The 285,025-nt window shown below is 48.5% G+C and overlaps 4 protein-coding genes and 2 long non-coding RNA genes across 20 annotated transcripts; 3 read left to right on the top strand and 3 right to left on the bottom strand.

The window, feature by feature from the left end:
• Positions 1–6,945: 6,945 nt before the first annotated feature.
• EVA1C (eva-1 homolog C) lies at positions 6,946–119,930 on the bottom strand. 11 transcript variants are annotated; one of them, XM_043892691.1, is made up of 8 exons: positions 118,867–119,164; positions 74,516–74,712; positions 71,291–71,414; positions 61,455–61,607; positions 48,776–48,919; positions 38,638–38,718; positions 37,510–37,599; positions 26,341–26,909 (listed from the first exon to the last, which is right to left on the bottom strand). In XM_043892691.1, the coding sequence occupies exons 1-8, from the start codon at positions 119,024–119,026 to the stop codon at positions 26,533–26,535; spliced, it is 1,326 nt and encodes a 441-aa protein (XP_043748626.1). In that variant the 5' UTR covers positions 119,027–119,164; the 3' UTR covers positions 26,341–26,532. The 11 variants fall into 11 exon arrangements, with proteins under 11 accessions (XP_043748625.1, XP_043748626.1, XP_043748627.1 ...); XM_043892692.1 differs by lacking the exon at positions 118,867–119,164 and adding an exon at positions 95,783–96,014; XM_043892690.1 differs by lacking the exons at positions 26,341–26,909; positions 74,516–74,712 and adding an exon at positions 6,946–7,459 and having other exon boundaries at positions 118,867–119,930.
• Positions 119,931–120,060: 130 nt separating this feature from the next.
• On the top strand, positions 120,061–131,061 carry LOC122687326. Its single transcript, XR_006339101.1, has 3 exons — positions 120,061–120,412; positions 127,112–127,218; positions 129,985–131,061. It is a non-coding gene; the product is annotated as an uncharacterized LOC122687326 (long non-coding RNA).
• Positions 129,087–138,866, bottom strand: LOC122687325. Of its 2 annotated transcripts, none has more exons than XR_006339100.1 (3): positions 138,822–138,866; positions 132,614–132,707; positions 129,087–129,410 (listed from the first exon to the last, which is right to left on the bottom strand). It is a non-coding gene; the product is annotated as an uncharacterized LOC122687325 (long non-coding RNA). The 2 variants fall into 2 exon arrangements; XR_006339099.1 differs by having other exon boundaries at positions 138,774–138,841.
• Positions 138,867–138,917: 51 nt separating this feature from the next.
• URB1 (URB1 ribosome biogenesis homolog) lies at positions 138,918–212,876 on the top strand. 3 transcript variants are annotated; one of them, XM_043892679.1, is made up of 39 exons: positions 138,918–139,152; positions 141,444–141,583; positions 142,491–142,642; positions 143,547–143,679; positions 151,600–151,696; positions 153,458–153,543; positions 155,076–155,201; positions 156,270–156,394; positions 160,579–160,774; positions 162,526–162,663; positions 165,256–165,429; positions 166,099–166,228; positions 166,939–167,055; positions 168,383–168,495; positions 170,264–170,383; positions 171,944–172,060; positions 172,740–172,878; positions 173,647–173,817; positions 174,994–175,187; positions 176,983–177,225; positions 178,098–178,277; positions 179,654–180,512; positions 181,304–181,505; positions 182,171–182,354; positions 185,605–185,663; positions 187,179–187,372; positions 189,604–189,714; positions 190,046–190,109; positions 192,082–192,253; positions 192,632–192,734; positions 201,547–201,707; positions 202,157–202,268; positions 204,352–204,458; positions 204,986–205,129; positions 206,228–206,337; positions 208,168–208,365; positions 209,773–210,014; positions 210,380–210,949; positions 212,115–212,876. In XM_043892679.1, the coding sequence occupies exons 1-39, from the start codon at positions 139,011–139,013 to the stop codon at positions 212,294–212,296; spliced, it is 6,807 nt and encodes a 2,268-aa protein (XP_043748614.1). In that variant the 5' UTR covers positions 138,918–139,010; the 3' UTR covers positions 212,297–212,876. The 3 variants fall into 3 exon arrangements, with proteins under 3 accessions (XP_043748614.1, XP_043748615.1, XP_043748616.1); XM_043892680.1 differs by having other exon boundaries at positions 204,989–205,129; XM_043892681.1 differs by lacking the exons at positions 208,168–208,365; positions 209,773–210,014; positions 210,380–210,949; positions 212,115–212,876 and adding an exon at positions 206,710–208,144.
• Positions 212,877–220,432: 7,556 nt separating this feature from the next.
• Positions 220,433–236,671, bottom strand: LOC122687415 (melanocortin 2 receptor accessory protein). The gene is made up of 3 exons (XM_043892907.1): positions 236,469–236,671; positions 223,069–223,168; positions 220,433–220,981 (listed from the first exon to the last, which is right to left on the bottom strand). The coding sequence occupies exons 1-3, from the start codon at positions 236,572–236,574 to the stop codon at positions 220,618–220,620; spliced, it is 570 nt and encodes a 189-aa protein (XP_043748842.1). The 5' UTR covers positions 236,575–236,671; the 3' UTR covers positions 220,433–220,617.
• Positions 236,672–252,774: 16,103 nt separating this feature from the next.
• On the top strand, positions 252,775–264,976 carry MIS18A (MIS18 kinetochore protein A). 2 transcript variants are annotated; one of them, XM_043893029.1, is made up of 5 exons: positions 252,775–253,139; positions 257,239–257,305; positions 260,217–260,339; positions 262,670–262,766; positions 263,284–264,976. In XM_043893029.1, the coding sequence occupies exons 1-5, from the start codon at positions 252,800–252,802 to the stop codon at positions 263,362–263,364; spliced, it is 708 nt and encodes a 235-aa protein (XP_043748964.1). In that variant the 5' UTR covers positions 252,775–252,799; the 3' UTR covers positions 263,365–264,976. The 2 variants fall into 2 exon arrangements, with proteins under 2 accessions (XP_043748964.1, XP_043748965.1); XM_043893030.1 differs by lacking the exon at positions 262,670–262,766.
• The last annotated feature ends 20,049 nt before the right edge of the window (positions 264,977–285,025 follow it).

Raw genomic sequence — 285,025 nt, forward strand, 5'->3', positions numbered from 1 at the left:
ACCAGGGAACCAGTCCATGGAATTCTCCAGGCCAGAATACTGGAGTGGGAAGCCTTTCCTTTCTCCAGGGGATATTCCCAACCCAGGGATCAAACCCGGATCTCCCGCATTGCAGGTGGATTCTTTACCAGCTGAACCACAAGGGAACCAGTCCATGGAATTCTCCAGGCCAGAATACTGGAGTAGGTAGCCTTTCTTGTCTCCAGGGGATCTTCCCAACCCAAGGGTCAAACCCAAGACTCCCACATTGCAGGCAGATTCTTTACCAGCTGAACCCCCAGGGAAGCCCCTGGGCAGCCAAATGGCTGAGCAATTCAGGGTCCAAGGGCTCGATCCATGCCCATCCTGGTCAAAACTGAGATCTGAGGCATCCGTGTGTTTCTGATGCTTTGACTTTGGGCTTTTGCTGGCCCTGGAGGGACATCCCGGGTTAGCTGATTCCTAAAGACAGCAAACAGTTCTGCTGGGAGCAGAGCTGTTGGGCACAAAACAACGAATCCCGAGTCCACCCCAATCACTCCCTTCGCTAAGCTCTCAAAGAGCTCTCACACTCAGGGCCACTTATCCCCCTGCCCTAGTCTGGGTACCAGACAGCCCTGGCCTCCGGAGTTGGCTGGAATTATTTGCAACAGCCAGTCCCAAGCCTGTTTACCCTGCCTCGCCCGTTCCTTCTAGTTAGGCCACAGTGAAGGCTGTTTCTCACCCCTCCCCGCACTCCTCCATCTCCTGATAGACCCTGGTGCTTCCCAGTGTGGCTCTGCGAGGGGCCGTGTGCACCCCTCTCCTCTTGGGAACTGTGAGTAACAAGCTGCGTCTTCTCAGGGGACATTGTCTCCTCATCTGCTGGCTTTGCTGGCCCCAAATAATAGTAAAACCTATGTTTTAACACAAGAGGATTACATTTAGGCAAGAACAGGCAATTTAGAGAACAGCTTACGCCTGCAAAGGACTCATGCATTGGAAGGACTGATGCTGAAGCTGAAACTCCAATACTTTGGCCACCTGATGCGAAGAGATGGCTCATTGGAAAAGACCCTGATGCTGGGAAAGATTGAAGGTGGAAGGAGAAGGGGACGACACAGGATGAGATGGTTGGATGGCATCACTGACTCAGTGGACATGACTTTGAGCAAGCTCTGGGAGATAGTGAAGGACAGCGAAGCCTGGCGTGCTGCAGTCCGTGGGGTCGCAAACAGACAACTTAGCGACCTAACAACAATGTGCCCAGGGGCATGGCTGAGATCCTGGCATGCAGCTTGGCTTCAGGTGGGCTACCTGCCCCTGCCAGGGTCTGAAGGTGCCACTTCTTTTTCCATCGAGACAGGATGCATGGGGGGCCACATGGGTGCCCGCCCCTTCCTCCAGGGGTGGCCCTTCTTGGCAGCTATGCCCCCACATTGCTATCTGACCCCTGCCTCATTGCCCAGCCCTACCCACCCCACTGCACCCCAGTCACGAGGCTGAGTCGGGTACAGTGGCCAGACCTTCGGCTTCCCGGAGCGCAGGTTCTAACTGAACCCATATTTGGGGAACAGAGTGGGGAGAAGAGCTCCTAAGTTTAGAAACTCAAAGAAAAGTTCTGCAGCCTGTGAAGCCAGATGCGTTCAGTAAGAGGAAGTTTATATAAAGCTGTGGGAAACGTGGCACTTCCTTGGATACAAACAGCCCAGTTACGCATGAACCCGAGACCTTGCTGTCTTGAGAGTGAGTTTCAATAGCTGGAGACCAAGCCGCCTCCCAGCAAGAACGTGGGTGGCTGGGTGAGGTCAGCTGTTCTCCGAGGCTCCAGTCCGGGCATGGGGGAACCAGGCGCTCCCTGGATGGATGGAGCCGGGCCAGGTGTGGGGAGGTCATCACACCGCTGGCCCAGGGTGATAAATGGAACCGCGGGTCACACGTGGGAGAGAACCTCCCAAAGTCACAGCCCCACCTTCTCTCTGGAGCTAATTATTCATCACCTCCGAGTGCCCGGCCAGCCACCCTGAGGGTCATGAGGTTTTCCAGTCTGGCTGGGGGAACGGGCACCTCTAGTCCGCGTAGAGCTCTGGATGTGGTTCCTTCTAGGCCTTTCCTGTGGTTTCCTGATCCCGGCTTCGGGTGGTCCCCTCACAAGCACGTGTGATGAGCTCTCAACCACATTCTCAAGGGGGTCTCTGCTCACCTCCGGGTTCTCCCTCCCCGTGCCCGCCTCTCATCCCCGACACCCTGGCCTGCGGCTGTGGTCCCCTTGGTCTCCCTAGACCCTCATCTCTCTGTCTTCAACTCAGGTGGCCCACTGGGGCCCCCACCCCCAGGTTGCCCCTTTCCTATGCTGCCCCCGAGGCAGGGGAGTTAGGGAAGCACCGCCCCTTCTCGCCTGACGTCCAGTGTCCTAAAGATGTCGTTTCACATACTTTTAAAAGAATTTGGTTGTTTCAGGTGGCAGGGTGGAGGGACACAAGTCAGTGGGGCTGGAGTACGGGGTACTCCTCACACTTGGGAAATAACCACTTATGGTTTTCTGGGTGACCAGGAGACATGATGCCAGCCCCTAGTCACCATCCTCTTTACTGGGGCTGCCATTCACAGTGGTTCAGGTTGTGCACTGCACAAATGTTCCTGGCTGTGTGGCAGCTGAGATTCAGCACGGAGCTGCATCTCCTCAGAGAAAGCAATTTTTCTTATTTTCCACAAACATTGTCCTATGACTGAGCCATCTATCAGGGACTCCATCCATTTAGAGGAAGGACACTTTTTCTCATTGTCACAGTGGCAACATCTGGGCCAGTGCGGGCCCTTAACTTGTCCCACCTGAGACTCCTGCATGGGTGGCTTACTGAGTCTGGGGAAGCTGGATGATGCATGGACACTTCTTTTTTCAGTTTTTATTTATTTGCTCATTTTTAGCTGTGCTGGGCCTTCACGGCTGCACGGGCTTGTCTCCAGTTGCAGGGAGCCAGGGATACTCTAGTTGTGCTGTCCATGCTTCTCACTGCAGCGGCTTCTCTTGTTGCTGAACGCAGGCTCTAGGGCACTTGAGCTTTAGTAGTTGAGGCACATGCGCTCAGGAGTTGCGGTTCCCGGGCTCTAGAGTACCAGCTAATACTTGTGGCACACGGGTTTAATCGCTCCATGGCATGTGGGATCTTCCCGGACCAAGGATCAAACCCATGTCTCCTGCATGGGCAGGCAGATTCTTTACCACTGAGCCACCAGGGAAGCAAGCCCTATGCATGACTACGTCTAATAACTGGTCTGAATTCATGAGAGATGGGCCAAGTCCTGAACTTGACTCTCTGACATTGTCAAGGATCCTGCACTGGATGTCAGAATAAATAGACTGACAGGGACCCCGCAGTGCTGGCCCTCATCCCTGGCATGATGAAATAGAGTGGACTCCCACTTGAATTGGCTGGGAGACAAATTTAATGTCTTATTTTTACTATTTAAATAGCACACCCCTGTGTGTCCCACCTCCAGGCTGCTCCAGGGGAAGCAAGAATCACCCTCAGACCAACCACCTCTGAGCGCTTTGCTTGCATATGATTTTCTAGCATAGCTTGTCCACAGAGCGCGCACCAGGCACATGTACGTGTCCAGTTCGTCCTGAACCCATGACCTTCATCTTCTTCCTTATAATGTGTGTTAGTCACTCAGTTCCGTTCAACTCTTTTTGACCCCATGGACTGTAGCCCACCAGGTTCCTCTGTCTGTGGGATTTGGAGGCAAGAATACTAGAGTGGGTTGCCATTTCCGTATCTAGGGAATCTTTCCAACCCAGGGACTGAACCTGGGTCTCCTGCACTGCAGGCAGATTCTTTACCACTTGAGCCACCAGGGAAGGAGTCTTTCTTATAATTCAGGACAGTAACTATAACAAAGTCTGCTATTTGCCTCCAAATAGTAATTCTTTCCTTTTCTTCTAGCAAAAGAGCACTTTTTTTTTTTTTTTTAATCTGGATACACTGCTGCCAAGTAAAACACTACATCCCCTAGTATTTTCTATATCCAGGGGTAGCCAGATAATAAAGCTTTGGACAAAGAAATTAAAGTGAAGGGGTGGAGATATCACTTTCTCTCTAAAAGTGACTTCTTCCTCATCTTCTCTTTTCTGTCACCCAGAATGCAGAGGTAATGGCTGGAGTTCCAGCAGTGATATTGGACTATGAGATGACCTTGGAAAAGAAAGCCATGTGCGTTAAAGCAACGAGATAGAAGGAGCCCGGGTCTGTAACATCATGGGCCACCGTGCCATGCAGTAATGGATATTTGTGTTCTTCTGTATAGATTAAGTCACTATTTTCAGGACGAAGTTACTTGTAGATGAACCCAGTCTAACTGGTATAGCAACACAACCCGTCTCATCTTCCTCTCGCGGCCTGATGGCCTCATTCCTGCAGTGCTTAGCAATGTAAACAAGAGAAATCAGAGTAGGAACTGATGAGGTAGCCTCCAGCTCTGGAAAATTGAGATCCACTGAACCAATGCATTGTGTGGGAGTGTGGAAAAATGGAAGGGCAAGTGCCTGACAGAGGAAAACAAAGGAACACATCAGAGTCTTCCCTGAGTTCCACGCTCAAAAGAAGACCTGAGCCAGATGCTCCATCACTGCATCGTCAGATAGACAAATGTGGGAATTTGCTCCTGAGTCAACATCTACTCTGGCAACTTCCCTTTTTCCTCCACTGAGCGTTTTCTGCCAGAAGTTTTTTTTTTTGGTTGTTGTGCATTTGTTTTGGCCACACTTCACAGCTTGCAGGTTCCTAGTTCCTCAACCAGGGTTTGAACCTGGGCCCCCTGAAGTGGAAACGTGGAGTCCTAACCACTGGATTGCCAGGGAATTCCCTCGGCAGTTTTGAAACGGTAAGTGGTCATGGCAAGCGGCATTTGGCCACTTAACTGAGAGAGAAGAAACAGTAAGACCTGATCACTGAGTGGGTGACTACAGAAGGGGGATGGGGAGTAAGTTTTGAATTGAAAGAAAAATCTTTTAACTCCAGAGTTGGGGTGAGTGAGCAGCACCCCTGATCTACAGACATTTCAGTTTAGGCTTTTTTGGCAATTGCTTGTGATGGTAGCAGGCAGAGGAGCTTGGGTGGAGACCATGGGCTCCATGTTCAAATCCTGACACCATCACTTGCTGGCTCTGAAATCCAATCAAGCTACTTTACTTTTGTCTGCCTCAAGGCCCTCATCTTAAAATGGGAATGATGATACACCTAATTCCATAGGGCTGTCATGAAGATGAAAATAAATACTCTCCTTAAAAGCACTTAACATGGCACAGAGAAAGAGTTTCAAAATCTCAGTTATTTGTTCACAGTTTCAGGAGGTGCAATTTCAGGACAGTCACACCCACCAGAACCAAATGATAATTGAGTTCTCCTGGACAGAGGGATGAACCTGGCATATCACCGCCTCTATCTCAGAACACAGCCTCCCCAGGAAAGATGTTTGTTAGGTTTGGGTCCAGCTGGGGTCTCTCTTGTAGTGCCTGCCACAGGTCAAATTTTAATAGAAAATTGTCAGGAAAGAAAAACCTAGGACTAAAACTACAACATGACCCAGCAATTCCACTACTGGGCATATACCCTGAAGAAAACGTAATTGAAAAAGACACAGGTGCACAATATCCACTGCAGCACTATTTACACTAGCTAGGACGTGGAAGCAACCTAGATGCCCATCAACAGATAAAGAATGGATAAAGAAGTTATGGTACCTGTATATGATGGAATATTACTCACCCATAAAATGGAACACATTTGAAACAGTTCTAATGGGAAAGTGAAGAAGAACTAAAGAGCCCCTTGATGAAAGTGAAAGAGGAGAGTGAAAAAGATGGCTTAAAACTCAACATTCAAAAAAACTAAGATCACGGCATCTGGTCCCATCCCTTCATGGTAAATAGATGGGGAAACAGTGGAAACAGTGACAGAGTTTATTTTTTTTAGACTCCAAAATCACTGCAGATGGTGACTACAGCCATGAAATTGAAAGACGCTTGCTCCTTGGAAGAAAAGCTATGACCAACCTAGATAGCATATTAAAAAGCAGAGACATGACTTTGCCAACAAAGGTCCGTCTAGTCAAGGCTATGGTTTTTCCAGTAGTCATGTATGGACGTGAGAGTTGGACCATAAAGAAAGCTGAGCGCAGAAGAATGGATGCTTTTGAACTGTGGTGTTGGAGAAGGCTCTTGAGAGTCCCTTGGACTGCAAGGAGATGCAACCAGTCCATCCTAAAGGAAATGAGTCCTGGGTGTTCATTGGAAGGACTGATGTTGAAGCTGAAACTCCAATATTTGGCCACCTGATGTGAAGAACTGACTCCTTGGGAAAGACCCTGATGCTAGGAAAGATTGAAGGCAGGAGGAGAAGGGAACGATAGATGATGAGATGGTTGCATGGCATCACTGACTCAAAGGACATGAGTTTGAGTAAACTCCGGGAGTTGGTGATGGACAGTGAAGCCTGGCGTGCTGCAGCCCATGGGGTCACAAAGAGTCGGACACGACTGAGCAACTAAACTGAACTGAATGGGGAAGATGAACCTAGAGCCTATTATACAGAGTAAAGTAAGTCAGAAAAAGAAAAATATTGCATATTGATGCATATACATGGAATCTAGAAAGATGGTACAGATGCACCCATTTGCAGAGCAGCAGTGGAGACGCAGACAGAGAGAACAGACTTGTGGACGCAGCAGGAGCAGGAGAGGGAGGGACGATTTGAAAGAGTATCATGGAAATATAGACGTTACCGTATGTAAAACAGACAGCCAGTGGGAATTTGCTGTGTGATGCGGGGAGCTCAAATCCATGCTCTGTGACCACCTAGAGGGGTGGGATAGGGTGGGAGGTGGGAGGGAGGCTTAAGAGGGAGGGGACATAAGTATACCTGTGGCTGATTCATGATGCTGTGTGGCAGAAACCAACACAATATTGGAAGGCAATTATCCTCCAATTAAAAAAAAAAAGCAGTTGTCAAATGAGGAACTTCACTAACATGTAGAGGGTCCAGGGCCCCGTGATCTGCTTGGGGACCATCCTGGGTGGTCCCATCATGTCCTTTATTCCCATTTTTGATGGTTCCAAGGAGCCACGGAGTATGTAGCCTTCTCTCATGCTGACCCAACATCCTTCCATTAGTCTCTCGAGAGCCTGTGGAACATTGGAAAAATCCCTCATATGCTCAGCCTCCCCTTCAGTGTCTCCTTCCTTGTGAAAGTGAAGTCGCTCAGTTGTGTCCGGCTCTTTGAGACTCCATGGACTGTAGCCCACCAGCCTCCTCTGTCCATGGAATTCTCCAGGCAAGAACACTGGAGTGGGTTGCCATTTCCTTCTCCAGGGGCTCTTCCTGACCCAGGGATCAAACCCAGGTCTCCCACATTGCAGGCAGACGCTTCACCATCTGAGCCACCAGGGAGGCCGTTTCCTTCCTTGCATCTCATCAAAAGCCTGAGTTGGAATACACAAAATCTGTAATGTGCAGAATAAAATATAAATAATAATATGTTCATCAGAGTAGTCAAGATTAAAAGCTGTAACTAGTATTTACAGAGTTCCTTAAAAAAAAGATGTTGGCGATCACGCGTGGCTTAAAGGAGTATTTGTGGATTATTTCACATAAGCTTAAATAAATAAAAAGAGAAAGAAAACAGAATAAAAGAGAAAGAAAGCCTGGCTCTCCCGTGAGGACGCTCTCTGCACAGCTGTGAAGTAGGGGCCGGTTTCTCCCCGCACCCCGATTCCCAGATGGGTACAGGTCGCTGTTCCCCCAGGTTGTTCTAGATCATAACCCTCCCTCCCCCCTCAAAACCCTGTCTCTGACACCTCATCACCCCTCAGGGTCTTCGTTCGGCTCTGCTAGCTCCCCCTCAGCACCCCCACATATGAGCACCCCCCCCCAGACCTCAGGGCACCATGAAAGCACCCTGGCAGGTCCAGTCAGTGCCCACACTCAACTCTCTCCCTGGGGCCCATTCATTTGGCAAAAACCCCAACCATCATTAAAACCACAACTGTCATTAAAACCAACATTCCAGCAACATGGTGGAGTGAGCCCCAGAATCACGGTCATGGGGGGCACCCCAGGTCCTTAGATTCCCCCCCTGCAGCTGCATCACGCCTCCTCTCTCAGCAGCTCCCTGCCCTCCGCCCCGTCCTGTCTTACCCCCCAATTCACAGAGAAGACAGACGGCCCCCGCCCCCCACTGCAGTGGACAGACCGTCCGGGCTCCCGCCAAGGCCACCCTGGGCTTTGCTCCCCACCCAGGACACCATTCTGCTGGGACCCCCTCCCTCCTCCACAGTGTCATACTCCTTACAGCATCACCCATGCCACTGATCTCTCATTTTGTAATAGTCCCTATCTTCGAGGAGACTTTCCCGTAGCTTGGAGAAGGGAATGGCAACCCACTCCAGTATTCTTGCCTGGAGAATTCCATGAACAGAAGACTTACCGGGCTACAGTCCATGGGATCGCAGAGTCAGACACGACTGTGTGACTAAAATTTTCCCTGTATCTCAAACGGTAAAGAATCTGCCTGCGAGGCAGGAGACCAGGGGTTCGATCTCTGGGTTGGGAAGTTCCTCTGGAGAAGGGAATGACAATCCACTCCAGTATTCTTGCCTGGGGAATTACATGGACAGAGAAGCCTGGCGGGCTACAGTCCGTAGGGTCGCAAAGAGTTGGACAAGATTGAGCGATTAACACAGTCCATAGTCCCTATCTTAGAGCATTTCCCAGGTGGTGCTAGTGGAAAAGAACCCGCCTGCCAATGCAAGAGACATAGGAGACCCGGGTTTGATCCCTGGGTCGGGAAGATCCCCTGGAGGAGGAAATGGCAACCCACTCCAGTACTCTTGCCTGGAGAATCCCATGGACAGAGGAGCCTGGCAAGCTACAGTCTATGGGGCCGACCTATCTTCAATCCTCTCTTTCCACGTAATGAATTTGGCATCAGAAGTATCTCTTCTCTTTAGGGCTTCCCAGGTGGCCCTAGTGGTAAAGAACCTGCCTGCCAATTCGACAGACGCAGGAGATCTGATGTTTGTATTTAAAAAATAGTATCACGGCATTTTAGTTAGGGTAACCTGACAAAAGGCAACCTTTCAGAGGCGAGTACAATAGAAACATATTGCCCGCTCGTGTAAGAGTCCTGCAGACGTTTATGGTTGGGGGACAGTATTTCTCCGGTGGTGGTTCAGTGACTCAGCGATGGGTTCCTCCCATCTGGTGGGCTCTAGTGGGTTTCCCAGGACCTTAAAGGGGCTTCCGACTGGTGGAGACGAGAAGAGAAAGTGGAGAACGCACAGTGTCTCTCACTTTCCCTGGAGGTGGGCACCCACTTCCGCTCACATTCCAACAGCCAGAGGTAGACTTACAACTTCACGTGTCAATGAAATGTGCGTGCAGGAGGCCAGGTGGGGGGTGGGCAGCCACCCCCCATTGGGGATAGGCGTTCTTGTTTGTAGTCATCAGTTGAAATCACAGCCACCCTGATGCAGGGCGTTTTGGTAAATATCTGTGTGTGTTAGTCACTCAGTCATGTCTGACTCTTTGTGACCCCACGGACTGTAGCCCTGCAGGCTCCTCTGTCCATGGAACTCCCCAGGAAAGAATACTGAAGGGGGTTGCCATTTCCTTCTCCAGGGGATCTTCCCGACCCAGGGATCAGACCTGAATCTCCTGCATTGCAGGCAGTCTTTACTGTCTGAATCACAAGGAATTCCTGGTAAATATACACCAGATTCTAAAGTATACATATCCTTTGACCTCATAATTCCACTTCTGGCGATTTTTCCCTACAGATATATTCACAAATGTGTGTATATTTGTGTTTTAAGGATGCACTTAGTATGTTTGCTTCTTGTGGCTGCTGTCACAGATGACCACAGTGAAAGTGAAGTGAAAGGTTGCTCACTCGTGTCAAACTCTTTGTGACCCCATGAACCAGGCTCCTCTGTCCATGCGATTCTCCAGGCAAGAATACCAGAGTGAAGTAGCCACAGAATTGGTGGCTTAAACAGCAAAAATTTATTATCTCACGTTTTGGAAACCAGAAGTTCAAAATTTGTGTCCTGGAGCCAAAAATCCAGGTGTCAGCAGGTTTGTGCTTGCTGAGGGCTGTTGGAGAGGGTCCTCCCTTGCAGTCCAGTGGTGAGGAGGCTGTGCTTCCAAGGCAGGGGGTATAGGTTCAATCCCTGGTCAGGGAACTAGGAGACCACATGAGACATGGTGTCACCAGAAAAGGGAAAAAAGCCAGGGTGACCATGTGTGCCCGTTTGCCTGAGACGTGTCCCTATTAGAGAGCCCCTCCGTGCCTCTGCCACTTCTGGTGGCTGCCAGCACCCCGGAGCTTCCTCCATCTTCACATCCCCATCGCTCTGTGTGTGCCTCCTTCTCTTCTCCATAAAAGATCCTATTAAAAAGTCCTCTCTTGGGAATTCCCTGGCAGTGCAATGGCTAGGACTCTGCTCTCTCACTGCCAAGGACCCAGCTTCCATCCCTGATCTGCGAACTGAGATTCCACAAACAACGCTGCTCTGTCAAAAAAAAAAAAAAATCTCCCTTGACTGCCCATCCTTCTCTAGCTGCTGCCTCCCTTCCCCATGTCCCTTTCTAACAAAGCCTGTTAAAAGCCCTACCCACACCTGCCGTTCCCTCCCATTTTCTCTTGGACCTACTGCAGGCGGGCTCTCGGGCACACAGCCTCCCGGAAGTGGCTACTGTCGGACCACCATGCCATTGACCTCCACGCCATTGGAAACAGAGTCTTGGCAGACATAGTGAAACTCAGGACAAGATCACCCTGGTTTATGCAGGAGGGACCCAACCCAGTGACAAATGTCCTGATGAGAGACACACAGAAAAGGAGACGCGGAGAGAAGGGAGGCCACGTGGAGATGCAGGCGGGGACTGGAGGGATGCGGCCACCAGCCAAGGACCACGAGGCGCCCCCGGAGACTGGAGGAGCAGCCAGGAGACTCTCCTGGAGCCTGCAGAGGGCACAGCCCTCCCGAAGCCTGGGGGTCTGACTTCTCGGGTTCAGAACCGTCAGAGACTAAATTCTGCTGTTTTAAGTTTGCAGTACTTGTTACGACAGTTACAGGAAATGGATACACACTCCAAAGGCAAAGTCCTTCCCAGGCGCCTACTGGGCTCTTAGGGACCAGCGCCTGCCCTAGACTCCCCCACCCTGACCTCCTGCTCTTCTTCACTCGGGCCAGCTCCTTTCCCTCCTCAGGGCCTTTGCACCGGCCCTGCCTCTCCCCGGAGCCCTCCTGCTCCCCCGGCTTCGTGGCTTCTTCACCTCCTTCTCGTTTGTTCTCTCATCTGCCTTATTAGAGGGGACTTCTCTGACCATTCTTATAAATAGCACCGTGTTCTCCCCCTCCCCCTTTACTGTTTCATTTGTCCCCGTAGCATTTCTCACAAGGCGGCCTGCGGTGGGTTACTTAGAATGTAAGTTCCAGGAGGGCAGGCTGTTTTCCGTTTTGTTCACTCCCTAGAACAGCACTCAGCGCAGGGTAAACCCTTGTATTTTTTCAAAAGTCCTTATCTGATCAAGGACTAACCTACGAAATATATAAAGAGCTCTTAAAACTCAACAATGAGAAAACAAGTTTATTTTTCCTTCTAAAAGTAGGGAAAAAATCTGAAAACAGACACCTCACTAAAGAAGAGATGGCAAATTCAAGAAATATTTATTGAATGAATAAATGAAAGGAATTTCATAAACTAGGACATCTGCTAATTTCTCAGGAGCTTGTCTGGGTCCTTTTTTTAAAAGTACCCTTTGTGCATTGTGTGTGTGTGGGGGGGTGTTGTTAGTTGCTCAGTTGTATCCAACTCTTTGCGACCCCATGGACTGTAGCCCACCGGGCTCCTCTCTCCATGGGACTCTTGAGGCAAGAACACTGGAGTGGGTTGCCATCCCCTTCTGCAGGAGATCTTCCCAACTCAGGGATCGAACCCAGGCCTCCTGCACTGCTTCTTTACCATCCAAGCCAACTGGGAAGCCCAAAGTAGTCTTTATTTACTCATATTTTTTCCTTTTTAAGTAGATTTTATTTTTTAGAACCGTATTAGATTCACAATAAAATGGAATGGAAAATATAGAGAGGCCTTGGAACTCGCTGTTCCCCCACCTGCCATGCAAGGCCTTTCCCAGTACTGAGACCCCACACCAGAGCAGCACATGTGTTCCAGCAGCTCCACTGACATTTTATTACCACCAAAGTCCATAGTTTACACTGAGGTTCACTCTTTATGTTGCATATTCTACAGGTTTGGGCAAATGTATAATGATGTACATCTGTTAGGGTGGGCGTGGGGGTTACCTGCCAGGGCCAGAATATCTGGAGAATCCCAGGTAAAAAGGGCTCCATTTTGTAGGGTGACATCAGGGCCCTCTGCAATCACTTGGCACTCCCAACCTCACTTACCTCCTGCCACCACGCTCTGTACTACTGCGGTCTCCACTTTCCAGAGGAGGCGCAGAGGGCTCAAGCCAGCCACCCAGGGTCACACAGCAACTGAGTGGCCGAGATGGGATTTGACCCCAGGTCAGCGGCAACCAGCACCCACCCTGCAGACTTCGTCACCAGCTGGCTGCTGTTGGAACTCACACACGCAGACCTACAAAGTGGGAACAGCACCTGCCACCCTGGCTGCTTGGCAGCGCACAGACTCACAGATAGGCACGCACACGCATGCATGTGTACACATAGATGCGTACGCACACCGTTCTCTGTCCTTCAACAGCTGATGATTTTGGCAGGAGGAACAGCTGAGCCAGTGGGGATCTGAGAGGCTGAAAGCCCAGTTTCTGCAGCTCTCGGGCCGGGTAGCCTTGGTGTGAGTGTGTGTGTGTTGGGTGGGGGGTGGCTGTCACGGACACAGTGCTCTGTCCCCGAGTTGATGGGGCTGGAATTTGAAGGCGCTGATGGATCCTCCCGGCCCCACCTCCACGCCTTGGGTGAGATCCAGACACACTTTCAGGCTGGAATCAAGATGAGTGGCTGAAGCCGAAATAAATGACGCTTGTTTGTGAAAGGACTTTTTAAACAGACCTCCTGAGCAGGAAGAGTCACAAGAGGATGAGAAGGCCGCGGCACCCGGGTGAGGTCACTGGATTGAGCCCTCCAGGAAGCCGAGCTGGCCAGCCAGCCAGGGCAGCCTCGCAGGTCCCCAAACCCCGCCGCCCTCCGCTCCGCATTCTCCTTCCTCGCTCTCTGGGGTCACGTTCCGGGAGCATCGAATATGTCAACCTGACATGTCACGGTTCAGTCATCCAAGCTTAGAAAGGGGCATTATTTTTAGACTGAAAAGGTGTATTTTATATTCACACACTTGACTTTCAAGACCCTGAATGAATTTTGCTGAAATAAATATTCTCCTTTGGGTCCAGTCCAAGTATGTGAAGTTTTTAGTCCCAATGGCCTTTTCTTTTTCTTTCTTGCTTTGAAAAGGAATATTAAAAGTGGCTGAAAAGAGGGATTTAGGAATGAAAGGCAATTTTCAACATGTTTTATAAAATGAAAAGGAGCAAACGCTATAATATTTCCTCAGGACACGGACTGAAGTAAAACAAGATTTAGAACCCAGTGGTCATTCCTTGCAATGTGAAATGTCTGTCCTTTCAGGACTCAGGATTCGGCATGGCCAGGTCAGAAGGAAGATGGGGATAAGGGGGACCACCCATGTGTGTCCACCCATGGAGGATTGGCCAGGACAGTAATCCTGGTTTTAGCCTTGAGACTCCTGAATTGCAGAAAATCCCTTGGTCTCCAGCAAAGCAGGATGAGGGGTCATCCTCATTGAAATCACTATGAGAAGACCTCATAAAACCCCACTGACCGGAGTATCTCACCAGCCCTGTAGGCAGGGCTGTAGGCTGCCTACTCTGGGTCAGTGTGGGCTTTCAGACAGGCTTACAGGAGGGTGTGGGATTTTTGGAGGCGTGGAGTGGAGCTGTCTTCACCTGCTCGGCTTCCTGCCCTCAGCCTGTCCCAAGCCAAGGACCCCCTGCACCCGAGGACCACCCCTGGTCATCAGACAAGGCCATCTACAGCCTGCCACCCTCCCCATCCCCAGGGTTCTCCACGTTGTCTAAGAAGATAGATTCCAAATCCCCAACCAAAATCCACTGAGTCTCAGGGAGGGGGTTGCCCAGGGATCTGCATTTTCATCTCAAGCTCCCCTGGGCTGCTTTCTCTTTTTTTCAACTGTGCCACAGGGCAAGTGGGATCTTAGTTCCCTGACCAGGGATCGAACCCTGGCCTCAGCAGTGAGAATGAAGAGTCCTAACCACTGGCCTGCCAGGGAATTACCTCCCTTGGGTTTCTGAAGGTGGCTAGAGGCCTGGCTTCCCTGGGCTTCCCGAGCCCCGTCGTCTACCTGCTCATCTCCTGCAGCATTGGGGATTTTTGTTTGCCTCTACACAGAATCCTTCGTCTTTGGCCCAACCCACCTGCTCTGGGCTCCCTTCCAGCCTCTCCACCCTGTCCTCTGCCCCAGTGTCTTGTCAGCCATCCTGACTTCCTACAGGGCTGGGCCCCCAATAGCAGATCACATCCTTTAAGGCTGTTTGGGGGGCCACAGGTGGGACACAGCATGAGCTCAGGAGCCCGGTGGTCCACACTTCGGTATGTGAGGCCCCTCCCGGGGAGGGACCGAGGGCAGGTGGGACAAGACGGGCGGGTCAGGACCCAGCCAGCCAGCCCCTCCACCCCACACCACCACATCGGCACCAGACCCTGAGAAGTCTGGGAATTCCAAGTTGAAACCTGGTCTTCAGGGTTGTTAAAAAGGTATGTTTGTCAAGGTAGGCAAGAGAATGTCTTTTACATAATTTTTTATTTTAGGCCTGATGTTTATAAGATTTTAACACTTGGCTGTGTGGTATGTGACACTCATTTCTTCTCTCCGAACCTACAAATGTGATAGGCAGACCTATAGTTTTTTGGTCTTTTTTTTTTTTTTGCCTTGCAACAAGCTTGCAGGATCTTAGTTCTCCAAGCAAGAATCCAACCCAGACCCCCAGCAGTGGAAGCATGGAATCCTAACCACTGGATCACCAGGAAATTCCCAGACCTATAGATGTCTATGCATACACAGAAGAAAAATAGAGTTTTATATGGAGTCCTTTTCTTTTACATAATGATATAATGTACACATTGTTCTCCAATTTGCTCTTTTCACTGAATAACATGACTTCAATAATTTTTCATGTTGGTGCATACAGATCTACCTCATTGAAAAACAACCAGTCAATCCTAAAGGAAGTAAGCTGAATATTCATTGGAAGGACCGATGCTGAAGCTGAAGCTCCAATATTTTGGCTACTTGATGCGAAGAGCTAGCTCACTGGAAGAGACCCTGATGCTGAGAAAGACTGGAGGTGAAAGGAGAAGAGGGTGGCAGAGGATCAGATGGTTGGATGGCATCACCGACTCAAAGGACATGAGCTTGAGCAAACTCCAGGAGAAGGTAAAGAACAGGGAAGCCTGGCGTGCTGCAGTCCACGGGGTCCAAAGAGTCGGACACGACTGAGTGACTGAACAACAACTATGTGCTTTTATTCCAATTTTTTCAGGACGGTTGAAATTCTTCCCAAGACATCTTCCTTAAGAAAAGAAGTTTTCCACGTGCCTGAGCTACGTGATGTAGGCGAGTCTGATTGAACAGAAACCTTGGTGGCAGGCAGCACGGCCAGCCCGTGGATACCCGCCTCTGCTGAGCACACGCCTCACCCTCCCAGGGTCCGGAGGCTTTACAATCAGAGGTCACGTTCTAAGGAAGGAAGGTCAGGCTCTCAGAACTGGGAGGCAACTCACTGGGTTTGCAAATTCTTCATCGATTTGTAACACATTCTCTTGCTGGTTCATTGTCAGTGGGTCAGGAACATTCTGCTTTCTTCTCCTTAAGGGAGTTCATGTCGTGATTCCACACTTGCCTCTAATTGCTGCTCCCTCCCTTCCTCGGAAACTAATCGAGCATTTTCCAGGTCAGGTTGCTGTTTAGTCATCTGAACACAAGTCCCCTTCCTCTTGCTGTAATCTTTCCCAGGCTGGATTTTGTCTTTGAAACAATAGGAAATGACAAGGTCTATTTTTCTTTTCTTGAAAGAACTCGATCCATGGAGTCATGATTTGGAACAGAGAAAGTCCGGGGAATTAATATGCACCCCCGATCGGAAGTGACCAGCTTTCCTGCCTTTGTTCTGCCGAGTCCTGGAGTCTGAGCTCATGATACCCGGGGCAGTTTGCTTACAAGCAGGAAGGCTGCATTTTCACCTCCAGATAAATCCCCATCTGGGTTTTCTGTTGGACCCATTGGAAAGAAATGCAATTAGGCCCTGAGCAGTCTTCAAGCAAAGACTGGAAACCTTCCAAGGAAAGGCTCTGCCAAATATCACCCTTCGGTCCTCGACATACATTTGCATCATTGGAGAAGTTCACTGTGTCTTAAAGCACCCTCGAGAGTCAGGCCCTGGAAGAGCTTTCTAATAAAAGCTGTTTAATGTCTCCAACAGAAAATTCAGTTGTAATTTGGTAATTTCTAAGACACTGAGACTAATTGGGGGCTTCCCTGGTGGCTCAGTGGCAAAGAATCTACCTGTCAATGCGGGAGACGCGGATTTGATCCCTGATCGGGGAAGATCCCACGTGCCAGACAGCAGCTAAGCCCAAGCGCCACTTGAGCCTGAGCCCACGAATCCTGGAGCTTATCCTCCAGAAGAAGAGAAGCCACTGCAACGAGAAGCCCATGAACCACAACTGGAGGATCGCTCCCACTCGCCACAACTAGAGAAAAGTCTTTGAAGCAAAGAAGACCCGGCACGGCCAGTAAATAAATAATCAAATAAATGAAGAAAGAAAATTATATTTCAAAAAGGCCACCTGGATAGTGATCAGCAACCTTCAAATGAGGAGAAATTACTATTCCAAGACCTCGAGGCCTACGTGGTTGGAGGCCAGGCCCAGCTGATTACTGGCTGTGAGTGGGTTGAAAGCCTGATCTCAGGGCTTCCCAGGTGGTTCAGTGGTAAAGAATCCTCCTGCCACTGCAGGAGATACGGGTTCGATCTCTGGGTCAGGAAGATCCCCGGGGGAAGGAAATGGCAATGCACTCCAGTATTCTTGCCTGAGAAATCCCATGGACAGAGGAGCCTGGTGAGCTACAGTCCATGGGGTCGGAAAAGAGTCAGACACGACTTAGTGACTAAACAACAAACCTGCTCTCAATGCTGACGTTGGCTTCTAGGGGGAAGGAAGGATGCTGGCCCAAGTGGGTGATGCCCTCTCTACAGCCAATCCTGTTGCCTGGAGTCCAGCTCCTGGGTTTCTGTACCGTTAGACTGAGCCCTCACTGCTCCCCATTCCCAAACATGCACCTCCTGTTCCCACCTCCTGGCCCGTTGCTGCGGCTTCCCCCGCCCCCCCGCTCAGGTTCCTGTAAGACCACCTTTGACAATTCTGCTCATTCCTAAGGGCCCCATTGTGCACCACCTCCCATCAGCCTCTCCAGCCCATCAGGTAGAACCATTCTCTCTGGGTTCCCAGGGCCATCTTATTTGACCATTTAACATCATTCTTACACTCTGGGTTGGGCAGCTGAAATCCCCAAAGGATAAAGAGAAGGTCTTTGCAGACTCTGCTCCCAGATTCAGCCAAGAAATGGAAGCTCCCGAAGGTTAAGAGGAAGAAGGAGGTGGAGGGGTGGGCCTGGTGGATCAGCTGCTGTTGCCTGGCGGGGTAGGGAGACAGGGCCTCGAGGTGAGCAAGGCTTGGCCTGAGGTCTCTCTCTGGACCCTTCCTGGGGGGCGGGGCGTGCTGCTAGCTGGTTGGATCAGGAAGAACGTGGGGGCTGGCTCATCTAGGAAGCTGTGTGCTTCTCAGGAGGCAAAAGAAGGGGAATGTACAGCAGCTGCTGCTGCAGGACAGGTGACCGGGGCAAAAGGCCCCCGTGGGCTGTTCCCCCCACCCCCCGGGACAGGGAAGGCGGACCCGACGGCCGGGGCTGTGGTTCTGCAGGGATCGGGACCCACAAAGACTGGACGGCACCAAGGCCCGCCGTCAGGACAGAGCCTGCAGGGCTTGGGGACTAGGGACGTGTGGGGTGTCCCCAGGCAGGTGAGCCCAGGGGGAGTAGGTGGCAACTTTGCCCCACGTTTCTGTCCCAGGATAATTTTTATTTATTGAGTCAGCAAACATTATATATACATATTATACACATATATATGTATACATATAAACTTTTTATTTTGTATTGGGATATAGCCGATGAACCGATACAAGCCGAGTCGTGATAGTTTCAGGGGAACAGCAAAGAGACTCAGCCACACGTACACTTTCTGCACCTGGCATGTTGACCCGATGACACCCTCGGTTGGTAATGAAATGTCCACTCCGCTTCATCGCAGTGAGCTGGGCCTGGTTCTCCCTGTCTGACTGAACACTCTGGCTCAGCAGAGCTCCCTGCAGCACCTAAGACGGGAGCCACTGGCCACGTGGCCACTGAGTCACTAGCGTGACTGAGGAGCTGACTTTTAAATGCTATTAACTGCTTTCAGTTTAAGATTAGCTAGGCGCATGTGGCTGCTGGCTCCGTGTTGGACGGTCAGCATCGTGTTTAGACATCGGCTCATTCATTCTCGAGGGAGCCCAGCGCTGCCCCCGCAGGGAGGTGCCTGTTGACTTGAAATTCCTACAAAGAATGTGATGGCCTTGGATAATTATTAGCTGGCTTCCTGCATTTTCCCTTATCTGGCTGATATTATCGTGCCTCTTTCTTGCCTTATTTCCAGCTATAGACCAGTATGGCTTCCAGTCGACAGGGCATTTAGCTGGAGTGTTTATTTAGGATTTAATCTCTGAGGCTACGGGCCAGTCATGGAATGGAGTTTGGCCAACTCTGCACTGGTGGTCAGGCTTACAATGGGCTTCTTAAAACCAAACTGACCACAGTTCCGGGTTTATGACTATCCAGCCAACACTGGGCCCGGCCTTTCAGGTCCCAGTGTGGGAGACTTCACAATGGACTTGGCTGAAGAATCCAAAGAAGGTCAGGCCTTGACGCTTTCCTGGGAGCTCTGCGGACAATCGTTCCTCCTCCAAACTCCCCTCTGTGGCGGGGCTGGAGGCTGCCTTGTTCTCCTCTTCAGCAGCTTTTTCTTATTTTGCCCTTGAGTTCTGTCTGGTCCTCTGAGGATACGGTAACTGGTGAAGTTTTGGCCATGCTGGATGCTGAAACTCAGGAGGAAGAAATAATTGATGATGAAAGCTTTCATTTATGGTGGTTCTTCTTTTTTAAATGCAGCTTTAAAAAAAATTATTAATTTTGGCTGTGCTGGGTTCACGGGCTTTTCTCCAGTTGCATCAAGTGGGGGTTGCCCTCCAACTGCAGCTCCCGGGCTTCTCGTTGCGGTGGCTTCTCTTGTTGCAGAGCATGGGCTCTAGGTGTTGGAGCTGCAGCAGTTGCATTTGAGGGCTCAGTGGCCGTGGGGCACCGACTCAATCGCTCCACAGCGTGTGAGACTTTCCCCGACCAGGGATCAGACCTGTGTCCCCTGTGTTGGCAAGTGGACTCCTACTCACTGTGCCGCCAGGGAAGCCCAGTTTCCCAAGATTCCTGAACGAGTGGCCTACTGAAGCAGTGCTCTTAGGAGAAATACTTCTAAGAAAATTGCTGTGGTCTGATTGATTGTCTGTGTCCCCCTCCACCTAAATTCACATTCACGTCCTAAGTCCCAGAGGTAAAGCCTCCAGGAGATTTTTTTTTTTTTTTTTTGCCACATCACATGGCAGGTAGGATTTTAGTTCCCCGATAAAGAATGGAACCCACACCATCTGCACTGGAAGCTTGGAATCTCAACCACTGTACCACTAGGGAAATCCCTCTGGAGGTTTCTAGATCAAAAACATGGAGCCCTCATGAATGAGATTAGTGCCCTTATAATAGAGACCCTACAAAGCCCCCCGTGTCCCTTCCATCATGTGAGAACACAGCGGGAAGTCTGCAACCCGGAAGAGGGCCCTCCCCCCACCATGCTGACACCTCGAGCTCGGACTTCCAGCCTCCAGACTGTGAGAAGGAAATTTCTAACTTGTATAGGCTACCTAGTCTGTGGGATTTTTGTTACAGCAGCCCAAGCAGACTAAGACAGAAATGTGCTCACTCAGTCATGTCCGACTCTTTGTAACCCCATGGACTGCAGCCTGCCAGGCTCCTCTGTCCATGGGATTCTCCAGGCAAGAATACTGCAGTGGGTTGCCATTTCCTCCTCCAGGGGATCTTCCCAACCCAGGGATCAAACCAGGGTCTCCTGCATTGCAGGTAGATTCTTTACTGTCTGAGCCACCGGGGAAGCCCTAAGACAGAATTGGAGAGGGGCAATTCTCTGCAAAAGAGGACAGCTGTGGGCTACTCGCAGCTGCCCTCACAGCAGGTGGGGTGGTGCCAGGCCTGGTGCAGGGTTCTGGGTGGGCACAGCATCACGCATGGCCCACTTGTGGGGTTGGCACTGGGACCACTCACAGGGCCTCCCGGAAATTGCTTGGTCCCTGGCTGTGTGCAGGCTTCCCTGGTGGCTCAGAGGGTAAAGCGTCTGTCTGCAATATGGGAGACCTGGGTTCGATCCCCGGGTTGGGAAGATCCCCTGGAGAAGGAAATGGCAACCCACTCCAGTACTCTTGCCTGGAAAATGCCACGGACGGAGGAGACTGGTAGGCTACAGTCCCTGGAATCGCAAAGAGTCACACATGACTGAGCAACTTTACTTCTTCTGGCTGTGCACTCCTTCTCCGTGAAGCAGCAAGTGCCCCAACATTGACAGAGCAAGAGGGGCCCAGCTAACAAAGAGCTTGAACCCAGAAGGATTGAACTTTACAGCAGGGCTCACATTTTCAAAGTCAGTGTTTTGCAGCAAGTAACTGAGGCAGTGATATGGGCAAACCTCCCACCGAGCTGGCCTCTTTTCATAGGACTTCTGGGACCCCACCGCCTGGAAACCGTGGGGCGTCTGTGGCCCTGACTTGCACAAAGCTTAGAAGCACTAGCCTATGTGTCGCGTGCAATCTCTGGGTAGAATTCCACCCGGGAGCTTCCACCAGCCACCACACTCCATCAGCAACCCCTGATCCAAAGCTGCTTTGGTCCTTTCCTTCCTGGGCTTGGTGCCCAGCCAAACATTCTCAGCAGGACTCCTCAGCCTCCTTCCTTGAGAAGACCATGGCATTCTTCTCTTGGGCTCGGAAAATGCAGACAAACAACTTACTGCATTTGCGCAAGCCAAAGACTGCCCTTCGCCTTGGCTGGCCTGTTTTCCAGCTACCTCTTCTGGGGTCCCGGGAGGCTGTGCATGCGTGTGGGGGGTGGGGGGAGACACAGATAAGAACCATCGTGGCATTCAACAAGAGCTTTGAGACAGGTCATTGTGGGCGCAGCTCTTCCTCTGGCTGGAAATGTGAAAACCTTCAGCTGCCATGTTCTCTTTAGGCTCACAGAGCCAGAGATGAAGGTAGTTATGTTCACGGAGCCAGAGAAGATGCTGCTTGGGAATTAGGACTAGAGACCATGGGGGGAGGCTGTTCTGGGAGCCGAGACAGCACTGAAGTGCCTCTTGCTGAGCTCAGGAAATAAAAGGACAAGGGTTCTCTTTGATTAGAACAAAATTCTCATGAAGAATTTAAACAATGGAGCCATATGTTCATTCTCTGCTATGACCTGGAAGAGATTTATCTCTAATGACAGACTGAAAGCGAGTCATCCCGCCCTGTCAACTTCTCCCAATCCCTTATGTTATAGATGGACGACTCGGGTCCGTGGAGGTGCTGAGGGGTTTCAGCCTCCGCCTACACCACTCCAGCCTGTGCATATGACACCTCTGTGGACAGAGTCCTACCCTCCCACCTTCTCGGGAAAGTGTAAGAGACGCACATTCTGAAATTGATAGAAGCAAGAGTGTCACTCTGACTCACCTTCAGCCCCAGTTCTTTAGTTGAATGGAATCCACCTAATGCCTAATCAACTGTATCTGCAATTGCCTTTTTACATGTAGTCTCTTTTCCTTTTCTGGCTGCACTGTGAGCAGTGTATGAAATCTTAGCTCCCGACGAGGGATCGAACCTGCACCCCTTGCATTGGAAGGCACTGGAGTTTTAATCATTGGACTGCTGGGGACGTCCCCTGTAGTTTCACTGCCGTTAAAATGCTACACATGAGTGTTTACAGCAGCGCTACTCACAGTAGCCCAAAGTGGAAGCAACCCCGATGTCAACAAGTGGATGAGTTAATGAACTTAGCGTGGTCTACCCATATATGAAAGTGTTAGTCCTTCAGTCGTGTCCTACTCTTTGCAACCCCATGGAATGTAGCCTGCCAGGCTCCTCTGTCCATGGAATTCTCCAGAAAAGAATACTGGAGTGGATAGCCATTTCCTTCTTCAGGGGATCTTCCCGACTCAGGGATTGAACCAGTTCTCCTGCATTACAGATTCTTTATCGTCTGAAGCACGAGAAAATCCTGGTTTATCCATGTAGTGGATAAAAAGCCATAAAAAGGAAGAAAGTACTGATTCATGCCACAGCATGAATGAACTTGAAGACATTATGCTAAATGAAAGAAGCCAGTGACAAAAGATTCCACTTATATGTGTGATTGCCTTTATATGAACTACCCAGAATAACTAAATGCATAAGGACAGACTGGTAATTGCCAGGGGCTGGAGGAAGGAGGGAATGGGGAGTGACTGCTTAATGGGGAGTGGGTTTTATTTTCTGGTATTGAAAATGTTTTGGAATTAGGTAGAAGGGGCTTCCCTGGGGGCTCAGATGGTAAAGAGTCAGGCTGCAATGCGGGCAACTTGGGTTTGATCCCTGGGTCAGGAAGATCCTCTGGACAAAGAAATGGCAACTCACTCCAGTATTTTTGCCTGGAAAATCCCACAGGAGAAGCCTGGCAGGCTACAGTCCGTGGGGTGGCAAAGAATTGTACGCGACTGAGCGACTTAACTTTGGAATTAGGTAGAAGTGGTGGTCCTACCACATTGTGAATGTATTAAAAGCCACTGAACTGTGTGCCTTAAAATGGTCAATTTTGCTTCCCATGAATTTCAACTTTGGTGTAGACTAAAAGTTTGTGTACCTTAAAACTCATGTTAAACCCTAACACCCAGTGTGTTGTTATTTGGAGGCGGGACCTTTGAGAAGTGATTAGGTCATGATGGCAGAGCCCTCATGGATAAGACTAGCACCCTTATAAAGGAGACCTCCAGCTCCCTGGGTGGCTCAGTGGTAAAGAATCTGCCTGCCAATGCAGGAGATGCAGGATCAATCCGTGGGACAGGAAGATTCCGTGAAGAAAGAAATGGCAACTCACTCAAGTATTTTTGCCTGGAAAATCCCATGGACAGGAGCCTGGTGGGCTACAGTCCATGGGGTCATGAAGAGTTGGACACGACTGAGCAACTGCGCATGCACCAAAGGAGACCTCAGAGAAGTCCCAGCCCCTTCTGCCATGTGGGCACCCAGCAAGAAGATGGCCAGCTATGAGCTAGGAAGCCAGGCTCCCACCAGACACTGAATTTGCTGGCCCCCTGATCTTGGACTTTCAGCCTGCCAAACAGAAATAAATTTCTGTTGTTTATAAGCCATTCAGTTTATGGTATTTTTGTAATAGCAGCTAGAATGAACTAAGGCAAACTGAATTATAAAAAACAAAGCAAAGCAAAATGCAGCCACTCCCGGACACGGGCAGCCAGGCTGGTTGATGAGAGACAGACCCTTCCCCCCACACCCACCTCCTCTGTGTGACTCAGATGGGCCTTCCACCCTCAGGGTCTGGGGACTGGGAGGGAAATGCCTTCCATCCTATCTGTTGATACCTGGGATGCTGAGGGAACAGCTGGGATTTCCTCCTCAACTTACCGCTGAGTCAGCTCCAGCACTTTGTACCATGTGACTTGGCCCCAAAACTTAACCTGTCAGCCTTCAGCCTCCTCAACGACTTATACCTGCTTGCAGGGTTGATGTGATGATGAAGTAAGATAAAGAGGGAGACCTCGTTGGTAGTCAGCATATGAAGATTTGGCACCATCGTTTTTATGCTCTAAGTACCTCTGGGGCAAGAAAGAAAAAAAATCTTTTCTTGTTCTACTTCACCGCTATAAACCTCCTGTCCACCAGGGGGAGCCGTCTAAAGGAACCCATCACCAGTTCTCCCATCCGGAATCTGTTTGCTTAGCTCTCTTTCTTCTACTCCTTCACCTGCCCCTCCTCCCAAGCTGGCAGGACCCGTTTTTATAATTTGAAAACCAACTCCACTTGACCCCTGCCCACAGTACTGCAGGGGAAATCCAGTTAATTGTTTTCAGCACCTTAAACTCTAAGCCTGGAGTCAGTGAGCTTTTCTGTACTGGGCAAGAGAGTAAAAATTTTGTGTTAGTCACTCAGTTCAATTCAGTTCAGTTCAGTTGCTCAGTCGTGTCCGACTCTTTGCAACACCATGGACTGCAGCTCGCCAGGCCTCCCTGTCCATCACCAGCTCCCGGAGCTTATTCAAACTCATGTCCATTGAGTCGGTGATGCCATCCAACCATCTCATCCTCTGTCGTCCACTTCTCCTTCTGCTGTCAGTCTTTCCCAGCATCAGGGTCTTTCCAATGAGTCAGTTCTTCACATCAGGTGGCCAAAGTATTGAAATTTCAGCTTCAATATCAGTCCTTCCAATGAACACTCAGGACTGATCTCCTTTAGGATGGACTGGTTGGATCTCCTTGCAGTCCAAGGGACTCTCAAGAGTCTTCTCCAACACCACAGTTCAAAAGCATCAATTCTTCAGTGCTCAGCTTTCTTCACCATCCAACTCTCACATCCATACATGACCACTGGAAAAACCATAGCCTTGACTAGACAGACCTTTGTTGGCAAAGTACTGTCTCTGCTTTTTAATATGCTGTCTAGGTTGGTCATAACTTTTCTTCCAAGGAGCAAGCATCTTTTAATTTCACTGCTGCAATCACCATCTGCAGTGATTTTGGAACCCCCAAAAAAGTCTGACAGTTTCCACTGTTTCCCCATCTATTTGCCATGAAGTGATGGGATCAGATGCCATGATCTTAGTTTTCTGAATGTTGAGTTTTAAGCCAACTTTTTCACTTTTCTCTTTCACTTTCATCAAGAGGCTCTTTAGTTCTTCTTCACTTTCTGCCATAAGGGTGGTGTCATCTGCATATCTGAGGTTATTGATATTTCTCCTGGCAATCTTGATTCCAGCTTGTGCTTCATTCATTAGTCACTCAGTCATGTCCAGCTCTTTGTGACTTGATGGATTGTAGCTCACCAGGTTCCTCTGTCCATGGAATTCCCCAGGCAAGAATACTGGAGTGGGTTGCCATTCCCTTCTTCAGGGAATCTTCCCAACCCAGGGATCAAACCTGGGTCTCCTGCATTGCAGGCAGATTCCTGGGGGAGGAGCTAAGATGGCGGAGGAATAGGACGGGGAGACCACTTTCTCCCCTACAAATTCATTGAAAGAACAGTTGAACGCTGAGCAAACTCCACAAAACAACTTCTGATCACTAGCAGAGGACATCAGGCGCCCAGAAATGCAGGCAGATTCCTTACCATTTGAGCCATTGAAAACCATTGTTGTTTTAGTCACTAAACTGTGTGCAACTCTTTTGTGACCTGCCCCTCCCCCCCCACCACCATGGATTGTCTCCTGCACTGGCAGACAGATTCTTTACCACTGAGCCATGTAAACCATAATTTATTTATAAAATCAAGACCAAATCCAGTCTACGGCCTGTTTTTGTACAGTCCATGATCTAAGAATGGCTTTTACATTTTAATGTAATTGATTAAGAACATATGACATGTGAAACTTCATTAATTTCAAATTTCAGTTTCCACAAATAAAGTTTTATTGAAACACAGCTGTGTTCATCCATTATGTATTAGATGTGGTTGCTTTTGAGCTCCAGTGGCGGAGGTGAGTAGTAGTGGTGGACACCATCTGACCAGAAATGCCTAAAATATTTATTATCTTCACCTTAAAATTTTTTTTGCCAACCCTTTCTCCAAACATAATACCACCAGTGAGCCTGAGGTCACTCAACTCATGTTTGCCATCTTGAATATTAGTATAATTTCTTAATGAATAGATAGAGATCTTCTAAAAATCCATCTGTAAAATGAGAATGATAGCATCATCGCATGAAGTTGTCATGAGTATTAAATAACTTAATGCATGAAAAGCAACAGTGCTTGGCATTAAAAGTGCTCGATAAATGTGAACTCTAGTTCTGTTAGCATATACACATGAATTTAAATAAATAACAGGAGACAAAGACTTCTCCCCTCCAATTTATTTTGAGATGTGCTGTAAACAGTTTGAAATGTCCCTTTAAGAACTTTCTGGCTTCCCCAGGATTGGATGGCATGACAGACTCTCCTTCACAGAAGGTACAAGTGGAACAGACTGGAGGGGCTTTTGGAACCTTCCCTCCTCAGAAAGCGTGCTCACGTCAAGATGTATCTGGCTCTCAGTAGAACTGGCCCATGTTTCTTGGGAGTGAAGTGTCCAAGCCACTGTTCATCCATATTTCCTGGATGATCTGTTCCCTGCGCTCAATCCTTTCTGCCAGCTCTGCAGCCTCTATGGAGCTGTAGACAGGATATGTAGTCCTACAGAACCCCGAGAGTTCCCCTGGAAAGTCAGAGTCAGAGGAGTCCTCCTCCCCCTCCTCGTCCTGGCTGTCCTCCTCGGCCTTGTCGCTTCCTGGCACCAGGTGCTCCCTGGCCAGCTGCAGCTCCTGGAGGTCCTTGGTGCAGGACACTCTGATGACCAACGCACACAGCGTGAGCGCCAGACCGATGCAGACGCTGGACACGAACAGCAGGGCGGCTCTCTCGGGGTGGGCTGTAAAGGAGAGAACACGTCAGGGCCCGGAGGAGCTGCCGGTCCTCACCAGGCCCAAGTCCCATAGAGACAGGCGTGCGCCCGGGCAGGTGGGTAATGCAGAGTCCCAATCCTGGACAGCATCTCTGAGACCATCCACACCTAACAGCACAGACGCCTACTAATTAAAACAAACAAAAGAAAGAGTTGGAGTATGTATGTATGTATGGAGTCAATATATGTATGTTTATGAGAGGACACATAGCAATGGACCTTTCTGAGTTCAAATGCAGGCCTGCCACTCACTAGTTGTGTGACTTTTGGCAAATTACATCACCTCTCTCTGCCTCAGTTTTTTCACCTGTAAAATGGAGCCAAAAGCCCCTTTCTATCATAAAGTTGAGTTACTTTCTATGATGCTCTCAGAACACTCAATGACACATAACAAATATTTAAGAAGCTGTTAGTTTTATTAATAGTAGTAAACTTTGAAAAATGAAATACATATAAAGTATGAGTGTAAGTCCTAAGATTAAATGTTACACAGCATAATTTCTTTCAGATTAAAAAATAAATATAAATTTTAAAAAATAAATAGAATAAATAATAAATAAATAAAATAAATAAAAAATAAATAAATAAATAAATAAAAAGGTTCTGGTAATGAAAGTTCAACATCCAAATGATTGTATAATAGGAATAGAAGTAATACTAATTTGTACTATGTACCCTGGTCTAAATCCTAACATATGTTTAATCCTTACATTAACCCTATGTGGAAAGGACTATTCCTCTTCAGCTCTGTATCCCCTGAGGTGCTAGCATTCCCATTTGGGGAAGTAACAATCCAGTTAACTCTCTCATAATATGGATCAGGAGTTGACAGGTTTTTTCCCTGTAAAGGGTCAGACAGGGCCTATTTTAGGCTCCGTGGGCCACAGGATCTGTGTTGCAACGTCTCAGCTGTGCTGTTGTAACATGAAAGATGATACAGATATGGCTGTGTTCTAATAAAACTTTATTTACAAAGGCGGCCCGTGGGCTGTACTTTGTGAATCCCCAATATAGAGACTCAGACTGAGGTCAGCGGGTGGCCTGGGGAGCCACCGTCTGAGCTTGGGTGGAGCCAGGACGGGAAGCCAGCTCCTGAGCTGTGAGCAGCTTCTGAGACGTACACCCAGAACCACTGGCACGTGCTCCTACATCTCGACAGAACCATCCTCCTCCAGGCCCACGCGCCCCTGTTCACTACACTTGAATAATGACTGTCGTCACCGCTGCCTCGGTCCTTCCCAGAGATGCAGACTGGAGGTTCAGATCTCCACGGCTGTTACGTTTCATGTCCAGTCAAGAAATCCAGCTTCTGTGATCTGACGGGAGAGCTCTAAGTGGGACACGTTATCTTCTTGAAACGTGAAACTTCCCCGGTCGGCTTCCTTCACTCGCAGTTCAAGTCCCTGGTGAGGTCACCAGCCTCAAGTGCTCTTTGTTGCCGTCAGCCCTCTGAGCACAATCTCATCACTCTCTCTAAGTCACACAGGTCTGAATGCAGAGCTGATTTTGGCGGGGAGAGGGGGAGTGAGCTGTGTCTGCAAAGCAGACAATATATTATAACATTATAAAAATAAGAACAACATATCTTTCCCAGAGTTAAGGTTATTTTGATCCTGGAAGTGTTGCTAGTCACTCAGTCCTGACTCTTTGTGACCCTATGGACTGCAGCCCACCAGTCTCCTCTGCCCATGGAATTCTCCAGGCAAGAATACTGGAGTGGGATGCCATTCCCTTCTCCGGGGGATCTTCCCAACCCAGGGATGGAACCCACATCTCCTGCACTGCAGGCAGGCTCTTTACCATCTTAGCCACTAGGGAAGCCCCGAGGTAGTTTGAAGATTTGGTCAACTGGAGGCACATCTTTTGTGTTCTATTTCTGCGAGTGGTAGTGGAACGGTGATTGGGAGATGCTGGCATTTGGGACACAGTCGTGAAGCCATTAAGCCAGAATATTACAGAAAATGATGCTAAGACCCAAGGCCCTGATCTGAGGAGGCAAATCCTTTCTCCTTCTCCCCTTGCATGTCAAAGCCTCTTCTGGGAGTGGACTCACTGCTTCTAACTCCACTCCCCCCTTCCTTTCCTTCAAATCCTCTTCCTTTCTTCTCCCTGCTTCCTCCTGCTCCCCCCACCAACCCCCACTGCCCCACCAAACATCCGGATCATTGTCTTCTCCAATCCCTCCTGTCCTCATGGTTCTGATACGGGCTTTCAGTGCAGCCATAATTCAGCTTCCCCTTCTCCTGGGAAAGCGTCAACCTTGAGCCCACCGACAGCCAGGCCTACAACATCACCTCCTGCCATGCCTGCAAGGGCTGCTGCCGATGGCGAAACGGACTCCCACCCATTTGTGACCTTTTCCAGCCAGCCCTGTTCAGGACAGGCCAGTTCCAGGCAGAAACAGCCCGTGCCAGTCAAGCTTCTGGGAAACAATGACCACCCACAGCCCTCTTCTCTCCTTGCCCACAAGACCATCATTCCCAGCAATGGTCTCAGGGGCGAACAAGGGGCTCAGGCCAGGACAGAGGAGGTCTGCCTCTGTTCCAGGTAGCCGGGCTAGTTACTGTTCCCCTTCCTTCCTTTCTCTCTCTCTCCTTCCCAACCCTATTTCTTTTTAAAGAATTAAACTAACCATGTTGTTGTTTAGTAGCTCAGTTGTGTCTGAGTAGTTGCAATCCCATGGACTGTGGCCTGCCAGGCTCCTGTACCCATGGGATTCTCCAGGCAAGAATACTGGAATGGGTTGCCAGTTCCTTCTCCAGGGGATCTTCCCGACCCAGAGATCAAACCCACATCTCCTGCTTGGCAGATAGGTTCTTTACCACAGAGCCACCAGGGAATCCTTAGGCTATGACACATTCTCTTTATGGGTCAATACATGGCCTTCCTTTGTATTTATTCATTTAATTAAGCAATTTAAATTCTGTCATCAGCACCTGTGCTGTGAATCAGCCCCCTGAGTGGGAGTTAGACCTCAACAATACCTGTGTATAACCTGTGGCTTCCCCTCCCCCCAGCTTCCCCCCACATCAAGGTAACTACCACCTGCATTCCATGGTCATTCCTCCCCTGCTTGCCTTTTTAATATAGCTTTCTGCATCTCCATGTATTCCTAAAAGCTTTATGAAAAGGGTGTAACATGACAGCTTAGTGTCTGGGCTTTGGAGTCTGCTTTTAACCGAACAGGATACGGCTGCTCCGTGTCCCGACTGCACTGTGGCTCGTTCACGCAGTCGCCAGGCGGTGGGCATCTGGGGGCTGCCAGGCTTCCTTCTGCGGGCCTTGTAGCCGTGACCATTCCTGCAAATGTCCCTGGGTCGACACGTGCAAGTGTTTCTCTCCGGAGCTGACCTAGGAGGGCAACTGAATGAGTTGTAAGACGTGTGACTTTGGGGAAATATGGCCAGGGTGGCTTCTGGAGTCCTGCCATGCCTGAGAAATCGCGTGACTCCTCGTCTTCTCCAGCATTAGGTATGGACAGGATTCTAGCTTTTTCCCAATCGTATGGGTACAAAACTTTATCTCACTGTGGCTTGACTTGATTTCCCTGATCCCCAATTATATATACATCTCTTCAGATGCTTACCTAGTCTCTCTTGTCAAAATGCAGGCTCATGACACTTGCCCACTTTTAAAATTGGGTCTGTGCTAGGTGTATCTATATATACGTACAGGCCCCATATATTGTTGATATTAGGCATTAGACGGCATATACATGGTGAATGACCTGTATTTTCCTAACATTACGGTGTCTTTGGATCTAGTGAATTTATCTGAAAACCAGGAAGGATAACACTTCTCCACCTTTCCCGCCCCAGGCTGGTCTCCTTTCTCCTTTCCCGCCCTCCTCATCCATCTTCCCTATTGGAATTGTCATCTTTTTAAAAATGCACATCAGATCACATCTTTGTCCTACTAAAAACCTATAACCCTCTCTCTCCCCGCCTATAAGATAAAAAGCAAACCCTGACCATCACCTGTGAAGCTTGCTAGAACCTGGCCGGTGCAACCAGCCTCCACAAGTTCAACTCCAAAGCCTCGAGCCCCTGCTTGCTGCTTTCTGGCCACTGGCCTCTCTCCGGCCCTCGCGGGGGCAAGATGCCTGGGCTCCTTGGAGCTTTTGCACATGCCGTTCCTCTGCCTGGAATGTTCTCACTCCCCTCCTCATCCAGGCCTCTGTGCCCCATGCCCAGCCTGGACTCAGTCCCCGTCACTAGGTCTCACAGCCTCTCGAATGTCGCTAAGTCTCTGAGTGTTTTTTGTCCTTTCTCACCCCAAAGAATGCAAGCTCCCTGAGCGCTGGGGCTGAACCGCCTTGTTCTCCGCCCAATCCCCAGTGCCCAGTCCTAACTGAGGGTGACAAAGCTCTCTGCTGAGGGCTGGAAGGGAGGGGCCGTGGATCTACAGCACTAGGCTTGGTGGCCTGGGGTTGGGGGATCCATGATGTTAGCGGCCTTTCTTCCTCTCTCCCTCTGCTCTGGGTGTGGGGATCTGGATTCTGGTGCCAGCAGAGCTTCTCACTCATCAGACCCTAGGCACCTCTGGCTCCCGTGAACGTCCTGCCAAGTGATCACTCTTCAGGCCATTATACCGAGTCTGCTGAGGTCCAACGATCAAAGATGGAAAATGTGGCAACTCTTGGGCCAGCCAACTGGAATCGAGGTTTCCTAGTCAACTGAACCAACTGGTCTGCAGTCACAGAATCACAGATGTTAGCTGAAGGAGCCGTGGCTGGGAACTGGCCCAGGTCCTCCTGTTCTCACTTGCCCAAAGCCACCACCCAGCGGGAACCTAACCTCGGGTCAGAGCTCTCTCCAGAGGCCCAGGCTTTACACTAAGAGGACGGTTGCCATGCCCTCCTCCAGGGGACCTTCCCGACCCAGGGTCCTGGAAGATCTAAGAACCCACATCTCTTACATCTCCTGCATTGACAGCTGGGTTCTTTACCACTAGCGCTACCAGGGAAGCCCTTTGAGAGGGTAACAGGCAGGACGGCCAGGGGTCTCCAAACAGAGGAAATAGGCTGCAAGTGTCAGACACTTTTATCTCTCTTAAGCGGCAGGAGGAAACAAGCTAGTGATATATATGTGTGTGTGTATATATATATATATGTATGTATATATTTTTTTCCCCCTTCTCTATACAAATTTAAAAAGGAGGTTTCTCTTAAAATACTGTGTTGCCATAATGACACCTGGTTCCACCCTGAAGTTAACTATTCTCCAACTCTGAGTTAACCAATGCATTTTTCTTATGGAAATGTTTGTCCTAAAGCTATGTTAATATACTATGCATTCACCCCAGACTCTAATGGCTCAGAACTGACTTGACAAACCATTATGTTATACTCAGACGTTGTTCCCCTAATCTGTGTAAAGGAAACTATTTGTATGGTAATCTGCCCTTCTACAGGATTCAAGTCAATCGTTTTATGGCCCAGGATGACTCATCTGGTGCCAAGATTATCCCAAAATACATCTTATGGATGAGGGGCCTGGTGCCATTCTGAGTTTTAAGACATTCCTTTCTTTCATTAACAGACGGCTAGTGACTATATAACATCCAGCTAAAAACTAGATGGGGGGCACTCTTTCTGCCCCCTTCTGATGCCCATGTCAGAAGCTTTCTCTATCTCCTTTATATTTTAATACAACTTTATTACACAAAAGCTCTGAGTGATCAAGCCTCATCTCTGGCCGCGGATTGAATTCTTCTCCTCTGGAGGCCAAGAATCCCTGCGTCTTTTTGTGGGTCAGCAACGACCATTCACCTTTCCTATTATATATTCTGTTAAAATAAAGGCGTTAGCCTCCGTGTTAAACAGAATCTTCACACTGTGCTCTTGTCAGTCTTACTCTCGCAGCCCCAGTGAGTGACTTGCATTTCATCAGTGGTAGCAAACCCTGGGGAGTCTCACCATGGTGGCCCGTGGCCTTTAAGGTCCCTCGACCCTTAGAACTCTGGTCTGCAGCCAACACAGCTCCAGCTCAAAGTTACTGTGTCTAAAAAAGACACCAAGAGACTGGGCGAGAGTTCCATCCCGGGGGCCCTGCTACCGTCGGGTGAAAGCAGGAGGCGTGCTGGGCCTGGTCTGACAGCGCTTAGGGATGTGATAGTAACTTTCTGTCTTGGGACCAAAGATCAGAGGCCGTGGGAACACTTCAGAACCCACCCCTCCATGACAAGCCGCTGCTGATTTCCCCTCCTTCTCCCTGACAGGGGATCATGTAACTCCAACTTCGGAATGTGTTATGATACTTCTGTTTCATTGTGGGTCTGTCTGATATCCTGGAGCTCCTTTCACATGAAACAATGACACCCTCCCAATGCAGAACGTGCAGAAATGCTGCGTTCTCACCCATGGCCCCGCTTACCCCCATGCACCCCGAAAGTCCACAGTGAGCTCTGCCAGAGGCCAAGGACACACACAGGCCCAAGTCCAAAGCAGGGTCAGAAATACTAGGCCGTGAAGGGCAGGAACTATTAATAAAAATGCTCACTAGATGGAATGGAAGACATCAAGTTCTGAGCAAGACTAAATAAATATCCTTTGACACAATCTTCAGCTGAGCCAGCTAACAAAGTCACTTCCCCAAATCTCCAACACACACACACACACATTCATACACACACAGAGACACACACACATACACTCACACAGAGAGACACACACACATCCATCCCTTTCCATTTCCTTAACTTCGAAAATTTTCTATGAGTTTCTTCAGACCCATGATCTAAATTCTAGAATGAATTCAATAAATATGTCTATATCATTGAGAAGAGGGTAAATTCAAACGTGGGCTTCCCCAGTGCGCTGTGGTAAAGAATTTGCCTGCCAATGCAGGAGACACGGGAGACGTGGGTTCGATTCTTGGGTCAGGAAGAGCCCCTGGAGAAGGGAATGGCAACCCACTCCAGTATTCTTGTCTGGAAAATTCCATGGACAGAGGAACCTAGTATAGTCCATGGGGTCACAAAGAGTCGGACATGACTGAGCGCCTGAGCACACACAAATTCAAACATTCCTGTGGAGATGTCTCACAAACCATTTAAATTGTTCAAAGAGAAATCGTCCATCAGGAACCCTTGGGTATTTCTGTGTCTGTTCCACCAGCCTCTGTGTCTTCACATCCCGGGATAAGCCCCTTGATTCTGGGTTCTAGCCTGTTGGTCCCCCACGTGCACTTGGTGGCACTAATGTGACAAAGCTACCTGTAGCCTGACCTGAGGACATGTCCTTCTGATTTGCTCAGTCCATTGTCTATTTGGTGATTTTGCCAGAATCTTCCCAGCTCACCCTTGGTAGCTTCTGTTGGGACCTCTCCCCTAGGAGGGCCTCCTCCTCTCAGTGGGTGCCCAGGGAGCCTGGTCCAGCCTTCAGATCACATCCCTACATCAAGGATGAAGATGCCACTGAGAGTTGGCTGGGGCACCACTTTCTAGTGATGATGAAGGTGATACTCTCATCATGCGATGCTTGTGTTGAAATGGCTCAGCCTAAGGTCCTGCACTTCACTGCAGTGTGCTGGCCTAACCAGTGAGGAGGATGCTGTGAGCTGGGGATCATTCAGAAGAGTAACAAACCCAGGGAGTAACACACCCAGGAAATTCACAGGCAAGGGCAGAGGCCCCTTCCCCCTAAGACTTTGTGAGCCTCTGTGATTTGACGAATGAACTTCTAGTAGCAGCTCCGTTTCATTAACACCTGACACAACACATTCAGAGTCTCTTTCTCTTTGACATGAAATTTTGGCTTGGCCTCAGAACATGCCTAAACATCCCTCGGTAAAACCCAATAACCCACGGAGTCTGTACGGTCCTTAGAAATTGGATACTTACAAACAGCAAATACAGGGTGATGATAAGGTACGGGATAGCTCATGAGACCAGAGGAGGACTCATCATCTGCTCACTAATTAACCGTTAACTGTGCGTCTACTCGGCGCCAGCTCTGTCTCAGCCACTAGGATATGGCAATGACTAGGATGACAAACATCTGCAGCTGAAACCTTAATGTCTAGTGGAGAGATGAGTGCCTAATAAGTAAATCTCTCCAAGGACTTCTGATGCTGATGCTGAAGCTGAAGCTCTGATACTCTGGCCATCTGATGCAAAAAGCTGACTCACTGGAAAAGACCCTGATACTTTGAAAGATCAAGGGCAGAAGGAGAAGGGGGCAGCAGAGGATGAGATGGTTAGATAACATCACTGACTCAATGGACATGAGTTTGAGCAAACTCCGGGAGATAGCGAAGGACAGGGAAGCCTGGCGTGCTGCAGTCCATGGGGTCACAAAGAGCTGGACATGACTTAGGAACTGAACAACAACGGCAATGACTTCTTGGAGTTATGAGTGTGCAAGAGGATAGATAAGGATGGAGAGAAGCTAATTCAGATCTCCCGAGGATATTAGGTTTCCATCCTTCAAAATTCTGAAGGGCACACGTCTCTCTTGGAGAAGCTGGAGGGCAGGTTTTGTATCTGTTGAGGCAGATCCTGCCCTGCTGCTGGCCACGCAGTGTCCTCAGGAACACGGCTCAAGTCCTCTGATCTCAGCTTCCTTGTGTGCAGGAGAGGGGATGAGTCCCTCTGTCAGGGTCACTACTATGCATTGTAACCTCTGAAACTCATGCACTGAAGCCTTAACCCCCAATGTGACTATATCTGGAGACAGAACCTATAAGGAGATAATTAAGTTTCAATGGGGTCATACGGGTGGGGCCCTGATCCAACAGGATTAGTGTCCTTATAAGAAGAGACACTAAATGGAATCTAAAATATGACACAAATGAACTTATCTACAGACTCACAGACATAGAGAATGGGCCTGGGGTTACCAGGGGTGAGGGTACGGGTGGGGGAAGGTTGGACTGGGAGTTTGGGATTAGCAAATGCAAACGATCATATATAAGATGAGTAAACAACAAAATCCTAGTGTATAGCACAGGGAACTACATTAAATAGCCTGTGATAAACCATAATGGAAATGAACATGAAAAAGAATGAATGTGTATATTAATATATGTATAACTGAACTGAACTGATAACAAAATCACTTTGATTACAGCAGAAATTAACACAATACATTAAATCAGCTATAGTTCGGTTAAAAAAAAAAAGAAGAGACACCTAGTGTTTTCTTTCTCTCTTTCCCTCCCTGCTGTGTGAGGACACAGGGAAAGGTTGTCTACAAGCCATGAAGACAGCCCTCACTAGGCACCAGGCCTGCTGGAACCTTGATCATGGCCTTCAAGCCAGGAAGAAAATACAGTTCTGTCGTTTAAGCCATCCGGTCCATGGTCTCTTGTTAAGGCCGCCTGAGCTGAACAAGACAGTTGTTGAGGAGAACGCTACAGCCCAGAGTGGCCGCAGCACATAAGCAGCCTAGCCGTCATGCCTCTCTGCAAAGGATTTTCACATTGCCTTTCCACCAAGGGGCTCTCTAGGGACTCTGAAAATATGAGATATTTCCAACAATAAAATCCCTTATATCTCTTAAGTTTGACAATTATCAGGAACAGAAATGGGATGGTGGTTAGAAAGGAGAGGACTCTCAACAACCACACAACCACCACACAAGGAGAATATTGGTAAGAAGGTCCCAAGATTACTCCAGCTCCTGGGTTGAGGTGTCTCCTCAAGCCTTTATTATCCTCTACGGAAGGCTCACTCCAAATAGCCCCAGCTCTGGCAAGGGCTCGAATAAGTCATGCCATGATGTGTTCTGTTACCATGTATTTTACAAAAGTTCTCAGAAATTTTGGCTCCCTGAACAGAGTCAGGCAGGCATTGCCAAAACTTGCAGAGTCAACATTCCAAAATACGGTCCATCCAGAGGTAAGCAGAGAGGCTGACGAGGAAAGACAGCGTGCACCATGCCCTTGCAGACAAGCCATTTGGGCTCCGCTAATTAAGGAGGATGGAGTCTGATTGATCCTCGAGGGGAAGATTATCCAGGGAAGCCTTGGCAACCGCGAGCAGTAATGCTGGTGACTCAGAAAGGGTCTCTGCCTCCACAGACCACGACCTGTTCTGTTCAGTAAGTCATCTTTCGGCTCAATGTTCTTCCAGCCAAGGGTGGAATTCAATAATCCTGTGCCCTTCCCAAGTTTTCAAGCCGGAAAATGCATTCCTCAGCTTCCTATTTTGCAAAGTGGAAAATTCCCCTGGAGACTAGCTGCTGGAGAGTGTGACTTAAGTGTTTGTGGTTCTCTTGTTGATCGCCAGTGGACCAGTACCTAAATTCAGATCTCTGTGCTTCTGGATTGTAGAAGACTGCAGTTGCTGTGTCAAATTTAAAGTCTGTCTTCTTTAATATTTTATTTGGCTGTGCTGGGTCTTAGTTGAGGCACGCGGGACCTTTTTTTGTTGTTGTTGCAGCATGTGGGATCTAGTTTCCTGACCAAGAATCCAACAGGCCCCCTGCACTGGGAATGCAGAGTCTTAGCCACTGGACCAGCACGGAAGTTCCCCGCTTTCTTTAGCCATCCAAGTGTTACAATTAAACAGAACATTTGTGAATAAGGATTCAGTAAATCCATCTAGGAAGTTTTCAATTACCTACCTCTAATGTAAGCAAATGCTGCCAACGAGTGGCTGACAATCACGCCATCTTTCCTCAGAATCCTCGGTTCCCTTGGGTCAAGGTCTACACCTGTTTCATTAAAAACAACAACAACAAAAAAATGAAAGGCTGATTAATCATAGCTGTTCCCAGTTTGCCTTTTGTTCCTAAACCAGGACTGCCATCATAAATAAAAAGCCACAGAAATCCAATAAGTGGGCCTTTGACAAAACTAGGGACGACTAAGCCAGAAAGAGCATTTTAGCAGATAGTAGCTTATGGCCTCTGGGGACCCTGGGAATGTTAGATAGGGTTTTCAGGCCTCCACTGCAGGGGGGCCAGGATATTGATGGGAACCTGGTAGGAGCCCTGTTAGAAAGAGCAGAGAGGATGAGAGAGGCAGGGCCTGGTGGAGAGCTAGAGGGGCAGAGCTAGAATATTAACAACAATTATTCCAGGCTTTGAGACTAGGAAGGAGTTCTATTTACTTGATATTTTCCTGTGTGTTCCATATCAAGCATACTTTACTTTTATACTTAGAGGGAAAAGACTTCATAAATGGAATTAAAGTAACACAAGAAAAACTCTCAACCCACAAAGTACAACATCTTACACAGACTGTCTTGGGGGCCTCTGTAGTTTCTACTAGGAGCCCCAAGAGTCTAAATTCCATTCTAGATTTGATTTTAAAGACAAACCCAAAATATTCAGTCCCTTATTTACCAAAGCCCAGGGAAAACCTGAGGCAGAAGGGCATATATGGATGGAGGTCTGCAGGTCCAGCCTGGGTCTGACCCTTCAGGTTCCCAAATGGGATCGTCTTTCCAACAAGCCCATCAGATAATCCAGGAACCCCAGATTTATTTCTGAGCAGATCTCCATTTTCAAGGTGATTTTTTCCTTTAGGAAATAAAGGGGAACGGAAGGAGGATTTACCCTACTTATAATTCAAAACACCCCAGGTTGGCCACCGTGAGTAACCATCTGCCACAGCTCTGCCGTTCTCAGAGCCGGCAGCGCACACACCTGAGGGCCCTCTGTGTCCTAACCAGTGCATCCACCTGTGGCCACGTGGGGCTGTGCACCTTTACTTAACGAGAAACCTTGGTAGTAAGCCATAAACATTACCGTAGTCGCCGTCTTTCTGCTTCACAGAAGGTTTTATATTAGCAACTGATGGATCAATTGCTGTGAGTATATTCTTGGGAACTGAAAACCAAAAAGAGATATTTTAGATACTTTGGACACTTAACAGATCTTTAAAATGTCCTGTCGATAAGATTTAAAAAGATCAATTTTCAAATCAGTACATATATCATTCACTCTGCTTGTCCAACACACTCACACAGATACACCAGTGGTACCCACGTGATCATCAAATGTCCCAGAAAGGTTACCCCTTAGATCTACCGTGTAGTATTAAAAAAAAACAAAACAACAACACCATGGAGAACAAATAAAGAAGATATGGTATGTCTATCCCAAGAATAGTATTTAGTTGGCTTCCCTGGTGGCTCAGTGGTAAAGAATGTAATGTAAGAGCTGCAGGTTTGATCCCTACCCTCGGGAGGATCCCCTGGAAAAGGAAATGGCAACCCGCTCCAGTATTCTTGCCTGGGAAATCCCATGGACAGAGGAACCTGGTGGGCTATAGTCCATGGGGTTGCAAACGAGCCAGGCAAGACTTAGCGATATGGTGTATCTATCTAATAGAATAATATTTAGCAACAGCAAGGAATGGAGTCCAATCACTGGGATCCTCTTGGTTTGGTTCCAGGATCCACCTTGGATACCAAAATACACAGGCGCTTAATTCCCTCATATAAGATGGCATCTGATTTGCATGTAACCCACCCAATATCCTATCGTATACTTTAAATCATCTCTAGGTTACTGATAATACTTAATACAATGTAAATAGTCATAAATACAATGTAAATGTATTATAGTAAATAGTTTGTCAATGTGGAGTAAATTCAAGTTTTGCTTTTTGGAATTTTCAGGAACTCTTTTTCAAATATGTTCAGTTCTGTGGTTGGTTGAATCCACGCATGTGGAACCCACAGATACAGAAGGCCGACTGCTACAACATGGATAAACCTCAAAAACATTACGCTCAGTGAAGGAAGCCAGACACAAGAACACATACGGCATGATTCCGTTCATATGAAATCTCCAGACAATGACAGGTTTACAGGGACAGAAAGTAAGCTAGTGGTTCCCGTTGACTCAGTGGTAAGAATCTGCCTGCATTGCAGGAGACAAGGGAGACATGGGTTCGATCTCTGGGGCCGGAAGATCTCCTGGAGGAGGAAATGGCAGCCCACTCCAGTATTCTTGCCTGGGAAATCCCATGGACAGAGGAGCCTGGCGAGCTACAGGCCAGGGAGTTGCAAAAGAGTAGGACAGGACTGAGCGACGGAGCACCTCAAGACCGAGGTGGGGATGGGGAGTGACCACGTGTGCCCATGAGGGAGCTTTGGGGGATCACGGAGGTGTTTTAAAATTGGAGTATGGTGAAACCTGCACTTGTGTGCATGCGCAGTCGTGTCCGACTCTTTGTGACCCCAGGCTCCTCCGTCCATAGGTTTCCCAGGCAAGAATGCTGGAGTGGGTCATCATTTCCTTCTTCATGGGATCTTTCTGAGCCAGGGATCGAACCCACGTCTCCTACCTTGGCAGGCGAATTCTTTACCACTGAGCCACCTGGGAAGCCAGGTGAAGGCTGACAGCTCTGTACATTTGTCAGAAATCACTGAATTGTTTCTACATGAACTGGGTGAATTTTAAGGTGTGTAACTCACACCTTAAGAACGTTAATGCTGAACATCAACTTCCCCGAGATACAGTGAAACAAAAGGAATGGAACCAACTCAAAACCCAGCACTGACCTCTCCCGGCTGCAATTCTGCTTTCTGCCCACAGCTCTTAACTCTTCACTTTCTTAATAAGCCTACAGAGAATCTGAAGGCTCCGTGCTAGAATGCAGCTCTCCATATTGTAAGAAAGGATGACAGAACGATAAAGTGAGAGGGCAGTGTAACAGATTCCCATAGAAGATGGTTCAAGAGTCTGCTAAATTGACCCTAAGAATAAACTATCCGGATCTCAAGACCCTCCAGGCAAGGCAGAGGCGATGGTAGCAGGAGTCAAAACCGGAGAGCAAAGCATGAGTTCTGAAGACCCCCGCACTGCAGCCCAGCTGGGAGAAGGGAGAGGAAGCCAAGTGTTTTTGCTGCAGAAAACTGTTTGTTTTTATTTGTTCTTCGGCCCAGCTGGGATCTGGGAGAAGTGGCAACGGGAAATAGAAGTGAAGCCAATACAAACTGGGCAAGTTCAACTGTGCTGACTTTTTTTTTTTTTTTTTTTTGCCAAAGCAGTGGTAAGACACTTCTAGCAGCAAGAAAACTTCATTTACATTCTCAAAGTGCTTAACAGAAGTCTTTTGGGGGATGTCCCAGGACGTTCCTACATTGTGAATATTCCATGGGCAGGAGGCCCCGGTGCCTTTGTGACAGTCAGCAGCGGGGGTCACTTTTCAGGGCGGCAGGGTGGCATTGCTGGAGGTGGTGGACGCTGTCCAGCCCTTCCCTAGAAATGCCCCTTGGCCAGCAAGCTGCTGATCCCGGGACCCCTGGTGGTGCCCCGGGTTGCTGAGCTGTGTGGCCCCGGATGCTTCCTGATGGGACAGGCTCTGCGTCACCCCTACACCCTGACCCGTCGGCAGGAGTGAGCTTTCTCTGCATGAGTGGTGCTTCTTTCCTGTGTCCTATCTCTTGGCTCGTTCCCAAGATACAGTGGGAGGAGAGCTGGGATCCCTGAACATGCCGGAGGCTTTTCAATGCAGGAAAGACGGACTGCTCGGAAACGAAGGGCATTGTGGGATGAGTTCTGCAGAATAAAACATGAAATCGCCTGTGTATGCTATAGGTTGGGCTTCCCTTGTGGCTCAGCTGGTAAAGAATCCGCCTGCAGTGTGGGAGACCTGGTTCGATCCCTGGGTTGGGAAGATCCCCTGGAGAAGGGGAAGGCTACCCACTCCAGTATTCTGGCCTGGAGAATTCCTTGGACTGAATAGTCTATGGGGTCACAAAGAGTCGGACACAGCTGAGAGACTTTCACTTTCTCCACATGCTATAGGTACAGGGAACTTGCCCATTTACTGCTGGAAAATGGCTCTCACGGTGGGAGACTCTTTCAGACCTTTAAAATGACAACAGTTATGAACACACCTGTCAGATTCTTATATCCTGTTTCAAACTGATTTAGAATAAGGACAGACACTGGGTATGAATTATTATCACCCCACAAACCCAGCCCCCTCCATTTGAGGTGAAAAGTGTTGGTCGCTCAGTCCTGTCCAACTCTTTGCGACCCCATGGACTACAGCCCACCATTCTGCCCATGGAATTCTCCAGGCAAGAACACTGGAGTGAGTTGCCATGCCCTCCTCCAGGGGACCTTCCAGACCCAGGGATCAAACCTGGGTTTCCTGCATTGCAGGTGAATTCTTTACTGTCTGAACCACTGGGGGAGCCAGCAAACCACTTTTCACGAGGCTCCCATTAACTGTGGGATCGTGTGAAGTCCTCTTAGTGACTGAGTCCTCTTAGTGAGGATGTGTAACATTCCCATTCCTGCAGATGGGAAAACTGAGGCTCAGAGCGCACCATCACCTAGTAAAGAGTGAAGCTTCAATTCCTAGTCTCACTCACATATGCCCTTGCTCTCTTCTGTGACCCTGGGACATTAAGCCTCTGGCAACTGGATAAAGGAGAGGACGAGACGGTTGGACGGCATCACCGACTCAACAAGTGTGAGCAGGCTCTGGGAGATGGTGAAGGACAGGGAAGCCTGGCGTGCTGCAGCCCGGGGGGTCCCAAAGAGTCGGACACGACTAAGCGACTGCACACAACAACCAAGACGTTAAGCGAGTCCCACTCAGACAGTCCCTCTCAAGTCTGTTACATAAGACCAGAGATGACCATTCCAATGGGCTCCAACAGTTCGCTAAATTTAGGCAGGCCCCTTCCTGAGTTTATTTTCTCCCGGAATAAGTCTGTGTCAAGCCTGGGCCAGAGCGGCTTTAATAAAGCAGCCTCCATGGGTTGAAATTAGAGCCCCAAGTAATTTCTCACATCAGAGACAAGAGACCTCTGCCTAACTGTCGTTGCTTTTCACTAGGTACCCACACTGCACGTGCATCTCTGAATCCTGGCACCCCCTCATCCTGCTGGTCCCAAACCTGCACCACCCCTCCCTCCTGTCCCCCAGTGCAGCGCCTGCTGAAGGGGGCACCCCGCATTCCGGCACCACCGTCCCTCTCGTCCCCACATCCTCTGGGCGCCCAGCCCCTGGGAGGAGCCGCAGACGCCTGGCTGAGGTCCGCATGTTCCCTGTCCCTCTCAGGAACTGTCAGGGCAGGGATGCGGGATGTTCCTCTGTCTCCGTGACCCTCAAGGATCACTGGCTTTGGGCCCAGGGAGAAGCCCTCTCCGAGAAGGAGAGGGGAAAAGCTGACCGAGTTCTCTGGGTCTGCCCTCTCCTATGAGGAAGAAAGTCTAAAACCTAATCCCATCCAAGAAGTGTGGCTAATAACAAAAGCTGGATAAAAATTGAGAGCCAGGACCTCATCTAGCCATGCATTAAAGAAGAGTGCTCAAGCAAAACATCTCCCAGCACAATCAATGACCAAGGGTCTGACATCAGCCAGACCTGCTGCCTACAGTTCAAAGAGCAGAAGGCCTGCAGCCTGGATCATTCCCCTGAGGGTACATGGAGAGCTGAAACTCTAGCCCAGCCAAAGAGCAGTGAGGGAGGGAGAGGCAGGATTAACTGAAGCCAAAAAATAGGAGGCATGTTCTTATTAAAATGTAAATTACTTACGTTCTCAAAGAAAACCCTCCAAAGGCTCCCCTCTGCCCTTAGTGTTAAGTTGGTAAGCCACATCCAGCTCTCTGTGACCCCTGGACTGTAGCCCACCAGGCTCCTCTGTCCTTGGGATTTCCCAGGCAAGAATGCTGGAAAGCGTTGTCACGGCCTTCTCCAGGGGATTTTCCTGACCCAGGGATTGAACCTAGGTCTCCTGCATTGCAGGCAGATTCTTTTGCCATCTGAGCCACCAGGCGCCCTCAGCTACAAGCCAATCCTTAGTCTCCCATCTCCGAGGCCCCGAGGCCCTGTGCTCACCTCCCAATATCTGCCTGCCCTTCACCTTGCTGACTCTCACTCACCTTGTCTCACTTGACCCACCCCCCTGGGAAGCCCTCCTGGTCCGCTACATCACTGGGGCCTGGAATCACCACATTCCACCCAATGAGGGCAGGGCCACAGTGCTCACTCCCCCCAACCCAAGGGGTGGGGTAACCTCCTGGGTGGGCACCTCAAGACTGCTGGGCAGGACAGCAAAGCCCGAGAGGAGACCGCAGTTAGGAGACGGGTATTGGAACAGACATCAGTGGGGTGGACCTTCTCTGGGTCTCGGGCTCCCCTGAAAGCTTGGTCGGTAAAGGATCCACCTGCAATGCAGGAGACCCCTGGTTCGATTCCTGGGTTGGAAAGATCCGCTGGAGAAGGGATAGCTACCCACTCCAGTATTCTTGGGCTTCCCTGGTGGCTCAGCTGGTAAAGAATCTGCCTGCAATGCAGGAGGCCTGGGTTCGATCCCTGGGTTGGGAAGCTCCCCCCCGAGAAGGGAAAGGCTACCCACTCCAGGATTCTGGCCTGGAGAATTCCATGGACTCTATAGTCCATGGGGTCGCAAAGAGTCAGACGCGACTGAGTGACTTTCCTTCACTTCCCTGAGCCTCTTACGTAAGAGCATCTAGATTAGGGTGGGAGGTTGGCTGGGCTGCTCTCTGGCAGCCAAGTTTATAATCATATCATGTCACATGGTCCCTGGCCAAGGCAGATCACAGGAGGGGGCTACCTGACCCCAGACCAGTCAAAGAAACAGCTCTCTGGTAGGAATCTGGAAGGAAGTTGCCAGATTGGGAGTCTTCACATTGTTAGAACATAAAAGTGTAACGTAAGAATCACCTGGGTTGTGGGAATGACTGTAGGCCATCTAGCCCAGGCTCAGAGAAAAGCTGTAGAGGCGAGCGAGAGGAGAGAGAGACAGAGAGACTTCATGCTCAAGAAGTTTCCGGTTTAGTCCCACCCTGAGCCTTTCCTTCCTGGTCTGGCTTCTGAAGATGGCCTTCTAGCCATAGGCTACCTCCCCAACCCAACTCACTTTTGGCTTAAACCAGCTCAAATTGGTTTCTTCACTCATATCCAAAGGAGTAAGACAGATCCGCTTAGAAATTAATTCCTGACATCCTTCATTTCTGTATGAACTTCCACATGAGTGGGAATATTTTTTTTTAAACACAAAATGCCCACATTCCACGCCCCATTTGGTGATCTAAAAAAAAAATACAGACATTGCAAATCACTTTCTAATGATCCAATTTCACAGTGACGACCCATCTGTCAGGGGGAGAAATGATTTAAAAATGTCAACCACTTAGAAGGTGATTAGAAGTGATAAGAAGTTGCCTGAGAAGGCATTTGTTTGGATGTGGGAGCAGGGAGGAGGGGTTGGGGACGCTGAGTTGCTCAGAGTGAGAGTCACCTCCTCTCCTTTAGAATAACTCCTGGGGACCCAGAGGGAAGACAAGGAGGGAACTGTCCAAGGTCCAACATCCGAAACCAAGACACAAAGCCCCCTCTCTGACCTCGGCCTCCTTCCTCCAGTGAACTCACTCAGATGCCTCCCCGGCCATCCTCTGACCTCATCCGAACCAGTAAGCCTGGAGGAGCCCATGTCCCCCAGCCAGCCCTCACACATCTAGCTGGACGCACCCACCAACCAGGCAGACCAGCGTCCCCAAGAACTTCGACCACTAACCTCACAGGCCCTCGGCACACCAAGCTAGCACCACCACTGTCCTTTCTGAAGTCAGCCTGCCCTCCGGCCCCCACGGCCCTCACTTCAGACTTGCACCTCCTCCATCCCCTCTCCCCTTCCCCACGCCCCATCCTCACAGCCGACCACCTCAGCTCACACTTCTTTTGAGAAGACGAGAGCCAGAGCCGTGTGGTTGGAACTCTAAGCCGTCCCTCCATCCATCCCCAGAGCCTCTGCTCCCACCCCATGGTGACAAAGGACACATACTTCTGGCCCTCATCACCTTCTCTGGACCCCAATCTTTCCAAATAGGCCAGGTGCCCCCAGCATCTCAAATTATCTTCCTACTTTCCCAAAACTCTCCAATCCGCCCAATTTTTACCATGTCTTCGGGCCCGTTTCTGGTCTAACTGGTCTGTGCCCAGCCCCCCCTCTACCTTTCAGCCGGAGCTGTCCTTTAAGAGTCTAAACATCATCACTGAATGAGTCTCCTGCTGGCACCTCCTCCCAGGCCCCACAGGACCTGATCCTGGCCCCCTCTTGTACCACCTCACCCACCTGCTTCCTCACCCACTCACTCCTCCTCTCCCACTCAGCATCTGCCAGCTCATGCCTGCCCACCCCTCAGAGCACAGGGGCAAATTCACCCCCAAGGAAGGTACTCTTTAGAAGATTTCTCAACTCTCCCGCCAAATTAAAACAGCCCCTCTACCATTATCCTTCTGCACAGCATCCTGGCCTTTAAAAAAATAAAATTATCTGGCTGCACTGGGTCTTAGTTGCGGCATGTGGGTTCTCCCTGACCAGGGATCTAACCTCGGTAGCCCCCCATTGGGAGCTGAGTCTTAGCCACTGGACCACCAGGGAAGTTCCATCCTGCCCTTTGCTGAAGCATCGTTCATCACAATGGGTAAAGACAGATTTCTCTGGTTATTTGTTTAATGCTCATCTCTCTTCCCCCAGGACTTCCCTCATGGCTCAGACGGTAAAGAATCTGTCTGCTATGTGGGAGACCTGGATTTGATCTTTTTCCCTGGAGGAGGTCATGGCAACCCACTTCTTGCCTGGAGAATCCCATGGTCAGAGGAGCCTGGTGGGCTACAGTCCATGGGGTCGCAAAGAGTCTGACATGACTGAGCCGTTAGGCACATTTCTCTTCCTCCACTGATAATTCATAACAGCGTCTTTTCTTTTTTAACTAAAACACACCCACAACGTGCTGAATGAGTGAATGAAGCAGAGGAAGCTTGGGCTGGGATGTGTGACTCCTCAGGCCCTGAAAGCCCACCCTGTCTTAGCTAAAAGGAGCCTCAGACTGGGCACTGCCCTTGCCTCACCCGGGAAGGCATACCAGGAAATCCACCTTATTTGCAGGTTAACATCCTGCCCTCCCTTCCACGCTCAGCTAGAGAGACCTGCAGTTACTAGAACTTCAGACTGTTCTGTGTGGCTTCCTGGGGTTTCCCAGGTGGTGCTAGTGGTAAAGAACTCGCCTGCTAATGCAGGAGACATAAGAGACACAGGTTCCATCCCTGAGTGGGGAAGATCCCCTGGAGGAGGGCATGGCAACCCACTCCAGTGTTCTTGCCTGGAGAATCCCATGGACAGAGGAGCCTGGCAGGGCTGCAGCCCATGGGGTAGCACAGAGTTGGAAGCGATTTAGAATGCACATGTGACTTCTTGAGTTTCTTGAGGAAACTCAACCAGAATAGGTTCCAGGCTACCCAGAGCTGCTTCACACGGGAACCAGTAAAGACTGGAGGGCAAATAAAACCATGCCTCCTGGAACGTGAATGTGGGCGCTATTATTTTGGGAATATATTTCTACAGCTACTTCACTGTACCTATTCCAGCTCTGATTTGGAGAGGACATATTTAGCTCAGGATATAAAAGGCTGGGGTTGCAACAAAATATTATTGAGCTGTAAAAAGGAATGATGTATTGGCACATACTCCAACATAGATGCACCTTGAAAACACACTAGGTAAAGAAGCAAGTCACAGAGAATCACACATTGTCCAATTCCATTCATATGAAATGTCCAGAAGAGATAAATTCATAAGACGGAAAGTGGTAGTTGCTTGGGGTGGGGCTGGGGGGCGAGGGGTAGATTGGGAGGTGACTGCTAAACGGTCCAGGGTTTCTTTGGGAGTTGAAGAGACTCTTCTTAAATTTTTAAAAAATTTTCATTTATTTTACTGACTGTGCATATGTGATCTTAGTTCCCTGACCAGGGATCGGACTTCTACCCCTTCAGTACAAGCTTGGAATCTTAACCACTGGACCGCTAGGGAATTCCCAAGAATGTTCTTAAGTTAATTGCAATGCGAGTTGCACAATTCTGTGACTCTATTGAGACCACTGATTTGTATGATTAAGGGGTGAACTGTATAGTTTGTGATTTATAGCTCAATAAAGCTGTTAAAAAAGAAGAAGAAGAAGAAGAAAAGGCTAGGGGTATCTGGCAGGGGGAACGAGGTTTCCATGAGCACAAGTATTGGGTTCTTCAGTTATGACGTTCTTTGCTTTTCCTTTGCTTCTATACTTATTTGAAAAAAAAAAAAAAAACCCACACCAATCCATGTGTCAGGATTACAAACCAGAAATCCATGGTACCCTCAGAGGGTAATTAACACTTGATTTTTAAAAGTAGCTTTATAAAATTGGAATCAAATCAACTAAGAATTTCATTTTATGATTTGAAGACACTAGGAAAACAAAGTAAGGCTGTCACGTAACATATTTAAAGGCTGTAGGTAAGCACTTGATCTGTTGGCTTAACCCTAGGGATACATTGATAAAATGCCTGTTGGCAGTCCAGAGAATTAGTCATTTTAGAGCCCAAACACAAGACTGGAAGATTAACTAGGAGTCAAGCAATACTCCGTAAACTTACATGACATATCCATAAATTCTAGAGCCTCCTGAAAACTCAGATTAAACTCGTTCTTCTCAGTGACATCCAGTTTATCCCATTTCCTTATTCTTCTCCTTCCCTTCCCTCTTGTTGCCAATCTGATTACTAAAAGCACTTCTCTTTTTTTTGGCCAGGTGGCATGCAGGATCTTAGTTTCCCTACTAGGGATCGAACCCATGTCCCTTGCAGTGGAAGGGCAGAGTCCTAACCACTGAACCGCAGGGAAGTCCAGCTAAAAGCACTTTTGACCCAAGAAAATTCTATCGCTTATCTGACACGGACGTTATAAACAAGGATGAAGGACAGGAGGAAGGCTCATGAGCATGAGGGAAGACAACCCAGTGTCAGGATGTGTTGGGCAGATGCCGCGACTTGCTCCAAACCTCCTTCTGTTCAGACGACCACTGCCCCCCCAGGAGGCAGGTCTCCAAACAGCTGGCCGAGGGTGTATCCTTACCACATGCGTAGAAGACCGAGAGGTATTTTTTCACTCCTGGCAGACAGGGGCTTCCGAAGTGGTGGTTGTTGACGAGGACTTTGCATCTCTGCTTCCCATAACATCTCCTGGATAACACGTGCAGAGCCGAGTAAGACAGACAGTCTGAGAGGCAGGAGACATCAAAAACCTTTAGGTTAGAATCCATGTACTGCTTCGGTTATTTTCTGAGCTGGACTTCACAGTTCATGGAGATCAGCTGTGATTACTTGATTATTTTCCGTCTCATTAAAGCACCCACAGTGGGCTGAGCACTATACAGGCAGTGCTGGAAGGGCTTGCTTTAATCAGCTTGCTCTAATACCCTGCTGTCATCGTCTGAAAATCTATCTGTATATTATATTGTGTTATATAAGATGAGAGACTTACTAAAATTTTCTTTTCTCTTTTAGTTTTTATTGGAATATAATTGCCTTATATACTGTGTTAGTTTCTGCTGCACAACGTGAACCAGCTACACACACACACCCGTCCCCTCCCCCGAGCTTCCCTCTCGCCACCCCGCACCCCAGCCCCCTGGGTCAGCGCCGAGCTCCAGACTGCGCTCGCTGTGCCGCACGGCAGCCGCCCACTGCTTATTTTACACAGAGCGGTGTGCGTCTGGCAGGAGCGCTCCTCTTCCGATCCATCGCCCCTCTTGCTTCCCCCCGCTGTGTCCACACTTCAGTTCTCTGCATCCCTGTCTCGATTTCTGCCCTGCAAATAGGTTCATCTGTACCATTTTTCTAGACTCTGTGTATATGCATTAACGTGCAATATCTGTTTTTCTCTTTTTGACTTTACTCTGTGTGACAGACTCTAGGTGGACCCACGTCTCTACAAACAAGCCAATCAGAAATCCTTACGCATTTTTGAACAAGGGGCCCTAGATTTGCATTTTACACTGCCCCGGCCCAGTCATGTAACTGGTCTTGCATACACAACAGGCAAAACATGTAGAACGCTGAATAAAGATTCTTTCTTTTATTCTTTTAGTTTAGTTATTGGTTACTGCTCTTTGAAACAGTTTAGTTATTGGTTGATTTTGAGAATCCTTCTCTTCTATGTGAACATAAGCACGATGAGGACAGAGGCTATTTTTATTTTGTTCATCATCTAATTTTGCCGGCCTGACCTGCTGTGCAAATCCAATAGCTGATGAATGAATGAATGAAAAACGGACAGGTGGATGAATAAACATGTGCATCACTTTTTCAGGACCCTGGCACAAGGCCTTCACAGTTACTAAACATTAACTGAACACGTTTGAAGAGTGAGGCACTGTGCTACATGCAGTCAGAAGAAAACAGCCAAGAGAAGCCCACCTTGCGTCCACAGGATGTGTGATGGGGCTGAAAGACAAAGCCCACACAGGCGACCCGACATCTAACATGAGACAGAGTGAGTACCAGCAGTGACTGGCTCAGACAGGATGTGATGGGGTCGGAGGAGGGGGAGATTGCTGGGGACCAGAGTGGTCAAGGCAGGCTTTACAGAGGAGGGGGCTTGGTCCTTGCAGAAGGATCATGAACTGGGTACCGGCAGGCCAAGAGAGAAAGGTATAAGCACCAAAGTCAGTGAGCCAGAAGCACTTAGTGGGCGTCTAGGGGCTGAGCCTGAGGTGCGGGCAGGGAAGCTGCGGTACGTGACCAGGAAAAGTAAAGGAGAGCAAGATCCAACTTCTTCTGAACGCTGAGCTAGAGACTTTGAACTTTATTCTGCAAGTACCAGGGAGCCTAAGAAACGCCCTGATGCGTGGGTCCTTTGGCGACATCGTTATTGGTTGCCCTGGGAGAGTCAAGGAGCCAAAGGCAGGGAGACTGGTTTGGAAGCAATTTTAATCATACACGTTGGGAGGAGTTAAGGGCTTGAAGAGCAGGGAACAGAGAAGGAGAGAATTCTAGAGACCTTGCAAAGTTCAGCTCACTTACAACAAACATTCTGCCGAGGCTGTGTTCTCAGCGCTTGTGTGTCTCATGAGATAGGTTGTTTATTACACATCTTATATTTCATAGAAAATATACAGAGAATATGATACATTATTAGTATCATAAGTTGTTTATATAACAGTATGCAGCTAGATAAAGGTGGGGAAGCTCACATCTCAGGGAAGTTCCATCTCTCTCTCTTGTATTAATACTTTAGAGATCTCTAAGAGTCTAGTTGAAAGCAAGAATCTGTGGGAAACACCAGAAAGGTGGGAAGACAACGATCTTAAGGAAATGACAATTAAATAAATACCCACACACATATAAAACATATAACTTAGATATATTTATTTATATGTGTATATTTTATATTCCCACATATAATAATATATGGGGCATGCTTATATGGACCATATAAACACATATGTATAAATGTGTGTGTATATACATGTGCATATGTATGGCTATATATTACATATTTTTGTTATATATCTTGTTTGGTTTAGTTGCTAAGTCATATCCAACTCTTTTATTAGCCCATGGACTGTAGTCCACCAGGCTCCTCTGTCCGTTGGATTTTCCAGGCAAGAACACTGGAGTGGGTTGCCATTTCCTTCTCCATGTTATATATCTAAAAGTATGTAATATGTATATCCCAACAAATAATGAGGAACATTATCATGAAGGCACTTGATCTGAATATCTTCATAAAGGTTCGGGTTTATTTGCCAAGTCCAATCCCATGATGCCTGATCACTGGAGTGCAGGGCACACGGTAGGCGCCCAACAATGATGTATTAAATGAATGGACTGGTGGACTGCCATGGACACCAGGAAATGCAAACAGCCCATACATGTGGCTTTGGAATGTGTTCTGGGAGGATGACCCCTGAGTTCGAATCTATGCTGAGAAAAGCTGCCTGGAGGGGCCGCCGGAAGCTGTCATCCTTTTGTTGGCCCCTGGATCAGTTCTACTTGGCAACTTGCATCTGTTTTCTGACTGCTTCTGATATTTCTGCCTAAAGGATGTGTCTTGCTGGACCGAATTTGGTGGGTTTTCATGAATGACAGAAAAGTAAACAGAGCACGTCAGGCAGCCAATGAGGATGGAATGAAATGGTTTGAAGTGCCAGAGCATCAAGCAGGTCTCTGTGAAGAGTAAAGACTAACAGCCTGAAGGGTGTTCTGGCGGTCCACCCAGGGCTCAAATCGGGCCACGTAAAGTGGGCTTGATAAAGAGACTTTACAAAGGCGTGAATGGGACATGAACACCTCCAAGGACGGTGCAGGGCCCTGAGGTGAGGAACAGCAGAGAGAGGCTACCAGCCCCAAGCCTGAGGGGCGAAGGCAGTGGTTTCCAGAGCACAGAGTGGGCTGCCCCATCGGGCGGGCTGCTGCATGGAGCTGGGGTCTGCAGTGGGCACTCGTGATGCTCAGAGTGAGTCACGCTGTGTTCTGTCAGTTGCTTTTGTGCCTGGATCTCTCATTGGATGGGGAGCTCCCGGAGGGCACTGGGGTTTCTCTGCTGTTTGCCCAGCACCTACTATCTGTTCAACTCACTGAGACTCTGTGCTCCTCCCCCATAGCTTGAGGAACATCATTTTTACCATCTTTCCGTGAGACCTGTGCTAAGCAACTGCAGGAGTCAAAGCCCGCATACACGTGAACTGTTCTCACCAGCTGTCGCTGAGGGTGAATGAGCTCCCTTGCTGAGCCTGTGTCCTCACTGGACGGCGACGATACGGACAGCCATGCTGGTTTACTGGCTGGCATGACCACTGAACGATGTTACATTTGGAGGGTCCAATGCAGCGCCCAGTGTCTGTCAGTTTCCATTACTGACATCAGGCCATCACCTTAGATGGGAACGTGGTACCTCCACAAAAGGCCTTTGGGACTTAGATAATTTATAGTCTAAACTAAATGCCTTCTTTGGTTCTTTCAAGTGAAAACAGGCATATGGAATGATGAAACCTATATACTACAGCTTAATCTGCAAATAAACACACACACACACAAATACTGGAAGGAGAATTACTAAGATTCTCAGGGTGCTATTTTTGGCTGATGAGAAAGAATTTTTTCCCCCCTATTGATTTTAAGATACTTTCCAAGTTTTTGTGAGTTTACACTGCTTTGAAATGAAAGCATACAAAATGAACTTTCTTAAAAAGAAAAACAAAATTCGTATCTGGATAGAAGACAGCTTTTCAATATGAGTGTCTCTGGGGTAATTTTTTTCAGAAATGTAAATTTTTCTGCAAATGTAATGATAAATGATCCTTTTGTATACCTCAATTTGCCCCAGAAGCTACGGGAAGTTTATCTAGGAGTAAAGATATATCCTTTGAATTTTCTTCCAGTTTATTTAAAATTTTTTATTGAAGTAGGATTAATTTACAATGTTGTGTTAGTTTCAAGTGTATAGCAAAGTGATTCAGTTATAATATATATTCTTTTCCAGATTCTTTGCCATTATACGTTATTACACAATATTGAATATAGTTTCCTGTGCTATACAGTAGGTCCTCGTTGTTTACCTGCTTTATATAAAGTAGTGTGTATCTGTTAATCCCATCCCCTAATTTATCTCTCCTCAGTCCCCTGTAGTTCATTTTTATTACTATTTTTCATTGCTTTGTGGGTGCACAGGGTTGATTGTGAATATTTTTCTGTCTTTAGGAGCCTTATTATTATTTGGACATTTATCAATTGGAAATTCATCTATTATTAGCATATCTATCAATTGGAAAAAACCCTTATATCTCAAGATTGAGAATGAGTTGTATGATTTCTGGACAAGCCACCTATATTGAAAAGAAGTAACAAAAGAATTATGAAGTTATTCTTGGAAGTCCAACACCTATTATCGTTTTTTCTGTAAGCTACTATTTTTTTCTGTTTCAAATACATGTTTATAGCTGAAAACTTGAAAACCACAAATACTCCTAAACCAGGAAAATAAAAATCCTCAGTAAATTCCACTAATCAAGAAAAACAGTGGTTAACCTTTAAAGAGCATCTTTCTAGTCACTTTTCTATATTTAAATGTCCTTCCCCCTCAATGGATCATATACATATGACTCTGTATGCTACTTTTCCTCATTTATTAGCATATTTATGAAAAATTTTAACATAAGCATCATTTTAAAGAGTTGTATAGTTTCTCACTTTATAAATGTACCAGCTCTATTTACAATACCCTATTGGTAGATGTTCCAATGGTTTCCATTGTTTAATGCCATAAAGAATTCTGCGTGAAACATCCTTAGAGCTAAATACTTGCACACAAGCATGACGGTTTCTAACTCTTGGAAGTAGATTGCTTTGTCAGAGGGTATTCAAAATATTAAAGCTTTTGATATACACTGCCAAGCCGTTCAGAAGGGTTGTATCAATTCACACTCTTGCCAGAACTGTATGAGAGCCCCAGAAGCTTTATATTTTCTTAGGACATGTGCCTGATCATATTTCTTAAGGCTAACAGAGGAAGGGGGTAGGGAAGACTCCATTTGTAAGACCACAATCTTCTTGGACCCAGGAGGTCCTGTGACCAGCGTGATTTACAGAGACAGGCTTCTGCACTCATAGTTACCCTGGGAGCAAAAGAATTTATACTGGTGAGAGTGAAAGAACCCATGGTGTATTTTTAGGAAGAGGCCCAAGGCAGTTCAGGTCCTATGTAGCTCTGACCATTTCCTTGTTGACACTGAGCTCTGAACCATTGGCAGGATTCTTTTTTTTTAAGTGGTTATTTCCCTCCCAGGCTGACTTTGTTTGCACCCCTCTGCCTGGCAAACTACCCTCCGCCCCAATACATGTGATAACAAGATACTCAACTGTTTAATTTTTATATTTTTGGCTACCGTTTCACACTGAAACTGCAGTTAATCGCTCTTTACAACCTGTGTTTATTTAGATAATTAGGCTGGTTGCTCTTACGAGACTGTCTTGGCAGTGGGAGCACCTGGCACCTTGATCTTTGGCTGAAAAGTCCAGGCCTGCCCACACTTGGCCTTGGGGTGGCCTTAGTACAGCCTTTGAGACCCATTGTGTGGTTTTTCTCACTCTCTTATTAAGGAAATAGCACCCTTGGAGCCCACCCAGAAAGTGTAACTGCTGCAGGAAATGACGTGCCACGGTGGACACCCGGCCAAAGTAGCTTTCTGGAAGCCTGCTTTCCCAGGTCTGTGGGAAGGCTTATCCTTTCTTGTGTCAGATGCTGCTCCACTGGGGTTTCTCTGCGACCAGCGCTGATCAATCACTTTCCTATTTTCTTTCAGTTTCTTTTCCAATAGAGGAGCCATAACTTCTTCCTTTTAAAAAAAAAATTTTGGCTGCACCACGTGACATGTCGGATCTTAGTTCCCTGACCAGGAATCAAACCTGTGCCCCCTGCATTGGAAGCGCAGAGTCTTAACCACTGAACCTCCAGGGGAGTCCCAAGAGGAGCTGTAAGTTCTGAAGGATCTGACTTGCCTGAAGACCTTTCAGAAATGTCTTTGGGTCATCACCTTCAAGAGAGACACCAGAGACACCAGATTGTGTTTAAACCTGTATGACAGTTCAGTTCAGTTCAGTTCAGTCGCTTAGTCGTGTCTGACTCTCTGCGACCCCATGGACTGCAGCACACCAGGCTTCCCTGTCCTTCAGCATCTCCCGGAGTTTACTCAAACTCATGTTCATTGAGTTGGTGATGCCATCCAACCATCTCATCCTCTTTCGTCCCCTTCTCCTCCCGCCTTCAATCTTTCCCAGCATCAGGGTCTTTTCCAATGAGTCAACTCTTCGTATCAGGTGGCCAAAGGATTGGAGTTGCAGCTTCAGCATCAGTCCTTCCAATGAACACCCAGGACTGATCTCCTTTAGGATGGACTGGTTGGATCTCCTTGCAGTCCAAGGGACTCTCAAGAGTCTTCTCCAACACCACAGTTCAGAAGTATCACTTTTGACAGCTGGCATGGTCATCAGCCTTGATGCTCTTTCTAATTTTTTTGCTTGAAAGCTGTGATGATCAGCCTTTGTGTTAGTTCCTAGGGCTGCGGTAACAAAGGCCACACCCTGGGTGCCTTAAACCATAGAATTTTGTGTCCTCTCAGTTCTGAGGTGGGAAGTTGGTGCTGTCCAGTGGGTGGGCGCCTTCTGAGGCTTCCTCTCTTGCACCTCTCCCTGCGTCCTCATGTCATCTTCCCTCCTGTGCGTCCATGTCCCGAGCTCCCCTTCTTGTGAGGACAGCAGTCACACTGGATGCAGGCCCTCCTATATTACCTCAAATTAGTCACCGCTTTAAAGGCCCGCCTCCTCACACGGTCACATTCTGAGGGGGTTAGGACGTCCGCAAGGGGGTTTTAGGGGGACACAGTTCAGCCCGTAACGGCCTTCTGGACGGCCCACCACGGAACTCACGCCCGTGTGTAGCCTCCTCCCTTGAGGAACCAGCTGCTCTCTGTGACGGCAGACTCTAGAGAGGTGACAGGGTGTGGCTTCCGTTTGCTCCTCTGCCGCTTGGGCTCTGGAAGAAGAAGCTGGCTGCCATGCTGCAAGGACGCTCAAGAGACCCAAGTGGGGAGACCAAGGCCACCCATCAACAGCCAGCACCAACTTGTCCATCGCGTAAGGGAGCCTCCTTGGATGCCCAGCCCTCAGATGACCACACCCCGAGCCAGTAGCCTGACGAGGCCTCACGAGACCCTAAGTAAGAACTTCCCAACCAGGCTGCCCTGGAACCCCTGACCCCCAGAAACTGTGAGGTGCTAATCGCTCATTTTTGCTTTTAAGTCATTAAACTTGGGAGTATTTCATTACAATGCAATAGCAACTGGGGTGCAGTGGCTGGTAACACCGCAGCACGCCAGGCTTCCCGTCCTTCACTGGCTCCCAGAGTTTGCTCAAGTTCATGTCCACTGAGTCGGTGATGCTACCTAGCTGTCTCATCCTCTTGCCGAGTAATTGAGAGGTAAAGCCTTGCTCCGCTCTGCTTCCTGACTGCGTGTGACGAGCTGCCCTGGGTACCCAGACTCAGCCTGCGGGACTGCCCCAGACGTTAGCTTATATCGCAAGAGGAAAAGCGCACACATCCCCTTGCAGAGGCCCACGGTGAGCCCTGACCACTTGGCCTCCAGGCAACTATCCTTCCAAGTTCAAGCCAGGTTCCAGGGCCAAAAATAAACAGCGCTTTCTCCTTCTTCAAAGCACTAAGGCTGAGCCGCCGTAATAACTGGGAACCGAGAGCAGAGATCTCACGCCGGGGCCATGGACCGGATGTGGCCTGTAGGCATATTTTGTTTGGCTCTCACAGTGTTTTAAAAGTTGGAAAACTTCACATTAGAAAAAAAATCAGATTTCCAGCATCTCACGAGAGGTTGGAAGCTACGACAACACCAGGCCCACGTACCAGCCGGCAACCATCCACTTGCTGAGCCCAGTGTGGCTCACCCCACTTAGGAAGGGGGGGGTGTTGGTGGTTCTGATTCATTCACAGGGCTCAAAATTCACTCGGGCACCTACTCTGTGCCAGGCCCTGCTCTGCTGGCTGGGAATCCTCATGGCACAGACACACGTCACCTTTGCAGTGCTGGCCTTCTCCTGGGTAGAGAGACCAGGCACCTAAGTGACTCCAGACTGTGGAGACCATCAGACAAGGACAGCTCGAGGCGGAGACCCGGACGAGGTGCCACGCTGGCAGGGTGCCTGGGAAGATCCCTGAGATGACGTCCGAGTGGATTCCCGAGTGATGAAACAAAGCTGGCCACGTGAAGATGTGGGCTGAGAACATCCCAGCCCAAAGGCAGAGCGTGTGCAAAGGCACGACAGTGTGAATGAGTGAGCAGGGCTCCAGAGGCAGAGAAGGAAGGAGAGAGGGACGCAGGACCACGACTGGGGATGGGATTCATTCTAATTACAGAAGACAGAGTTGGGGGCTTCAAGTGGGATGGGGGCTGTGATCTGAGTTGCCTTAGATAAAAACTCCCTCTGACTGCTAAGCAAAGAAGCGGCTAAGGGAGGGAACAGAATCAAGGAGAAGGGAGGAGGCCCAGATAGTCTAGATGAGAGAAGTCCAGAGCGGGCTGGGAGCAAACAGGCTGGATTTGGGATCCTGAGTGCAGGGAGTGCCCACAAGACTTTCAGACGCAGCGGAAGGGGGCTGGGGGTCAAAAGAGGGAGTCCAGCTTTCTAAAGTGGGGGACATTAAAGTGTGCTTACACCAGATGGGAAACTGACGATTCTGTGGGACAAACATGCCAAGTGCAGTTTAAAGCCTTCACGGACAGCTCACCTGCACCGAGGAGTAGAGAATTTCTTAGCGTTCAGTAAGATTAAGAAAACTCATTGGCACTGGCAGCCAAGGTTTCCTGGCGCCACACACATGTACAGTTCCGCCCTGCAGTGCTGACCTGAAAGGTGAGAACCGGGTTGAGACCTCCATAGAGAGCTGGGGGACAAGATGAGTGGGCACTTCCAGCCTGGACGGGAGAAGGTTTTGGGGGAGAACGGATACATGTGTATGTATGACTGAGTCCCTCTGCTCTTCCCCTGAGACTACCACAACACTGTTGATTGGCTATACCCTAATACAAAAAGTTTCTGCTGCTAAAAAAGAAATCAATGGGCATTTGAGATGGTGAGTGGGTGGGGACCCAAGATGGTGAGATGAATGGGCACTTTCAAGGACCCTTTCATTTTTGCCTGGACCCGTTCACACTGCAGAGCCTGGGGCCTGTAGGTCTCTGACACGGGGTGTTGGGTCATGAATGCACTTGTGGGGCAGGGAGGGAGGTGGGGGAAGAGGGCAGGGGTTTTGCCATGTGACTCAGCCAGGGCTTCAAGCTTTTAAAACTGACCAGCCAAGCAAAGGGCTCAGTGTCCCATTCACAGACTTTGCCCGAGTCAACAAGGCTTATTCATGACTGACTTGAGGATTCCTTGAACTCTCCATGGGAACCTGTCTTTTAGCCACGGTGTCTGCTAATGTTTTCTTTGGCTGATGACTTATCTCTTTAACCCTAACTCCTGAATCCAACTTCCCAGGAACGTAAGGCAGCAACTTTCAGAACATCAGTCATTCAGCCTGCATGTGCATCTACCAACTTCTGCTCAGAAGAACCCCTGATTAATATTAAGTGACCCCACACTGAGGTTAAGCAGTGTAATACCTTTCTGTAGATAGAGGTCAGGTCATCCGGGTGCCTTGTTCAGCTAAGCAAACCAGAGGACATAGGGAGCCCCTGGAGGACATGCCGGGGGGCAGTGATCAGACTGGCCCTTTAGAAGGCTGCCTCTGGCCACCCTGGGGGGAAAGCCATGTCCAGGGACAGGGGGCCTCCTGAGGTGACCAGGCAATGGTCCCTTGATCTAATGCAGCAGCAGGAACAAAGGGAGGACCGGGTAGAGACATGAACGCATGCAGATGTTATATGAGAGGGAAACTGGAGTTTCCAAACTCACAGGTCACCTTCCAGGGCCCCGGGCATGGACAGACAGGGGGAGCCACCCCGTGAGTGTCTCTCTACCCACGTGGCAGCCAAGCCTGTTAAGATGGGGGCTAATTAAGAGAGGTTGGATGCCCACTTCAGGCTGCTTCTGCTGTCTGCTGGGCTGTCCTTCAGACACCCTCCACCCTCCTGACCAAGGGCCTTCCTTCCCTGAATGCTGGGCGAGGGGCCTCAGAGACAAGGGACACGTGTTCCTTGTGAAATGGTGTTTGGTTCTCTCTCTAGTCTTGCCTGAGAGTCTGCCTGTGTGGCTAGGTCACTTTCTTTCCTTTTTTTACCCCCAGATCCAAGGTATTACTTACTCATAAACTTCTTTTTAAAATTAATGTTTCATTTCACATGTGATCCGGGGATCCGCTGCAACAATTTAACACAATAAGGAGCTCATTTGAAATTTGATGAGTGAAGTGCACCTTTTTTGCTGTTTCACTATCGAGTCTGTTCTCCCTGGTAACATGGCAGGTCTAGGCGAGGTTGTTTCACCACCACAGATTGGGGACTGGGATCGTTAACTTCGTGTGTCATTTTGGCCAGACTACGGTGCCCAGGGGTTTGGTCAGACACCAGTCTAGACGTTGTTTTGAAGGCATTTTAAAGATATGGCTAACATTAGACATAGAGAATAAACTTATGATTATCACAGGAGTAAAGAGGCAGGATAGATTAGGAATTTGGAGTTAACAGATACATTACATCTAAAATAGATAAACAACAAGGACCTACTGTATAGCACAGGGAATTATATTCAATATCTTGTAATAACCTACAATGGGAAAGAATCTGTAAAAGGTGGCAAAAGGTAAAGAATCCACCTGTCAATGCAGGAGATGCAAGAGACGCAGATTTGATCCTTGGGTGGGGAGATCCCCTGGAGGAGGAAATGGCAACCCACTCTGGTATTCTTGCCTGGAGAACCCCATGGACAGAGGAGCGCTGTGGGCTGTGGCCCGTGGGGTCGCAGAGTCAGACACGACCGAGTGAGCACACGTGTCTATAAAGCTGAATCACTTTGTCGTACACCTGAAACATTGTAAATCACCTGCATTTAAATTTTAAAAAGATACGACTAACACTAAATCAGCAAACTTTGAGTAAAGCAGGTCACCCTCCATAACCTGAGTGGACCTCAACTGATCCATGGAAGGCTTCAAGCGCAAAGACAGGTCATCTGAAAAAGCTTTTCTCCAGGCTGAAATACAAAACTCTACCAGTATTTCCAGTCTGCTGTCCTGTGGAATTCAGACTCAAGACCGAACATCAACTCTTACCTGCATTTTCAGACCACTAACCTGCCCTACAGATTCAAACTTGCCAGGCCACACAACTGCGTGAGTCAATCTTTCAAAGCAGTCTATCTATCTGTCTTAATTATCACCTAATGATGCTGTTTCTCTGGAGAGCCCTAATAATAACAGGTGACTTTGAAGGGTGGAATGTTTCCCTGGTGGCTCAGATGGTAAAGAATCTTCCTGCAAGGCGGGAGACCTGGGTTCGATCCCTGTGTCGGGAAGATCCACTGGAGGAGGGCATGGCAACCCACTCCAATATTCTTGCCTGGAGAATCCCATGGACAGAGGACACTGGTGGGATTGCAAAGAGTCCATGGGATTGCAAAGAGTTGGACACAATTGAGCGACTAACCCCTTCACCTTCACTTGAAGGATGGGCCTTTCAGACATGTCTTAGCTCCACACTGCAGATTTCTCAGAGTGACTCGTTGAGCTCTTCTTCAGCCTGCAGGCTCAGAGCCTTCCCCTGGCTCTTCTCTCCACTTGGACACCTTCCCCAAGGTCTGCAGGCTCTCCTCCTCGCGTCTCTGCTCAGCACGCCTTCACCCGTTTACCCTGTGCCTCCCTGCAGCCCCCCACCTGCCAGCCTGCCCTCTCCTTTCCACACCGGCTTGTGCCCTTAATGCTGATCAGCACCTGAAATCTGAGGTATGCGCTCGTGCATTATCTGCTTTCACATCGCGTCCTCGTCCACCGCGGGAAGGTCAGCTCCAGGTAGACTGTCGGTCACTAACGACTCTCCCAAGCCTGGGATGGGCCTTGCATACAGCAGGCACTCAATAATGACAACGCCAGACGGATTATGCAATGGGTTGGGGGCAGAAGGAGGCAGACCCTGGTGAGGGGTTCCCCTCGCCCTTGACTTTCCCTCTAGCCAGGGTACCAGCCAGTGGAGACCGGAGCCCCAGGCTCCTCGGACAGCACCCTGACAGCACCCACATAAGACACCTACCAAAGGGGGGGAGCCGCCCGGCTTCCGAGGTGCAGACGTCCCTCTCCTGGGTCCTCCTGCCGTAGGTCGCAGAGTAGATGTTGAGGAACTTGGACTCGTGGCAGTGCAGTTTCAGCTCGTGGTCTTCACACACGGTTTTGTTTTTTAATTCATCTGAAGCAGAAACCAAAATCAGCGGCACCATCAGCTTCCCCAGAAGGACTCCGTGAGCATCGCCCGCGTCCTGGGCAGCTCCCATCCCCCGCGGGGCTGCACCCCCGGAAAGGGACAGACGGCATGGCACTCTGACCCTGCGATCCTTCTGCGGGGGGGAGCAATGAGTGGATCAGGGTAGAGACCCAGGGACGACACTGAGGACCAAACGGAGGAGGAGGGACGTCGGGGTGGAGAGGGCAGGGCGCACTGGGCCAGCCCTAGGACAAGCCTGGCCACGGAGGGACTTCACTCTCCCTCCCCACCTGAACACACAGGTTCCTTGATTCCAGGGAGCCTTTTCTCAAAGGTCATCTCGGGACCCCCACAGCTGCATGCTTAGTCCCCCAGTCGTGTCCAACTCTTTGTGACCCTTGGACTGTAGCCCACCAGGCTCCTCTGTCCGTGGGATCTGCCAGGCAAGAACACTGGAGGGGGTTGCCGTTTCCTCCTCCAGGGATCTTCCTGGCCTGGGAATTGAACCCGCATCTCTTGAGTCTCCTGTATTGGCCGGAGGGTTCTTTACCATTAGTGTCATCTGGGAAGCCCCCACACAGGTAAAGACCAAGAATAATCTCAGAGGGAGTCCAGTGAAACCTTACCACCCAACTTCACAACATTCTCACGTCCCATTGGTGTATCTACCAAGAGACAGAGAAACTACGCACAAGCAAATTATTTCCTTTTCCAGGAAAGGAACAAAAAACAAGGAGCCGTGTCTGTGAACAATTCCTCCTGGAAACACAAGGTCCTATTACACAGCATAGGGAACTACATCCGACAGCGTGTGATAAACCCGAACGGAAAAGAATATGAAAAAAAAGAATCCCTCTTTGGAGGTGTGAAGAGCTGGTTCCAAGTTTGGCAGTTCCGGAACAACGGGCCCTCAGGCTGGTGTAGGTCCCAGGAGAGGAAGATTCCACCTCATGGTTAGTCCTCAAAGAATTTACAAAAAGTTTATTTGTTTAATCTGAGTACCACAGTGAAATTCTCTTTGCAACATTATACAGAGGTGACATTATAAACGCACCCTGGAGAAAATAGAGTTTATTGTTTTTTTTTATTGACTGTACCAAAAAAAAAAATTCAATTAATTTAAATGTTTACTAATGAATGGATTTTTTTTAGTATTTTTAAAGTAATAATAGTATTTAAAATAATATTAAATAATAACACTATTATTATAATAGTAGTATTAAAAATAATAACACCACAGACACAAAAGACTACCTAATATGTGATTCCATTTCTGTGAGATATCCAGTAAAGGCAAACCTCTAGAGACAGAATGAAGGTTGGTGGTTTTCTGAGGCTGAGGGTTGGGGACAGGAAGTGACAATGACAAGTGGACACGGAAGTATTTTGAGATGATGGAAATGTTCTGTAGCTGGTCTGATGTTGTGGTTGCACAACTCAGTACAGTTACTAAAAATAGTTGAGCTGGACACTTAAAACAAGTGAGTGCAATGCTGTGTAAGTTATACCTCAGCAAAGACATTTCTGCCTTATTTTTATTTATTTGGCTGTGCTGGGTCTTAGTTGTGGGATCTTCTGTCTACGTTGGCATGTGGGATCTTTAGTTGCAACATGCAAACTCTTAGCTTTGGCATGTGGGATCTAGTTCCCTGGCCAGGAATTGAACCCCAGGCCACCTGCATTGAGAGTGTGGAGTCTCAGCCACTGGACCACTAGGGAAGTCCCAACAAAGATATTTTTAAAACAACAATCGCTAATATTTACTGAGCCGTTTCTCTGAACTTGGGGCTTGTTCTATGATCTTGGTATGTCTCAGTGAATTTAATCATCAAAACAGCCCTTCTGCGAACCACCTCTTCTTATCCTTTGTATGTTATGTTTTGGATTTTTAGAAAATCATTTGTAGGAAGCATTCATAGATGCTGGATGCTAACTTTTGAACTTTTGTCTCTTACATGCGATAAATATCTTTTCCTAGCCTCCCACTGATTTTGGACTCTGCAAAATAAAAGCAAAGGAAAACCTAAAGGGGACCAAGGTTATTTCTTTGCATGTGTGGTTCTCTCCTGCCCCCTCCAAATGTTTTTATAAGAAAAACCATGAAAAAATGCTAGCCCCACTCTGTCACTCCAATCCTAGTTTTTTTATACTTTGAAATGGCAACCAGGGGCACATCTTACAGCCAGACAAGCACTGGTGTCACCAGCAAACACGAGCTAAATTCCAGGATGGGGAGGAAGAACAAGGAAAACTAGTCCACACCTCCCATCACCCCCACACCCACCATTTTATTTCTCTCTCCCACTCATGTTTTTATTCCACTTTTCTTCCCTGGATTGGAGGTGCAGGCTGATCCCTCAAATCAAAGTTTTCCAGTTGTCGCCTGAGGCCCATCATGAAATCAATTTAATGAGTCATGATTAGAAATCAAAAAAAAAAAAAAAAAAGAACAGTTCAGAAAACTTCAAAGTGCATCATATAAAGTAAAGGTAAACACTATTTAATAAAGGATTCCTTTTAGTTGTGTGTGGTTATGTTGCGCCAAGAGGCAAAATGTTTTTCTTACTCTGGGTTGCGATCAAACCATTCTGAAATTCCCTGAAGGAGAAGGCATGAGCAGTAAACATCAGGGCAAAGGTGGCCAGCGGGACCTTCATATCCTGGAATTACCGATGCTTAAGTCCCAATCTTAAAACATGAAAGAAAATAATTTCCTAATAGAAATTCCACCTTTCGGTAACTTGTAAATCCCCATGCCTAAAAACACAGAAGGAGCAGTGAGGCCAAGCTTTTGAAGTGCTTGAAGGAAAAATTTTAGTATCTCAAGATTACCATCAGCTCCGGTGCTAGAAAACTTGGGCAATGGTTCTTTAGAACATGTTGATGGGAAGATTCATGAATGAGAGATGTAGAGCAGAAAGCAAGTTACAGATGTTCCCAGAATCCTTATCCTGTCTAGGATTTGCACATACCTGCAAGGACCCATCAGAGGAGGAAAAAGTCAAGTGATGACTAAGCAAATGTTTCGGAAGCCCTTTACCCAACGTTAAAATCTTAATAAAGCAGTTTAAACTTAGAGCCAAGAAAAGTTTTGTTTTCTTTTTCTTAATAAAAAGAACACGGAGTCTGACCTTGACATTGGAAGGTTTGATTTCGGTGAGTCATATCCGCACTGCTATGAGTTCTTCAGAGATTTTGATGAGCAAACACTAAATCCCACCAACACCAAAATACTGCCTGACTTCAAAGGTCCAGTGTGAGAGACAGCCTTTGATGCAGAACAGAGGGCTCGGGTAGACACACCAAATGAGTCCAAGCACCCTTCCAACTAGAAGAATACCAAAAATGCTAAGAATGCCCTCCATTGGCAGAGCTCACCAAAAAAGGAGGAGGGAAAAGGCAGGACGAAAACCTAAGCCTTATCTCAGTATTCCGGAAATTTTTGAACAGGAATGGTTTCTTTCTTCTTTATCAGAACTTTTTAAAATTAGAAGAGCTTTTTTAAGGCATGTCATGAAATGCATTTGGTGGTGGTGGTGGTTTAGTTGCTAAGTCATGTCCAACTCCTGCGGTCCCATGGAGTGCAGTATTTAGTAGTCCCCACCTGCCTGGTTTTTAAGATTCATAGATTAAAGGTACCAGCCTCGGTATAAGCCAAAAACTCACCCAGAGTAACGCAACACCCCCATGTAAGGCCTCCAGTGGTTTCTGTCCCCAGATTATGGGCAAATCACTTCCTGGAATGGAGGGACCTGTGCGTGTCATGTTACACGCTTGGGGTTACCACTGTATGCTGCTGAGTCTCTTGGTTCCTTGGGAATGTATTAATTCACTGTCATCGAAGAGTGACATTTCTGGGTTCTAAAAACAATGGTACTAGTAACATAATTGCCGCTTTTCTTGGAGAACTAGAACTTGTGTCAGAGGTGAGTCAGAGTGCTGGATGGCATCAGAAAAGAAAAGGTGTGGGCAGCCTTTGCAGAAACGTATTGCCAACATCCGTGTGGGTTTGGATGCTTTACCCAGGAGCCTGGGTGGAGTTACAACCACCCAGGTTTAAAGGTGGCAAATTCTCCCTCCTAATTAGAGGCCGATGTGTGCGATTCATTCCTCTTTAACACGGATCTGCACATCAGCGGATCTGCACATCACCAGCGGCCTTTCAGAGATGGGTAGTGGGAGTGATGAATCCGAGCAGGGACTCCTGGGCATGGAAGTCTTTCTGGCCCCTGCTTCTTGTTTGGAGGGAATAGACTCCAGCCTCCACGATATTCCCTGAACTGCAAAGGGCAGATCAGAACAGTTGCTAATCAGAGAAGAGAGGACATGCGGAAACTAGAGAAGAGTAGCCAAGAAACAATAGTGCAGCCTTAGGGCAGGTCCTGGTTCCTTCTCCGGGGATACACACAGCAATATCTTTGAGCTCTTTACAGAACTAAAATTCGCAATGAATGGAAGGTGTTCAGCTCAGTTCAGTTGCTCAGTCGTGTCCGACTCTTTGCGACCACATGGACTGCAGCACGCCAGGCCTCCCTGTCCATCACCAACTCTCGGAGTTTACTCAAACTCATGTCCATCGAGTCAGTGATGCCATCCAACCATCTCATCCTCTGTTGTCCCCTTCTTCTACCGCCTTCAATCTTTCCCAGCATCAGGGTCTTTTCCAATGAGTCAGTTCTTCGCATCAGGTGGCCAAAGGATTGGAGTTTCAGCTTCAGCATCAGTCCTCCCAGTGAATATTCAGGGTTGATGTCCTTTAGGATGGACTGGTTGGATCTCCTTGCAGTCCAAGGGACTCTCAAGACTCTTCTCCAACACCACAGTTCAAAAGCATCAGTCCTTTGGAGCTTTTGGAAGGTGTTAGCATTCTTCATTCAAAGAACACCACCTGAGGCCTGATTAAAGGAGTACAGGCCCTGCACTCACCCTAACCTTATCAGCAAGCCCCCTTGAACCACTGCTATGAAATGCCTCACCAGACCCCCACGGGCTGGGACTTGCAGTTTTTTGAGGCAGCTGTGTCCCCCTTTCCCTGGCAAAGCAGTAAAGCCATCCTTTTTCTACTTCACTCAAAACTCTGCCTCTGAGATTCGATTCAGCACCAGTGCTCAGAAGCCAAGCTTTCAGCATCGGTGCTTTGCCCTGATGGGAATATGTTATTATTGACATTATTTACAGCTGCCAATGAACATGACGACGTTAACGTGAAGACAACTATTTAGCCTCTTTTATTGTGTTTTTAGGGGCTTCTCCTGGAGAAGGAAATGGCAACCCACTCCAGTATTCTTGCCTGGAGAATCCCATGGGCAGAGGAGACTGGCAGGCTAGAGTCTATAGTGTCAAAGAGTCAGACACAACTGAAGCAAATGAGTACACACACGCACATTGCGTTTTTAAGTCCTCAACGGACAATGCACCCCGCTATTACCTGGGGCAGAGCACACACAGCCCACCCCAACCACTGGTATGTCACTGCCTTGCAGTCATTCATATCTTTAGCAAGAATTACTTAAGGACTTCCCTGCTGGTCCAGTGGTTAAGAATCTGCCTGCCAATGCAGGAGACATGAGTTTGATCCCTGGTCCAGGAAGATTCCACACCATGGGGCAACTAAATCCACGCACCAAAACTATGGTGCCCATGCTTCACAGCCTGAGAGCTGCAACCACTGAAGCCTGGATGTTCTGGATCCCATGCTCTGCCACAAAAGCAGTCACTGCAGTGCGAAGCCCATTCACCTAGAGAGTAGGCCCTCTCACTGCAACTAGAGAAAGCCCCCACACAGCAATGAAGACCCACTGCAGTCAAAAATAAAATAAACAAATAAGTTAAAAAAATTTAAAAGACTTACTTTAATCTGCCACTTGGGGATAATAGCTACCAGTGCCTGAACTCAACTCCCTGACAGGTCCTAAGCATTTTACACACAGAACTATATTTTTATTCTTTGCAGCAGCCCTGCATAGAAAGTGTAATGTGTGTTATCTTTATTTTATAATTGAGTTACGGAGGCTCAGAACATTTCCCTCCACTGCCCAAGATCACACGGCAGCTCCACAGCAGACAAGAACATGAACCCTAAATTCAAAAACTTGCTGAAACCAAAAATTCTCCAAAGGGATGAGATTTAAGGATGAGGTAAAGCATGGCACACAATCAAGGAAAGAAGATTCTAGTGAGGACTGCTGATAAAATACTCTCCAAAAAAACAAATACGTGAATGTGCCCTGATTTGTAGCCTCAGCCAAGTTCCCTGGTGTAAATACTTCCATCAAGGCAGGCATCACTGCACATAGGTAATGCTGGGCAGACAGGGGTAAATTGGCTCCCGTGGTAAAGATGGCTCCATGTGCCCTGGGTTCAGCGGTGGGGCCTTTGGACAATCAGAGTGTTATGCAGGGACTGGAACTGGGGCCATGGGGAAGAACCTCTGGAGGTGAGAGTGTTGCAGAAAAAGAGGGAGGAGGGTGTGGGAATAACCTCACTTCCACCACTATTTCATAACAGCCCACAGGAACTAGCAGAACACTTCAGTGCCCCAGGTCACCAATGTCCATCCAGGTCACATAAGATGCTCTGGTCTGAATCTTTGTCCCCCTAAAATTCACTTGCTGAAATCCTAATGCCCATAGGATTAGGAGGTGGGATTAGACATCAGAAGGTGGGGCCTTTGGAAGGTGCTTAGATGATGAAGCACCTAAGCTTCACGGGTGCACCCCTCATGAATGGGGTTAGTGCCCTTACATATGGGACCCCAGAGAGATTCCTTGCCTTTCTGCCAAGTGTGGTTAGAGTAAAAAGGACAGCTGTCTATGAGAAGCAGGCTGTCAGAGGATACCAAGTCTGCACCTTGATCCTGGCGTTCCCAGCACCCAGAATTGAGAGGAAAAAATTTCTGTTGATTGTAAGCCACCTCATTGATGGCATTTTGTGATAGCAACTCAGACGGACTAAGACACAGGGCTCGGCCCTCTAGTCTGTTATACATGAGGCAGCCAGAAGGGGCTTTACAACCCCATCGGAGGGCCCTCCCTGCTTAAATGCTGCCCTACGGGAAGACTCCACCTCCTTCCCTGGCCCTCAGGGCCCTGAATCCTGCTCCAGTTCTCTGCCTGGTGCTCCTTTTTGCTCCCTCCAGGCCCCTGCACCTCCGGCCACAGGCTTCTCTAAGGAGTGCGCTTCCTGTGCCCTGACCTGACCCCAGGAATTCCTCATCACTTGCTGGGAAAGTCTTCCCTGAACTGAGGTCAATCAATTCCTCCTTTGAGCTTCTTGCACAGTATCAAGGGCACAGGGGTCTTCTTTAGATATGTTTTTAAGAGAGGGTCTTTCTGGGGAAAGGAGATATTTGGCCTAGAATCTAAGACACAAGCAAGTATGTAAAGATCTCAAGAAATGTTTTCTGGATGAAGGGACAATGGAAATCACCCAAGACAGAACAACCATCCAGGAATCCTCTGCCAGATGTGAGTTCTCTTCATAAGCAAGACCTGGCCCACACCTGTGCACAGCGGTTAGTTAGTAAAAGGATCTGACGAAGTGAAATGAGCAGACAGACCTCACTGCCCACTGTAGAAACATGCTGTGACCAGCACTAGCTTTTCTGGGGTCCTGCTGATTTCACAAGGGCCTTTTCTCTTCTTTTAGATGCTGGTCCTGCCCAGCTTTTTATCATAAGCAATTTTCCAACAGACAGAAAAGGTCAGAGACTATCACAACAAATCGGCAGAAGGGGAAAAGAAGGCAAAGCTTAGGCAGACAAGGTGTGGCCAAGGGTGTCGTCTTTTTTTGGGTGGGGATGGCTCTTTTTTTGTTTTTTTGGCTGTGCTGGGACTTTGTTAGGGCACGAGGGATCTTTAGTTGCCGCATGTGGGATCTAGTTCCCGGACCAGGGATTGAACCCAGGCCCCCTGCATTGGGAACACAGAATTTTAACCACCAGGCCACCAGGGAAGCCCCTGGTGTGGTCATTTCTGAGATCAGGTGCCTCTAAGAGCGTGGGCATCTAGAAGTGAATTTCCTGACTCTACTGATTTGGGGAGGAGTTGGTGAGAATTCCTGGGGGGCGGGGGGTAGACTGTTCTGCAAAGTTTGGGGGAGGAGTTGGTGAGAATTCCTGGGGGGCGGGGGTAGACTGTTCTGCAAAGTTTGGGCCTATTTGTGGGAGTCTGTGATTGTGTGTACTTGCGAGTGAGTGTGTGGCTACATGAGTGACAACGCCTATGTGTGTACTATGGGTGTGATGGTACACACGTGTGAGAGTCCAGGTGTGTGCACTGTGAGTGACAGTGGGTGGGGGCACACGTGAGTGTGAGTCTGAGTGTGTGTCTGGATGAAGTGCTGCATTGTGGTGGCAGTGCAGAATTTTACAAAATTTCTTCCCCGACCGTTGGCCAAATGTTGCTAGCACACTGCTGTCTTTCCAACAAGTTTTTCAAGTATTACCAGGAACCTGTAATTACCTACGCTTCTCTCAGGCCCTCCACGCCTGGAGGTGGGACCTCCTCACGGAACAGCAATTATTTGGGGACTGCAACGGGTTAACCACAAAACTGGTGTGCGTTAGAAAGGGGGAAGTCAGTGGAGAAAATTGCAAGAATCAGCATGGAAGAAGTTGGAGACTTCCTTGGCGGTCCAGTGGTTAACACTCCAAGCTCCCACTGCAGGGGGTGCAGGTTCAATCCTTGGTCGGGGAACTGAGATCTCACATGCTGCACAGAATGGCCAGGAAAAAAAAAAAGAATAGGAAAGGTTGCTCCCACCAAGTCCTCTTCTTTTTCTTAGGAAAGATGCCGCTTCAGGATGACCCGCTGAAGACGAAAGTGGGAAGAAGCCAGCTCGTAAAGGTCTGTCATCGTGGGCTCAGGCGGCAGCTGTGCCATCGGCCACCCCAGAAGAACAAGCTGCCCTGCGGCTGAGGGGGTGGGGGGAACCTTACAACAAGCCCTCCTCTGAAACGGAGAACCAGCTCCCCATACTTGGGAAAATCAATTGCAGTCTCTTGTCACCCGGTACCTTTAGCATCAGTACCACCGAACTTTACATAGTCGGAGGGATTTCTAAAAACACTCAGAGGTGGGCTTCCCTGGTGGTCCAGTGGCTAAGAATCTGGCTGCCAATGCAGGGGACACGGGTTTGATCCCTGGCCTGGGAGGATCCCACATGTCACACAGTAACTAAGCCCAGATGCCATGACTACTGAGCCTGTGCTCTAGAGCCTACAAGCGGTAACTACTGAGCCCCCGAGCCACAACTACTGAAGCCCGAGTGCCCTAGAGCCCGCGTTCTGCAACAAGAGAAGCCACTGCAATGAGAAGCCGGTGCCCTGAATTGAAGAGTAGCCCCCTGTTCCCCTCAACTAGAGAAAGCCTGCATGCAGCAAGAAAAAGCCCGCATGCAGTAACGAAGACCCCAGCATAGCTAAATAAATAAAAGAATTAAAAAGCAAAAAACTCAGGGGGTTGCAAGAACATACACAGATAAGTTTGCCCACACATGAGGCTGGGACCCTGGCATTTCTTTTTTTTTTTTTTGGCATTTCTACTAATAAGAGTTTCAAAGTGGGACGAATGCCAACTGGTCCACTGGCGGAGCATTTTCATCAGGCTATGAATGAAACCGAGAGCCCACACCCCCCACACACTCTGTCCCCCTCAGCAGTTACTTACTAGGTTGGCATTTAAAGGAGACCAAGAGGTATTTACTGCTTCCTGGACAAAGGTCAGGTCCAAAAACACGGCTATTGACCAGGAGGTGGCAGGCCCGCTGGTTCTGACACTCGTCCAGCACCTTCTAAAAGGAGGGGGTAGAAAAGGGACAGGCTTGAGAATCACACGCAGCGTCTGCGGGACCCCACACCTGGGCTGCTCTGGAGGGAGGGGCGCCTGCCTGCCTGGCCTGGGGCTCACACTTAAAGCCTTCACGCTGGTATCAGCTGAGTCTAAGACGGACACACCCACAAGGGACTGATCAGATTGGCTCTCTGTCTCCCCATCACTCCTCACAAAAGAATATCTGCTCCAACAGTGCCAGGCCTCCCACAGAAAACCAGTCTCCAATTAGCCTTGCCTGGCACCACTACTGAAGTTCTAGCAAAAGAGTGACATTGTGGTGTCCTGGGGACATAAGCCATATCAAGGTACCAGAGACTGTGGACTGGAAGAAACGCAGATGTCCACCCCTACCCACCACTGCTGTGTGAAACAATCACAGCTACGCATCCTTAGAAACACCCAACATGGGTCACAGGAACGGTCAGCATTTGGAAGACTTCTGGGCTTCCTTGGTGGCTCAGATGGTAAAAGAATCCACCTGCAAGGCAGGTGACCTGGGTTCAATCCCTGGGTTGGGAAGATCCCCTGGGGAAGGAAATGGCTACCCACTCCAGTATTCTTGCCTGGAGAATCCCATGGACAGAGGAGTCTGGAGGGCCACAGTCCATGGGATCACAAAGAGACAGACACGACTGAGCGACTAACACTTTCACTTGCAGTTTTTGGAAACCCCGACCCAAATGCAGGTCAACACATGAAAATTAAAAAGTTGATCCTCACCCTCACCAACCTCAAGGACACAGGACCCACCCGCTTCTGGGCAGTATCCCACCCAGCGAACACTCAGGCTTGCTGTTGAGCTGGCTTTAAACGCTTTTCTTCAAACCTCTCCTGACCTTTCCCAGGCTGATCACACCTTTGTGAGTGAGTCTGCTCTGGGCAAGCTCGGGGACCACCCACCACTGGGTCGCAGGTGGACCCCCATCCCACTGCCGCCCTTTCAGTTCCCACATGGGTCAGGACTCCCCCCCGCTGCCCATCATGAACACAGAGGTCCTCCACGCCAAGAACAGGAAAAACGCTCCCAAGAATCTACTTATTCCTGTTGGACTGAATTTAGTGCCGATTCACAAGCCTGTCTAGAGTCTCCATGTTCTCACGGTAGCCCATGGAATATCTCCGCGCAGGATGCTGGCCCTACTGGGTATTCTCTGTCACCTTAGGGGCCTCACAGTTGTGCATAAAATCAGGAAAAATGCCCAGGGAAACCCCCAAGGACCCCCAAAGGATGGTGCATATTCCTTGGCTGAGGGAATCATCAGCCCTTGCATGGCTCCTTGTGTTACAACCACGGGACCCAAGGCAGCGCTCTTTCCGAAGTGTGTCAGAGCTGAGAGACGCTGTAGCCATTTAGTCATGGGATGAGGTGGGATGGGCAGACGTCAACCCGTCCCCTTCTACGTCGGGCAACCGCTCTCTGAGGAAGCCCCTTGCATCAGCTCTCAAACACAGGTTAAAAGACAGAGGAAAGAATCTCTTAACCTCTGGAGGAAAAACAGCAGCGCGCAGGGACGCTTCTGGCAAACGAGCTCTCCGAACAACATCCGGGCTGTGTTTACAAATGCTGAGTCGTCCGCCTGGTTACGGGAACATCCTCTTCCCTCGGGGTTGCCTGGCAGAGGCAGGCGCCCTGATCGGAGGATGAGGTTGGCGCCCGCGTGTGCCAGGAGCTCACGCCTCCCCAAGCAGGCACTTCCGCCCTGGAGGCACTGGCCACCGTTCTTCGCAAACCCAGGGGAGAGCCTGACACCAGGCAGGTGGGCTCGGGCTGAGGAACGGGGAGTTCTCAGGGCAAGGGGGAGGGCTGGAGGGAGGGTGGGGCACGCAAGGAAAGGAACCGCTGGTCTCCAGAAGAAGCATGCTGTCTCTCCTCAGGGCGTGGAAACCAGGGGATTCATTCAAACACATTTATGTGGTTTCTCAGTGGGTGTCTTCGCCAATCACGTGACCACCCAGATACTACAGCGCTTGGCATGAGGCAATAAACAGTCCAACAGAAAAACCCTTACGTTATCACATTAGGCTTGCTTCTCCTCTTCCAGCCTCAGGGAGAGCTGCGCCGTGTTGAGGCTGATTCCATTTCTCCTCAGTCCTCTTTGGAAATTTACCGTTACCCTCATTTCTCACAACGGACAAAAATCAAGCTGACATCTAATTCACCAACTACTCTAACCGCCTTGATGTCAACGGATTCATAGGGAACTTCAGAGTCATTAAAAAAAAATCCAAACCCAAGTGACTCCATAACCTTGGCCAACTAGTTATAGATGTTGAGGGGCCAGGAAAGCAGGATGGAGGTTGTTTGGATAACTGAAAGCAAGAATAGTCGAAAGTCATCATGGATACTGGGGTTGGCCAAAAGAGTTCTTTCAGGTTTTCTGTACGCTGTTACAGAATACATTTGTTTTGACCTCCTCGTAGACCAAGTATTTCCCCAATGCCAATCAAAAAAAGAATGAGTCAGCTCCCCGCCTCCACCCCCAATTCCTGGTACTATCAAGAATAAACCAGCAGAGACTGCTCAACACAGATCCAAACCAGAATAACACGATTATCTACAACTGGAGAAGCAACCCATAAAAAATAACAAAGATAATTATTGATATTTCTCTTCCTTGAGTGCATTCTCTAAGAATCTGACCATGACCTCTGATGTCTGCCTTGCGGTTTCTACTGAAACAGGCATGGCCTTCCCTCATCTCCTGGGGGTGGGGTGGGGGGTAGAGGGGCTGACGAGAGATGTTAAGCCTCGAGGTTGAAACCCAGCATAATGGTATGACTTAGCTTTATTGCAGGGAGCAGCGTGCCTTTGAATAAATTCATTCTGCAAATGTATTAAGGGAGGGCTCCAATAAGTAGGCATTCTATACAGACTCAGAAGCAAAGAATAGCTCACTTGCCAAATTCGTGATCTGTCTACATGGAGATTTTCAGGGATCAGGTTTGCTTGGAGTGAACTGTGGAATCACAAGTATATACACAGAGAGAGGGACAGACAGGCAGAGGCAGAGAAAGAGAAAACCATTTTGTCATCTTAGAACATCTTAGGAAAGGCAATACCTGCAGTGTGGTGGGCACCACACAGGTTAGGCTGTCTTCCCTCTGGGAGGCAGGCTGCTGCGGACTACACTTTTGGTAATCTTGCCCATAAAATGCCGACTGGACACTTATCGTGGAATGCCGAGGACACTGCAGATTCAAATGGTCCCCGTCACAGGCATAGGCGGTGTGGTTTTGCAGGAGTTTGGTTAGGTAACCTGGAAAATATTCAGCTGGGTTACAAGGGGTATAGGAGTTCACCACTCCTTCATGGATTTCAGAGCGGGAGGACCTCGGCTCCCCTGGGGCGGGGGCTGGGCAGTGAGGAAGGTGTGGGCGGAGCTTCCTCCGTTGTGGGCGGGGCTTTCTGTGCTATGGGCGGGGCTTCCTCCCTTGCTCCCCAGGACACGATATCAGACAGAGCTGGGGGCCCGAAAGGGAGCCGGCTTTTCTGTCTGGGCTGGAGCCCTGGGTCTGGGCTGGCCTGTGGCAAGGCTCCGAGAGCGTGTTCCCTCCAGGAAGCACTGAAGGGCTGGCCAGGAGGCAAGAAGTCCTGAAGCATCTCTATAACGTAGGAAGAAATGCAAGTGGGTGTCCCTGGGGCATGTAAATGCCTGTCCTAAGGGAGACTTGGCTTCTCTGATCCCCCACTAGCTGGGCCAGGCCTTCCTGGAGCGGGGGGATTCCCGTTTTATTTTAGGAAACCAGTCCTGGGCCAGCCTCCGTCCTGGAGAAGAAAGCAAGGCAGGCATCCTGCCTAGGGTAAGGGACTTCTCTGAAGGGAGGGTAGAGGGGATGGTGTGACTCGGTTATGGGTCCAATAGTGTCTCCCCCCAAACTGACCTTCACCAGGGACCTCAGAATGTGACCTTGTTTGGACATAGGGTCACGGCAGATGTAATTAGTTAAGCTGAGATCAGGTGTGAGAAGGTCCCTGAATCCTATATGACTGGTGTCCTGATGAGAAGAGAAGAGACACAGGACAGCAGTCATGTAAAGACTACAGTGATGTCTTTGCAAGCCAAGAACCTCCAGGGTGGCCAGGAATCAATGGGAGCTGGAAGACAGTAGGAAAGATTCTTTTTTTTTTTAGTTAAAAAAATATATATATTATATATTTTATATATAATATATATGTATATATGTGTGTGTGTATATATATATTTGGGGGGGGGGGGGGAGCTGTGCTGCACAGTCTGTGGGATCTTAGTTCCCTGACCAGGGATCAAACCTGTGTCACCTGCAATGGAAGAGTCTTAACTCCCAGACCACCAGGGAAGTCCCAGAAAAGATTCTTCCTGAGAAACTCTGAAGACAGCACGACCCTGCTGACATCTGATCTAGACTTCTGGCCTCCAGAACTATGAGAGAATGTATTTCTACTGTCTTCAGTCATCCGAGTTCAGTCATTGGTTATAGCAGCCCCAGGAGATTTATACCGGCTCCCTGTCACCACACCTGCAGCGAGGCTGGCTGAGTCGAGAAGGCCCTGGGCTCGGAGGAGCTATGGATGGCCTGGCAGGCACTAGCGGCCTGGATGTTTTCTCAGAAAGGAGGAAGGAAGGCTCATCTGAGATGCAGATTCCTTTCCTCCTTCTCACACCTCATGAGGTCAATCGCGAGGCGGCTGGGAGGGAAGCCAGGGACTTTCTGGGGAGGTGTGTAGGAGACGCTTTGGCAGCGTCGGCCTTCGAGGGGAGGAGGGGTGTGGAGGAAGGCGGCCTCCAGGCGCCCCAGTCCCCACAGGGACGGGCTGTGCTCAAGCTGCTCCTGCTTGGGTTTCAAAATCCTCTCTGAACTGTCATGCTTGACAAACGGTGCCCAGTCCAGGTCCCTGGGCTCCCCTGATGGTCGCAGAGAAGGGACTGAGGTGCTCTGCCTAGATGGGCTCACCTACCGAAGCACACCTGTCCATTGAAAGTGAGGACCGGGCGCCCTCCCCGGCGCTCTGCACCCAGCCCTTAGGTGTCCGGCTGTAATTCCTTTTTTCCTTCCCACCCATAACCACCATCATAAGATCGGCCAAGGAATCAGCCACCCCGAGAAGCGAAGTCTAGCTTTGAGCAGCAAAACTGCCATTTAGCAGCAGGCCTGTGAGTCAGGGCTTCCCAGGTGACATTAACCTGGGAACCCGCTTGCCAATGCAGTAAATGTAAGAGACGTGGGTTTGACCCCTGGGTCAGGAAGATTCCCTGGAGGAGGGCACGGCAACCCACTCCGGTATCTTTGTCTGGAGAATCCCATGGACAGAGGAGCCTGGTGGGCTGTGGTCCATAGGATCACAAAGAGTTGGACACGACTGAAATGATTTAGCATGCACGCATGCATTGTGAGTCAGGACCCTGCTTGTTGGAATGTTGTTGCTTATAAGGTGAACCCCTCGGGGCACTGAGAGGGACCAGGCAGAGATCCCTTGGTGGTTCTGGGGCCCCAGGTCAGTGTCATCCTGTAGGATGCACAGGTGAGCCCTGATGAAGCCATGATTTATGCAAGATTCTTTGTGAGGTCTTAGGATCCAGGGAACTCAGGGTGGTTCTGAGGCTGCCCCCAGGCCAGTACCCACCCTGAAGCTTCCCAGGCTGGTACTATCATCCTTGGGTCTCTTCGACTTTGTCAATAAAATGTTCTTGTCAATCATACCCCATCCTTCATGGGGATGCTCAGCTGGCTGAAATCTTAAATCAGTTCTGGGAGCATGACCTCAGCTTAGTGTTTATGATCTGTCTGAAAGGCCATGTGTTACTCTGGTTAAATGAAGGTGATGTTACGGCCCTGGGGCAGATTGAGCCACAAGACCAAAGGGGCCTGATTCCCAGATTGACAAAGTGAGTTGCTGCCTGCTGCACAGACTGTCATGTGAGTGAGAAAGAAACTTCTGCTGTGTTCGGACTATCACCTTTCATCACCCAATTTGTCATGTGTTAATAGTTTGTCTTCAGGAAACAAACTTGATCTCCGTGGGACTGTTTGCATCAGAATACAGCCGGATGCAGAGCAGTGGCCAGAGCCTCCCTGCTACCATCTTCATATCCTGAGAGTGATGTTCTGGAGACATAAGCTCGATGCACAGAATTGATTAACGGGAGGTCTTTCTGGCCCTCTTGCACTTTGAGGAGAGAGAGGAGCCTCCTTCCCAATACATCAGTTCTGACACTGTACAAGCTCAGCAGTAAAACTTGCTCTAGACTCAGTCCAATTCCTTCTTTGGAAACTAGGCCTAAGTCCAGCAGTGGAATATTATTCAGTCCTTGGACTGCAAGGAGATCAAACCAGTCAATCCTAAAGGAAAGCATCCTTCAATATTCATTGGAAGGACTGACACTGAAGCTGAAGCTGCAATACTTTGGCCACCTGATGTGAAGATTGACTCATTGGAAAAGACCCTGATGATGGAAAAGATTGACGGCAGGAGGAGAAGAGAGCGGCAGACAATGAGATGGCTGGATGGCATCGCTGATTCAACGCACATAAGCTTGAGCAAACTCTGGGAGATAGTGGAGGACAGAGGAGTTTGGCGTGCGGCAGTCTACGGGGTCACAAAGAATCAGACATGACTTAGTGACTGAACAACAACAAAAAGTGAAATGAGCTATGAAGCCACAAAAGACGTGGAGGAAATAAGACGTATGTGATTCGGTGAAAGAAGCCAATTTGAAAAGGCTCCATGCTGCATGATTCCAACTATATGTCATTCAGGAAAAGGTGAAACTATGGAGACAGTGAAAATATAAGTGCTTGCCAGAGGTTTGCGGGGGAGAGAGGGATGAATAGGTGGAGCACAGAGGAACTGTAGGGTGATGAAACCATCAAAGGAGGTCCAGCATCAAGAGAGACCCTTAGTATGGACTACGGACTCTGGGTGGCAATCTGGTATCACAGCAGGTTCCCTGGTTGTGACAAGTGCACCGCTGGTGTGGGGGGTGTGGGATGGTGGGGGAAGCTGTGGGTGAAATTCCTGAACTTTCTGCTCAATTTCGCTGTGAACCTAAACCTTCTCAGAAAGAAAGTCTATTTAAAAGGGGAAAAAATCTGGACTTCCCTGGTGGTCCACTGGTTAAGACTCTGCCCTTCCAATGCAGGGAGAACGGGTTTGAGCCCTGGTCAGGGAGGTGAGACCCCACATGCCATTTGGTGTGGTCAAAAGAATTTTTAAAACTTTAAAATAAGATAATATGAAACATTTGTATGCAGTTTAAAAAAAAAAAAAAAGGAAAAAGTTTAAAAACCACCCATGCATCCCCAAGATAGCATGACCTTAGGGAAGAGAGGGTTAGGTACCAGGGAGGGGACATAAGGGGGAGTGTATGTGAACTGGCAAAGCTCTTTCTTTACGTAAAGGGTGGCTACACATTTCACTGTGTTCTAAGTTCACCTGGCTATGCACTTAGGATCTGTGCAAGTTTTAGTTGGTAGATAAATGTTTGTTTAAAAAACCTTTGCCTGCAGCTTCATGACCAATACTTTATACTAATAAAGAAAGTCTAAGAAAAGCCCTTAAAACTATCCTATGCCTCTATCTCTAACTCTGCTTGTTGTTGTTTAGCCACTAAGTCGTGTCCCACTCTTTGCGACCCCATGGACTGCAGCCTGCCAGGTTCCTCTGTCCATGGAATTTTCCAGGCAAGAATCCTGGAGTGGGTTGCCATTTCCTTCTCCAGGGGATCTTCCTGGCCCAGGGATTGAGCCCACATCTCCTGCATTGGCAGGCAGACTCTTTACCCCTGAGCCACCGGGGAAACCCAACTCTATGCTTACCATAATGCAAACCTGTAGTCTGTAATTTGAGACTCTGCATGACATTATACACCTGAAAGGAGAACCCTGAGCTGATGGTCTAACAGTTCTTGCGTCAGAGATTCCCTTACGAACGTTAATAAATGGAAATATAGGAAAAGCTCGTGAGGACCTACCCACCTGCCTACCCACCTTATGGGCCCCAGAGGTGCTTTCTATGCCCCATTCTGATTGGCTGTGTCAGAAGCTGCTAAGAGATCAAAAGAAGGACAGTTAGAACTACCACTGCTTTCAGCAACATGAGGGTCATCAAGGATCACTTTGAGGGGCATTTGGGATGATGAGTGGGTAACAGGAGCTTGTTTAGAAAAGGTTCAAAGTGGGCAGAAATTAAGAAAATGAGGACTTCCCTGGTGGTCCAGTGGTTAAGAATCTGCCCTGCAATGCAGAGGACATGGGTTTAATCCCTGGTTGGAGAACTAAAATCCTACATGCCACAATGCAGCTAAGCCCAGATGCCACAACTACTGAGCCCACGAGCCGCAACTAGAGAATCCGCAGGCTGCAGTGAAAGATTCTGAGTCCTATAACTAAGACCCCACGCAGCCAAATGAATAAATAAAAAATAAGCAAATGGCTCACCTGGTAGACAGAAGAATCCCCCGCAAATGTCCACAGAATCTAAATATGTTACTTTACATCACAAAGGGGATTTTGCAGTTATGATTAATTTAAAGATCTTGAGATGGCAAGACACCTTGGATGACCTGGGAGACACCAATATAACTCCAAGGTCCTTATAAGATGGAGGCAAGAAGGTCAGCGTCAGAGGAAGGAGGTGTGGCCATAGACCTAGAGGTTGGAATGAAGCAGCCATGAGCCAAAAATGCAGGCGGTATCTAGAAATTGGGAAAGACAAGGAAGCAGATGGTACCCTGAAGGCCCCCGAAAGGACGCAGGTTTGCTAACACCTTGATTTTAGACTTCTGACCTCCAGAACTGTAAGAGACCAAGCCTGTGCTGGGTGAGGAAACTAAGAGTTTGTACAGATGACCCTTATAATGACTTGGTGAGGTGAGGAGAGAAATGAGGCTTAGTCATAAGAACTGATGACCAGGGAGAGATTTTTCAATAATTACGATTGGGTTGAGGTTGGGAGAGAACCTATGTATGTACATGTGTGTGGGTATAAATACACAGACACAGGAGTCCGAGGTCATATTTAAATTACATTTCTCACTGTGGGTTAGAATCAGACAAATTTGAAACGCAGTGTTAGCAAGAAAGAGCTTGAAATGATGAACTGTGGGCTCTAAGCTAAATATAGGTGAGGCGGGACTTCACTGGAGGTCCAGTGGTTAAGAATCCATCTGCCAATGCAGGGGACATGGGTTCGATCCCTGGTCCGGGAAGATCTCACATGCTGAGGGTCAACTAAGCCCATGTGCTAGAACTACTGAAATCTAAGCACCTAGAGCCTGTGTTCTGCAACAAGAGAAGCCACCACAATAGGAAGCTGAGAGTAGCCCCCAGTCACCACAACTAGAGAAAAGCCCGCTTGGAACGGTGAAGATCCAGTGTAGCCAAAAAATAAATCAATAAGTACATTTTAAAAAATAAACCAAGAAATACAGGGAAAGAGATGGTCACAGGAGAGGACCAGGGGAACAGAGGTCTGCTGAGATCCACCAAGGTCAGAGTGGGGGCAGTTATACCAGCAAGCTGGAGGGAGAGGACAGCTTGATCAGACAAGTTGCTTGATCAGATTCCAAGGTGGAACAGTTACAAGTGATGGAAATGGCCATGGCAGAGGGTGTAAGAAGTCAGTGTAGGAAAAGATTCTTGGGAAAGAGGACCCCAGGAGCTGGGAAGATGCCCTCTGGATCAGACATCTCACAGGAAAAGGTAGGAACTGTGGGGGAGCAAGAGTCCACTGCCAAGGCTGACCTTGAACAAAGGGCAGAGAGCAGATGACCTAAAGCCCCCTCCAGCATGCAATCACCTTCCCCACTGAGCACGTCCACTCTTTCCAATGTGTTGGGTTGAGTCAACACATTACTGAGTACCTTACTTCATTCAGGATGGGCCTCCCAGGTGCCTCTAGGGTTAGAGAGGACCCACCTGCCCATGTAGGAGATGCAGGAGACACAGGTTCGATCCCTGGGTTGGGAAGATCCCTTAGAGGAGGAAATGGTAACCCACTGCAGCATTCTAGCCTGGAGAATCCCCACGGACAGAGGAGACTGGCGGGGCCCATGGGGTCACAAAGAGTCAGACAGGACTGAGGCGGCTTGGCCCCCATGCGGTTCAGGATGCACTAATGAAAGCCACAGACAGGGTGGCTTATGAACAGTGGAGTTCATTTCTCACAGTCCTGGGGGCTGAAGGTCCAAGATCCAGGGAGAGCCCAGATGCCATTTCCTGGCTCACAGATGGCCTCTTCTCACTGTGGAAGGGCCAGGGGCACTCCATGGGTCTCTTCCGTAAGAGATTCATGGGATTAGTGAATCCCATTCACAAAGGCTGGGGAAGACTGAAGGCAAAAGGAGAAAAGGGCGGCAGAGGATGAGATGATTGGATAGCGTCACCCACTCGATGGACATAAACTTTGGCAAACTCCAGGAGACGGTGAGGGACAGGGAGGCCTGGCATGCTGTTGTCCATGTGGTCCCAAAGAGTCAGACACAACTTGGCGACTAAACGACGATTCATGACTTAAGCTCCACCCTTGGCCCCACCACTTAATACCATCCCTTTGGGAGTTAGGATTTCAATATGTTGGGGTGGGGGGGGAGGGGTGTGGGGAGTACATACACATTCAGACTGTGGCACTTAGCTTCCCCCATACCTTGGTTTCTTGGCTGGGATCCTTAAAAAAAAATTAATATAACAATCTAATTTTATTTAATTTGTGTTGTTTCTTTTTTTTTTTTGCCTCTCCACATAGCATGTGGGGTCTTAGTTTTCTGACCAGGGATCAAATCCGTGCCCCATGAATTAGAAGCACAGAATTTTAACCACTGGACTGCCAGGGAAGTCCCCAGATGGGATCCTTTTTAAAAATGCAGCTTTTGTTAACGGTTCTATGTGGATCAAATGCCCCATCACGTTGGGTCAGTCAAGAACGCTTTATGTGTTAATACTCTCAGCCAGCGTTTTCACTGTCTGATTGCCTATTTGTGGGCAAATATTTACTACTCTGAAAGAAGGCAAAAGTGCACACTCTGTTAAGAAATCGCTCCTCGGAATCTGGAATGGCCTGGAAATGCTCCCTTGACCCTTGTTTCAACTGGGGGAGGGGAGCAGTGGGAAGGTGTCCGCTCTCTTCCCTGGCAGGCAGCAGAAACTCCTACAGCCCCGGCCACAGCTCGCCCCTTCCACAGAGGCACGTCCAGAGAGGCTTCGGCTGGGCAAATCTTAGAGGAGTTTAGATAAAGGCTTTGATGTTGTCCTGTTTCTAAAGGTGGGTGACAGGTTCATGGGAAAGAACCCCTAAGAAGAACAGAAGCTCTTCTCCATCTTCAGAAAGACCCAGGGAAGACATTCTTGGAATCATCATGCCCATTGCATTTCCAAGGAAAAAACCCATTTATACACAAATAATCCAGGGAGCCCTGAAGGACCAAAATGTAAATGACGGATTTTCAAAGAATCAGGGAGCCGGGGCGGGCGGGGGTGGCGGGGAGCGGGAAGGAGGAGCAGGTGTTATGCTGGGGGGAAAGAAGGGTCTATCCAAATTAAGGCTTCCCAGGTGGTAAAGAACCCATCTGCCCATGCAGGAGATGCAGAAGACGTGGGTTCGATCCCTGAATCAGGAAGATCTCCTGGAGAAGGGAATGGCAACTCACTCCAGTATTCCTGCCTGGGAAATCCCATGGACAGAGGAGCCTGGTGGGCTACATTTCATGGGGTTACAAGAGTCAGACACAACTGAGCAAGTATGCACCCAAAATTAACCTGGGAACATGCGCGATAAACCAAGGCAAACTCTTCTTGCCCTTCAGGACTTCTCCAAATCACAGAGATCCCGCTGTGTACTGGGATGTGAAGAGGGACATATAGGTGGAATCTCACAAACATATTTGACCAGTTCCCCCCCCTCCCACTTTTTATTTACATGAAGCATCTGAGGGTTACTGATAAGCACATCATTCTGAAAGGAACATCCACTGTGTCTGTAAAACATGGTCAGAGCTAAGAGGTGGATCTAACTTAGATAATTTCAGAAGGCATTTCAGAATCCCATACAGCTGGAACGTCCTCATCCTGAAGCTGGGGATGGACAAGGAGGAAGTGGGAGGAGCACAGAGGATTAAAAGCCCCGAGGCCAGGGTCCAGCCTGGGATTACGGTGAGTGACTGTGATCATCCCCTCTCAGAATTGGTGGGGACAGTATCTGCCATCACCCAAAAACCACTGCCTGACACTAAGGTATTGCTATCATAAAGTAAATCTTTTTTTTTTTTTTTTAAGATTTCCTTTTTCTGTGTGTGTGTAGACCATTTTTAAATTCTTTACTCAATTTGTTACAATATTGTCTCTGTTTTATCTTTTGGTTCTTTGGCCACAAGACATATGGGCTCTCAGGAATCCAACCAGGAATTGAAACCACACCCCCTGCAGTAGAAGGTAAAGTCTTAACCACTGGACCACCAGGGGAATGAGTCCCTACCACACGGTAAATCTTGAAGAGCATGGATTTACTCAGCGCTCTCACTGATGCAAGGCAAATCACAAGACTAGCCAGCCCTCTTTGCTTGGAGCCCCAGCGGTTAGATGGTCAACTCAAAAACAGCCCGAGTGGCAGCCGTCATGCAATGTCCAGAAATGTCAGCAAGGTCACCCGCTGAGCTTGGAGGGAAAAGAAAAATTTCCTCCCTTCTTTCCTTCCCCTCCTTCCTTCTTGTTTTTCTCTTTTTACTTCTTTTAAACAAATAAGGTTTAAGAAGCCACTAATATTTAGTAGCTCAGGGCTAAAGAATCCTTCTGCCAATGCAGGAGACTTGGGTCCAATCCTGGGTCGGGCAGATCCCCTGGAGGAGGAAATGGCAACCCACTCCAGGATTCCTGCCTGGGAAATCCCATGGACAGAGGAGCCTGGCGGGCTACAGTCCATGGGGTCGCAAAAATTCAGACATGACTTAGTGACTGAGAACACACACAGTATTTAGAAGAGACCAAACACGCTTCAGATTCTTCCTCTTTTTTTTTCCCCTGAAGCCAGAAGCCCTCCACTAAAGTCCAAATTTCCCAAGGGCTGAGGTTGCCTGAGTCAGTCCAAGCTCAGGATGTAAATACATCCCTCCCTGGCTGCACATCCGTGTGCTCAAGTCCCCTAATCACCAGCGGCCAATTTCACAACCTTACTTCTGGGAAGAGAATGGAATTCAACTGTATTGTCCTTGTTCCTCCCACCCCTCATTTTCTTAAAATAAAGCAGCACCCTGCAGTCCCTTAATGCTTTAGACAAGAGACTACACCCTTTTATTCACAAATATTCAAAGGTGTTTCTACACGTTTGAAGTTCTTTTCCAGAAAAGGGTATTTTTTTTTCTTTTGTGTTGGCGAGGGTGTTTAAGAGTTGGCTGGAGCACGAGGAGGGGGCGGCCCACGCAGCTTTAGAGCAATGAGTCAGTGAGTCTGAGGACGCAGCAAAGGCCCCCAGTGGATAAAGGGCTCAGGGCTGGGCACTGCACCCCCAAGAGCATTAAGATAAAAAGCAAGTTTAGCCTTTAAGTCTCTTCTTCAGTGCCAGGTTTGGCACAAAAAAAGTTGACTCCGGAGCTTAATTAGGAGAACTAGAGAGATCGGGCGGTCTCCTAGATGTCTGAGAGGCAATCACAAAGGGGGATGATAGAGGTAGCTATGCTGCTCTTAAGTGAGGCACTCAGATCCCGGACCCGAAACAAAACATCGGAGCACAGAGGTGAAGTGAGAGTCTAGGCAGGGCAGAGACAATACAGTTCTTCCCGAGCCCTGGGGAGAGGCAGTTTTCCAGGTCTCCTGACGATATAGTAGGCCAGTGGAAAGTCCTGGCTAATAGCAAGAGGGCAGAAATGATGCTGGCGACTTGACGGCGGGGCGCTGGAAGCTCCTCATGTGACCCCCACTCCCTCTGTGCCGTCTGCCGTCACACAGGGCAGGCAAAGCGGACGAGGACAGGGACCTCCCTGGTGGTCCGCTGGTTGAGAATCCACTCTCCAGTGCAGGGGAAACGAGTTCGAGTCCTGGTTAGGGAACTAAGACCCCACATGCTGTGGAGCAATGAAGCCCCTGTGCCACAACACCGAGCCTTCCAGATGCAACGCGTGAGCCCGCGTGATGCAAGGGAGATCCTGAGTGCCACGGCCGAGACCCAGCACAGACAAATAAACAAACGGTTGCTTTCTTAAAAAGAGAGAGACAAGGACAAACCCTGAAGACCCAGAAGATGGGGAAAGCCTAGGATGGAAGGAACCGGGCACCTGAATGACCACATGCAGCACAGCCCCCGACTTGTCCAGCCCCACCAGACCTCGGCATGAGGGCTTTATCCTCATTGTCCCAGCGAGATTTGGCAGTTGTGTTGTGGGTTTCAGCAGCTAACCTACCCTGACTAATGCTCTGGCATTCTGTCACCTGGGACTTGTGTTAAGTAGGAAGCTTCTAGGTCTTTGAGGAGTATACCAAAACTTTTAGCGTTTTATCGTTTACCTCACTGATTTGTGATGGCGCTGTTGACAACATTCCACATGACTTTCAATCCTCATTTAGGGAATCATTGAGCTAAGGGCTTCCCTGGTGGCTCGGACAGGAAAGAATCTGTCTGCAGTGCGGGAGACCTGGGTTCAATCCCTGGGTCGGGAAGATCCCCTGGAGAAGGGAATGGCTACCCATTCCAGTATTCTCGCCTGGAGAATCCCCATGGACAGAGGAGACTTCAGGCTGCAGTCCATGAGGTCACAAAGAGTCAGACACGACTGAGCAGATGACAGTTTCTTCAAGCTAAGACCTTGCTGTCCTCGAAGTGAGTTAAAGGGTGAAACGCACTGTGCGCTGCGCTTGGTCGCTCAGTCGTGTCCGACTCTTTGCAGCCCCAGGCACAGCACCCCGCCAGGCCCCTCTGTCCACGGGGTTCTCCAGGCACGAATGCTGCAGTGGGTTGCCATTTCCTCCTCCAGGGGATCTTCCCAACCCAGGGATCGAACCTGCGCATTGGCAGGCAGACTCTTTACCGCTGTGCCACCTGGGAAGCCCCTGAGTTAGATTACTAAGGAGATAAAAAGGATTAGAGGTCTCATTGATTAGCCTACTAATCACCATTCTTCATGGTGCCACTGACTTTTTAAACTTTTAAAAAGACTTTCAGCGAAAGTGTGAAGCAGAGACTTAGTGGGCTTCTGTGGAATGCTCATTAAGCAGGCCAGTTTCCAGGTGCTGGTGAGTGTGGGAGGCAGACGGGACTGTGGGCAGAGTGGGGCGGTGCCCCACAGTGCCGGCCCTGGATAAAAGCACCAAAGCACAGATGTGGAGGCCACAGGCTGGGAGGTAGGGAATTCGTGCTTTGAGACCCCTCAGGCCCGGTGCTTTTCAGGCATGTTAAGCCTAACTCCTTTAGATCTCAGGTTCTCATCTGTGATACAGTGATGGACAGGGAGGCCTGGCGTGCAGTCGTGGGGTCACAGAGTCGGACGCGACTGAGCGGCTGAACTGACTGATACCTACTTTATGGGCTTCCCAGGCGGCGCTGGTGGTAAAGGACGCGCCTGCCAGTGCAGGTTAGACAGAAAAGGCTTCGATCCCTGGGTCGGGAAGATCCCCTGGGGAGGGCATGGCAACCTGCTCCAGTATGCTTGCCTGGAGAATCCCACGGACAGAGGAGCCTTGTGGGGTACAGTCCATGGGGCTGCACAGAGTCAGACACGACTGAGCGACTTAGCGCCGCACAAGCAGCTCGCACAGTGACTGGGCTTGTCGGTTTCATTCCCTGAGGACAGCATGAGTGTACACGGAAGCAGAGGCTGGAAGTCCCATCTCTGTGTTAAAGGGAGCCCCGAGACAGGCAAGGGCAAGCAGGCAAAATCCGCTGCTCCCAAGCTCAGCCTTGGTTTGGATTTAAGATAAAGCCATCTGGATGCAGAGTAGATGATGCCTGTTTTCACATTCTATAAAACTGCCCAAGGACAGGCTCATATACACGATGAGGGTTATACCATTAATCATTTGTCCCCAGGTTTGAGGGTCCCATGGAAGCTTTTTTTATACACACGAGCCCCAAAAAGAACTGGCTGAGTGCTAATTTGGAAATGTTTGCTGGCTTCTGATATATTCCTTTGAACCTACAAATTTAGAAAATCCAGTTTTCTACCATTTATTTTCAGCAAACTCAAACCATTACGTTCTCTTTGACAATAAAGCTGCTTGATTTTCTTCAGTTCAGTTCAGTTCAGTTCAGTTGCTCAGTCGTGTCTGACTCTTTGAGACTGTGGACCGCGGCACGCCAGGCCTCCCTGTCCATCACCAACTCCTGGAGCTTACTCAAACTCATGTCCATTGAGTTGGTGATACCATCCAGCCATCTCATCCTCTGTCGTCCCCTTCTCCTCCCGCCTTCAATCTTCAATGCCTGATTTTATTCAAAGCAAATAAAAATACTCATTTTTTAAGAAGCTTTATTTATTTATGGCTGTGCTGGGTCTTCACTGCTGCACGTGGGCTTTTCTCTAGTGGCAGGGAGCCAGGGCTGCTCTCTAGTAGCGGCACATGGGCTTCTACTGTTGCAGAGTACAGACTCCAGAGCACAAGCTCAGTAGTTCTGGCACAGGGGCTTAGTTGATCTGAGGCATGTGAGGTCTTACCGGATCAGGGATCGAACCCATGTCTCCAGCAGTGGTAGGCGGATTCTTTACCACTGAGCCACCAGGGAAGCAAAAAAAAAAACAAAAAACAGACTATTTCTAAAGGCACATAACCTACAAAATTTTCCATGTTTGCCACTGTTTCAATAGCATATAAAGAAACCCCAAAGTGTATGTCGTTAAAAATATTCTCAAATTTTGATCAATAATAATGGAGAAAATGGAAATTAGTTGCTAACATTTGACAAGAAAAGTGACAGCCCCCAGCTCTCTGTGACTTTTCCGCCCTGAGGAATGAACACTTTTTCATTTTCCATGAGTGCCACATGGCACCCAAGTTCCATTTATCCACTTCCCCGGGCTTTGAATTCTCATATTTAATTCTGGTTTCCAGCAATCACTCATTCAATGATCTCTTATTTTGTTAGTTTTTCTCTCTACATCTCCTTTTCTCTCTGCACACTGGTGCTCTGATTCACCAAACCGCATACTATCCCCGTGTATATTCATACATATGAAGTAGGTTTTTCTGTGTGAAGCCCAGCTGTGTATTTATACCTATGGGTCAGGTCCTTATGCCTAAGCATTTGTCTACATACGTCAATCCATTATATGGCTTTCAACTCCACTCAAGCAAAAATATCTAAAGTCCATGTAAGATCGAGGCCCCCCTCCACTGCCTACCTGACTTCATCCTTTATTTATTTGGCTGTGCCGGGTCTTAGATGTGGCATAGGAGATCTTTAGCTGTGACATGTAAACTGTTAGTTGTGGCATGTGGAATCCAGTTCCCTGACCAGGGATCGAACCTTGGCTTCCTGCACTGGTAGCATGGAGTCTTAGCATTTGAACCACCAGGGAAGTCCCTGACCTCATCCTTATAGCTCTCTCCCTCAGCTCTGGCCACCGTGGTCTTCTTGTTTCTCAAAACTGCCAAGGACACTCCCACCTCAGGACCTTTGTTTTGGCCATTCTGTTCACCAGAAAGCGTCTTCCTTCTAATATCCACTTTTCCCTCCCCGCTTCATCCTGCCCTTTGTGCAAAGGTGACCTCCTCAGACGGCTTCCCTGGCGGCTCTGAGACACAGGCACTGCCTGCCCCCAGCCGTGACCCTGCCGCCTTCCACTCCATGCAGACATGCTGTCAGTTTCGCCCCTTCTGCATGTAAGCAGGAACACTGCTTTATTAACTGCTGTATCCCCAGAACCTAGAAAGAGTCTGACATACAGTCGGAAGGCAATGGATAGTTTTTAAATGAGTGAGAGAGTAAGCCCAGCAGAGGAAGACCAAAGGAGAATGCCTGAGTAGTAGATTCTGATTAATCCTCACAGCGCTGACATCACCCAGTCCTCACAAATCTTGCTAGGTAACTGTGCTGGCAATTTTAAAGACCTATGTTCCTAGTGGAATGGGCCTCAACACGCCCACAAGCAGGACGTGAGCATCCCGCCCGGGCAACCAGGTGCACTGGTGTGATAAGGCTAGTCCCCACCACGTGCTCTCCTGAGTCTGACCTCACTTCAGTTCAGTTCAGTCGCTCAGTCGTGTCCGACTCCTTGTGACCCCATGGACTGCAGCATGCCAGGTCTCCCTGTCCATTACCAACTCCTGGAGCTTATTCAAACTCATGTCCATCATGTCGGTGATGCCATCAACCATCTCACCCTCGGCCATCCCCTTCTCCTCCCACCTTCAATCTTTCCCAGCATCAGGGTCTTTTCCAATGAGTCAGCTCCTCGCATCAGGTGGCCAAAGTATTGGAGTTTCAGCTTCAGCATCAGTCCTTCCAATGAATATTCAGGACTGATTTCCTTTAAGACTGACTGGTTGGATCTCCTTGCAGTCCAAGGGACTCTCAAGACTCTTCTCCAACACCACAGTTCAAAAGCATCAATTTTTCAGCCCTCAACTTTTCTTTACAGTCCAACTCTCACATGTATTCATGACCACTGGAAAAACCATAGCCTTGACTAGATGGACCTTTGTTGGTAAAGTAATGTCCCTGCTTTTTAATATGCTGTCTAGGTGGTTCATAGCGCTTCTTTCAAGGAGCAAACGTCTTTTAATTTCATGGCTGCAGTCACCATCTGCAGTGATTTTGAAGCCCAAAAAGATAATCTGTCACTGATCCCATTGTTTCCCATCTATTTGCCATGGAGTGTTGACCTAGTGTCATTCAAACACACCAACAAAACCCCTTGTGACTTTGTTACGTACCCTACCTTGACCTCCAATGAAGACACTTGCCCACAGGTCCTGTCTCTCTCCCAATTCCCCACCTGCTTGGCCGAGCTGTTCCCTGGATGCTTCTCCCATGTGGCCCCCTATGTGTGTGCTGTGTGCTCAGTCGTGTCTAACTCTTTCACAACCCCGTGGACCGTACGTAGCCCACCAGGCTCCTCTGTCCATGGGATTTTCTACTCCAGGGGATCTTCCCAACCCAGGGATTGAACGCAAGGCTCCTGCAAATCCTGCATTGCCAGGCAGATTCTTTACCACTAAGCTACCTGGGAAGCCCATGGTGTACTGTGCCTCCCTCCTATAGGACCCATATGTGTAATCAGTCCTTTAGCTTCAAGTAATTTCCATGGCTATGTTGGTGTGATCCTTATAAAGCCTAGAAGAAGGACTTTATCCACTGTTTATGACACAATAAAAATTTGTATATGTGCATATATGCATATATTGGGCTTCCCTGATAGCTCAGCTGGTAAAGAATTTGCCTGCAATGCAGGAGACCCCGGTTCAATTCCTGGGTCGGGAAGTTCCCCTGGAGAAGGGATAGGCTACCCACTCCAGTGTTCCTGGGCTTCCCTTGTGGCTCAGACGGTACAGAATCCACCTGCAATGTGGGAAACCTGGGTTCGATCACTGGGTTGGAAGATCCCCTGGAGGAGGGCATGGCAAGCCACTCCAGTATTCTTGCCTGGAGAATCCAATGGACAGAGGAGCCTGGCGGGCTCCAGTCCATGGGGTCGCAAAGAGTCAGACACGACTGAGCGACTAAGCACAGCCCAGCAGATGCACATATTATGGGTTTCCCAGGTGGCTCCCTGGTAAAGAATCCGACTGCCAAGCAGGAGACACAGGGTCGATCCCTGGGTCGGGAAGATCCCCTGGAGAAGGAAATGGCAGCCCACTCCAGTATTCCTGCCTGGGAAATCCTATGGGCAGAGGAGCCCAGCAGGCTACAGTCCATGGGGTCACAAAGAGTCGGACACAACTTAGCGATGAAACCACAACACCATACATACGTTATATATGTGTGCCTATGGATATACACATATACAGACAGAAAGAGAGAAAAATAGGAATCAATTGATTACAAATTGTTTTAAATGGGCTGTGTCACACTTGAATTACAGTTGTATAACAACACTCACTATTTTACTTTTAAACAATCTGCAGGAGCCTCTCTGTGCCTTTCCAACCAAAGATTTCACATCCTACAAAAACGAACACTTTATTCAGTAACCAGGTACCCAGCCCGGAAAGTTATTCAGCCAATACCATCTGGATTCGAGTTGTTTAAAAGTAACTGGATCAATCCCCATTTGCCCAAAGCATTTACACGGAAAGCTTTTTCTTTTCTTTGGGGTGCAGAGTAACTCCCAAACTACAGAGCCACTTGGCGATTAAGGCAGGATGGAGGTGCATTTGATAACTTAATGCAACTTTTTACCAGCACTTAAAACTCAGATATGAAATCTACACTTGATCTTTCCTGCTTGGAATTGGCCAAATTAGTGTCTGTATCCCTATATACAACAAAAGCCTCTCAGAAACACTCAGGGAAGCCGACCAACCAAAGAGCCCAACGCAGTCCAACACGAGCATGTGGGGGCGGGCAGGTGCCGCCTCCCCCTCGAGCCCCTCAAAACAGCCTTTCAGCTCCAGACGGTTATGTGTAGGATGATCAAGGTAGACGTGATACGCTCAAGGTAGAAATGAGGACTTCAGGGCATGCCTTGTGAGCTTTCTTCAGTTAATTGGAAAATTATATAGTGATTTCACTGCTCATAATAATAAAACTTTTTCTTTTAACTTTAAAGATGATGATGACTGGTGAGCAGTGCTATAAACCTCAGAAAGTTGTCTAGAAGGTTAAAATGACTGGACCGGATTTAGGGGCAGGGCAGATTTGCTGCACTTTTTAAAAAAATCTTTTTTATTGTGGTAGAAGTCATATAAGACATAGTATTCTAACCATATTTAATTATACAGTTCAGCGGCAATAAGTACATTCACATTGTTGTGCAACCATCACCATCATCCAGCTCCTGAATTTTTCACCTTCTTCAACTGAAGCTCTGTCCCCACTAAACACTGAACTAACCCAGGCCCCTCCCCAACCCCTCCACCCCACCTCCCCACTCCCCTGTCCCTGGCATCTATGAATGTACCTTCTGACTACCAGTTTGACTATTCTAGGGCAAGTGTTAGTTGCTCAGTTGTATCCAACTCTTTGCGACCCCATGGACTGCAGCTCGCCAGGCTCCTCTGTCCATGGGATTCTCCAGGCAAGAATACAGGAGTGGGTTGCCATTCCCTCCTCCAGGGGATCTTCCCAACTCAGGGACTGAGCCCAGGTCTCCCGCATTGCAAGTGGAGTCTGTACTGTCTGAGCACCGAGGAAGGAACTGTGTAAGTGGACTGAAACAGTATTTGTCTGCACCTACTGTACACTGGAATGCATTTTTAAGGCTAACGATACATGTTCTACAAACAGAAAATGAAAGTGGTACTTGCTCAGTGGTGTCCGACTCCTTGCAACCCCATGGACTGTAGCCTTCCAGGCTCCTCTATCCATGGGATTCTCCAGACAAGTGGGCAGCCAGTCCCTTCTCCAGGGAATCTTCCAGACCCAGGGATCAAACCTGGATCTCCTGCACTGTGGGCAGATTCTTTACCGTCTGAGCCACCAGACCGTACCTTTTCTCCCCCTGTACTATAGAGGAGGCCCTCACCAGCCATGACTGAACATGTTTTGCTCCCTCGACAGTTAACAAAACAAGAGCAGAGAAGTTTCTGAAATTTGCAACAGATGTCTCCAAGAGTCTGTCCTTAGGGAATCGGCAGGCTGACCGACTGTATCTATTACAGCCTCCTGGTGGGTTTAACAGAGGATTTGGGGGCAGGTCATTTCGCCTCCCCCTTCTTCGGTTTCACCCCGGTATTAAGGGAAGTAGCAGCATTTCTTCCTTTGTATTTTGCAGAAGTGGGTGAGGCTGGCAAATGTAAAGAAATACGGGTGCCCGCACGATAATCAGACTGGTTGGGCCTTAATCATGACATTCATCCTTAATTGAGTCCCTGGCACACTCGCTCCTGGTGTAAACCCCCAATGGGCTCAGCTTCACTCAGCGGCCTCAAGGACTCACAGTTTTTTTTGTTCTCCTACGGGTTCCTTATTTACTCTTCCATACCCTTCTCATACAGTGGTCATGTATGGATGTGAGAGTTGGGCTATAAAGAAAGCCGAGCGCCAAAGAATTGATACTTTTGAACTGTGGTGTTGGAGAAAGTCCCTTGGACTGCAAGGGGATCCAACCAGTTCATCCTAAAGGAAATCAGTCCTGAAAATTAATTGGAAGGACTGATGCTGTAGCTGAAACTCTAATACTTTGGCCACCTGATGCGAAGAACAGACTCATTGGAAAAGACCCTGATGCTGGCAAAGATTGAAGGCAGGAGGAGAAGGGGATGACAGAGGATGAGATGGTTGGATGGCATCACCGACTCAATGGACATGAGTTTGAGTAGGCTCTGGGAGTTGGTGATGGACAGGGAGGCCTAGCAGGCTGCAGTCCATGGGGTCGCAAAGAGTTGGACACAACTGAGCAACTGAACTGAACTGACTTCTTTATAGAAGATGTGGTATAATGTGTGTATATACACACAATGAAATATTACTCAGTCATTGATAAGAATGAAATATTTGTAGCAACATGGATGGACTGAGAGACTGTCATACTGAGTGAAAAAGTCAGAAAGAGACAGACAGACACCAGATGATATCACTTATATGTGGAATCTAAAATATGACACAAACGAATCTATCCGTGAAACAGGAAGAGGATCAGAGACATAGAGAAGAGACTGGTCGTCACCAAGGGGAAGGAGGGTGGGAAAGAGATGGGTTGGGAGTTTGAGATTTCAGATGCAAGCTGGTATATTCAGAACGGATAAACAACAAGGTCCTATAGGACAGCACATGGAACTGTGTTCAGTGTTCTGTGATAGACCATAATGGAAAAAAATATGACAAATACATTGATATACACATATAAGTGAATTACTTCGCTGTACAGCAGAAATTAACACAATATTGTAAATCAACCATACTTCAATAAAAAATTTAAAAACTGAAATAGAACATATTACTTCAAATAATGAGAACCAGTGTATTTCTACATTAGGGACAGAGCGCTAGCCTTTATATATAATTCAAACAGGCACAACTACTTTCAAGGATTGCCTTCAGAGCAAAAGCTTTGTCTTTGCTGAACACCCAAGTGGCTCAGTGATGAAGAATCCACCGGCCAATGCAGGAAACACAGGAGACTCAGGGTGGATCCCTGGGTTGGAAAGACCGCCTGGAGGAGGAAATGGCAACCCGCTCCAGTATTCTTGCCTGGGAAATTCCAGGGACAGAGGAACCTGGAGGGCTGCAGTCCATGGGGTCACAGAGAGTTGGACACAACTTAGCGACTAAGCACACACACACATGCATGTACGTAGGGACCTCCCCAGTGGCCCAGTGGCTGTGAGTCTGCCTTCCAGTGCGGTGGACGTGGGTTCAATCCCTGGTCAGGGAACTAAGATCTTACATGCCTCAGAGCTGTTAAGCCCGTGTGCCACAACGGAAAATCCACTGCACAGCACCCAAGACCAACGCAGCCAAAAATAAATTAATTAATTAAAAAAAATAAAATTAGTCATTCCTCCTTTTTAAAATGAAATGTTCAACCTTTAATGAAAGCTTTGCCATGCAGATGGGAAAGGCTACCCACTCCAGCATTCTGGCCTGGAGAATTCCATGGACTGTATATATAGTCCATGGGGTCACAAAGAGTAGGACACGACTGAGCAACTTTCACTTCACTTGCCATGATTATCCTCATGACAGCTCTCTGACATGTCAGGGGAGTTGTCCACTTTCGCTGACTCAAGAGATCTCTTGGCCCACTGGTGGTGGGATGGGGGTGAGTTCCCACTCTGACTCTCAACCTGAGTCTCTACTCCAGGTTCAAAGGCGCTTCACAACCCCTGCCAGAATCCAAGACATCAAATAAAGGAGGAATCGCTCACTTCTTTATATCTGGTGGTGGTAGTGGTTTAGCCGCTAAATCGTGTCTGACTCTTGTGACCCCCGTGGACTGTAGCCCCCCAGGCTCCTCTGTCCCTGGGATTCTCCAGGCAAGAATACTGGAGTGGGTTGCCATTTCCTTCTGCATCTCTATATATACTTTGTCATAATATTATGTTCAGAGTGATTTTATTTACTTATTTAAAATTTTTTTGGCCTCACCACACAGCATGTGGGATCATAGTTCCCAGGCCAGGGTTTGAACTCATACCCCTTGTAGTGGAAGTGTGGAGTCTTAACCACTGGACCACCAAGGAAATCCCCCAGAGTGATTTTAACTGCTGTGGTGGAGGAGCACAGAGGGTGTCTGGCGGGAGGGGGATAGTAATAAGGAACATGTGACTTACCCAAGAAGGAAGCAGGAAGGCTTCCAGATGGGAGGTGATGCCTGAAGAAAGAGCAGGCGGTAACCAGGTGAAAATGAGCTTCAGGCAGCAGGGGCCACATATGCAGGGGCTCAAAGGAAACTTCTAGACCTTTGGCATGGTAGGTGGACAGGGTATGAGGTCTGGAGTGAACGCTGGGGAAGTTAGCAGGGCTTCCCTAAGGAGTTTGAAGTTACCCTGAAGTTTCAATGGGAGCCACTGAAGGTTGAAGGTAGGCAAGTGATGCTGGTCAGATCTGCAATTCCGAGAAATCCTGAATCCAGCAGCCCATGTTGGAGGGACTGGAGAGACCCATGAAGAAATTCAGGTGACCGCCATCCTATGGGGGGCCAGGATGAAGGCCTGAGCTAAGACAGTGGCAGGGGGACAGGGTCAGAGGATGGAGATCAGAGTCTACAGCACCAGTGTGCGACCGGAGCTGGGGTACAGAGCTAGCTCCACACTCAGAAGGGCCAGGCTCTCGGTTTAACGCTCTGCTGTGACCTCCTTGACAGTCTTAACAATTTAACCCTTGAACTTGTGTTTTGCAAATGAAGCCCAAAAGGACAAGAGGACATGAGTATGGGCAGAGGAGATGCCCAGAGTCACTTGCCATCACACTGTCATAAAGTGTGTGAGATGTCCCGAGCAGAGAATTCCAGCAGAAGTGAAATCCCACCAGCAGAACTGAAAGTGAACTTCAGGAAAGCATGTTGCATCTCCACCCGGGGAAGCAGACGCGCTGATAGAACCACATTCTCCCTTAGAACAGGGATGGCTCTGAATGAGGGAAGCTGGTTGGGACATCATATGAAATCCGGACAACCCAGAAACCCAGCGTATCTTCTTATTCTTGTTAGTGCCAGGCATTAGCCAGATACTCATGCTGCAAATGATGGCATAGAAGGAAAGGGAAAGACAGAGATTCCCACAGCTTCTTTTCCTTTCAACCATTGCTTACATACCAGTAAGACGAAGTAGACAGCAGTATACACACAAATGGGCAGTATATACACGAAACAAGAACGCATCATTTCTGTAATTCCATACACCTATTCGATGTTCCTATATTTGTATTTAAAACTAGCATCGCCTAATAGGAAGATGATCGATAAAATCCATGCTCCTAATTTAAAGGGTCCACTTTTTTCACTTAGAACAACATTGAAGAGCAAATAAACGCAATGATAAGCAAGCTCTGAATGTTAGAGCTTTAACAGTTCTTCCTCCTTGATTTCTGGACAAGGAGGTCCCATTTTCACCTTGCACTGGGGCCTGCTGATGATGTAGCTGGTAGACTGAAATGACAGTGATTTAGCCCTAGAATTGGATGGGGACGAGGTACATAGAAACAACAGAGAAGGGATCCCTCCCAGGTTCTGAAACATCCTCTTGGGAAATTCAGCATCGAAAATAGGGTCTGTGATTCCGTTCTGAGTGCCCAAGGGGTGTCCCAGTAGAGTGTCTGGAGTCAGAAGCTCCAGAGAGGGACCTGGGAGGAGGGAAGCCAGGATGCGATCTGCAAACAGGTAGTGGCTGAATGAAACCCCAGGGGACAGGGGACGGCTAGTGTGAGAACTGTGGGCGAGGGCCCCGGGAGAGGGGCACTTGAGGAGATGGGAGGGCAGGGAAGACCCTTTAGGGGAGACAGAGAGGGAAGGAGGGCAGGAGGGAAGGAGGAAGAGGCCCAGAGTGGCTGCCAAGGAGATGCAAGAAGTAACACAACAGTCAGAGGTGGGTATCATGGGGCTGAGGAAAGCGGCTGCTGCCAGCTCTGGAAACCTTGAGGAAACGGTCCGACCTCTCTGAGCCTCAGATGGGCACCTATAAAATGAAGGTAACAGTAAAATGACACTTATTGCAGGGGACCGTTGTCAAGATTAACTGAGCTATTATGTGTGTGGGACTCAGAACTCTCTTGTATTCACTTCCCGTGGCTTCTGAAACAAGGTGCCACAGACTGGGGCTGAGAAGAACAGAAATGCATTGCTTCGCAGTTCTGGAGGCCGGAAGTCCAAAGCCAAGGGGTGGATGGGGCCCCACTCCTCCTGAGAGCTCCAGGGAAGGCTGTGTCCCAGGCCGCTCCCCCAGCTCTGGTTCTTTCCTGACACGTGGTGGCGTAACTGACCCTCACGTGGCCTTCTCGCCCTGTGTGTATGTGTCCAAACCTCCCGTCTATAAGAACACTTGGCAAATATCGGCTCTTCACATCAGATGGCCAAAGTATTGGAACTTCAGCCTCAGCAACAGTCCTCCCAATGAATGTTCAGGGTTGATTTCCTTTAGGATTGACTGGTTTGATCTCCTTGCAGTCCATGGGACTCTCGAGAGTCTTCCCCAGCACCACAGTTCAAAAACAACAGTTCTTCAGTGCTCAGCCATCTTTATGGGCCAACTCTCACATCCATACAGAGGGGAAAGGAAACTTATAATCCTAACTAATGGGTTAGGCATCAATGTATAACAACCTCATCTTGATTACTTCCGTAAAGACTCTATCTCCAAATAAGGGCACAGGTACCATGTAAAGACTCCAGTATCTTTTCAGGGGGGACATCCAGAGTCAGTTGAGGATAAACATTCATCTCTATTGTCATTACCTTCATTAGTTGCTGTTTGGTTCAAAGGTATGAGGAAGTGACCCAGGGACAACGTGAGTTTGGGGAACACAAAATTGTTGTGGCCACCATCTCCATGACAACATGACGTTTCCCCAACAGCCCAGGTGAAGGTAAACATATGAAGTAAGGAGAGAGAACAAAGAAAAGGGAATGACGCATTCTGATAACGAGCCAAAGACAAGCATGAGCAGAAATCGCAACAGCAGCTCAAGAGGGAAGCTGCTTGCTGCCCAGCGAGACTTGGTATACCAAATGGCCAGAAATAAATACCATCCCTTCCCTAAGTCAGTCAATAATACATGGTTCCATACATGCACACAGAAGGAAAACCAAGTTTTGATCATTTATTAAATAACAGGCTTCGTCTGTGGAGTCACAAGGTCTTCTGAGCCAGAAGCAAAATGGATGCCTTCCACCAACTGAAGTTCTAGCGTTCTTTGAAGTGGTAAGAACCACAACTGATACAGAGATAAGCAGTCAATAATAAACACGTTGAGTTGCCAAAAGTGTCAAACTGGTCAACATCTTAACCGGAATTATGTCTAGGGTTAAACTGGAAGCCATCAACCTCAAAGGAGAAAACAGATGGATCTGTGAGGTGCATCAGAGCTTAGAGACAGAGAGTTGCTCTGTTTTAGATGGAGGATTGACAAGGAATATGTTAGTCCTCACCAAAGCACAGGTGAGTGGAGGCTCTCTTCCTCGCCTCCCCCCCAATCTGAAGTTCCTTCCAGAACAAATGCTCTCCTGTCACTTCATCCCAACAGGAGCAACACTGGCAGTGCCTTTCCTGGACTAGCTCCCTTGGCCAAAGCTCCAGGTTCTAGAATCTTTTTTTCTTTTCCCTCTGTACAGATGTGAGAGTTTGATCATAAAGAAGGCTGAGCGCTGAAGAGCTTTTGAACTGTGACACTAGAGAAGGCCCTCTAGAGTCCCTCAGACTGCAAGGAGATCAAACCAGTCGCTCCTAAGGAAATCAACCCCAAATATCCTTTGGAAGGACTGTGGCTGAAGCTGAAGTTCTAATATTTTGGCCACCTGATGCTCAGAGCCCATTCATTTGAAAAGACCCTGATCCTGGGAAAGATTGAAGGCAGAAGGAGAAGGGGACGACAGAGGATGAGACGGTTGGATGGCATCACCGACTCAATGGCCATGAGCTTGGGCAAACTCCGGGAGAAAGTGTAGGACAGAGGAGCCTGGCATGTTACTGTCCATGGGGTAACAAAGAGTCTGACATGACTGAGCGACGGCACGACTTCTACTTTAAGACTTGCTTCTCCTGAGTTCAAGGCCCAAAGAACTTTGCTAGACATATTGCTACCTACAGTGATTCAATCTGTGTGTGAATGGCTGATGATGGCACCTTTCACCTAAAAGTCATCTTCACCAAACATCAAAGTCACTTCAGAGTAACAGGGTAGCCAATATCCCATTCCTCCCCATGCAATGCACTGAAAAGAACACAGTTTCATTGCTGTGACATCCTGCACAAACATAAGGATAAAACCACACACACACACACAAAAATCAGACAAATCCAGTCTAAGGGATGCTCTATAAAATGCCAGTCTAAGGGATACTCTATAAAATGACCATCTCATAATCTTCAAGAATGCCAGTGTCATGAAATATACAGCCTGGGGAGCAGTTCTAGGTTGCAAAGAGGCTAAAGAGACATGATAACTGAAAATAACACATGATCTGGGATCTTCTTGAGCTCCCAAGTACATTTTGGGAACAAACGGTGAAATCTGAATGAGGTCTGTAGATCAGAAAGCAATAGAGTAGCAAGTTCTTATTTTGATCCTGATTTTGGTCATTGTTCTTGGTTATGTAAGACAGTGTCCTTGTTTTTAAGGAACACATGGGAGTACATGGGAATAAAGGACATCTTATCTGCAACTTAGGAAAGAATAAGGGGAATCTGATAAAATGGAAACATTCAGGGAATCTGGATGAAGGCTGTAAAGGAAGTCTTTGTACTAGTATTACAAACTTTCTGTGTCTGGAAAAATAATAAATGCTGAATTAATATATGGTAGATTTAAGAGTGTGCAATGCTTTCCAGCAAGTCTCAACAGTGACTAAAGGGCAGAACCACCTCGGGAGATTTAAAAATATCAATGCCCAGGTCCCAGCCCAGAAATTCCAATTCAATTAGCCTGGGAAGGAGCTCCAGACATCAGTATATTTGAAAGAACCCCCAAGGTGATTCTAGCGGGAGGCCCAGGGGAATAATAAAGAGCCAGTTCAGCCCATGGTACTGTCAGATGAGGGGAGAGCTTTGAGCTGGGGTCTTTCTGAACCCCTCACACCTGCTCCTTTTGAGAGCTGATCCTGAGATCCAGCACAGTGACCCCAAACAGGAGCAGAGTCCTCCTGGGTCCAGTCTTGGTCCTGCATCTAATAAGCTGGGAGACCTCCTGGAGAATTCCAGCCTGGGTTCTCGGTTCTCTCTGCTGTGGGCTGAGGTTAACAGAGAGCAGCTTCCAGGAGAAATGAGGTTCCAGGAGGAGGATACATCCTTGAACTCTGATGCCCCAAAGCAGTGGGTATGCTGAGGACAGCCTGACATCCTCATGGCAGAAAGAAATGAAGGCGATTAGGGCTGATCAACTTCTGGTACTGCTGGGAGGTTCTGCCAGGGACTCCCGGCAGCCCTCTCCCTTCCCAAGGACCGAAGTCTAGGATGGTTCTCAGGGAAAGGGGTTGGAGGAAGCAGGAAGACACCTATTATCCACGGGGAAAGCGGGCCAGCTGGGGAGGCCAAGTTCCCAGGGGGGACTGGGGTGGCTGCCACTGGCCCCTTTGAGACACAGCCTGACGGGGCTCTGTAAGAGGAAGGTGTCCTCACCAGGAACTACGGTGGCGTGCTGATCCCGGACCTCAAAGCTGCCCTGCGCTGGACTTCTAAAACTTCCATGCCCTGCTCAACCTTCTAATGCTGCGCTGCTCAGAATGGTGCCCCCAGGTCACACGTGGCTACTGAGCCCTTGAGATGAGGCCAGTCAGAGTTGAGATGAGCTGTAAGTGTAAAATACACCCCAGGTTGTCAAGTCCTCATAAGCAAAAGAGAACAAACTATCTCATTAACAATAAATTTTTAAAAGCTTGAAATAAAAATGTTAGCTTTGAAGTCTCATAAAAATATTTTTTAATAAAAAAACAATAAAAACTACTGATTAAGGTGGAAAGGATCATACTTTGGGAACATTTGGTTAAATAAAATTTTCTATGAAAAGTCATTTCACCTCTTTTACTTTTTCTAGTGTGGCTACCTGAATATTCACTGAAAGGACTGATGATGAAGCTGAAACTCCAATACTTTGGCCACCTGATGCGAGGAGTCAGCTCACTGGAAAAGACTGATGCTGGGGAAAGATTGAAGGCAGGAGGAGAAGGGGATGACAGATGATGAGATGGTTGGATGGCATCACCAACTGGATGGACATGAGTTTGAGCGAACTCCAGGAGATAGTAAAGGACAGGGAAGCCTGGCATGCTGCAGTCCATGGGGTCACAAAGAGTCGGACACGACTTCCCACCTGAACAGCAACAACAACAACAAAAGAATATTAATCCATGGATTACATCATATTTCTATTGGATAGCTCTGTTTCTAAGGTCTGCACATTGTCCTTTCATAATTTCAATTCCCTGGTGATAATTAAATTAAAATCCATTCGAGAAAGGGTTTTAAATTAAAATCCAAAGGAGGAAGGAAGGCCCAGTGGAGTCGGCCCTGGGCCCCAAATGCCCTGCAGTGAGAAAAGCTTAGCTGTTTCCCCTGGTTCTCAGGCTTCAGTGATTCCAGCAAATTAACTCTTCACCACAGCCCAAGAAAATGCAAATATGGACAGGTAACCTGTATGTCCAGCATACCTCACAGTGTGCTGGAATAATAATGATAATGATGTAAATTTACAACCGAGTACTTAGGCCTGCAATTTTAACCCAATTTGTGAGGCTGAATCACAAACATTTGCTCTTCTTAAGACTCTCAGTATATCAGACTGCTTATATGCCGCCTAATAATTTACCTGTGCCACAGAAAGAAAATACATGTCAGTAATGAAGATGAATGGTGCAAAGTTTCAAGAAAGACACTAAAGTGAGTAGCAAGTCACATTCCAGAAGGTTCCATGGAAGACTGTAGGTTGGGTTTAGTTCACAGGTCACTGTCTGACTGCATTCTGAGGATGAAAGGCCCCTCACTTGTGTGAGTGTGTGTCTGTAAGTGTGAATGCATGTGCGTTCAGTTACACACAGGAGCAAATAACTAAGACACTCCCTTTGGCCAGACTTCCTTGCAGTAACAACCTGGGGCCATGAAGAATCATCGTAGGTTTATCTTTGTTTGGTTTCCAAAGCTCGTCCAGGGACCAGTCTTCTCTGGTCTGACTCTCATCTTGGACCACATACGCAACACGGATGGTGCAATCCGTCTTGTGTATGAGGTCTACACGTTAAATTTCCCATCATGGAAAAAATACAAACTTTGAATTCAGTGACTGTCCAGGTGTTTAAGGGAGCTTTCCAGAAACCAGGAAGAAGGAAATAGAGGCTGTTTTGTCAAGGACCAGCGGTGCTGTGTGCAGAGCCCAAAAGACTGGTTTGGGTGAAAAGTCACTCCCATAAGGTGGACTGGTGTTTGCAACATCATAAAAAATTTTCCCAGCCCAGAAGCTTACAATGTTCTCACAGTTCAGCTGAATCCAAGGGTTGAATACCATGCTTTGGTTCTTTTTTCAAAAAGCACAGTATATAATGTTTATTAATATTAACACAGAGAGATAGAGGATAAATGTGTACTCTATATTAAAATGTCAATGGGGTGAGAAAAAAATCACTGTCCAATGTTTAATATCCTGGGAAAGAAACAACTAGGAAAGCACATCATTGCAAAAAAGCTTTTTTCTACTTATTTTTAAAATAATTTTATTCATTTATTTATTTTTGGCTGTGCTGGGTCTTCACTGCTGTTGCGGTGGTTGGGCTTCTTATGTCGGTGGCTTCTCTGGCTGCAGAACACAGTCTCCAGGGTACTTGGGCTTCAGTAGTTTCGGCACATCAGTTCAGTAGTTGCGGCGCATAGATTCAGTAGTTGCGGCTCCCAGGTTCTAGAGCACAGGCTCAACAGCCGGGGCACACAGGCCCTGTTGCATGTGGGATCGTCCAAGACCAGGCATCGAAACCCTGTCACCTGCACTGGCAGGCAGATTCTCCACCACCAGCTCACCAGGGAAGCCCCTTCTCTGCTTGTTTTTACAGCATCTATACCCACAACTGGTGATGAGCACGGTACCCAGAAGTACATCCGAAGTGCGAGGAGCATTTGGGAAAATCAGTAATGTCTCTATGTCTACATTTTCAAAAGTATACTGATAAAACAGGGACTCAACAGACATACACAACAAACCTGTGGTCACCACAGGGGGAAGGGGAAGAGACGGGTAAACTGGAAGTCTGGGGTTAACAGGTACACACTACTACCTATAAAAGAGATAAACAGCAAGGACCTACTACAGGAAACTATACTCAGGTAGATATACTAAATTATTTGTTCTAGTTCTGTGAAAAATACCGTTGGTAACTTAATAGGGATTGCATTGAATCTATAGATTGCTTTGGGTAGAATACCCCTTTTGACAATATTGATTCTTCCAATCCATGAACACGGTATGTTTCTCCATCTGTTTGTGTCCTCTTTGATTTCTTTCATCAGTGTTTTATAGTTTTCTATGTATAGGTCTTTTGTTTCTTTAGGTAGATATACTAAATTATTTGTTTTAGGGGAACTATACTCAGGATCTTGTAAGAACCTATAATGATCTGAAAAAGAATATATATATATATATATATGTACCTGAAATGTTGTAAATCAGCTATATTTCAATTAAAAAGAAAAAATAATAATTTTTAAAAAGTGGATTAAAAAAAAGAGAAGATAATGTAAGAAGACGCTCTGTAAATATGTCTATATATACACACATAGGGCCTCCCTGGTGGCTCAGTGGTAAATAATCCACCTGCCAATGCAGGAGCCACAGAAGACTCAGGTTCGATCCCTGGATCAAGAAGATCCCCTGGTGGAGGGCGGGGCAACCCACTCCAGTATTCTTGCCTGGAGAATCCCATGGTCAGAGGAGCCTGGCGGGCTACAGTCCATGGGATCGCAAAGAGTTGGGCACGACTGAAGCGTGCACACACAGAGAGAAAAGTAACAAATACAGTCAAATATATTTTTACTTTTATTCTAAGAAGTCATGTGCATTTTAGAGACATACTGTACTTTGCTTTGGAACATGATGTCTTTTCATTAAAACGATGTCAAGGGAAGAGGCTTTGATTTCTTAATATGAATGGACTCAGAGAACTCAAGTTCTCTGACACCAAAATGTGCCGAAATGAGAAAAAGCAGCGAAGCCCTCCTGTTGGACAGCATTCTTACATCACCCACTTTAAAATTAAATCTGAAACAGAGTTCTGACAGGCCTGCTATTTTCCTCAGTGCCAAGACGCACACAATAGACCTTTTTTTTGGACAAAGCTCTTAAAATGCTTGGAGATTCAGATGTACTGAGTCACAAAACTGTACAAATACTGCACACCCATTCCCGCCGGTGCCCCTGCCCGCTCTTTTGGAAACAATACTATATTTTCTCTGCGTTTGGCAGAAGGAAAGAAATATTTTAATTAGAGCTGAAACCTGTTTGAAAGAAGGGTGACAGGAACGCAAGCTCTGACATGGGTAGCTGTCCTCCGGGCCGGTGGCCCCTGGGCAGAGGTGAGTAGTTATCATTTCAGAGGAATCCGCTTGATTCTCCTACCAGTGTGGGCTCGATAAGTCCCACAACCACTGAAACGGCAACTGTGGCCTGATAAGGTGATGACATTCAGCACAGAAGAGTGGACGGGGTTGCACTGAAGCAGCACTAGATGATTCACCCATGGAATTAACACTCTCAGATCCATCTTTGAATGGAAGTCTTTATATAACATGCAGTACAGAGAAGGTGTTCTCATGGCAAGAATACTGGGGTGGTTTGCCATTCCCTCCTCCACCAATTCAATGGATGTGAACGTGGGCAAACTCCAAGAGATGGTGAAGGACAGACAGGACTGGCGTGCTGCAGTCCATGCAGTCACAAACAGTTGGACACGGCGTGGCGACTGAACAACAGGTAGAAGAGGACATGCCCTTCCATAGAAATATCGGCGGATCTATGTGCTGTCTGTCTGTGGGTGCAAAGGCTGTGGGAGGGGGTGGTCAGAGAAGGTGCAAGAGGAACAGAAGCAGGAACAGAGAAGGAGGAAAGTAGGGGAAGGCAGTGGGAGGAACCAAACCTGCACATGGTTTTCAAGACTTGCTGTCTTCCTTTTATTTTTTATTTTTTTAATTTTTTTGTTGTTGTCATATAATTATTTATTTATTTTTATTAGTTGGAGGCTAATTACTTCACAACATTTCAGTGGGTTTTGTCATACATTGATATGAATCAGCCATAGAGTTACACGTATTCCCCATCCTGATCCCCCCTCCCACCTCCCTCTCCACCCAATTCCTCTGGGTCTTCCCAGTGCACCAGGCCCGAGCACTTGTCTCATGCATCCCACCTGGGCTGGTGATCTGTTTCACCATAGATAATATACATGTTGTTCTTTCGAAATATCCCACCCTCACCTTCTCCCACAGAGTTCAAAAGTCTGTTCTGTACTTCTGTGTCTCTTTTTCTGTTTTGCATATAGGGTTATCATTACCATCTTTCTAAATTCCATATATATGTGTTAGTATGCTGTCATGTTCTTTATCTTTCTGGCTTACTTCACTCTGTATAATGGGCTCCAGTTTCATCCATCTCATTAGAACTGATTCAAATGAATTCTTTTTAACGGCTGAGTAATATTCCATGGTGTATATGTACCACAGCTTCCTTATCCATTCATCTGCTGATGGGCATCTAGGTTGCTGCTTTCTTCCTTTTAAAAATTCAAATCAAATTGCTCCCCCGCCCACCCCATGCCCACAACTGCCTTGCTGATGTTGTGAAATAACTGAGACGTGTGTTGCAAAGACATCCTTGCACTATGAGAGAGCAACTGACTTCCAGTCTCAACACCTCTCCATCTAGAGGGACATTTCAGGTTGACGTTAATGATGGTGAGTATTTGAGCATGAAATGAGGAGGACAGAAGGGCCAGTTGTTGTTCGGTCACTGAGTCGTGTTCAGCTCTTTGCGATCCCGTGGACTGCAACACGCCAGGCTTCCCTGTCCTCCAGTCTCCCTGTTTGTTCAAACTCATTTCCATTGAGTGGATGATGCCACCCAACCACCTCATCCTCTGCCGCCCCCTTCTCTTCCTGCCTCCAATCCTTCCCAGCATCAGGGTCTCTTCCGATGAGGTGACTGTTTGTATCAGGTGGCCAAAGTACTGCAGCTTCAGCATCAGTCCTTCCAGGGAATATTCAGGGTTGATTTCCTTTAGGATGGACTGGTTTGATCTCCTTGCAGTCCAAGGGACTCTCAGGCGTCTTCTCCAGCACCACAATTTGAAAGCATCAATTTTTCAGCACAGGCGAGTTCTGTAAGGAAGATGAGGGTGGAAGGAACATGAATATAAGTCCCCTAGGTGAGAGTGTGAGGACACACAACTGTGCCTGGATTGCCATGTCCTTGGCTTCGAGGAACTGAGAGTTTCAGGTGGTTGTGTGAGGCAAGCTGGCCGTGAGAAGAGCATCCCGGAGCTGTCTCTAGGTTTTCCAGACTCAACTTCAGTGTTTAAAAATATGTCACACCTTCTTGAGATTCCAAACATGAAGAAAATAAAATCATGGCATGTCGGCTGGTCTGGCCCAGTATTCCTCAAGCCCAGCGTGAGAACCGAGGACCAGGTCATTGCCTGCTGAGGGGGCCGCCCTGTGCACTGTGGGAGGTTTATCAGCATCGCTGGCTTCTACTTACTAGGTACCAGTAGGACCCCTAGTTGTAACAAATCCAATTGCCTCCAGACATTGTCAAATATTCCCCAGGGAAGAAATTTGTTCTGGGTTGAGAATCGTTGGTTTATTTTATTGCTTATTGAAACCCAGTTGATGTACAAGGTTGTGTTAGTCTCAGATGTGCAGTACAGTGATTCAGTATTTTGCAGATACAATCCATCACAGGTTATTACAAGATAATGGGTATATTTCCCAGTGAGTGTGAGCATGTGTGCATGTTCAGCTGTGTCTGGCTGCTGGTGGCTCCATGGACTGCAGCCCACCAGGCTCCTCTGTCCATAGGATTTTCCAGGCAAGAATACTGGAGTGGGTTGCCATTTCCTTCTCCAGGGAATCTTCCCAACCTAGGGATCGAAGTTTCATCGTCTGCATTGGCAGGTGGATTCTTTACCACTGAGCCACCTGGGGGAGCCCATGATTCCCACTATTACAGAGTAAATGCTTGCTGCTTATCTATTTCATATATAGTAGTTTGTATCTGTTAATCCATGTCCCTAGTTTACCCCTCTCACCTCCCCTCTGAACTCTGGTAACCACTAACTTGTTTTCTGTGTCTATGAGTCTGTTTCTGTCCTGTATATATATTCAGTTGTATTATTTTTTCAATTCCACATGTAAGTAATACATAGCATTTGTCTTTGTCTTCTTTTGTTAAGCATAATATTAAGAATCACTGGTTTAGACTCAATGTTAGAACAAGCAAAATTTGCATTGAGTGAAGATAGTTATCTACCCTAAGGACCACGTGGCATCTTTAGTGAAGACTGACAAGCCCTAACAACCCGCCTTGATCGTCCAGAGAGAAACACAAGCCCAAGACAAAAGCAGGCCTTTTTCCTCAAAGTGCTAGTTTATGGCTTTAGGGACCCATAACACTATTTACACACAACCCTGGGGGAAAAAAATCCTGGGGCCCTTTGCTTTTTTAAAAAAAAAAAAAGTAAATCAGGAGAAAGAGTCCTTGACACTTAAAGTGAGCTTTAAAGAGGTGAAAACACAGAAGACCACAGGCTCTGTTCTGCAGAATTCACAGCCTGCAGGACTGACCCCACACAGCAGGTCCTGCAGCATCGGGGCCTTGGAGACCCCTTTCCATCCTGAGGCTGTGGATTGGACAGCCTCAGAATGTCTTTACATCCAGTCTGACTTACCCACAAAGCATTTGGTATGGTTAGCCTCACAAAACAGAGGAAGGTTTTTAAAAACAACTGTCCCTATTTTCACCATCATATGAACAAAAAAGGCATGTGAGCCTGAACTTGGGTCAGTGTACATTTTTTTTTTTTAATAGAAAGGAGACTATAATCTCATGCACTCCCTTAAGGATATCCCTCAAAAGCTGTACAAATTGGCCTTCTAGATAAGATCCTGCGTTCTCATGCCCACCTGTCCCCCAGTGAGCAAACAGAGACCAGAAAGTGCTCCCTGACCCGGTCCCTCTCGTTCCAGAGTACAGCACTATGATTGATTTATGATTTCTAAGCCTGAGAACTCTGGAAGCCGCCAAACATGAAAAGAGTGAAAAACCTTCTAAGTCAAGAGAAAAAAGGGAAGGTCTTGGTAGCAGAGCGCCCTTCTCAGACTCTGAAACACTACTCTGAAAGCTGTCACGAGTATGCATCGCTTGGGCCCTTGCAGACAAAAAGGGTTATTTTATCCAGATTATTCCCCCACATTGCAGGGGAAAAGGGACTCATTTGTAATCATCAAAGGAATGCTGACAGACTTGAAACGGGATTATGTTCTATTATCCTCATCCGAATTAAAGATTTGTTTTGGAGATCTTTCTTAGGTTTCTTCCTCCATGCTCTTCCAACTCCAAACGAGGTGATTTGTATTCGTGGGACATCGGAGGCAGACATGAAATCAGACGGTTTGCAAACATACATTTCAGATTCAGTGGCCTGAGTTTTGAATTTTAATGTTGCCTGGTTCTCTGTGTGTGTGGAAGACTAGGCCCTCAGGTTAAGAGTAACCCCAAGCATCACTTCACTTCATTCCTTAACTAGTTAATGCAGGAGACAGCCAACATCAGGAGCCTGAGGGAACAAGGGATACAGATGTCCAGAAATGCACGTGTGGCAGTGGAAAATCAAGCCATGGGCAGTGTTGTCTGGTAGGTCTACGGATATGCTTGTTGTTGTTATTCAGTTGCTAAGTCATGTCCAACTCTCTGACCCCATAGGATGGATACATTACTAATCCTTCAATTCTAAGCTCTGTGGTTTGGGTACCATTTGAAGAATGTAACTTGCCAAATCTATTTTTCATCCCTCAAACTGCTTTGTGATGAGTGCCCATGAAACCACTGAGAAAGGCGCCTCCCCAAGACAGACTGACTCTTTAGAGCAGGCCTATATGATATCATAGCATCTGAGACCCGAAAGACTTGAGAACATTTTCTGTTCTTTCAGACAGAACTTCCACTATATAATCACAATGGAACTGACGCCCACCAGGAAAAAGTCTTGGGTTACTCAGGTTGAAAGCCGTAAGTCAGTGGAAGAGTTCAACCGGGTCAAAAAGTTCAACAAGACAAAAAGCTATGTCTTGATCTTAGCTGATGAAAGAACAAGACATCTTAGAGAAAATCTCAAGGCAAGGAGATGACACTCTCTAAGCAGGAAAGAGCAAAGAATATAGGTAAAGTGCATTAGAAGCTGTATCATTTCTTTGCTCATCATGTCTTTATATCACAAGCCTTCTGTCTAGACTTACTGTTCTTCATCAGGAAGTATATCCTCTAGTAGTTCTTTCAGTAAGAATTTATCAGTGGTAAGCATGCCCTTATTTCACACTCACTCTTGCAGATAGTTTAGCTGGTTATATAGCTCTGCACTGACAGTTTTTTTCCCCCAGAACCTGGAAAATATTTCACTGGTTTCTGACTCTCACTGTCATGGCAAAGCCCTTCCAAATGAAAAACTTTCCCTCTGATTGTTTTAAGACCGTCACTTTGTTTTAGTATTTTGTAGTTTTAGTATGATAGACATAAATTTATTTTGCTTGGGATGCTTGAATCTGAATCATTCATCAACTCTTCAAAATTGACTCTAAGATATTATCACTTTGAATGTTGTCTCTCCCTCATTTTTCCTATTCTCTCTTTCTAGAATACTGATCACCTGTGTGTTGAATCTTCATTCCATTTTCTATGTCTTATAAGGGTTTTTTCATGTCTTTATCTCTTTCACTGCATTCTGGATAATTTTCCTAGCTTTATTTTCCAGCTCACTATTTCTCTCTTCAGCTACACTTAATCTATCCATCAAGCCTTGAACCTCAGTGAATATATTTTTTATGTTTGTTGATATATTTGATTCTATAAAAAAAAAATAGGCCTGCTCTTTCTTGATAGTGTTTCATTCCTTCTTCTTCTGGATTTTTTCTTTTATTTCTTTTTATGTTTTATATTCCCTCTTATTTATTAAACACTGTGGTTTTGCTGCTGACTGTTATTCATACAGTGTATTTTGGATTGTGTGTTCACAATCAGCAGAGTTTAATCTACCTCAATCTCGTGGGGCCTGGGTTGATGTTGCTATACAGGGAATATTTGTGGGGTTTTCTCCAGGTACCCTGGGGCAACTTTTTTAGTTTCTTAGCTTGGGTTTCCTGATAAAGGCAATGTGAATTCAAATCCAAGATTCTTTGAAAGGTAAGTGTGTGGTTACATAGTTTCAACAAAGATTATTTTTTCCTCTAATCCTGAGCCCAAGCTGAGATGTTCCCTAGTCATCTTTCTTTGCAAGAATGCTGATTTGTTTCTCACGCACCTTTTTATGAGTGTTTAGCCCTTCCAGGCCCTGGCCTTATAAGGAGATCTTTATTCCAATTCCTCACTTGATATTGGTCTAATGCCTTGTCTCTTGCCCTCATGTACCTAGTAAATTCTGGATATAAAATGCATCAAAGGCCCCAGTGCAGCCACAGGGTCAGTGCCAGCTACTTCTCTGGCACCTCTGGTCTCTCTTCATTTTTATTCCCTGGCTACTCCTTGTGTTTACTCACTCACTCAAGCATTTAAAGGATGTTTGCTATATTTTATTCAGCAGTTTTAGATGTTTTGTTGGGGAAATACTTCCAGAACACTAGTTCCACCATATTTCCAAGAAATGAATTATAGACCCTATTTTGTAATCAGTTATTTGGGGTTGGATGGTGCTATCTCTAGATGCAACATGGAATGGACAATACCTGTAAGTCCTGGGAAAGATTTGGATCTGATATATTAAGAGATAAACATTAAGAAGTGACATTGTTTTAACCAACTTATAATTGATTTGCTTTAGTATTAGAGAAGCTGCCTGCATTCAAATCTCCAAAAGTTATTTAAGCTCTCTGGCTACTATTTCTTCAACTTATAGAGAAATTTCCTTCATAACGTTGTGAGAATTAAATGAGTTAATAAACATGAAGTTTTTTAAAACACTGTGTGGCATAAAGTACTTTACGTGTTTGATACACTATAATATTTTTAGCTAACTTCTCTTACTTGTGCTAAGAAAACCAAGTAAAGAATTTACCCCTTATGTTGGGTCAGAGTTTAACCTGAGTTGGTGCACACACAGGGGCCAGTGAAGGAATAGCAGAATTAGAGGCCTCAAGGGGAAAGAAGGGCTTCCCGGGTGGCTCAGTGATAAAGAATCCAGCTGCCAATGCAGGAGACACAGGTTCAATCCCTGAGTCGGGAAGATCCCCTGGAAGAGGAAATGGCAGCCCACTCCAGTATTCTTGCCTGGAAAATTCCATGGACAGAGGAGCGTGGCAGGCTACAGTCCATGGGGTCACAAAAAGTCAGACACAACTGAGCATGCACCCAAAGGGAAAGAAAGAAGCTCAAAGGAAACAGTTTAGAATCACCTGGTCAGCCACCCTCCCATCTGAGAGTCTCCTTCCAATGCTAAAATCTAGGAGCCTCTAGGACAGATGTTATTCAGGGAAGCTATTGCATTCTAGAAATATACAAACACATTAGCCTCATTAAAGTATCATAAAAGTTCAGAATGCCTCACGCTATGCATCCACATTCATTACTTAGCTTGAACGACAGGAGTGTGGATTTTTGAAACAAGATAGTTACTGGCTTCACATTCTTCCTCTGCATTTTACTGGCAGTTGGGGGAACTCGTGCAGTGGGCAAGGAGACGATGGGGCTGGGCCACAGGGGAGCAGTTGCTGTTTCAGTGTATATTACCCCCAAAGTGGTGCCTTTTCAAGAATTTTGCAAGTGCCGACAGGATGGCTAAGAATACAAGTGGTCTCAAAAAAATTTTAAATCACAAACCCGAACAGCAAAAACATTTTGAGAACACATCTCCAATATACTGCATTTAGAAATTGTGTCATGAATCAACTATATTTCAATAAAATAAATGTTTAAAAAAGCAATGATAAACTGTTGTACTGTCAGACTGTATGTTTCTTGTTTGTCTGTTTTGTTAGCCATGCTGCATAGCTTACAGGATCTTATTTCCCTGACCGGGGATGAAACCCAGGCCCCGGCAGTCAAAGTGCCAAACCCTAACCACTGGACTTCCAGGGAACTCCCTCAACTTGTATGTTAATCAGAAACAAGACATAGCTTCTTTTTTTCAAGGAAGAAATGAACAGAAGAGAAGCTCTAACATCTTTCTATTATACCCACTGATCACCTCGTGCCTGCACCGACTGTGGATCAACAGTGTTGAGAAGATGTTGAAGGAAGAAACGAGAACAGGTCAGTCTACTCAGAGGACAATTGAAATCGCTACGATGAGTCCAGTTCAGTTCAGCTCAGTCGCTCAGTTGTGTCCGACTCTTTGCGACCCCACGGACTGCAGCTCGCCAGGCCTCCCTGTCCATCACCAACTCCCGGAGTTTACCCAAATGGAAAACTATCTAAAAAGGTCAGGCAAATTGTGGCATTTTTTTCTGACTTTGCCCCCCACTCAGCACCCACGTGGGCCAAGTGCTCCAGCCTGGTCCCACCCCTGGTCTCCTGTTAGAGTCTGCCTCTGCTTCCGAGCTGGGGGTCTCCGGCAAGTTAACTAAGCTCTCTGAGGCTGGGTAAAGTGAGACTTCTACTTAACTCACAGGGTTGCTATGAGGATGAAGTCAGATAACACTATGCTCAACTAATTTTCACTCCCTTCCTTTCTCTTCCTCCCTCGAAACTACTGCTAGGCTGCCTTTTCCAATACAGCGCCTGGGAGACCAAAGCCATCAATTACGGGACCACTCGCCTGCCCAGACTCCTCTTCTCGGCTACAGAAAGAGCCGTCAGAACACTTTTTGAATGTAGTTATTTTCCATGGAAACAGGCTAGACCTCTGAGATGCTTACTCTCCATTCCTCTTCTTCTATAATGACAGCTAGACAACTCCTTTAGACATCCGCTTTGTTTTCCTTTGGTTACGAGCTGGCTTTTGGCTCCATCAAAGTTTTGAAAGTGAAGACAATCTCGAATTAAAGCATGATGTGACCAACGGATGATAAAAGGCAGAGCTGTGTGTGTGCACATGGGCACATGTGCGTGTCTGTGTAAGTCTGAACACCTGTGTGCTGGGACACAGTGGCAGACTGAGAGCAGGGAACATCCATCCCGGTCTCCCCGGCAGTCAGCCCTGGCATGGGCGGAGGGGGAAGTGAGACCCAGTCACACCCGCGTACCCCTGGATGAACTGTGCACGCTTCATCCCTGCCCTCTGACACGGGCAGCAGTGGTCCTCAGCTCTGGCTGCACTCTAGAATTGCCTGGGGGCTTTGAAAAAGAGACCCAGGCCTGGATCTCCCAGATGAATTTCATCAGGAGCCCTGGGCTGCTGCTAGAGCATCCATATATTTGTTGAGACTCGAGCGATACTAAGGTGTCAACCAGGGTTGAGACTCACTGTTTCTCTAAGCAGGAAAGGAAGGTTCAACCTCTTCTCAATGGACCACTTCATCAGGACAAAGTTCCCAGTCCAGGGATCCCAACCAAGGGAACGACCATTTTTCTATTTTCTGAAATTCTTTTTTTTTAGGTTTTTGTTTTTTTTTTTAATTTGGCTGCGCTGGGTCTCCCTTGCTGCTCATGGGCTTTCCCTAGTTGCAATGAGCAGGGGTTACTCTCTATTTGCGGAGCTTGGACTTCTCTTTGCAGTGGCTTCTCTCGTTGCAGAGTACAGGCTCTAAGGGAAGCAGGTTTCAGTACTTGCAGCTGGAGGGTTCTAGAGCACAGGCTGAGTAGTTGGTGATGTATGAGCTTAGTTACCCAGAGGCATGTGGAATCATCCCAGATCAGGGATCAAACCTGCGTCCCCTGCATTGACAGGCGGACTCCTAACCACTGGACCACCAGGGAAGTCCTATATTCTGAAATTCTTGACCAATGAAATAAGGAGTTAGGGTCAGGCTTATTCACTAGGCTGCAAATGATCTGATAACAAGCCCACATCTTGTCTTGCCCACTTGGGCTACTGATGGAGGCAGGTGGGATAGGACACCAGCCCAGAGACCCCTTTTGATCATGCAGTGCCCTTTCTTTGAGGTCTGGGGACATCTGGGAACAAGGAAGGCCTTAAAAGCAGCCCCACTCCCCTTATTTCTCACTTCATTTCTGTTTCCCACATTTACCACTCTGTGCCTGAGGGTAAAACCAAACGTGTCGACATATGATCACGGCTCTTTTTGTCAAAAGTCAGGAGTTTTCTAGGAATCCAAGTGGGAATGTGATGAATTTTCCATCCTTTCCTTCCCTCCCTCATCAGTCCATCAATCACTTTGAACATCTTTGAGAAGACAGAAAACAAAAGAAAAAAGAACAGGGAGAAAAGGAAAGAGCAGAGAGAGAAGACCATGCCTGCTCTCCACAGAGAGGAAAACCATCAAAAATATATAGGTAAATAAACAAGATGGGACGTCCCTGGTGGTCCAGTGGTTAAGAATCTGCCTTGCAATGCAGGGTTCAATCCCTGGTCAGGGAACTACTGATAGGATCCCACATGTCTCAGAGCAATGAAGCCCATATGCCACAACTTGAGGGTCAACTAAGCCCAAATGCCACAACCGAGAGTCCAAGTGCCATAACGAAGGAGCCCATGTGCCAAAACTAAGATCTGATGCAGCCAAATAAATAAATATTATTTTTTAAAAACCGAATAAGACCTGAGGGACACGGCAAACTCAGTTCAGAGACACACTAAAACATCACTCTTGAAAGCCGGACCACGTGTAGAAAGGATCTTTAGGATCTTTTTAATCATCGGAAGCGAAATGGCACCGCTCCCTCCCCTCTGCCCTCATCCTGCCGTGTTCTCTGGACAAAGATGATGCTGACATTGTATTTCTATATACGAAAAAAAATCAATGATCAGTTCGGACCTCTCAGGCTAAATCCTCAAGTTGGGAATGCAGTCAAAAGAACAGAACGCGATCCCAAAGAGGAAAATGGATGAAAGCCAAGCGCATTTGAGTTTGGGATTAAGGATCAGAGGCACTAATTTTGCATGAACTGTTCTTGTCTTCCTGGGATGTGTTTTTAATGCAGTGATGATAGCCTTCCAGTGGCCGCTGGCAGCATCTCAATGTCTTCAGGGAGGAGAGGGAAGGGGGTGTTTAGGGAGCCTGTTTCCTAGCAGGCTTGGAGGTGATTAGCACAAGTCACGAGCATGAAGGGGGAGGAGAGGAGAAGGCCCTGATGCAGCCTCTGGCTTATTAAGAGTGAGATCTGATGCTGGAATCCCCGGGGCAAAAAAATCAATGACCCAGGAAAACTACACCAGCTGACAGCCTCAGGGAAAAAAAAAAAAAGGCTCAAGGAAGAGTTGCAGAGAAGAGAAAGGCTTAAGTAACTTTCCAAAATTCTGTGCTGCTAATCTCCCGGGAGGCCCAATACTGTACAGACAAAGGCTAGGACCCCTTTCATTTCAGCATGTTCTTCCACCTGAATTCACCATCCTGCTTCCATCCCCTTCTTCACGAAGGCTGAAAGGGTCCCAAGTTCCCTCCACCCTCCCTCTGGCTGGATTTTTGATGTTTCCTCGTTTAGAAAAACAAGCAAGCAAAGACAGCATCAAATGCTGCTCTCCAATGCTCAGCTACTGCTGTCAGGCTCTGAAGGCGGGGGGGGGGGTGGGGGGGCGGTGGTCCACTGTCTCTTTTCAGGCACTGGTTTCTACACACCCCTCCAAGTTCAGGAACAGGGCCTCTTGTTCCCAGGAGAGCAGGAATCAGGCTTTGAGGCCACAGAGGTGGGAGCTGGGGAAGGGTGTGTGTGTGTGTGTGTGTTGGAGTCACATGACCAGGATCCACTGTGTCAACTAGCTTTCAACTGAACCCTCAGACTGTCATCTTTGGAGCTTAGGCATTTTCTTGGATGCTGCATGTCACGTGGCTTGGGGGGTCCCTAAAGGTTCATTAAGTTTCAAGTCAAATGAGTCAACTTTGGAAGACATTATCCCTGAGGCTTTTCTAATATTTCCCTAAAGCCATACAAGCTAGAATTTAGATCTAAACGTGAGTGTGTCTGTGGTTTCAGACAAGGTTATTTTTCTTTTCTTCTCCCCAAAAGGCTCCCAGACACTTTCTCCCTGGTCTTCAGATCTCTAAAGAGCAAGGTTGACCAGAGAAATCATGGAGGTTGCCTGTGGGTGGACCTGGCAATGTCACCATCGACCGAATATCAGCTCAGGGAGTCTCAGACCCTGGAATCTAGGTGCCCACTAAAAGCACAAGAAAATTCCTTTTATCATTTAATCATTTAGAGAAATACATGAAAACACCCATTTCCAAGTTTAGAGCACCCCTGTTTGACATCTCAAGTTCACCCTCTGAAACAGCTGTTACCTTCAGACAGTTCCAAACTTGGGTGGTAACCTATAGACTGCTTCAAGGATTGCAACCGCTTCACTAAAGAAACAGCTCTAAGTGCCTATAATCTGTGAGAACAATCTAATGGTTACACCTCAACAGCACCTAAAGCAACATTTGCTCAGTTACAATGATGTCACAAAAGAAAGGCTCCTTGGCTTTCTGTTCTTTCCTCAACAATACTCACAGCCTGCCGGTGGCTGAATTCAGACTGCTTTCCATAGCTTAAATCAGCAAAGACAGAACTTTTCTAGCAGCCAAGAAAGTTCTATTACCAAAAAAAAAAAAAGTCAATAGCACTTGAAATTCAGCATTTTTCCCAGCACATTTACCACAGCGCTCTGACCCTCGGTCTTAAGGACCTCAGTTTCCTTGCCAAATAAGCATGTCTTGGCTTCCTTTGCGAGGTAGAAACACTGCCTTGATATTAAATATTCAAAGCAAAGAACCTCTGACCCGAGGGCTCTGAGCTAACAATGACATTCTCTGTAAGTAAACGAGAAACCCAGCTCAGCTTCGGGTTTGCCAGTGTCCCTCACCATGAACTAGTGTACTGCACAAACAGGACTGAGGAAGGAGGCTTGCTGACTGTGATTATGCCGCAAAAGACCTTCAAGGCAGAGATGCAGGAAGCCTGGACTTGACAGGAGATGCTGGAGAAGGCAAAGAATGGGACTCAGAGCTGCTTTCTGGGCTGGGCAGGGGCGAGGAAAGGGTGAAAGGCCTCCAACCTCGAGAGATGGAGACCCAGGTCTGATCCACCTATGCAGGGACGTCTGGTTACTCTCAGCAACGGGGAAAGTAATTTAAGAACGCGGTCCCTCTAGCCCCCATCAATTCAGAAACCTCTCTCCCTTTGTGGCGCCACACCTACAACCCTAGAATGATCTGAGATCGGCTGTGGGAGCCTTGGTCTCAGTCTTCCCCCAAAGAAAAGCCTCATCGGTTACTGGGAGGGGAAATCGTTATTCTTTTCTTTTTTAAGGTGATAGGGGCTGGAAGGGACCAACTCTGGTGCCTTTTGGCGGTAAAGTCTTACCCCTGAGTCTCCTCTCTCTGTTCTGCAAGCTTCTATTCATCTCTCATTGCATCTCCACCGGACCTTCCACCACCCCACCCCCGGGATTCCCTCAGGTCTGTTGGCAAAGACTTCAGGCCAAATGTCTCCTGGATTGGTCTCCTTACGTGGGCACCCGCGAGGTCGGCTGGGGCACACCCAAACTGCGTGTAAAGTAAACCAAGTACCACGTAGACCACAACACGTGTACCAACAGCGCTGAGCTCTCGGCGCACAAGACTCAGCGTAAGGTGCTGTAACGCATCCTTCGGAGTCTGGTCCCCGACCCTAGGAAACTGACGAAGTCAATTCATCGGGAGACAAACTCCAAACACTCTACCCACCCTTCCTTCTTGGGGGACTCCTCTGCCGGCATCCCACATGCAGCTACTTATATGCGAAGAGTTCGCATCAGGTAAGAAAACGGGCTCCTAGCTCGCCCTAACTTTCTAACAACCCGGCCTTGCCCCCTCGGGCTCCGGCCCCCAACCGAGGGCTCACCTTAGCGCCCCGCGGCGCAGGGGGGCGCTCAGCGAGGGAGGTGGCCTCTTACCGGAGAAGTCGGTGAGCGCCGAGATCTCTCTGGAGCAGACCAGGACGGTGCAGCAAAAGAGACGTAGGAGCTGCCCGGGAGGCTCCACCTGCCTGCGGAGGCCGGGATGCTGCGCGGGTTGCGCGGTGGAGGGTGGGCGCGCGTGGCCGGGCAGCAGCATGATGTGCCGCGCGACAGAGCGCGGGCTCGGGCCCGGGGCGCACTGGGGATCGCCGGGCGGAGGGCGGCGTCACATGGCAGGACGACGTCTCCGCGGCCCCCTGCCACCTCCCGGTCCAGGCTGCCAGCGCCTCCTCTCCGCCGCGGGCGAGCACCGGCTCCCCAGCGAAGAGGAGGGGGCGGAGACCTGGGGCGGGGCGAGGAGCCCCGGGAAGGATCCGCGTAGTTTCCCCGAGAGGAAATCTCCGCTGCGGGCCGCGCGGGAGGAAACGAGGGCGGGGGGCGAAGGGAAAGTGTAGCCCCTCTGCGCCCTCGAGGCTGCCCGAGGCCGGGGCCCTGGCGCACTGCCCGCCGCGGAGGGCGCCCCCAACAGCGCGCGACTGGAGCGCCTTGCACACCCCGGGTCCCAGCCCCTCCGAGACGGCCAGGCACCCGCTGCCAGGCCCGCGCTGGCCCCGTGCCAGCCTCGCCCTGGCCGCCGGAGGAGCGCCCGTGACGCACTTTGGAGCCAGCGCCGCGCGCTGAGCCCGGGAGCCCCGGGGCGGGGCCGAGGCCGGGGTGGTGGGAAGGTGGGGTCCGGGAGGTGCGGGACCGCAGCACTGACGTCTTTGGCGACCGGCCGCGCTCCACGTGCAGAATCACCGAGCACGCAGTTATCCCCATTTCACAGGAGAGGAGACTGAGACCCCGGAGCCCTGGCGATCGCCAAAGCGGACGCAGCCCTGACGGGAACCACAGCGGGGCGAAGGGGGAGCGGAAAGGGGAGGCGTTGTGCTCCGAACGGGTCACAGGGTCCAGAACAGGTTTCTTTCAGCTGCCCACTTTTCCTGTGGGTGCTGGGTGTCGGCCGCGCTCAGGATCTGACGCTGGGCCGGCCCAGCCCGCGGCCGAACGCTAATAAACGGGCTTTGTTTTAAAATGGGGCCACAGCATCTTTCCGAACCTCTCGATGACGCGCGGGGTAACCTACGTTTGGACGCCCAGGCAGTGGGCGAGCAGTGGATTTTCTCACCGCCCGGGCTCGGGGGGCATCGAGGACAAGAGCACCGGGGCTCTGTGGATGCGCGCCGGGTGCCGAACCTGGGGTCCACCGACCCAAAGCCCGCGGACTGCGCGGGGCATCCGGGCCGGCGGGGAGGGAGGCGGGCCGCGCGGGAGCGCGCTCGGCACAGAGTGTTCCCGAACACCGCGGGAGCGCCTGCCAAGTTCGCAGCGGGCCTGACGCGGAAACGTAGATAATGAGGCCCAAGGGCGGGCCCAGGCGCCCTGCGGGCCCCCAGGCTCTGAACTGCCGGAGGAGGGGAGACGCGCCGTACCTCGTGCCGGGAAGGCCTGGAGAGGGAATCCCCGAGCGACCCGCTGGCCTACCTGCGGGAACCTCTTAGAGGTGGGCCGCAAGGACCCCGGGGCTGGATGTCATCGCGTCCCACTCTGGGCTCGGGAAGGGAAAATTCCAGCCATTTCCTCTTCTGTCTGGAGGGGGTGCGGTTGCGGGGGCGGGGAGCGCGGCAGATGTAACCATCAAATGTGTTTGTGGGACCCAGTCAGCCAGGCACCAGGATTTTTAAAACCTACGTGAAAACGTTCAGCCTTCTCAATAACCCTTGAACCTCAGTATTCTTGTGCGCTTTCAAGGTTGGGGAAACTGAAGCGGTGGGGGGGGCGGGGAGGCGGGGGCGGCCGGGGGTGGGGGGAGATGGGGTGGGTAAGGATGCCTAGCACCTAGCAGCCATTCAGTAAGTGACCTTTGCTCAAAACTGTTTCCTCCATGTACATTGCATTCCATTGATCCATCTAGTTTGGATAGGAGTTAGGTACCTATGTGGGCTGGATCCTCTGCTAGGAGCTGAATATCTGCCCCAGGAGGGGAACCATGCTCCCTCAGGGCCGGGGGCTCCCACCACTGTCCTGCAAGGATGCCAGCGTGGGTACTGCCTCTAACGGGGACAGCATCCCCAGGCTTCCTTATCTGTAAAGGCGGCAGGCCTACTGTGAAGATTTAAGGGGTTGATACAGGTAAGGAGAATAGGAACTGGGCCTGGAAGGAGTAAGCGCTCAGTCAACATTAGTCATTGGCACAGTGAGGAAGAGGCTTCCCTAGTGGCTCGGTGATAAAGAACCCACCTGTCAATGCCCCAGGCTCGGGTTGGATCCCTGGGTTGGGAAGATCCCCTGGAGTAGGAAATGACAACCCACTCCAGTATTCTTGCCTGGGAAATCCCATGGACAGAGGAGCCTAGCAGGCAACAGTCCACGGGGTGGCACACGATTAGCAACTAAACAACAACCAACAGGTGAGGAAGACAGACTTTGAACTGGTAATACCAAATGAACAGTGAGGGACCGCAGGAGCAAGACAGAGGGAGGGTGGGAGGAAGGGAGTGAGGAAGGCAGGTGTTAGCAACCTTTTTAATACTGAGCCACCTGGGGAGCCCTTAAGATTACATGGGAAGAGTTGGCCAAGCAAAAGCTAGGTATTTGGGGAGGATGAACATCTTAGGAGTGTTCTTAGGAGAACACCAAGTCTCAGGTGGTGCAGTGGTAAGGAATCTACCTTTTAATGTAGGCGATGCAAGAGATGCAGGTTCCATCCCTGGGTTGGGAAGATCCTCTGGAATAGGAAATGGCAACCCACTCCAGTATTCTTGCCTGAGAAATTCCATGGACAGAGGAGCCTGGCTGGGGTTGCAGTCCATGGGGTTGCAAAGAGTCAGACACAACTGAGCACACACACATGCGCACACGCACACACGACATCTTAGGAAAATGAATGAGCACATGTGAAATCCAAATGGAACACAGCTCCACAGAGAGGCATGGAGGGAATGGAACAGAGAGAAAAAGGTAGGGTGAGGTGATATGGAGAGGTCAGCCGCTGGAGCTCAGGGACCAGAGACCCTGCTGAGCGTGGCCATCTTTGTCCTAAGCTTTGTGAGCATTTCCATCTTAAGCTAGCAAACTGCTGTAAGCAGATGAGTGACACAATCAAGTGTGTGTTGGTAAAAGATGACTCTGCTGCGTGCAGCTGGACTGGAGTGGTCAACAATGGGCCCAGGGGTGATAATACACCCAAAAGAATCAAATTCAAGAGATATTTGTGCATCTGTGTTCATGGCAGCTTTATTCACAGTAGCCAAATGTAGAGCAACCTAGGTGTCCATGGATGGATGAATGGATGAACCAAGTGTGGAATATTACCCAGTCATAAAAAGGAATGAACTTCTGATACATGCTACAGCATGGAAACAGCTTAAAAAGCATGCTAGGTGAAATAAGAAAGTGGTGAGCATTGCATAAATACCACTGACATGAAATATCCATAGCAGACCAAGTTATAGAGACAGAGAGGTTACTGAGAGGTGGGGTAAAGGAGAACAGAAAATTATCTCTTAATGGATATGGGGCTTCTGTTTGGGGCAATGAAAAAGTTCTGGAAATAGATGGTGATGATGGGTATATAACACTCTGGATGTAATTAATATCACTGAATTGTACACTTAAAGTGGCAGTTCTTATGCTGTGTAGTTACCATAACCTCAAAAAGACAAATAATGTAGTATGCCAAAGCCCACTGAACCGTCAGTGGGTAAGTTGTGTGGTATGTGGATTATATCTCCATAAAGCTTTTTTTCTTTTTTGGCAATGCTGCAAGGCATGTGGGATCTCAATTCACAGGGATCAAACCCAAGCCCCCTACAGTGGAGGCAGAGAGACTTAACTGCTGGGCTCCTAAGGAATTCCCCATAAAGCTGCTTGTTCATTTAAAATCTTTTTATTTAAAGTTTTTATTGACATGTAGTTGATTTACAATGTTGTGTTCATTACTGCTGTACAGTGAAGTGACTCTTGCTTGCTAAGTCGATTCAGTCGTGTCTGACTCTGCGACCCTATGGACTGTAACCCAACAGTCTCCTCCGTCCATGGAATTCTCCAGGCAGCAATACTGGAGTGGGTTGCCATGGTCTCCTCCAGGGATCTTCCCAACCCAGGGATCCAACCCAAGTCTTTTAGGTCTTCTGCGCTGGCATATCTGCATAGGCTGCCTGGTGACTCAGTGGTAAAGAACCCACCTGACAATGCAGGAGATATGTGTTTGATCCCTGGGTTGGGAAGATCCCCTGCAGAAGGAGATGGCAACCCACTCCCATATTCTTGCCTGGGGAGTCCTATGGACAGAGGAGCCTGGTGGGCTCTACTCCATGGGGTCACAAAAGCGACTTAACAACTGAACAACAGCATATATATATAAAATAATTATACATATATAAACATTCTTTGCAATTTTTTTCTTTTTCATATTCTTTTCCAATTTAGTTTATTACAAGATATTGAATATAGTTCACTGTGTTACACAGTAGGACTGTTTTTTATAGGGCTTCCCTGGTGGCTTAGATGGAAAAGCATCTGCCCGCAATGCTAGAGACCTGGCTTCGATCCCCGGGTGGGGAAGATCCCCTGGAGATGGAAATGGCTACCCACTCTGGTATTCTTTCCTGGAAAATCCTATGGACAGAGGACCCTTGTAGGCTACAGCCCATGGGGTCACAAAGAGTCAGACACTACTGAGCAACTTTACTTTCTTTCTTTTTTAAAAAGTGCAAAGACCACGAGTGGGTCCAGGGAGATGGTCAGGAGGGGAGAGTGACAGGGAGGCTGTGACTGCACGCTGGCCTGGGGCTTTGCAGGCCCAGAGAGAAGGGGAAGTGGCGAGATTGGAAAGGTGTTCAGGGAGGGTGGAGCCACGCGGCTGCGGGATGTGAGTGATGAGGCTGGAGGACGAGACCCTGCCTGCTCTCTGCTGTGCCCTTCACTTGCTCCCTGTTAAATCACGTCTTAGTCCTAATCTGATCTCTTTAAGAATTTTGACATCTTGCTAGAGAATTAATGCATTCTACTTATTTGCCTCTCTGTTCCTCATACTTTGTGTGCTGCCAGCAAAATGGAAGCCAGTTACCCCCTGCTCCCATTTCCCTCTCTGAAAATAAACCATCAATACCCAAGCTCTGGGGTACTGACTACAGTACCCAAGCTCTGGGGTACTGACTGGGACCAGCTACAGAATTCAGTCTTGTTCAGTCACTCAGTTGTGTCCGACTCGGCAACCCCACGGACTGCAGCACGCCAGTCTTCCCTGGCCTTCATCATCTCCCGGAGTTTGCTCAAACTCATGTCCATTGAGTCAGTGATGTCACCCAACCATCTCAGCCTCTGTCGTCCCCTTCCCCTCCTGCCTTCAATCTTTCCCAGCATCAGTGTCCTTTCCAGAGTCAGCTCTTCACGTCAGGTGGCCAAAGTATTGGAGCTTCACCTTCAGTGCAAAATGAAAACTCATGGCTCCTTGCTCAAAAATTATTACGAATTTCAAGGTAGTGATGGTAGGGCAGTAAACCCAGCATGGTCTCTTCGAACAGAGGGCCCTGAGCAGCCACACAGGCCATGTGCCCATGAAGCTGGCCCAGGCACTACCAGTGTGTCCTTGTCTCAGACACAGAAGCTGACAACCTAACTCATGCAGAGCAGTCTTCTTAAACTGCCAAGGCACAGGAATTAGGGGATGGATGCTAAGATGGAATAAAATAAAAGTGTCGCTTTCTATTGGATGGACCATTGGCCATCTTGCCCCTTCTTGCACATGAGTTTGAGAAGTGCCTCCGTACCTGGAATAATTGGTCTAAGATGCATCTTTGCCAGACATTGTAAATTACGTACCTTAATTCCTGTCTTTTTAATTTTTTCCTTTTGAAGCCACCCTGTTCCTTCTTCTCGGCTCTAAGCTTCCTCCTTATTTTCCTCCTTCCTTGAGATCCTGGCTACTTCCCTCCCCATGTAGCCAAATCTATTTTGGAGGATGTTTGTGTGCTAGGCACATCAACTCCCAGCCCCGAGCCATCAAGGTAAGGCTTTGGGCCGCTCAACAAAGATGGGCTGTAGCTGCTCTGAGAAGACATAAGCCACCATCTGTCAGCTGCAAAGAAACCAACCTTTCAGCTCAGGATACTGAGGCTGAATGTCATCCAGAGCTAAAAAGGCTTATTTTTAGACAGCAACAAACGGTGGTTTGTTTATAGAGCTGGCACCAAAGAGCCACATCAATAGCAAACAGCATGCTCGCTGAGGACTGTGAAAGCTGGGGATGTAGCGGAGAGAGGCTGCGAGGGGAATGTTTGACCCAAAAGTCCTTGAGAGGAGGCCTTGAAGGATATGGGCTCAACACTGGGGGTGGTCCAAGGTCCAAGGCGTCAGGTGCAGTAGTCTGTACCTGGCCCCTGCCACCCACAGAGGCATTGGACCTCCCTGCCTTTCATTTTTCAAGTTTTGCAAAAGGAAAATGCTGGACTCAAAATTCCACTTTGGCTCTAAAAGCCCACACTCTAAATTAGATGTAGGATTTCAGGAAACTGGGCTAAATCTCTACTGGTTCCTTGACATTCCTATTAAGGAGTGTCTGTGTGTGTGTGTGTGTGTGTCCGCTTAGTTGCTCAGTCGTGTCTGGCTCTTTGTGACCCCATGGACTGTAGCCTGCCAGGCTCCTCTGTTTATGGATGTCTCCAGGCAAGAATGCTGCAGTGGGTAGCCCTTCCCTTCTGCACAGGATCTTCCCGATCCAGGGATTGAACCTGAGTCTCCTGTGCCACAGGCAGATTCTTTACCATCTGAGCCACCAGGGAAGCCCAATATTTTCTTAAATACATATTTTCATTTCTTTTTTTTTTGCATGCTGTTTCTATGTTGTTCATATTTTTCTCTTTGTAGATGAAGAATATACTATGAGCATATTTTTTCCTGGGGGGGGGCAGTTTGGTTCTTGGGGCATTGTGAATGATTAAATTCTGATCCGTGGGAGTGTTCAAAGTGGTAAATTCAGCTCCTGGAGGAGCGCATGACTCCGTCTTGGAGGGAGCGGACACCATCTCGCTCTCTAAGGCTGGGAGTTCTGGGTTCCCTTAGAAGCCCTGAGGCTGCAGCCCACTGCCAGTGACACGCTGCCTTCACAAGTGCCTCTAGAGCCCTACCTGAGAGCAGGGCAGTTTGCTCCAGAGAATGGCAGCCCACTGCAGTACTCTCGCCTAGAGAATCCCCATGGACAGAGGAGCCTGGCCAGCTATAGTCCTTGGGGTTGCAAGAGTCAGACACGACTTAGCGACTAAACCACTCTTCATACCTCACTTTCTTCCATCAGAGAGGAAGCGTGCTGATAGGAGAAAGCTCCGTAGGAGGCTGGGAAGACGCTTGCCCCTCCGGCTGTCGTGCAGTGGGTGATTGTAGGGGCTCCACGGGCAGCTCTCACGGGCTCCCATCCCAGCCCTGCCCCTACTGGCGCTTGTGCTGTGGGTGGTGGTAGAGTATAGAGCGGCAGCCCCACACATGGGCATAAGCATGACCATTTTAAGGCCTCTGTGTATTGTTTTTGCTTGAGCATGATACAGTGTCTGGTTTCCATTCAAACCAGGGATGTCTCTGTAATCAAATGCTCCTTGCTTTGTTAGGTAAGGATGGAGATGATTTCCGTTTTGTCAGGAGACATGGCTAGCTATTTTTCACCAGAATTTTGGTTTTTTTCTTTCTTTGAACTGTCCCTGACCCTGGTTTCTGAATCCCCCTCTTTTCTCCCAACCTCTGGCCCACTCTGTCAGACTCCTTACTCTTCTCCTCTGCCAAGAAGCAGCCCTGTTGCCCAGCCCTCTGTGACACACCTGCGTTCTTGGGACCTCGCTTTCCTCCAGAATGGCAGGGAAGCCCGATGTTTTCTTTTATCCCAATGTTTTCTTAAATACATATTTTCATTTCTTTCTTCTTTTTTTTTGCATGCTGTTTCTATGTTGTTCATATTTTTCTCTTTGTAGATGAAGAATATAGTATGAGAAATTTTTTTCTGGAGGGCCGTTTGGTTCTTGGAGCATTGTGAATGATTAAATTCAGCCAAATCTGACATCAGCTCTTCCAATCCTAAAAGGCCTCACACTATGTAATCTTGCTTTTTTAAAATTAGCTTTTACTGTGATAAAATACGTATAACATAAAATGTAGCATCTTCACCATTTTTTAAAATTCACTTATTTCTAACTGAAGGATAATTGCTTTACAGTATTGCGTTGGTTTCTACCAAACATCTTCACCATTTTCAAATGAAGGTACGGTTCCTGCAACCCCACGAGGGAAAGTACCAGGAACTGACAAGGGCGCCCTCTGTAGGTGAGAATCTTAATTTACGTCTTAGGAATGAGAACCCTGGACTGAAATTCATAAATCATTTTTTTTTTTAATTGTGGTAAAACACATCTAAGCTAAAGTTTACCATTTTAAGTGTACAGTTTAATGGCATTTGTTACATTCACATTGTTGTGCAACCATTGCTCCCATCTGTCTCCCTAACATTCTGCATCTTCAAAAGCTATAACTCTTTCCCCATTAAACAAGAGCTCTCCTTTCTCCGCTCTCCCCAGGTCCTGACAGTCAACATTTTACCTTCTGTCTCTATGGATATAACTACTCCCAGTTCAGTTCAGTCACTCAGTCGTGTCCGACTCTTTGTGACCCCATAAATCGCAACAGTTACCCCCGCTCCCATTTCCCTCTCTGAAAATAAACCATCAAATACCTAAGCTCTGGAATACTGACTGGGACCAGCTACAGAATTCACTGTTTTGTTCAATCACTCAGTCGTGTCTGACTCTTTGCAACCCCATGGACTGCAGCACGCCAGGCCTCCCTGTCCATCACCAACTCCCGGAGTCCACCCAAACTCATGTCCGTCGAGTCGGTGATGCCATCCAGCCATCTCATCCTCTGTTGTCCCCTTCTCCTCCTGCCCCCAATTCCTCCCAGCTCTTCACATAAGGTGGCCAAAGTATTAGAGCTTCAGCTTCAGCATCAGTCCTTCCAATGAACACTGAGGACTGATCTCCTTTAGGATGGACTGGTTGGATCTCCTTGCAGTCCAAGGGACTCTCCAGAGTCTTCTCCAACACCACAGTTCAAAAGCATCAATTCTTCAGCGCTCAGCTTTCTTCATGGTCCAACTCTCACATCCATACATGACCACTGGAAAAAGCATAGCCTTGACAAGATGGACCTTTGTTGGCAAAGTAATATCTCTGCTTTTTAATATGCTGTCTAGGTTGGTCATAACTTTCCTTCCAAGGAGTAAGTGTCTTTTAATTTTATGGCTGCAACCTCCATCTGCAGTGATTTTGGAGCCCAAAAAATAAAGTCTGACACTGTTTCCACTGTTTCCCCATCTATTTGCCATGAAGTGAAGGGACCAGATGCCATGATCTTAGTTTTCTGAATGTTGAGCTTTAAGCCGACGTTTTCACTCTCCTCTTTCACTTTCATCAAGAGGCTTTTTAGCTCCTCTTCACTTTCTGCCAGAAGGGTGGTGTCACCTGCATATCTGAGGTTACTGATATTTCTCCCAGCAATCTTGATTCCAGCTTGTGCTTCCTCCAGCCCAGCGTTTCTCATGATGTACTCTGCATATAAGCTAAATAAGCAGGGTGACGATATACAGCCTTGACGTACTCCTTTTCCTATTTGGAACCAGTCTGTTGTTCCACGTCCAGTTCTAACTGTTGCTTCCTGACCTGCATATAGGTTTCTCAAGAGGCAGGTCAGGTGGTCTGGTATTCCCATCTCCTTCAGAATTTTCCACAGTTTGTTGTGATCCACACAGTCAAAGGCTTTGGCATAGTCAATAAAGGAGAAATAGATGTTTTTCTGGAACTCTCTTGCTTTTTCGATGATCCAGCAGATGTTGGCAATTTTATCTCTGGTTCCTCTGCCTTTTCTAAAACCAGCTTGAACATCTGGAAATTCATGGTTCACATATTGCTGAAGCCTGGCTTGGAGAATTTTGAGCATTAGTTTACTAGCGTGTGAGATGAGCGCAATTGTGCGGTAGTTTGAGCATTCTTTGGCATTGCTTTTTTTTGGGATTGGAATGAAAACTGACCTTTTCCAGTCCTGTGGCCACTGCTGAGTTTTCCAGATTTGCTGGCATATTGAGTGCAGCACTTTCACAGCATCATCTTTCAGGATTTGAAATAGCTCAACTGGAATTCCATCACATCCACTAGCTTTGTTCATAGTGATGCTTTCTAAGGCCCACTTGACTTCACATTCCAGGATGTCTGGCTCTAGGTGAGTGATCACACCATTGTGATTATCTCAGTCCCTCATATAATTGTGATCACACAGCATTTATCCTCTTACGTCCGACTTAGCATATCTTCAAGATTCATCCACGTTGTAGTATGTATAGAATTTCCTTCCTTTTTAAGGCTGGATAGTATTCTAGTGTAGGTGTACACCACACTTTAATTATCTTTTTATCTTTTGATGGACACTTGGGTTGCATCTACTTCTTGATATTGTGAACAATATGGCTATGGACATGAGTATACAAAAAGAAAGGGAGAGAAAAAAAAAGAAAGGGAGAAAGAAAAATTGAATTTAAATGATCATTTAAAGTAAGTAGTACTAATCACTCAGTTGTGTTGACTGGGGAAACGTAAAGCTATCAAAAAGAAACAAACACTGAAGTCCATTGACAGGAGTTCTGAATCCACAAAAGTGAGTACCAATTAAGGGTATAGAGCAGAGATTCCCAAACTTTCTCAATTCATGACACCCTTAGGGTCTCAGAGACTTTTTCCCAGGGCCCTAGGCAAAAAAAATAAAATAAAATTACCAAATTGTTACAAACTTGTGAAATAGTTAGACCCAAACAATTTAGCAAGTATTTATGTTCTAACAAGTAGCTATGTGGGGGGAAATGCACAGCATTTAAAAGAAAAAAATATTTTTTCTTTTATTCTTAAATAACTTCAATTATTTACTAAGGATATGTGTGCACCTGTTAGGCATACTGCTCTTTCTAAGCTTGAAATCAGATTAGACACTTTTACCCTTATTTTCTGTTTCATGTAGCTTCTTCTTGGCTCTTACTTCTTATTACAGTAACCACTGGAATCCCAGCTTTGAGAAACTCTGATGTCTTTGACAGAAGAGTAACCAGAGAAAGAAAAAGAAGAAAGAAATGGAGCACAATCGAATGCTCAAACTATGAACTATCTGCGTTCATACTTCGCAACGGGTGTCAGGAGTTCATGCATTTCCCTCCACTTATAAAACTCGTCCAATCTGTGAGTTTTGGGGGGGTGCTCTGGGCAGCTGGGTTCCCAGGTTAAGAACTGAAAATCTAGGCAATTTGAATACTCCAGAGACCTTACTTTGTCAACAAGAACTGCATGAACTGTCCGGATGACTCTCCAACAACCTCGCTTTTACGGCTCTGGCCCGGCCTCCCTTGCAGCCACACTGGCCCTTTGGCTGCTTCCTGACCCCTCTGATTACCATGGTATCTCAGTGCCTTTGCATTTGTTGTGGCTTCTGCCTGGAATGGTCCCGCCGCCCGCGGACTGCCACAGCGCTCCGCTCTAACTCGTTCAGAACTGGCTGCCGGCCCCAGAGTACACCATTCAACTTGAGCTGCCTGACATTCCGTTGGTCTTCCTGCACTTTCAAGGCTGATTTGCCCCACACAAACCTCTTTGGAAATATGATTACATGTGAAATTAGTGATCCAGGACTACTTCAATAGCAACAAAGTAAAATTGCAGTGTTGATGTAGTTAAAATGTTACCGAGCATCAATAGAGAGGAGACCTAAAGAAGGAGAAGACAGCAGTGGTACTCAGCTGCTGAGACCTCTAATTCCAGATTGTTCCTAGATGGGTGAAAAAACCCTTCCCAGTCTGGAGGAAGGAACTGCAAAATCTTACTACCCAGGCTGGGAGGAATTTGTGTGCGCGCTTTGCAATTCACCACACCATCATTTTCCCATTCATCTTTGGGGCCATCTTTTTTTGTTTGTTTGTTTGTTTATTAAATGTTGTTTTCAGGGGTCTCAAAATTCTGTGCCTAAGTTTTGGTCAAGTTGTTTCCATTACAAAGTGTTTATTTTAAATGCTAATAATTTAAAATTTCCCCCCTCCCCGGCTCAGTGGTAAAGAATCTGCCTGCCAGTGCAGGAGACATGAGTTCAATCCCTGGATTGGGAAGATCCCCTGGAGGAGGGCATGGCAACTCACCCCAGTATTCTTGCCTGGAGAATCCCATGGACAGAGGAGCCTGCAGGCTGTAGACCATGGGATGGCAAAAAGAACCGGATACAACTTAGCGACTAAACAACAGTAACAACCTCCCCAGCTCACCAAACATTCTCTTTCCCTTCTGAAGGTTTTTAGTGAAGCACTGTTGTCAGTAACCAGTTTTTTACTATTACACTTATATGGCTAATTGAGACAGTTCCGAGATCATTCTTTTACCATCCATTAAAACGGGGGTGCAGGCACTGGGGATAATATTACGTTAGCCTCCTGAACTTTCTAGGCCAACTCGGTGACCTTGCCCACTCCAGCAGCCCGCTGCTTTGATGACACCCACAGCCCATGTCACGAACCGTAAAAGGACCCTAAGGAGGATCAGAGAATCTCTCAACACACATATTAGCCTCGCAACATTTCCAGAATACGGACCCACCTTCTAGCTGCTTCTAAGAACGGCAGTCAAAACTCCTCTGTTCAACAAATCTGCAAGCAATGTGAGCTGGGTGGCAGCCACGCACAGATGCGTGGCATCACTGGTTTGTCCTGAACGGTTCAGGATGGTCAGGAAGTCAGCTGCTTCCACTGGTGGGTCATATTTACTGTCACCAGTAAGAATGGTGCCATGGCAAACATCTTTGATAGATACCGTCTCAACACTGAAGCCCCTGGAATCCCCAGGAAGAGCTTCACCCGAAGCTTCATGGTGCATTCCAAGGGACTGGACTTCATCTGTATCCCTGGCTGGAGCCAAGTGACCGCCGTGCTGGGGGCTGAGAACAGCAGTCTCCACAGGGACAGTACCAGTTCCATCAACTTTACAGACGTCCTGGAAGGGCAGACAGAAGGGCTTGTCAGTCAGATAAGTTGGTAGCTGGATGCAATCCAGAGCTTCAGGCGGTATGGTTCCGCCGGCACTGCCATCTTTATGGATGACTTTCCACGGCTCCAGAGTGTCACCATTCCAACCAGAGCTGGCACAAATGCTACTGTGTCAGGCTTATGGCCGGTTTTCCTAACGTAGGTGCTGACTTCCTTGACAGTGTCTTCGTATCTCTTTCTGGCTGTAGGGATCCCTTTTGTTAACACCAACAGTTACTTGCTTTACACCCAGTGTGTAAGCCAGAAAGACATGCTCATAGGTCTGGAGAGACTAGCTTCAAATTCACCATCAGCAGCAAACAGGACAGCATGGTCTGGCTGAGGTGTGCTTGCAGTCATCTTTTTGATAAAGTCTGTATCCTGGGACATCAACAATGGTCACGTCCTTGCTGATCTTGCGTTGCCACAGGGAGATGTTGATGGTGGTACCACTGATCAATGGGGATACCACACTCACATCCATCTTTCACTTTATCCAAGACATAGGCATCCTTGAAGGAGCCCTTTTCTATCTCAGCAGACTGTTTCTCAAATTTTTATGGTTCCTGTGTCAGCCTCCCCCCCATTTGTAGATCAGATGGGCATGAATGTCAAACTTACCTGAGCTACGTGTCCAATGATGACAGTTTTGATGTGAGTCTTTTCCTTTGCCACTTGGCTTAGATTCAGTGGTGGGTTTCACAACACCTGTGTTCTGGTGGAAAACCAATTGTTAGCGAGGAGTACCATCTTTACCATTTATCAAGTTCCTATATATGCACAGGTCTTGGTTTTCTTTTGAATACATTTTTTATCTTGGAATAATTCTAGATTTGCAGAATATCTGAAAAGAGGAATTTGGTATACCCTCACCCAGTTTCATCTAATGGCCCTATTTTTCATGCATATTTTGGTACTCTTGTTCAAACTAAGAGACCAACTTTGGTACATTGCTATTAACTAAACTCCAGACTTTATTCGTTATTTCACTAACTTTTCTGCTAGTATCCCCTTTTCTGTCCAAGAATCCAGTCCAGGGCATCAAAGTGTGCTTATTTGTCATGTCTCCACAATCACACCTGATCTTTGACAGTTTCCTAGTTTTTCCTTGTTTCTGATCTTTGACAGTTTTCTAGTTTTTCCTTGTTTTTCATGATCTTGACAGTTTTAAAGAGTACAGGTGATGTATCTTTTTATACTGTCCCTCCACTTAGATTTGTCTGACATCTTTAATATGATTGGGGCCAGGGATTTGGGGAAGGATCCTCTAAATGTGAAATACCCTTCTCATCACATCAAGTGCACATGGAAGCAACATCACTTACTGCTGGTGATGTTAACCTCGATCACTTAGCTAAGGTCGTGGTTGTCATGTTCCTCCACTATAAAGCAACGATTTTTCCTTTGCCATACTCTAATCTTTGGACGTTGGTCACCAAGCCTACACTGGAGGATGGCGGAGGGAGTGTGTGAACGAAGTTCCACCTCTTGGATCAAGGAATATCTACATATATTATTGGGATTACTTTTGTAGGAAGTATTTGTAAGGAAGCTTACCTTGTAAGGAAGATCTTCTCTCCCATTTATTTATTTTTCAATAATTTTTTTATCAGTATAGACTTATTAATTTATACCTGAGATTATAATCCAATTATTTGGATTATTTTTTCACTCAAATTGTTAATTATTTTGTCACAAATTGTTCCAGTGGGCACTCTCTGAGGTTGGTTCCTAGGTCCCTTTGATATATAATTGCCCACCCACCCCCACCTACCCCCCAGCCCTCCACTCCCCGCTTAAAGCATTTCTTACTTTATGGTACTACCAGATGCTCTGGGCTCATTTTATATGCCCTGTCACAGCCATTTCTCCAAGGAGTCCTGGTTTCTTTTATTTGATAATGGTATTAGAAATCAAGATGTGGGTGCTGGGTATGCTCAATGCTATTGGGGTGTCACTACTTATAAGTTCTGTCAGTGAAAAGAGCTGGGAAATATATGCATGTGTACAAACCCGGGTACAACAAATATCTATACTTATTTCTGTATCAATTTATCTGTTTATATTAGATTAAATACGACACCACCAATGTCTCCAGGCTTTATCCAGTCCCACAGGTTCATTCTAGCCTTGCTGTGCTGTGATTAGTCTTTCAGTCATGTCTGACTCTTTGCGAGCCCATGGACTGTAGCCTGCCAGGCTCCTCTGTCCATGGGGATTCTCCAGGCAAGAATCCTGGAGTGGGTTGCCATGCCCTCCTCCAGTCTTCCCAACCCCAGGGGTCGAACCCAGGTCTCCCACGTTGCAGATGGGTTTGAACCCAGGTCCCCTGCACTGCAGGTGGATTCTTTACCATCTGATCCACCAGAGAAGCCCATGAATACTAGAGTGGGTAGCCTATCCCTTCTCCAGGGGATCTTCCTGACCCAGGAATTAAACCTGGGTCTCCTGCACTGCAGGAAGATTCTTTACAAGCTGAGCTACCAGGGAAGCCCTAACCTTTTTGCTTATAACCTTTTTGCTTATAAGTATCCACCCTCTTTAGCAGTGAGAAACCTGACCCCCATTACCTCCCATCCATTTGCTTATTGATTCAACTCCAGTAACACGAAAACTAGTTTCAGAGTTGTTAACCTATACTTCCATGATAGAGGTCTTTTTTGAATCTGTATTCTGTTCCCTAAGGTTATTTGACTTTCTCTTTTCACCATCACCATTCTAATTTGATTATTATAACTTTAAGATATATCTTTATCCAAAAAAAGAAGTCTTTTTGAGTTAGCTACTCACATTTATTTTTCTATACAAATTTATTAGGGGCTTTTTCAGTTTCTTGACTGTGACTGAAATGGCGATAGTTTCTCTTATAGCTTCATTTAGAAAGACTTAACAGACACGCGCTGTGAAGACATTCTTCATGGGTATTTTACTGTCTAGTTAGTCAGGTATTCTTTACAATCTTCTCCTTAAAGATGCTGTTTTAACTTTGAGATTACTTTTAGTTTTGAAAGTTTTTTTGAATAGTTGTTTCTAAATATGCTTGTAATTATATTTAAATATTTACTATTTAAAATTTATGTTTATATAATGTTTTACTCCTGTGTTTTGTTGTTTTGCTTCCTTTATTTTTCCATCCTCACTGATCTGGCCACAAGTATGTTTACTTAATGTAAAAACCAAAGCAATCAGCTTTTGGTTTGTGAATATTCCTTATTGTTTTTCTCATTCTAATTGTAATTGATTATTTGATTGATTATCTCATTATAATTGTAATTTCTCATTCATTGTAATTGATTTGGCTCCTTATCTTTGCCTCCTTTTTCTTCTTACTTCTTTGGGTTATTCTATTGCACTTTTTCCAATTTCTTGATTTGAATATGTATTATCAGTTCATTTGTTTTTAGTCTTTCTTGCTTTCTGATAAATGTGCTTCAAGCTATTAATTTTCCTCCAAGACTTGTGTGCCACAGATTAAGCAATGTAAAGTGCCCATTTTACTGCATTCCAAGTCTTTCATAAATTCCCTAGTGCTTCCCAAGGATTATTTAAAATTTTTTTCCCCCTCTCATAGGCTTATGAGATTTTAAAAAGCCTATCCTTTTATTATCAAGGTCGAATTTTACTGCCTGATGGTCAGAGAACATGGTCTGTATGATATTCATTTTGGAGGAATGAATTTCGGCCTTCTTTGTGGCCTAGGAGATTGTCCATTTTTATGACAATTCCATTATATTTAAGAAGAAAATGTATTCTGTTTATGTGTATAAATTTTGTGATAAACATGCTTTCAGATGAACTTGACAGGGTCTTTGATTGAGCATCTCCCTTTACCCCTTTCTAAAACTTGAATTTAACTCTGTAATATTGAAATAGGAGTAAATAAACACACTCACCAGATGTGAATGAGAAGTATGGCCAGAGGAGATGAGCTGGTGGGCTATTAGAGGCTGGACTATTCCTCTGGCTAATTCAGCACAGTCCAGGTGCCAATTTATAAGCTTGTAGATTGGAAAACCTGCATTCTGAGGCTTTTTGACAGCATACCTGTTGACTCTTTTAGAATAGATTGGCATCAAGACCCAGGTCTCTGTATTCATTTATACACACATTTATCTAATTGACAAATTTTTATTGAGCCCTATGAGCTGCCAAAGCCTGTTCTCGGCTTGGAAAATGAAGCACTGAATTTTCTTTTGTGTCATTATACAGTGCACATTTTAGTAAAGGAGTTTGACAAATATCTAATATTACTAGTAGGTGAGGAGGAGGGGGTGACAGAGGATGGGATGGTTGGATGGCATCACTGACTCAATGGACATGAGTTTGAGCAAGTCTGGGAGATAGTGAAGGACAGGGAAGCCTGGCGTGCTGCCGTCCATGGGGTCGCAAAGAGTCGGACACGACTGAGCGACTGAACAACAACAGCAGGTGAAAAAGGCGCGGTAGGAAAACAGAGGAGGGCAGGAAGACAGGGAGTGAGAAGTGGAGAGGAAGCGCCTACATGCAGTCAGAGGAGCCCCGTGAGGCCTGGGCAGTTTCAGAGGAGGGACAGCGAGCACAGAGGCCCTGAAGCGGACACCAGCTGAGAATATCCTAGGGACCATGGTGCTTATTTTCAGTAGACTGGAGTGTTCTTGGGGCAAATAAAGTCCTTTCTCTCCATGCAGGCTTGTTACATAGAAAGGATGTCACCATCCAGAGGCTGACTGGTGAGCCTCACATCTGAACAAGTTGGGTTAGTGACCGATGAGCCACTGCACCAGGCTGACTTAGTCTGACGCATCCACCTGTTCTTCTGAGCCATATCCCATCTGGTATGTCTCTGGCTAAGGTTGGGAAGGGCAACAACAACTTCTCTTCCTTTGTTTTTAAGCTGAGGTTAGGAAACACTGGGTGAACGGTCCAGCACCCATCAGCTGGGTAGTACTGGCAAGTTCTCCCACTCTCTCCCTTTTTGTAGAGAACTGATAATATGCCCAAGGCCACACAGGCAGAAACTGAATAGTTTTTGACTGTTTCCTACATCTCCCTCCTGTTTCTTTGGTCAGGTCCACTCTGGTTGAAAACAAACTTGGTGGTTAGCAATAAACCACAGAAAAGAACCCGTGTTGACAATTAGTCAAAATTAAGTCTGTCTTAGCTTTCTTTCACTAGACTTAGAGAACAAACTCATGGTTCTCAGGAAGGAATGTTGGGGGAAAGGGATAGTTAGGGAGCTTCAGATGGACATCTACACACTGTTATATTTAAAACGGATAACCAACAAGGACCCACTGTATAGCACAGGGAACTCTGCTCAGTGTTATGTGGCAGCCTGGATGGGAGCGGAGTTTGGGGGAAATGGATACATGTACATGTATGGCTGAGTCCCTTTGCTGTCCACCTGAAACTGTAACAACATTGTTATCTGTTATACTCCAATATTAAATAAAAAGTTTTTAAAAAAAGAATTAAGTCTATCTTTACTAACAAGAGTATTACCCTTTACAGCTGAATTTTGGGCATATCCCTGTCTCTTAATATTGCTGCAAGAACTCATATCTGGTCAGGCCACTCGCTCTGACCTGCCTACAAGGTAAGCATTTCACAAGCACAATAGTCTTGCCAGGTCAGGGGCTCAGGGTCAATCCCATAGACTTTTCCTATTAGAGACTCTGGAACTTCTACAGGTCACAAAAAACCCACGTCCTTAGATGTTCAATACAGATCTGCATAAAGAACACAGGAGAGTATTTCCTCAAAGCAGAGGGTGAGTTAACCGATGATTCCAGGAATCACCAAACTACTCATCTGGCTCATGATTTATTTGAACACATAACCAAATATTGATGAAGGTGTGTTCCTTAACACACCTGCCTGTTTTTACTTATTTATTGATGCCTCCATTTTATTTCAGAACATTTCATGTGGCTCTCAAGTCAACGAGTAACATCTCACAAAGATACAGTCCTTTTCCCCCCGTCAAAGCAGTTTTTCATGGGCATCATTTTCTCCGCTCAGCAACAGCTGGCTTCGCTGTCTCCATTTTAATGGCCGGGGCTTAGATGTGGAGGCCGCTGCGCTGTCTACCAGGGATTTTCACAGATGTGACTTCATTCGATCCTCTCCTCCCACCCTGCACGGCCGAAAGGGTGCCTGTCCTCACATTAGTTTGTCAGTCTGCGGTGACATCCCACCAGACAAGCCGGTCTTTGTCCGAGAGGTGAGATAAGCTAGGGGTCGGGGTTAGGGGCATCCGCACGACTTCGGGCCGGTTGCCTGAGCAGGGACCTACCCGCAGAGGCCCGCCTGGCAATTTTCAGTTCAGTTGCTCAGTCATGTCCCACTCCTTGAGACCCCATGGACCGCAGCATGCCAGGCTTCCCCGTCCATCACCAACTCCCGGAGTTCACTCAAACTCATGTCCATGGAGTCGGTTATGCCATCCAACCATCTCATTCTGTCGTCCCCTTCTTCTCCCACCCTCAATCTATTAGTCAGGGGCATTCACCCTCCCGACCCACCCGCAGGGCTTCGCCTTAAGCAAAGCATAGAATCCCGCCGCGTGTTAATCACGTTCCAGAGGCCACAGCACAGCACCCTCGGGGCAAGAACGGATCTGACTGTGCTGCGACCACGGGTCTGGGCTCGCGCCTTTTGGGAGCGGAGGATTTGGGGGTTCTTCCTGCCAAGAACCTTCGAGAAGGGCCGCCGAAGGCCCTCTCCTCGCCGCGGCCGAGCGGAGCTTGGGGGAGCGTGTTGCAGAGAGTGTCGCCTCGCTCACGGGCCACCAGCGACCCACCTGCATCCGTAGCACCACACGGGAACCCCTGACTCGGAAACCGCTTACCCTCCACTACCGGATTTCCGCCGGACCGCGCTTCTCACAGGCCCCGCCCCTTCCGTCGACTTTTCCCTCGAGGTCCCGCCCCTTCCGCCAACCCCGCCCCCGCTCAGCCCACGTGTAAGCCCTGTCGCGCGTTTGCTTCCGCCAGGTCTCCGGGTGCGTGGATCCCGGCGCGCCCCCGCCCTCTTGGCCATGGGGGTCCCCAAGAGGAAGGTCTCGGGCGGCCAGGACGGCGCGGCTGCCCCGGCGGGCGCAGCCAAGCGGGCCCGCACCGAAGAGCTCACGGGCGTGCGCTTCAAGGCTCAGCTGAGGGACCCGCAGGGCGCGGGGCCGGGTGAGTGCAGCGGGGAAGAGAGCGCGAGATTGAGAGGCGATCTCCAGGCTTCTTCTGTCTGCGTGGGGCCTCCGTGTGCAGACGCAGCACCTCCTTTCTGCAGCGAGGGCCAGAGCCCAGCCTCCCGATTTGCAGTCGGGAAACCGAGACCTGGGTGCAGGGGAGTCCAGGGCCACGATTTGCTTGATTTTGACAGTTTCCCTGCGAGTGTACTCTTTCCCTGCTTCCCCTGCCCGGGCAGCATCTGTCAGCAAGCTCTAAAGTTTTTTTTTTTCTTTTTTTGCAACTGTTAGGAAAGTGGATAAATGTGCTCCTCATTCACCACAGCAAATATTTATGGAGTCCTGACTATGAGTCGGGGGCTTCCCTCATAGCTCAATCGGTAAAGAATCTGCCTGCAATACAGAAGACGCAGGTTCGATTCCTGGGTCGGGAAGATCCCCTGGAGAAGGGCATGGCAACCCACTCCAGTACTCTGCATGGAGAATACCGTGGACAGAGGGCTATAGGCCATGGGATCGCAAGAGTCTGTTAGGGGCTGTTCAGTGAGCCGGTTTGCAGTTACTGCCATGCCTGTCAGCTCTTTTTTGCATAGCTTTGATTCTTCACCACTCACACTGACCCCAGAACATGTAATAAGCTGTCACATAAAGCCACCGAAGGGCCTGTCAGTTGGCCAAGATTAGAGACTGATACGAAGTAGATTCTATTTTTCACTTTTTGAAAAGTAATCACCCTGCACAATTTCTTATAATCCATTAGAAAGTAGTTAGATTATGAGGTCAAAACACAATCGAATTAGGCTAATATGTGGAAACACTGGCATTGTGTCAAAATGAAACAGTGACAGTGTTTCTCTCAAGTGAAAAATTATTAAGTTCATGGCCAGAATATCCTCAGTTTCTAGTTTGTCTTCCACAGATTTTTTTTTTTTTAAGGTTTGATATCTGCAACTGCTAGCTAGTGCTAGGAAGAGGATATCTGCTTTAGCATACATTTTATTCATTCATTTGTTCATTAGTTTTTGGAGAAGGAAATGGCAACCCACTCCGGTATTCTTGCCTGAAAAATGCCATGGAGAGAGGAGCCTGGTGGGCTACAGTCCACAGGGTTGCAGAGTTGGACATGACTGAGTGACTAAGCACATATAGTTCATTCATTCATTTGTTCATTATTTACAAGGGGGTGTTATTTGCTGATATAGAGATCAAATGGTGAGTAAAAATCAGATGGGCCCTCCATTTTTAGATTGAATGTGTAGATGAGAACATACAGTATTTGTCTTTCCCTAACTTGTTTCATTTAATAGCTTCAGGGTTCATGTAGAATGTTGCAAAAGGTAAAGTTTCCTACTTTCTTTTTTTTCTTTTTTTAATTTTGGCTGCACTGAGTGGCACGTGGGGTCTTGGGGTTGAACCTGCACCTTGTGAGTGGAAGCTTGGAGTCTTAACCGCTGGACCAGCAGAGAAGTCCCCGTGTCCTTCTTTTTTAAAGGCTGAGTAATAGCCCACTGTGTGTATTTCTTTCCTTTGTTTTTTGTTTTTTTGATGTGGATCAGTTTTAAACAATTCATTTTGCTTTAGTTATCTATTTGTTCACGCATATATTATGCATGGCTCACTGTACAGAATGTGCTAGCCTAGTTCTCCAGCCAAGGATCCAACCCCTGCCCCCTGCGGTGGAAGCACAGAGTCTTAGCCAGTAGACCACCAGGATAGTCCCTGATGTGGACCCTTTTTAAAGTCTTTATTGAATTTGTTACAATATTGTTTCTGTTTTATGTTTTGTGTTTTTTTGGCCAGGAGGCCTCTGGGATCTTGGCTCCTTGACCAGGGGTTGAGCCCTGCCCCCCTTCATTGGAAGGTGAAGGTTTAACCACTGGAAGTCCCTTTTGTGTGTATTTCTGTGTATAGACATACCACATTCTCTTTATCCATTATGCCTCCTTCATGTTGATGAGGGGCGGGGATGGAGAGGAGGGTTAGATTGATAAAGACCCAGAGGATGCTCAGGAGCATTGGATGGCAACCCGTCAGGAGGATTCCTGCATCAGGAGGGGTTCTGCTGTCAACCAGTGCCCTTGAAAGATGCTCCCCATGACCTCCTGGTGATGGGGAAAAGGATATGTCCTCTCGATCTCCCCGTCTCCACCCTACTCCTCTGTTCCATCTTGTCACGGGCCGCTTCCAATCACCTGGCTGTTTCCTGCCAGCAGTCTGCCCCTATCACCGTAGCACCTGGGATTGTTCTAAAGAGACCGTCTTTATTAACATCTGAAACTCTCATTTCAGCCCTGGAGGCATTTGTTTCTGCTGCTAAGAAGCTCCCCCAAGAAGATGTGTATGATGTTGTGGAGGGGTACATCAAGATTTCTGTGGAGTGTGCTGAGATGTTCCAGCTCCTGAGTGGGGAGAAGCGCCCTGAAAGTGAAGTATGCTCTTCCTTACCTGGCCTGATGGGGAGAAGGAAAAGTTAGTGCTACTGTTGTGTTAGGGCTTCCCTGGTGTCTCAGTGGTAAAGAGTTCACCCGCCAAGCAGGAGACCCAAGTTCGATCCCTGGGTCGGGAAGATCCCCTGGAGAAAGAAATGGCAGCCCACTCCAGTATTCTAGCCTGGAAAATCCCATGGACAGAAGAGCCTCGAGGGCTACGGTCCATGGGGTCGCCAGAGTTGGATATGACTGAGTGACTGAATAACAACAACTTTTATGTTAACCTTGATGAAGAGAAATGTGATACAAATCTCCAAGATATTACCAGCTTTCTACTGAAAATGATGCTCTGTGCCTGGGCTGTAGAGATATATCCATTTTTGCATTGTAACCTTTGAAAGCCTTTAGAGGAAAGTGCTAACTTGTTACTGGTGAATGATAGCAGAAGGAAGGATCATATATTCTTGTCTAAATGCACTTGGTTTCTGCATGGTTTGCTTTAACGGAAGGGAAATAGGTAAAGACTGCGTGTCCCAGGTTCAGATGTATATTGAGTTGTCAGTTGTTTTCTGCTTCCAAAGAGGTTCAGAATTTGAGGTGTTTATGAACCTGTTGAAGTCTCAGGATTACTGCTGTAAGGCTGTAGACATGAATATCCCCAAAGCAGTGAGGCGGAATCATTACTAGAAATTTCTCTTTTAATTTCATTTGGTTTACTTGTAAGCAAGCTGTTCTGTGTTTAGCTAGGCTCCTGGAGCAAGGCTAATTCCAGAGCTCAGGGCCTGGCAGATCCCTGTGTCTGATTCGGGATCTGTTAAACCTGCAGGTGACTGTGGCTAAGACAAGTGTTTGTAGAGGAGGAAAAGAAAGGAGGTGATTTGTAAGTACTTCGATTGTGTCTTTGCAGATGCTTTTAGTATTTCAAGTTTTCGAGGCCATATTATTGCGGACAGCCAGTGACCTTTCCCATTTTCACGTGGTGGGGACCAACATCGTGAAGAAGCTAATGAATAACCACATGAAGCTCATTTGTGAGTCCCTGTATGCCTCGGGTTACAGGTAAGTTGACCGCCTGTACGTGGCAGGACTAGCCTTGGACTTGGTCAGCGTTCAGCTCTCCATGAGGGCACTTGACCTTTCCTCTGCTCACCCGCAGAGCTGAGCTGCTTCCGAGGCTATGGCAGTGCCCCCTGCTCCTCCTGTTGACTGTCCCCTCGCTGTCACCGACTCCTCTGTTGCTGTGTGTCCCTCTGCTCCCGCCCTGCCACTCCCCCCCGCCCACCCCCGCGGTCTGGAGAACACCCCAGACCTCCTGCCTGTCCTTTTAACCCTGACAGCTCGTCTCCTAGGTCCTCGCAGACTCCGTCCCTCTCCACTTCACGGCCTTGCAGAGGTGTCACCTCAGGGAGTCCCTCTCTGACCATCCCATCCACAGCTGAACATGTGCCATAATATCCATAGCCATCTCCTGACCCACTGTCTCCCTCCGCTGGGATGCAGGGTGCACAAGGGTGGGGCCTTGACTGTCTTGTAAATTGCTGTTTTCCCAGCACTTAAATAGGACATGGTAGGTGCTTGGTCACCGTGGATTCTGGGTAACCTACCGCAGGGGGGAACGGCCGCCAGGCACTTGCATCTAGAGATGTCCCCTGTGCAAAAGTCTTCTCCTGACCCGCACTGGGTTGGGGATGGGGGTCCAGCTCCATGATGATTTACTGGAGAGAGACATTGCCACCTTCTGTCTTCATCTTGTGTTCTTGGATTATCCTCAGACTCACTTGTTTAGCTTTCTTTGAAGATTTTGTTAGGATATTTTTTTTTCTTAAAGAAAGGGCATGTGTTTCCTTCCTCCTGTTTTCTGGTGTGGGGCCAGCAGACCGCACAGACAGGTTGCAGCTGGCTCGAGGCGAGGGGCCTTTGTGGTCCTGCCGTCCCGACACCAGGCCCCACTTGTCCTGAACAGGATGGCTCGAGCCTGCCTGAACCTGATGGCTGCCATGGTGACCCAAGGTCCCGAGGCCGCCAGGGACGTCTGCAGCCATTTCGATTTAAATAAGAAGACCTTGTACGCCCTGGTGACCAAGAGGGATCCAAAGGTGAGGAGTGTCTCATGTGTTTCCCCCCTGTCCCGAGTGTTTCCTTTCCTTCCAGGGGACTGCGGTGGTTCCTGGGTCCTCCTCTCTCTGGCCTCGGTCCTCACGTAGATAGAGCGGGAGGCCTCTGTGTGGAAAGGTGTGCGCCTCGGCAGCCACTTTGAGCCTGTGAGGAAGGGCTGCCTCACCCTGGCCGGTGGTAGAGTCCTGGTTGCCTGGTGGGGCCTGAGTGACAGGGACGTCTGAGGCCAGCTCCTCCGGGGCTCAGCATGGCGGGGCCTTTCTGGCCCGTGAGGATGGTGCAGCTGGAGGGCGTCTTCCAGAGCAGTGGTCTCCATGGGCCTCGTGGGGTGGTCCTCGTGGTGGGCGGGCTGGTCCTCCCGTGCTTGTTCCGTCCACTGTATGGAAAAACCCTTGAGAGGCCACGCCAGTGAGGTCATCAGAAACAACATTTATGGCTTTAAAAAAAAATAATTATTATTATATTATTTATTTATTTTGTGACTGTGCTGGGTCTTCGTTGCTCTGCACGCTTTGCTCTAGTTGTGGCATGCAGGGGCTGCTGTCCAGCTGCGGTGTGCGGGCTTCCCCCCGCCGTGGCTTCTCCTCCTGAGGAGCACAGGCCCTGGGCACACGGATTTCAGTAGCTGCGGCTCCCAGCCTCTAGAGCACAGGTTCAGTAGTTTGTGGCACAGGCTCAGTTGCTCTGTGGCATGTGGGAATCTTCCTGGATCGAGGGCTGAACCCATGTCTCCTGCATTTGGCAGGCAGATTCTTTACCACGGATCCACCAGGGAAGCCTGACATGTGTGAATACGTTCCTTGTGCCTCCCAGTTAGAAGTCTTACCAGTGAGTAGGGGCTGATTGTGGCAAAGAGAATCGAAGTGTGAATGGTTGGTTTTTAGGAGAGTTGTCTAAAGAACAGTTTTCTAGGAGCTCCAGAAGTTTCCCTTGGGTTTGAAAGGAACTTGAGGAAAAAGCACGAGTTTCAGAACAATGAGCCGGAGCACGGGCACCCTTCCAACCCCTGTGCCAGCTATGGGCGGTCAAGGCGCCCCTTCCCCTTTGCAGGGTCTGCCCTCCCTGCTGAGCTTCCCAGGTGGCGCTAGTGGTAAAGAACCCTGCCTGCCAATGCAGGAGATGTGAGAGACATGGGTTCGATCCCTGGGTCAGGAAGATCCCCTGGAGAAGGGCATGGCAGCCCACCCCAGTGTTCTTGCCTGGGGAATCCCCATGGACAGAGGAGCCTGGCGGGCTACAGTCCATGGGGTAACTGGAGCGACTTAATACACACACACACACACACACCCTCACTGCTGACTCTGTCCCCCACTGCCCCCTACCTTGGCATCGGCACCAGGTGACGGAGGCCCACGTCTGGCTGCCCGGGTGGAGGAAAACGGGACTTACTGTAGAAATGAAAGTGTTTTGCTTTGCTTAATCATCTGTATCAAGTATCTCACATACTTTGTGCGTGCTGTGCTAAATCACTTCCTTCCTGTCCAACTCTTTTGAGACCCCATGGACTATAGCCTGCTCCAGGCTCCTCTGTCCATGGGATTCTCCAGGTAAGAATACTGGAGTGGGCTGCCTTGCCCTCCTCCAGGGGATCTTCCCGATCCAGTGATCGAACCCACATCTCTCACGTCTCCTACATTGGCAGGAAGGGTTCTTTACCACTAAGTGCCACCTAGGAAGCCTGGTCCCCCCTGGATTGGGAGTGTGGAGTCTTAGCCACTGGACCACCAGGGAAGTCCGAAATACTTTGTATATTTTAGGAAATAGTTTCTAGACAGACAGTAAAAAAAAATTTTTTTTTCATGTGGGAAATGTCAGGGACATTCAAAAATAGGCATCGGCACAGTGACTTCCTATGTCCCTCACATCCAACTTCAGACGCTGTCATCCTTCCCTACCTTTGGGTTTTGGGGCAGACAGTCAATTACAGCGTGTGTGTGTGTGTGTGTGTGTGTGTGTGTGTGTGTGTGTGTGTGTGTGTGTGTGTGTGTGTGTGTGTACTAAGTCGCTTCAATCAAAGAGTCATGGTTTTGGGGCAGACAGTCAATTACAGCGTGTGTGTGTGTGTGTGTGTGTGTGTGTGTACTAAGTCGCTTCAATCAAAGAGTCATGGTTTTGGGGCAGACAGTCAATTACAGCGTGTGTGTGTGTGTGTGTGTGTGTGTGTGTGTGTGTGTGTGTGTACTAAGTCGCTTCAATCAAAGAGTCATGTCCGACTCTTTGCAGCCCTGTTGACCATAACCTGCCAGGTTCCACTGTCTGTGAGATTCGGTTGCCATGTCCTCCTCCCGGGGATTTTCTCGACCCAGGGATCGAACCAGCTCTCTTGCTTCTCCTGCATTGGCAAGTGGATTCTTTACCACCAGCGCCACCTGGGAAGCCCCTGTTACAGCACATTGCACATATATTTCAACCATAAATATTTCAGTATCTCTAACAGAAAGCAACGTTTTAGAAAACAAAACCATGGTGCCATCATCGTACTTAACACTGTTAATAATTTCTCACCATCATCTAATGCCCAGTTCAGTCTCGGCTTTTCCCCCACTGTCTCAGAAACATCTGTACCCTCTGTCGTTCAAATCAGGACCCACACAGGGGCCACACGGGATATTTTGTTGGTACTTCTCTTAAATCTCTCCAGATCTTTGTTTTGCTTTTCTCCCACTTTTTTTTTTTAATGCCATTTACTTATTGAAGAAGCTAAGGGAGATTTTTTTTTTCAGTGTTTTTAACATTTTGGAGGGAGTTATTCAAGCCTCGTGAAGAAAAAGGATTATGAATATTTTTTCTCATCCAAAGAAAGCATTGTTAAAAGTCCTGTGCCAAAGAGCATTTTTACCAAATATGTTTTGATCTATTTCAGACAGTGTTTTGCAGAACATGCCGTCGAGTTCAGGATGTTTTCTCCCTGGGATAACAGCCCCGTGAAGTCAGAGTGTAGGAATGAGGGGCAGGCGTGTGTGGCCTTCTTGCCTTTGATGGAGTTTGCTGGAGACGCGGGGCGCCGGCTGGGGGCCGCGAGGGGCTGTGGTCAGGGGGACGAGGCCTGGCGGCAGCTGCTGGAAAACAGCCAAAGCTGTGTCTCGGGGGTCTTGTTCTCCACCGTGTCAGGAATCTGAACTTTGGGGTTCTCTGGGACATAAAAGATGGATGCTAGCGGGTGAGAACTAACTTCCGTTTCAGTTCAAAATCCATTGCTGGCAGCATCCGTGAGAGGGCCTCTGCTGTGTTCACATGGGATAGAAAGACCTAGAATGGCAGGTCAGGACCAGCACTCCAGAGCCCTGATTCCCAGGATTTCAGTGGACAGAGAACCCCAAACTTCTGGAACCTTTCCAACTCAGCGGGGAAGGATGAAACCTAATTTCGTTTTACCAGGCAAGTTCTAGCGTTTTGCCAGGATTCTTTTGAAATTTAAGGCATGTGTAGACCAGGATAAGTGAACTTTGCTTGAATCAGGTGGCACGTTGGTTTGAACAGTGAGGCGTCCAGATGGCTGAGCAGCAGTGGTTACTTGAAGCAGTTACTGAGGACAGGGACAGTATCCGAGTCGCCTCTGCGTCCTCTCAGCCTGAGGTGGTGACACCTGAGTGTCACTGGTGTGGTGCAAACATAGAACTGATGACCAAAGGCCCCGGAGCACTGCTGACACTGACTGAGTCAGAGTGTAGCTGATTTTCAGGACTTGAAGGGGTCATTGTACCCAAACCGCATACTGTGAAGAGGCCCGCAGGTTGGTCCCCAGAACGAGAGGGTAGTTTGGGGCTCTTAGTGGAATAAAGCAGCCTGGGTCTCGTAAGGTCTTGCTGAAGTGTGTGCTGTGCTGTGGATGGAGATAAACTCAGTAAATGCGAGGACCTTGCAAGGCCTCCACTCGGATGTTACAGAGCAGGGTTGAATGCACATTCTTTTCTCCAGAAAAAACAGCCAATAAAACAAGACAGTTAATTCTGTACTCACAGAGGCCTCAACGGTGCCACGTGTGGTCCTTGCAGCTTGAGGAGAAGTGGCATGGAGCTGCCAGGGGAGCCCTGAAGGAGGAGCTTCTCTGTAGGCAGACGTGAGGTCAAGCAGGAGGCAGTGTGTGTATGCAAGTATTTCTTATCACTCAGTAGTTGTGTAACCTCAAGTGAGGGGCTTCCCTGGCAGCTCAGCTGGTGAAGAGTCCGCCTACAGTGCAGGAGACCTGGGTTCGATCCCTGGGTCAGGAAGATCCCTGGAGAAGGGAATGGCAACCCACTCCAGTGTTCTTCCTGGACAATCCCATGGACAGAGGAGCCTGGCGGGCCAGTTCATGGGGTCCCAGAGAGTCAGACGCGGCTAAGTGACAGACACATAAGCTTAAGTGAGGATTTTAAAACCTCAGTTTCCCATCTGTGAGACAGGTGTGGTGGGTGTTGTACCTCAGATTCTTACTGTAACTGAGATAACGAATGTGCTCCTGGTAGGGTGTCTGCAGTCGTGAGTGCCCAGTAAACATTACTGATATCATGCTCATCACCGTCATCATCACCACATCTTCATCCACATCCTCGTCCTTATCAACATCACCCTCACCCGCCTCACCCTCCTCACCCTCCTCACCCTCCTCACCCTCCTCACCCCCCTCACCCTCCTCACCCTCCTCACCCCCCTCACCCTCCTCACCCCCCTCACCCCCCCTCCCCCCTCACCCCCCTCACCCTCCTTTCCCCCTCACCCTCCTCACCCTCCTCACCCTCCTCACCCTCCTCACCCTCCTCACCCCCTCACCCTCCTCATCCCCCTCACCCCCCTCTCCCCCCTCACCCCCCTCACCCTCCTCTCCCCCCTCACCCCCCTCACCCTCCTCACCCTCCTCAGCCCCCTCACCCCCCTCCACCCCCCTCACCCCCCTCACCCTCCTCACCCCCCTCACCCCCCTCACCCTACTCTCCCTCCTCACCCTCCTCACCCTCCTCACCCCCCTCACCCCCCTCACCCTCCTCACCCTCCTCATCCTCCTCACCCCCCTCACCCCCCTCACCCCCCTCACCCCCCTCACCCCCCTCACCCTCCTCACCCCCCTCACCCCCCTCACCCTCCTCACCCTCCTCACCCTCCTCTCCCCCCTCACCCTCCTCACCCCCCTCACCCTACTCTCCCTCCTCACCCCCCTCACCCCCCTCACCCTCCTCACCCTCCTCACCCCCCTCACCCCCCTCACCCCCCTCACCCTCCTCACCCCCCTCACCCTCCTCACCCTCCTCACCCCCCTCACCCCCCTCAACACCCTCACCCTCCCCACCCTCCTCTCCCTCCTCACCCCCCTCACCCTCCTCACCCCCCTCACCCTCCTCACCCTCCTCACCCCCCTCACCCCCCTCAACACCCTCACCCTCCCCACCCTCCTCTCCCTCCTCACCCGCCTCACCCTCCTCACCACCTTCACCCTCCTCACCCTCCTCAGCACCTTCACCCTCCTCACCCTCCTCACCACCTTCACCCTCCTCACCCTCCTCACCCGCCTCACCTCCCTCACCCCCCTCACCCTCCTCACCCGCCTCACCCCCCTCACCCCCCTCACCCTCCTCATCCTCCTCACCCTACTCTCCCTCCTCACCCTCCTCACCCCCCTCATCCTCCTCACCCCCCTCACCCTCCTCAGCCTCCTCACCACCCTCACCGCCCTCACCCCCCTCTTCCCCCTCAGCCTCCTCACCCCCCTCTCCCCCCTCACCCCTACACCCCCCCTCCCCCCTCAGCCTCCTCACCCCCCTCTCCCTCCTCACCCTCCTCACCCCCCTCTCCCCCCTTATTCCCCCCACCCCCCCTCCCTCCTCACCCTCCTTACCCCCCTCTCCCCCCTTATCCCCCCACCCCCCTCACCCCCCTCACCCCCCTCACCCTCCTCACCCTCCTCACCCTCCTCACCCTCCTCACCCTCCTGTCCCCCCTCACCCTCCTCACCCTACACTCTCCCTCCTCACCCTCCTGTCCCCCCTCACCCCCCTCACCCCCCTCACCCTCCTCACCCTCCTCACCCCCCTCACCCTCCTCACCCCCCTCACCCTCCTCACCCCCCTCATCCTCCTCACCCCCCTCACCCCCTCACCACCCTCACCCTCCTCAGCCCCCTCACCACCCTCACCCGCCTCACCCCCCTCACCCCCTTCACCCCCCTCACCCCCTCACCCCCCTCACCCTCCTCACCCCCCTCTCCCCTCTCAGCCTCCTCACCGCCCTCTCCCTCCTCAGCCCCCTCACCACCCTCACCCGCCTCACCCCCCTCACCCCCCTCACCCTCCTCACCACCCTCACCCTCACCCTCCTCACCCCCCTCACCCGCCTCACCCCCCTCATCCTTCTCACCCCCCTCACCCTCCTCATCCCCCTCCCCCCCTCACCCCCCTCCCCCCCTCACCCCCCTCACCCCCCTCACCCCCCTCACCCCCCTCTCCCCCCTCAGCCTCCTCACCGCCCTCTCCCTCCTCAGCCTCCTCACCGCCCTCTCCCTCCTCAGCCCCCTCACCACCCTCACCCGCCTCACACCCCTCACCCCCCTCACCCTCCTCACCCCCTCACCCTCCTCACCCCCCTCACCCCCTCACCACCCTCACCCACCTCACCCCCTCACCCCCCTCACCCTCCTCACCCCCTCACCCCCCTCACCCTCCTCAGCCCCCTCACCCCCCTCACCCGCCTCACCCCCCTCACCCCCCCTCACCCCCCTCACCCTCCTCACCCCCCTCACCCCCCTCACCCTCCTCACCCCCCTCTCCCCCCTCAGCCTCCTCACCGCCCTCTCCCTCCTCACCCCCTCACCCTCCTCACCACCCTCAGCCCCCTCACCCCCCCTCTCCCTCCTCACCCTCCTCACCTTCCTCACCCTCCTCATCCTCCTCACCCTCCTCACCCTCCTCACCCCCCTCTCCCCCCTTATCCCCCCACCCCCCTCAGCCTCCTCACCCTCCTCACCACCCTCACCCTCCTCACCCTCCTCACCATCACCGCTGCCACCGCTAAGTGAATGGGACTCCCTGGACAGTGGAGACTCCTCAGTCTCTTCAGGCCTTGAAGGCGGTGGTTCTCCATGATGTTAACTGGCTTCTTGTCTTCCAGTTAAAGTTACTTTGGAGTAACTGAACTAGGGAGACGCTGTCGGGTAAGCAGTGGAGGCTCTGAGCCCGTGTGCTCATGTGGGTCCAGCTGACACGTGCCCTGGTTCTTTGGGTGTAAACAGGAATGTGAGACACAGCTTTGCCTTAAAGCCACTGGGAGGGGAGACTGGTGAGGTGGCCCTCACGGCCTCTCCTGAGGGGCTGGCCGTCGGTCATGGCCTTTGCGCCCTCGTTAAGGATGCCGTGCTGGGTCCAGCTGCTGCCCCGCGGGACAGTGCAGACTGCAGTCCTGGGAAGGCCATGCTGCGTGTGTAATGTGGCCGCATCTGTGTGTCTGCTGTGAATATCTAATATCTAATAAAAGCCAGACATCACCTCATGGGTGTCTCATCAAAAGCAATACCAGCCTTTCCATCTTCTCTGGATTTTCGAAAACAGACATATTATCTCATGACTTGAGAGCGGATGGTATGTAGACAGGCCGAGCATCTTCTGGTATATCCTCAAAGTGGTCCCTGAACTAAAAACGTGTGTGTCTTACAGGCAGGGGAGGGGAGACCTATGCTTTGGTATTTAGAGAGGGCTTGAAAGAAGAATAGCAGCTTGAGAGGGAAAGAGCAAAAGAAAAACCCTTGGTTTCCATAAAGAGATGACCAGTGGTTCTAGACGTCGACGCTCAGACAGTACCTGAGGACCCTGTGATATAGGGATGAGTGGGACGTGGGGGGCAGCCTCGTGTTCCTGCTTCCTCAGGGGGGTGTGTGCGCGTGTGCGTGTGTATGCGTGTGAACACACGTGTGACGTGCATTTCCTTCCCCCCAGGGAGTACCTGACGTCCGGCTGGCCTACATTCAGTTCGCCCTTTCCTTTCTGATTGCCGGCGATGACAGCACAGTCACGCAGGTGCTGGAGTTGAAAGGTAAGAGGGCCTCGTTGTCTTGGGGCCGGCCTCCCCATGATTGTTCTGAGCGTTTAGCGGGTTAACAGAGGTCAGCCGCCTCTGTGGCTGCCTTGCACACGGGAGTGAGGGGTATGTGCGGTGAGACTTTGGTCACCATGGCTTGAAAGCCACTGGTCAGTGCAGACAGAGGGGTCCCTGTTGCACTAGCTCAATGCTGAGTGAGCCTAACAGAGGAGAAATGCCAACTTCAGTTCAGTCGCTCAGTTGTGGCCGACTCTTTGCGACCCCATGGACTGCAGCACGCAAACAAAGGAGGCTTTGTAGCTCCAGAAAGGATGCAGATTCATAGCCCTGGTTACCTAGCTTCTCTTAGTAGTTGTGGTTTTTTTTTTGAAAAAGAAACGCCTGGTGTGAGCAGGATATCAGTCATCGAGCTTCAGAATTCCAGCTGGTGCCGGTCTTCCTAGAGCGAGGCCTGCCATGGTTTCATCCTTTAGGGCCACCAGCTTTTTTCTCAAGACTGTGGGTGGCAGTGCAGAGGGGGTCATTGTCTAGTGAGACCCCCGGGGTCGAGCCCTGTCTGCGGGTGAGGAGCGGCTGCCGTCTCAGCTGGGGTCCTTAGACTCGTGGGAGGAGATGAGCATGGAGCCTGCAACCATTTCCCCACCTCCCCCAGCATAGGAGACCTGAGTCCCCTCCAGGGCAGGCTGCCAACCCCACTCACGAGCAGGTGCGGGTGCGGGTCCCTGGAGGTGGTCAGCCTGGGGTCAGGTGGCCGCCCCGACCGCAGCCCCGTGGAGGGCGCTGCACCCCGTGGTGTCGTGCCCAGGTCCCGCTTGTTGCCGGCCTGCGTGGGACGCCCTCTGCCTCCAGGACTGGGCATTTCTTCAGAATCTTCCCCTGCCTCTTCTTGGTGCCTTGCTTTTATTAAGCGGAGGACACTGATTTTGGTGTCCTCCGTCTATACTGCTAAAGGGGCAAGGATGCACTTCTGTTAAAGTTTCAGCAGGGCAGCTGGGCTGGGCCAGCCTTTCCACGTCCAGCCGTTTATCCTAAGGGAATAATTAAGTTGAGTAGAGGTTAACAGTCAACTGGGAAGCCAGACATTACCCAGTGTAAACTTCTGGGAAGTGGAGCTTTGGTTGATTTTAAGTTTCTATCTGGCATTTTCTGATTTTTTTTTTTTTTAAGAATAATGAATTTCTCTTTGAAGAAATGATATGTGTTCGTGAAGAATGTACAGAGCAAGAGAAACTAATTCGTTTGTTGGTTTTTACCAGTGTCACCAGTATGTTACTAATGACAGAGGATCAAGCTGTGGAAGGTTGAGTTCTTGGGGAGAGAAAGCAAATAAATCAGTCCAATTCTATGGCCAGTCAATAAAGTGACGACTGTCATTTCAGAGACATCTCTGAACTGGTCTAAGCGAAGAGTGAAACTTTGGAAAACTAATCATACCATACATGCTCTTTCAAACTGTTAGTGTTAACTTTACTGAAGTTAATGTGAAAAAAGAAAGGTCAAATAGAACCAAAGAACTGTTGAACTTTAATGGTCACTTATTGTTTTGCCTTTAGATACTTATTTCCTATGTCACAAAAATAGTTTTTCCTGCTGTGAACTTGTGTAATTTAAAAAGACAACCTGAAAAAAAAAAAGGCAAGTCAGTGATATTGTTTGCCGTACCATTTTAAGAACAATTTTAAGAAGTAATGCTCTCTCATCTGTTCCCATTCAAAGTATTTTTGAATCTAATGCTTTGAAACTTTTTACTTCCAGAATTTATTCCTTGCATTTTTAGCTCAGGCATCAAGGAAGATAGGATCTCCACCATCAACATTTTGTTGTCCACACTGAAAACAAAGGTACGTGTTTGGTGATCAGTATTCCTGTCGTGTGTTTGCTGGTGTTTTTTTGACAGGACTTCAGAGCTGTGACATCATAAGTTAGGCGGGTTGTTGGTTGGGTTGGATGGGAAACTTTCTTAAGCAAGAACTTGGTGGTCGTGAGCAATCCTGAAGGTTACAGCTGCCATTTCTTACAAGAGGAGAAGAACAGCCACCCGCTTCCCCCACCCCCGACCCCATTCCACAGGAAAGCACTGGGGTAACTACAAGCTGTAAATGACAACCCTTCTTCCCATACACGCCTAGCATGCTGTGTTGTGTTACATAATAACACAAAATGTTATTTTGTGTCATCTTCCATATTCTGCCTTGTATAAGCATCTTGCAGAAATCTGAAAACTTGCTGAAAGGATCGCTGTCTTTGACATAGAAGCCCCTTCCGTGATCCATGAGAAAAACTCTGTGACCCTCCCAAAATAAAAAAAAAGTTGTCCAAAGGCTATGAGCTGGCAGCCCACGTGGAAAGGGCTCATGAGCACATAGCGTTTAGTGCTTCTCAACTTGGGCACAGTTCTGTCCCCCCCGGGCCATCTGGCAAGTTTCGATTGTCACAACGGGAGAAATGTGACTGCATCTGGGGACAGAGACCAAGGTCGAGCAGCCGCTGTAGGCCGCTCGCGTGTAGCCTCTCACAGCTGCAGTTTGTCCCCAAATGTCAGTGGTACTGAGGTTGAAAAATGTCCTGGGTTCAAAGCAGAGCAAGTCATGAGATTACAGGTTTTTTCACCTACCAAGTTGGCCTTGACTTTAAAGACCTGATATTCAGCGCTAGCAAAGAATCAGGTGCTTCCCTGGAGGAAGTGTTACAGCCCCTCTGGAAGACAGGAGGTCTGGTAGTGTGTGTGTCAGAGGTCTTGAAAATGTGTTGGGGTTTGGGGAGTCGCCTCAGGATCACCTGGGGAGTGGATTTGAAATAACTCAAAAGCCCTCAGAGATCCGGGCTGGGGGGTAGGTTGAGTGGAGCTGAGAGCTTGCGCACCATTCCAAGTGCATAGGCAGGGATGCAGTGTAGGCGCTGGGCAAGGATGCTGCTCATGGAAACGACCTGATTGTACCCACCTGGGGAATGGGTACATGAGTTACGGTCACTCCTAGGATAGAATGGTGATCAGCCCTCCGAAACGATGTTCTAAAGGAATTTTTAATGATGTGGAGACAGTTCATGCTACATAAATAAAGCAGGTACAAAGCAATATATAATCTCAAAGAAGTTAAAAAAAAAACCAAAACCCCAATACACTTAATATATACACATGTATATATTTTGTGTGTGTTCTGGGGAGGGGCAGAGGCTGAAAGGAAATATACTGAAATGTAAGCTGTTGGTGTCCTAGGAAGGTGACAATATTGATGAATTTTGGTTTCCTCTTTACATTTTTTCTTTTTCTGGCTAAGTGTTCTGCCACAAGTCTATATTATTTTATGATGATGAAATCCAGCATTTTTTAAAAATCAACTTCCTTGAAAGCCATTTGTTCTATTGTTTTCAGGTAGTTCACAATAAAAATATCACAAAAACCCAGAAGGTGCATTTCTTCACTGCACAAGTGCTGAACCACATAGCATCTCTCTACAGCTGGAAGGGGATTGTCGACGTGAGCCTGGACAGCGTCGAGGTACAATCTCTGGGATTCACTTGTCATCACTGTTAGCATGTGATACCCAGAGCTGGGCGACTGAAGCATCTATACATGTTATCTTGATGGCTCAAGTGGTATAGAATCTGCCTGCAATCCAGGAGACGTGGGTTCGATCCCTGGGTTGGGAAGATCGGGAGGAGGAAATGGCCGTCCAGTCCAGTATACTTGCCTGGGAAATCCCATGGACAGAGGAGTCTGACGGGCTACAGTCCCTGGGATCACAAAGAATCCGACACGACTGAGCATGCATGCACACACGAAAACATGATCTATGCATACACCTGCCTTAAAAAATAAGTCCCCCCATTTGATCTGTTTCTTTTGGCCTGTGGTTATATTAATCTACCTAGATACAATATGACTCTTTTAATTAGAGTAAAATTTTCTCTAATCTCCGAGGTATCATGTTAAACTTGTTTTGTCTTTTTCTTTGATGAGCAAACCATTATTATTATTTTATTTATCTTGTTCAGATTCCACATATCAGAGCATTTTTAAGTTTTGATTGGTATTTCTCTTTTTTGTGAACTTTTGTTTTTGAATTATTATTGCTGTCGTTCAGTCGCTAACTCATGTCCACCTCTTTGCGACCCCATGGACTGCAGCTCGCTGGGTTCCTCTGTCCTCCACTATCTCCCAGAGTTTGCTCAGATTCGTGTCCGTTGAGTTGGTGATGCCATCCGACCATCTCATCTTTTGTCGTCCCCTTCTTTATTTGCCTTCAGTCTTTCCCAGCATCAGGGTCTTTTCCAGTGAGTCAGCTCTTCACATCAGGTGGCTAAAGTATTGGAGCTTCCACATCAGTTCTTCCAATGAATATTCAGGGTTGATTTCCTTTAGGATTGACTGGTTTGATCTCCTTGCTGTACAAGGGACTCTCAAGAGTCTTCTCTAGCACCACAGTTCTACCAAGTGTTTAATTTAAAATGTTTTCTGAGTTGCTGTTAATATGAGGCATGTGATATTGTCCAGTTTTTACCCTGTAGTTGCTACTAAGGCTTATGAAGCTTGGCTGGTGATTAAGTGTCTTTGAAACCCTCATAGACTTCTGCTGAAGACGCAGGGAAGACCATGGTGCGGGAGCTTGTTCATAACTTCCTGATGGATCTATGCTGTTCGCTCAAGCATGGGATTAATTTTTACGACGCATCTCTCGGTACCTTCGGCAGGTAAGGCTAGAGCCTGTGTGCATCCTGAGTGTGAGTTCTCAGAGGTCATCACATCCATGGCTTCCCGTGGAAATCTCTTAAGTGATGGAAGTGTAAGGAAGTTCTAAGGGGTTAGAACTAGCATTTTAGATGTTACCTGACTCATTTTGGGGATGAACTTGGAACAGGAACCATTTCGTTGTGTGCACTCAGGGCGGAGTCTCAGGGGAGTCGACTCAGACACACGGTGTGAGATGTCCCACCCAGAAGGGTGCTGTGTCCACTTGGGGACAGTGCACTAGATGGATCTGAGAATAAATCCAGAGACAAGGGGCCCTCCTGGGGCCTCCCCACAGTGCTTGGTGGCTACCGTTGTTACCCTAGTTTTCAGATGAGGGAAAGGGGCCCACAGAGGTCAGGTCACTCACCCTGTAAGTGGCGGAGCTCAGGTTGGAACCTGGGAGGCCTTGGTTCCCAGCCCACACTCTTGATGGTCACACAATCCCCGTCTCCCCAGAGCCGGCTGCTAGTGACTCAGGCTTTCACAGTTTTCTTCTTGCCTTTTATTTCATATTGCACCATCATGAGAGCATTTCACTGGCGAGGAAACATGAAGTCCACAGCTAATCGTTTTGATTATGTTCTTTTGCACATTCTCTTTAGAGACAGAAACCTATAATATGTATCTGTGTTAATTTTTAAACTAAAATACCCTACTGTTAGATATATTGTTCATCAATCTGCTTTTTTCCCATTTGACAGTAAAAATATTGGATATGTTTTCTGGTCATCATGAGTGACCCTTAGTTTTATCTCCTTGACATTTTATTATAAGAATAGAGTTGCCCTCCCCCCCCCCCCCCCACCAAAAAAAAAAAAAAGAGGCTCAAGAATAGAGTTGGTTTGTTTTGGTTTCCACCAGTCAGGCAGTGACTGATTCCCTCATAATGGGATTAACCTAGTGAGAATTTTTCTCCCTGTTTGTGGCTTTGAACTTGTTTCAATTCTGTAGTTATTATGCATTAACTTGCCATGTTATTTCTAAGTCTTTTAACTTTGTTTTGGTGATATTGTAGCTTTTCTGTCATCAGTGAGAGAAAACTTGTTTTCTTGCTGAGATGTAAGAGCAGATTTTTATAGTATAATATCAACATGCTGAAAAATGCCTTTTTCCTGTGAAGGAGACCCATAAAGTAGATGATCATTTCATGAGCATATTGAATCAACTTGTGGTCGTGGGTCTGTTTAAATAAGCTGTGGTTTATGTAAAAATTTTCAGCCATGGGCCAAAGGCAAATATTTGTGCTTAGGAGAGAGGAAAGGGGTTTTGTTGGTGGGGTGTTAATGGAAAGCTTTGAGAAGATTGAAATGCCTGGCTTCCCAGTGGTCGTCAAGCTCCCTTGTGTCCTGCTGGTCTCTGTGCAGACGTCACCACGTCAGAGAGGCCTTCCCTGGCAACCCTCCACGAAGAGAGACCTTCCACTCTCACTGTCCTTTTGCCTGGCCCTTGCTTCTGATGGCGACTTGTCACCACTTTGCGTATTTGTTTGCTTGTTCGTTATCTGATAGGCAGGAATCGGTGAGAAGAGAGGCTAGTCTGTTTTGTTTTGTTTCTATTTCATTTCTGCCTGTGCTGGTCTTTGTTGCTGCGTGCGGGCTTTCTCTAGTTGTGGTGCGTGGGCTCCCCATTGCGGGGTCTTGTGGAGCTTGGGCTCTTCGGTACGAGAGCTTCAGTAGCTGTGGTGCAGGGACTCAGTTGCTCCACGGCATGTGGGACCTTCCGGGACCAGGGATCAAACCCACGTCCCCTGCGTTGACAGGCCAGTTCTTGCCCACTGGGCCATCAAAGAGGGCCTGGCTAGTCCGTCCTGAACCCCCAGAGTCTAGGACAGCGCACATGGAGAGGCGTTTCAGCGAGGCCAGGGCTGGCCGACGTTTCCCCTAAAGGCCCAGGTAGTTATAGTTACGGCAGGCTCCATGTGCCATGCTGTCCCTAACGTGGCCACTCAGCCCTGCCATTGTGGTGCCCCAGCAGCCACGACGTGAATAAACAAGTGGGTGTAACCGTGTTCCAATAAAGCTTTATTGACAAAGGCAGGTGGCGGGCCAGAGCTTGCTGAGCCCTGCCGTGGAGGTTCAGAGAGCAGTTTCTGGAGCGCCTCAGAGACCTCAGCAGGTTATTGCTCTTCTTCGCCAGTATTACCTCATCTGTTTAAAAAATAAAAAAGAGAGAGATACAATTAGCGCCCACCTCAGAGAGCGTGTGGTAACTGCTTAGAGCAGTATCTGGCACATGCTGCAAATTCTGTAAATGTTGTTCATTTTATTACATCATTGATTAAAATTGTGTGTGTGTATGTGTGTGTGTGTGTGTGTGTGTGCGCGCGCCATATTTTTGGCATGCTTTGCAAATTTAACATTCCGTGCATTTGAAAGCACAAAGTGTGTTTTGCTCATGAAATTTTCCTGTTAAGAATGTTAAGCTTTTTGAAGGGTAGCTTTCTAATCAAAATTACTAATTCAAATTTTGAAAAATCTTTATTATTTGTAAAGTACCATATTGCATCTTAGTTTTGGTCAGTTTATAAGGGGCTACAAAGCCGATGGTCCCACAAGCCATCAACATGACATGCCAGTGAGGCCAGTTTTGAGTTTTTTCCTGAATATTATGACTTCCAGGGACAAGCTTGATACGAAAATGTATCTGGGGGTAAAACCTGCTTGACCACGTAGATCCTGGGCTAGGTGCCCAGGTTTGTGCAGGTTTTAAGTCTGTAAGTTTTCCTGTTTTTATCATCGTATATCTTTGAAAACTGTTCACTTTGAGACAAGTTTCAACTGTTTTCATACAGTAGATGCCCGCCACCCCCTGCTATTAGCTTCTTTTGGCTGCGTAGAAATTTGAAATAAGCTAGAAACAGAGGAAACAGAAGACCTGCAGAAGGACCCTGTGCCACTTGGTTAATTCTAGAAATGATTTTGTGGCACTCTGGACTGTGGCATTTCATGAGCACTTCATGGGGAGAAAGTGTAATGTTTTTATTTTTCACGTTTTATTTTTGCCAAGTCTCTGCTGCCGCACACAGGCTTTTTCTGGCTGCAGGCGAGGGCTCCGGCCGCAGCGGCTTCTCCTGCGCGGCGTGGGCTCTGGGGCGCAGGGTCAGTGGCTGCGGTGCACAGGCTTAGCTGCTCTGCAGCAGGTGGGATCTTCCCGGACCAGGGATCGAGCCCATGTGTCCTGCATTGGCAGACGGACTCTTTACCACTGAGCCGCCAGGGAGACCCAATGTAATCTTTTTAAAGGAAAATGCATGCCTCTGCATTTTTTACTTAATGTGCACATGCGTCTTCATATATGTGCTTTTTCATGTGTAGTTGGAGGAAGTGAAAGTGAAAGTTGCTCAGTGGTGTCCAATTCTTTGCAGCCCCATGGACTATACAGTCCATGGAATTTTCCAGGCCAGGATACTGGAGTGGGTAGCCTGTCCCTTCTCCAGGGGATCTTCCCGACCCAGGAGTTGAACCAGGGTCTCCTGCACTGCAGGTGGATTCTTTACCAACTGAGCCACCAGGGAAGCCCAAGAATACTAGAGTGGGAGGCCTATCCCTTCTCCAGGGGATCTTCCCGACCCAGGAGTTGAACCAGGGTCTCCTGCATTGCAGGTGGGTTCTTTACCATCTGAGCTATCAGGGAAACTCGTAGTTGGAGGAAAGAAGTCAGTAAAATCTCAAAAGGAAATTTTAAAATTGCTTTTATGCTGTGTGTTCAGAGAGAAAGGGTTTTTCTGTTTTCTCTGAAAGTCAGTTGAACTTGAGGGATGGAAGGAGAGGTGGAAAACAGAACAAAGGAGAGATCTTTTTTAGCTATTCAAAAGTAGGGGAGTGAGACTTCCCTGGTGGTCCAGTGGTTAAGACTCTGTGCTTCCAACACAGTGGGCACAGATTTGGTCTCTGGTGGGGGAAGTCCTGCAGGCCGAAGAAATAGAGGAGTGAAGTTCAGGCCCTTTGGTGGAGAGCAGGAACCCCACAGACCATGAGAACATCTCACTCTATGCTGTGAGGGAAACTGACCAGAAGTGAAATTTTCCCATCGCTGCATCACAACGTAAAACGCTGTGTTTACTGGTGGGTTCCAAGGACTTGCCCCATCATCCTGAGTGCTCAGTGTCCTGCTCACCCCTCTCTCTTCTGTCTCTCTGTGACAGAGGAGGAAACCTGACTCTCCTGCACTTCCTGCTGGGTTTGAAAACCGCGGCGGATGACGAGCTGGTCGCCGAACTGGTGGTGAACATTCTGAAAGTGTGCCCGGACCTACTGAACAAGTACTTCAAGGAAGTGACGTTTTCCTTTCTCCCAAGGGCGAAGTCCACTTGGTCAAATAACATCAGGCTGCTAAACAAGGTGACGACCACTGCATTTCGAAGTCTGCCTCATGGGGTCGTGGGTGAAGTGTGAGGAGTTGGGGAGGTGAGGATGGGAGGTTGGGTGACATCCTGATAAACTGCAGGATGAGAAACTTCTTTCAGCGGTTCTTCCAGGATATTTTTATTGTTGTTCAGTCACTCAGTTGTGTCTGAGTCTACGACCCCATGGACTGCAGCACCCCAGGCTTCCCTGTCCTTCACCATCTCCCCGAGTTTGCTCAAACTCATGTCAATTGAGTCCGTGATGCCATCCAACCATCTCATCCTCTGTTGTCCCCCTTCTCCTCTTGCCCTCAATCTTTCCCAGCATCAGCGTCTTTTCCAGTGAGTTGGCTCTTCGCATCAGGTGGCCAAAGTATTGGAGCTTTAAGCTTCAGCATCAGTCCTAGATGATGTTAATTCGGTGTCTTTTTCCTCTCAGGACATTTTACTTTTCACTAAGCTGCATTCTGAGGTTTATGCTGCTGAATCTGTTGAGCCAATTTCACCTTCTTCATCCAGATTTCTCTTTGAGTGTGATCTCGATGAGTTTAGCCACAGCTGGGCTTGAATTAGCAAAATGCCTGACCTTGAAATGCAGGCCAAGGAGCACAGCTATTTAAAGATTGCTATTTCAAGTTCTTAGAACAGCTTGAAATAAGCTGTGTCTTAGTGGTCTGTCTTGTGGATATAATGAATTTCCATCTGATCACGGGTGTCAGCCTCCCCTTGTTTACCAGTGGAAGTACCTGCTACAAGTCCTTCCATTCACCATCGTCCCTTCTCTCAGCCTTACGGTCTGCCTAATGGTAACATGGGGCTTCCCAAGTGGCTCAGTGGGTAAGGAACCCTCCTGCCAATGCAGGAGATGCAGGAAACTCAGGTTTGATCCCTGGGTGGGGAAGACGCCCTGGAGAAGGAAATGGTAACCCAGTCCAGTATTCCTGCCTGGAGGATCCCATGGACAGAGGAGCCTGGCGGGCTACAGTCCACGGGGTCGCAGAGTCGGAGATGACTGAATGACTGAGCACGCAGTGATAACACAGCTGGAATTGTTTTCTTGTGCCTTGACTTGGGCGTGGGGTTACCTGCAAAACAAACTCAGTCCATCATTTTCCTTGAGCGCCTGTGTGTGCGGCCCCCCGTGTGCTGGGACAGGAAGGAGGCACTCTGCCCCCCACTTTGGTGATGGTGTGGCCGTGGCCACCCCTGCTGGGCGCCCCCTGGCTGCTCCCTGGAGTGGGATGGGGAGGGGCAGATACACAGCTGCTGCCAGGCTGGATGGTCGTCCTGCAGTCTCTAGGACTCTCCAGTCTCCAGGCTAGAGTCTGCCTTCTAGCCTTGCAGTCCGAGGGAGGTTCCCCTCAGTGAGGTCCAGTGTTGTCATCTGTAAACATGCTTTATCTTGATATAAAATATCCCATCCGCAACGGGTTGTCATGAAGTGCTAAAAAGCCGACATAACTTGCCAGGTGCTGTAACTGGGGAGAAGTCATCCCGTGGTGACTTGTTTGCCATCAGAGGCTCTAACAGGCTCCCCAGACCCACCGGTCAAGCTCTGCTGTGACGGTCACTGCCCCCAGTAGAAGTCTTGCCACCTGCCTGGTCTCTAACCATTCCAGACCCTGTTCCCTGTGGCGAGCCTTGGGCCTTTGTTACTGTCATTGTTTCCCCAGAGCGGTTTCACTTTTGGGCGCCTCCCATTAGACTCAGGTTTGGAAATTAACTTCTCTGTCATCCCTTTCCTAGATCTATGCTGCCCAGCCGGACATCTCCCGGGCGTTTCAGACCCGAGAGTTCATCCCGCTGCCCCGGCTTCTGGCCATGGTGATGGTGACCACCGCACCCCTGGTGTGCAACAAGATCATGTTCACGCAGGCGCTGAATGTGAGTGGGGGCCCTGCTCCAGACCCTCCCACTTGCCCCCCGGCCCTGCCAGCCACTCTGCTGAGATTACCAGCCTACGTGTATTGGGTCATCTTATGTCAGAGCTTCCGAGGTTTTCCATGTGTCCACTTGCCTGGGGCCCAAGTCACTGCCTGCCTGGCTGCAGCGCTGAGCTGGGGCTGCAGGGTCCTGTGTGGCTCTGGGCCTTTGTCAGTGGGGGGCAGGGGGAGCAGGGGGTACAGTCAGAGGAGGGGATGTGTGCTCAGCCCAGTGTCACACATTGAAGTCTCATTACTTGAGGATCTTTGGACAGAGCGGGCCTGACATTTGCCTAGCAAATCCTTTCTTCTGAGCTTTAAACAAATAGTGCTAACTTTTCTGGGGAACATTGACTTTGAGGACCAGCTGTTTCAGGAGTTTGGGGAGGATGTGTTCATGGAAAAACTTGATCCTTAGATTCTGTGTCATTCTTTAACATAAAGCTCTGAGTCCCAGCAGAAGCCACACTGTGAAGGACCCGTGCCTTCTTCACTGTAGCATCATGGCCTTAGCCAAACCTGCCATGAGTCGTTAGCACACGGATCCTGGGTTTCCCAGGTGGTGCTAGTGGTAAAGAACCCGCCTGCCAATGCAGAACCCATAAGTAGACGTGGCTTCAATCCCTGGGTCGAGAAGATTCTCTGGAGGAGGGCATGGTAATGCCCTCTAGTATTCATGCCTGGAGAATCCCATGGACAGAGGAACCTGGCTGGCTATGGTCCATAGGGTCACAAAGAGTCAGACACGAAGCAAATTAGCACGCATGCATACACACACGGGTTCTGGGTCCTGCCAGCCCCTCATAAACCTGGGTTGCCTCAGGATCCACCCAGCAGAGGCCAGGTGTTCAGAGCGGTGCAGGGCTTAGGGCTTCCTCAGGGCAGGTAGAGTCCCCGTGTTTCAGGCAGGCTGGTTGGGGTGTGAGCACGGAGGACCAGGGTCCACTGCAGTGGGTCACAGAGTGTGGGTTGGACCCGGTGTCCATGGGGCAGCTGCTGTAAAGTGGCCCCAACTCCTCGGATTGTACTGTGGGATAAGAGTTTTTTTTGCTCCCGTCCAGGGATGGTGCTGAGAATGAGCAATGGGGCATGCGGAGTGGACAGAAGAGGCCTGGGTGGGACCAGGCAGGTTGCTCTGGTGGCTAAATTCCAGAACCAGAGTTAGGATGCAGCGAGCGTGCCCGTTTGTTTTGTGAGGCACAATATAGTTTATCCCAAGAGACTCGCAAGAAAGTCGAGAGGGGGTGTCTGACGCTGCCTCTTGCAGGTGGGAGGTGATGGCTGACTGCATTTCCTCTCTGCTTTGAGCCGACCCTGGTCTGTCCCCGGCGGCCTGGGATGTCAAAGGCTGTCTCGCTCCCAGGACAGTTTATGCCCCGGGTGGGGTGGCCTCGGGCTGGGGGAGAGGACACGTCCTCCTGTGCAGGCCCAGGGCCAGCGAAAGGGAAGCTGAGGCTCTGCCCCCGTCCGTGGCCCTTTCGCAGCTGCGCCTGTGTTCACGTGAGTGACGCCAGCGAAGGGTGTGTCTCGGGGGTAGAGTTAGGAATGTGTGTGTGCGGGCTGTCAATGATGTTTTCCTTCTATTCATTACAGTTTTATCTATGAAATTTTAATAGCGTAGATTTTAGAACCAGAAAGAAGAGAGTGAGCTCGTTTTACAAACGGGAAATTAGAAGGCTGTTCAGAGACAAGGCCTCAGGCTGTTGGCCAAGCGTTGTGCTCCAAGCCGGCGATATACATGTTGAGCGCTCATTTCGGTCCTGCCTTTGAAATGATGACAGGGGGAGTGGTTATTGGTTCAGGGAATTTAACGGAGCCCTTCTTGAGTGTACAATGTCCATATAAAATGAGACACCAACTGATTGGGATGCTGGGGGCCTGGGGTGTTACTAGATGGAAGGTCCATCAGAAAACCTTGTTAATTCTACTTGACTCTTAAGCTGCAGTATCCCACCCGGTGCTCCCTGGACTTCTCTGTCCCTGGGGGTCCCCGGGGGCTGATGGCAGTAGGCTGGCCTGGGCCTGTGACGGAATGTGTCTCCCGAGTGCCCAGGAGATGTCCCCGCTCCTGCTGGCCCCGGGGCCTTGCCTGCCCCTTGGTGGTGCTGGCACAGGCTCTTGACCCTTGCTCAGTCTCTGCAGCGAGTGAGGGCGTGGAAGGTCCTCCTGCCTGTCATCCGAATCCAAGCAGAGAGTCCGGGTGTGGGCGGCCTGGGGTGGGGCTCCGGGAGCTTAGAGGGGGCTGTGCAGACCCAGTGCCTGGTACCTTTGCTTTTCGTCTCCATCCGATGAGAAGTGCTTCTTCAGGGGCTGGTCAGGTCCTGGTGGGGCCTCGGCTGCGTTGACACGGATTGTCTGTGTGAACCCAGCGGCTGTCAGAGCAGACTTATCAGAGTCCTCCTTTAGTGACCAGCCTCCCGGCATCTGCTGAGGTCAGGTCTGCAGGAGGTCAAGTGGGCAGAGGCCAGCGGGCCCCCAGGGAAGGCCCAGGTGCTCTGGGTCCACCAGGGCCATCCAAAGACGTTTGTGGACTCAACTCTTTGTTTTCTTCCAGTTGGACAGCGTATCCGTGAAACACACAGCTTTATCCCTCGTTGCCGTCATTTTGAAGAGAGCCTTCAAGACCATCGAGCACTGCCTGAATAAAGAGGCCTGGCAGGAGTCAGGCGTCTACACAGCTGCCATGATGGAAGACTTCGTGCAGCTGTTCAGAGAAGCTCTGAGCAAGGTAGACCCGGAGCCAGGCCTGGCCTCTTCTCTCAGGGGGCACAGCAGCTGAGAGACGAGCTCGGGGGCGCAGACGGTGGGGGTGAGGCGACGGGAAGTGGGGGGGCCCGGGGACCTCTGGTCTCCGTAGGAACCATTGCACCGCTTCGCTCCCCTCCCCACTGCTGCACCCCGGCCGGGCTGGGGCCTGCTCCCTCCTCCCCTGGTCTGATGAGCAGGGAGGCTGGGGGTCCGTGGCCTGGCTGACCTCCCAGAAGAGCCGTCCACGGGCTTGCTGGGCAGGGTGCCCCCAGCCGGTCCTAAGGGGGAATTTCTTAGTTCCCAACGTTGGCTCTGGTGAGCGAGTCTTTAGGGGTGTCTTTTAATGATCAGTACTTGTGTTTTCATCCGACGGACGGAGGAGCTCGGTGGGCGACAGTCCATGGGGTCGCAGAGTCGGACACAAACTGAGCGCCTGAGCACACACTTGTGTGCTCACCAGATCCTTACCGGGCTCAGCTCGGGGACTTACACCCCAGAACAGAGCTCCCAGAGGCCAGGGTCTCTCCCTTACACACTCGCGCGTGCTGGCCCCCTCCCCCGTTCTTGGCTTCTCATCATCAGTGGGATCACTTTGTTTCTCTTCTCTCCATGTGACTGATTTTTTGTTTGTTTCTTTGTTTCCTTTCAGATTTTACCAGACCTGAATGCCATCATCTGGGTCTGGCAGTCTCTGAGGAAGCAGGATTCAGAACAGGACGATGAGAAAGGAAAGAAAAAGGCCAGCAGGACTGCTGCTCCCTGTGTGGCTCCTGAGAGCGGTGAGGGCTGGCTCACCACCACGGGCCCGGGCAGGCTGGCACACCACGGGCCCGGGCAGCCCTGGAACCTGCTCTCCCGGGAGCTTGTGAAGGCCTCTCTGACTCTGAAAGGATCCTGTGTCCTTTTTGGCTTAGTGAGAAGAAGGAGCCTGGCATTGTCCTTTGAGTTTTAACATCTGTTAGAAATGTGCCCAAGCTTTATGCAAGCACCATGTGCATCCCTCAACCCTTGCGTGATGGATGCTGTGTGCTCTGGCCCTTTGGCGAGGGGAGGGTGGAGCAGGGTAGGACATCTTTTGTTCTGCCGGTAGGACCTCACCCCCGGCTGGTAAGATGCGTTGCTCAGGCCTTGGCACTGGCGAGGCATGGTGCCTTGTGTCTTGTGTCTCTGTCCTGCTTAATCCTTCTCTGGGCTCTGTGCGGGGTAGGCCCTGCTCTGTGTCCCCGCTTGTTCAGACGAGGACCCTGAAGCACAGAGAGCCCAAGTAACTTTACCCTGCCCGGGGTCACAGCAGTGAAGTGGGGATTTAGACCCAGCCTGTTTGAGCAGTCTTGACTTCTTCACCACGTTGACTCCCTAAGTCTCGCTCCTCGGGCATCTGTCTGCAGCCTCGGTGTTCTGCGCGCAGTTGACCGTGATGGGATTGCTTACTGATTGAGGACAGAGAACGAGGGTGTTTCCTGATTCACACTGTTTAATTCTGATTCAGATGACGCAGAAACCATTCTTCTGAAAGCCGTGCTGCTCCAGGTCATCTGCCTCTACCAGAAGGTGGTCCCGCACGTGGTCACGCAGTACAACTTTGACTTCAGCAAGCTCCTGAAAGGTGCGTCCTGAGCGACGGCAGGTGCCCCTCTGCTGGGCCTGCCCATGGGGGTGAAGGGGCCGCAGATAAACCGAGTCCCCAGGGCAGAGGACCAGGAAGGTGGGTGGGCGGTCTGGCCGGCTTACGTGGTCCGCTGGCCTGGTTGTTTTCATCTAGATCAGTGCTGGTCTTCTTTACAGAAATATCAGATGAACACTTGACAGCATCAGGAGAGAGAAGGGAGAAGCCAGCCAGGCTGAGTTGCCTGCCAGCCAGGCTGAGTTGCCTGCCGGGGGTGATCGTAGATGAGATTGCGTGCTAAGTCGCTTCAGTCGTGTCCGACTCTTTGCAACCCCGTGGGCTGTAGCCCGCCAGGCTCCTCTGTCCATGGGATTCCTCAGGCAAGAATACTGGAGTGGGTTACCATGGCCTCCTCCAGGGGATCTTCTCAACCCAGGGATCGACCCCATGTCTCTTATGTCTCCTGCTTTGGCAAGTGGGTTCTTTACCACTAGTGCCACCTGGGAAGCTATATAGGTTATGTGATGTTGATCCTGTATCTTCTTTTCAAAGGAAGAGGGGTACAGAAATGAGAGCCCCTGAGAAGGAGGTCCTGTTCGTGCACACATACTTCTGACAGAGTTACTCAGATTTGACTCAGTGAGTCAGGTTCCAACCACATCTTATAGAAGTAACATCATGCTTGTCCAGCCACATTTCCTTGATGGAAAAGTTTCTGTACTAAAACTGACTTCATAACTGAGCCAACGGAGGAAAACTTGCAGAAATAATCAGTCTTGGAGTTTATCTAAGCTATTGAAATAGTCCTATTCAAAAAGCTACAATTACGCTTTTGATGGTTTGAAGGCAGAAAGTTCTCTTGCTGTGAGAAGACGAGATTTGCTGGAACGTGGCCATTGAGTGTTTACTCACTGCGTCCTCACCAAGTAAAGGGTTAACCCAGAAATGAAGCCAGGGGCTGAGGACCCCGCCTGATGCTAGCAGTGCTGGGAGCAAGGCCTGTGTCCCCCACCAGGGGTCGCACTGACAGGAGGGCCATGTGCCTGGGGGCTTCCAGCTGTCAGAGGTGGTCAGTGTGGCCGCGTGCCGGGAAGGGCTTCCTGGGCCCAGCAGCGTCCCAGCTCTTGAGTGAAAGGATTGGGGTGACCGCAGGTCAGGGGGGTTTGAGGCGTGTGGGCAGGAGAGTGGGCGCAGGGTGGGCCGAGCCCTACGCCCTTCCTCCTGTTTCCACCAACAGTTTCTCGTCAGATCCTCGTGGCCGGGGCATCGGTAGCCAGGCCGCTTCCTCCCCCTGACTTCTCGTCTGTTTCCTCTTGTCCGCCCACAGGGGTCATCTCAGAGGAGGGCCTGCGGGAGGAGGTGCCCCCGCTTCTGCAGCACCACATTCTCAAGGTGGCCCTGGAGCTGCCCGCCAGCAAGTTTCTGTGGTTAAAGGCCCAGGTAAGAGGCCGAGAGCCTGCCCTCTGGCCTTGGTTCCCCTGCAGGGGGGGCGGCTGTCTGGGAATTTCTAGTTGGAGTGCAATCCGGACGACCAGTTCCAGAGAAAGACATTCGTGGAGCAAAACCTTGGTGCAGAGGCCCAGTCCCAGTTTGTGAGCTAGGAATCGCTTTACAAGCAAATGAACGTGCTTAGCTGTCCTTACTGAAGAGGCATCGTTGCCGCGTACTGCGAGTTTTTGTGTTTTTTTACCAGGACTTTTACAGTTTTCTGGTCCTTTTAAAACCTTTTTGGAAAGCAACAAAATACATTTCTTCTCTTTTGTCCTCATCCTGGAATGACTCAAGACAGAGCTGGAGATAGACCCCAGCAGGAGACGGCTGAGGCCGATGGAGAAGCGATCACTGGTGCAGTTCTCTGTGCCTCTGACGATGTCTCCTGGCTCCTGCTGGAGAACATAATGGTGACCGATAGAGGGAACTCAGGATGCAAGAGATGTTTATCCGTGCACTTAAATACAGGCGGCGGTGTTGCTTCTGTCCAGGGAGGAAAAACGACCAGGTCAGATTAAGCGCTGTCAATGAGGGTGTATCTCAGTAGCTCAGATGACTTGTTGTCGTGACTCAGGTCTTCATAAGCCTTTGTAAGGAACCATTAGTGTGGAATGTACGTTGGCACTATTGGAGGTGAAACTTCCAGAGAGGTGCGGGAACGCCGTGGCACTGGGGGCTCTGTGCTCCTCCGTCTCTAAGGCTCACCTGTGTCCTCGCCGAGAATAATTCTTATCCAGAACTCAGCGCCAGGCTTGGCACGAGTGTTCTACGTTCGTCTCTTTTACCACCACTCACAGACAAGGCAGATAGAGCGCAGAGTGGTTAGGAGACTTTTGGGGGATCCAGGATGGGACCCGGGCAGTGTGGACCAGAACCTGCTCTCGACCCAATGAAGTCACTGCCAGGACCGCAGAGAGATGATGCGTCTGGGGTGTTTAGTTTATCATCCCAGCTGACCCGGACCATTGAGGTCGTGCTCATTTAGTTGGAAAGTGAGCAGAGAGGCCTCTTATCTTGAAAGAGCTGGTATTAACATAGTAGTTTATAGCCTGTGCTTCTATTTTTGCTTTAATATGGGTCTGCTGGACTTAGTGAACGCCAGCTCCTCAGGGGCTCAGATCGGGGCTGCAGGGACTCTCTGGGAAGACACACGGTCTGGGTGGGGTCTGGAGCTCCATGTGCTCAGGGCCCAGAAGCCTCTGAGAGTCTGAATTGTGTATAAAGGGACCAGTTACATCAGCTCTGGCGTCTTGCTGAGATGCAGCAAGTACGGTTAGGTGGGATCGGGTAGCTGTGGTTCCCCACCAGCCTCTGACCGGGGCTGCATCTGCGCCAGGGCTCCCAGGCTTGAGTCCCACCTCAGTTGTTAAAACAGCCCATTACCTCCTTATGACTTGGTGTCACACGTGTGAAAAGGGGGTGACAGTCGTCCCCAGCTCAGGTTTTTCGGGAGGAGAAAGCGAGTCAGCATCTGTGACGCACCTGAAGGGCTCTCTGCTTCCTGCTGTGACTCTGTTGTTATTGCTGCTGCTGTCGGGGGATAGGGGGCTGAACCTGCTGACTCCGGAGGTGCCTCGTGTCTGACGTCCCAGCAGGCTTGCCAAGGGGTGGTTGAAATGAGACGAGAGGCTGGAGAGAAGACTGGGCCTGTCGTATCTGTTTGCTCAGCAGCAGTGACCTCTGTTATGTTTATAACTTTCTGTTATTCAAACTCCAGGAAGGCCCAGATGCAGAAATCATCGGAGGCAAGCGATCAGTGTTTTACTTACTGATGAAAATGTTTGTGACCAGCGGCCATTCACAGCTCAAGTCATCAACCAAACTTCTGATTGTGAAGGTGAGCCTTTTCTATATCAGTTCCTAGTTCTGGAAGCATTTCTCAGTCTTTCTTATAGTAGGGGGCTTAGTCAACAGATGCTGAAATAAGAATGTATTAGGACTGATGTAATTTAAGGAGAGAGGGTTTTATGGCAGCTGTAATTTATTCTGTCTTCATCCGGTTGTGTTCCCAAGAGGCAGCCTGGTGAAGTGGGGAAAGCCAGCACTTTGAACCCTGTCATGAGTGGCATGGGACCCATTGCTTCACCTCTCTGAACTTAGTTTTCCTGTTGCAAATGGGAATAACGAAGCTATAGAATTGCAGAAGAAATGATGCGTGATCAAGCAGTAGGCCATGCCCGGCACAGTCTGGGCTCAGTAAACATTAGATTGCCCGCCCTCTGGGCACCAGTTCAGTAGGCAGGGCCTCGGCCTCCATCTCCAGACTCAGCCCTCTCCAGGGCTTCAGCCTTTTGACCCAGGCCATCATCACAGCCCAGGTGTCACCAAAGTTAGAGGAAGGAGATGAGTTTGTTGGTGTCTCTTCTTTCTTACACTTGACCTTGTTTTCCAGGGCTACTTTAGGTCTTAACTACAGTGCTAGGAAATCCAGTTTCTTGGTTCTGCTTTGTCAGGGGGTTGAGAGGCAGAGGGGAGTTGCTACAAAAGTCAATTTCATTGTGTTTGGTAGTTTAGTCGCTCAGTCGTGTCCGACTCTCTGCGACCCCATGGACTTGGGCCCCCCGGGCTCCCCTGTCCAAGGGATTCTCCAGGCAAGAATACTGGAGTGGGTTGCCATTCCCAACCCAGGGATTGAACCAACCCAGGGATCGAGCCCAGGTCTCCTGCACTGCAGGCAGATTCATTAACTACCTGAACCACTAGAGAGAAGTTTAGGGCACAAAGATTTCACTCTTCATACAAGTGCCAGTTGTGTCGCTGGCGCTTGAACCTCGCATGAGCTGCCCTGAGGACGTGAACGTTTGGGGCTTGACCTCTGACCTCTGCACGCCTGTGCGGGTGTGTGATCTCACAACCGCTCCCTGCATGTGGGTGGAGGGGCCTGCCGGGCTCTCCCTCAGTGTGGGGCTCGCGCTCCTGAGACCCCGAGTTCTGTCATCCATCTGACCATGTGGGGGTGTTGCTTAACCAAGTCCTGCCTCAAAACACACTCTCCCCTCCTTAGGGACGGCGGGGCTCCCAGCCCAGGCCTGGGTCCCCAGGGGCCACGCTGAGGCGGCGCGGCCTGGCTGGTGCCCTGTCTTAAGGACTCTCACAGGCTGAGGCTCGAGTCCAGGCTGAAAGTCAGACTTGCCGGTGGCAGCTGGGTGCTTCCCCTTTCTGTCGTTTAGGAGTCGAAGGGAAGGAATGAGCTGCAAGACGAGGGGCTGCGTTCTCGGTGATGGAGCCCAGGGCCCCCTCTCCTCGTGGCAGAGGGGAGTGCTGTTCCGAGGCATAGCTTATGGAGGAGAGCCAGATGGAACTTTGGCCCCATGTGCTTCCCGGGGGCACAAGGAGCCCGATACCACGGAAAGCGGGGTTCTGCCCTGACTGACCCCCGCTGTCTGCCTCCCAACAGATCCTGCGGGACACGGGCGTGTTTGAGCACACCTGGCCAGAGCTGGAGCTTTGGCTGGAGCACTTGGATGGCACGGCGGAGGAGAGCAAGGAGGCCGTGATTCAGTTTTTGGAACGCGTGAGCGCCTATTTCCCGTGTAGAGGAGCGTTCAGGACGGCGTACTCAGTGGTCCTTAGTGAATTTAAGGCGTTTCTTAGGCGATTGAGAGGCCCGTCTTCCTGGCTCACTTCCTAATTCTTGCTGAGACATCAGAAACTACTTAGTTTTAGCATCTGTAAAATGGGAATATATCACCGAGTGTTATTTAACTTCCCTTGGGGCACTCGTTTTCACAGGAGGGATTAGTGGTATACTAAAGTGAAAGTGAAGTCGCTCAGTCATGTCCGACTCTTTGTGACCCCATGAGCTGTAGCCTGCCAGGCTCCTCCATCCATGGGATTTTCCAGGCAAGGATACTGGAGTCGGTTGCCATTTCCTTCTCCAGGGGATCTTCCTGACCCAGGGCTTGAACCCAGGTCTTCCGCATTCCAGACAGACTCTTTACATTCTGAGCCAGGGAAGCCCACAGTGGTATACTGAAATCAGTGTTAAAAGCAATAGTCTAGTGTGAAAAGGAGATATTTTTTAAAAGCTCTACAATAGAATGTTTTTTTAAAAACTTGGCAGCAAAAGATTGCTCTTATGGAGGCCTGTTAAGACTCTTGCTCTTCCCTTTATTTCACCTGTGACTTTAGGGGCACTTTTCATCCCACCTGTGACTGTCTAAACACTTCCCACTTGACTCTTCAATGCTCAGGTCCTCCTGACGTTGGTGGCGAATCCGTATTCGTACACGGACAAGGCGTCTGACTTCGTCCAGGAAGCCAGCACCCTGCAGGCCGCCGGGACGCGGCAGGATGCCGATGACGCCAGCATTCCCATCTCCCACATCGATGGTAGGTGCCTTTCCCCAACGCTCCTTGGGCTTCTGAAGAGCCAGCCACGGTGGCGTGTTAGACAGCAGAATGGCTCTGAAGCCTTGTGCAGAGGGCAGATGTCCCCTTTCTTTGCGATGGAGATCAGCCCCCTCTGGAATGGGAATCCCCTTGTTTGTTTCTGTAGCAGGAAATACGTCCAGGGCTTATTGGCTGCGTTATTTTCATTTGCGCAGTGTTTACACTGTGCCAGGTGCTGCTCTAGGCTCTTTACAGATCCTAACTTGTGTAACCTCATAAACAACTCCAGAGTAGGCGGGTTGTCCTCATTTTATGTTTGGACAAGGCAGTTCGGGCGCAGAGAGGTTAAGCAGTCTGCTCCACCTCACGCAGCAAGTACGTAGCAAAGTCAGGATCTGCCTCCAGACCCCCGGGCCCTAGTCTGTGCGTTAACCTTTTCACACTCTTGTTGCTCCTCAGATTTTGGCTTGTTTCCCTGACTATCCGGGTTACAGTTTCTGGGCTTTTCTCAGTGTTTCCTGAGGAAAGGTCAGCCCATTATCACCTGAGCGGATAAATCCCGCATTGTGTCAGAGATAAAGATTTTTACAGACAATACTGTATCTGTTTAGAATCGAACATTCATTAAGCATTTTCCCCCAAGAGAAGTTTAGCTTCCTTTGCTCCCCTCTGTGCGAGTGTTCCCTCTCGTGCCCTCCCTGGGGGCGTCCTGCAGTGGGGACCTTCGGTGCCTCTTCACCGGGGCCTGATTCCCCGTTTCCATCTCAGATGTTCTCGACATGGTGGATGTGCTGGTGGAGGGCAGCGAAGGCTTGGATGAGGAGATTGGCTTCGTACTGAATGAAGACATGATCCTTCTCACGTTCCCGTTCAGTGCCGTGGTCCCCGCCGCCCTGGAGGCCAGGAATAAGTTGCTCCTTGGGACAGAAAGCGAAGCAGGTACCCGTGTGTGGTCAGGGTGTTCTGGGTGCGTCAGGCCAGCTGGGCCTCTGGAGGGTAGGAGCTGGGCTTCCAGGGGCTCTGGAAATGGTTGCTGCAAACCCAAGGCAGCAAGGGTTCAGACCCACCGCAGTGAGAGCGGCACCGCGGGGAGAGCTCCGTGCAGGAATGGGGCCTGGAGGCTGGCGCGGCTGTCGGGGAGACGGGCCCTCTGACAGCCGAGCCTGAAGTTACGTGCTTGTGTGGCTGCAGACACCTGCTGTCACACCAGTGTTTTCTCTTTGGTGTTTATTCACGGTTATCTTGATGCTGAGCGCTGCCCTGGTGCCCCAGATGGTAAAGAACCCGCCTGCCAATGCAGGAGACCCAGGTTCGGTCCCTGGGTCGGGAAAATCCCCTGGAGGAGGGTATGGCAACCCACTCCAGTATTCCTGCCTGGAGAATCCCGTGGACAGAGGATCCTGGAGGGCTGCAGTCCATGGGGTCACAAAGAGTCAGACACGACTGATCAGCTAACACACACCTGATGCTGAGGGACCAGTCCTTCCTGGGTGTCCAGGAAACACAGACCAGAGGAAGTGCTCACCGGTCAGTGGCGTCATTTAGTCAGGGTCTTTCGGGATTTGCTGCAGTAGCAGATACGTCCCAACGCGTCAGTGGTTTAGGGACGAAGGGTCTCTTGCTTGACCTTGTCCAGGTCAGGTGCTCTCCTGGATGGTTGTCGTCCAGGAGATCACGGCTGCTCCCATCTGATTATCTGTGCCGTCTCAACATACGGCGTCCAGAGTGCCTGTGGAAGGGGAAGAGAGTGGACAGTCCCGCGGGGTGCTCTGGCCAGGCCCGGCAGTGGCTAAGCCGGTCGTGGGGTCCCCGCCTGACTGCAGGGAGGCCGTGTGCCGAGGAAGAGAGGAAGCGGCTAGGTTGGCATCAAGCAGATCCCGGTGGCCTTGGCTTCACCTCTTCCGGTCCTGGGTCTCCCACTTCTGGGCCTCCGCACCTGCAGGCTGACTGTGTGCTGTATGTTTAAGTAAAAGTCTGGTGTGGTCTGCAGTGGTAGCTTCGCCTTCCAGTGAGGTTGTGTGATTCCTTAGAGTTGCGATGAATCTTTCTGGGCCTCAAATTCGTGCGGGAGTTGGGGTGACTGATGGTCCCAGCAAGCTCCTCTCTCCCATGCAGGAGAGAGCGTCGTGGCGTATCTCATTGGGGTTCTCACGGACCTCCTCCACACCCAGAGAGACCCGCTGGCCCTGTGTCTTCTGCTTCAGTCTTACGACCAGTTGGAGCCTCCGAGCCTGCCTTGCTGCTGCCGGCTGTCCCAGTTCAACAGATACTACAGCCTCTGGATCCCGGAGCCAGCCCGCAAGGCCCTGGTGAGCCGCGGCGATCCTCTGGAAACCTGGCCTTCCTTTCCCTGGGAAACCCCGGAGGCCCCTGCCTGTGGCCCGCAGCAGCCTGTACCCCAGCTGTGTAGCTCACGGGTGAACTTTCTTCACCTTATCATTTTCCTTGGTTAGAAGAGGAAGCACAGTGGTGGTCAGCTGACGTGTCGAGATTCAAAGGGGCTCAGTGATGCGGCAGAATTGAAATCCCCGCTGGCTGCATGACTGGGGATAGGGGGGTCCCTTCTTCTCCCTTTCTGCACGGTCTGTACACGCTGGCCTTGTGGCCCTTGTCCAGACACCCCAGCACCCCCTAGACCAGGTGTGCCCAGCAGTCAGACCTGGGCCCTGAAGGCCGCCAGCTGCCTACATTCTGCTAAAACTGGGAAAGCGAAAAAGGAAAGAAGGAAACCCATTTTCTCTTGGTGAGGACTGCATTCTTAGCACATTATTGACCAGGAGCTTTTTGCAGAAATTAACAAGTATGGCTGGCCATTTGTTATGTAAGTGAATATTGAAATAACTCCACTCAATAACATTCGGGCAGTGAAAGAAGAATTAATATGTCGGTGGTCAATAAGTTGTTAAAAGGGGTGCTGCAGGTCTGGCTCTGATGCAGGGTACTTAGGATTGCTGAGCAGGGCAGGAAGGTCACTTGGCGTGTGCATTTTTGTGTTTTCATTCAGTTGGGGCTGCGGTTAAAAAAGCAGGCAGCTCAGGACTCCCTGCCTCATGGACTTGGTAGCAGTAGCTCAGGTTGATTGCGTGTTCCCTGTTTGTCAGGGCCTCCCCCTAAGGGCAGTATGTGTCTTTTCCGCCACTTAATCCTCAGCACTCAGAGAAGGTCAAGACTTACTGTCCTCGTCGTACACATGGGGAAACCGAGGTGCAGAGCGATTCCAGCACCCGTCAGTGGGGGACTCAGGGTTTTGCCAGGCAGCCGGGCTCTGGAGCCCAGGCCCATCTCAGTCGTCACCACCTTCCCGCCGGCCAGGCCGTGGTCAGGACGTGGTCGGAGCCACAGAGCCGCTTCCGTGTGGTTCAGCAGTTGGGCTATGCCACCGTGCTCCCAGGGTCGGCGTCCACACTGTGGAGCTGGCCACAGGCCGTTCCCACCCATGAGGGCGCGTGCAGATCCCCAGATGCTCAGTCACGGGGCAAGTCTGTTCAGCAGGTCTGGGCAGGCCCAGGAGTCTGCATCTCTAGCAGGTTCCTGGTTGATGCTGCTGCCGGCCCAGGGACCCCACCTCCAGCCCCTCTGAGTTTCCTAGCTCATGTAGCCTAGTTGTGTTGGCCTTAGGAAGCGGAGTGTTTGGAGGGATAACAGTACAGGCCACGTGGGGTGAATAAAGATGGCAGTTGGGAATGAAGTTAGAAGAAATGAACCCCTTTGAGACAGGCTGATTGCAGGAATCCGTCTTCCATGCAGTCCCGGTCATCCCATCCTTCTGGGGGAGGCCTTAAAAGGTCTGCCGCTCACTGAGCTGGCACATTCCCAGGGCAGGATTGCCCAGTCTGCAGGGATCAATCACAGTGACTCCCGTTTGAGTGAAGTCCTGTCTTTGTCCTGGGCGGCTCCAGTTCTCCAGGGCGTGTAAATAACCTCCCCGACCCAGCGCCCTCTCGTAAACACACGCTAGGATAAAACACGTATGACCGAGCGCTTTGGACTTGACGGGGTCGCATGGTTTTCAGCATCAGTGGGTGACTTTCTGTGAAGCGCCCCGCTGTCGTGCATGTCACCCGTGCTGATCCGTCTGTCCTTCTTGCCTCTGCTGCCCCCCAGCCACTGCAGACTTCGGGCAGCCCTGCCCCGCCGGGCCCTGCGGCGCCCTCCTTCTCCCCCCTGCTGCAGACGGCCTACGCCGGTCAGGACCGAGGCTGGGGCCCGGGCGGGCTCCCGCTCCTGGACGAGGGGGTTCAGGCGCAGCTGCGGGCCGCCCTCCTGCGCCTCCCGATGCACCAGGCCCTGCGTGCCGCCAAACACCTGCTGCTGTATGTCAGGAGCGCCGTGGAGAACTTCGCCCAGGTCAGCGCTGCCCCGGTCCCCTGTACCACCGCCCACAGAGAGTGTGGCTTCTGCTGATCGGGTCTGAATTGACAGTTGTGTGGGGAGCGTCCTGGGGCCTGCTGTTGCCCTGCTTGCTCTGCACGTGGGGAGGGTGGCGGCCAGTGCACAGGGCCCCGGGCGGGCCTGTAGGTCGGGCGCCCGGGTGGCTGGTCTGGCTCCCTTTTCCCTGCAGCAGAGGTCTCGATCTCAACATGGGGAGCCCAGCGCAGCTGAACTTGGTCAGCCGGGCAGTGATGGCTCCGGACAGGGCCCTGCCCACGGCTGACCAGGTCAGCATCACGGCCAGGCCTCCCGTCTTCCTTCATGAGTTTAAATTTGGTGGCTCATTGTTGAGCGTTCTTTCCCTGAGGTGGTTTACCAGAATTTTAGCTTAGGTTTTGGAGTGGGCCTTTCCCCTTCATCTTGGTCAAAACAAACCTATGTGTTTCATCAAGATTTAGGAGAACACGTCTTAATTAAGACGGCTTCCCAGGTGGCGCTAGTGGTCAAGAACCGCCTGCCAATGCAGGAGATGCAGATTTGATCCCTGGGTCGGGAAGATCCCTTGGAGGAGGTCATGGCAGCCCACTCCAGTACTCTTGCCTGGAGAATCCCAGGACAGAGGAGCCTGGCGGGCCATAGTCCAGGGGGTCGCAAGGAGTCGGGCATGACTGAGTGACTGAACACACCCGTCCTGTTGAGACACGACTTTGATGTTGTCAGTGTTGCCGTTTGAGCCCCGGCTCCCTCTTTGATCCTGGTTTCTGGCAGCGTCGCCCGCTCTGCCCCAGGGGACCTGGCGGTGACTGTCAGCCCTTCCAGGCCTGAGAGTCATGTGTCTTGCCTCACAGCTGGGCCGGAGTGCGGGGCCGCCCCTGCTGCAGCTGCTCCTGGATCTCCTCCGGCGCCTGGTCATCCACTGCCAGCAGCTGGACGCCCAGAACCAGCAGAAGTGCCAGGCCGCCCAGGCCGAGTCTGACCTCTTTGTGGACATGGAGTCCGTGGCCTCACTGGAATTGGCCAGCGACAAGGTATGGCCGCCCTTCTTCCCCCTTCCTGTTGGCCTTCTCCTGGGAGGTTACAGACACTGGTTTTCCCTCCATTTCTGGTTGGAAGCTAGTACCTGTTCACTGCAGGGAAGCAGGGAAAAGCCGAGGCCACTAGAGGAGATACTAAACACCACCCCCACCCCACCCCGAGAGAAGCACGTTCACTTTGGGTGCTCACACTCCCCTTCTGCGAACACTTTTCCCTCCCACTTTGCGCCCCAAGCATCCTGAGAACTCAGCCTGCATCTTTTCCTTGTAAAGGGTTGCGGCCTGTATTGAGTAAAGGCTGGGCACGGATGCAGCCCTCCATCATGAACACTTCCAGCGACCACTCTGCCCGAGAAGAGTGAGCCTCTTTCTCTTGTTGCTGGCTCGGCAATCAGCTGCTTACCTAAAGCCCAACCAAGTCTTTTGCACCCTTTGCCATTTGAGATGTTGTACTGGGTTCAGGAAGCAGGCGTGCTCCTCGTTTCAGAGTCAGATGTCAGGCGCCCTTGCTTTGGTCTCCGCGGGGGCTCGGGGGTGGGGTGGGGTGGGGGCGCAGGACCACCTGATAGCCAGTCGTCAGGCTCAGCACTCCTAATCTGCGCTTTTCTGTTTTCACTTGGGAAAGCTCAGATGGCAAGTTCATAGGGTCCTCTTCCCTCCCCTGAAGAGTAAATAAAGAGAAACATAGATTTCTGTCCCCAGGGACTGGGTGGCCTCCTTGGCTGTGAACCGCGTTCAGCAGGGCTGAATCAAACCCTCCCTGACGCAGCAGAGCGTGCTCCGTGGTTTCAACCAGTCTTGGGGTCAGAGTTTGTTCCCTGAGGGCCTGGTCTCCTTCTGAGAGTGGACGCAGGCTCACCTTCAGTTCTGGCCCATGTAAGCCCTGTCCGCCCTCCCTCAGCCACAGAATCTCTTCTCAGCGGAGGCCACCCTGCCCCTGTGGTCAGGTGGTACCTGCGTCCCTCGCCCAGATTAATTTAGGAGGGCAGGGCTGCTAGGGAGAAACCAGGAGACGGGTGGTAATCGCATTTCGGCGTTTCTGCGTGGCCCGGGCCGGCCTGGGTGACGGGTGGAGAGCAGTTTCTCTGCACAGTTACCTCATTCAGCCTCCGTTCATCAGATTCCTGCTGGTCTCGGGCGGAGGGGCACCACCTGAGTTACAGTCCAGGCCCCTTGGTCCCCGAGGGGAGGGGGTGCATTCCAGTGGGGTCACAGCTCTGAGTGGGTGTGGGTCGGGGTGCTATGGGCAGGGGAGCTCAAGCTTGAGGCCGGGGGTGGCTGAGGAAGGCTGCCCTCCGCGGTCCGTCCTGCTCGAGGGCAGCCGCTGGCGGGGCGGTGGCTGAGGCCTCTGCCCTGTGACTGTGTTCCAGACGCTGGAGGAGGTGCTGGTGGCCATCCTCAGACACCCGACGCTGGAGGGCTGGTTCCTGGCCCTGGAGCGGCAGGCCCTCCCGCCGCATGCCCTCAGCCCGGTGCTCGTGAAGCTCCTGGCGGCCAGCCTCAGCTCAGGGATCCTTCCGCTGCTGGTGGCCAGTGCCCCGGCCCTGCGGAGCCTCGGTCAGCTGGGGCTGCTGGCCAGGTACTCGGAGGCCGTCACTCAGAGCATCCTCCGCGAGCTGCGCAGACCGAGGGCCGGCTTGGCCACGCCCACACCGAAGACCCTCCTCCCTCCGCTCGAGGCGCTGCGGGGGCTGCACCCCTACATGGAGGACGCCCCGCTCCGGGAGGTCACCCTGGCCCTGCTGAGCCTGCCTGAGGCCCGCCTGGCGACCCAGCGACCCACCCAGCACCCCCGGAAGGAGAGACCACTGACCGCCCTCGGGAGGACCCTGGTCCAGCTGCTGAGCGGCCGCACCCAGGAGCAGCCGCTGAGCGGGGAGCTCCTCTGGGCCTCCGAGTATGCGCGGGGCCTGGCGGCTCTGCTGCCCACGCTGGCCGTGGCCGAGCTGGACGCCGTGCTCCTCGGGGCTCTGCAGAGAGAGCCGGCGCTGGTCCCCGCAGTCGGGCTGACCCTGCTTGACGACTGCCTGGAGCGGCGGACGCCGGCTGCCCTCGGCGTGGCCGCCCTGCTCCTGCGGCACAGCTGGCCCCACCAGCTGCGCTTTGAGCGCTGGTGCCGGCAGGCTGGCTCCGGACTCCGCCTGCGGGAGGCCCCGGACGACTTCCTCCCCATCGTCCACGTGTACCTGCAGGGCAGGACGCAAGGACGCTTCACACGCCCCGCAGAAGGTACGGGAAGGGGCGGCTGGGGGTCGCCGGGAGGGCCATGTCCCTTCCTCCCCATGTGTCCATCCTTAAGCCCTGGAGCACCACGTTCCAGGGTTTGATTTAGCTCTGTTTCCCCCTGGTGTCCGCCCCAGCTCCCGAATCGACTCCAAGTTACCCAGGGAAAGCTGGGGCAGTGGCTGTGGTCACTGGGGGGCCAAGGAAGGAGCAGCTCCGTCTGGGTCTCACTAGGGGGAGAGGGAATTGCTTGGGTCCTTTGCCCCTTTCCCCCCGTCCAGCATATTGGTTGAGCCTGCTGAGCGGAGCCTGAATGGCTCCATGGGGTCTCAGATTCAGGCACTTTCTGGTCACCCCAGTTTAATCCCTTTTTATCAGCATGTATGAACAGCGTTTTGCTCACTGCTCTGCCTCTGAGCTGCGCAGCGTGGTATCATTGATGACAAAAAACGTTCTTACAAAGTAAGAGGCCCCCCACTCGTGCGGCCTGCGGTTCTCCCTGCCCCTCTCCTGTTCCCGGGTGAGTTCAGGACTTGGGTGCTCACCGTCTCGTCGTGACCTTCGAGCTGGGGCCCACAGGGCTGAACGGTCCCTGCGAGGGTTGAGGGGTGACAGGTGGCCGGTGGCGTGCTGCTGAACGTTTTAACATCCAGCTCTCAGGGGAGACTGATGTGCAGCATTTGTCAATTTCCATGGCATCAGAACTTGCCAGGGTCCCATCTCGAGCCACCAGTGTGACCTCGCTCAGGCCACAAGGCCGTGACGTCTGACCCCCCTCCCGTTCATCTCTGCCCCAGCTTCGTCTTCTGTCATTCCTGTCTTGAGGAAGGCCCTGTGGACGCCACTGCAGACCAGGCTTCTCGGCGCCAACGGGCCCCCAGAGTCCGGGCTGCCGCAGCAGATCCTGGCCCAGCTGGTCCCGTTTGCCAGAGCCAAGGACCTGCGTGCCCTCATGGACCGCTTGCCCAGCTTGCTGCAGACTCCAGCCAGTCACACGAGGTATGAAAGCTCAGACCGGTCTGATGGCCCTTCCCGTCCCAGCTTCCCCTTCCCTGTGGTGCTTACGAAACCATGACGATTGCTGCCCTGCCGTTGTGTCAGCCAGTGAGGAGGCACTTTCTCCGAGAACCCGTCTTAAAAGCATCCTGGCTGGAGCGAGTCCATGTCCATAAGTGGGTGGTTCTGAGTCCCTTAGAGCCGTGGTCCTCTATCGGGGTGATTTTGCCCACTCGAGTGGACAGTTGGCAATGTCTGATATTTTTTTATTGTCATGATATGGGACTGGGGAGTCTAGCTTCTGGCTTCCAGAGGATAGAGGTCAAAGGTACAGCTACATATCCTGTAATGCATAGGATAGGCCCTCCCCACCAAAGAGAGAAAGAATTATCTGGCCCCACATGTCAATAGTGCTGAGGGTGAGATAGCCTGATTAGACAGAGTCTGGGCAATATATTCTTTTTCTGGTGTGTTAGTAGTGTTTCTCCTTGTCATAAAGTTCTGATACACCTCTGAAGTTTGAGTAAGGGGCAGGTGAAGCCTCTGATTTCTGAGCTTGGGGAGTTAGTTGTAGGGACCGGGACTCAGGGTGTTGGTCTTCTGTGGCCCTCTGTGATGTTGGGTTATACTGAAAACCTCGAACTCTGGACTTTTGTCTCCTGCTGCAGCTGGATCGTGGCTGACGCCGTCTCAGCCATCCTGGAAGGGTCGGCAGAAGAGCTGCAAGCCTGGAAAAAGACTCTACTAAAGGCCTGTGTGCAGTGGCTGATTGCATCCTTCAGTGGCGGCCAGCAGGAGGATGGTACCCAGGATCAGGAGAAGCAAATGCTGCTGAGGTTAAACGAACTGTTGGTAGGTGTCTCTTATTAGAGACCCTGGTTAGATTCACAAGGGAAGGAGGGAGATAGACAAGCCGAGGTTTACAGATACATTTAAGCTGGGGGCATGAGTTTGACCTAGCAGGGAATAAGAGGGGCCATGTCTCAGAGGCGAAGGACAGGTGGACAGCAAATTCTGAAATGATGAGCCATCTTTTGTCAGAAATGGATGTAGAGATTTGTCAAAATGCTTTTTTGTTGTACCTCCTGAGATGGCTATCTGGTTTTGTGTTAGACTGTTAATAAGATGAATTATATTAATTGCTTTTTTAACATTAAACCAACCTTGCATTCCTAGGTTAAACTTAGTCATGATATATTACCATTTATATGTACTCTTAGGTTTGATTTGCTGATATTTTATTAAGAATTTTTGTGTATCTGTCCATGAAGGGTATAAGCTTAAAATATTATTTTCTTGTAACATTCTTGTCTAGCTTTCAGATCAGCTAATAGCGGCCTGCAGTGCTGGAGACCTGGGTTCAATCCCTGGGTTGGGAAGAGCCCCTGGAGGAGGGCCTAGCAACCCACTCCAGTATTTTTGCCTGGAGAATCCCCATGGACAGAGCAGCCTGGCAGGCTACAGTCCACGGGGTCACAAAGAGTTGGGCACGACTGAGCAACCCAGCACAATAGTGTCCTCAAAGTGAGTTAGGAAGAGTTTCACTGGGTACAAGGTTCCAGGTTAACAGTTTTTAGTTTTTCTAGGCATTTTAAAGGCATTGCTTTACTGTCTTCTGGTGTGTGTTATTTCTGATGAGAAGCCTCTCGTTTAAAAAAGTGAATTATTTATTGGCTGCGCTGGGTCTTTGTTGCTGCGCACAGGTTTTTTCTGTCGTGGCGGTGAGTGGGGGCCGCTCTCTAGTTGCTGGTCACAAGCTCCTTGCCGCAGTGGCTGCTCTTGTTGCAGAGCGTGGGCTCAAGGGCTCAGGAGTCTCGACTTGCAGGCTCGGTCGCTGAGGTGCATAGGCCTTGCAGCGCGTGTATCTCCCCAGACCAGGGATTGAGCCTGTGATCCCTGCAGCGGCAGACGGATTCTTAACCACTGGACCATCAGGGAAGTCCAGAGACCTCACCTTCTTACCTGTGTTTCTCTGTACATGACAGCTTTGCCCCCCAGCTTCTTCGAGGATGGTTTTTCCCTTACACGGCTTAAACAATTTGATGACGATATGCCTTAGTGTAATTTTCTTCAGGTTCTCAGTGCTTTGGGTTCAATGAGCCTCCTGGCTTTGTGAGTTTAGAGTTTTCATAAAATTTGGAACTATTTAGCTGTTTCAGGCCTTCACTCTCTGTCATTGTTAGTGTTACATTTTTGCACAGAAATAATTAACGTCCCGAAGGCTAGTGTGTGAGTTTTTTCTCAATGCATGGTGTAAACAAAGGTCCGTCTAGTCGAGACTATGGTTTTTCCAGTGGTCACGTATGGATGTGAGAGTTGGACTATAAAGAAAGCTGAGTGCCAAAGAATTGATGCTTTTGAATTGTGGTGTTGAATAAGATTCTTGAGAGTCCCTTGGACAGCACGGAGATCCAACCAGTCTATCCAAAGGGAAATTAGTCCTGAATATTCATTGGAAGGACGGATGCTGAAGCTGAAGCTCCAAAACTTTGGCCACCTGATGGCGAAGAACTGAATCATTGGAAAAGACCCTGATTCTGGGAGGGATTGAAGGCAGGAGGAGAGGGGGACGACAGAGGATGAGATGGTTGGATGGCATCACCAACTCGATGGACATGAGTTTGAGTAAACTCTGGGAGTTGGTGATGGACAGGGAGGCCTGGTGTGCTGCAGTCCATGGGGTCACAAAGAGTCGGACACGACTGATCGACTGAACTGAATGGTGTAAAGTTGTGTTAAAAGTTGTAGAGCCTATGACTGGTGTGTCACCGCTGAACCCAAGACTTAAAAAGGGATCCTCAGGAGAAGAGCCCCAGGTGGAAGGTTTTAAGTGTGATAAATACATTCATAGATTGTGGATCATGGTGCAGTGCCTGAGCAGTTCTGTTAAAGGACTTTCAGTTCAGTTCAGTTCAGTTCAGTCGTGTCCAACTCTTTGTGACCCCATGGACGGCAGCACGCCAGGCCTCCTTGTCCATCACCAACTCCCGGAATTTACTCAAACTCATCTCCACTGAGTTGGTGATGCCATCCAACCATCTCATCCTCTGTCGTCCCCTTCTCCTCCTGCCTTCAATGTTTCCCAGCATCAGGGTCTTTTCCAATGAGTCAGCTCTTCACATCAGGTGGCCAAGGTATTGGAGTTTATAACCTGCATTTCAGACTTACTGCGTTGTGTTATAGGACTGTGAACTTACGATACATAGGAAGCCGACACGGCAGAACTAGGGGCGAGGAGGAGCAGTCCCGAGACCTGGAAGGAGCCGAGCTCGGGAGGCGGGGGTGCAGGGCGGTGCTATTGTAGAGATTTGTGTTCTCGGGGCACGCCTCCCTCCCTCCCCCAGGCTTTGCTGTTCCCCCCGACCCCTTTTTAAGAGACTAAAACTTTTTAGAGCAGATCTAGGTTCACAGCACCATTGAACAGGAAGTGCAGGGTTCCTGGGTGCCCCCACCCCCCCACACACACAGCCACCCCACTGTCAGTAGCATCCCCAGTAGACCTTCACTTGTAATCGAAGTGTGACTTCCATCTTGTGCAATATAAGATCGTAAGTGTGTAGCTTACTGTTGGCAAGTACGCACCCCTGTGCCCCAGGGTCCTACCCAGGACGGTCATCATTCCAGAAAGCTCTCTCGTGCTTTTTCCTGGTCCGTCCCCTCCCCCCAGAGCAGCCAGTCTCCTGATGTAACGTAACAGAGCCTGTTCGGAGCCTGTCTCCACGGCAGGGACTGTGGACCTATGACAGGCCTGTTAGGGCGCAGTGGTCTTGCCCTGGGTGGATGTTCACTCTTGTGTTTAAGCAGTCACATGTGGCTACACCCGTGTGTGTGCTGCGAATCAGTCAGTGCTGTTCGGAATGGTGGACAAAGGGGAAGTTACAGGACTGTTCGGGAATTTCCTCTCGGTCATTGGTGACCATAGATATCTAATAAAATGACAGAACTACTAGTGGAAATAACAATTTAAAAAAATCAAAGGAAAAAAGGACTGCTTGCTTTTGCAAATTGCTTCAGTAACTATATTCTATATTTAAATCCCATGTCCTCTATTTTAAATTAATTCAGATATTCTACACACACTTCTCACTTACTTTATTCCTAGAATTCACTTAATGAAGTTGACGCTGGTGACTGGCAGAAATTTGTGAAGACCGGACTCAAGTAAGTCGAATTTGTTTTCTCGGTGCGGCTCGGGAAGGCAGTGGGTGTCCTGGCTGGGGTGCGGCCGGAGCTGTTATTGCAGAGGGGAGGTGGCGGGGCTGGCGCTGCTCCCGTATTGGGCAGACGAGACAGTGCTGGGGAGGGAGACGACCCGCCCCGTGTTACGCGTGTGCTTCTGACAAGGGCGGGAGAAGCGGCCTTCAAACAACCGAGTATTTTTTAAAAGCCAGAGGCGTGCAGAGAGTGGTACAGTAGCACCCAGATCTAATAAAGGTGACAGTTTTCTCTGTCTGTCCTCATGGACTCTTCCCCCCCTCGTCCAAGTGTCGTTCTTCTGAGGCTGAGCTTTGTCATGGCGCTGTGTGTGTTTTTAACACTTTGGTTGCGTGTCAGTGTATCTCTAGAATAAACCGCAGTGTTTTTTGTGTTTGACATTGTATACAGAGTATCAGTTTACTGTTCCTTTTGTGCACTCAGAAGTTTTCGAGTGACCCTTGTTGAGACCCTCGGTAGGTGGAGATGATCCCGGTCATTCCTTTCCACTGCCCGGGGGCATTCTGTCTTCTGACTGTGCCCCATTTATTTAGCTGGTCCCCTGCTGATGGACGGAGCCTCCCCTCTCCTTTCCCTCCTCCCTCCCGTCCTGACAGTGAATGTCTCATGCCTCCTTATGCGCAGGTGCCAGATCTTTCTGGGCAAGGGGGCGCTCACTAGCTCTTAGTGTGGGCACGGCTTCAGCTTTACTGGGTTTTTCCATTTGTTCCCCGAGGTTTTCGTGCTGTCATAACAGAGCGGAAGTCCATTTTGTCCTCACATCCTCACCAGCAGTTGATGCAGTCAGACTTTCTTTTTGGCACTCAGGTGGTCATGAAACAGTGTCTCACTGTGGCTCTAATTTTCATTTCCCTAATTATTCATCGATCTGAAATGGAAAAACACTAATAGGAAAATGAGTGAAAGCAGGTCTGAGGTTAATGGTAACTGAGGATTGCCTTCACGACCTGACGACATTTCTTTGAGTCTTTGGTTAGTTTGTGTCTCTAGAATGCTCACGGAGTGCCCAGTGCTTCTTAACAACATTCACATATGACCAAAACCTTCTTTCCCAGAGCATGATGCTAGCATTTCCTTCATTGGTTCTGAAGGGATTTAAGATGAGAACTTCTGAGCCGTCAGAGGGGCGTTTTGAGGAGCTGGAAGGAAGGAAGGAGGCTGCCGTGGAAGGTGGGCTGAGCATCATCTTTATTCAGTCTGCTCAGCTCAGCAGGAAGTTCACTGGGCGTTTGCACCGTCAAGGGAAGCAAGCTCCGTCTGGCCCTTGCTTTCAGAGCACTCCTGGTGACGCGTGCCGGCTCAGTGTGCGATGGGTAGTCAGGGTGATGGTGAATGACTGCGCGCTCTAGACTTTGAGGCCTCAGCTTTGAGGCACGCGGGATGATCTCCTTAATAAAGTGCTGAGCAAAAAGGTTTCTTACAGGTTGTGATGCCGTTTCCCCCTTGGTTCCTGCCTCCTAGGTTTCGGTATCAGGACCGTGCGTTTCTGGAAGCCCTCGGAGCCGCCATACAGCTCTTGTACCCCCCGGGAAGCCCCACGCGCTCGCAGCTGACACAGCTCCCCGTGGTCCACATGATGCTCACCCAGCACTCCCTGTTCCTACCCACCCTGCTGCGGGCCGCAGAGGAGGAGCCCGCAGACAGCCCCGTGCGAGGTGCCGCCCCGCCCCACGCCCCAGCCCAGACACACAGTTCCTTTTCCGATTCCACCAAGCTAGCTGTGCAGTGGAGCTTAGCGCCCCCGTGTCCCCAGAGCTGAGGAAGCGCTACCCAGGCAGTATCCGAACATTTCCTGTGGGCTCCCAGGGCAAAAGATCCACCCACCAATGCAGGAGATGCGGGACACTTCGTTTCTGTCAGATTCAAGCTCTAGAAGTGTTTCCTCTGACTTCAGGTCACATGGCAAATGCACCCCGCTTTTTAGAGCCTGTTCTGGCTTATAGGAATCAGGTTTAAGGTCTTCTGCCATATCATGGGTGAGTGTTAAAACCTGGGAGTTACAGAAAGTTAGGAGGGGGTGTCTGACCTGGGAGAAATTGTTCAGTTGTGTGAGATGTCTGAATGTGGTGACTGAAATGTTCATCAAGGGTGAAGGGTTCGAAGGTCCCCGTTGCTGGGTCCCCGCCGGGGCCTCTTACAGCCCCGGCTTCGGCTCCTTCCTCTCTAGTTCACTGAACGCCTACTCTGCATGGTGAAGGCTGTGGGAGATGGCAGAGGTCTGAAGGGTCCTGTCCCCCTGAAGTCACATCCTGTTGTTTAGAGACAAGCTGACATCCCCAAACTGTGAGAGATCGCTACAGAGCCAATTGTAATAAACTGTTGAATTGGAGAGAACCATTACCCAAGTTCCTAGTATGGTCAGTTCAGTTCAGTTCAGTCACTCAGTCGTGTCCAACTCTTTGTGACCCCATGAACTGCAGCACGCCAGGCCTCCCTGTCCATCACCAACTCCCGGAGTTTACTCAAACTCATGTCCATTGAGTCAGTGATGCCATCCAACCATCTCATCCTCTGTCGTCCTCTTCTCCTCCCGCCTTCAATTTTTCACAGCATCAGGATCTTCTCCAGTGAGGCAGTTCTTTGCATCAGGTGGCCAAAGTATTGGAGTTTCAGCTTCAGCATCAATCTTTCCAATGAATATTGAGGGCTGAGTTCCTTTAGGATCAGCCTGGTTGGATCTCCTTGCTGTCCAAGGGACTCTCAAGAGTCTTCTCCAACACCACAGTTCAAAAGCATCAAATCTTTGGTGCTTAGCTTTCTTCACAGTCCAATTCTCACATCCATACATGACGACTGGAAAAACCATAGCCTTGATTAGACGGACCTTTGTTGGCAAAGTAACGTCTCTGTTTTTTAATATGCTGTCTACGTTGGTCATAACTTTTCTTCCAGGGAGCAAGTGTCTTTTAATTTCATGGCTGCAATCACCATCTGCAGTGATTTTGGAGCCCAAAAAAGTCTGTCACTGTTTCCATTGTTCCCCATCTATTTGCCATGAAGCAATGGAAGCAGATGCCATGATCTTAGTTTTCTGAATGTTGAGTTTTAAGCCAACTTTTTCACTCTCCTCTTTCAATTTCATCAAGAGGCTCTTTAGTTCTTCTTCACTTTCTGCCATAACGGTGGTGTCACCTGCATATCTGAGGTTACTGATATTTCTCCTGGCAATCTTGATTCCAGCTTGTGCTTCCTCCAGCCCAGCGTTTCTCATGATGTACTGTGCATATAAGTTAAATGAGCAGGGTGATAATATATAGCCTTGACGTACTCCTTTTCCTATTTGGAACCAGTCTGTTGTTCCATGTCCAGTTCTAACTGTTGCTTCCTGACCTGCATACAGATTACTCAGGAGACGAGTCAGGTGGTCTGGTATTCCCATTTCTTTAAGAATTTTCCACAGTTTTTGGTGTTCCACACAGTCGAAGGCTTTGGCATAGTCAATAAAGCAGAAATAGATGTTTTTCTGGAACTGTCTTGCTTTTTTGATAATCCAGTGGATGTTGGCAATTTGATCTCTGGTTCCTCTGCCTTTTCTAAAAGTAAAAAGGCTGTTCCCCTTTTCTGGCAAGAATGGAAATACTAGAGATTTCGGTAACATAATCATGGAGAGAAAGGTTTAGGTTTTTAAATCTGTTGGCTCAAAGTTTGGGAGGAGACTGAGGAGATGATGGTACCAAAGACCAAGGAAGGGAGATGGTTGTCAAGGCACTTTTATTTGGGAAAAAAAAATGGAAACTTAGGGAAGGACTAGGTGCAGTTCTCAGCCCAGTGTTGTCCAGAGAAGGTGTCTCCAGCATTTATGTTCCCAGAAGTGCGTCCTCCTCTGTGGGAACTCTGCGCCTGCTCGGCCCCGCACTGCGGGCAGCTCAGCGGCATTTTCTTCCAGAAGCGCTGGTGGACCTGATGGCAGGCGTGGTGCGGCTGTGCCCCTCTGTCTGTGCAAGCAGCCACTTCGCGGTGCTCCTTGGGGCCTACGGTGCCTCACTCAGCATCCTGGGTGAGTTGTGGGGACCAGGGCGTGGGACCCAGGAGGTTGTGGGGACCAGGGCGTGGGACCCAGGAATGTGAGGAGCGGGCAGTGTGACCTGGGCCCGCGGGGACCAGGGGGTAGGACCCAGGAATGTGAGGACCAGGCGGTGTGACCTGAGCCCACAGGGACCCGGGGGTGGGACCCAGAAATGTGGGGAGCGGGCGGTGTGACCTGGGGCCGCGGGGACCAGGGGGTATGTCTCTGGGGTATGGGCACCAGCCGGTGCAGCCAGGATTGTATGGGAGGCCTCAAGGGGTGTCACCAGCAAGCTTTCTGAGCTGACCCTCTCTGACTTCAGACCAGAAGATCTTATTGCTGCTGCGGGCGTACGAACAGAACAGCCACAGCCTCATCAGCTTCAGGTGGGTGCCGCTGGCCACGCGAGCAGCGGACCCCAAAGGCCGCATGCCCGGGCCGGCCTCGGGGGGCGAACACGGGCAGGGGGACCCCTCCGCTCACACCCCAGCGCCGGCGGGCCTGCTCTGCCCTCTGCCCATGAGGACGGTCCCCGGTGGCTGGGCCTATGTGCGCCTGATGCCCCGCTGGTCAACTGTGCGTGTCTGTCACAGGCCCACCCTCAGATTTTCTCCCAGCTCGGGGGTCGTTTAGCTGATTTTTCTGAAAACTTTTCACTTCGTGCTGGCCTTTGGGTGAGAGGGACTTGGGTACGGGTGTGCAGGAGGAGTGGGGCGTGCGGGCGGGGTGTTTATTCCACTCTCCCCGAGCACATGCGCGCACGTGTGCACTGTCTGTCTCTTTTCTATCGGTCTTTCTCTGTGTCTGTCTGTCTGTGTCTGTCTCTCCTGAGTTCCCAGGGGCTGCTTGCTCCTCCGCCAGCACAGCCTTGGGGCCGGCTCTGCAGGGCCCGGGGCTCAGCTGCTCACAGGAGTGTCTGAGGTCCTCTTTCGCTGCCCTGGTTTCTTGTCTCCTCTTTGAGACCCAGTACAAAGGAAGAGCTCTGTGTGCTGAGACAGGAAGTTAGCTGACTGGGCCAAGAAAAATAGTTCAAGACAACTCTGCAGGGAAGGGAAAAAAATATTTCCCTTCTAGAATACTTTTTTTTTTTAAGATTAAAGATGTATTAACCACCTCCACTGTCCATCCCCCAAGAAAAAGACAACAAACAGTAAAAAAAAAACACCCTTTTCTCCGTCTTCAGAGCACCCAGGTTGTTAATAAACATTTTCTCTCCTTCCCCCCACCCCACGGCCTCACCCTCTTGCTAGCCTTGGAGTTGGTGCTTTATCAGTTGTATTCTTACTGGAATAAACAGCCCCTGGGTACATGTGGGAGAGGAGAGAAACCAGGAGCGGTTTCACTCAGGGTGACGAGCGAGCAGTCCACCCACCCCCACCTCGGCATGAGAAAACCCCTCTCAGGGCTCACGGAGTTCACAAGATGGGTTCGGTTCCTTTCCAGGAGGAAGGCAAGCTGACCTCACTGGGCAGTTCCCATCGAGATCGGTGGTGTGAAAAGTGGAGATGGGGGACCCTAGAGTTGGGGGTGGTTCTCAGGCTGTGTGAGCGGACCTGGTCCACTCACGGCCGTGTGGGAACAGGGATGGGTTTATATAAATAGAGCATCATCGAACCACCACGATTTTGCTGCTATGTCCAGCCCAGGCTCTCCAGATTTGAAATCCCACTGTGCCACTTACCAGCTGGGCAGGGGACCAGCTGGCCAACTTCCCAGATCTTCTCTGTGTCTCTTTCCCCCCAATGTGGATGATAATAATACCTTCCTCATGGGATTCTTGGGCTTCTCTCATAGCTCAGTTGGTAAAGAATCCTTCTGCAAGGCAGGAGACCCTGGTTCGATTCCTGGGTGGGGAAGACCTGCTGGAGAAGGGATAGGCTACCCACTCCAGTATTCTTGGACTTCCCTGGTGGTTCAGCTGGTAAAGAATCTGCCTGCAATGCAGGAGACCTGGTTTGATCCCTGGGTTGGGAAGATCCCCTGGAGCAGGGAACAGCTACCAACTCCAGAATTCTGGCCTGGAGAATTCCATGGACTGTATAGTCCATGGGGTTGCGAAGAGTCGGACACGACTGAGTGATTTTCACTTACGGGATTCTTGTGCAGTTTAAGTGGATTAATCCACAGACTTAGACTCATGCCTGACACATCACAGACCCTCCACAAGTGTTGGCCTCTGTCATCCCCAGCAGTGTCACCCTCACCCTTACGGTCCTCAGCCTCTCCATCACCCCTGCCTTCCCACTATGTTACGATGAGGGTTAAATGATAGAACATCTTACACCTGGCATGTCACTGCCCAACAAAGCTGCCTACAGTGGTCTCCACCATCATCACCTCTGTGACCACCGACTCTAGGGTGCTGCTGTGGGGCCCAGCGGCCGTGGAGCATCAGAAGACGTGCCGGAGCCTGGGCAAGTCGCTCTGGCAACAGCCGAGTGTTGGGGACATCCTCCGCCTGCTGGATCGAGACCGCGTGATGAAGACCATCCTCCACTTCCCCCAGAACCGGAGGCTGCTGCCCCCCGAGGTGCGGTGGGCCCTGGGGCGGAGCCATCCGGCTTTAGCCGCTGTAAAATAGGAGCCCTGTTTTGCTTGTGATTTGTTCACTTTTTATAAGTAAAACTCGAAGCATATACAAAGGTATAGAGACAGAACCCATGTACCCATCAGCTGGCTTCATCAGCTGTCAGCACTGGCCACACTTAACTTCATTTATAACTTCTTTCCACAAAGCAGATATCAAAGGTATCTCATGTACAAGCCGTCTGTTTATAGAAACGTTTTTTTGTGTGTGTACTTCAATATTCAAAATAACTTGAGCTCTAAGTGATAGTGGCAAACATCCACATGGTGTTTCGTTTACAAGGTTGACCTGCACGTTTCTGTCTGTCTCGGGCTGTTTCAGGACGCGCAGGAGCCGATATTTAAAGACAGGAGCACAGTGGATCTCGGTGACCTTTATGACCCCTGTTTCCTCCTCCATCTCTTCAGTGAGCTGACCAGGCCAGGTAACTGCAGTCTTCCAGAGTGGGTGGAGGGGTCACAATTTTTACCGTAATTACCAGTGCATGTGTGCTTATTTGCTCAGTCGTGTCTGATCCGTTGCGGCCCCGTGGACTGCAGCCCACCAGGCTCCTCCGTCCATGGGATTCCCCAGGCAAGAATACTGGAGTGGGTTGCCATTTCCTCCTCCAGGGGATCTTCCTGATGCAGGGATTGAACCTGTGTCTCCCTCATTGGCCGACAAATTCTTTACTGCTGTGCCACCTGGGAAGCCCCCATAATTACCCAATTAGGACCTTAGTCTTGAAAATAATTCTTGAAGGATCTTCAGCTGCCTTCTCACCTTTTCTTTCCAGTGATTTTCAGCAAAGTAACAGTTAATGTTTTGAATACATGGTGGTTGTTGTTTTTTTTTTAATTATAATTTTAAAATCTGGGCACGTCCTTGATGTTTTCCTAATGGTAATGGCAAGAGCCTTTTCTGAGTTCTCACTGAAATGAGAGATTTTGTCCTTGACAAATGAGTGAGAGCCTGCTAAGGTTGGCTTTCTCTTGGTTTAAGTGTATTTTTGAAATGGCGTTTTGTGTCTGCTACGCTGAGGGTGGGACTCTTTGCAGGTGAATTGGTCAGGGAGAGAGAAAGGACAGAGACATGCACAGGTGCACACTGGTGAGGACCAGGGTCTGACTCCCAGGCTGTCGGGTCTGTCGGTTTGGGGCATTTTGTCAACAATTGGTGTGTAATGCTATCTCAGTGCGGTGTGTATTTGCTTTTTCCTAACAGCTAATGATGTTGAGCATCTTGTGACTTACTTGCCATCTATAATCTTTTCTGGCGAAATGTCAATTCATGTCTTTTACCTATTTATTCTGATGGGTTTTATTTGTTTTTACCATTGGGTTTTGAGGTTTCTTTATATATTGTAGTTATGAGTCCTTTGTTTGATACGTGGTCTGCAAATATTTTCGCCCAATGTGTAGCTTATCTTTTCACCTTCCTAACACCCTTCTTCAAAGAGCAGAAGTCTTCAGTTTTGATGAAGTCCAGTTTATCAGTTTTCCCTTTTACGGGTCAAGCTTTTGGTGTCAAGTCTTAAGAACTCTTTGCCCATCCCTCCATCCCAAAGAACTCCCATGTTTATTTCTGAAAGTTTCATCGTTGTAGCCTTTGCATTTAAGTCTGAGGCCTCTTTTGAGTTAATTTTTGTATAGGGTGTGGAGTGTAGGTCCAGCCGCATTGGTTTGCCTGCGGATGTTCTGATCCAGCCCCCGTTTGGCGATCCACCCTCTCTCCTCCTCATCCCTTCTCCCGGTGACCAGCAGCCAGGGGAGTCCCGGCTCCCCCACACTGACACTTCCTGGCTGGGAGGGCAGGAGTGGTCGTCACCGCTCCCCTCGTGGCCCCAAGCGGAAGCCTCATCTGTCTGCTGTGTTAGGCTCCCTCTGATGCATCGTGGGGACCAGGCAGTGTGCTGTCTGAGAGGGTCCCTGGCATCTCCCTCCTGGTTGCCATGGCCGTGTAGACTAGGTGCCCTGGGAGACCATGCCTCACTGATCACTCTTGTGTTCTCCTTTTTAAATTTGGTGTCTTTTTTCTCCCCCTGGCCATGCAGCTTGTGGGATCCTAGTTCCCTGCCTAGGGTTTGAACCCTGGGCCCACTAAAGCTCTAAGTCTATAAGCACTGGACCACTGGGGAGTTCTCTGAACCTGACATTATCTTGCACTCAAACGTTGCTCCTTGTGACCAGATTTGCTGATCCTCCACCACTGCTCTTCAGTTCCTAACAGAAGATGAGAGGGCTGGGTTCTCAGAGCAGACCCCTTCCCTGGACCCCGGGTTCTGTGGCTGAGCTAAGTCTTCTTTGCAAGAGAGCAAGTGCAAGCGTCAGGTGATGATGACGGCCAGTGGTGACTGTTCCCAGCGACCGGGGGAGGCGCATCTGCTATGCTCTTTGATTCCCCCATGCCTTGGCTCTGCCGGCTAAGTCTGTTTCTCATCAAATATGAAAATAGATTTTCCACAGTCTAAAAATATGATGCAACTTAAGTGAATTACTACAGGTCATTTAGTCTGCTGCCCTGTCTTTCAATAGAGCTTTTAGGAAGCAGAAGGCAGAGGCTTGGAAAACACTTTAATAGAGAAATAGTAAAATCAGGACTGTTGTTCTCAGGATCTTGAATATTGCCTTTTTTAGGCAAAGGAGGGTAGGGGAAGGACGGGATCTGAAAGGCCTTTTGTGAAGAGAGGTAACTAGTAAATGCTCTTTCAACCCGTTTTACATTTTATTGTTATAAAATTTGCAGATCATGTCTACCAGAAAGGATTTGCTGTAGCTTAAAATACTGGTTACACTATGATCATTCACATTAAAGTAGAATATTTTAAAAAGTGTAGAAATAGATAGGCAAGTAGAAATGCAAAACAAGCACACCAAGAAAAACTAGGTCATTAAATTTTGCTCTGGGCTACTTATAATCCAGAACAAAAAAAAAAGCAGAATATTTTAAACAAATTTTTATCATCTGGTAAAGAGAAGCATATGAATTCATCAGGAGGGGAAAACTAGCAGTAAAGGGACAAGTTGAATAAAACAGAAGTCTGTGAACCACATTTATAATGGCCCAAGGCTTATTGTGGTTGAATTAAGTCATGAATCTTTTTTTCATATTGTTACTTTTTTAAGTTATTATTGCATTTACTTTTGCCCTGGTGGATAAGTGAGCATGAACAATGTTTTAAATAAACTTTTATTGAAGTGTGATATATAGAAACCCATACAGGTCATATTATGTGAGTTGAGGGGAAAACCACCAGTCAGATCAAGGAACAGAACATAGTCAACAGCCCCCAGGCCCCTTGCTGGCCAGTGCCCCTTCCCCCTCAGTAGGGCCAGTGTCCTGTGTTTGAACTTTATTTAAATGACATTAAACACTCTCTTTTGTAGAAGCTCCATTTACCCACGTTGTATTTGTGAGGTTCGTCCATGCCGTGTGTGGCAGAAGTTTTTCCACAGCATGTTTCTGTTTCCTGAGGTGGCACCAGGGTCCAAGCGTTGCCAGACATTTAGTAATCCTAAATCGGGTGTGTGATTGGTTTTGGTGGGGTGGCCAGGCTTGAGAGAACCAGCCTCAGCGTTGCGTGTCAACCCTTTGCTGAAGATGGGAACCTGTGTCCTTAGCCTTGCAGCTTGTTCTTTGAGTCCTTGGCTGAGAAGCAGGGCCAGCCGAGGCTGTTAGCAATGGCAGTGACAGGTGCTCGTCCTCAGGAGAACCAGGCCGAGCCCTTCCGTCGCCGCTTCACAGGACCGGGAGGCCCCGCGCTGTTCTCCCTAGGGCCCTGGACGCGGGCTCGGCGGAGCCTCCCTGGGGCGCGCCTTCCTGGCCAGGCCGCCTCTGGGAGATGGTGTGAGAGGAGGTGTGAGGAAAGCTCCCGACGCTCCGACAGCACGCTGAGCGGCCACTGAGCCCCTTAAGACGTGGACTGCTTTGTATTTTAGTCCTTGATGATTGTCCCGGTTAAGCCAGGACAAATTTGTTGTCACCAGGGGATTTTTTTTTTGAGGTCTGTTTTTGATCACCTTTTATATTTTCAACTCTCAAGGGGCAGCTCTTTTTCATGCATTTTACAAAGCCGAGACTTCCGGAGAATAGCAGATCCCACAGAACATGAAACTGACTTTTCCTCATGGACATGTGGAAAATCCTTTTGTCTTTAAAGTGTCGGTGATTACTGCTAAATACTAGCTATTTGTAGTGAGTATAATATTAAATGTTTAGAATGTTCTCTTTCCCAAACTTGTTCTATTTATGTGTTTTTATTATGTATCAATAGGTATGTAGGTGTATCTTAAATATATCTCATTTTCCCCAAAATAGTATCATTTTATCCCTCAGTTTGATGCTTTTGGAAAATTTTCCCCCTCCCATCAGAAGTAGTCACTTGTTAGAAATGAGAAAATTTAGTCTGTAAGCTGTTAAGAGCAGAAGAGTCTTCTAATTACTCTTTTTTTCCTTTTACTTTTTTTTCCTTCCAGTTTTACTGAAGCATAATTGACATCAGCACTGTATAAATTTAAGGTATTCAGCATAGCGATTTGACTTAACATACACCATGAAATGATTAGGACAGTCAGTTGAGTGAACATCCAACACCTCATATACAATAAAATTAAAGAAATATAAAAAAATGTTTTCCTTGTGCTGAGAACTCAGCATTTGTGCTGAGAATTCAGCATAGCGATTTGACTTAACATACACCATGAAATGATTAGGACAGTCAGTTGAGTGAACATCCAACACCTCATATACAATAAAATTAAAGAAATATAAAAAAATGTTTTCCTTGTGCTGAGAACTCAGCATTTACGAACTTTCATATATAGCATACAATAATATTAATTAACTTTATTGTATTGTACATTGTATCCCCAGTACTCATTTACCCTATAACTGGGAGCCTGTGTGTTTTGACTGCCTTCATCACTTTTCCCTCCTGTCCCCTGTATCTGGTAGCCACGAATCTGCTCTCTTTTCCTCTGGGTTTGTTTGTTGTTTTTCAAGTATCATTGACCTACAGCATTGTTAGGTCCTGGTGCGTAACTAATGATTTGATGTTTCTGTGTATTTCAAGATGATCGCTGCTCCATCCTTTTACTTAAAATCTGCCTCCTGAGATTAAAAGTGGTTTCCTGTAGACAGCAGACACTGGGTTTTGTTTTTCCATCTAGTCTGACCACGTTACCGTTACTCAGTCTCAATCATGTCTTTTATTTCATGACTGCAGTCACCATCCACAGTGATTTTGGAGCCCCCCAAAAATAAAATCTGTCACTGTTTCCCTTTTTTCTCCTCATCTATTTGCCATGAAGTAATGCTTTTTAATTGGAATGTATGTACCATTTACATTTAATGTCATTATTGATCTGATTCCACTTTATTGTCTTTATTGACGTTTAGCTATAATTAGTTTGTGTGCTTGTGAGTGTATGTATATGTGTGTGTGTGTGTTGGTTGCTTTAGAGTTTATTATATACATATTCAATTTATTGTGGTTTACCTTCAAGTGAGATTATACCACTTCATGGATAGTAGAAGCACCTTAGAATAGTATCTCTCTCTCCCCTCTTGGCTTTCACGCTATATGTATCATAAATTTTCCATCCACGTGTTAAAAAGTTCACAATATGTGGTTATTTTTGCTTCAAACTGTCAATTACCTTTTAAAGGGATTTAAATATTTTATCTTTATCCCAAAGTTATCATTTCTTGTTTTCTTCATTCTTTTATGTAGATCCAGATTGCCATCTTCTATCATTTTCCTTCTCCTCAAAACACTTCTTTTAAGAATTCTTGTAGTTTATGGCTATTCATGATCCATTCTTTCAGCTTTTAAAAAGTCTTAACTTCTGAAAGATTTTTGCGGGGTATAAAGTTCTAGGTTGACAAGTTTTATTCTTATTGTACTTTAAAGATGTTGATGCCTTGATCTAGATTGCATTGTTTCTAACAGGAATTCTGCTGCCATTCTTATCTGTGCTCCTCTGCATATTTTGAGATCACTTTTAAGACTTTTTAATCATTGGTTTCAAGCAATTTGATTATGATAAACTTGGGTGTAATTTTCTTTATTTTTTTGGTTTGGGGTGTTCAGTGACTGTGTTTTGTAGTTTTTCAAATTTGGAAGAGTTTTGGCCATTATTTCTTCATTTTTAGGGACTCCACTTCCACATGTATTAGCCTGTTTGAAATTGTCCCACAGCTTACTGATGCTCAAGTTTTTAGAATTATTTTTTCTCTCTGTTTCAGTTTGGTTAAATTCTGTTGTGTCTTCAAGTTCATGGATCTTTTTTTCTGCAGTGTCTAATCTTCTGATCAGCTTATCTAGTACATTTTTCTTTTTTGTTTGTTTTGTTGAAGTATAGTTAATTTACAATGTTGTATTAGCTTCAGGGATACAGCAAAATGATTCAGTTATACAAAAACATATCTATTCTTTTCCCTTATAGGTTATTACAAAATATTGAGTATAGTTCTCTGGGCTATAAGGTAGGCCTTTTTTCCCTCTTATATAGTAGTATATGTATGTTAATTCTATACTCCTAATTTATTTCTCCTCCCTGGTCCTTTGGTAACCATAAAGAAGTTCATTGTTTTCTTTTTTCTTTTTTTTAGGTTCCACATATAGGCAATATCATGTTATTTCTCTCTCTCTCTCTCTGGGGCTTACTTCAGTTAGTATGATAATCTCTAAGTTCATCTCCATGTTGCTACAAGTGGCATTATTTTGTTCTTTTTTATGGCTGAGTAATATTCCATTGTATAAATGTACCACATCTTCTTTTACGCATTCCTCTGTTAATGGGCATTTAGGTTGCTTCCATGTCTTAGTTTTTGTGAGCAGTGCTGCAGTGAACATTGGGGTACATGTATCTTTTCGAATTATGGTTGTCTCCAGATATATGCCCATATATCTGGAAGGCAATGGAAACCCACTCCAGTACTCTTGCCTGGAAAATTCCATGGACGGAGGAGCCTGGTGGGCTGCCGTCTATGGGGTCACACAGAGTCAGACACGACTGAAGCGACTCAGCAGCAGCAGCAGCCAGGTATATGCCCAGGAGTGGGATTACTGAATCATGTGGTAGCTCTATTTTTAATTCTTTAAAGAACCTCCATACTGTTCTTAGTGACTGTACCAGTTTACATTGTCAACAATTCATCCAGTGCATTTTTCATTTCAGACGTTTTCAAGTTTTATCTCTAGAAGCTTGATTAGGATTTTCTTATCTTCCATGTCTCTCCTTAGCACACCCAGTCTTTCCTCTAGCTTCTTTTTATTTATTTGTATATTTTTAGCCATGCTGGGTCTTCATGGCTGCACGGCCTTTTCTCTGGTTGTGGTGTGCAGGCCCAGGTGTTGTAGTTCCCAGGCTCTAGAGCACAGGCTGAATAGTTGTGCCCCACAGACTTAGTTGCTCCAAGGCAAGTGGGATTTTCCCAGACCAGGGATTGAACCTGCATCTCCTGCACCAACAGGCAGATTCTTTACCACTGAACCACCAGGGAAGTCCATCCTCTAGTTTCCTGAGCTTGTAGAATTCAGCGCTGCTAACTTTATACATGTCTTTGTCTACTAATTCTGTTATCTGTGTCATTTACAAGTCATTTCCAGATAGTAAGTTTTTCTCTTCATAATGGGCCATGTTCCTGCTTGTTTGACTATCGGGCAGTTTTTATTGGAAGCCAGACATTGTGAGTTTTACCCTCTTTGGGGCTGGGTATTTTTGGTATTCTTGTGAAATGTTGTTTGGCTTTGTTCTAGTACACATCCAAGTTCCTTAGAAATGGTTTGATCCTTCCAGTGTTGCTTATAAGCTCTGTTAGGTGGGACCAGAGGAACATGGAAGGACCTTTGCTGCACAGGTGAAGTGACATGCCCTGTCCCTGGGTGCTGTGGGGATGTGGCCCTGGCTGGTGGGAACAGGAGCTGTCTCCAGGCGGATGGGAGCCTGGGGTCATCCCTGCTCACCCCTCCGGGTGGTTCTTTCCCCACCTGGGGGGTTTGCTCATGTGCTCATGCCGACGGGCACTCTCCCAGTGGAGCAGTCTTCTCTTGGGCTCAGCCTCGTGAGCTCCGGCCACTTGGCCTCCCAGGCCCCCCTCCCCCCAGCTCTGTGTCCCCAGCTCACAGCTGCCTGGGCTCTGCCTCGGTTTGCCCCCCTGTGCCATGGCCTGGGAACTCCAGGTGTGAGCTGGAATGATTGGAGGGTCGCCTGGTTTCCCGTCTCAGGATCACCGTCCTCTGTTGCTCCATGTCCAGTGTCTTGGAAATCCTTAGTTCATGCCTTCAGCTGTTTTTTCAGTTGGACAGATGAATCTCTTTCCTGTCTCTTTCCTGGCTGGAAGTGGAAATGCTAGTCCTTGTGCGATACGGTGTGAGAGCTGAGAAAGGGGAAGGGACCCGCATGTAAGCGGCTTCCAGGAGCTCCCGCTGCTTCAGAGGAGGAGGATGCGCGGGTCCCCGCCCTGGCGTGACTCAGCCCTGTCAGCCCAGGCAGGCACTGCAGGCACGCCCACAGGTCCTCCACCGGCTGGTCTCTACACTTCTGAACAGCCCTCCATTTGAGGACCGTTATGTGTCTGTATAGCTGTTTGGACTAAGAAGAAGTAGCTATTATCATTTTTCTCCTTCATTTATTTTTAGCTTTTTTTTGTTTGTTTAAACTGTGGACATTATCTTTTTAAGTGTTAAATTTTGGGGAGAGAAGAGAAAAGAAAAAAGAGTAGAAAATATTATCAGTGGTATACATATATATATATATATTTTTGGTTTATCTTTTATTGATAGTGCATTCCAAGGTCACTCATCCGACTGACTAAGCTGGCTTTCCCTGCCGACTCCCTTCTCCTACCTCCCCCCACCCCCCGTTATGTCCCTCAGGCTTCTTCATGCTGGGACCTCAGTGGTGGGTGCTAATGTCACCTCTGACACCTCCAAACATCTCTGATGTTCTCTGACTCATCGGGTATTTGTGAGAAGTGATGAAAGAGTCCTCGTTGGGATTTATAAGTGTCTCAGAAACTGAAGGCATGTGGTTGTTGCCACGGGAGGGGAGACAGTCTTTTAGACAACCGCAGCAGAACTTAAGGGAGCAGGAGGGGGACTTGCATTTCTGTGTCTGGCACACGCACATTGCAGATGATAGCAAAACGCAAAAGGAAATGGAATTCTGTGTTGCACGTGTATCATGGAATCGTTGTGTGTGTGTGTGTGTGTGTGTGTGTGTGTAGTTAACGCTGTGTTTTATCTCCCTCAGAATTTGTGGTGGACTGTAGAAAATTTGTGGATTCCAACGCTCTGGGCCTGACCGTCGCGGCCCTCAGCAGCTACGACCCGCAGATGCGCGCTGCGGCCTATTCGGTGCTGGCGGCCTACTACTCGCAGCTGGAGGGGGCGCGCTTCCGGGAGCAGCCCCAGGTAACCCCCAGGGGCTGAGGGGGCCGGCTCTCTGCCCGGCCTGGTGGGAGGATTTCCTGAAGAACTCAGAGGCGTTGCCCAGAGACTCTGATACAGAACCGAAGCCTTGTCTCCTCCTGGCGGGGCAGGGGGTGGTACCAGAGGTCATCTTGGGCCCTCAGCCCTGGGTGGTGGAGAGAGGTCTCCCCTAACAAGAACTCTTCTTGCATCACGGAGGGCAGAGCAGTTCTCATTTCTGCCGACTGGTTCCTTGATCTGAACTCAGGTTACAGCAGCTGTCACCCAGGACACACAGAGCCTCAGAAGCCATGCCCTGAAGGCGGGGGTGGGGGCTGGATGTGAGACGCGGGCCACCCTGCAAAGCCGTGGAGTCGGCTGCAAGAGACAAGGCTGGTCGCAGCTGTTCTGCAAATTCTCCCCCCGACCCCGCCCTTTTTCCTGCTTTTAAGGTACTGTACCTGTTGGACGTGGTCCGGAACGGGATCCGAACCAAGAACATGAGACTCACCTTCACCCTGACTCTCTTCATTGCCAAGGCAGCCTTGCAGATTTTGAAACCAGGTACCACTGCTAGAAACAGGTTGGGGCGAGGTGGAAATTCTGAAGCTGAGCAAGGCCATTTGGCGGCGTTAATCCCACTAGCATAACCAGTCCACTAGCACATGTGTGAGGGTCACAAGTGCAAGGTGCAAGAGAATGTGTGTGAGTGTGATGGGGGTGAGTGTGAGTTCCTATCTGCCTGCAGGCGTGAAAAGCTGTAGTAAAAGCAGATCACAGCTCCACCAGAGGGCCTGTTGAGGGACTCACAGATCTACATGCAAGCGCTTGGAAGGGGCCTGACCCAGAGGCCCCATCGGTGCTGGCAGCCACGCTCCAAGCTCGGAGTCAGCGTCAGCGCAGCTCACCAGCGGAAGGACAGGCGGCCTGTGGGTCCCTGTGCCTGCGTCCCCAGGGGGTCACTGTCAGCGCAGCTCACCAGGGGAAGGACAATCAGCCTGTGGGTCCCTGTGCCCGCGTCCCCAGGGGGTCAGCATCAGCGCAGTTCACGCGGCCTGTGGGCCCCTGTGCCCGCATCCCCGGGGGGTCAGCGTCAGCGTCAGCGCAGCTCACCAGTAGGAGGACAGGCGGCCTGTGGGCCCCTGTGCCCGCGTCACCAGGGCGCAGAACATGGCTCCACTTTGTCTTCACAGCTGCCCACTATCGGGGTGATCTGAGCACAAGTCAGTCTATCATGGGACCTTTTCTTTTTGTTACTAGTGAAAAGTTACAGAATGTTGATGCCGTTAGGGACCACAGGGCTCTTTGCAGGTAATGTGGTTGTTTGCAGATGGCGAAACAGCCTTCCAGCCGGAGGTTAACCCCAAGGTTAAGCAGCTTGTCTGTGCATGCCTGCTAAGTTGCTTCAGTCATGTCTGTCCCTTTGCAACCCCATGGACTGTAGCCCACCAGGCTCCTCTGTCCATGGGATTCTCCAGGCAGGAATGCTAGAGGGGGTTGCTATTTCCTTCTCCACTGCATCTTCCTGACCCAGGGATCAAACCCGCATCTCTTAGGTCTCCTGCATCAGCAGGTGCGTCCTTTACCACTAGCGCCACCTGGGAAACCCGAATAGCTTGTCCAAGGCCCCATGATTGGTCTGCAGTCACGTCGCTGTTGGAACTCAGATCTGATTTTCATCTGGTCCTATGTCATTTTTATGGCATGGTTTGGTTTTTTTTTTAACCTTAGAAATTATGGGAGGAAAGAAGGTAATTAGCCATTTAGACTCTAAAGAAACAGGCTCTTCAGAGAAAATATCCTGGCCGAGGTCACGAGGGATAGTCTTGGCCTTCTGTCCAGTCTGTGCCCCCCCAGGTGAGCTGTCCCACATCAGACCTCATGTCAGTGCAGGGGCTCAGGGCAGCGGTGTTGGATGGGCTGTGAGGCTGCAGGTGCTTTGGATAAATGGGAGGCGACGGTCCAAGGGTAAGACCAGGGGAGGAGGTGTTGGCCCTATTGCATCCCAGAGCCAAGTGACCCAGGGCAGGTCTGAGCCCCCTTTGCTGTGGAAGTTCCCTCAGTGGGAGGCTGATGAGCTGGTATTAGCCCTGTGCTGTCTTCGGTGTGGCAGCCCGCACTCTGCTCACCAGCTGATTGGAGCTTAGGCTGATGCCTCGGAGGGAATGGTATCAGCAAAGGACCGAACATCCCCAAGTGGTTCCTGAGCCGTGAGAGAAGCCCTTATGCCGTGTAGACCTAAGGTGTCTTACTGCATTTTAATTCTTGAGAGCTGATCACCTGGATGAGAATTAGAAAGCCCCGTGGGGGCAGAGATTTCTGTCTGACCACCACCCCCCCCCAGGACCCCACTCCCCGACTCCACCTGGCCACGGGGTGTCCTTTTGGCACCATCCTGAGTGACAGCCAGGCTTCCCTGGTGATGCAGATGGTAAAGTGTCTCCCTGCACTGCAGGAGACCTGGGTTCGATCCCAGGGTTGGAAAGATCCCCTGGAGAAGGAAATGGCAACCCACTCCAGTAGTCTTGCCTGGAAAATCCCATGGATGGAGGAGTCTGGTAGGCTACAGTCCACGGGGTCGCAAAGAGTCAGACATGACCGAGCGACTTCACTTTCCCTTTGAGTGACAGTCTGCTTGTGTTCACAGAGGAGCACATGTACATGAAGATCAACAAGTTCCTGCTGTCCCACGAGTACCTGAACATGAGCAAAGTTCCAGGCTTCTACCAGTTCTTCTACAGCTCAGACTTCGAGGTAGCACCCTGCCCTGAGACCCATGAGGTCCCCAGTCTCCTGAGTGGGATGCTCAGCCACTGTGCCAACGCATCCCTACGGAGACTTGTTGGCGGCAGAGCCCAGGCCGGGGTGGAGCGTGGGGGTCGCGTGCGGGGTCAGGCGGGCCTGCCTGTGAAAATGCTTCCCAGTCCACACCGTGATTCTCAGGTGCTTCTCAGACCTCGCAGACCCCAGAGGCCTCAAATCACAGCCTCCTCGCTGTTATTTTCTGGGCGAATCACAGGGTTGACTATTGATGTGCTTTTATGGAACACATGAGCACAGTTGAGTGTATAAATGTGACCTGGTCCTTTATTCCTGACCCGGAGAAATGGAAGCAGAGAGAGAGGGAGGGTTTTTAATAACAGACCCAGAAACGGAGGGTCGGGGGCTGCCATGCTGCAGTCTTCACCACCCCTTGAAAATAGTGGTGCTGGAAGAGTTTTCAGGGAAAAAAAGAGACTTCACATGTTTAACGACGGTCTCTTGTTTGCGGGGCTTCACAGCAGAAGACGGAGCGGGAGTGGGTGTTGGGGCTCCTCCGCCAGGGAATGCGGGACAAGCACTGCTTCGAGCTCTGCGCCAGGCGGGGCGTCCTCCACATCGTCCTGTCCTTCTTCAGCAGCCCGCTGTGCGACGAGGCGGCCCAGGTAGGCGCCCCTGCTCGGGTTTCCACCACCTGCACGTCCCGCCCCGTGGACCCTCACCTGACCGCCTGCCTCAACATTCGCTTCCCGGTGCCCTCACCTGGGCCCAGGGCCAGTGGGGAGGGAGGCGGGTAGTGAGGAACAGGAGGCTCTGGGCAGCCGAGAGCTCTGCAAACATGTCACCCCACACACGACTGAGGCGCTTCCAGACATGCACCAGCCACCAGCGTGTCACGTAACACAGAAACTGCAGGTCTTCAGACCTTGGCGGGGAAAGGAGTCAGCCTTCGAAACCGGCTGCCTCACAGCTGAGGAGGAAGTCCACACATGAGCTCTGTCACTGAAGCAAGAAATCATGTGGAGTGAGATGTTAACTAGGAAAAGCCTGTGGGGTTTTGATGAGTTTGTAGCCTTATCAGTGTCTGTCTCTGGCATCACGTAAAATGTGGCTAAAGAGGAGTGAGTCTGCATAAGCGGAATGTGAGTAAGGTGGATTTCTACTTTTTATGGCATGTTAGCACTCTAACACACCCAATTAGGGACTTCCCTGGTACTCCAGTGGTTAGGGCTCCGTGCTTCCACTGCAGGGGGCATAAGTTCAATCCCTGGTCCAGAAACTAAGATTCCCATATTCCATGTGGTTTGCAAAAAAAAAAAAATGGGGTGGGGGGGGGAGCACCCCTTTCACAGTTCCAGCGAGAGTCCCATCTCTCTGTCCTCTCCATGTGGTAAAACAGAGGCGATGAAATGAGCCGCCAGCAGCAGTTCATGGCTGGACTAGCTGTGAATCTTCACTGTCCCGGCTCAGGCTGCCGGGATGCGGGGCCGCGTGGTTTCCGTGCCGCGTCTCCCCTGGTGATGGGTTAGCGGGTGGGTGTCCCCAGGCTCGCGCTCTCCCTGCGGCCGTCTGCCTCCTCTGGCAATTACGGTGGGGAGGGTGGTCCCCCACGGCCACCATTCTCGCAGACCTGGCAGGTGTCACGTGCAGCGATCGTCTGTGTAGTGGGGACACACCGTTCTGTTTTTTAAAGGCCTTTCCTGGTTCGGGTAAGTCAAGTTTTTCCCACAGAAAACCAATGACTTTTTGCTTGGGGTCTACAGAACTGGATTCTGGAGATTCTGCAGAATGCCGCCCGGGATGCCAGGTCTGCCTATGAGATGCTACGAGACTACAGCCTCCTGACGTGGGTCCTAAACATCCTGGAGAGCAAGTGAGCACCTTGTATCCTGAGAAGAGGGGGTGGGGGGGGGTAGGGGCGGAGGAGCGCAAGCGCAGTGGGCATCGGGTGGAGGGGGAGCACGCGTGCATGCTGGGCATGGGGAGGGGTGGGGAGCGCATGCGCATTGAGCATCGGGTGGGGGAGCGTGCATGCGTGTTGGGCATGGGGGTGGGGAAGCTTATGCGCACTGGGCATCGGGGAAAAAGAGGGAGCGAGTGCACATGCGTGCTGGGCATGGGGTGGGGCGGGAGACCGCATGCGCGCTGGACATGGGGCGGGTATAGGCAGAATGAGTGCATGCGTGCTGGCCATCAGGCAGAGGGGAGTCGGGGGGAGACCCTGAGATCATGGCACCTCCTGCAGCTCCAGTGTCCGCTAGGAGCGTCCAGGAGAATCCGCGTTCCCCAAAACAGCGTCCTCTACACCACCTTTCCATCTTCTGTGCAGCCCAGGCTGCTCTCCAGGAGTGGGGTTCTTTCCGAGGTTGTGAGGCAGAGACGGGTTTCGGGAGCGCTCGCTCACGCGGTGATGTGGGTTCAGCGCGCCCAGGGTCAAGGTGCCCTGTTAAGGGCCCATGCCGCATCGAGGGCTGGCGTGGGCGTCTTGTCTTGTGACCGGGGCTGCTGTCACTGGCTGGCAAAACGGCACGGATTCGTTTTCTCCCCTCCCAGGGGCCAGCTCGGTCGGCTTCGGTGAGAGCCCTCTTCCCAGGGTCCACAGTGTCCCTGTGTCCGGGCAGGGAGAGAGAAGGAGAGCGCTCTGGTGTCTTCCGCTTCTTGACAGACAGTGACAATGAAAGTCATTCAGTCGTATCCGACTCTTTGTGACCCCGTGGACTATACAGTCCATGAATTCTCCAGGCCAGAATACTGGAGTGGGCAGCCTTTCCCTTTTCCTGAGACTCTTCCCAGCCCAGGGATTGAACCCAGGTCTCCTGCATCGCAGGCGAACTCTTTACCAGCTGAACCACAAGCTTCTTACAGGGTGCTAATCCGGTCATGGGGCTCCATCCTCATGACTTCATCTAAACCTAATGACCTCCCAAAGGCCCCACCTCCAAATACAGTCACAGCGGGAGTTGGGGCTTCTACCTGTGAATGGTGGGGCGGGGTGGAAGGGCACACAGTTCAGCCACAACGTGACCCGTTTGATTCCTAACAGTCTTCTACTTCTGAGGCTGTGTGAAAAGATGACTTGTCTCAGCAGGCAGCCCCCTCAGTGACAGGAATCTTTCCTTCAGACAGCTGTCTGTGATAATAACTCTGGGACTATCCAGACTCTTTGACCCCCCCCCTTTTTTTAATTTTTCCTTTCTTTCTTCTTTTGTGCATTTTTAAAAAGAACTTACAATTTTTTCTCCTAAAGAAAGTAGTATCTTCTCTCCGAAGGCCGCACTGGCTGATTGTCTGCTCCTGGCTGTTACCTCTGTGCTTTAGAGTGGGTTGTTCTCGTGCGCAGGGAGGCTCTCCCTTCCATGCCAGAGGCTCCGGAGTATATCTTAGATGGGACTGAGGGGAGAAAGGAGGGTTGGTGAGAAAGTTTCTTCCACCAGAAAGTTTCTGATGAGAAGGGAGGGTTGGGGCCTCGCCCTGGGATGGAGCTGCGTTTTGTAGCAGACACCCTGTCTTTCCTTGGGTGCTGTGCCTGTCCGGGGCTGCAGTGGCTCAGTGAGCGCATGGAAGGGTTGGGGGCTGGGGGAGAAGCCGGCCCCTGGGGTGGCCACCACCATCACCATCTCCTCCCTGGTTCCCACCCACCCCCTCCAGGAGATGGGAGGAGAGGATGTGACAGAGAGCTGACTCTCCCCATGTTTGGCTTCAGGTTTCTGGAAACTGCACTGCTCTCCAACCTCATCTCCCTGCTGCACACGCTGTGGGTGACCACGCTGGGCAACAGAGACGTGCAGGCCGGGGCGCAGCCTCCCTGCAGGCCTGGGTCCCAGGAGCCCCCGAAGCTGCTGGCCCTGCACCTGGTGGACGAGTTCCTCTACGTTCTCCTTGTGCTCACGAAGCACCTGAGGTGAGCCCCTCCCCCGGTCCCGGCTCCACAGGCGGGCTCGGCCGGGGCTGTGGTCCTAACCTCAGGACACCCATTTCCCCTGTTCCTCTTCAACAGTTAGACTTTAGGAGGTTCCTTAACACGCTCAGGAAACCTGCAGCCTGTCATGCCAGATCATTTTTAGCAGGCAAACCATCTACCTGGATATTTGGATTCAAGCAGTCAAAATGACGTAGAAAGAACATGTTTTCTGTGATTTTAAACCTAAGAAAGGTTGTTCCCAAACTCACCTCCACCTATATTAGCCTGCACAGGCTCCCTTTCAGCTATGAATTTCCTGGAAAATTTCAGTATTTTCCCCTTGGAATTACACGCTTGGTTTCCTCAGGAGAACTCAGTGCTTGTCAGATTCTGCTGTGTTAGAGAAAATACACCATGTCCTCAAGCTTCTGATGTGGGAACAGAGGTGTGCTGATGGGAACCAGGCAATGGATAGCGAATGGATTGTCATCTCAGAGTGAAAACCTTCTTGATAAAGAACAGAGTGTTTGGTTTTCTGTTGTTCTGAAATTAGCTGTTGAATCGATGCTGGGTAGCCATGTTTCTTAGTTCAGTTTAGTTCAGTTCAGTCACTCAGTCGTGTCTGACTCTTTGCAGCCCCATGGACTGTAGCACACCCAGCCTCCCTGTCCATCACCATCTCCCGGAACTTGCTCAAACTCAGGTCCGTTGAGTCGGTGATGCCATCCAGCCATCACATCCTCTGTCGTCCCCTTCTCTTCCCGCCTTCAATCTTTCCCAGCATCAGGGTCTTTATTTTGGAGTTGTCCAAAGACACAATACTCCAGTATTCTCTCCTGGGAAATTCTGTGGACAGAGGAGCCTGGCAGGCTACAGTCCATGGGGTCACAAAGAGTTGAACATGACTTAGCAACTAAACCACCACTAAAGACACACTGGTCTCTGAGAACTGGTTGTCATTGAGAATAACAATTGTATCAATAATAAATTGATACAATTATTTAATTTATTAAAAAATAACAATAAATGTGAAAACTGTATAGAGCAGACAGTTTTGAATTTTAAATTCCTTAGAACTTGGAAGAATATATGTCCTTCCAGTGCCCTCCGCAGGCTGGGCCATGGGTGGTGCTATCCATGGGCTTCTCTTGGCCTTTAGTTCCCGAGTTGGAGAGGATCCCACGGTCCTGGAGTTGATAGCGGGGCGGCTGGCATCCTGACCCTCTCCGGGTTTCCAGAGAGCTTTCTGTGCCTCCAGGGTGGAGGTTGGACCCTGGTCCCCTGTCCGCCTCCCCTGGGGAGGTGCTGGGCTCCACGCCCTGGTCTGTTGGAAAGGGTCGCCTGGGTCCTGGGCTGCAGACGACGAGGCAGCTCTTGCCCAGCCCGGGATCATCGGCTCCCCCATAGGCCCACCTTGGCCTCCACCCAGCTGACCGGTTTCTTCGGGGCGCTCGACTCGGTCCTGAGGTACCGGGCCACCGTGCTGCAGGCCTTCAAGGACATGAACCGTCTGACCGTGAACGCCACGGTGCTGTCCACCCGGGACGTCCTCGTACTCCTGCACAAGTGGAACCTCGTGGAGAGAGACGTCCGGCTGCAGGAGGACCTGAGGGCCGCCGCGGAGAAGTGCCAAGTCCGGGAGCTGCTGAGTGAGTGTCCGCCGCGTGGTTCTGTCTCATCTCTCACTCCGCAGCGTGTTGCTGCCCTCCCCGCCCCCCAGAGCAGCCGGCGTCTCCCCCCTGCCCCCGAGGCTTAGAGACAGGGCCTGTGTGTCTTCATAGCGCTCGCTGGAGATGGGGCCCCGGCTCTGCCGCTCCCCGGTGCTCAGCTGTACGTAGCGCTGATGACGGTCACAGGGAAACACCGAGCCCTGCCCGAGCTCCAGGCCGGCGCATCCTATGGGAACCCAGCTCTGAGCTGTGCCCTCCCCTGCGTGGATGCCCCACCCTCTGCATCTCTGTGGGCAAATGGCGGTCTCACGCCTTTTCTCTTTTCCTCTGTGTGCGGGTAACAGAGATGCTCAAGGAGAAGAACAAGCCTGGCGCGCCAGCCCGAGCCAGAGGCCCGCGGGCCCGGAAGCGGAGACCCGGCGAGGCGGAGGAGGCGGCGGACCCCGAGCTGCCGGTGTCCGCCCTGGAGGCCTGCAGGGGCCTCCTGAGGTCCATCCTGACCCACTGGGAGCCCGAGGCCCCCGGCGCCGACCCAGAGCGTGAAGACGCGGGCCCTGTGGGTGCCATCACCTCCCTGGTGGCCAGCTGGGTGCTGCGCTCCGCAGCTGGGAGCCCGCTTGGCCGGGCGGACGCGGCGGGCCTCCTGGGCTGGCTCGAGAGCCACATCCTGCCGCGGCCCGCGGTGGTGGCTGAGCTCCTCCGCGACAGCGCCGTGACGAGCGGCCTGTTCCGCCTGTACAGCAGGTTCTGCGGCGCCGCGGAGCCGGAGGGGCCGGACCGCTTGGCCGGCCTCTCCAACGCCGTCCTGCTGCGGCTGGTGGCGGCCCGAGGCCCCGTGGGGAGCCCCCTCCAGCCGGTGCTCGAGGCCGTCCACCTCTCCTCCCTGGACGCCGAGGAGGATGCGGACACACGAGGTAACGTGGGGGGCTGGGCTCGGAGGCTGCAGACCGCGTGGGGAGGGCTTGGCGGCGGGAGCACTCCCCGTTCTCACAGCCTGCGGGCGCTGTCAGTGAAGCCTTATGGGGAGGACGGCCCTCAGCACGGGTCTGGGGAGCACAGAGAGTCAGCCCCTGGGTCCCAAGTGCGCAGGGGAGAGGAAGGCCCTGCCTCTGCCTTCAGGTAGGACTTTGATCGATGGGGAAACAGCGGAGAGGAATGCCCTCCGGACGGCCTTGTGTCCCCCTGGGGGCGCTGCGAGGCTTTCTAACTTCCTGCTGTTATCATTCACGCAGAATTAGGTTGCGCCTCGTGGTCACAAGCGCACACACATGCGCATACAGGCGCCCAAGTCACAGTTCACCTGCACAGCGTTTAGTGGGTGCTTGATAAAGGTGTGGTGGCTTCCCTGGTGGGTTAGTGGTGAAGAACCTGCATGCCAGTTCAGGGGACATAAGAGACGCAGGTTCGGTCCCTGGGTGGGGAAGATCCCCCGGAGCAGGGCAGGGCAACCCGACCCAGCATTCTTGCTGGGGAATCCCCACGGACAGAGGAGCCTGGGGCGACAGTCCATGGAGTCTCAAAGAGTCAGACTCAACTGAAGCGACCTAGCAGGCGATAAAGGTGTGCCTGCTTGGGTGAGGCAACAACAAAGGCCATAGGAGGGCAACAGGGAGGCGGTGGGCGTCTGCAGGGTTCTCCTTAGTCATCTGGAGGGTTGGCCCTTCAGGGAGGGCTGGAGGGGGGCAGGGAAGGGGCGGGGCCACAGCCCGGCAGGTGAGCTCACCTGGTCGCAGGGGGGCCCTGCTGTCTCCCCTGCCCTGTAAACCTCCTCCCCTCGCTTGTGCCCATGGCCCAAGGGCCACCCCTCCCAAACTTCAGTTGTGGTTCTTGGCCTGGGTGGGTCAACACCAAGGATGAGGCTTACATTCAACACACAGTCATCACGTGAGAAAAGAAAAGTTTTAACACGAACTGGAAGGATGAGCCCAGCAGTTAGGCACAGGAAGGACTGACTATCTGCACGCTTGCCACAGGTTGCCACCTGGGGCCGCGTGAGCCCCGGGTGACCGTGTGGGGGGTGGGAGACTCGTTCCCAGCCGACCGGGCTGCACCCTAACGGCCTCGTTGTTGCTTCCTCAGCTGCCGCCGCGTTCCTGGTATCTCTATACATTAAGGACATCTGGCTGGGGGCCCAGCGACCAGACACTCTCTTGAGCCATGTCCGGATGGTCCTCGACGCCGCGGAGGAGTCGGGAGGGGGCGACGAGGAGGCCATCGTCCGGCTCTGCAGGGACATCGCGGCCACGGTCCCCGACACCTAACCCCTGTGGCCGGCACCTCCGGCTCCAGGTTGCAGGAGTCGGGTTGAGTCTGGTTTCCCCGGAAGGCCTGTGAGATGCAGGCTGTGCATGTAGACCCGCTGTTGTGTCGGGAAACGTTGGCTTCATTTAGGTGACTGATACATAATAAGCTCAAGGGACCGTGTATGCAGAGAGGTCAGGGTTAGAGTGGGCCTGGGCGGCCCCAGGGCCAGGAGCCCTGGTCCGGGAAGACCCTTCCTATGAGGTGCTCATTATTCCTCAGAGAAATACCTCAAATTGAGGTAACGCTAAAGTTGAAATGTCTAAAAGTATACGAGACACAGGAGCATGAAGAGAGATGTTTCAAGTTTCCTTTTCATAAGAACTCACAGCAAAGCTTTGTGTAACTTTTTGAATAAATGAACCCTTCCAGTATTGTGTTAAAGTTATTTTACTAAATGAAAGGTCATTGTACTAAATTCTTAAAGTATAAAATTATTTTGACTTCTGCTTGGAAAAGACAGCCTATATTTTTAAAAATTCCGTTTGAAAGAGAGGACTTTGAATTTTATAACTTGTTAATAAATGTCTATTTTTGTTAGGCTTTGTGTTTCATTTTTATTGACTGAATCAGACTATTTTTATTCTACAGAAACCTGCATTTTAGAGTTGAGGATTTGACTTTTAAGTTTCCTATATAAATTGATACTGTAGCTGGCGAGCATTGAATGTGAAGTTTCATGAATTTCATGCCAGGTAAAGTTCGGTCCTGTTCACCTGAAGCTCTGTACATACCCTCTTGCCATGCCAGCACTCAGCACTCCTGGTCCGTCACCGGGGAGGTGGCTGTTTATTTACCCTAACGGCATTTATCCCCTGGAGGAGGTCATGGCATCCCACCCCAGTATTCTTGCCTGGAGAATTGCCATGGACAGAGGAGCCTGGCAGGCTACAGTCTATGGGGTCACAAAGAGTCGGACACAACTAACCACGTGACATTTATAGCACTGGGAATGGCTTGGTTGCAGCTTAAGCATGTGTTTCCCTTTGTTTCCCTCCAGTGTTGTTTAGACTCTTTGCTGCTGTTATTTTTTTTTTTGTTTTATTTTGTTTTGTTTAATAATGACTTGCCAAGTTCTTGCCAAGACAGGAGTAATTCTCTGTGCGTTTATCCCCTTCCTACCAGTCAGGCTGATCATCTGGAAGTCAAGGAGTGTTGACTTCTCCTATTCCTTCCCCTGCAAAATTCCCACAGTGGTGGTCTTAGAATCTTCAGAATCCAGAATGCAGTATTTAGATTCAAGTTGGAAGGGCCACGTGGTCCTCTTCGCTTTGTGCCTCTCCGGAGCCCGTCAGTGTCCCTTCCCCCATCGTCCCTCTAATCCACTGCCTCTGGGTCTGGCAGGCCAAGCCTGGCCCTCAGCTGGCAGAATTTTTTTTCAGTCACCTGGGATGGGGTGGGGTGGGACTTGTGGGCTTCATGGTGTGATGCTGGCTCCAGACAATTTGCCTGGAGGAAACTGTCAGGCCCTAGAGAACTAGGTCCTTTGGGGGTCTCAGGTCACATGGTCACACCCAGAACGGGACCCTCCTGCCACTCCGGCTGAGGCCCTGCCTACTGGACCCGGCTGCATGGAAGGTGTGGCTTGGGTCCCTTGACCACAGTCAGCGAGCCTGGCCAGGCGGGCGCTGTGAGGGGGTGGAGGGGAAGCTGGCAGGCCCTTCAAGGGTGCCCTAAAAAAGGTACAGGTCAGCCATGCTGAAGAAGGACTTCACAGGGCCTGGACCCCATCTCAGGCCTGTCCATGCTGACCATGCTCAGCCACCTCTCCAGTGGACTTTACACTCTGTGTTTAGTGTCTATGGGAACAACGACAGAAGGATAAGACCCCCTCCGGACAGGGGAATCTTGAAGACTGTATCCAGGTTACTCATTGCCTAAGAGAGCACATACACTAATCACCCCTTCCTCCAGACAGGCCATAAGTTTTTCTGTACCTGTCAGAGTGTAACCTCATGCTTATTGATTATTGGCTAATTGTTTAACTGTCTGAGCACGTGGCACATGAGTGATGGGGTTATTGGGATTGTATTTACCCTTCCTTAGTTTATGTAAGTCTCAAGGAATTTGGGGTGGTGGGTTCGGACACGTACACGTGGCCCATTTTCACAAATGCTGGTCAGGGTCCTTGGCTAAGAGGAGACTCTGCCTTGGGCCTGCCGGTGTAATAAACTGCACTCCACTCTCTGCATTGTCCTGAATGAGTTTGTTTCCCGGAACGCGTGATACATTTGGTGCATTGGCCGGGAAACTCCTCACTTTGAGGAGACAAGTCCCATTTGGGACTACTCCAAGGCCTTGTGGCTTGAATCTTCTAGAGGGGGGAAGGCGCCTCACCCTTCTGGAAGTATTCTGCTTCTCAATGCCCGGACCTTTCACTTTAGCAGGTAGTGGACAGCAGCAAGGGAACGGAGCGCTCAGGTGAGGAGGAACCCACCTGGCAGGGTGGAAGAGGGGGCCTGATCACCGCCCCCCCCCGGGAGGGACTAGAAGGGGCGGGGACCCACAGGAGCCTGGAATAGGCAGGCGGTGATTGCTTGGTACACAGGTCAACGAGCGTGCTAGGGCTTAGGAAGGAAATTTGTGAAGGTCATTTAGGAGGTGTGTCCACGCCATCTCGGGGAAAATTATTACCAGCGATCGCCAGGGGATTTTTAGGATAGGAAACGGGTACTTGTATGCTCGTATTCTGCCCTCCCCCAGGAGGTGTCCTGTCTGCTGTGAAATTCTTGACCCCCTCGGGATTGTCAGGCTAGAAGGAGGGGGATACAGAAGTGAGTATGAATTGGCTTTTCCGGAGATGGCCTGGGACATGGGATATTTAACCCATCTGTGTTTTCATCCGCACCTGATCAAGCCCACCAGGGCAGAACGGACTTTAACGGAGAAACAGTCTTGGATTATGTGGTGTTCTAGTTTGGCTGTGCTGACCAGCAAGTGAAGACACGCCAATCCCCCTTCTCCCTCTGGGATCTGGCAGGTAAGGCTCTTCTCACCCCAATTAGGAAGGAGCAGAATAGGCAATTTAAGTGTCATTGAGTGGAAATATCAGAAGTACATAAGGTACTGAGAACTTCGTAGACAGAACAAAAAGGAAAAGTAGAAGAAGGTCCGAGAAGGTAAGCAAGATAGGGGGAAGTGAATCTAAGGCAACTGTATTGGAGTGCATGATTAAAAATTTAAAGAAGGGATTAGGAGGAGACTATGGGGTGAAGATGAAGCCTAACCGCCTCCACATACTCTATGAGGTCGAATGGCCACCTATGGGAGTAGGATGGCCACCAGAGAACACCATGAACTTAAAAATAGTGGAAGCAATCTATACAGTAGTCACAGGAGAGCCAGGATACCTGGATCAATATCCATCTATTGACTCATGGCTAGGGTTAGCTCAAGACCCTCCTACTTGGACAAGGTTCTGTATCCAGAAGGGAAAGGGAAAAATATTAATGGCACAAAAATTGACTGATGATAAAAAAGGAAATTCTACAGGATTTGGACGGGGGTGACCTGACCCCTCCCCCATGCTGGATAATGACGCACCTGCCTCCCAGTGCTTCACCGGGACCGGAGGCCGCCTTAATGCCTGATCCAGGGCCAGGTAAAGTTCCTGCAGCGGCCGCTGCTCTTCCGCCAGCTCTCCCGGAGGTCCTAGAGCCGCCGTTTTGGCCAGCTCCAATCCCGGTGACAGAAGCCTCTGGCCAACACTTCCAGGATCCGGCTCCAACCGAACCGCCCAAGCTATACCCTCCTCTCCCGGTGAGTACTGACAAGAAGGGGAGGGAGACGTTGGAATTAAGCAGAGACCACGCTCTGCCAGAGAGCCGGAGGGAACGAAAGAGAACAGACTAGAGACTTACAGTGCAAGCTGCTGCTCTGGGAAAGTCTATCTCGGGCCCTCCAGAAAACCTCATCTGTCCCAGGGACAGGACAGTCCTTCAGCCAGTCCCAACGGAGGCCCCGGGCCCCATTACAGCCAAACCAGTGTGCCCGGTACCGAGCTTTTGGCCGCTGGAAGAATGAATGCCCTAAGACAAGGAAGGAAGAGGAAGCTCCTGCAGTTGTGGGGCTTGCTGACTTGGAAATTAAATAGGGCTGCCGGGGCTCAGAGATATCAGGTCCCCGAGAGCCCATGGTAACCTTAGAAGTGGGGGACCAAAACATTGCCTTCATGGTGGATATAGGAGCAGAACTGTCGGTAGTAACAAAACCTGTGGCATCACTGTCCAAAAAGACTACCGCTGTAACTGGGGTATCGGAAGAAGAGATGATTAAACCGTTTTGCCAGCCCAGAAAATGTCAGATGGGGGGTCACCAAGTGATTCATGAATTCCTCTACATTCCTGAGTGTCCAGTACCCCTGTAGGGAAGAGACTTGTTCTCCAAACTAGGAGCACAAGTGACTTTCTTCCCTGAGGAGAGGCCCACCTTCCGGATGGACTCTATGACTTATTTGCTCTCTCTCTCATCTCCAAGATGAGTGGAGGTTGCATGAGCCTCCGAAGGAAGAACCGGGTGGGCCAGAAGAGCATGAGGGAGTTAACTCAATTATTCCCTGAGGTCTGGGTGGAAGACAACCCCCCCTACCCCCAGGCTGGCTAAACATCAAGCCCCAGTGATAATAGAACTCAAACCAGGCACCATCCCGGTTAGAAAGCACCAGTACCCGCTACCGACAGAGGCCTGGGCTGGCATACTGCCCCACATCAATAGATTGAAACAAGCGGGAATTCTAGTAGAGTGCCAGTCGGCTTGGAATACGCCAATCCTGCCAGTCAAAAAGGAAGGAGGACAGGACTATAGGCCTGTATAAGATCTCAGGCTAGTCAACCAGGCTACTGTGACTTTACACCCCACTGTTTCAAACCCCTATACCTTGCTTAGCCTCCTCCCACTGAGGACTAAAGTTTATACTTGCCTAGATCTCAAGGATACCTTCTTCTGCATACGCCTCGCCCCAGCGTCACAGCCCATCTTCGCCTTTGAATGGGAAGATCCAGTCGGGAGCACCAAACAACAGCTCATCTGGCCTCCCCGACAAGGGTTTAAGAACTCCCCAGCCATCTTTGGGGAAGCCTGGGCTTCTGACCTGGACTCATTCCATCCAAAGGAGTATGGATGTCGGCTCCTACAATACGGGGATGACCTGCTGCTGGCTGCCGAGACCAAGGAAAAATGCTGGAAAGGGACAAAATCACTGCTCCAGCTGCTGATGGAAGCAGGTTACTGGGTGTTGAAGAAGAAGGCACAGATCTACAAGGAGGACGTAAGGTATCTGGGGTTTGTTTTAAAGAAGGGCTCAAGGTTCCAGACCCTAATTGGGTCCCATATACTGATGACACTAGCCTGATAAAACAAGGACAATGGCTGTCATGTTAGCCAAAGCGGAAGGGGCCATCAAGATTGAAAAGAGATGGTGGGAATTGCCAAGTGGCAAATTATTGGTACCAGAGGAGCTGGCACACACTCTGGTGAGCCAAACACACCAAGTGACCCACCTAGGCTATGCTGCCTGCTCACAGGTTAATGCTGCCTCTCGGGTATTCAGACAAAAACCTCTGGGTATTCAGCTGAAAGGCACGCTGCCCCTTGAGCACCTGGGAGTGGACTTCACTGAAATGAAACCTCATCAACACTATCGTTACCTTCTGGTCATAGTATGTACCTTCTTGGGATGGGTAGAAGCTTTTCCTACCTGGACTGAAAGAACATCAGAAATAGCCCAGTGCCTGCTTAGGAAAATACTTCCCAGATTTGGACTTCCTACCAGCACTGGTTCAGACAATGGCCTGACTTTTGTAGCTGATTTAGTACAACAAGTAAGCAAAACTTTAAACATCAAATGGAAACTGCACACTGCATATTGGCCCAGAGTTCTGAGATGGTAGAATGAACCAACCAGACACTTAAAGAGGCTCTCCAAGTGGATCATAGAGACTGACTGCTCCTGGGTGGACTTGCTTCCGACGGCTCTGCTCAGACTCAGGATGACCCCACAGTCCCAAGGCTATTCTCCATACGAAATTGTGTATGGGAGGCCCCCTCTCATAATAAAACAGGTGTCAAAAATTTGCCTCAGGTATGGGGGGATAGGATTTCACAGCAGATGGAATTGGGTAAGGTAATAAATCGGGTAACTAAGTTTGTACAAGAAAGTGTGCCGTTCCCCCTTGGGGAACAGATTCATGAGCTTACGCTTGGTGACCAAGTATGGGTCAAAGATTGGAAACTTGATTTACTAGCCCCTCTGTGGAAGGGCCCTTATGTTATTCTAACTACCCCTACTGCAGTTAAAGTTGCAGGTATTATCCCTTGGATCCATCATAAGAGGGTGAAGAGAACATACCACGCAGACCCAGAAAACGCTGAGTGGACTGCGCAGAGGGACCCCGCTGACCCTCGAGAGACTAAGACCATCCTTAAGAAAAAGAAAAAGAAGATCCTGGATGAGCCCCTTCAGGATGAAGCCACACAATCAACTCCTGCAGCTTGGCCTCATCAACGTGATTTTGAATTTAACTTCCATTTCAACTCAGGACAGTGTTTTCATCTCATGGGCACATTCCTACGCAGATTTCCACAACACCTCCAACTGCTGGGTATGTGGGACTATGCCTCTGTCTGTGATGGATGGACTTCCTTGGTGGGTGTCACCGCTCTGCCAAGGAGATTTTAAACCACTCTGCTCTTTTCTGGGATGACAAAAAGAGATTTTCCCCTCTCTTGTCAATGATAACCTCTCCTTGCTCTGTTGGTGTAAGACCTACAGTCAGTAGACTCAGGTCATGGGGTTACATTTGATATAAATGCCAGTGTAACAAAAGCCTAACCTACAACAAGCCCTGGTAAATCTACCTTATTTGCATGCTGGGTGGACAAGATCTGTGTTTCAATGGTATGAATATATGGTATGAGCTGCCTTATTCGTACCCTCTTTAGGGACAACAGATATTATGATTAAAGTAGAGGCCTTGACTAATTTCACAAAACAGGCCCTCCTAGATAGAACAAAAGCCATCCAAGCCTTAAATGAAGAGCAAATCCAAATGAGAAAAGCGGTAATTCATAATAGAATGGCTTTGGACATACAGCTGCTCAAGGAGGGACCTGTGCTGTAATTAAGGTTGAATGTTGTGTATACACTTCTGACTTATCTGGCAATGTATCGACTGCTTTAGATGACATGAAAAACCAGGTAAAAGCAATGTCGAATGAAAACATTCCTTTCTGGACTTTGGTCCTATCTTGGGTGAAGGGCGATTGGTGGAAAACTATATTTACCACTGTTATAGTTGCCTTGATAGTTCTGCCTTGTGGACCCTGAATTTTACAATGCCTTGTGAATTTTGTAACCCAGAGGTTGATAGCATTCTCTCATGTGGGTGGCTGGAGGGCTAGGGTACAATATATTGCAATAATTGATGCTCGTTACGGAAACTAGGAGCATCAAGAGAGGGGAATGAAGAAGGAATTCATAGGGCCTGGACCCCATCTCAGGCCTGTCCATGCTGACCACGCTCGGCCGCCTCTCCAGTGGACTCTGAACTCTGTGTTTGGTGTCTATGGAAACGACAACAGAAGGCTAAGACCCCCTCCAGACAGGGGAACCTTGAAGATTGTATCCAGGTTACTCCTCGCCTAAGAGAACACATACACTGATCACCCCTTCCTCCAGACAGGCCATAAGTTTTTCTGTACCTGTCGGAGTGTAACCTCATGCTTATTGATTATTGGCTAATTGTTTAACTGCCTGAGCACATGGCACATGAGTGATGGGGTTATTGGGATTGTATTTACCCTTCCTTAGTTTATGTAAGTCTCAAGGAATTTGGGGTGGTGGGTTTGGACATGTACACATGGGTATAAAAGATTTTCACAAATGCTGGTCGGGGTCCCTGGCTAAGAGGAGACTCTGCCTTGGGCCTGCCGGTGTAATAAACTGCACTCCACTCTCTGCATTGTCCTTCTGAGTGAGTTTGTTTCCCAGAACGCGTGGCTACAACAATGTGAACTGAGAGTCAGTTATAAAAAAGGCTATTGCAGAAGTAATAGCTGAAACTATAACGTGATATAGTAAAGATTAGTGGATATATTTTCATCTTCATTCATATATATTTTATTTCTCTGTCCTCAATGCAAGCATAAGCGGTAAGTGCGCTAAATAAGAAGGAGCAACATTTGTGCCTGTTTCCCTCGGTTAGTGGGGCCTGGTTGCCGGCCCAGGACAGATGCTTACACGTGCCCCCTGGTGGCCTCATCCTTGACCTACTTGCCCGTCCCGCTATGTAAACAGGCTTCCAGAGGGCACGTGGGTTTGGGGTGTTGGTTCTCCCATCGAGAGGTTCTGTCTGCAGGCGAGGCTCACTGGGCGTGTTGCTGACGTCAGCTGGTGCCCTGTGGGGCCCCATCGAGGGCCAGTTCCCAGAGGAGAGCAGGGTGGGCCTGGGGGCGCCGAGGTGGAGAGGCTCTCCCGTTGCAGCCACTGGACAGGCCGGGATGCTCCCGCATCTGGTTCCTCGACCAAGCTCGGTGAGGCTGCAGGGTCCCCTGGGGGGGCCCTGGCGTGCTGGGGTTGCCTCCAGATGCAGAGCAGCCTGAGGCAGAGACTCCAGGAACATGTTGGGGGCCGCTGGGTGGCGTTGTTCCTGCGGACAGAGCAGATGGGAGAAGACATCCAAGCTGCCCAGGGAAGAGTCCTTCCTGGGGACCTCCTGCCACACCCTCCTGCCCTGCCAAAGCCTAAGGAGGACTTTGAGCTCTCTGCCCAGTATCTATGGAAACGACATACCAACTGGAAAACCAGGCCCCTAGAAGGAAGGAAGAGCCCCAGGGCTGTCCATCGGCTAAAAGAATACCCTAATTATCTATGCAACTGAATAGAATCAGGCATTCTATTATGCTTATTGGGGTATGACCACAGGCCTATTGATAACAGTCCACTGTTAACTACCTAGGCTTAAGGCACACGAATCACAAATCACGGGTTAATTTTGTATCTTTCTTTTCCTTTGTTCAGACTAGTTTCAGGGAATTTGGGGAGGTGGGTTTGGGCACATACGCTTAGGGTATATAAGGTTTTCACAAAATCTGGTTGGGGCCCTTAGCTAAGAGGAGACTCTGCCTTGGGCCCGCCAGTATAATAAACTGCACGCCGTGATCTGCATTGTCTTCTGAGTGAGTTTGTTTCCAGGAATGCGTGGCTACAACATGAGCATTCATCGTCACAAAGTCCCTGGAGAGTGGTTTGTTTAGCGAGCCATGTGGCCGGTTGGGGGAAAGCAGCATCAGCGTTTTGCCCTGTTGTAAAATCGCAGCCCAGGAGATGGGAGAGACCCCCACGTGCCCAGTGGACCTCGGAACCTTCCGCCTGGGTGGGAGCTGATGGTCCTTAGCACAGGGCTGGCTCCAGGTCACCTCAGAAGAGTAGAAGACAAGGGCGATTTCTTTGGTTGGTCTGTCAGGACATCTCTTGAGGGTAAGAATCTGCTTAGCTTCAATGTGAGTTCTGAAAACTGAAGGACTAGGTTTCTTCGTTGCTCCAAAGCTGATCCCCGCCTCCCACATGTGACCGAGGGGGGCCAGGATGACCTGGTGTGTGTAGACCTGATGGGTGAGACACTGTGGACGCCATGGGTGGGGAAAGGGCTAGAAGAAATAGAGCACCCCCCCTGCCCCCAAGGCTAGTCTATGCATCTTCAGATCCTCAGGGAACCGGCCATGGGCCCCCACCCCACCCCCAGGCACAGGGGCTGCCCTCTGGTTCTCTTGGAGGCTTGGAGGCTCCTCTTCCCTTCCTCTCGGGGCAGCTCTGCTCACCTCTCCCTGCCCCCAGCTTCCTGTGCCGACTCCTGGTTCCCACTCCCCAGACTTGGTCCAGAATAGGGGCCCAGCCCTCCGCCCCACCCCCACCCCCCATGTCTTCCTCTGGACACATCAGTGCCTCCTGACCCCAGCTATCCTGCCAGGCCACACACTTCTCCAGGAGGCAATGGCTTGCCCTCAGTCACCCTCTCTGGGTTAGCTGCCCGTCCCTGGTCCCATCAGCCATGGCAAGGAGACAGGTGGTATAGAGCCCTTGGAAGCATCGTTCTTAGGACAGCGGTGGCTGTCTTGGGTGAATTAAGCCAGAGGAAAATTGAGTGTGGGAGGCCAACTGCGTGAACACAGCAGAGTGAATGTCTAATGGGCTCGGCTCTAATGACTGCTTGGAACGCGTGAATGCCTCCAACTGAACCACGGAGGTACACAGCAGGCATCTGACAACAGAAGGTGGCCACAGATGAGGGTCTTTGCTTTCCTGGTGAACTGGTGACCTGGTTAGCACAGGGTCACTTTGGCTTCATTATCTGCAGCAGCTTAAGGGAGGTATATTCTGTACACAACCGAGCTCAAAATGTAAAATCCAGCCCTCTTTAGTATGTTCCCTGAGTTGTGGGACCGTTACCACCATCGCTGAAAGAAACCCCTGCCCCTGAGCACTCGCCTCCCTTTGCTTCCCCCCAGCCCTGGGCAACCACTAATCCTTCTGTGTCCATGCGTTTGTCTCTTCTGCAACGTTTCACAGCCACGGAGTCACGGTGTGTGGCCTTTGCTGTCTGGCTTCTTTCACGTAGCAGTGTTTCTGATGTTCATCCAGGTAGCATGAATCAAAAGGCTCTATTCCTTTTCACGGCCAGAGTATTCTACCTCGGACATAGTGGCCCCCTGTTTAGCCGCACACCCCTGTCCTTACCTCGTCTGCGGAGAGCCTGACCAGGACATGTAGAGAAGGATGAGGAAGAGAAAAACCATGAAAGCTGCCAGGCTCACCCAGAAGGCGATGACGATCGAATCTGTGGGTGGGGGACGCACATGTCGACATCAGTGTGATCTCACATGCCCCACGGTCCCCGTGTGCTGCAGAACTGGGGCTCTGGGAGAGAGCCTTCCCAGTCAGTGACCAGTGAGAAGATTTTCCCGCCAATAACAGCCTCGAGGGACTTCCCTGGTGGTCCAGTGGTTAAGAATCTGCCTTCCAGGGCACCGTGTGCCTGCCTGTGTGCTGAGTCGCTTCCGTCGTGTCCAACTCTGTGCGAGCCCGCCAGGCTCCTCTGTCCATGGGATTCTCCAGGCAAGGATGCTGGAGTGGGGTGCCATGCCCTCCTCCAGGGGATCTTCCCAACCCAGGGATCAAATCCATGTTTCATACATCTCCTGCCTTGGCGGGCAGTTCTTTACCACTAGCAACACCCAATGCAGGGTACATGGGTACAGTCCCCTCGGGGAACTGAGATCCCATGTGCCACAGGGCAACCAAGCCTGCTCCAGAAGTAAGAGCGTTGCGCTCCAGTGAAGACCCGGCACAGCCAAAATAATAATAACAATTAAATAATAATGATGACCTTCGGAAGGAAAGAGGCAGCAGGGACCTGGCTTTTCCCCAGAGTAACGAGTCACTGGGTCAGTTTAGGCTGATGACGGAGGGAAAAACAGTCAATGAAACTAGGTTCCCACGCCACCACCACCCCCCACCCCCAACTTGATTTTTTGGCTGCTTCTGTTGCTCAGAGAGTGGGTTTTCCCTTCTTCCTTCCTCCCAGGAAGGAGAAGAAAGTGCTGTGAGCAACTTCACGTGGCAGGACAGCCTCCTCTCTCCTGTGAGGACTGCAGCCCCTACCAGGGGCCTTCTGCGACCAGCCCAGTTGGGGACCACTTCAAAGACTCCAAGATCAGAGACTTAGAAAAATGATATGCACCAGACAATGCTGCTAACCTGCTCCGGGGAGGGCCAGGCTGTGGAGATGTTACCCAAGGCTGCCCCGGCCAGCCTGCTGGAGGTGAAAGGAGATGGTCCCTCTCTTTCTGGGGCACAGGGCCAGCTGGGGAGCAGTGGCAAGAGGAAGAAGTACCATTGCAGCCACCACTCTGACTGTATCCGTGGCTGGAGGTGAAGAGACCCAGGAAAAACAGGAAGGATGCTCAGCCTCTTCCGGGCCCTGGTAGAACCTGGTGGAACCTAGTGGTTTGGGAGGTACCTTTATCCAGGGTCCAGGTCAAAACATTCTGCAAGTTGCTAGGGAACTGTAGGAATGTGTTTGTTTCTCTTGTTTGTTTCCATGGCTCTGGGCACAGATTATTGTTGTTTTTGTCGCTAAGTCATGTCCAACTCTGTGTGACCCCATGGACTGTAGCCCACCAGGCTCCTCTGTCCATGGGATTTCCCAGGCAAGAATGCTGAAGTGGGTTGCCGTTTCCTTCTCCAGGGGATCTTCCTGACCCAGGGATGAAGTCCGCATCTCCTACACTGCGGGCAGATTCTTTACCACTGAGCCACCAGGGAAGCATGCTGGGTTCGTAATTAGTGTCTGCAAGTATCTTATCCCAGACACACTCCTGCCCCCATGACAAGGTGCCCCAGACTGGGATACGCCGGGCGCCGACATGAATGACCCAAGGAAGCCACTGAAGGACGGTAATCAGGAGGCATGTCGTAAGCGCCTATGCAAGTCAGGCTCTGCTGGCGGCTGTTAAGGATTCCGAGGAGGCCAACCTCGCCCGCCAGAAATCGCTGACACCCCTTAGATTCTGCACCTGTCCAGCAGCATCCTCCTCGACACTCCTGCTGTATCACCAGGACTAGTCCTGCCTGCCTTCTGTCGGGTTCTGTTCTAACAAAATAAATTTCTGTGACGTATTCAGGTAGAAAAGTGTTAATAAATGGATATATAAATGAACAAATAACTGAATGGATGAATGATTAGAGATGTGTGGGGTAAATACTAGTTATTGAGCAAAATTGTTACCTCTGCCCTCTACGACCCAAGACAGCTAGAGGGAGAAACTAAAACCTTATAAGGGTGGATTTTAAATCCTAAAGTGTCAAAAACAGGTAATAAGGAAAAGATGCAGTATTGGCAAAAGGCCTCATGGACTCCACCACCTTGAAATGTATCAGCAAGTTGGCACTCACACGGCAGAGAGGCAAGGACAGCAAAGCCCCCCAGGCTGACTCACATCCTCTCTGCTTTCTTTCCCTGATCTGAGAAATGGCTGGCCTGCCCTGGAGCGTCACACTGTTAAAGGGGATGCATGGGCTCCTGGGAAACAGGAAATGAGGTTGCTGCTGTCTGTACTCAGCTTCTTTTTTTTTAATTTTTAAAAATCCACGATCTGGGATAAGAAACCTACAAATTGAGCCTGGAACATCTTGTCTTCCAGAAAGCAAAAAAGCTATAAAAACCCAAACAAAGCAAACTCCTAATATAGCCAAATGTGTGTTAGTTTCAGATGTACAGCAAAGTGAATCATCTCTCTCTCTCTCTCTCTCTCTATATATATATATACTTATATACATACATAAACATACACATGGTTACCCTGGTGGCTAAGTGGTAAAGAATCTGCCTGCAATGCAGGAGACCTGGGTTTGATCCCTGGGTTGGGAAGATCCCCTGGAGAAGGGAACGGCTACCCACTCCAGAATTCTTGCCTGGAGAATTCCAAGGACAGAGGAGCCTGGCAGGCTACAGTCCATGGGGTCGCAAAGAGTCAGACACGATATACACTCTTTCTTAAATTCTTTTCCTATATAGGCCATTACTGAGTATTGAGTAGACTTCCCTGTGCTATAGAGTAGGTCCTTATTAGTTTTCTATTTTATGTATAGTAGTGTGTATATTGAAGAAGGCAATGGCACCCCACTCCAGTACTCTTGCCTGGAAAATCCCATGGACGGAGGAGCCTGGTAGGCTGCAGTCCATGGGGTCGCGAAGAGTCAGACATGACTGAGTGACTTCACTTTCACTTTTATGCATTGGAGAAGGAAATGGCAACCCACTCCAGTGTTCTTGCCTGGAGAATCCCAGGGATGGGGTCGCACAGAGTCGGACACGACTGAAGTGACTTAGCAGCAGTGGCAGCAGCAGTGTGTATATGTCAATCAAAAGAAGCCTCTGACTTTCAAAGTGTTCCTTGCCTGCTCACTGTATTATTCCCCAGAATCTGCTTCAATTCAACTCTGTCCTAAAGAGTCACAATTTATTGTCTAACCCTCAAAGTATAAGAGTATATATGTTCTCAGAAAATTTGGTTTGGGAGTTCTATTCTTTAAGGAAATTTCAGATTTCTGCAGACACTAACGCTCTTTTTCTTTCATTAAAAAAAAAAATGCAGGATTTGAGGTCTTTGGTACCTAGATAAGTTCCATCAGAACCTCGAAGAAAACAGCATCAGAAACTGAGCAGTTGAGACGCCCTTTTCCCCTCTCCCAGGCTCACTCTGTCTGTCCTAGCCCTTGGTCATTATCTCCAGATGCTGAGCAGGAAATGAGATGATACCTCTTCCAGAACACAGAGTCTTCAGAGAAGTGAAATTTTAATTTTGTCAGACCAAAAGAGCGAGCAGCAGATACCAGCCGTTTCCTGCACTGCATTCTCTTTCATCATGTGCTTTTGAAAAAGGCAGCCAAGAAAAGAGGGTTTTTTCCTCTTCCTCCTGAAGGGTCAGCCTAAGTGCTTGGCGAGAACATTTTGTTACAAGGGCAAGGACTGTCATTCTCCAGGGTGGGAAATGTTTAAACAACTGTGAGCTTGTCTTTACAAGAAGCACCAGACTGGCTTGACAATGAAACTGGTTCAGTCTTGGAAAACTCCCCTTCCTTTCCCTCTTCTCTAGAGTCCCAGGAGAAAGTTAACAGCAAGATCTTTCCCTTCCTGGGGGATAATAATGGGGTTAAGAGCCTAGACCCTGGAGGAGGTTGATTTTGAGTTCAAATTCTGACTTGACTATTTCCTAGCTTTGTGATCTCAAGCAATCTGAGATTTTTACATCTCCAAATCTGTTTCCTCATCAGTTAAATGGGGATAATAGCATGTGTTATATAGACTGTTGTGCAAATTAAATAAAATAATATGCATATGCAATGCCCATGGTGGGATTTCCTCATTTAATGGCTATGAAATGATCTGTACATAGAATTAAAATTATTATTTCTGTTAAGAGGGTTTTGTGGCAAATGATATCGCTGCTTCCTTCAAGTGCCCTGAAATGTAAGCTACGAGTAAAGGTAATTGCTCTTGTCAATCCTTCACCTGCTTCCATAGTAATAGATCCCCTCCTGTAGCCAGGCACATGGCTGCCTGAGATAGAGACTATATTTCCCAGCCTCCCTTTCAGTTAGTACGGTCATGTGACAGGTTCTGGCCAATGAGATGTGAATGCAGCATTTGCAGGCCGACTTCCAGGAGTCCTGCAGAGATGCCTAGATTTCGAATACATGCATCCCTTCACATTCCCTTACTCCATTTTGCTACCCAGAACATGGATGCGATGGCTATAGCCAGAACTGGAACACATCCCAGGGATGGCAGAGGTGTGAGCTAAAACAAAGCCAGTCCTTGAAGACTTCATGGAGCTGACCTACCACCCTGCCCTGCAAACTTATACATGAGAGAGAAATCAAAGTCTGTTTGATCTGGTACTCCATTAATGTAACCAATTTTCTCCATTGAATCTGTACAAAAATCAATAAATGACTTCTTAAATGAACATACCACAACTGACAATTGCAAGTAAATGCTGACCTTCAAAATAATCATCCTCTCTCTACTGTGGTGGTGGTGGTGGTTTGGTCGCTAAGTCGTGTCCAACTCTTGTGACACCATGGACTGGAGCCTGCTGGATTCCTCTGTCCATGGAATTCTCCAGGCAAGAATACTGGAGTGGGTTGCCATTTCCTTCTCCAGGGGATCTTCTTGACCCAGGAATTGAACTCAGGTCTCCTGCATTGCAGGCAGATTCTTTACCGACTGAGCTACGAGGGAAACCCTCTCTACGGTAGAGTCATGTAAATTTTCTAAAATATCTATATTGATCAAACATTTATAAATTATTCTTTTGGAATTATCTTCAAGGATAACCCACACACACACACACCAATTTTGCTACTTTACGAGATCATATCTTATTTTCAATACCCAAATGGTACCAATCACTTAATTTCATCTACTTGATTGGTTTCTGGGTGATTCTAAACTGTTTCCCAGAAGCAAATCTACCTTCCAAAGAAATACATAATATATCACTGTGGACATTTCATAGAATGTGTCAGGGCCACCAAAGTCAGTTCCAAAGGACGAGTCCCAAGCAGGTTTTGAGGAATGACAGACTCACTCAAGTACGGCAGCTCCACATGAGGCTAGCTTGATGGGAAATTTGTTCCAAGATTACATTGTCAATCTTGGTTTAAAAACCTCTTTCACTGCTTACATCGTACCCATGGAACTGACCATCTGCAGAAGGCTTAGACATCATAATAAAAGTTGTGGGACTTCCCTGGTGGCCCAGTAGTCAAGGATCCATCTTTCAATTCAAGGGATGTGCATTGGATCCCTGGTTGGAGAGCTAAGATCCCACATACTTGCAGGGCAACTAAGCCTACTGGAGCTAGAGGGTGCTCTAGAGTGCTGGGTGCTGAGTGCTGGGTGCTCTAGAGCCCGCGCTCCTCAACAAGAGAAGCCCAGTTGCGTGCCGCAACTAAGTGCCACAACGGAGACCCTGCACAGCCAAAAAAGAGAAAAAAAGCAAAAGTTGTAACCTGAACTTGTTGCCTGTGACTGAAGGAGATGAATAGCATCATCGACTCAATGGACGTGAGTTTGAGCAAACTCTGGGAAATGGTGAAGGACAGGGAACCCTGGCATGCTGAAGTCCACGGGGTCGCAAAGAGTTGGACACAACTGAGCAACTGAACAGCAACTGCCTGAACGTGGTCGCTCTGACCAGAAGAGAAGGCTTATCCTCATTCAGTCTTCACGCTGAAGTCTGCTCACTGTGTCCAGAAGAAACTGGTTAGTGATTGTTCAGAAGAGATTGGTTAGTGGTGTCTTTTTGTTCTTCTCCCAGTTGTTGGAGAAGCAGATGAACAGACTGCCTTATTATTGAAGCTGCCAGAGGCAGTGCCTCAGCAGAAGTTGGTGTGGGCTTTGGCAAATTCTTTCTAACTGGTAATTAAAGGAAGAAGACATACTGACCTAAGAGGTAACTAATACAGCAGCAAGGCAGGCACTACCCAAGGGAAATCAATCCACCTCAGTACTCCCTGCAAGGGAGCATTCAACCAGTATTTGGAGACACATCGTATTAACATTAACTGAATTTTCACTGTAAGATGGGAATATGAGATTGTCTTTTTTTTCTCCAGAGCTTAGCCTCTGAAAAGGGAACAGAATCAAATGTGGAATCAGTTTGTTCAGGCAGGGTCTCAGGAGACAGATTTCTGTTTTCCACCTTTTTGACAGAACTGGGGAGATTCTTAACATTTCCATGAAACAGAAGCCATGTCTGAAAATCACACGGGTGACAGTCTTTGTGAAGTTCCTATAACAGAATCACACACCAGATTTCAAGCCTTCCCTGGGGAAGGGCAACCCACAACCTTCAACTCAGCATTGAAGGCTCATAAAAATGTGTCTGCATCCTGAGATCTTTTCAATTATCTGTCCAGCCATGATGAAATAAATTCCACCATCTGGGCATGAACACAAAAATCTTAAAATCTTTCTTGCTTGTTAGGTTAACACATGAACTCGGGTATTTTTTTCCTTCTATTTTTGTCTCTTTCTCTACTTGACATAAGTCAAACCCAGTCTGGCCTTCACCATGTCAACCCACTGCCCCAGGTGACCTTCTAGTGAGGCGATCCGAGGGAGAGCTTCGCCTCTCTGTCTCCCCCTAAAGCATTCCTGGCATCTTTCTGTCTTTCATGTACACAGACCTGGGCGTGATGGCTTGTGATTTGTTTAACTGGGATGGAGATCCAACCCAGAGAAGCTGGCAAGGAGAAAAAGTTGCATTTGTCAGCAACCGAGGTCACAGGCTCTCTGTGGCTGACCTCTGTCCAGGCTTACCGGGACGCGCACCTATGTTACTCTACCTTCAAAGCCTGAGATAGCCTGATGCTGCTTCCTGCTGATCCTCACAAGAAACAAAAGAGATAGTGATACGGGAGCACAGACTTTGGATGAGGGAGATTTCTGGTTTTGCATTTTTAGGCTCTTTTAAATTTACTTATTTATGTCTGTGCTGGGTCTTTGCTGCTGGGTGTGGGACTTCTCTAATTGAGGCAAGGAGCTCCTCTAGTTGGGATACTCAGGCCTCTCATTGCAGTGGCTTCTCTTGTTGCAGAGCACAGGTTCAGTAGTTGTGGCAGACAGGCTTAGTTGCCCCAGGGCATTGGGATCTTCCTGGACCAGGATTGAACATGTGTCCTCTGCATTGACAGGCAGAGAGTCTCAACCCCCGGACCACAAGGGAAGTTCCTGGCTTTTTCCTTTTTTCTTTTTTTAAATAAATTTATTTAAATTCAAGTACTGAGGACAAAAGTAGGCAAGACATCTTTACTTAACACACAGCAGTGGAAGGAGTCCTTTCCCTGGGGCCACTGCTTATAAGACCAAAATCCTGGAAGCGTTCTATATGTTCAAAGACACCAATTTCTAGAACACCAGGCAGCTACTTACAAGGTTTTTGTGAAAGAATATTTCACAACATGGGGAAACAAAAGATAGTGAGGTCTATAAGAGCAGGGTACAAAATAGCATACACAGCCAGATCTGTTTTGAAATATATCTAGGAAACAGAATGTGTACGGTGAATTGTCTCTATCTGCTTCAGCTGATGGCCAAGACAAAGGTACCACTATAGACTGAATGCTCGTGTCCCTACCACCCCTGACGTGTGGAAGTCCTAATCCCCAGGGTGATAGTATTTGCAGGTGGGGCCTTGAGAGCTAATTAGGTTTAGAAGAGGTCATGAGGGTGGGGCCCTCATGATGGGGTTAGTGCCTTTATAAGAAGAGAAAGAGACCGCATACCCTCTGTCTGTGTTTACACCAAGAAGAGCCCTGTGAGCACACGACAAGAAGGTGGCCGTGTACGAGCCAAGAAGACACCCTCACCAGATCCGTGTGCATACTGTGTGCTCGGCCCCATTCTGAGCTGTGGGGAGAGAGACGGACAGACAGGTGGACAAGGTTTTCTGCTCTGCTGGATCCCACATCCTGGGGAGAGCCTGCCCCCTAATCATGACAAGCGTCCTGGGGAGAGTCCTGAGGCATGAGAGCTGAATTTGAGGTCCTGGATCTGTGACTATCCAGCTGGGTGACATTAAGTTATCAGCTTCTATGGGTCCCACGTACGTCTATTTCCGTATGGTATTCTATGATCCCAGGGCACTCATCCACTCATGTATGCAACTGCTCCTGCCTAGACTGTCAATGCCTGTCTTTTTAAAAAAAGATCTTGTCTTTTTAAAAAAAATATGTATTTATTTGGGCACACCAGGTCTTAATTGTGGCATATGGGACCTAGTTCCCTGACCAGGGATCAAACTCAGAGCATGAGTCTTAGTCACTGGATCACCAGCGAAGTCCCAAGGACCTTTTCAACTTTATGCCTCTAGCCTCAGCACATGGCTGTTTCCTGCCCACACGTGACCACTACCCTACCGACCCTCACATGTATATACCCACCAGAACCATATTTTTAACAAGCAAATCGGACTTTGTCTCTTCCCTGATTACTGTTTTACATGATTTCCCACAGCTTATGGGGCTCTTCCGAGGCTGGCCTGCAAGAATCTGGCCCCTGAGAGGTCTGGAGCTCCTCCTCTATTCCTCTTCCCAAAACACCTCCTGGAAACACCTCTTTTATATACAGGAATGTAACTGTTCTCCATCCTGCACCCGTTCTGTTTCCTTTAGCAGTTCCAGGCAGGAGTTATTACAAACAGCACGCAGAATAGGAGTCCAATTGCATGTGGCTGTATAGGTGTGTCTGTGTATGTGCTTGAATGCGTGTGTGTGCATGCCTGTGTGCATATGAGGATACGGACACAGAACCACCCTAGTTGGCTAGGGACCAAAATGTTACCACTGATATTCTTCTGAGTAGCTGTTGTTCAGTTGATAAGTTGCGTCTGACTCTGTGACCCCATGGACTGCAGCCTGCCAGCCTCCTCTGTCCTCCATTGAGAGGTAGAGTGAAATCATCTACTGAGTAGCATATCCAACTTTAGAAAAGGTATTTTAACATCTTGCAAGGTGGTCCCATGGTTGGGACTCCAAGCTTCCACTGCAGGGGGCCTGGGTTCAGTCCCTACCTGGGGAACTAAGATCCCACATATTGCGTGATGAGGCCAAAAAAAAAAGTAAAAGAAATAAGATGAATAAAAAACTGGAAACAAAGAAATAAAAAAATATATATATATATATTTAAAGGTGGTTGTAATAACACATTCAGGTAAAGAATCTGCCTGCAAATTGACCTTGCTGATTGAAATATTGGGATGAATGAATCGTATGTGTAAACATTACACTTCCTTTCTTGCGTGATAAAATGTCCCCATAAAGTGACTCTCTAAGCTATTAAGTATAAAATCAATTATTCAAAAGATTAAATAAAGAACAATGAAAAGAAGAACGTCTCCTGCAGGAGACACAGGAGACTCAGGTTCGATCCCTTGGTTGGGAAGATCCCCTGGAGGAGGAAATGGCAACCCACTCCAGTATTCTTGCCTGAAAAATCCTGTAGACAGAGGAGCCTGGCGGGCTATAGTACACAGGGTCAGAAGAGTCGGACATGACTGAGTGACTAAGCATGCCTGTCATTCATTTATCCCATCTCCTGCTGATGGATATTAGGCCATTTCCAATTTCTGACTGTCAGACACAGTGCTGCAGTGAACACTGAAGTGCATGCATCCTGGTGGACACACCCAAGCGCTTCCCTAGGTGGACACCGGGAAGGGGATTCTGCGTGATGGCTTGTGAACATCTGTAACTTTTTTTGGTTCTTGCCAAGCTGCTCTCCCTAATGGTGAACTCAACTTTCATCCCACCAGCTGCATTTAACAGTACTAATTTCTGTACTTCCTACCCCAACACTTCAAATATCAGCCTTTGAACTCGTGCTGATTGAGTGGTTGTTAAATGGTACCCACTTGTTCTTTCCCAGTGTGTTTCCCTGATGACACTGAGCATTTTCTCCTGTTCCTTGGCCCTTTGAGCTTCTTCTATTAGTGTCTTTTCGTATCAATCGCTTGTATTTCTATTTTTTTTTCCTGTTGATGGATGGGTTGTGTTGACTTATGAAATAATAAAGTGGTTTCCATTTTAAGAGAAAAAGATAGTTTCCAAAAGTAGCTCCCCAAAATAAAAGGAATAGTCACTGCAGTCTCTTTGTCATTCCTGGAATACACCAGGCACTCCTCTGCTTCAGAGCCTTTGCCCTTGGTGTTCCTAAAAGGTTCCTTCCCAAGACGTTGTCAAGACTTGATCTCTCACCTCTTCACAGGTCACCTTGGCAAGGCCTTTACCAGCCTCCTTCCGCCCTTCCTTGGGTCCCCGCTCTCCTAGCCACCTTTCCCATTTGACTTTTCTTTGGAGCACATCTTGCCATCTGCCATATTTTTCTTGTTTATGGTGAAATGAGAAGACTGCCTCCAATTTTTTGTTTTGGTTGTTTTTGGCTGTGCCACACGGCATGCAGGATCTGAGTTCCCCAACTAGGGAGTGAACCCCTGCCCCCTGCCCTGGAAGCACAAGGGCTGAACCACTGGACCTCCAGGGAAGTCCTCTGCCTCCAATTTTTAACCCTTCTTGCACTAGAACCCATCTAATCCCCTCCTCCTGAATCTGGCCTGGCCTCACTAACTTACTTGCCCAAGACACAGAGCTGGTGAGCTGCAGAGTTCAGATGCGAATTACGGCCAACAGGCTTAGAGTCCACGTACTTAGACTCGACAGAGTCACTGGCTCATGGCCAGTCACCCAGAAATAAGAAAACAACAACACCAAGACAATTAACCTATTCAAGGTGCAAACACCCTTGTGGGGGTGGGGTGGGTAGGGAGTTTTGCCTAGCCCCAAATTTCTTTCCCAGAGACAATAGAAATTGAAATCAGATAAGACATAAAGTCCAGGATAACTGAGACATAAACAGGAATAAAGGAGCCCAGAAAAAGCACCTCCCTCTGTGAATATCAAAGATTCCTGATATCTAGGACTTGGGTATAAAATGGTATTTGGCAGCCTTTGTGATAAATTTAGAATTAACTTTCTAAGACACTTTCGTGACAGTGTATCTTTCTAAGATACTTTTGAGACAGAACATTCTTTTAAGATGGATTTCCTTTTTTCTTAATAAATGAGACAAAACTTTATTTGTTTGTTTATTTTTGGCCATAGCACATGGCTTGTGGGATCTTATTAGATCCCTGACCAGGAACTGAACCCGGGGCTCTGGGCCGTGAAAGCACCCAGTTCCACCCACTGGGCCACCAGGGAATTCCCTTAAAATGTGTTTCTTGATAGAGTTTAATATATTTGTTTGGGGTTCCAATATGCTGGGTGGGTTTCTTCAAATTGTAGATATCATGTTTTCTATAGTCTGTATGCAGATATGGGAGAGTTATTTAGTCAGTCCCCTAAGATGTATAACTTGAATACGTTCTGTAAAAATACCAATCGATAGTCTTCATAGGAGGGACAGAGAGCCTGACCTCTCCCTGTGAGTGTCAGAATTCTTCAACATCTAGGTTGTCTGGGGTAGGGGACAGTGACTGGTCTCTCTGGCAAGATTCCTTACTGAAATAATTGTTCCTGGGTTTGGGAATTTGAGGAAGAACTTATTTGACCTCATCTCTAGGTCCCCAGGTTACAAGTGTCCAACTCTATTTCAGAGTGCAAAAAAAAAAAAAAAAAATCTCAAACCTCACACACAATTCAGAGAACACCAGGTGTTTTCCCCAGAAATGTGAGTTGTCTGCGGGTAACGGGCAGGGGGGCGGAGACTGAGATCATGTGTTCTAAGCTTCTAAAGTTGCAAACAGTCCCCACACACAACGCAGTGGGGATCAGCTTTAGAGCCCAGGTGATGAGTGAGATGTCAGAAGCTGAGCTAGAATTTTATTTAATTTGTGTGCATTTTAAAAAGTCCTTCCTGAATGCAGATCTATATGTTATCCAGGTCAGCGTAGATCTTGAAGTTCTGAACTTTTGATAATATCTGTGAGTGGGCTTTTATTTCAAATCTGCCACTTTCTCCCTATTACTCTGTCTTCCATATTGTGAGTTGTATGTGAAAAAACTCTGCATTTTCATTTAATGGTTATATAGCTTGCACCAGAAAACACACACCAAATCTATTGTCCCCCAAAAGTTTTGCTACAGTGTCAGGGATACAGGAGGTCCTCAGCAAACGTGAAACAGAGGTCTTTCACTTCTGGAAGGTGGATAGACACAGGAAACAGAACACTTCCTGACCAGACATCCTATAGGACTTTCCCCAAGGGCCCTGCCGGGGATCTACCTCCTTTTAGTAAATAATAACACCACTCAAGTGAATTTCAGTTTGAGCTGGTTTGTAACAGACTACGTTTCTTTTCATATGGGAAGCATCCTGTTCTTTCCAAGGACGCATTTATTTTAGACAGACATAGTGTGTGACTGTAGTGAAGTCCCTGAAACCCGAGGGACTTCAGGACAGGCAGAAAGGATGGGTTCCTGGAACTTTGTCTTTGTTTTGTTTTTTACGCTCATTTCCTTATCTGACTTGTTATCTGGTCTGAGTAACTGGAATAATCAGAGAAGATTATTGACAAACTACCAAGTTACTTCAGAGGTAAAGACTGGGCAGGTTAAGATGAGGAAAAGGATGTTAACTTGTCTGGTGGTCCTTCCTGAGACCATGAAGATGAAGCATCGCTGGGTATTTTAAATAAGAATTAGTAAGTCACACATCTTAGAAGTGAACACGGTAGCTCTCTCCCACATCTACATGGAAACAACAGAAAACTCGAAGTCCACAGTTTGAAGAAACTCATCTAGCTTATTGGACCCCTAGACAAATATAACTCTATCAAGAAATCTGTCTCACCAGTGTAGTCTGACCCCAGAGTTCTTAGTTTCTCAGGAGGTTAGTTTCCAACTTATTACAGAAGAGAATAGATACTCCCTCCATTCCCTTCTATCTATGAGTTCAGAGTCCTATTCTGGCTTTCCCGTGATATCTGTTGGGATTCATAAGTGAATGGAGAAAAGTCATTTGCGCCAACCCCCAGCCTCCGATTGGCCGGCTTCCCCAGTTCAGGACTCACGTTTGTTGGCTCTCAGCTTCTTCTCATCCACGGGCATGAGGTCCAAGTAGTCCAGGTAGTATTCGTAGCTGTAGTATGGGACAGAGGTGTTGGTTCTGTTGGCCATGCCCGCGTCGCTGGCCGGTGGCCCTTCCGGAGCTGCTCCGAGCTTGCTCCGGAGATGGCCCAGCTGATTTACGTAAAATCATCCAAGTATGTCTGTGGGTCTCCAGGCTCAAGGCCTGCCCACTTATCAGAGCTGTGGGGCGGGGAGGAAGGTTGGGGGGTGTGCCTGTCATCTTTAGAGTTCCAGTAGAGTGATCCATCCTGCCTGGCTTGACGCAGCTCCAAAACAAACAGAGCTACAAGGCGGGAGCCTGAGGTCCCTGTGCAAGTCCTGGTTGGCCCTCACATCCGGACAAGAAAACAGATCCCCCTGGGACCCTCGAAAGACAAGATGTGGACTAGGACCAGAAAGGACAACCACTGTGGGCCCTAAAGAATTAATCGAACCAAATCAAGAGCCTGGCACTGCCCTTGACTTGCATTAAGGCAGCCCTCGGCACTGTTAAGCAACCAGCAAACCACTGGCCTAGATTCCTTATCTGAGGGCGGAACCTGAGTGGTGCCGGCCTTGAACTTGCAACCTCTCTCATGGACACATCACCACTTCATTAAACCCAAAGAGCGCCCTGCTCCAACGGAGGGCACGTCCCCGCTTTCACATGCGCTCCCAAGAACCAAGCAGTCAGCGGCCTCAGTTCACACTGGGGAGGCTGCTTTCCAGGTCAAGAACCCTCACGGATTGTGTTCTTGGGAAACAGGACTGCAGGGTTCACCAGTCCTTGGCTGATGACAAACGTGACAAGGATTCATCTGGTCAGGGCCTGACTCCGAGTTGTACACTCACTTTTTAAAGAGCAGAGGTGCAAACAAGAGGAGCATTCCAAGTACTGGAAACGAGCAGGACTAAATGTGAGAAGCTCCCTAAAATTTAGCCTTTGGGAATTAGTGATGAAGTCAAAACACACACACTGTCACAGGGACTTGCCCTCCAAGATCCTGACTTTCTAGTCTTCTTGACTCAGGTCTACACTGCCAGAGGAAAGCTGGGCATTGATAGTGTAGACAGTGAACCCAGATAAATTCAGGCCGCCTACAAAGGTCCATCTCGTCAAAGATATGGTTTTTCCAGGTAGTCATGTATGGATGTGAGAGTTGGATTATAAACAAAGCTGAGTGCCAAAGAATTGATGCTTTTGAACTGTAGTCTTGGAGGAGACTCTTGAGAGTCCCTTGGACTGCAAGGAGATCCAACCAGTCCGTCCTAAAGGAAATCAGTCTTGAATATTCATTGGAAAGACTGATGCTGAAGCTGAAACTCCAATAGTTTGGCCACCTGATGGGAAGAACTGACTCATTTGAAAAGACCCTGATGCTGGGAACGATTGAAGGTGGGAGAAGGGGATGACAGAGGATGCGATGGTTGAACGGCATCACTGACTCAATGGACATGAGTTGGTGATGGACAGGGAGGCCTGGCGTGTTGCAGTCCATGGGGTCGCAAAGAGTCGGACACGACTGAGCGACTGAACTGAACTGAACTGAATTGAAGGATACTTGCTTTACAATATTGTGATGGTTTTTGCCATACAGCAACTTGAAAAACTCTCACAGACACACCCAGAGACAGTGTTCAATGAGGTATCTGGGCTTCTGGTGATGCAGTCACTTTGATGCATAGCAGCATCAGCCCTCCCTCCTTCCCTGCCCTCTCCCCCCTCTCCCTTCCCCCTCTTTCTCCTTCCTCCCTCCCTCCGTCCCTCCCTTCCTTGATATATTTTCCAATTGAACACACTTTAATTTCATCAGCTTGGAATTTTCACTTCAGACAAAACACCGATTATTCAAATGAATTCATTGATTGCTCTGGTAATAATCTTGACTTTTAAAAACCCCATGGAATTTCTCTGCTAGGAAAACAGATTTAAAACGTGTTTTCCCCTTTGACATAAGTAAGAACTAATACTCCCATCAAGGTCAGCTCTCTGAGATAACAATGACATGTTCATATTAACAAAGACCTCCAAGACCTTGACAATTGGCCTTGCTTTTCCTCTCACTTTAATTTATAAACCCAAACTCAAAGGTGAATGTTTCTCCTTCCATGTTTTCTTTTACAGGAAATGCTCACATTTGTTAGCTAGCCTTGTAACCGCAGGCTAGCACAGGGGAGAAGGAACAGGGAAGAAAGGGGAGAACAAACACTGGCTGAACAGCGCAGGAGCCGGCTGCTCAGTTCTGTGCTTCTGTGGTCCTCAACATGCTCCCCTCCCGAAAGGGGATAACATCCAGGAAGGACAGCCTCATGCCAGGAGACCCTGAACTTGCAGACTGGTATGCATTCATGTTATGTGGTTGGCATGACAAATTACCAGAGACTCAGTGGCCTAAAATAACACACATTTACTATCTCACAGTCCTGGAAGTCAACAACTCAAAATGAGTTCTGGGACTGAATTGTGGTGTTGGAGAAGACTCTTGAGAGTTCCTTTGTCTGCAAGGAGATCCAACCAGTCAGTCCTAAAGGAAATCAACCCGGAATATTCATTGGAAGGATTAATGCTGAAGCTGAAGCTCCAATACTTAGGCCACCTGATGCGAAGAGCCGAAGAGCGGACTCATTAGAAAAGACCCTGATGATGGGAAGGATTGAGGGCAAGAGGGGAAGTGGGTGACAGAGGATAAGCTGGTTGGATAGCATCACTGACTCAATGGACATGAGTTTGAGCAAACTCTGGAAGATAGTAAAAGACAGGGGAGCCTGGCATGCTGCAGTCCATGTGGTCACAGAGTCAGGCATGACTTAGTGGCTGAAAAATGACAACAATTATCTTCAGTTCAGTTGCTCAGTCATGTCCGACTCTTTGCATAATTATCTTACACTCCTGGAAGTCAGAAATTCAAAATGAGTTCTGGGGCTAAAATCAAGATGGGGCCAAGACTGTTTCCTGCTGGTGACCCTGTGGAGAAATCTGTGTCCTTGCCTTTTCAAGCTTCTAGAGGCTGTCCTCTTTCCTTTTTTAAAAAAAAATTATTTAATATTTGTTTATTTGGCTGCACCAGGCCTTAGTTGCAGCACCCTGTGGCATGCCTAACTCAAGTGCGGCGTGTGGGGTCAAACCTGGCCTCCCGCATTGGGAGTGTGGAATCTTAGCCTCTGGACCGCCAGAGAAGCCCCTGTCCTCATTCCTTGACTTGTGTTTCCGTTAGACCTTTTTCCTCTTGATTCTGCTATCACATCACCTTCTTTTTCTGCATCAACTCTTTTCTTCCTACCTATGAAGGTACCCACGACATTTTGACCACCCAGACAATCCAGGAAATCTCTCCACCCAGAATCCATAGTTCAGTTATATCTGCAAAGTCTCTTTTGCCATATGAAGTCATATTCATGGGTTCCAAGCATTAGATGTAGATATTTGGAGGGGGGTACTATTATTCAGCCTGCCACATGGGGCAAACACTGTTGTGGGTATATAAATCCTTAAACACAAGTGCCTCTCTCTGGGGTATCTGTTGTTGTCAGAGATTTTTGGTAGAAGTTACTTTTTAATATTGAACAAGCGTGGGTATATAACAGAGAAAATTCAAAATTTTCATAGTTTAAAAAAAAATTTTTTTATCATAGGCAATTTCAAACTTTTGCAAAAGCAGCAAGAATAGTATTTTAAAACTCCATGGAATCATCACAACTTCAACAACCATCAAGTCCTAAGTAACTTAGTATCTGTAGCTCCATTCACTCCCCCCATCCTGGACTATTGTATAGCAAATTCTAATACATCATTTCATCTGTAAATATTTCAGTACATATCTCTGAAGGAAGATTTTTTTAAAAAGTAAAATCATAGTACTGTTATCCCACCTAAAAATAGTTAATTGCATCAAACATCTAGTCAATACTATAATTTTTCCAGTTTGCCTCATAATTTCTTTTGCAGTTGATTTGTTCAAATCAGGAGGAAATGAGTTTCATGTGTCACAGTTGGTTGAAATGACTCTCAAGTCTTGCTAAATTTGTAGGCCCCGTCTTCCTCCTACTTTTTTTTAAATTTGGAATTTCCTTGTTGGGGGAAAGAGTTATTCACTCTGAAGAGTCTGCCAGTTACATCCCATGTTGTGTTAGTCATGTTCCCCATTCCCTGTATTTCCTGGAAAGTGAAGTTAGACCTAGAGGCCGGATCAGATTTAGGTTCGATTTTTTGTTGACAAGAATACCTCATTGGTGGTGTGGTGTCCTACCCTCAGAAGACACATAATGTCTGGTTGTGTCTTTTCTGTGTGATATTATCAACCAGTGATATTCATTGTTGAGATCCATTGAAAAGTGAAAGTGAAGTCGTGTCCTCTTTGCGACCCCATGGACTGTAGCCCACCAGGTTCCTCTGTCCATGGGATTTTCCAGGCAAGAATACTGGAGTAGATTGCCATTTCCTTCTCCAGGAGATCTCCTGACCCAGGGATTGAACCCGGGTTTCCTGCTTTGTAGGCAGACGCTTTACCATCTGAGCCACTGAGGAAGATCCATTAAATATCGTAAAAATAATGATTTCTTTTTTTTTGCCCACAAGGCTTACAGGATTTTAGTTCCCCAACCAGAGATTGAACCTATGTCCTCTGAAAAATAAAAATTGTGATTTCCTTATTCCATCATTTCTTTTTCACTTATTAGCTACTATCCTTCTAAATAAACAAATGAAAAAAGGAAAAATATCTTTGTTTATGAACTATCTGGTTACCTCAGATACAGTTCATATCAAGATGGGATACATGTTTGATTTACTTCTTTCTTCTTTTTGCCAATTTCCAAAATAACAGTTGGGCTTTCTAGAATCTTTCAGCAGTGAACAGGGAGAGGTTTTTTGTTTGTTTGTTTGTTTGTTTGTTTTGAGCTTGTGCAATTAAACCTTCTTGTGTGTCCCATCCATTATAGCTATTGTCTTTACCAATGCACAGTTTACCTCATATTTGGAGAGTGAGAGCCTTCTTGTGTTGGCTCTATTAGGAGTTTGCTTTATTTTGGTTTTTATAGCTTTTTTGCTTTCTGGAAAGATGTTTCTGGAAAGCCTGGACAAGATGTTCCAGGCTCATTTTGTAGATTTCTTATCCCAAATCGAGGATTCAGCCACTTCTCCAAGGACTACTGGTTTTTTAGTGTGAAATATTCAGCCATCATAATCTGTATGTTAAAGGTGCTAATTGCTACTGAGTTGGTTACAGTGTTCAGGCTTATTCAACCTAGAAAGCTAGGAAATATTTATTCTTTGAAGCAAAAGAAATTCATGAGTTCATACTGATACATTTTTTTTCCTATTTAAAAATTTTTTCCCTTTTTCTCATATGTGCTAAGTCGCTTTAGTTGTGTCCAACTTTTTGTGACCCTATGGACCATAGCCTGCCAGGTTCCTCTGTCCATGGGGGTTCTCTAGGAAAGAATACTGGAGTGGGTTGCCATGCCCTCCTCCTCCAGGGGATCCTCCCAACCCAGGGATCAAGCCTGCGTTTCCTGTGGCTCCTGCATAGGCAGGCAGGTTCTTTACCACTAGTGCCACCTGGGAAGCCCTTGTCTCATACTGATGCTTGTAAATTCAAAATCATCACCTTAGAGGCTTTCCTTAAACTTAACTTTCCTAGCTGCATCTCTTCTTTTCAAAACTTAAAATCCTATTCCCCCCAAGTAATAATTACTCAATATACAATGCATTCACAGTCGCAGAATAATAATATCAATATCAACAAGAACAAGATTACTGAAAGCAATTTAAGATCTTTTGCAAGGAGGCAGGGTTTTTTTGTTTTTGCTTCCTGTTTTGGGGGGTTTTTTGTCCTTAGAGTATCTCCAACAAAATATATATAGTCAAATTTATTTACTTAATTATTTATTTTGGTCATACTGAGTGGCTTTCAGGATTTCAATTCCCCAAACAGAGATCAAGCCAGGAGTCCCAGCATGAAAGTGCCAAGTCCTGACCACCAGGTCATCAGGGAATTCCCTTAATTTTTAAAGTCACTCGAAATAGTTCTACCTATGAAGTTACGCCACCATTAAATATATTAGATATTTCAATATGTAGAGATCACTTTTTAAATATTTGTTTTGTTTTATGGTTATGTACTAATTTATATTGAACTGTGGTGTTGGAGAAGACTCTTGAGAGTCCCTTGGGCTGCAAGGAGATCCAACCAGTCCATCCTAAAGGAGATCAGTCCTGGGTGTTCATTGGAAGGACTGACGCTGAAGCTGAAACTCCAATACTTTGGCCACCTCATGAGAAGAGTTGACTCATTGGAAAAGACCCTGATGCTGGGAGGGATTGGGGGCAGGAGGAGAAGGGAACGACAGAGGATGAGATGGCTGGATGGCATCACTGACTCGATGGGCATGGGTTTGGGTAAACTCTGGGAGCTGGTGATGGACAGGGAGGCCTGGCGTGCTGCGATTCATGGGGTCGCAAAGAGTCAGACAGGACTGAGCGACTGAACTGAACTGAACTGAATATATATTTACATGATTCCAAAATAAAATATTACAAAATAAGCTATATTTGTAGACAAACTCCTATCTACAGAGCTTATAACAGTCTGTATTCTTACTGGGTAGGAATCTACCTGCTTTCCTGCACAATAGTCTGGGCAACAGATTATGTTGTCAGACTTTTGAATTTTATCAATCTGATAGCTGAGCTGTTTTCAGTGCAGTCAAAAAAATGACTGTGGTAGAGTATATATTAAAAAATATTAAATATTTGCTTTTCTTTAACTGTGACTATGCATGTCACATTCCTTGTTGCAGCACATTTTTGAATAAAAAAGGATATGTTCAAGATACATTTTAAAAGTTCAGTTGGACTTCCCTGGTGGCACAGTGTCTAAGAATCCACCTGCCAATGCAGGGGGCTCGGGTTCCATCCCTGGTCCAGGAAGATCCCACGTGTCTTGAAGCAACTAAAGCCCTGCGCCACTACTCCTGAGCCCACGCTCTAGAGCCTGCGAGCCGCAGCTTCTGAAGCCTGCTCCCTCTAGAGCTTCTGCTCCACAATGAGAGAACCATTGCAGTGAGAGGACCACACACTGCCGGCAGAGTAGTTCACACCCGCAGAGACTAGAGAAAGCCCATGCAAAGTAACAGAGACCCAGTGCAGCCAGAAATAGAAAATAGTACACGAAATCATTAAGATAATAAACGTTGAGTTATGTCTAAAAACATCCATTATACATGGATCAAAATTCGAGTGGATAAGCAGTTCCAGCCTGAAAATTACTTGCCCTCTCAATTTTGAACTTTTCTAGCTTCTGAAATTGAGCTGTTGATGAGAAGTCTAAAGCCACTCTGATTCTTGCACCTTTTTCTTTTCTTTGAAATTTTGGAATCTTTTCTGAAGGTTGAAGTTCGGATATTTTACAAGGCTAAGTCATGGTATGAGATTATTTCATTCTTTTGCTGGGCAGTTGGTATATACTTTCCATCTAAAGAGTCGTATGTTTAGCGGAGAAATTGTATTATTGTGTATGAGTGTGTGTTAAGTCATCTCAGTTGCATCCAACTGTTTGTGACCCTATGGACTGTAGCCCACCAGGCTCCTCTGTCAATGGGATTCTCCTGGCAAGAATAGTGGAGTGGGTTGCCATGTCCTCTATTCCTTTGATTATTTGTTCTCCTTTATTTTGTCTTTCCTGTCTATTTGGACCGCCTGTTGGTCAGATGTTGGGTCTCTTGCATTGATTGCTTATGCCTCTTATTTTTTTCCTTACCTTTTATATATCTTAGTTATTTTACTATATTTTCTTCAATTTGAATTTTCTTTAATGTTACCTTCCAGTCCTTCTACCATAGATGCAACATTGCCTCAAATCTCTTGAAAGATACACAAGTCATACTGTGATACTTTAGGTCTCTGCCGTATTATTCCAGATTCAGGAGTCATAATCTTCACTTTTGGATCAGTCTGTGTTGCGTTTAGATGTTTGGTATGTTTGATGCAGTTTATAATAAAAACTATTCCCTGAGACCTTCCTCTGGTTATATATATAAAAAAAATAATGAAAAGAACTGGGGGAAACAAGGGAGTGATTGGAAAGAAGGCAAGAGACTGACTTTAGAATTGTGTACTGGAACTATATTCTTCCCTTATCCTGTCATTCTCCAGAGTTAGCCCCCTTGAGAGATTATAGTTTGAATGCCTCAAGGCATTATCAAATGTGAAAAGTGAAAAGAAAGTGAAAGTCACTCAGTCGTGTCCAACTCTTTGCGACCCCAGGGACTGTACAGTCCATGGAATTCTCCAGGTCAGAATACTGGAGCGGGTAGACTTTATCAAATGTATGGTGTTATATTTCAACAATTTGGTGTAGTGGTATGACCACTCTATCTAGGAGCAAGAAACTGAGGTTCTAGATTGGAAGCTGTGTTTCAGGACCCTTGGGAGTTAGTGACAGACACCGGAGTCTAACTAGCTTGAACACCAGCGGGGTTTCCTGGGAGCACGCTGAGAGGCGCGCCCACAGAACTGGGAACAGGGGTAACTGAGGTACGGCTGTTACTCTCGATCTCTGCCTCACATCTTGCTGCTCCCTGAGGATCAGAGTCATGCAGGCTATTCCACAGAACAGGATACCTGACTGATGACGGTTCTGGGCTCATGATTCAAGAGGAAGGGGTGGGCAGATTCCCCCCCAAGCTCTGATCTGAAACATTCCAGGGATGGGCTTGGACAGGCTCTCCTTCAGACACCTGGCTCACCTCGAACAAGTCTCTGCGGCCAGGAAGGTGGTGGCTGAGACCGATGTGAGCCCACCTCTGGGACAGGTCAGGAGTGGGGCGAGACCTTCAAGATGGGGAGCGCACTGCAGTCACACTGTTGGGGTGGGGGAGGGTAAACAGCTTTCCCAAGAAAAAGGGAACAATGCTGGACCTGTCATAGCCCGGATGTCCACCCATCTCTTCCACTAACCCGAGCCGTGACTTCTGATCCAAATTGAATCTCAGCTCATCTATTTGCAGAGTAAGACGTGCGGATGAAGCAACTCTGTGGTTCTCTTCCAGCTCAAACACATGTTTTTGCTGAAAAATCACAAGTCCGTCTCCTTATTCTTTTTTAACTTGCGTGAGAATTAAACATCTCTGTTAAAGACCGGGAAATCGTGATTCCACACATTAACTAGGAGAGGGAAACAGAACTATTTAAAGAACGTCTTGCCTCTGAGGATGTTTTAGAAGGTGCAGCATATCCCTGCAGTTACTGTTTCACCCCCGGAATACAGATATAAATATCTACCCACCCTTTTCCCACGGCGTATTTTATCTCCCTAAGGGGGCCCTGATTGTGGCAGAAGGTCCCTAGGGGCTGAGTGCGGAGCATGGCTTTCTCTCGGTGCCAGCTGGTCAGGGAGGGCAATGCAAGTGACATTTGGCTCCCAGACATCTCTCTACCGGTAGCAGTTGGACCAAACACCCTTGAAATGCAGCTGCAACCAGCTCTCTATATACTATAGGGGCCAGCTGGCTGACTCCAAGAACCTGTAATCTCTCCTTATTATCACTCTATGTGTAAGGAAGTGCATGCAGTTAACATCTAGTCCCTGATTGTAAGTGAACGCCATTAATTTCTGATTTTCCCAATTGCTAGAGTTGTAAACTTTTTCCATCAAAACTATCAGGGTCTAGGTATGAGGAGGAGGAGAAAAAAAAGGAAAAAAAAAAAAAAAAACTATCAGGGTCTCATGAATATTTTCTCCCATTTTCCCTGTCCCTTCTTCCCCTGAGTTAAGCTTTGTCTCTCTCTCTTTCCCTAGTGCGAGCTATAGATATTAATTAGACTAGTGTTTTTTCTGTTAATTACACCAAGACTTTTGAACCCAGCCAGAAATGAGGGTTGAATCAGATAGTCCCAAGTAACTGGTATGTGGAGAAAGGTGGACTTAAGGATAGAATCAAGAGAAAACTTTATTGGAACTTCCCTGATGGTCCAATGGTTAAGACTCTGTGCTTCCAATACAGGGGGCATGGGTTCGATCCCTGGCCAGGGAACTGGGGAACTAAGCTGCCCCCCCCCCTCCACTGCACACACACAAGAATAGAACCGTATTCTGACTTTTGTTTCCCACTGTGCCCTTAGCACACACTTGGTGTGGATGGCCCTCCCAAGCCCTCGGCAGGGACAGAGGCGGTCTGTGGGTGGCTTCTTTCCCTCTGTCCCTCCAGATCCACTCTCCTCCCTGATGTGGACGGGTCACCTCAATATGCTCTGTGCTCTCTCTATTCCAGCTGGACTTGGGCAATGGGGAGTTCCAGCAGGGGATTGGAAGGAAGGATGAGAACACGGTCAAGGAGTTTAAATTGCAGCCTCCCTCCCTGGGAGGTCAGCTCAACTGGCTGCCTCCCGTGATGGATGGGTGACCATCTCAAGGTGGGTCTGCTCTTCCCAACTCTCTTCCCTCTCCTGCATCCTTGTGGGTTGAGGCAGAGGTGGTGTCAGTTCCGAGCCTATTAACCTGGGTTCCTTCTACCTCTTGAGGTTTTCTCCTGTGTACACTCTCCATCTTTGTTATCTGATCCTTTATAAAGAAACCCTCCCTATATTTTTGGAATTTGAGTGCTGCTCCCTTAGGGAGCAATTTTGTGGCCAACTGTAGCTGAAAACAGAATCTCAATGCTGAACCAACAGTATTCAGTCCAAGATATTAACCAGTGCTGCAATCTTCACTCCAGGGTGAGAATCACCCTCCTTCCCCAAGGAGGGATGTGCAGGGGGTCCTGCCTCTAGTGGGGGAAGGGCATGGGACCAACTCTTCTCTTACACCTCGTCTGCAGCCTGCTGACTCCATTCCTAGACTGAAAAGGGGGTCAGAGGGGACAGACCAGTCTCACCTAAACTGATTCTGTTATAACTGGGTTCTGCACCCTCTGGCCCGGCATGGTTAGAACCCATCCTTTCTTCTGGCCCCTCGAGACTGCCAGCACCCCAGTCCCCCAGCCCCCAGCTGCACAACCCGTGACTGGGAAGGTCTCCCCTCCGGCTGGCGCTCCCCTGTCCTGGTTCTCCAGGAGGCCTTTCACATGTGGCTGCCCCCTTCTCTCATCCTTTCAGGTTATCTTCCTGGGCAGCACTTGAAATTCTGGGTGACCCTCCCATTGGTAAAGTTCATGTCTAGTTGGCAGTCTGATCTGGCTCATTTTGTTGTGCTCCTTCAAATAGCTCAATGGCTGGATCGTCCTGCCGGCCACTGTGTCTGCAAACCCACAGGGTACCCACAGGCTTTGGGAACGGTTCCCTGAAGTCTCCTCTCAACCGACTGAAACAAGTGGAGAGACACCCTCCACCTCCTCTGTTGGGGATGAGGACTGGAACTCACAACCCAGCCAGTCTGCAAAGAAACGCCTGTGAAGTCACGTCTGTTACCGCTTTCTCCAGTCTCTGATACTCCCTGGATGCGGGAGGAGGTTTAAGGGAGGGAGGGAATCAGTTCTCCAGTAGCCTCTCTGAAGATGCCTCTGGAGTGTAGGGTGGTGGTGGGGTGCGGGGTGAGAGAAGCAGTTGGCCTCACACTTGGGCAGGTCATCTTTGCCGCATCTTGGAGGCTCCCTTTTAACAGACTGTAACGGACTGTTATACACGCTCTTGTTGTTTAGTTGCTAAGTTGTGTCCAACTCTGTTGCAATCCCATGGACTGTAGCCCACCAGGCTCCTCTGTCCATGGGGACTCTCCAGGCAAGAAGACTAGAGGGGGTTGCCATTCCCTTCTCCAGGGGAGCTTCCAGACCCAGGGATCGAACCCGGCTTTCCTGCACTGCAGGCAGATTCTTTAGCACTGAGCCACCTGGGAACATAAGTTTTTAACTGCTAATAAAAAGAAACAAGGCAGAACAGTTCAAATTGGCTTCCATAATAAAGAGAATTTATTGGTTTGCATAATCGAAAAAGTCCAGAGATCAGGCGCTCCGTTTGCCTGTGATTCTCTCAGCTCTGTCCAGCTCAGTATTTCTAAGGCAGCTGCCCTATAGCCCCGGTGTGTCCGTTTTCATACCCAGGGAAGAAGGAGGATCTCTCTCCCCTCAACCACTGAACAAGTCTTGAGATTCACTCTGATTGGACGAAATTTGACTACATAGGCTAAGTTCTTATCCCAAGTCAATCCTACCACCAGGGGAGTATGATGCGCTGATTGGCTTAAGCCTAGGGTAGAAGCCAGCTCAATCACTATGGGAGAGGGATGGGTCATCCTGACTGGGTTAAACCTCTGGGGACCCATTCCTGGAGTTGGTGAGGAAGGTAGTGGAGGTGATGAGTCTTAGACTCAGCCTTACCCACATGTCCTAGTTGTGTAACTAAGAGAAGGCTGGGAAGGATTATTCAGGAAGCAACTACAACCACCCAGTCCAAGGTCATTCTACTCAAGCAACTCTTTTCCCAAGGTCATCCTACTCAAGTATCTCTTTGGTCCCTGCATAAAATATGATATTGTGGGTATCTAAGTCCTTTATATTCATAATACAAACATACTCATGACTTAAAAAGGCATTCATTCTGCTTTCCCCTGGAGAAGTGATGGCTACCACTCCAATGTTCTTGCTGGCGAATCCCATGGACAGAGGAGCCTAGAGTGGGCTGTAGTCAACAGGGTTGCAAAGAGTCAGACATGACTGAACCACTAGCACTTTTGCTTTGGGATGACTTCGCCACTAGACGTGGTCCATTATATTTTTAAGGCCCTACAAAAATGTTTTAAACTTTTAGGTCAAAGAAAATATTTTAAAATATATTTCTATGTGCATTTTTATAGCAATACAGTTGTAAAATATTATTATTTTTATTTACTTTTTAAAAGTTTTAGAAAATTTAAATGGAGGCATGGGCCCAGCAAGGCACATGGATCGGTGTCCCTAGGACAAGAAACAAGGTAGACAAGTTCCTAGGACCCGGCAAAGTCATCAGACAGCCCTGCTCGGCATTCCTTCTTTATTGGGATATCCCGCCACAGTATTTAGTGCAGCCATGAAATTAAAAGACGCTTGCCCCTTGGAAGAAAAGCTATGACAAACCTAGATAGCACATTAAAAAGCAGAGATAATACTTTGCCGATGAAGGGCTGTCTAGTCAAGGCTATGGTTTTTCCAGTAGTCATGTATGGATGTGAGATTTGGACCATAAAAAAAGCTGAGTGCTGAAGAATTGATGCTTTTGAATCGTGGTGTTGGAGAAGACTCTTGAGAGTCCCTTGGACTGCAAGGAGATCCAATCAGTCCATCCTAAAGGAGATCAGTCCTGAATATTCTTTGGAAGGACTGATGCTGAAGCTGAAACTCCAATACTTTGGCCACCTCATGCAAAGAATTGACTCATTGGAAAAGACCCTGATGCTGGGAAAGATTGAAGGTGGCAGAAGAAGGGGATGACAGAGGATGAGATGGTCGGATGGCATCACCGACTCGATGGACATGAGTTTGAGTAAACTCCGGGAGTTGGTGATGGACATGGAAGCCTGGCATGCTGCAGTCCATGGGGTCTCAAAGAGTCAGACATGACTGAGTGATTGAACTGAACTGAACTGAATAGGAATTTAAAGTCTGAATCAAAGAGATTATCCTTTGAACTCCAGGGTTACTACCCACTTACTTGTACCAGAGCTACTGAGCTTGAAGACAGCAGTCCTGGGAGGCCAGGCCCGCCTCCACCACAGCAGCGGAGGAGGGAAGGCAGTTAATTCTATGGGTGAGATAAAAACCTAAAATGTTCAAAGCATTTTCTTCTACTTGGAGCCTAAAGAACACGGGCACAGTCTGCTAACATATTTTCATGCATATTATATCATGATCCCCATAACAACCCAACTCACTTAATCCGTGAAGAATTAGACTCCGGGAAGGCAAGTAACCTTCTGGTTTCCTACACAGTTATACCTCCAGGAAGGGTAGGTCAACTCAAGGCTTTTGACTCCAAAGCTTTTGCCTTACTGCTAGTGCCCAGAGGCAATAAAACTGGAAGTCAATTTTTTTTGGTAAATAGTTTATCTGACCATGCAAAGTGGGCTGTGACTTAGGGCACACCCAAGGAGTTCTAAGAGCAGACCAGGGCCTTAGGGGTACCGTTCTTCCCAGATGTGCTGCAGGATTGTCCATGATGCAGGTCCATTCCCCACCAGGCTTTCCCGCCCTAATCTGTGGTGCTTTAAGGTCAGAGGCCGGCTTCCTGGGGCAGCTGAGGAAGGCTAACCACCCAGAAGGGAGGCTTGCTCGATGCACGGGGCCAGCGGCTCCCAGATCCACACAGCAGAGGCACTTCCAGGCCTTTCAGCATCACCGCTGCTGCTCACACTGCCTCTCCAGCCTGTCCTTGCAGTGCTAGTCTGAGTGATCTCGGACCCTTTCCAGGGCCTTGGTTAGAGCAATAGCAATCCACAAAAGAAACGTGCATTGGGGTGCTTCCCCAGCAACCCTTGCTTTCTCCACTTCCAGGAAATTAGGCAGACAAACTAAACCTCTGCAAAAGGGGAGGTGCCTCTACTGACAGTATCTGCGTCACCCAGGAGCTTCTTAAGCAAATTCTCAGGTCCATCCTCACCTATTGATTGAGAATCTGTAAAGGTGGAATGCTGCCTGCCAGTATCAGGAAACAAAGGATGTTTTGGCCATCAATGGCCTCCCTGATTCCAATAAGCCGATTGAAAAAGTACTAAATTCATTAACTTGAGATGCCTGCATGTGAGCTAAATTGCTGCAGTCATGTCAGACTCTTTGACATCCTATGGACATCCTCTGTCCATGGGATTCTCTAGGCAAGAATACTGGAGTGGCTTGCCGTATCCTCCTCCAGGGGATCTTCCCCACCCAGGGATTGAACCCGTGTCTCTTACATCTCCTGCATTGGCAAGCAGGTTCTTTACCACTAGAATCACCTGAGCAGCCATGGTTTTCTTTACTTAACAGTTGATGTTCCAACTACCTGTTTTGTTTTCCTCCAAAATCTCCTAGATATCCTGGCTCCTTCCTTTCCTCTTTGGTACAGTCCCTCACAACTATCTGAGATACTGCCTCCTGGGCTTAAGTCCTCAGCAAGCTCATCAAATAAAACATTCTCAACTTTTAAGTTGTGCTCTTTTTTCAGGAGACGGTGGGACTCAAAAATCTGTGTTTTAACCAGCTCCCATGTGACTCTTGGCTCAGATGTTAAAGAATCTGCCTGCAATGCAGGAGGCTTGGGTTCAATCCCTGGGTCAGGAAGATCCCTTGGAGAAGGGAATGGCAACCCACTCCAGTATCCTTGCCTGGAGAATTCCCTGGAGAGAGGAGCCTGGTGGGCTACAGGCCATGGAGTCACAAACAGTGGACCACGACTGAGCGACTAACGCTTTCACTTTCTTTCAGATGACTCTTAGGCACGCTAAATGTGAAGGGCTGTAGCGTCTCGGGAGGGGAGGAGGCCTGAAAAAGCAGGGCTGTGCCCCAGCTCTCCCATCTCTTGGTGGTGTATGGGCGACATAGTCTCTTTAGCAACCATTGCCAAGGTCGCTTTAGTTCAGTTCATTCAGTTCAGTCGCTCAGTCGTGTCCGACTCTTTGAGACCCCATGGACTGCAGCACGCCAGGCCTCCCTGTCCATCACCAACTCCCGGAGTTTACTCAGACTCATGTCCATTGAGTCGGTGATGCCATCCAACCATCTCATCCTCTGTTGTCCCCTTCTCCGGAGAGGAAGCGCCGAGGAATTGATGCTTTTGAAGTGTGGTGTTGGAGAAGACTCTTCAGAGTCCCTTGGACTGCAAGAAGATCCAACCAGTCCATCCAAAAATAAATCAGTCCTAAATATTCATTGGAAGGACTGATGTTGAAGCTGAAACGCCAATATTTGGCCACCTGATGCGAAGAGCTGACTCATTTGAAAAGACCCTGATACTGGGAAAGTTTGAAGGCGGGAGGAGAAGGTTGCTCTAAGAGGTTTGTGATTTAGTTTGGTGGGCGTAACTTTCTCAAGCACGCCTCTACCCTCCTTTGTAAGAGGCTGAACTCTCTTCCCCAGGTAGTGCAGCGAGGTCTTCTACAGCCTTTCAATTTTTCGAAGGTGGAAACCTGGCCCAGGTGCCTGGACACCGCAGCTAGTTCCTAACTCCAAGGCAAGCATGCCCGGCTATCAGGCCGCTCTCCGACCCCGCCTCCCTCGGGCCCCGCCCCTCGGGCCCCGCCTCCCGCAGGCCTCGCCCCTCTGGTCCTCCACCGCCTCGCCCCGCCCCGCGCACGCGCAGGGGCGGTTTTTCCCCCATCCCGTGATGCTCCGCGGCGCGGGCGATTTGTAGCTAATGGCGGGTGCTTGGTCCGCGGACAGTTGTGAAGGATGCTCCTCTACTAGCTGTACGTGTGGCCACAAGGGCAAGTGGGGCGACTCCTCGCTGTTAGGCAAGCGGCTCTCGGAAGACTCGAGCCGCCACCAGCTGCTGCAGAAGTGGGCGAGCATGTGGAGCTCCGTGAGCGGAGACGCGTCGGTGGCCTGCCCTGAGAGGACGCGGCGCGAGGAGGCTGCGGAGCCGGCGGAGGAGGACAGGCCGCTGGTGTTTCTCTGCTCGCGCTGCCGGCGGCCGCTGGGAGACTCGCTGAGCTGGGTGGCGAGCCAGGAAGACACCAATTCCATCTTGCTTCGCTGTCAGTCCGGGCTGGGGCGGGTGGGTGGGATTTAGGACTAAGGGTGGCCTTCTTCCCTGGCGTGCTGACCTGGGCGGCCCCGGAAGAGGCGGGGATGTTTTGGAGAGACTCAGGGTCTTTAAAAGCAGAAAAATCTGAGAGGCTGAGCTGTTCCAGAAAAGGGGCAGGAGGAGAGTCATCCCTGCATCTTGGGCTTACGCGTGGAAGTCCTTTTCTGGGTTCCCCCATCCCAGAAGACCAATGGATGAATCAACAACGTCGTGAGCATATATTAGGAGGAAAAAAAAAAGTCAACCAACCAGGTTGTAAGCATTTAAGGTGTAGCTACTCTGTGTTATTCCTCATAGAAATTAGTGGTCTCTGTTAATCGGTTGGTAATATTGTTAATTGTTTATTTAGTAAATTAAGCTTTTCAGCGGCCTGCTTCCTGCAGGGGATGTCAGGATTGATTTTTTAGATCCTAATAGTTGTATCAGCGGACGCCTTTAGTCTGAAGTGTTACAACTTCAGAGTTGACGAATCATAATGCTATTATAAAAATGGAAGGAGACTTGTAATAAAAGCACTAACAACTCTCACAAAATTGGAGAGGAAGGAGGATATGATAAAAGGGTGAAGAAAGTCAGAATTCTAGCTTTTAATATTGATTCTACCAGTTACCTGTATGTTTCCCCAGCGTTTCTTTGCTTTGTTGTTTTCATAGTATTTATTTAGGGAAGTGGGTCACTGAGTTACCACTGAGCAAGTTTTCTGAATTAGTAAGTTTTCTGAGTTACCACTGAGTGGTTTTCTGAGTTGATGTAACAATGACTGTTCTTTTTGGACTTGTGGTTTTCAAGATTAAGTTTCTGCTCTATTTGAATTCTGTAAGTACTTTTAATGGCAGAAATTCACCACCGATTTATTGACATTTGTGGAAAGTTTTCCTTCCTGGGATGTATTGGGAAGAAAGAAGGAGAGCAGTGTCCACCTGTTACCTGAAATTTTTTGAAGTCTGTTTTCCTTAAGGATACACTTAACAATAGTTACTGAATCCTTTTTGGTTGTTAAACATAAGCCTAAGAACATACATTTCCTGTAGTAATTCATTGAGATTAATCCTTCACACCTATTAAAATCAAACAGTGCAGAAGGGTGTAAAAGTAAAAAGGACTTGTCCCCAAATCTTATCCCCCGATCCTGATACTCTTAAGTCCCCAGAGTTCAACATGCTTTATTCTCATTTATACTTCCAGATACTCTCCATGCATATATGAGCATGTTTAAATGTACATTTTTTGGAATTCCCTAAACATAAATTTTCAAAAACACCCTTGGGATAATGTTTATACTGTTAAGCATCCTTACCTTTTTATTCTACACCTGTATTCTGAGTATTTTTCCATATTAGTGCATATCGGCATAGTTCAGAGTTTTAGCAGCTGCCTCTTGTACCCCTGCTGAGAGGCAGTGTAGGTGATGGCCCTCAACTGCATGGGTTTGAATCCTGGTCTGCTGCTTACTGGCTGTGTCTTGGGGCAAGCTACATAGCCTCTCTGTGCTTCAGTGTTCTCTTCTGTAGACGTGAGGATAATACAAGCGGCAGTTAGGAGGACTGAGCGAGTTTGTATGTGTCCTCTGCTCAGAAGAAATAGGAAGTGCCACTTTAGTGACATCCTTATGGAGATGCTGTTCACCCCCCCAGTCTGCCCCTGTTGATAGCAGTCCAGGTTTTTTCCAGGGTTGCCGTTTTAAAGCCACATGTGTGTATTTGGGTTGAGATTTTGCTACAGAGCGAGGGCCTTTGTAGGCTGTTATAATTGAGAATCTGAATCTTTATTCTGCTATTGAAATGAGAGTCTACTCTAGTGAGTGTGGTTTTTAAGCTGGAGAGTGCTAGGACTCAGGTTTTTCTTTGGAGGGTGCACTGTAGAGAAGAATAAGCATGGGCGTGGGGAGGTCAGCCAGGGGCCAGTACAGCCGCTCGGGGAGAGGAGGCGGCGGTGGTGTGGGGCTGGAGGGAGGGTCATGAGGTAGAATGGACAGGACTTCTCAGAGCAGCGTCTGAACGGGAGCAGGGTAAGGGGATGATGAATGTAGGTGACACCGATTTCAGAAATGAGCGACAGGCGGATGGGAGTGGAGTTTACTGAGTTAAGGTAGACTGTAGAGGAGGTGAACTCAAGAGTCTGTTCTGATGTCCTTTCTTCATGTCCCTCCACCTTTAGTGTGTCCTGAATTTGGATGCTCTGGGAATGTTTCCTGTTGCTTCTAGCTTCAAGTTGTGGTCTAAAAGATTTGGGGCTGGGTTCCTGTGGACCCTGTCTGTTACTTACAGGGAAATGAGCTCTGTGTTTGAGACTTGGAGATGTATGCACAGACTTTTACCCTCTTCTTTAGGTTAATCCCTGTTTTACTGTGTTTAGCAGGTATTCTTGATAGTCTGTGATTTGAGGTTCTGATTTTTCCAAGTTTCACCATCAATTGAATTTTTTCTTCCTAATTTTATTCGTTTTGTTAATTTCAGTGTTTTTTGGGAAGGGAAGGAAATAACTCTTATTCTGCTATGTTTTCCCAGAAGACCCTGTACTCTTAGTTTTAAACCAGTGTGTGTGTGTGTGTGTGTGTGTGTGTGTGTGTGTGTGTGTGTGTGTTTTCCCAGAAGACCCTGTACTCTTAGTTTTAAACCAGTGTGTGTGTGTGTGTGTGTGTGTGTGGCTTTTGGGCCTTTATTTTTTTTCTGGCTTTCTGAGTTCTAAAATTAAAGTTGAATTAGAAGTTCTCTAAATACCTGTGTGTGTGTGAAGGGAAGGAAATAACTCTTATTCTGCTATGTTTTCCCAGAAGACCCTATACTCTTAGTTTTAAACCAGTGTGTGTGTGTGTGTGGCTTTTGGGCCTTTATTTTTTTTCTGGCTTTCTGTGTGTGTGTGTGTGTGTGTGTGTGTGTGTGTGGCTTTTGGGCCTTTATTTTTTTTCTGGCTGTGTGTGTGTGTGTGTGTGTGTGTGTGTGGCTTTTGGGCCTTTATTTTTTTTCTGGCTGTGTGTGTGTCTGGCTTTCTGTGTGTGTGTGTGTGTGTGTGTGTGTGTGTGTGTGTGTGTGTGTGTGGCTTTTGGGCCTTTATTTTTTTTCTGGCTGTGTGTGTGTGTGTGTGTGTGTGTGTGTGTGGCTTTTGGGCCTTTATTTTTTTTCTGGCTTTCTGTGTGTGTGTGTGTGTGTGTGTGTGTGTGGCTTTTGGGCCTTTATTTTTTTTCTGGCTTTCTGTGTGTGTGTGTGTGTGTGTGTGTGTGTGTGTGTGTGTGTGTGTGTGGCTTTTGGGCCTTTATTTTTTTTCTGGCTTTCTGTGTGTGTGTGTGTGTGTGTGTGTGTGTGTGTGTGTGTGTGTGTGTGTGTGTGTGGCTTTTGGGCCTTTATTTTTTTTCTGGCTTTCTGAGTTCTAAAATTAAAGTTGAATTAGAAGTTCTCTAAATACCTGTGTGTGTGTGTGTGTGTGTGTGTGTGTGTGTGTGTGTGTGGCTTTGGGGCCTTTATTTTTTTTCTGGCTTTCTGAGTTCTAAAATTAAAGTTGAATTAGAAGTTCTCTAAATACCTGTGTGTGTGTGTGTGTGTGTGTGTGGCTTTGGGGCCTTTATTTTTTTTCTGGCTTTCTGAGTTCTAAAATTAAAGTTGAATTAGAAGTTCTCTAAATACCTGTGTGTGTGTGTGTGTGTGTGGCTTTGGGGCCTTTATTTTTTTTCTGGCTTTCTGAGTTCTAAAATTAAAGTTGAATTAGAAGTTCTCTAAATACCTGTGTGTGTGTGAAGGGAAGGAAATAACTCTTATTCTGCTATGTTTTCCCAGAAGACCCTATACTCTTAGTTTTAAACCAGTGTGTGTGTGGCTTTTGGGCCTTTATTTTTTTTCTGGCTTTCTGAGTTCTAAAATTAAAGTTGAATTAGAAGTTCTCTAAATACCTGTGTGTGTGTGTGTGTGTGTGTGTGTGTGTGTGTGTGGCTTTGGGGCCTTTATTTTTTTTCTGGCTTTCTGAGTTCTAAAATTAAAGTTGAATTAGAAGTTCTCTAAATACCTGCATGTGTATTAATCAAACCACACTAATACATTGTTGTTACTTCTTTCCAGGTGTTACCTGTAATGTTTCTGTGAACGAGGAACAGATACTATCCAAACGTAAAAATGAAAATGGTTGGTGAGTAAAGCTATATCTATATGAGTATGTATGTTTTTATTTTTTTTAATAAAAATCTTTAAAAAGATCATCAGCAGTAAAATTTGGGATAAAACTGTTTTCATGGGGTGTGTGTGCTTAGTCGCTCAGCTGTGTCTGACTCTCTGCGACCCCATGGACTGTAGCCGGCCAGACTCCTCTGTCCGTGGGGGTTCTCCAGGCAACAGTACTGGAGTGGGTTGCCATGCCCTCCTTCAGAGGATCTTCCCAACCCAGGGATCGAACCCAGGTCTCCCGCATTTCAGGTGAATTCTTTATAGTCTGAGCCACCAGGGAAGCCCTTTTTCATGGTAATCAATATCAAATCAGTCATTGTGCATGCTTCGTCACTTCAGTCCTGTCTGACTCTTTGTGGACTGTAGCCCGCCAGGCTCCTCTGTCCATGGGATTCTCCAGGCAAGAATACTGCTGTGGGTTACTGTGTCCTCCTCCAGGGGATCTTCCTGACCAGGGGATCTTCCTGACCCAGGGATCGAGCCCACGTCTCTTACATCTCCTGCATTGGCAGATGGTTTCCTGAGTGACAGTGGGCGCCTTTAGATTTAAGATGGACGAGTTTCTAAACTTCTCAAGGCCTGTTCTAACACTTCCATTTTGGGTGTTTGGCTTGGTCCTGAAGGACATTGAAAATAAAAACAGAAAAAGAAAGTATCTTTATCATGGAATCTCTGAGCCAAAGAATGCCTTAGATAAATGCTCCCCACTTCTCATGGCCTGGCACGCATAGATAATGTGGCACATACAGACACGTGTGGCCCATTGAGGTGGACAGACAAAGCTGCATGCATGGCGGCCCAGGGCCTCCAGCTGTCCCAGGCCGCTTCTCTCTCCAGGTGTTGAAGCGGTCAGTATCCTGCTCTGCCTGCCACTGTCTATTGCAAGCAGCAGCCTCAGCAAACTGAATGGGAAGCTCTGCTTTGTAGAATTGTTGCCCGAAAGTTGTCTTACTGATGCATGTGAATAAGTGGTACACGAGCAATTCAATAGAAATTAATAATCATATGTTAAAATTTTATTATTTTTTTATTTTAATATTTATCTATTTGGCCGCACAGGATCCTCATGGCGGCACTTGGGATCTTTGACCTTTACTGGTGGACTCTTTAGTGTGCAGACTCTTAGTTGTGGCACGTCGGATCTAGTTCCCTGGTGCCCAGGGATCAAACCTGGGCCCCCTGCATTGCGGAGCTCAGTCCCAGCCGCTGGACCACCAGGGAAGTCCCTATTTTTTTTTTATTTTAAAACATTGGTTTTTCATTTTTAGTAATGTTAGAGTGTCCTATTCAGATAAAGTATATTTTCATTAAAAAAATTACTCTCTTTAAGGAGAATTTAAAGTCATGTAATAGGACAGGTGGCATGTGAATGTAACAGAAATTGTACTGATAGCATGCTGGTGATAACAATTTGGAAAACCCAGCCTTGGATCATTTCTCACTTTATTGATGAAGAAAATGAGACCTTGGGAGGTTTACAGCCTCACCAAGGACATAGGACGTTAGCAGGAGCTAATGATGGTGCTTTGCTATCCCTTTGCTTCCTGCAGAGTGTCCTCTGCTTCCCAATTCCAGTCATTCTGCTGTCAGCTTACAGCTTTGCTGTTGCATACTTGATATTTTTCATTACATTGACTGAGTTTTTATTTAAGTTTTTTTAAAGGAAATCTGTATGACTGCCCTGAGTATATCAACTGCTGTTACTCGAAAGTAACTGTGACAATAATTACAGTGGAAACAAATGTTATTAAATTCTAGCTGAGATACCACTGGCTGGCTGGTTCTGAGCCTGGGGTCTGTCCTTTTACAGTTAAAAGATTTGCAGCTGTGAGATACACATTAAAAACCTTCTAGCACCAGGCTGAGACTTTTCTGTTCTTCATAATCAAGATTTCTAGAGAACTGAAAAGGGAATCGACTCTTGCTCTGAACCAGTGTTGCTGAGTTCTGTTCGCTTGTATCACCTGAACCCCATCCTTTATGTGAAACTATGGCTCATGGGCCAAGCGCCTGTTTTTGTAAATATGTTTCTGTTGGAACACAGCTCATTCAGTTATGTATTATCTGTGGTGGCTTCCATGCTGCAGTGGTAGGGACAAGTAGTTGCAGTAGACTCCACATGGCCTGCAAGCCTGAAATATTTGTTCTCTGACTCATCACAGAAAAAAATCTGCCTATCCCTGCCCCAGAGCATTAATGATCCTTGGTGGACAATGTGACATTTAAAGAACATGTACAATCTTTTTGCCTTATTTCAGAATTTTAGTTAATTTTTAGTACCAAATTGAGGCATTTACGTTCTAGGAAAGCACCATCTTAGTATTCTCTTCTTTTTTGCTTTTCTAAATTCTCATTTAATTTTGTCTGTGCTCCGCCTTCATTGCTGTGCACGGGCTTTCTCTAGTTGCAGTGAGCAGGGACTGCTGTCTAGTTGGCGGTGTTCGAGCTTCTCATTGCGGCGGCTTGTTGTGGAGCATGGGCTCCAGGAGCTTGGGCTTCAGTAGTTGTGGTGCACAGGCTTAGTTGCTCCATGGCATGTGGAATCTTCCTGGGCCAGGGATCGAACCCATGGCCCCTGCATTGGCAGATGGATTCTTATCCATTGCACCACCGAGGAAATCCAGCATCCGCTCTGCTTTGTCACTTGTGTACATGCCGTCTGTCACTAGATACTGAAGGCAGTGTGACCTGGAGGTGACTTGTCCACATTTCAGATGTAAGCATCTTACTATCATTTTTTTTTTCCTTTTTATACATATGACCTGGTAGGGTTAGAATAGCATACTTCAGCAACTTTAATGTTCAGGTGTTTACAGATCTCAGCAGTGGGGTTTTTGTGGTAAGCAGTTACTGAAGGGTGACCCTTTTTGTTGCAGTGTCCTGGAGACCTTGTACTGTGCCGGATGCTCGCTCACCCTCGGCTACCTGTACAGGTGCACACCCAAGGACCTAGACTACAAGCGGGACTTGTTCTGCCTCAGTGTCGAAGCCATTGAAAGGTACGTTTGAGGCATAAATGAACAGCTCATAACTGAATTCTCAGAGTTGTTTGCAGACAAATTGGTATGAAAATTTGAAAACTAACATTGTTTGGTTAAAATATGTTTTTAAATAGTAATTTCTCACCCTAAAGCAAGTGGGTTTTTTTTGTTTTTTTTGGACCTGATTTATTTGCTATTGGAAAAGTCTGTCATGCTAAATTGTAGAAGAAAGCACTGTGAGTACATTTTGCAGAGTAAAAATTTGCTGTTTTTCTTAATTAAATTTAGTTTAATAGGATTTTTTTAAAGCAGTTGTGTGTATCAATATATTTTGTCCATTTTATTTTTCCCTCTAGTTTTTAGTCTAATAGAATAACTTGAAGAAATAGGGATTTCAGAAATGGTCGGGAAAGAAGTCCCTTTGATGTTCTGGAAAAGTAGAAATGCAAAGTCCAGCTATTTCCTAGAGGGGTGTAAATAACTGTCTGCTGTTTTGAGAGATGCAAGGAAGTACCTTCATTTTTCAAGACTTCTAAAAGGTGTTTGGAGACAAGGTGAATTAGGGTCGGATGATATATATCTTGATGGCCCTTTAGTTCATTAACCTTTTAAAATTGGAAACAAAATTAATTGACCCCACTATCTTTTCGCTTATTCTGGAGAAGATGTAACTCTCAAGACTTTAGAGATTGTTGTTGTTTAGTAGCTCAGTTGTGTCCAACTCTTTGTTACCCCATAGACTGTAGCCCACCAGGCTCCTCTGTCTTTGGGATTCTCCAGGCAAGAATACTGGAGTGGGTTGCCATTCCCTTCTCCAGGGGATCTTCCTGACCCAGGGATCAAACCCGTATCTCCTGCCTTGGTGGGTGGGTTCTTAGCTCTGAGCCACCAGTTAGAGAGGTTTTCTTAGAGATGCCTAGGAAACCTTAAATATCAAGAAAGTAGAACAATTTAAGAAGAAAAGAAAGTGCCTACACTTTCATTACTTGAAGTATATTGTCACTCTGTTGAATCTCTTAGATTTTCTCTTTAAAAAAATTTAGAATAATATTCTTTTTTATATAATTTTTCATTTATTTTTTGATTGCTACAGTTTTACCACCATCTTTGAAACTAGACAAGTTTGGATCAAAATTGTGAAATCTGTGAACTTTTCACAGCCTTTAACACAGAGAATAATGTCACAAGTACTGCTCATTGATGTAAAGCATGCAGGCCCACCTGGAGAGGGGGCAGATCTGTTTTGGTTTAATATGTAAATAGAAGACGTATGCCCAAACAACTGCTCTCATAACCTCCGTGGGAATTTTACCAAGATTCGTGAAAATTATGTGGGGGAGAGTACAACTATAAACTACATGAAATCTTAAACCAGTATGGTTGGTACGGAACTTTAAAAGCGATCCATATCTGTATAAAAGAAAATATGTGGAAGATTTCTGCATAGAGGATCCTAGTATCGAAGCTGTTCTTTCCCCAACAGTTGAATTTAAGGAAAAGTTACCTCATAGGGCAGAATTTAAATGACAGGGAACCAGTATGTTTTAGAAAGGGATGCCCTCCGTTATGTTTATTTACAGCATTATAAATTAATCAGTGCCATTTAATTTTCCCCATCTCATTTTTCTTTTCTAAACAAGATACTAACTGCCTTCTTTAATTTTTCCTTTGATGACATCTTTTAGAAATTTAATCAGTTAATCTTGGGTTTCCAACAGAAGACTGTTCATATTTAACAGAAGTGACATACTGAAGTTGTTACTTGTGATGAAAGACTTCTAAAGAAATGCAAACGAATGAAGGTTTTTTTGTTTGTTTGTTTTTGGAGAAATAACAGCACCTTCTCTACTGTTTAGATTTATTTGGTTGCCAAAGCCGGGCTTGTTTTCTTCCATTGCTAGGGCAGTTGTATTTTCAAATTGTAGCATGTCATCACCTCAGAGAGCGGAGCAAAACATGAGTTATAGAATAACTGTTGAAATTGCTGAAATCTTGGTAATCAACAAGTGATGCTACAGATTACATACTATATACATTTTGATCTTTTAAAACTTCAAAATGTTACTGTTGTACCACGCAGCTTACTAAAGAGCCAGCTTTATTCCCAATAATGAAATATTTATAGTATTGAGAAATATGTAGACCTCTTGAACAAAGCTGTTATGGAGAAAAACATGATTTCATGCAGTTAGCTTCCTATGTAGGTTGCTATTAACAAAAGTAATTGTTTTATGTGTTTACTCGGTACTAATATATACTTCAATATACTTTGAGTTTTAATGTTATCAATATAAACTTTATATTTACTCCCTTCTCATATTTTAACTTTGTACTGTACTGTACTTCAGTTATGTTTTAGGGTCATCTGAAAAGCAAATTGTGTCAGAAGACAAAGAGCTTTTTAATCTTGAAAGTAGAGTTGAAATAGAAAAATCTCTAAAGCAGGTAATTTTGTTCTGCACTTTTTGTGTCTTTGTATGAACAACTTCCAGTCAATGACCAAGTGCTGCTCCACGAATAATTCTTAATTGTGTCTTCTCTTTTGATCTTAGCATTCATGGTGAGAGAGTGCTTATTTTATTTCAGTTGTTAGTAAAGTTGATTTACTGCGAGCCAAAAATCAAAGCAGTATGTATTCTAAAACTATTAAAGTAGAAATATATCTTTAAATCAGTATTTCATTTGATTTGATTTTCATGATAAAAACAGCCTTGTTTTTGAATGTTAACATCCTGTCACATGCAAGATAGTGGTGAATAAATGTAAAAGCTATGGATCAGAGGTTGAGAGCTATTATTAATAGGCTTATGTCTTATTTAAACAGAAGTCCATTAAATAAACACAGATATGTATAATGTATAACATAGCAGACATTATATTAATGATCAACATTTAAATCATATTTAACCATGTATGATTTTAATCATCTGTATTTTTTTCTATTCTTTTTTCCATTTGATAGATGGAAGATGTTTTGAAAGCCTTGCAAACAAAGCTTTGGGAGGTCGAATCAAAACTGTCCTTTACCAGTTGTAAAAGCTGAATTGGTTCCAAGGCCCACATTCTGCAGTCCTCTGCTGATGGAGAGTTCTTTCATATGTAGCAATTCTTGTTATAATTTACTTCACTGAGAACTGAAATAATTGGAAACGTTCATGTACACTGTATCCTCTTGTACTGATCAGCTGGTCTCATGAGAAGAACTGTAGAACTTTTCTGGATGTGTTTGATTGTAAAGAGGTGATTGTTTCCTAAACTCCAGTTTTAAAGCCATGATAATTGCTGGAATTTGAGAGTTGTTGTTTTGATAACAAACTCTTATAATTTTTTGAAGGGTTTTCTCCTCTGTACCAAATTTGTAATTTTTTACTTACTATTTTTTAATTTTATTCTCTGTACCGAATTTGTTATTTTTTATTTCCTATTTTTTTAACTATATTTCACTTTTAATAGTTTGAGCACTGTTTAATCTTGAGTGCTTAGAAAGTCTTAGAGTTTTTTCCATCCACTGTGTGGTTGAATCTTCTTTGAAAACTAATGAATAAGCTTTCTGGAGAAACTGGTCAGTTGAATTATTTGTCCAAACTCTGAAACCTTGCACGAGTAGATTAGCATGTGTTCTGTTGGTGGTTGGATTCCATTTGGTCCTGTTAATTTGCTCCTGTGTGCTTACTTAGTCGGTCAGTCGTGTCAGACTCTTTGCAGCCCCATGGACTGTGGCCCTCCAGGCTACTCTGCCCATGGGATTTTACAGGCAAGATTGCTGGAGTGGGTTGCCGCTTCCTTCTCCAGGAATCGAACTGATGTCTCCTGCATTGCAGGGGGATTCCTTACCTGCTGAGCCATCAGGGAAGCCCGTATTTACTACCATATACCCCATAATCTGGCAGCATAGTTACCAAAGAGAGTAGTAATTATTCCCAAGGGTGGGATTCTGGGAGAATTTTCAGTTTTCATAATGTAAGACTTCTAGTAAGCACTTGTTATTTTTATAATAAGGGAGAAAATAAAGATTAAAGCAAAGTGCTTTACAATTGATTTTTATGAAACAGTTGTTTAAGTGAGCTCAGAAATCCTGCTGTCATAAATACCACACATTTACTGGGCATGGCAGTGTAAGGGGTCCTGCTCAGGACTCTTAAAGGTAACCCCAAATTTCCCCAGTCCCCACTCTGTTTTTGAGTATAAATGAGGCCACCTAACATTAGTACTCAGCATGTTTGAGTAACTTAACTCAATTTCTGCTCAGAACCGCCCTAATTATTTCCAAGAATACCTCAAGTTGTCATGGCAAAAGGTCCTAAGTCAAATTGACTTGATCACTGATCATTCACGATTACTAAGTTCTTTTTGAGAGATTGTCTGCAGCCTCTAGTCATTTGAAGTTAGCTGTCCAGGTCTCTTCCCCACACCTTCTGGCAACAGTCACCCTTCTCAGTAAGCTTGATGAGGTCCCCAGGGTCTGTCATTGTAGGTGTTTCGGTGGCGCTTTCATGAAAGTTCATTTAGAACAGATGGGAGAGTTACTTTAACCGAGAGATTCAGCTGACTTTCTTGTCGCATGGGTGACAGACTTCTCCAGTCACTTTCAGGGCCATTCCAGTTTGGCTCCTTAATTCCTTTTACCCTGTTCATCCTGGGCTACAATTTCTATCCAATCCATACATCTTGAAAACGACTCATTTCACCAATGCAAGGTAATTTCTAATATCCAACAGTGCTAACCAAGCCTCTTGTGGTTCAGGAAATAAGCAGCCCAAGTGCCTTTGCGGCAGTTTGGGCCTTTGATTAGCATTTCCCTGTACACTCTCCGCGCTTGGAGTTTTATTTCCAGTGAGGGTCCTTCAGCTGAAGCTCGCTTAAACCATGCGGGTGGAGAGCTCACACACCCTCATCACACAGTCTTTGTTGAAGCATCTGAAAGCGAATCCTAGGACGCAGTCGTGTCTCGTGGAAGGCGCAGTCTGTGTCTTTGGCCTCTGTGATGTCACTGAAAGCGGGGGCTTACTATCACCGTGGGCAAGAGAGCTCTGAGACTCCCAGGTGCCTACTCGACGGGTGCACGTGCGACAGCTTCGTCCTCTGCAGGCTGCCCTGTGGCACTTTGGAGGAGAGGGCCCATCCTCACACTCTAGGTCAGCCTCTGCGGAAACCACCCGTTTCCCTGAAGCCTCGTGACTTCAGGCTTAGTGACTTTTTAGGCTTTGCATGATGGCTCATTGGCATGCTGTTTGTTGACTTCCCCTACGTAGCCACATACTAAAATGGACAGTCAGGACTGGTTCCTGCTCCTTGTGACTGTGCTCTTGTTTCTGGTTACCACTGCCCGTGAGCAGCAGTGAGGATCCTGGAGCAAGAAACGGACCTTCCAGCCTGATTGCACAGGACCCCAGCAAAGAGGCTTCAGACAGGACCTGACCAGGATTTGTTTCTGCACCCAGTCCCCGTGAAGGGGTGCTCCCCAGTTCTTTAGAGAGAACCTCTGGAAACTAGTATCAGGACCTATTTACAGATGGTTGTAAATGCATATGTATAGAACATTGAACATGATTTTCATCCCAGAGTGTGGGTTCTGCTGTTCTCAGCAAGCTCTCCTGTTACCTTCACAAGTTTCCAAGCTTACGAGGCTCAATGGGTATTGCTTGTGTAGGATCGATGTCTGGATGGAGTATGTCCTACCTGGGGGATTCTAGTCAGGCTTGGGGCGTTAAAAATGGGCAAAAGGAGAGTGCCTCCTTGCATAGCTGGGTCTAGGTGTTCAGCAGGAAGTACTTGAGAGGAGCCATGATGAGCAACGTGATGAGCTTTTGAGGGAATCTCAGGGGTAGTCAACCCCCAGCCAGAGTCCCCCCCTTCAACTGCTTTATTAGGCTTGTGACCTTGGGCAAATCTTTTACCCATTTGAGCCTCTGTTTTCTTATCTGTAGAATGAGCTGTGATAACCTGCTTTTCTTGCATCACAGATAAATTAGTGCTTATGATGGTACTTTGAAAACAGTAAAGCATCACAAAAATAAATGACAAAGGTGTAGCCTTGCTTAATTTGGTCTGATTCAGTCTTCTTGTCAGTCTGACTTCTAGTCAGATTGTTTGGATGTCCTGGTGGCTCAGAGTCAAAGAATCTGCCTGCAGTGCAGGAGATCCGAGTTTGATCCCTGGGTCGGGAAGATCCCCCTGGAGAAGGGAATGTCTACCCACTCCAGTGTTCTTGCCTGGAGAATTCCACGGACAGAGGAGCCTGGCAGGCTACAGTCCATGGGATCGGAAAGAGTTAGACATAACTGAGCAACTAATTCAAAAGAAAAGAAAATCTGAAACACCATGTTTATAATAAATACAGTGACACTGGATTAAGTTCATTCTCTAATTACAAATACATGAACCCTGTAGAAAGTTTGAAAAGTTAAAACATAGCACAAAGAACAAACTAAAACCCCCACACAATCTCACGACTACTTTTTGGAGTTATGTTCCTGTTGTCATTTTATATACAAATTTAGAATTGTTCTAGACATACTGTTTTTACTAAAAATATTTCATAAACATTTCTGCATCATTAAACGTTCTTTTGTAACCTGATTTTTAATGACTACCTAGGATGAAGCGTCTATTTTAAAGCTTGTTTAAATGTGATCCTTTGGTATGAGATTCATACTTTTTAGTGGCTTAACAACTTAGTTTACTTGTCAGATAGGAGAGAAGGCATGAGAGAAGTCTTCAATCAGCCGCCTCTTTGTCTTAACTGCAGGGTGCACAGGAGCAGACAGCCAATGGTTAGAATTTCAGGAATTTGTGAACTGGCTGTTCAATCCTTGGTGACGTCAAATTGGCCAGGATTAGGAGCACAGACACAAGCAAGAGGAACATTCCAAGTATTGGGAATGAGCAGGACCAAATGTGACAAGATCCCTAAGATTTAGCGATGAAATCAAAACACACACTGTCATGGGGACTTTCCTTCCAAGCTCCTGACTTTGTAGTCTTCTTGACTCAGGTCTACACTGCCAGGGGAAAGCAGGGCATTGATGGTGTAGACAGCAAACCCAGATAAATTCAGGCTCCCGACTGGTTTTGATTCCATGCATCCAGGTAATGCTAGTTGTAAAGAACCCTCCTGCCAGTGGAAGAGATGTTAGAGATGTGGGTTCAGTCCCTGGGTGGGGAAGATCCCCTGGAGAAGGACATGGCCACCCACTTCATTCAGTATTCTTGCCTGGAGAAGCCCACGGAGAGAGGCGCCTGGCAGGCCACAATCCACGGGGTCACAAAGACTCAGACAATACTGAAGTGACTTAGCATGTATGTAGGAGTATTTATACCAGAGAAATCTGCAATTGCTAAAAGGCAGGGTTACTTCCAGAGAGCTGCTTTCCCGGAATATTACTATATATTTTGAACCTCTCTACTGTTTGACTTAAAGTTTGAGAAGAGAAATTGACTCTGTCTTCAGCACTCAAAAGACCAAGTCCTGAGATCTTTTCGCCTAATAAATATCAAATTGTTAGATGAAAAGATCTCAGGACTTGGTCTTTTGGTGATTGGACTGTCAAGGTCTTCACCTCTTCTGAGGAAAAAAGCGAAATACCTGAATACAAAATACCTTAAGCGACTTAAGATTACATATAAATAGTGACTGTTACACACATCTTTTTTTGTTCTTCCTGAATTAAGATAAATAACTGGACAGTTGCTTGCCTGTGAACAAGCAGAGAAAGTTCATCTGCAATCACTTGAACTGAGGGACAACATTTACTCTTTAGCCCAGACATGTTCTGGATACCGATGGTTAATTTTGTTTAGTGAGAGCTAAGTTGCGTCTATAGGATGTTTTATTATCCAGGCCTCTGTTCACGATGGTCCAAGTGCAATCAAGGCTGATCTACATAACTATAGTCTCTTTGGAGTGTTTGCACTTGTCTAAAATCTTGTTATAATAATCTGGGAGGCAGTGAAGTGAGGGGATCTGAGGAACTGATGTACTGGAGTCGAGTTTTATTGGCCCAAATGTGATTTTGAAGAGAACTGGCCTCATTTCATTCAGAATTAGCTCCTACTGACCTCTGCGAGCTTGACAGAATTAAATTAACTCTATAACTTTTTCCCCCTAAACAATTACTACCATGGTTTCTAGATCCTTTAATTTTATGGCAGAGAGATGGACAAAGGAATCTCTCAAGGGTCCTTTCAACCTTATAACTCACGTAAGCTGAAAGGAAATCAGAAATAAATGAAAGGAGGGAAACGAGAATCCAGGAGCCGACTTGGAAGACTTGAGGATAATTTAGTTCTCTTTTTAACTCTGTCACCTTCCTGTCTCTCTCAGGAGCTGCAAGCTTGTAATTTTGAAGACTTGAGAATCATACAAATTGTGGAAAAGTAAATGGGCTTCCCTGGTGGCTCAGCAGTAAAGAACCCACCTGCCAATGCAGGAGATGAGGGTGTGATCCCTGGGTCAGGAAGGTCCCCTGGAGAAGGGCATGGCAACCCACTCCAGTATTCTTGCCTGGAGAATCCCATGGACAGAGGAACCTGGTGGGCTACGGTTCATGGGGTTGCAAAGAGTCAGACACGACTGAGCGACTGGACAACTACAAGATGTGTGTTTGATTGAATAACATTTTCCAGAGCAAATGCAAGAGTGTGCTATAATTTCCAGGAGACATCTTATGAAGCCATCAAATGGTATTCCCTGAAGGGGACAGATAGCTTGCTTTTGACAGTCACATCAGTCTCGCCAGGGCTGGGTAACCTTTTTGTTCTTAGCACCGAGTAATCACTTACTGTGTAATCATTTGCTGTGCGCGGAGCTCCACCTAGCTTGTCTCACTCCACCCTGACAGAACCGCCTCTCGTGGAAATCCTTGTTCCACTTTTATAGATGCAGAAACTGAAATTTGCAGAAGTTAAATGAATTGCCTGAAGTCCTGCTCGGCTGGAGGATGGAGCCAAGGGTTTTCCTTCTGTGCACTGCTGCCTCCTCTACTGAGTGCATTTGGCGGGGGTGGTGCTTCCTTGCCTCTTAGCAGGAAAAACGGGAAAGGAAGCTGTGGTACTGAAAGTACTGGTGTCCAGAAATGTTGAGGAGTCATGAGCTGCTCAGGACTTGCCTGGTGGTCCGGTGATTAGGACCCCGCACGTCCAGTGCAGGGGACACAGGTTCGATCCCTGGCCGAGGAGCTTGATCCCACATGCTGCTCAGTGCAGCCAAATAAATACATCTTAAAAAAAGTAGTCATGAGCGCCCCACCCCCGATTTCTTTTTCCCTATAATTAAAGCTGATGGAGCCCCCTTGACATGAGTTCACTTCCCTTTCTTCATCCCTGCTTTGAGATCCTCTGGCTGCCACATCTCCCAGCCTCTTCCCTCCTCAGCCCAGAGCTGCTGGCTGGCCTGTTTGAAGCTGTCACCTCTCCAGGTAATTCTGAGTCTCCCTTGCAACTGCCTCCCGTGTGCCATTGATTCTGCTTTACTGCACTTGCCACAATGAGCGTATTTTATTCCTCTGTGTTTAGTGGCTGTCTCTCCATCGGAGTGTTAGCTCCTCGAGGGCAGCAGTTTTATCGTCTTCCGCCTTGTGCTGCAGGAATGCACACTCATGGCAAATGCTCATTTAACAGGTCAGTGGAATGAATGAACGCTGCTGCCTCAACGTAGCTGTTTCCCCACATCGTCAGCCTTTGTTCACCCTCTGGATTCCCGAGTCTTGCCCTGTGAGCATGCTTAGTCTCTGCTTGGTGACGGTCGGCCTGGCCCTGACCTCCCTGGAACCGTTTCCACTCCACCCGCTGTGGTCTTCCACCCTGGGCGTTACTGAATCCGCTCTCTTGAAGGCCACCGAGGAGTTCCAACGAAGTGTCACTGTCTGAAACCCCTAAGGCTTCCAATAATTTAAAATTGTCCTCCCCTTTAAAGTTCTCTTTTCAATTGTCCGTCTTTTCTCAGCGATGCATGATGAAAGAGGCAGGGGCATGATGCCATGAGGGATTTGCTGTCAAATATTTTAGTAAAGTAACTATACAGCAAGAGGGCACATGGGCATGGCTTGATCACTGATCACCTTTGAATGGTGATCAGTGTGTGTCTGAGTCGCTCAGTCGCAACTGACACTTTGGGTCTCGATGGACTGTAGCCCGCCAGGCTCCTCTGTCCATGGGATTCTCTGGGCTAGAAGACTGGAGTGGGTTGCCATGCCTTCCTCCAGGGGATCTTCCCAACCGAGGGACTGAACCTGGGTCTCCCGCATTGCAGGCAGATTCTTTACCATCTGAGCCGCCAGAGAATATGTGCATTGAGTGGGTATTGGGCTTCATTATATCTTTATTTGGGTGTGTGTGTTTGTGAGACCAAAAACCAAGCCCACATCCTTAATGGCATCTGACCCCCTCCCTGCTGCCCTTCCTGGCGGCTCTCCTTTCTCCCGCCTCCCTTCTTTATGCCCTTGACCGTGTTTCTCTCCCGCCTCTCTTGGATGCTTCCCGGCCTGTCACTGACCGGCGCTGGGTCTCTGACTCCCACGGCCCTAAGCCATCTCCACAGATCCACCCCGTTGTGAATTGCCGACCACCTGCAGGCCTATGGCCCTGCTCATGTCCTTTAGGTGCGTGCCGAGCATCCCCTCTAATGGATGCGGACGGCTTCCTCTCGAGGCCCCCTGCACACCCCTGTCCCCTGCCTGTGCCTCCTGAGTTCTCAATGACATTGTCCTCCTTGTGTCCTGGCCGCAAAACCCCAAAGGCCCGTGACCTCCTCGCCATTCTCTGCCCCGCCTCCAATTGTCAGGTCCCCTGTCTTCCTTCCCAAAGCCTCTTCTTTTCCCTTCCCTGCCCTTTCTTCCTTGCCATTTATCCTTGTTCAGCCTTCCTTATTCCTTGCCCAAGTTATTGCTTAGTTGGTCTTCCTATTTTAATTCTTACCCCTCGATGCAATGAACACACCATTGTCAAATGAATCTTCTCCTGTTTCGCATTTCCCCAAAACACACGCAGAATACAGCTCTCTTAATCTGAGACTCCATGTCCTCTGACCTGGCCCCAGATGACTTCCCAGCTCTGTTCCCACGTTTCCTACCCGGGACTCAGCTTGTGTCAACACTCTGCGTCTCACCCCAGGCCTTCTCTATATATACAGTTCTTACTGTCTTTCAAGGTCCTGCTCAAATGCCCCTTCTTCCAGGAAGCCCTTGCTGATTTCTCAGCCAGAGCTAACTGCTTCCACTTCATCATTCCTAAATTATTTCAGGATGTTCTTGCCTCATTTCATGTAATAATTTTTGTAGGAACCTTTCCTGCAAAACTAGAGTTCCCTCCACCCCAGGCCAGAGACCCAACGTGTTGTGAGACCTTATATGCTGGAGGTAATTAATACTTGTCAAATAAGGACAGAATTTTAATCTGTCATTTTAATCTTGTCTACTTTGTATAATTACGATGATAAATGGAAAAGCATGAAAAATGTCTAAGCTAGAGACAAATTTATACCTAAGCATTCTAAATTGCTTTTAATATTTCAGAATTGACAGACTAAAAAGAAACTATCCCAAAATGCAGTGGTGGGGTAGGGTTAGAATTCAGTGTTAACCAATGTAAATAGGAATTCAAGGGAGAATTACCAAACTGAATTCATTTACATGTGTAATTACCCACCTGTGATCATTCTACTGTCTTATCTATTCCATTTTCCTCCTCCTACATCAAGTTAAAAATACTTCACATCCATTTTTTTCTTTCTAACCAAATACAATGAATTCTTGGAATTGGGAGTGGGATGTGGTTGCAACTCTACCACTTGAAGCAAGGTGCAAACGGGCCACACGTGTGCAGTTAGTGTGGGGGGGAAGCCGAGCAGGTAAACTTACAAGCCATGCTCAAATATGCAAGAGGATGTGTGGAAATAAACAGCATCAGAAACATATTGTTGCTTCCAGTCATCAGGAAAGCCGTGAAAGAAAACCACAACTCTTATTTTAATGTGGAAATCCACGGAGCACAGGCCTATGGCAACCTGAGGTTGCTGCTTCCTTTGACAAGATGGTATTTGATAGTAGGAAGGTGTCAGTGGCTTTGCCTTCTTAAGAAACTCTTTTTGTGGGGGAGGAAAGGATCTCTCAGAGCTTGAGGAGAGAGGCTCTTGAGCTTGAAGAAGAAAAAAGTGGTTCTTTGGGTTCCTTACTGTTTGGATGGGGGAAGGAACTGTAACCCCTGGGATTGCTCTCCAGGCTGCCTGTGGTCCCTGCAGGCAGGGACTGATGGAACCTCCCTGGGTCACCCAGAGGGCAGGGGCCCTCCCTTGAGACCCTGGCACTCACAGTGTGGGCATTACCTCCTAGATCCTGCCAGGTCTGCTCTGAATTTAACAAGACCCTGGTGATCTGCACGCACGTTCACATTGGAGATGTGCTGCTTAGAGGACAGGGTTAGTGAACACCCCTTTCATGTGCTTGTCTGTTTGATCACGACCAGGGTCATCATTAATGACCCCGAACACCACCGTCGTGTTCTCAGCATCTCCTTTAACACGCGTAAAGTGGGAAGGTTAGTAGTACTCCTCTCCCGCTTTTGAGTTGGATTTTTCTTAATCAGACCACAAGGGGACGCATTTCACCGTGTAAATCCTCCCCGTGTCCAGCCGGTCACAACCACAGAGTTGAGAAGAGCTGCAGCCGAAGCCCCCTCCCAGACCTAGGCTGCTCCGTCTCAACTTGGAGTCTCCCCCTCTCTGCGCTTGTAACCAAGCTCTTTAATTAAAATAAGATCAAGGTCTCTCCCTGCCAGCCCCCACCCCCGCCCAGTGCCAAGGGCTTGGGTTACTCAGCATTCATTCTGAAATTGTCTACACTTGCACGCCCACAAGCCTTCCCCAAGAGATTGACATTTTTATACGGGGAAGTTAATTATGTTTTCTCTTGCAGTCATTTCTGAGGTTTCCATGACTCAGGTTCATTACCAAGTCCCATCCCCCAGTCCTTAAGGCTGCGCTTGCCAGCTCCCTTTAAACTTGCCAAGAGGGGCGTCAGCCTCCCCCGAGGAAGCACGTTTCCCATCACCTGGCTCGAGTGTCTGACTCACAGGGCTTCCCCGGAATCCTTGCCTGGATCACTGCCGTTTATTCCTTGGGAAATACGAAGGAACACTGTTACTCCCTGGCGGCTCAGACGGTAAAGCTTACCCCTGGCAGTGCAGGAAATGCGGATTTAATCCCTGGGTCAGGAAGATCCTCTGGAGGAGGAAATGGCAACCACTCCAGTATTCTTGCCTGGAAAATCCCATGGACAGAGGAACCTAGTGGGCTACAGTCCGTTGGGTGGAAAAGAGTTGGACTTGACTTATCGACTTGGCATCACTGACTCAATGGACATGAGTTTGAGTAAACTCTGGGAGTTGGTGATGGACAGGGAGGCCTGGCATGCTGCAGTCCATGGGGTCGCAAAGAGTCGGACACGACTGAGCGACCGAACTGGACTGACTTAGCGACTAAACGACAAGAACAGTTATTTCTTTATAGCAGGAGGCAACAAAAGCATTTTATTCAGGTTAAAACATTTTCCAGAATCTTAGACAATCCCATTTTATGTCAGAATTTCATTTGTTGAAGCAGAAATTAAAAAAAAAAATTCTCGTGTATTATTTTGTTCAGTGGAATGTAACTGAGGCCAAGAAATAGTGCTGTGGGGTTGGACCAGCCTGGGAAGCCTGGAGCCTTGGCGTCTGGGTCCTGCTGTGCCTCTATCTGACAGGGCAGTTTGCATCTTTGGCTTCCCATCTCTCAGCTTTGCTCTCCTCATCCATATAATGAGGAGGCTGTACTAGAATGATCTACAGTGAAAGTGTTGGTCGCTCAGTCGTGCCTGACTCTGTGACCCCATGGACTGCAGCCCACCAGGCTCCTCTGTCCATGGAATTCTGCAGGCAGGAATACTGGAGTGGGTTGCCATTTCCTTCTCCAGGGGAATCTTCCCAACCCAGGGATTGATCCTGGGTCTCCCACACTGCAGGCAGATTCTTTACCAACTGAGCTACCAGGGAAGCCTGATCTACATTGCAGAAGAATGATCTACAAGTTTCTTCCTTTAATTAATCTAGTAAAAGCAATCAGAAGTCGTGTTGTTTTAATTAAGCATTGACTTGAAATGGAAAATTGGATCAATAGCTGATATAGGATTATAGCATCTATAATCTGATGGATATCGACGACATCCTGCCGTTTAGAGATCCAGGACCACAAAAGAGTCTAAAGGCAAGCACAGCCCGCACTGGCTGCCGCTGCTTAATTAACAGTCGTAGGTGGCTGGCAGGTGGCGCGTCTTGAAGATATTCTTGAATCGGCTCACAGAATCCTAAATAGAATTAGCACATGGGCACGTGAACACTTAACCCCATCTCTGGTCACCAACATTTGATCGAGAATCTTAGTTATTAAAACCTATCACTGATTTCTTAAAGACAACCTCTTTAACAAGTGGTGCTGGGAAAGCTGGTCAACCACTTGTAAAAGAATGAAACTAGAACACTTTCTAACACCATACACAAAAATAAACTCAAAATGGATTAAAGATCTAAATGTAAGACCAGAAACTATAAAACTCCTAGAGGAGAACATAGGCAAAACACTCTCCGACATAAATCACAGCAAGATCCTCTATGACCCACCTCCCAGAATATTGGAAATAAAAGCAAAACTAAACAAATGGGACCTAATGAAACTTAAAAGCTTTTGCACTACAAAGGAAACTATAAGTAAGGTGAAAAGACAGCCCTCAGATTGGGAGAAAATAATAGCAAATGAAGAAACAGACAAAGGATTAATCTCAAAAATATACAAGCAACTCCTGCAGCTCAATTCCAGAAAAATAAATGACCCAATCAAAAAATGGGCCAAAGAACTAAACAGACATTTCTCCAAAGAAGACATACAGATGGCTAACAAACACATGAAAAGATGCTCAACATCACTCATTATTAGAGAAATGCAAATCAAAACCACAATGAGGTACCATTACACACCAGTCAGGATGGCTGCTATCCAAAAGTCTACAAGCAATAAATGCTGGAGAGGGTGTGGAGAAAAGGGAACCCTCTTACACTGTTGGTGGGAATGCAAACTAGTACAGCCGCTATGGAAAACAGTGTGGAGATTTCTTAAAAAACTGGAAATAGAACTGCCATATGACCCAGCAATCCCACTTCTGGGCATACACACTGAGGAAACCAGATCTGAAAGAGACACGTGCACCCCAATGTTCATCGCAGCACTGTTTATAATAGCCAGGACATGGAAGCAACCTAGATGCCCATCAGCAGATGAATGGATAAGGAAGCTGTGGTACATATACACCATGGAATATTACTCAGCCGTTAAAAAGAATTCATTTGAATCAGTCCTAATGAGATGGATGAAACTGGAGCCCCTTATACAGAGTGAAGTAAGCCAGAAAGATAAAGAACATTACAGCATGCTAACACATATATATGGAATTTAGAAAGATGGTAACGATAACCCTATATGCAAAACAGAAAAAGAGACGCAGAAATACAGAACAGACTTTTGAACTCTGTGGGAGAAGGTGAGGGTGGGATGTTTCAAAAGAACAGCATGTATACTATCTATGGTGAAACAGATCACCAGCCCAGGTGGGATGCATGAGACAAGTGCTCGGGCCTGGTGCACTGGGAAGACCCAGAAGAATCGGGTGAAGAGGGAGGTGGGAGGGGGGATCGGGATGGGGAATACGTGTAAATCTATGGCTGATTCATATCAATGTATGACAAAAAAAAATAAATTAATTAATTAAAAAAAATAAAATAAATAAAACCTATCACTGATTTCTTTTATCATTACTTCAGCTGCTTTCAGTGAAAAAAAAAATGTATGTCCCGTATGTCATTTCACTTTGGCTTGTCCTCCTGCTCACTTTCCCCCATCACTGTGTTCCCTTGGCAAAGCCTTTAGTCAGCCAGAACTTAAATTAATCAGGGTTGCATGTCAGACGCGGAGTAAGGCGAGTGAAATCCCGTGATGCCAGCTCACTGGGCAGAGTTTCCAAGGCAACCGCTGTTGTCTGTGTCTTCACTCTGAAGGGAAACCTGAGAGATTCTGGTCCTGACGTCGCTCTGAAAAGAACCAGCATGGGGTGAAACGATCTGTGAACGAGGGACTTTGGTTCCAGCCTGGTGTTTGTCTTATTGCTGTTAGGAAAGGTCATATTCACATTTATTTTCTCTAGCTCTGAAATGAGGATTTGAATTGAACTACTTGTGGATGGGCAATTAAAAGCATATTTAAAATATACACGGACTACAGTTCTGAGAATCACTGATCTTCCACTGATAAAGAAGGGACAGAATCAGAATTCTCACAGGAAAAAGAAAGAAATTTTGCCCTTAAATGAGGGAAGGATTAGCATGGGCCAAGATGCAGAAAACAAAAAGGGCAGAGAACAGTCCCCAACCAGAACACAGTCAAGTTCCCACCTTCAAGTTTTTCTCCTTGTTAATGAGACTGTAACATTTATTGTCCAAGCCAGGGCACATGAGAGGGTGAAGGGGGAGATTCAATAATGAAATGTTGGGTCAGGATGACAGACATAAACCTTCCCAGGCAAGCCTGTGTGTATATCACCTGCATTTTGTGCTGTATGGTAAGAAGGCTTTGGAACAAAGATCCCTTCAGCTAATGCAGTTTGAAAACTGCTAGGCTCAAGTGGTGAAGATTCTGGTTCATCTGATGAGATCTATACGAGTGGGAGTGGAAGAGAAAAACAGAGGAACATGGGAGGGTTTGAAGAGCCACTCAGAGACGTGACAGGGAATCAAACAGAAATGAACAGAAAAGGCTTGGAGGTCTTGGTTGTCGCTAAGGGAGCACCACTTTGGGTGACCGCGGTCAGCAGATTCGTGACTTAATCCAGTAAAGACTATAGGAATTATGATTTACCTTTGAGAGGGTTTCTGGGGGAGAAAATCCCAACACAATAAACATGAAAACAGTTTGTGGTTATCATTAATCCTATTTTCTGTAAAGAAATTCACTCAAAGTGGACATCAATCAGCTTATGAAAAATGTTTCTTGTTATCCTCAAAGAAATAAACTGCTTGCCATATATTGTGAGCTAATGATAAGATAAACTGAAAAGTTTGCAGTCCTTTTATAGTGCTAAATATATTTAGCTCAGGTGTAAACACATGTTTGTTCTTTATTCAGGTGAGGTTTTCTGATGGAATAATCTTTTTTTTTTAATGTTTATTTTATTTTTTTGGCTACACAGCGTCTTTGTTGCTGCATGGGCTTTTCCCTAGTTGTGACGAGCAGCTGGAGCTGCTCTCTAGCTGTGGTGGGCAGGCTTCCCGTGGCGGGGGCCACTCTGGTAGCCAGGGGGTCTCCTCCTGTAGCCAGGGGGTCTGGGCGTGCAGGCTTCAGTGCTTGTGACTCCCAGGCTCTGGAGCACAGGCGCAGTAGTTGTGAATGGGCTTAGTTGCTCGAGACATGTGGAATCTTCCTGGATCAGGACTTGAACCCAAGTCTCCTACATTGGCAGGCATATTCTTTATCACTGAGCTACCAGGGAAGTCCTGGATGAACTAATCTTAAAAGTTTTAAAAAGTATGTCTTACTTCAAGCTGCTATAACAAAATACCACAGACTGCATGGCTTGTAAACAACAGAAATCTATTTCTCACAGTTCTGGAGGTTGGAAGTCTAAGATCAGAGGGGCAACCCTCCGGGTTCTGGTGAGAACCCTCTTCCAGGTTGCAGACAGCGGTTTTCTTGTTGTTTCCTCACGTGGCGGAGAGAGAGTCAGAGAACTCTCTGGTGTCTCTTTTATAAGGGCACTAATTGCATTTGCTGCACTGATTTTTATTACTCTGTCAACAAAGGTCCGTATAGTCGAGGCTATGGTCTTCCCAGTGGCCATGTAGTGTTGTGACAGCTGGGTAGTAAGGAAGGCAGAGCTCAGAAGAATCGATGCCTTTGAACTGTTGTGCTGGAGAAGGTTCCAGAAATTCCCTTGAATAGCAAAGAGATCAGTCAATCTTAAGGGAAATCAACCCTGAATACTCATTGGAAGAACTGATGCTGAAGTTGAAACTCCGGTATTATGGTCACCTGATGCCAACAACTGACTCATTGGAAAAGTCCCTGATGCTGAGAAAGACTGAGGGCAGGAGGAGAAGAGGGTGTCAGAGGATGAGATGGCTGGATATCATCACCGATGCAATGGACATGAACTTGGACAAACTTTGGGAGATGATGAGGGACAGAGAGGCCTAGCGTGCTGCAGTCTACAAGGCTGCAAAGAGTCGGACGCACCTGGGCGACTGAACAACAACAATTTCATTTGCATGGGCTCCACCCTCATGACGTAATAGCCCTTGCCTCCTAATACCATCACACTGGGAGTTAAGATTTCAATATATGATTCTGGGGAAGGGGCACAGAACAGACATTCAGATCATTGAAAAGTAATCAAGAAATGCACTTTTGCTGAAGAAAAATTAGAAAATACAGGCAACTGAAATGAAGGCAATAAGACCATCTGTAACTCTAAACACTATGTTAGTGTATATCCTTCCACACTATCTCCTCTGCATTTCATTTATACATATAATTGGTTGCTGAAAGGATACTGATGTGAGATCAATGTAACATGGAGTTGAAAAGAGCATTGACTGGTTTTTGATCACTTTTGGAGGATCTGAATTGCTTGTGTGTGTTTGCTCAGTCACATCTGACTCTGTGTGACGCCTCGGACTGTAACCGCCAGGCTCCTCCGTCCATGGGATTCTCCAGGCAAGAATACTGCAGTGGGTTGCCATTTCCTACTCCAAGGGATCTTCCCGACTCAGAGATCGAACCCACGTCTCTTGCTTCTCCTGCACTGGTTAGCAGACTCTTTATCACTGTGCCACTTGGGAAGCCCAAAAAAATGCATAGGAAATATTATGTTTTTCATGTTAACAAATATATACTTACAATATTGTTTTAATGACTGTATAATAGCCCATGTATTGGATTAGTTCATTTAACCAAACTCCTGACATTAGGGCTTCCCTTGTGTCTCAGCTGGCAAAGAATCCGCCTGCAATGTGGGAGACCTGGGTTCAATCCCTGGGTTGGGAAGATCCCCTGGAGAAGCGAAAGGCTACCCACTCCAGTTGTCTGGCCTGGAGAATTCCATGGGCTGTGTAGTCGCTGGGTTCGCAGAGAGCCGGACACGACTGAGCGACTTTCACTTTCTTTCCTGACATCAGATAGGAGGTAGTTTCCAGGCCTTTTATGTTATAGACAATGTAGTATTGCGCATCTCCTAGTGAAATCTTTGTGCAAAAGCAGTGAATGGAGCTGGAGTGTGTGACCCTGCGGCAGGTCTGAGGGCACAGATCTGTCAGCTGTGTATTCTGTTCATGCATCACGTGTGGAATGAGCACACGATAAGAAGGGAAGAGGAGACGGGGCTTCCGGTTCCCACCCAAGCATACAGTCCTGAACGTGTCACTCAACCACCTCATGGTTCAGTTTTCTTATTCGTGGCAGCATCACAGAAAGTAGAGATAATGAATGGACCTGATCCCTTGAACGGGACAACTGTGAGGCTCAGCTAGGGTAACAGTGTGAAAAAACCAAAGTTGTGAAGCAGTGTACTGTCTGGGGATGTATTCTTTTCTTTTCAAAATGCTATTTTGCAATTTTTTTTTCAGTGGCATAAACAGCAGACATTTATTTCACATGGTTCTGGAGGGCAGGAAGTCCGAGATCAAGCTGGCAACAGGCTCTGTGTAAGAATGCTTCCTGGTTTGCAGGTTCATCTTGTCCTGTGTCCTCGTGTGGCCTTTCCTTGGTGAGTACACGTGAGGGAGGCGTGAAGAGAGAGATCTTAGGTCCTTCCTTTTTGTATAAGGTATTAACCCCATCTTCTTTTTTTTGCTGAGTCACAGGTAGTTTGTTTTATGAAGACTTCACATTAAAGTTCAAGTGGATGAATGCCAAAGTCTCCATGACCTTAATGCCACTGGAGCTGGACAACTGTTAGCCTACGAAGTAGAAGACTAAGAAGTAAGTTGAAGTTCTGCATGAATTAACTGGAATTGTCTCTGAAGCTGTGCAACATTAAGTCATCTAGAACTGTCTCAGTTTTGCAGATTGTGCATTTTGGTTGTGCTGGATCTTGGTTGCTGCAAGCAGGCCTTCTCCAGCTGCAGGGCACGGGCCTCATTGGGGTGGCTTCTCACTGCAGGGCACAGGCTCGGGGGCGTGAGGGCTTCAGTGGTTGCGGCTCCTGGGCTCTAGAGCACAGGTTCAGTAGTTGTGTCGAATGGGGCTTCGTTGTCCCCTGGCATGTGGGATCTTCCGGTACCAGGGATCGAACCTGTGTCTCCTGCATTGGCTGTTGATTCTTTACCCCTGAGCCACCGGGGAAGTCCCTGTTTCCTCCAATTTTTGACATTCTCCAGGAAAAATGGATTTTTTATGAGCCAAACCACAAGGTTTGGGTAACGTGGTGCCTGAATGGGCACTTCTGGGCAGAAGCTAGTAGAAACTCTCAGGCTGATCAGACAGCTTGGCTGCCTCCCGGATGACTGCAAACTGAAGGCAGAGGGAGCTTGCAGCTCGCAGAGGCGGGACCCTTGCTGTGTGATCCTGGGGGCGGGGGGGGGGGGGGTCATTCCCTCCCTCCCTGGCCCCTCACCCTCCCTCCTGCCCCCATCAGTCAGGAGGCTGCTCTGAGGCTGGCGAGTGTGATTTGGACCTGATCCTGTCCAGCCCAAGAGACAGAGGCCAGCCTGCTGTCAGAGATAACAACGGCTGTTGGAAGGGAAGTCTGGGGAAAATATTTGAAAAAAGAATCCTGGGAATTCCAGCTCCAGCCGGGCAAGGGCCCCAAAGGGGGCAGGTCAGGAGCATGAATGGAAATTTGCAGCCTGAGTTAACCCCAAAGGGGCAAGCCTACAGCTGGAAACCGCATGCCTCCCACATACCCGTCACTCGTCCACAGGTGGGAAAGCAAAGAGTGCAGTGCTGTTCATCAGACACAAAGGGGTGCTGAGCCTTCCTTCTCTCTGACCCTTGTCCACGGGGTGCCCTGCCCTGGTGGCGGGGGGCACCATTCACACAGTCTTCTCTGAGATACTGTGTCTTGGCCATTTAGGGTCTGTATTAGGACAATGCCTCTTGCCTTCTCCCCTGCCTCTTGGAGATGGGGAGCACACAGTAGATGTCCCTGTGGTCACCGATGGAGGCGTAAACAGCACAGGACACAGAGAGGAGAGGCTGAGGACCTCCCACCCACCCACAGGAGACCTTGGCACCACCAGCCTGCCAGCGATGCAGCCTGCAAGAAGACCTGCATGGTAATTCTCAGATTCCTAAAGAAAATATCTTTCTATTCCCACCCCCATAGGAAGATGTCTTGGGTTAGAAAGAAAGGAGTGAATGCAAAATTATAAAGGCAACGAGTCTGAGTTCCCTGATAAGTGCGTTAGGAAGCTTGCATATTTTCCATCCCTGGAGAGGTCCAGAAACTGGAACTTGGTGTGGCAGGAGGCCGACTGAGTTAAGTAAGGGAGGAAGCAAAGGCTATTTCTGTTACAGGCTGGAATGGACTGACAAGAGCCCACTCGTTTTACTAGAGCAGGGACGGACAAGTGCTAGGCTTTTTACAGGCCTTTCTTTGTTGTAGATACATCTGTCGCAATTACTTTAAGTTCTCCCAGCTAATTTAAGTATGATATATGCATGCTCAGTCACTCAGGCATGTCCGATTCTTTGCGACCCCATGGACTGTAGCCTGCCAGGCTCCTCTGTCCATGGGATTCTCCAGGCAAGAATACCAGAGTGGGTGCCATGCCCTCCTCCAGGGGATCTTCCCCACCCAGGGTTGGAAGCTGTGTCTCTTATGTCTCCTGCATTGGCGGGCAGGTTCTTTCCCTCTTTACCCGGGAAACCCAAGTATGATAATAGTGCTGACCAATTAAACATCCCAATACATTCCCTACTGCTTTTAAACTATTAACATTTGATGATGGTGTGGAAGAAGGGGAGCCCTGTTGGTAAAATTGGCCTGTAGTTTATTTGCTATTTGTAAAGAAAGACTAATCATACCTGATAAATATAAGAAGGCGTGTCCTAATACAGACTATAAACAGTGGCAGGAATGCTTCTAAGAGTCCAGGAGTCATTAATCCCAATGCACGTGGAGACCATCTCCTGCCTGCAGGAAATAGAGTCTGGAAGAGGGCATTTGTTTGAGGTAAATGGCTAACTTTGGGGGTTGCCTTCAAATATCAAGTTTCTATTTTTGTTTGATGACTGCATTTTTTTCAGTTGCTGATAAATCGTAAGCAGAGGGACAGACTGTTATGGGTTTATCTTCTTAAATGTTAAGTTCATGGAGAGATGCACGAAAGCTCCATTTGAGGGCTAAGAGGTTAAAGGTTATGTCTCTGTTTTGAGCTTTCCAGATCCCAGAATAAAGTGCTTAGGGGGAATCATTTTTTTTTTTAAAGTTTGAAGCATAGCTAATTTACAATGCTGTCTTAGTTTCTAGTGGACAACAAAGTGATTAAATTTTGCGTATATATGTATGCATTCTTTTTCATATTCTTTCCCATTGTAGTTTATTACAAGATATTGGATATAGTTCCCTGTGCTACACAATAGGACCTTGTTGTTTATAGATTTTATATATATATTGGTTTGTATCTGCCAATCCCAAACTCCTCATTTATCTCTCCCACCTTTTCCCTTTGGTAACCATAAATTTGTTTTCTGTGTCTGTGTTTCTGTTTTGTAAATAAGTTCATTTGTATCACTTGTTTAGTTTCCACGTTTAAGTGATAGCATATTATATTGGTTTTTCTGTGTCTGACTGACTTCACTAAGTATGACAATCTCTAGGTCTACCCATGTTGCTGCAAATGGCATTGTTTCATTCTTTGTTATGGCTGAGTAAAATTGCATTGTATATATGTGCCATATCTTCTTTGTCCGTTTCTCTGTTGGTGGACATTTAGGGGTTTCTGTGTCCTGACTATTGTAAATAGCGCTGCAGTGAACACTGGGGTATGTGTATCTCTTCCAGTTACTGTTCTCCATAGTGGCTCCATCAGTTTTCGTGAGGGGAATCCTTTCTTAAGGGGAAGTAGTGGTTAGTGATCTAAGAATTGGAGGTTAGACAACTTGAAGAGAGGGAGTGTGGGAGAAAAGAAGAAATAGCAAGAAAGACACAGACAGACACCGCAAGTAGACCCTGTACTTTCAGGAACCACAGAAATCATCCAGGAACGTCCTTTCCTCAAGGCTATTCACCCCACTGAGAGAAGGAAGACTCAGGGATACTTTGTTGTCTCTTAAGAGACCCCTTGGAGGAAATCTGTTAGAAAGCCTGCCTTCCTTTCTTTTTTTTTCCCTTCAGTAGCTGCAGCTCCCGGCTCTAGAGCGCAGGCTCAGGAGTTGCGGGGCATGGGCTTAGGTGCTCTGAGGCGTGTGGGATCTTCCTGGACCGGGATGGAACCCATGTCCCCTGGACTGGCAGATGGACTCTCACAACTGGACCCCCAGGGAAAGTCCCCTTCTTTGCCATTCTAGGGCTCACAATTCTATTGGACTTTCTGGGCTGAGAAAGAGGAGAGAGGGCTGAGTAATAGCAGATGGTTAGAGAGAAATTAGATTTTAGACCTGTGCAGTCAACCTATGGGCAGCAAAGCTCCTTCTGGAAGCTGCAAGGCCGCCTCTGGACCCCCAGCTGGGGTTGCCAGCTTTGGAGGGGAAAGACAGCGGACTGCCTGTGAGCCCCCTGGGGGACAGAAGAGACGGCTTGTAGGGTCCCGGCAGTCTGGAGGGTGCCAGAGTCTGCAGTCAGAGCAGGGTGACCTGGTCCCGATCCAGTGGGTCAATACGGGAGATGATCAGCATGCCGACTACACATACCTGCCTCTACGTCGATGACTGGCTGTCTTTAGGGATTTGTTATGCAAAGAGACAGAGGCTTGGCTGGTATAGAAGATCTGTATTGTTAAAAAAAATATTTTTTTATTAGTGTGTATTTTAGAGGTAGGGGGTGGGGGGAAACCCAGTATAGATATTTTCATTTTGGGGGAAAAAATATTTGGGACGTGAATCGAGGCTCAGTTAGGTTCAATGTTGGGGGCTGGTGAGCTGTTAGTTGGCTCATGGACTGGGGATAATGCCAAGAAAAGAGTGTCCAGTCTGAAGTTTCTGCCTTTTCGTCAGGACTCAGTCATCTGAGCCTCGGTGTTTTCCTTTGTGAAATGGGGTGGTTGAGAGGCTGAGATGAAAACTCCACATAAACATTGTAAATTCTCACCAACAAGTTGGGGTGTTTTTCCTCAGCTGAGGATGGAAGCTCCTTGGGTTCTCCCCTTCATCTTCATCTCTAAGATGGCGTCAGTTATGGCTGCCGTATGAGAGAAACCCAAGTGTCGTCAATGACCGCCTGCTCAGGACTTTTATTACCTTTATGCTGAGTTTTTCTTCATCCCTCCACGCCTTTTTTGGGGAGATAAGGCAATATAGTAGATCTACAGGGCTCTGTACATACAAAGTACTGAATGGAAGGGGAGGAAAAAAAAGACCCCCATGCTCAGCCTCCCTCCTCAGGTCTGCAGAATGTCAGAGAAGAAGGAGTGGCCCCCGCAATGCTCTGGGAGGCCGTGGTAAGCAGCCAGGGTCCCTACCCAGACTTCAGGCAGTC

Source organism: Cervus elaphus, chromosome 31 (genome assembly GCF_910594005.1).
Source record: "Cervus elaphus chromosome 31, mCerEla1.1, whole genome shotgun sequence".
In the NCBI taxonomy this organism is placed as follows: Eukaryota; Metazoa; Chordata; class Mammalia; order Artiodactyla; family Cervidae; genus Cervus; species Cervus elaphus.

What these genes read in the sequence shown, in the direction of transcription:
- EVA1C (XM_043892682.1), bottom strand. Translation starts at nt 119,688, where the DNA reads ATGGGGATAACTGCGTGCTCGGTGATTCTGCACGTGGAGCGCGGCCGG. An exon ending in GGCGCTCACCGACTTCTCCG is followed by an intron (nt 71,415 to 118,866) that starts GTAAGAGGCCAC and finishes CCCTCCTTTTAG; the next exon opens with AAGGTGCTGGACGAGTGTCA. An exon ending in CGGGCGGCTCCCCCCCTTTG is followed by an intron (nt 48,920 to 61,454) that starts GTAGGTGTCTTA and finishes CCTGCCTCTCAG; the next exon opens with ACTGTCTGTCTTACTCGGCT.
- URB1 (XM_043892679.1), top strand. Translation starts at nt 139,011, where the DNA reads ATGGGGGTCCCCAAGAGGAAGGTCTCGGGCGGCCAGGACGGCGCGGCT. An exon ending in CCGTGGAGAACTTCGCCCAG is followed by an intron (nt 177,226 to 178,097) that starts GTCAGCGCTGCC and finishes CTTGCCTCACAG; the next exon opens with CTGGGCCGGAGTGCGGGGCC. An exon ending in GGAGGATGCGGACACACGAG is followed by an intron (nt 210,950 to 212,114) that starts GTAACGTGGGGG and finishes TTGCTTCCTCAG; the next exon opens with CTGCCGCCGCGTTCCTGGTA.
- LOC122687415 (XM_043892907.1), bottom strand. Translation starts at nt 236,574, where the DNA reads ATGGCCAACAGAACCAACACCTCTGTCCCATACTACAGCTACGAATAC. An exon ending in GAAGCTGAGAGCCAACAAAC is followed by an intron (nt 223,169 to 236,468) that starts GTGAGTCCTGAA and finishes CCCCACCCACAG; the next exon opens with ATTCGATCGTCATCGCCTTC. An exon ending in TCAGGCTCTCCGCAGACGAG is followed by an intron (nt 220,982 to 223,068) that starts GTAAGGACAGGG and finishes CTCTGTCCGCAG; the next exon opens with GAACAACGCCACCCAGCGGC.
- MIS18A (XM_043893029.1), top strand. Translation starts at nt 252,800, where the DNA reads ATGGCGGGTGCTTGGTCCGCGGACAGTTGTGAAGGATGCTCCTCTACT. An exon ending in CGTAAAAATGAAAATGGTTG is followed by an intron (nt 257,306 to 260,216) that starts GTGAGTAAAGCT and finishes TTTTTGTTGCAG; the next exon opens with TGTCCTGGAGACCTTGTACT. An exon ending in TAGAAAAATCTCTAAAGCAG is followed by an intron (nt 262,767 to 263,283) that starts GTAATTTTGTTC and finishes TCCATTTGATAG; the next exon opens with ATGGAAGATGTTTTGAAAGC.